The 288358-nt window shown below is 40.2% G+C and overlaps 3 protein-coding genes, 1 long non-coding RNA gene and 1 other non-coding gene across 7 annotated transcripts; 2 read left to right on the plus strand and 3 right to left on the minus strand.

Moving 5' to 3' along the window:
* The first annotated feature begins 24474 nt into the window (after positions 1–24474).
* Positions 24475–25890, plus strand: LOC129629248 (uncharacterized). Its single transcript, XR_008703103.1, has 3 exons — positions 24475–24620; positions 24956–25057; positions 25380–25890. It is a non-coding gene; the product is annotated as an uncharacterized LOC129629248 (long non-coding RNA).
* Positions 25891–65483: 39593 nt separating this feature from the next.
* On the minus strand, positions 65484–110899 carry CCDC34 (coiled-coil domain containing 34). The gene is made up of 6 exons (XM_055549168.1): positions 110436–110899; positions 104909–105044; positions 84676–84783; positions 68597–68755; positions 67894–68035; positions 65484–66462 (listed from the first exon to the last, which is right to left on the minus strand). Exons 1-6 carry the CDS (start codon positions 110882–110884, stop codon positions 66248–66250), a joined length of 1209 nt encoding a protein of 402 aa, XP_055405143.1. The 5' UTR covers positions 110885–110899; the 3' UTR covers positions 65484–66247.
* A 3511-nt stretch (positions 110900–114410) lies between these two features.
* LGR4 (leucine rich repeat containing G protein-coupled receptor 4) lies at positions 114411–221273 on the minus strand. 3 transcript variants are annotated; one of them, XM_055549169.1, is made up of 18 exons: positions 220619–221273; positions 163519–163590; positions 142980–143051; positions 141349–141420; positions 133592–133807; positions 132670–132741; positions 130797–130865; positions 129698–129769; positions 129445–129516; positions 129055–129123; positions 126058–126129; positions 124895–124960; positions 123619–123690; positions 121871–121942; positions 121493–121618; positions 120589–120704; positions 120236–120319; positions 114411–117873 (listed from the first exon to the last, which is right to left on the minus strand). In XM_055549169.1, the coding sequence occupies exons 1-18, from the start codon at positions 220801–220803 to the stop codon at positions 116597–116599; spliced, it is 2856 nt and encodes a 951-aa protein (XP_055405144.1). In that variant the 5' UTR covers positions 220804–221273; the 3' UTR covers positions 114411–116596. The 3 variants fall into 3 exon arrangements, with proteins under 3 accessions (XP_055405144.1, XP_055405146.1, XP_055405145.1); XM_055549171.1 differs by lacking the exon at positions 220619–221273 and adding an exon at positions 166518–167249; XM_055549170.1 differs by lacking the exon at positions 142980–143051.
* Positions 221274–238285: 17012 nt separating this feature from the next.
* Positions 238286–248339, minus strand: LIN7C (lin-7 homolog C, crumbs cell polarity complex component). Its single transcript, XM_055549172.1, has 5 exons — positions 248194–248339; positions 244957–245075; positions 244631–244702; positions 242407–242616; positions 238286–241643 (listed from the first exon to the last, which is right to left on the minus strand). Exons 1-5 carry the CDS (start codon positions 248228–248230, stop codon positions 241488–241490), a joined length of 594 nt encoding a protein of 197 aa, XP_055405147.1. The 5' UTR covers positions 248231–248339; the 3' UTR covers positions 238286–241487.
* A 32992-nt stretch (positions 248340–281331) lies between these two features.
* TRNAG-CCC (transfer RNA glycine (anticodon CCC)) lies at positions 281332–281404 on the plus strand. The gene has a single exon. It is a non-coding gene; the product is annotated as a tRNA-Gly (tRNA).
* Positions 281405–288358: the final 6954 nt, after the last annotated feature.

Genomic DNA, 288358 nt, shown 5'->3' on the forward strand with positions numbered 1-288358 from the left:
ATTCTCCAGGCAAGAACACTGGAGTGGGTTGCCATTTCCCTCTCCAGTGCATGAAAGTGAAAAGTGAAAGTGAAGTCGCTCAGTCGTGTCTGACTCCTAGCGATCCCATGGACTGCAGCCCACCAGGCTCCTCCATCCATGGGATTTTCCAGGCAAGAGTACTGGAGTGGGGTGTCATTGCCTTCTCCAATGAAAGACATTAGGTTGAACCAAATTCCTCCAAAGAGTTCATTGCTGGCCTGACCCCAGGAGGGTCAGAATGAAACAGGAGCATGTGGAAGGCATCAAGCGTACAACTCAAACATGAGCAGCACTAATGGGAGCACTCCATTGCCAGGCATCTTCCCCATCATTCTACAAATTAGCCAGAGCCTCTGGAATCCCAGCTCTGCAGCTGCTGCCCATATGTGTGCTGAGCACTGGGATTCGAGCAGAGAAGGGAGGCTGGCTCATAAAGACAATTTATCCAAACCAAGCTACAACTCTGAGTATTTAAGGAAACGATCACCATTCCTGTCCTGACTGTGTAACCTGGAAGATCTTTTCAAAACGCAGGCTTCATTCTTATTACCAAGCTTAAACCCTGTTTAACATTGTTTTTAGGATAAAGACCAAAATCACTAGCATGATCTACAAGTAAGAGGAGCACTTGTCCTGGTTTGCTCAGAATAGTTGTGATTTATTTTCCAGTACCGATGTGAGAGTTGGACCATAAAGAAGGCTGAGCACCAAAGAACTTTTGCTTTCAAACCATGGTGCTGGAGAAGACTTGAGCCCCTTGGACAGCAAGGAGATCAAACTGTTCAATCCTAAAGGAAATCAACCTTGAATATACTTTGGAAGGACTGGTGTTGAAGCTGAAGCTCCAATACTTTGGCCACCTGCTGTGAAGAACTGACTTATTGGAAAAAACCCTCGTGCTGGGAAAGATTGACAGCAGGAGGAGAAAGGGGTGACAGACAGAGGATGAGATGGTTGGGTGGCATCACCGACTCGATGGACATGAGTTTGAGCAAACTCTGGGGGTTGGTGATGGACAGGGAAGCTTGGCAAGCTGCAGTCCCTGGGGTCGCAAAGAGTCAGACCCAACTGAGTGACTGAACAACAACAGCACCTATTAGGGTCATTATCAATAGCCCTTCATTTTACATTCAGAAGTGTTTCTGGACAAGAAAGCATGGGGTCCCCATGTCTATAGGGTTCCATGTGGTCTTCCATTGCCACTGTCCCCATTCTCATTCCCTGCCACGCTCCGAGCAGCAGCCACACTGGACTTCTTTATCCTTCCAACTCTCTGTCATCTCTCTGGTTATAGGGGCTTTACCGTGGCCTTACCTATGCTGTCCTCTCGCGGAAAAGCTCCTGCACTACCCTCACCTTCACCTAATCAGTGCCCCTCCTCCTCCAGATCCTTGCTGACCCGCAGTGCTCTCTTTTAGACTGTCTCTTAGCTCCATATATGTTCCTCTCCTCCATGACACTTATCACAGCGGGTCTTGTTTTATTTACATTTATTTGGGTGTTTCTTGGATTAACATTCAACTATCTCTTCTATTGGAATCAGGTCATTGACCATGTTGTCTTTTTTTTTTTTTTTGTCATTGAAAGTCAAATACCAAACAGATTTTGACTGACTGAATCAATGAATAAATAATAAATGAGCTAATGAACAAATTTACTGATTATTTACTACTCTTGCCAAAATAAAATAAATAACAAAAAATTGTTAATGCACTAGGGAAGTGGAAAGGGATAACATGATTAAGATTACTGTAGTATATTAATTGGTCTATGAGTGTGTGTGTGTGTTCCAAATAAGCATTGGCTTCCACACTGGTCACCTCTTAAAAGTTGGAGCCTTATCCCAAAGACACAGTTTATAATTCAGTGAATTTCTAAAACTCCCCTTTGGAACTTGCCTGAAAAGTCTTGGTATATTCCATTAAATCCTGTCAATAATGGCAAGACTCCAATCTGGGGAGAGAAGTTTTGATTTCTGGAAAAGCCAACTGACATTTTGTACCAAGTCTGATGAATGAGCACAGAGACCAAGCCAGACAGGGGCGTTCAGGTCAAAAATGAGGTAAAACTTAAAGGGAACCAAATCTCTCCTCTGTCTCCAACACTGTCTCTAAAGGTAATTCCAGCACACTCTGAATCCTGGCAGCAAATGTGGGGATGGAGACAAGACTCCAGTGGGAGTATTTCAAAAGATAAGCTTGGTTTGGTTATTTGAGAACATTTGTGGAAAATCAACCTCTGCAAACAAACTCCTCAGAATGACAACCCCATCTTCCAATGAGAGGGTGCTTTGAGTTTGTAAAGGACTTCCCTCAAATCAATCAAGAGATGGTCCTTTTCCACAAGTGCCTGCTCTAAGAGATTTTGCTGTTTTCATTTCGAAGAGCAAGACACATGGGGTTGAGGAGGAGGGGGAATGGAATCTGAGCTCTCCTGGAGGCATGAGTCATGAAGGCTTTAGTGAAATCTAACACCTCCTAGGACTAAGCATGACTGGAAAAATAAACACCAACTCCCCGAGACAGCATCACAATGTGTTCCAGCCAAGTGCAGACGTTCCTCAGAGCCCACCTGTTTGTGCTTCCTCATCCCTGATCTGCCGAGGCCTGCCCCAGCATTAACAAATGAAACTCGGTTCTGACATTCCACTAGCTCCACCAGAATGTTCACCGAGTGGCTCCTTGATGGGACCAGAAGAAACAACGTGTTTTCTGAGCCCCACCTTAAATATGCAGGCACCAAGTGCAAGGACAACAAAGGGCGAACAGGAGCTTCAGAGCCTAGAGCATTGGATCATGTGATCTACTTTATGGCCCTTCAAATGCATCAGGAAAAATTGAGAAGGAATATGCTGGGAGTCCTGGGAAGCTTGTGTCTTGAGGGCTCTCTGTCTTCCACTCATTACCATTTGAAAGTTGTGGATATTACCTTTTTCTGTTTAATCTAAGTCTTCAGGGACACTTGTTGTAGAGCCTTGATTATGCCTGGGGTAAGAGTTGGAGGATGGGAGTTATTAACTCTCCTCACTCCTAAGAATTATAGGGGGGGTGGAGGCAGGGCTTGGAGACTCAACTCAATGGCTAGAGGCAGCGACCAAAGGAGATGGGGTTGGGGGGACTGGGTCCAGCCCAGTGGCCCTGCAGGGAGCCCATGTGAGCATCTGGACCCATCTGATTTGTCACTTGGCCTGGGTCACAGCCCAGAGACTATGGAGCCTGCACATAGGAAGAGACCCCACCTTTGGGTTCAGGGCTCAGAACTGATCCTTATCTTAGCTGGAGGACACTTTTTCCCCCAGAGGCAGCTACAGTTTTGCAGAAGCTAGTGGGTGACAATAATCATACAAGGAGACTACATTTTCAACCACTATCTCATTTATTGTAAGTATGAATCAGGAGACACAAAGACATCTGAGATTAACATAAATTCATTCTTCATTGTAATAGCAGCAGAAGTTCAAGGCAGTCAAAAACATGGTCTGGTCCTAGGTGGAGGCAGTCTAATTAGAAAGATAACCAACCCTAGAGAAGTCAGAAATTAGACCAAGATGATTAAGTAAAATCTTAGAACTAGCATTAATCTGGGAATTACTCAAAACACTCTAGCTAACCAAAACATCCTCAGATATTTAGTAGCAGGGCCATTGACTGAGAGGAAATCTTTTTTCTGGCCTTGGGCCTTGGCAGCCAAAAGAATCAAGGGTATCTCTCTCTCCCATTTGTTAGATTCATTTTTACCCAGTTCCTTAGAGATGTCTGCTTTCTGGAACCTATTACAACTGGTGTGACCACAGTTTATTGGAGACACATTTGAATATAAAAGTGGCCACTATTAATTTTTTCTGGGAAGTGGGTGTCAACTTGGGACTGTCCCAGGAAATCCAGGCGTTGCCACCCTTCTTATAACAGATGAACCCTCAGTGGATGACCTCCAAATCATTCCATGTTTCCCAGGGAAGGAAAGCAAGTAGCATGATGCCCCTTCTGAGCCAACTGAAACTAACTACCATGTCCTAAGGCTGGTGTCTGACAACATACAACAGGTCCTGAAACCACAAACCACATCACCCCCGATGCCTTGACAAACAAGCAAAGACTTGATATTTATCAGGACAGCCAGACATGTGCCTCCCTGACTAAACGTCCTTTGTCCAGAGCCCCAGGGAAAGCCAACCCCCCCAGCAAGTAGACATCCAAATCTTCACTTCTCCACATCTTCCCCACCCCTAAATCCATCTAATTTCCAAGGGAGTGGAGCGCCTTCTGTGACTGTGCTGATGGGAAGCATCTGTGGATAACTGTGTTTAAGGATTCAATGACAGATTTTCAAAGGTTTGTTTGATTTAGGAAGGACGTCAGTGCTATGGCAGGGCTTCTCATGCTTCAGTGTTCATAAGACTCATATAATATTTTGTGAAAATGCAGATTCTATTTCAAGAAGTCTGGGACAGGGCCTGAGATACTGTCTTCTAGTCAGCTCCCAGGTGATGCTGTGGCTGCTGGCCAATGGGCCGCAGTGCGTAGAAAGGGTCTGCAGTATTTAATGTAAAGACTTTACAATATCTTAGGTGTCCTTACTGGTGATGTGAGGGGAAGCATGTCAATGAAATCTGTACCCACAAGGCAACATGGTGGAAGGAAAGGGGGAAACGGAGAAGAATAGAGGAAAAATAGAAAGGGAGGAAAAGTAGGAAGAAGGGGAAGAGGGGAACAAGAGTGAAAGAAGAGAATGAAAGAAAAGAGAATAAAAATACATAAAATTGAATGAGGCAGATGACACCACCCTTATGGCAGAAAGTGAAGAGGAACTACAAAGCCTCTTGATGAAGGTGAAAGAGGAGAGTGAAAAAGTTGGCTTAAAACTCAACATTCAGAAAATGAAGATCATGGCATCTGGTCCCATCACTTCATGGGAAATAGATGGGGAAACAGTGGAAACAGTGGCAGACTTTATTTTTTGGGCTTCAAAATCACTGCAGATGGTGACTGCAGCCATGAAATTAAAAGACGCTTACTCCTTGGAAGGAAAGTTATGACCAACCTAGATAGCATATTGAAAAGAAGAGACATTACTTTGCCAACAAAGGTCCATCTAGTCAAGGCTATGGTTTTTCCAGTGGTCATGTATGGATGTGAGAGTTGGATTGTGAAGAAAGCTGAGCACTGAAGAATTGATGCTTTTGAACTGTGGTGTTGGAGAAGACTCTTGAGAGTCCCTTGGACTGCAAGGAGATCCAACCAATCCATTCTGAAGGAGATCAGCCCTGGGATTTCTTTGGAAGGAATGATGCTAAAGCTGAAACTCCAGTACTTTGGCCACTTCATGTGCAGAGTTGACTCATTGGAAAAGACTGATGCTGGGAGGGATTGGGGGCAGGAGGAGAAGGGGACGACAGAGGATGAGATGGCTGGATGGCATCACTGACTCGATGGACTTGAGTCTGAGTGAACTCCAGGAATTGGTGATGGACAGGGAGGCCTGGCGTGCTGCGATTCATGGGGTCACAAAGAGTCGGACACGACTGAGAGACTGAACTGAACTGAACTGAGAGAAGAAGAAATAACTGAGTGTTAGGTGGGTTCCTTTGGCATACGTGGAAAGAAGTGTCTCCATCCTCATAGTCTATAGTGCCAGCAGACCACTGCTATAAAAATCTCAGATTCTTTTATTTTCATGATTGTTGGCCAGTTACTTTCAGATCTGTAGCATTGTGTCCTCTAGTCCAGTGACTTCCAGACTTTCTGATCATGGCTCCCCTGAGAAATACATTATATGCAGTGACTTACCAAACACACACACACTCACTCTACAAATGCCTTATAGAATATTTACCATTAATATTAGCAAAAGGATATTTCCTATTCAATTCAATCCCATACGCTAACCTATTCATCTTTCATTTGATCAAATTACAGTTTGATAGAGGAAGACACTTACCTAAGGTCATAGGGGCTGATTGTGAGCAAGGCAGAGACTGGAACCCGATGTGCTAACCTCGCTTTCCACCCATTTCACAGTCACTGGGGCTTGACTGGGTGCACCCGACAACTCAAACTCCAGATACAGACTTAAACACAAGTTAGCAAGCTTACACTCCGGCTATGTGTTACGATAAGATTTTTTTTTAATGATAATTTCTTTCTCCTTTTATGTTTTATTATCCCTAGCCCTTACCACTTAAATAATATAAATCTCCATGATCCTTGTCTTTGAAAAGGGATAAGATAGTGCAGAAAAGTAGAAATCATCTTTAACTGTCTTCTTGGTTTTAGTTTCTAAAAACTTAAGCCAATATGGGAAGATTTAGAGTTTAGCCAGAAAGAATAACTGTATTTGAAGAGAGATCACCCAACCCCCAGTCACAAGTCATGAAAATATTTGATATTCCCAGGGTATCTTTTTTAATCTTTAGTGATGAGCAGCAATGAAGAAAGTCTTCTTTCTTGAATATATGAGTTGTTGAACCAAGAATTTTTTCTTCCTACTTCTGTGATGGCATATGGATAGTTTTTTCCAGAAAGAAACACAATGAACAACAGTTAGTTACTCCTGAAGAGGCTCTGACTTTCATTAAAAATATTTTTATATTGTTTTCATTTGTAAATATGTGCAAATCTTAGCTTTGTGATTTTTAATATCTTCTATGGTTAATGTAAGCAGTAGAAATTATGTATTAAAATTAGAATTTAAAATAGAAGGGTGATATGTATGGAATATATATAGTCTCAAGAATGCATGAAAATTTTTTTGAAGAATGCACAAGAAACAGCTAACACCTGTTGGGCCAAGAGGTTGATGGTAGGAAAGAGATGTAATAGTACTATTAATGTACTATTTGAATGTGTTTTACCACATTATACATGTTGTATATATATGTTATTTTTCCAAATTAAAAAAAAAAATTTGTTTGCTCCAACATTACCTTCTTCCCACCATACTAAGTCTGCACAACACAGAGGGGCACTTCGGTCCTTCATCGCTTCTCCAGTTGGATGGTAATGATGTTGAAAACAAGTGTCCCCTAAACCCCCTGGAGAGTTCCCACAGCACTAAACACAAGGATAAGCATATAGCAGGCATTCAGTAGCTACTTGTTGGGGGACTTTTTGTCATAACATTTATGTATGTATTTCCAAAACTATTTGCTTAATGATTTGTCTCTCTCACTGGACAAATTAGAGAATTAATGACTGCATTGCCAGCAGGGTTTGATCCCTGGGTCAGAAGGGAATGGCAACTCACTCCAGTATTCTTGCCTGGAGATCCCATGGACAGAGGAGTCTGGCAGGCTATAGTCCATGGAGTCGTAAAGAGTGACTAACTTTCTGTGTCACTTGGAGTGACTGAGTGACTAACTTTCTTTTTCCTTTTGCTTACCATTGGATCCCTGGCACTTATCTTTGGACCTGATACACGGTAGGTTCTCAATAAATACATTTTTAAATATGGATTTATTTGGCTGCTCTGGGTCTTAGTTGAAACACATAATATCTTCAATCATCATTGTGACATGCAAGATCTTTAGTTGTGGCACGTGGGCTCTTCCTTCCCTGATTAGGGATCAAGCCTGGTCCCCCTACAGGGAGCATGGAGTCTTAGCTACTGGACCACCGGGGGAAGTAAGTCCCTCGACAAATATTTTCTGAATAATAATAAATGAATGAATAAGTAGACCATTGCACAACCAGAAATTCATGCCATTTCTCTGAGCATCTCCAGGTTCATTTTACTTTTTCCATTTGGACTGTGTAGACAAATAATTACCCAGTGAATTTTGTTTCTTGGAAGCACTGAAAGCATAACCTCATCTGCCCCTTGAGTCACAGACCAGGAACTCTGTCACAAGGATGAATGTCTAGGATTTCCCTGAAGACTTAGCCCTGGTGAAAACAGTAAGCTGTTTTACCAAAACAAATAATTCCCAACAGCAACATTTATTTTATTTATTTTTATTTGAAGTTTTACAGAAGGTAGCCAGAGTTGCTATTAGAAGTTCATGTTGGATTTTTTGTCCAAGATCTTGAGTTAAATAAATCTCCAAAAAGGTTGTCAGATTGGTATGTTTTAGGATAGTGGGCGGGGGGCGGAAATTGCCCCTTGCAATTTTGTAAAAAAACAAAGAGCAAACAAGGCTAAAGGAAACTACAATAAACAGAGAATCTGGGCAGGGGGGCAGTCAGTCCCTAACACTACTTAACAAATCACTCCAAAACTTAGTGCCTCAAGACAGTTATAATGCTTTTTTATTATTTATTAATTCTAAAACTAATATTTATTATTAAAATAATGATGAAAATAATTTATTTCTTCCTCCCCTCCCATCCTGGTAAAGTATCTGTCTGCAATGCAAGAGTCCCAGGTTCGACCCCTGGGTTGGGAAGATCCCCTGGAGAAGGAAATGGCAACCCACTCCAGTATTCTTTCCTGGAGAATTCCATGGACAGAGAGCCTGGTGGTCTATAGTCCATGGGGTCACAAAGAGTCAGACACAACTGAGTGACTAACACTTTCCATCCCCAATTTGTTCCTCCTCCCAGGTTTGCTAGCTCAGTGAATAGGACCATGGGTCACACACTCTCCCAAGACCAAAATCTGGGGTGATCTTAATTTCCTCATTTTGCCTCATCTTCCACAGCCAATGGAGCTGAGTACGGATATGATTGTTGCCATTTGCTTTAGTCAGATGGGGCTGCTATCTAACAAAATATTGTAGATGGGGTGTTTAAACAGACATTTATTTCTCAGAATTCTGGAGGCTAGGAAGTCCGAGGTCAAGGTGTCAGCAAATTTGATTCCTGATGGGAACCTCCTTCCTGGCTTGCAGATAGTTACCTTCTTGCTGTGTCTTCACATGGCAGAGAGAAGGAAGGAGTCTGGTCTCTCTTCTCTTCTTTTTTCTATTGAAGCATGATTGATTTTCAATGTTGTGTTAATTTCTGCTGTACAGCAAAGTGATTCAGTCACACACACACACACACATACACACACATATATACATTCTTTTTTTATATACTCTTTTCCATATAGTTAATCACAGGATATTGAATATAGTTCTCTGTGCTATACACTAGGACTTTTTGTTTCTCTTCTTCCTCTTATGAGAACACCAGTCCCCTCATGGGGACCCCACCTTTCATGAATTCATCTAAACCTATTTATAGCCCAAAGGCCCCATCTCCTAATACCATCACATTGGGGCATAGGGCTTCAACATAGGAATCTGGGCAGAGGGGACATTCCATCCCTAACACTACTTAACAAATCATTCCAAAACTTAGTGCCTCAAGACAGTTGTAATTAACTCTCTTGGTTCGTATTAACAGGGATCAGTTGAGTAGTGCACGTCAGGGGTCTCTCATGCAATTGTGGTCCTGTGTCAGCTGGTTGTATAAGATGTCTGGACATTCATGTGCTGACAGCAAGTGACAACTACCAGCTGGGAGCTCAGCTGGGGCTGTCAACCAAAGTGACTGTGCGTAGCTTTTCCACGTGTCTGGAACTTCTTGCTGCATGGCGGCTGGATTCCAAGACAGATCAACCCAAGAGCAAGCATTCCAAAAGACCCAGGTGACAGGTGTGACCTCTGTGTTACCTGTACACTGGCAGTTAGACACAAAATTTTGATGAGATTCATCTCCTATCTTTTAGTAAGAATACTTCTTAGGTGGTTCTATACTACCAGTGGAAGGAATATAATTCCTGATTTCTTGTCTTTTTATAATAACAGCCATTGATAAATTGTGGTGCTGGAGAAGACTCTTTGAGAGTCCCTTGGACAGCAAGGAGGTCAAACCAGTAAATCCTAAAGGAAATCAACACTGAATATTCGTTGGAAGAACTGATGCTAAAGCTGAAGCTCCAGTACTTTGGCCACCTGACACAAAGAGCCAATTCATTAGAAAAGACTGATGCTGGGAAAGATTGAGGGCAGGAGGAGAAGAGGGTGACAGAGGATGAGATGGTTGTATGGCATCACCAACTCAATAAACATGAGTTTGAGCAAATTCTGGGAGGTAGTGAAGGACAGGGAAGCCTGAGGTGCGGCAGTTCATGGGGTCGCAAAAAGTCAGACCCAACTTCACAACTGAACAACAACAATTGATGATCAAAAGTCTAGATAAAGTAATTCATTAGTTCAAATTTGCACTTTTCAGAGATCGTTCTGGCCATAGTATGTTATCTTAAAAAAGGAATAAATGTCACAGTTATGGGCAACTGCTTGAAAATGTCAATCAAAATCAAGTCACAATGATATAAAGATTTATTGGTACTTCATCCCGGTTTGGGGAGAAGGCAATGGCACCCCACTCCAGTACTCTTGCCTGGAAAATCCCATGGACGGAGGAGCCTGGTGGGCTGCAGTCCATGGGGTCGCTAAGAGTCAAACACGACTGAGCTACTTCACTTTCATTTTCACTTTCATGCATTGGAGAAGCAAATGGCAACCCACTCCAGTGTTCTTCCCTGGAGAATCCCGGGGACGGGGGAGCCTGGTGGGCTGCCGTCTATGGGGTCGCACAGAGTCAGACACGACTGAAGCAACTTAGCAGCAGCAGCAGCATCCTGGTTTGGTCATTTTAATAGTCTAAAAATGAGCTCAAAGGGAAGGAAAAAAAAAAGGAAAACACTGTTTTGGCATATTCTTTCACTGATGCTGTTCAATTATTTCAAAAAATCCTCATTTAAAAAAATTTTTAATTAAAACCTCAGCCCTTAAAGATTAACAAAAATTTCATTCACCCCCGCAATCAGGATGGATAACTGTAGTCTGAAAAATTGGGTTCCCTCAAAGGATTACTTTGTCTTTCCTTTCTGCTCTTTTTTTCTCCTTTATTTTTTTCTCTACTTCCTCCCTGTATCCCCTTTCCCAAATTGCTTTCTCAACTTTATTTTTCAGGCAAGGAAATATCTTGAGCTTAAAAAAAAAAAAAAAGGCAGCTAATCACACATGTAACAAAATTATAAACACTGTGATAAAAGCTGCTTTTATCTAGAAGTTTCCTGAACTCAGGAGTATGTACCCCACTGTAGTAGCCATGGCCAGACCTCTTCCTGGAAGGTCAGATTGCATTTCAGCAATAAATCAAACCCTATCTGCATCACTTGAGAGGAGGCAGAGCAGTGGAGAGAGTAGAACATGAGCTTTGGAGCCTAATCAACCTTGACCGGATGGATTCCCAGCTCCACCACAAAGCATGTCGTCACTGTTACAGTTCCAAGAGGAGAGAGGTACTTCTCAGGCCTTAATAGCCTTCCAACCACCTGTGGATTCTGTTAGAATGCAGAATCCGAGGCAGTAGTCTTGGTATGGGGGCCTGAGATTCTGCTTTTCTGACGCGCTCCCGAGTAATACCTATGCTGCTAGACCATGCATCACAGGAGCCACTCTTACTGCCATGAAATAAAGTTGATCCTTTGTAAGCATTTCCTCAGTGGAACAGAATTCTCCTCGCTGGATCATGAGCGAGCACATCAAGTGACACCGTCACTGCCTCCACGACCCCTACTAGTTGAAACCGTTTCTCACATAACTTTGTAATAAGCGGTATCACTTACTCCTTGACCACAGGGTATTTATGGTAACTTACTCCAAGTAATGCTGTATGTGAAAAAAGAGACCCGGCGCTGCCCTATGCAAAGAGAAGACAGCGAGAGGGTCTGGAAGCCCACCAAGAAGCAATACTCTTGTCTCCATCCAAGAGAAACCAAGGTTTTACCACAGGGCTGAAGTCTGGGTGGCCCTTTGGGTTTCCAGTCTGCATCAGAGGCACACACACAAAAACTGACATTATGATAATTAGTCTCCACAACATGCTTTCAAGGGAGGCATTATTAGGCCCATGTTATAGGTGGAGAAACTACAGACACGAAGAAGCTATTTTTCCCACCCAAGGCCACCCAGTGTCAGGGATGAAAATGAGGTCAAAAACGGAAAACTAGGAGCAAGCCATACTCAGCATAAGCCAGGAGACATTTTCTACAAGGAATGTTAAGTAAGCTTTTTAACCAGCGCCTAGATATATTTCTTGTAGAAAATATTGCAAGGCTTACGCTGAGGAGTTTAAGATCCCACACTCGCAATGCAGGGGGCATGGGTTCGATATCTGGTCAGGGAACTCAGACTGCGCATGCCACACGGCACGGCCAAAAGAAAAAGTGAAAGGTAGAAAAGCACAGACGAGCTCTAGATAAAATATTTTGTTATTTGTTATAATTTGATGTGATTTTGAATGTATTCGTTACCACAAATGTTTTCCACAATCCCCGTTTCTCGAATGTCTTTTACTATTACACCTGTGTGACTTTGGACAGGTTATTTAGTCTCTCTGTACCCCCACTTCCTCACCTGTGAAAAATTAGGATAGTAATTTCCTCCCTTGCGAAAACTGGGGATCTCACCAAGAATGAGATGAGGTCATATGTGTAAGGAACTTTAGCAGAGTCTGGCGTGGGGTAGGTATCGCGTGGCAGTTACTCCTGCACAGATACGGCCACACCTCTCCTCACAATAAGGCAAGTTTGTCCGTGGTAGGAGCCGTGGGGTTCACTGCTCTCTGCTCCCCACAAGGCTGGAGTGGCAGTAAACTTGGAGTAGGCTTTAAAAAGTAATTTTGTCTGAATCCCAAAGGACAAGGGATTCTCCATATGACTTATTTCCCTTCCTGAGTTTCATGCTGTTCAGTCATACCCCTTTAACTAAATATTTACCATTATATATATATATACGTGAAATGCCCAGTTTCCAAGAATGTTTTTGTTATCATGATTTCTTCATATTTTATAATCTTCAAAGTGATTTCACAAACATCATTTCACTGAAATCTGGTATCAATTCTGTGAAGAAGCAAACTCTAAATGTGTTCATTTTATGGATGGGAAACTGAGATATTCTGAAATAATTGTCTCCAGGTCATATTGATTAATAGTAATAATAGTTACTAACATTTTTGAAAACCCAGTATTAGGTTAAACACAAGAAAATGCTGATATTCTACCACTTTAAAGCTGCAAAATAGTAATTTCATATTGTCTAACATAAATGCTAAGTGTATCTGTCATTTAAACCTCATATCAACCCTATAAAGTAAGAACAACCCCCCATTTTATCAACAAGGGGAATGAAGATTTACAGGCAAAGACATTTGCCCAAGGTCAAACAGTGGAGCCAGGGTTCAGAGCCCAAACTATTAGCAGCTCCGCTGTATGGCCTAGGAAATAGGACTTTCACTGCTACCCTAATCTCTGACTACTAATGTAACATTTTTACTATTAAAAACATAACATGTTCATACTCACTCTCTGTAACAGCTACATAAGGGAGAAAAGATCATCCCCATATTGAAAATGAGAAAGCTAAGACTTGGAACTGTTTCATGGCTTGGCCAAAGTCAAACAGCCCTTAAATTTTGGAGTTAAGACTCAAACCAAGGCTGTGCAACTTCAACATTTGGGCTCTTGCTACCACATCAGTGGTTCCCAAGTCGCCTGGGGACCTTTAAAAACCGCCAAAATCCCAGTGAGTCTGCAAACAAATTAAATGACAACCTCTTCCCAAGGTGGCTCAAGTGGTAAGCCTCCAGCCAATGCAGAAGTCATAGGAAAGACGGGTTAGATCCCTGGGTCGGGAAGATCCCCTGGAGGAGGAAATGGCACCCCACTCCAGCATTCTCACCTGGGAAATCCCATGGACAGAGGAGCCTGGTGGGCTACGGCCCATGGGGTCAGTCCAGCACAACTGAGCATACACACACACTTGAGCTAGAACACATGAATGCATAGTTTTTGAAACTTTCCAAGTGACCTCAGTGGGCAAACGAGCTTGGGAGCCACTGTACTACCCAGGCTCCAACCATCCCCACCCCACCTACTACATCTTCTACTCTATGGTAGCTACAGGCCCTGAAGACTCTGCTATCAGTTTAACCCCATAGACGTGATCTTAATTGTGTTTTGTACAGCAGGAGTGTCTGTTTCGCAGACACATTCTGCAGAGAGCTCCCAGCAGCAACAAAAACAAGCCAAAGCAATGGGCCAATCTCATTATCTTCCCACTAACAACAATCAGCTATCACTGAGGCTAAAATGGACAATGGTTCATCGAGGGTGACCCTCCACTCTCCTGAGTATTTAGCTCCAGCCTCCAGGTACCCTGAAGGGAGACAGCTGAGCATCACCGGAGTCTGGCTGGGGAGTGAGGCGGTGGCTCTGGCCAGCCCTGAGGAGTGCGGCAGCCTCCACCTTCATCATCACTCACATTTGCCATGTTCAGGGTCAGGACCATGCTACTGGATGTGAACAGGGAGGCATGTATTGCCTCCCACTGGGTCCAGTTACCACCAGTTCAGAATACTTCATCTGTCCGAACTTCACTTATTTTCAAAAATATGCTTCTTTGATTTCTGCAAGCCAAACCCATGGAAAAATAACGGAAACCGAATGCCAGGGAAATGGCGCCAAGGCAAACACATGTGAGCCCTGAAATAACAGGAGATACTGTGGTCACGTCTGACCTTCTGAACTGTGCTATGGGTTGAAGCAAAAACAGCTCTTGCTGCTGCTTATGGGGTGCATGGTAATGCTAGTTTATTTGTAATGCAGAAGAACTTGGGTTTAGCGAGATTGCCTTTTGAAACTTGGACTCAGCCAAGGGGCCAGAAATAATATCCTTTTGAGGAATGACTGTTTTTGTTTTTTTTTTTTAAAAAAGACCACCCTTCACCTCTGGAATCAACACAAGCCCAGAATCTCCTGATTTTTATCTGTCAAATGATTAATATCTAAGACTCCCAGAGCTTCTACAAATGTTTCTCTTCTGATTATGGCAATATTTTGGTGCAGTCTAACATAGAAGCAGGAATGCAAGTTCACTTGTTGATTTCAGCAGCCTGCAAGAGATAAATGTGGAAGGGCCCAGAGGGGAACATAAAATGATGACTCGGGGTCAAAAGTGAATACACAGAAGGCTCCTGGATCCCACATTAACCAGTTCAGGCCCCAGTAGTAAAGCAGTCTCAGACCCACTAAAGGGCTGCCAACAGTTACATTCTCAGTAGTTGTATTCTGGGCACACAAAGCAAGTTACCCAGAGGAATTTGCTCCATGTTAACATTACCAAGAAAAGACCACAAGCTACAGAGTTCATGCAAATGAAGACTGGTTCCCATGGAAGAGATTAAAACAATTGCCAAGCTTGCCTAAGAATGAAATACACATTTTCAGGTAGTTTTTGGGTAATATTCTCTTCCTTTAGTTACATCATTTGCTACATATCCAGATGTGTCTTAAAGAGAAAAAAATACATGGTAAAGCTAGCTTTATTGTAATTATCATGGGGAAAACACCCTATAAAAGAAATAATACAAATATTTTGTAGTGCTGTATGTTCAAATGTAATTACTTTTCATGTTAATATATTTAATCCTCACAAATAGGGATTGCTATTAACAGCCAGAAATTCTACTGACATTTTTATTTTAATGGAATCATATTTATCAGCCTTTTCATCTGTTCTTTCTCTTGCTAGGAAATAAAAAAATCAAAGCATTGTTCAAGAATTTTAAAAATCCCCAAAATAAAAAACACTTTTCCTGTATTTTCTTCTATGAAGTTCCAGTGTTCAATTTTCATATTTAGGCTTATAAGTTATCATGAATTTACTTTGGAACATGTGGAGTAGGAAACAAATATATTTTTCCCAAAAGGATAACCAATTTTCCTAGTAACACTTATTCCTAGTACCACCATCATTTCCACACCAATAATGTCACATTCTTTATATGTCAGGTTCACCTATCAGTGTGGGTTGGCTTCTGGGCTTTGTTCCGTTTATTCCTATCATGACACTACACAATCTTAATTGCTACAGCTTTACAGCAAGTTTATATCCGACAGAAGAATTCCAACACCCTCCTCACCAATCTTGTCTATTTTTTTTTATACCAAAACTTATATCAATTTTAGGATGACTTGATTAAGTTCCAGGAAAAACTCTATTGAGGTTTTTGCTATAATTTGCAAGTTAATTTGGGGGAATTGATATCTTCTTGATACTGAGTTATCACATCAATGAACAAGGTATGTTTCTCCACTTCTGTTGCCTTTTTACCTTGATTAACAGAAAGAGTCTTTGTCTTATCCCTGATTTTAAAGCAAAAGATTTTAACATGTCATCCTTAAAAAATGTTTGCTGTAGACTTTTAGTACATGGCTTTATTAATTGAGCAAGTTTCCTTCTATTTTCCTAAGTTTTTAATCATGGATAGGTATTGAATTTTATCAAACCCTGTTGATACTTTTCTCCTTTCATCTTTTTAATATCAACTCATCTTTGCATTCCTATGATAAATCCACTTTTATTTTAATAGGTTTATTAATATTCTACTATTCTGCTTATAAGCACATTTATTGGACTGGCCAAAAATTTCATTTGGGTTTTCCATAAGTTATGGGAAAACCCAAATGAACTTTTTGACCAACAAAATATTTGTAAATGTAGCTGGTTTATAATCTTCTTTTCTTATACTCTGTTTGAGTTGGAAAATGTTCCCTTTCCTTCTATTCTTTGATAAAATTGTTATCAGTCTGCAATTATCTGTTCCTTGAATGATTAGTCCAACTCATCTGGTCTTATGGAGGGTTAGCGGGTTAACTTTCAATGACTAGTTCCATTTCTTTACTCGTGAAGTTTGTACTCCTGTTTCCATTTTTCCTTGAGATAGTTTTTATGTCATTTTCTATTTGAAATTTGATGTCATATTTTTCTATTTGAAATTTCTGTCTTTTCAAATTTATGGGTATGATATCCTCTTTTATCTTTATGATATCTGTAGTTATAACTCCTTTTTCATTTCTAATATTGTTGGTGAATTTTTTTTTAAGTTTCGCTAAATTAGTTTTTATTTCAAAGCATCAGTTGGACTGAACACTGTGCTCTACCCAGATTCAGTAGGGTCCTTTAACCCCTCTTCTAGATTCAGGGTGGTTTTGCTTCCAATGTGCTGTGTTTAGTTGCTCAGTCATGTTTGACTCTTTGTGACCCCATAGACTATAGCCCACCAGGTGCTTCTGTCCAAGGAATCCTCTAGGCAAGAATACTGGAGTGGGTTGCTATTGCCATTTCCTTCTCCAGAAGATCTTCCTGACCCAGGGATAGAACCTGAGTCTCCTACATTGCAGGCGTATTCTTTACCATCTGAGCCACCAGACCAGCAGCTAAAACTCTTCCTCAGAGGACTGTCCTCAGGCTGCTGGAGCCACTTTGCCCACCTATGCAGAGCAACCAAAGTGTCTGGGATCCCAAATCCACTCCAGTTAACCCTTAGTCAATAACTGACAGCTGTGGGAATATGGAAGCACAACCCCACCCTCACCCCCAACCAAGAAAAGTGGCTCTGGAGCATAACTCATACTTCTGAAGCCCACCGTGGGATAAGGCTGAAGCTGTTTTCTGTGGAACCTGGACTGAGACTGCACCCTTGTTTAGCTTCTTTTCCCCTGATTTTCACTGCTCCCTCACATTCTTCTCTGGGTGCATTTCCATAGTAAATCAAGAACACGCTCATATTCAACTCAGAGCTTGCTTTGGAGGAACACAATAGGATAGAGTTTAAGTTCTCTGTATTGTGTTTTATTTTCTGTGACTTTCATCAATGCATTTCCTCTTTATTACTTTTTTCCATTATTCTTGGCAGAAGGTATTTTCTTGAATGGATGCTTAGCTCCTGCATTGTTAGTCTCTTTTTCTAATATGATCCTTTCAGGTTATACATTTTACTCTAAGTACAGCTTTAGCTACATCCCACAAGCTTTCATATGGTTACATTTTCAGTTTTTTAGGTGTAAATGTTCCTCATTGTCAGGATTATTTCCTCTTTGTGAAATCATTAGTGCTGGTTACTGACATGTCCAGCTCTCCTCTTTGGTCAGGTCCCCATCCCAAAGTCAGCCATGGCAATGGAGGTCCTTTGGCCAACATAAGATGAGTGGAAGTAATGGGTGTCATTTTGGGGCAGAAAATTTTAACAGCCACATACTCTCCCCTCCACTACAGCAACTGATTCCATGCCAGGTGGCAGAAGCTCAATCAGCTTGGGTCTCAGAGTGAGGAAAACGGGGAACAGAGCTCCTAGCTGACTTACACGAGAAATGTACCATAAATGGGAGGTAAACCTCCATTGCTTTAAGATCTTGAGATATTTTAGGTCTGTGCATTATTGTGGCATAATTTACACTAATCTGACTCTACCACAGTCAACAGAAGTGTTTTTCCTTCTCTCTTTCTGATTTTCAAATGTATAGAGTAGTTCCAAGTATCCTTTATTTTTCAAGTTTATACCTTATTGGAGAATGGTCAGAGAATATATCCTATATGATACTAAGTCTTTGGTATTTGATGAGATTTCCTTTGTGGGCTAGAAAACCATCGGTTCTGGGGTTGTATATGTGTGGTGCTAGTGGTAAAGATCCTGCCTGCCAATGCAGGAGACATAAGAAACACGGGTTCGATCGCTGGGTCAGAATCAGAATCTGCCTTGTAACACGGTCCAGATGATTTGTATGGACCTTGAAATTTGAGAAGCCCTCGACTAGGGAACAGCAGCTTCCCAGGTGGCGCTAGTGGCAAAGAACCCGCCTGCCAGTGTAGGTAAACGTTAAGAGTTGAGGGTTCGATCCCTGGGTCGGGAAGATCCCCTGGAGGAGGTCACAGCAACCCAACCCAGTATTCTTGCCTGGAGAATCCCATGGACGGAGGAGCCTGACAGGCTACAGTCCATAGAGTGGCACAGAGTTGGACACGACTGAAGCAACTTAGCAGTTGTTCAAACCTTCAATATCTTTACTAGTTTCTGACTTTAAATCTATCAATTACTGAGAGATGTTTTTATAAACCTAAAACCTACGGATTTTCAAGTTTTCCTTTATAAATCAATTGATTTCTGCATTAAATTATGTGCAAACAAGAGGTGGATTATTTATGTTTGAATATAAAGTTAACTTCTTTAATAACGCATTTTGTCTTAAAATCTATTTTTCAAAGTAGTTGCTTCTGAAATTACCACTGCCTGGGGTATCACTGGCTTGAGGTCACGTCATATAATGATGTCTCAGCTGGGCAGGTGTGGCAGGCACATCCAGGACCACTCATACTGATAAATTCAAGTTCTAAACCCATGTGTGATAGGCTTCTCTTCCTTGTCATTTTTCTATACTGAGGGTTGATTTTTCTCTAGTTCCCTTGAGTGACAGTAAAACTCTTTGGCAGTTTCAGCTGTAGGAAAGGGAATTAGTTCCAGTTCTTCAGCTCATGCAGGCTCACCATGGGCTCCTCTCCCATCCCTACATCCCTACATGTAGCCACAGCATCAGCCCATAATCTTTCTCCTTTGGTTTTCACAGCCCCGCCCTCTTCTCCCCCTTAGGACTTTATTTACTGTAACTAGTACTTTTAAGAGTTTTCCATTGGGAGGATGTTAGGTTATTTACTAGTGCCAGCAGAACTAGAAGTTGCCTTAATTATATTTTATAACTGTGTGTCCGTAACACTTTTGCCTTTCTAAGATCAGTAGGCTGAAAGCAGGATTTCTGATAGGATAGGGAAAAGAGAACTGTATTCCTCTCATTTGGAGGATCTTTTTAGTCTATCACCTCCAAAAAAGAGGACAATAATTACTATCACACCCTAATTTTTTTTCTCTTTATGTTTTCCCTGTCCCTCTGTTTTTCCCTGGAGGCAAAAACTAGAAATAGGAGCTTCAGAGAGCTCAGAAGGTTAATCAGTGAAAGAATACTTCTGATGATAGCAACAGAATTCTTTCATTGAATTGACATTTATTAACATTTAAATAGGGCTTTCATGGTGGCTCAGTGGTGATGAACATGCCTGCCTATGCAAGAGATGCACGTCTGATCCCTAGGTCAGGAAGATCCCCTGGAGATAGGAATGGCTACCCACTCCAGTATTCTTGCCTAGAGAATTCCATGGACAGAGGAGCCTGGCTGGCTACAGATTTAAATAAGCCAGGGCCTGAACAAATGCTTTACACACGTTCTTTCACTGAACCTAGAAACCTTACGAGCGACTGGACCTGAAGATGCTAAGCAATCTGCCCGGGTCCACACACTGATGTGGTAAAGATCTCAGTTTTAGTCATCTGAAGCCAGAGCCTGCCACGGCCCGCACTCTTCCTCCAGCGTTCCAATTTGAATGTTGACATTGCTATTCTTTACTTAATACCCCTTTATCTTCTTACCCCAACACAACATCTGCTTAACTTTTTCATTCCTTCCCTTGTTAGAACGGCAAAGGAATATGATGCAAATACAGGTTTCTGGAGGATAACTCTTGACTGCACTGCAAGACCCAATTCAGGTGACACCTCCTCCAGGAGGTTTCCGTGGTTGCCTGCAGGGTAGTTCAGTAACCTTTCTGGGGTTCCTGTAAGCATGCAAACTACAGTTATTTTATTTTTATGAGCCTTTCCTATTGGTCTATGATCCTCCTGACTGTTGAGACAGTCACCTGCTCTTTTTTGTATCTCAAGCACATAGCACAGGTCCTGGCACATAGGAGACACTTGGTAAACATTTGATGAGTGAATGAATGAATGAATGAAAATTATCTTTCAGGGAAATGTATATATATTTATATTTTAGCTAAATATATTTCCAAAGATGTAGATGTTTATTATTCTTTAAACAAATTGATTCTCCTCATGTCCTGAAAACATTCAACAATCTCAATAGAGATGCATATTTTTCTGATTTATATGTTAAGTCTGTTTCAAAATTGCTAAGGTGTCCCAAGAGAAGTGTGGATGTACCTAGAGTCTATGACCTTACTCAGCGCAGTGTTTTCCCGGGCCTGGGGTGGTCTGCTGCCTCCTGGCTTCAGTTCTTACTACGTGTCTTCCATCCAGTTCTGAGGAACGTTCTGTTTTGCCCTGTGCCCAAGGAGTGCTCTCCCCTGACGTGACAGCATGACAACCAGATGGTGCTTCCTCTGTGGGTGGCCCCTCCAGGAAACCCTGGGAGTTTTTGCAAACTGATGCATTTATCCGGAAAGCAGCGTTTTGGCATCTTTGTATTCTCTCTGTTCCAAAAGGCAACTTTCATGCGAATGCCCTTCTTTAAAAAAACGGAACAAACCCAGGCACAGGTATAAATCCACCTGCCTGTGGCTGACCCTGCAGGCAACTTTGCTTCCCACTCATTAAAGGTTTCCCGCTTATTAAAGGTGATGAACCGTCTGGCTTTCTCAGAAATCGCATCAAGATGTCTCAGTCACCTGACTTCTATTAAACCATGCCACGCTTCGTGCGCCAAAGCCTGGCTGGAACCGTTCCTTTTCTGGAAAAAAAGAAAAGAAAAACCACATATACTCAGGAACTCAGTTCTTCTTAATTGGCCCCAGATGGGATGTGTTAGTATCCCTCCTCTCATTCCATCATAAATCCTTGTAATTAAATAACAAATACTTATTACTCTTGCGCACGCAGAAGCCAGAAGCAGCTTTTCTCAGCATAGGAAAGCAAAGGGTGAGAGCTGAGAAGATAGGGATGAGCAAAGTGGTAGTTTTTTCACACTCAGGTGAAGCAGAAATGTTACAGTTAAGGTGAGCACAGCAGGCTTGTCTGAGGACGCTCCCTGATCTTAAGTTTTTGCTCTGTTGGTTGAGCAGAGAAAAGAAAGCTGCACGGTTAACAGCATAGACCTTGGTCAGACAGACCTTGCTTTGAACCCTATCTATGCCACCGTGTAGTTGCTGTGTGAGGTGAGGCAAACCACCTAACCTCTCTGAACTCCAGTCTGCTCATCAAGAGAATGATGAAAAGAATTCTTCCTACATCACAGGGTTGTTACAAACATTTAAATGAGAAATCCGTTAGGCCATAGGCACAGTCTTCTCCAGCACCACAATTCCAAAGTATCAATTCTTTGAACTGGAGAAGATTCTTGAGAGTCCCTTGGACAGCAAGGAGATCAAACCAGTCCATCCTAAAAGAAATCAACCCTGAATATTCATTGGAAGGAACTGACGCTGAAGCAGAAGCTCCAGTACTTTGGCCACCTGATGCAAAGAGCACACTCATTGGAAAAGACCCTGATGCTGGGAAAGATTGAAGGCAAGAGGAGAAGAGGAGAGACAGAGGATGATATGGTTGGATGGTATCACTGACTCAATGAACATGAGTTTGAGCAAACTGAGGGAGATAGTGAAGGACAGGGAAGCCTGGCGTGCCGCAGTCATGGGGTTGCAGAGAGTCAGGCACGACTTGGTGACTGAACAACAACAACAGCTGGCACAGTACTTGTGCCAACAATAGGCACAGTAGTTGAAACCTAGTAACTATAATTAATCATCCCATGCAATAAGAGCTATTGTTATTATTTTTTAAGGAAAACAGAACCAGTTCCATATAAAGAGGACATGGACGATTTTGTGAATCTGCACGAATTCACACGAAGTGAATTTGCAGTTCAGAGCCCACAGACCAAAATAGTTTCTCATCCATGGTCTTATCCTGATGCCTATCCCTCCCACTAAAGAACCACCACCTAAGGGCCTTTTTAAGACATATGTGTGACTAGATTAAGAAATTATGAGGACTTTCCTGTGGTCCAGTGGTTAAGAATCTGCCTTCCAATGCAATCTCTGGTCAGAGAACTAAGATCCTACAAGCCACAGGGCAACTAAGCCTGTGTACCGCAACTACTGAGCCCATGTGCCACAACTAAGACCCAAGACAGCCAAATAAATATTAAAAAAAAAAATGTGAAGCTGAGGCAGGCAGATAAAGCAAGAGCTATTTTACACATTATAAAGGAGTTCTTAAGGGGACCAAAACTCATTAATTAATGGCCAGGGTCGCATTGGATAGAGCTGGCTGCTGAGAGAGAGGACAGGTAAATTTCGATGAGGGAAAAGGGCCAGAAAGAGGTAATGAATGGCTCAAGGCATAGAAAATACTGTAAAGGGGAAACTTTGGAGATTAAGTCACCTGTGGACCATACAATTAAAAGGGTAGAATGGTGCTGAAAGGGGACTTGGAAGAGAAGACTGGAGTCCAACTTTGTCAATATAAAAACTTTGCTTTAGGTGAGAACTCAAGAAAAGATAAATATTTTGGAAACTGGAGCCATTTCTAAGATTCCTATTGAATGATCTGATTGTGTAAAAATTCATGAGTAATCATGAATCCTCATCCTGTATTTCATTTCAGGCTTAAGTCAGGCTGCATTTAAGAAAGAAATGCAGGAAATCTTAAGCCCCTGTAGTGAAATGAACTAAAGCCCTGATAAGCAGTGCCCCAGTATACCGCAGCCCATCCAATCTCTGGACCTCGCCCCAAGTTTATTCCTCAAGTCAGGAGCTGGAGGCTACTCTTCTGCAGGAAGAACTACCACAGGAAAAGAGAACTACCAAGCCCCCGGCCTGAACAATTCAGCTGCCCAACAATATGTATTGTGTTCATATTCTGTTCAAGACAAAGGAATTATTCCCAGTGAGTAAAACTGGGTTAGTAGGTAAAAGCCATTGGGAGGTGACTTGATCCAATATCAGCAGAGGCATCTTAATAGTAAGAAATGTTCAAAGTCAGGCTACAAAGTATTATGATTCCCATCAACAAATGTGTCTCAAGCAGAGGCTGGCTTGTAGAAATTCAGATTTTAAAGTGGAAATTGGAATCAATGAATTTAAAGTTTCCTTCCAATTTCCCAGCTCTATAAAATAGAAGGTGTGGCCTCCAGTTACAACAAACTTACAGTTTAACCAAAAAGGAGAAATTGTGGAACTGTTAGCAGATCCAGACTGAAGGTCTAAAAACTCAGGACAGTAATTCCTAAAAGGAGCTCTCCAGGGAATATTCAAGACAAACCTGAAATTCCTTCCCACCTGGTAAAGGACCCGCCTGCCAGTGCAGGTAGACATAAGAGACGTGGGTTCAATCCCTGGGTGGGGAAGATCCCCTGGAGGAGGGCACAGCAACCCACCCCAGTATTCTTGGCTGGAGAATCCCATGGACAGAGAAGCCTGGCAGACTACAGTCCATGGGGCTGTACAGAGTCAGACACGACTGAAGTGACTTAGCACGTTCTCATGCAACTAGGAAACAGTGATTCTGTTGCCCACTTTCTGACCTTCACTATCTGAAAGCTTTAAGAAGAAACAGTGGCCTCTGGAAATAAAAAAGGGAGAAAATTACTCCTATTGTAATCATTAATGGAATAATTGATCAAGCCACTTATATTGTTATAGCAAATTTCCTACACTGCTAACATGGTACAGTTGTGCTTGAAGCGGGCTGGCAGAAACTGGTTTGTTCTGACCCAAATCAGCTGATTAGTCTCAGCTTGTTATTAGACTTCAGTGGAAAGGATAGAAAAACCTCCAACATGGGCTTCAACAAGGAAAGACAGCTGTTTCTCATTCATTCTGCAATGAATGAGCCTATAACAGGGCTTCATCCTTTATAACCTGCAGTCTCCTGCCTCCCTGTCAGCAGAGAGGGATGCCTTCTGGCGAGGGTTACCCCTGCGATGTCAAGAGTCACAGTGAGAGCTTGGATGTGCCAGTGGAAGGGAGCTTTTTAAGCCTTCAGGTAATAGAAGTATAGAAAACAAAAGTAAAGTGTTTCCTAGAACCCTTCCTCAATTCCAAAAGGCCACGGGTTGCAGCCTTTAGGTCTAACAGAAAATCTAACAGAAGTTTTTCAGGAGGAATGATGAATACTCCTTATGTAAGTCACAGACATGCCCCAGTTTTTAAAATGTAAAGTTGGGGAAGTCAGAATTTGTAGGAGTACATCTCAGAATCCAGAGGATGTAGTAGACCAGTCCTTGACAATTTGATTGGCCAGGTTTGCTCATGGATATTAGTAATTCAATCTTTAGAAGGCTCCCTGCAAGTGTATATGGTGTTCATCATTTTCTGCAGGCATCTGTTTTGCTATGAGACTGAAATACAACCCAAAGAACTGCCAAGAAAGAGAAATATCAAGACTCTACTTTCTCTGAAGAAATCTCGATTAAAAACTAGGTAAGTCTCAGAGTTTCACTCTCCTGCAAAACTTTGCTTTTTGTGAACTAGGGCCTGAGTCTGGTCACGTTGATGAAGAAAGACCGGCTGACCATGGGTGTGTATGTGTGGGAATGGTCAGAAGCAGAGAGAGAAACTGAGGTCCTAAAAGGGAACAAAAATTGTCCCGCAAACACAGTGAGTCAATGAAATTCTGATTCCCTTAAGATGTAAGGTCAGTGTCTTTCCCTCTATCGTACCTCCTCCTTCAAGCCATCCTAGGTTTTCTGGTGGCCAACACTCAAATTCCTTAAATGAGTAAGAGTCCTCTCTCTCTCTCTAGCCCCAGCCTGGAGAAAAGCACAATTAAGAACTGCAAGGAGTACCATCAGGAAATCCAGAGTCAGAGTTCTCAGTGCTGCCAAAGTTAGACAATGCACTTCCCCATCCTGCCTGTGCAAAATCCTCAACCAGCCACCGCCACATGGCACAGAATGTACAATGAGTCACTTTGCTGCTCAGGGAAAAGCACTTTCTTCCTACGGCCCTCTTGAAAGTTTTCTACCTTTTTAAAAAAAAAAACAACTTTCCAATTGATTGTGGAAAACCTCTGTGTTTATGTAAAAACTAAATTTACAAAAGAAGAAGTCAGAAGGAAGAATCTTTAATGTTGAGTAGGGACTTCCTGGCAGTCTGCTGGTTAAGACTTCGCCGACCAATGCAGGGGTGTGGGTTCAGTCCCTGGTCGGGGAGCTAAGACCCCACATGCCTCTTGGCCAAAAAAGCAAAACATAAAATAAAAGCAATATTGTAACAAATCCAATAAAACTTAAAAAGTCTACATCAAAAAAAAATCTTAAAAGTAGAAAGAAAAATATGTCACCATAAGCCCTGGTCACATTTGCTTTTATAGGCATTTTATCTGCATTTTTAAAAAGAAAAGGAAAAATCTAAGTGGCTATTTATAAAGGGCAAAAGCTCTTGGAAGAATTCCTCATAGAGGTCTCAGGCTTTCCTGGAGACACATCACTGGTTTTTCTTTCCCCTGAATCCTAAAGCTCCCTCTAGTGACCAAGAACTCAACACCGTCTACAGGTGGGGAGAATAAACGTTTCTCTAAAGCCTCTTGCTTGCTCTTGATTTCACCTGGAAGTTTCTATGGCGGTTTATACATGCATCTCATCATTTGCCAAGAAAACTATAGGAAGGAGGAACTATACATGTTCTTTCCCCCCGTTTAATAGATAAGTAAACTGAGGCTCAAGACTTGTACAAGGTCACTTGGCTGATAATAAGAGGACTTGGGCTCCAATTCCAGTTTCCTGGGTTCTGCTGCTCTCCTCGTGTTCTGGGACAATTGTGTAAACTTATACATGAATATTCTCCTAGAAAGCACTCACGGAAACACTTTCAGGGATTTATAGCAGTGATTCTAGACTGCCTGGGTCCTTTGAGAACCTGATGTGAGCTATGGGCCCATACCTACACATTTTTCCATACAACATCAAGAAATCTCTGGCCCACCCTGAAGGGTATCCACTGATCTTCTAGGACCCCAAGGACCCCACGTTAAGAAGCCATCGACATCACCTGGGTATAATCTTGAGCTATCGAGAACTCAAGGAGTATGAACTTTGACGTTCTTGACTCTTTCCCTTCATTTTTTTCCATGCTCATCCAGTTATCACTTCAGCACTGTTCAGAGTATTTAAGAGGATTGAAAAAAATTTGCTAACATTTAAGGAAAAGCCTGCGGATGCTGCCATCAATGCATTCTAACATTCCCACAGGCATGCCTGGGATTAGTGGCAAACTGAGATGTTTCTAGGAAAGTAGCAATTTGAAAGCATTTTTTTTTTAATATAAGAGCATACCACAGTCTTACCAGCTGGCTCTGTGGAGAGTCTAAACAAGCAACATGGTAAATACATGAAGAGCTTTTGTCAGTGAACAAAAACCAGTACTGCCTCCAAATTATTAACTCTTTTCATCCTGGCATTTCTAATGACTTTGGAGAAGGCTGAATGAACAGTGATGGTTTTCGTGTTCACTTAAGTCTTTCCACTTAAGCTCCAGGATGGTGGAGACCATGTCTCTATTGATCATATTCCCAACATCCAACATGGCCCCCAACCTCATACACACTCAGCAGATAGTTATTGAATGAATACATGAATGGTCCTCATTGAGTCAGTCCCTCTGGGAAACTGCTCATTTCCCTCCCTAATGAATCAGTGGCCTCTGGTGTCCTGAGACATTCCCTAAAACACTCCACACAGGCAACCTCAGGTTCCAGATACTTGGCTGCTCTTAGGAAAATTCTGTTCTCTATTCTGGGACCTACACCCACAGGCTAGACTGGGCTACAGACAAACCTAAGCAATAATAACAGCTTCCCACCTTAACCCTTCTAGAAAAGGTGTCACAGTTTTTAATCAGCACTTCTATATGTAATATCCATAAAATATTAGGTTTGATGTGCTAATTGCTTTTTATTAATATGTATTAAAACAAAACTATTAAAATGAAAAAACCTTTGCATTAAAACAAACTCATAACTATTACAGTCTTAAAAATGACTCTACCTTTGTACTCAAGAAAATTGCCTTCAAGTGTCATCAGTTGCATAGCTGCTCCACTTGGTGCAAGACCATCCTAGCCTTCACTGCCCTCCCCAGCCCTTCTACACAAACCTCCCCTTTCATTCCCAGAAGGCTCCCCCACCTCCTACTTTCTTAAAAAGGGTCCATCAGACTTGAATTCCATCAAGCATCTCCTCGGACCTGCCCACTCCACACACACCCCTGAGATCACACTGTGTCTGCTCTCATCCTTGCTTCTTCCTGCTTTGCTCCCAGAGGAGTTGCCGCCCTTCTTTCTGCCCACTTGTGTGCCGAAGCCCATCCCAATGCATTACCTCAAGGATCTTACCCACAGATTAACTTCACTTTTGTTAAAATCTAAATTATTCTAATTTGTGAAGTGCAGCATGTGTTCAGAAGCACCTAAGAATATCTCTTCAGGTTAAACAGTAAAATACAAGCATGTGTGTGCTTTATCACTAGGGTTAACAGAGTACCTAGTACCTTCAAACATGTGCTGTGTCTCCATTGTCTCTCTCTACCATTTAAGAGTCTGCTCTGGCTTTTCGTTTTATGGGTTTAATGCCTACATGTGTATGTATGTATGTAGACTTAAGCAACGTATTACTTAAGTTTTGCTTAGGTTTAAATTTTATGTAAATAGAACCATATTAATTTATATTCTATGACTCACTTCTTGTATTCAATATTCTGTTGAGGTTTACCCATTTTGGTGTGCATAGTGATAGCTATTTATTTTTGCTTCTTGTTTATTTCATGACTAATCTTCAAGGTTCCTTCATTTTTATTTCTGTAGAATATTCCATTACATGCCTAATCTACAGTTTATTGCGTCACTGTTGTTGGATATCTGAGCTGTTTCCAGATATTGTTTTTATTGTGTTATTATAAGCAATACTATTTAGACATTCTTGTGATTGCGTCCTATCACATATTAAGTATCTTTTTAGTGGCTTTCAAAAAATTTTAACATGACTCCTAAAAAAGACATTTTATAACATACCCTGAAATAATTAATGGAATAAAAATCCCTACTATGAGCAATCCAAGAAATCCACAAAACGATCCATAACCTATCAGCAACGCATTCTGATTATTTCTATTCTGTTCTGTTTAATTCTGTCATATTCTCCTGGTTTCTTTTTGTTTGTTTGTTTGTTTTAAAAGAACTGGTTCACCCACCAATGTGATCTGAGCTTGATCAATAAAAATTAAAACTGCATTATGACATATACCTAGGAGTAACTGCTGGGTTGCAAAGCATGTACAGGTTTCAACTTTCCTATGTAATGATAAATCATGTTCCAATGGCACTTTCTCAGTTTATAGACCAGTAGGACATGTAAATTACATTGTTCCCTGCCCTTCCTAATTTGGTGACAAGCATGTTTTTAAAAAATGTTTTCTAACTTCATGGTAGCTCACTGTGGTTTTACTTTGCATTTCCGAGAACTAATGAGACACAGCATATTTTCTTATACCAGTTGACAATTTGTGTTTCTTCTTCCATGAAATGCCAGTTTATATATTTTGGTGACTTTTCTATTAGGATTTTTTGTTGTCATTCAGCCGCTCAGTCATGTCTGACTCTTTGCAACCCCATGGACTGCAGCACACCAGGCTTCACTGTCCTTCAGGGCTCCCGGAGCTTGCTCAAACTCATGTCCATTGAGTTGGTGATGCCATCCAACCATCTTGTCCTCTGGCATCCCCTTTTCCTCATGCCTTCAATCTTTCCTGGCATCAGGGTCTTTTCTAATGAGTCAACTCTTCTCATCAGGTGGCCAAAATATTGTAGCTTCAGCATCAGTCCTTCCAATGAATATCCAGGGTTAATTTCCTTTCAGTCCAAGGGACTCACAAGAGTCTTCTACAACACCACAGTTCAAAAGCATCAATTCTTCTCCATTCAGCCTTCTTTATGGTTCAACTCCCACATCCATACATGACTACTGGAAAAACTATAGCTTTGACTAGATGGATCTTTGTTGGCAAAGTAATGTCTACTTTTTAATATGCTGTCTAGGTTGTTCATAGTTTTTCTTCCAAGGAGCAAGTGTCTTTTAATTTCATGGGTGCAGTCACCATCTGCAGTCATTTTGGAGCCCAAGAAAATAGTCTGTTATTGTTTCCATTGTTTCCTCATCTATTTGTCATGAAGAGATGGGACTGGAAGCCATGATCTTGGTTTTTTGAATGTTGAGTTTTAAGCCAGCTTTTTCACTCTCCTCTTTCACCTTCATCAAGAGGCTCTTTAGTTCCTCTTTGCTCTCTGCCATAAGGGTGGTATCATCTGCATATCTGAGATTATTGATAGTTCTCCAACAATCTTGATTCCAGTGTGTGCTTCATCCAGCCCAGTATTTCCCATTGATGTCAAATAAGCAGGGTGACAATATACAGCCTTGATGTACTCCTTTCCCAATTTGGAACCAGTCTGTTCCATGTCCAGTTCCAAGTGTTGCTTCTTGACCTACATACAGAAGTCTCAGGAGATAGGTAGAGTGGTCTGGTATTTCCATCTCTTTAAGAATTTTCCACAGTTTGTTGTGATCCACACAGTCAAAGGCTTTAGTGTAGTCAATGAAACAGAAGTAGATGTTTTAGAGTGTATCTATTAAGATACCTATACCTTATATAGTCCCTATATTTTTGAGGTGCTGATCATTTGTTGGAGATGAGTTCCCAATATCATCTCCCATTCCATGGCTTGTCTTTTGACTTTCTTTAATGTGTGCTTTTTGTTGAACCAAAGTTATGTGATACACTTGAATCTATCAGTCTTTTCCTCTATGATCTGCGTTTTTGTTTAATGTCTTAAGATTTCCTTCTATATCAAGAAATTGTATTAAATTACATAGTCTTCTAAACATTCTATGCTTGTGCTTTCACAATTAAGTCTTTTATCACTAAAAGCTGATTTTCAGCATGGTACAAGGCAGTGAACCCATTTTAATTTCTTAATCTTCATGAATTGTACCATCAACATGCATTGAATTGTTGATCTTTTATTCAGCAGTCTGCAATGATTCCATCAAGAATCAAACTTGCATGCATGATTGGTTTGTTTCTAGAGTCTATTCTGATCCATGGATCTGTTTGTACAGTATCTTGATCATTAAAGCTTTAGTCCTAAATCCGGTAAGGCAAGCTCTGCCACATCTTTTTCTTTATAAGTTTCTAATCTATTTTGGAACTTGTTTCTCTTCCACATCATTTTCGACTTGTTGTTTCAACTTTCTCATAAAACCCATTTGGATTTTGATTGGAATTATATTGAATCTATCAATAAATCTGGAGTAACCTGGCAACTTTACAGCTCTGAGTTTTTCTATTCAAGATTATGGTATATCTCTCCCTTCACATAGGTTGTCTTTAATGATATTCGATAGTGTTTTACCATTTCCTTCATGAAAGGGTTTATATTCCTTAGAAGTTTATACTTTATGTTGACATTATAAAAAGGCAACTAACTGATCACTGCTGAGTAATTAGAAATGCATGTGGCTTTCCTATATTGACACCATATTCAGCCACTTTGCCTTACTCTCATTAAGTAAAATGATTTCTGTAGAAACTTTTAGAATTATTTAAAATCAATAATGATCCTTTTTCTTTCTAGTCTTTGTAATCTTTATTTCTTTTTCCTATTTTACCCTACTGGCCTGGATATGCAGTGGATTCAGGTGCTAGTCAACCTCGGTTTTCTTCCTAATCTTAAGGAAATAACTTTTAACATTCCATCATAAAATGCTTTTGCTTTAATGTTTTTGTAGTTGCCCTTATCAAATTAAGTTTCTTTCTGTAGTAAGAGTTATTATTTCAGCTGTCAAGTCTGATGATCCTTATTTGTGGCTCATCCTTTCCGTGTGTGTGTGTGTGTGTTTTATCTTAAGATACTACTGAAGCATAGTTGAGATCAAATAAACTGCACATATTTAAGACGTACAATTTGATCAATTTTGACATATGTATAAGTTGACCCTGAACAGCACAGGGGTTCAGGTGCTGACCTTCCACTCAGTTGAAAAACACCAATAACTTATAGTTGACTCTCCATGTCCATGGTTCCCCATCTGTGGATTTAACCAATCATGCATCGGTGTAGTACTATAGAATTTACTGTTGAACAAACAAATGGACCCGTGCAGGCTCAAGTTCAAGGGTCCACTGTATACATCTGTGAAGCATCATCACAATCAAAATGGTGACACACCCATTACCTCCACCCCCAGATTTTCTTCTCAATCTTTGTGAATCCTCCCTCAAAACTTCCCTGCCAGGCTTCCCTGGTGGCACAGTGGATAAGAATCCACCTGCCAGTGCAGGGGACATGGGTTGGACCCCTGGTCCAGGAAGATCTCACATGCCATGGAGCAACAAAGCCTGTACGCCACAACTACTGAACCTGTGCTCTAGAGCCCATGCGCTGCAGCTACTGAAGCCTGCAGGCCGAGAGCCTGTGCTCTGCAACAAGAGAAGCCCGTGCCCTGCAATTACAGAGTAGCCCTTGGGCGGCAATGAAGACCCGATGCAACCACAAATTTAAAAAATAAATTATAAAAAAAAATCTTCCCTGCCAATTCACACCCCTATCTCCAAACAACCACTTATTTTTGTCAGTAATGGTTAGCTTGCATTTCCTAGAAGTTTGCATAAATGAAATTGTACAGTGTGTATTCTTTTGGGTCTGGCTCCTTTCACTCGGTATATTGTGACGCATCCACAGTGTACATCTATAATGTATTCTCCTTTTATTACTGAGTAGTGTTCCATTGTATGATACACCACACTTATTTATTATACAATGATGAACATTGATTTATTTCCAGGTTTTGACTATTAAATCTTCCTTAGTCATCTTCTGGGGTGCAATTATAATAAGTTACTTGGAAACTATTTGATTCTGTTGGTCTTGCTTTTGAGTTTTGCTTTGTGAGAATACAAAAGCATTCATTCTTGGACTAATTGTGTCCAAGTTTTGGACTAATTGTGCCCATTTTTGTGTCCAGTTTTACAGAGGCAAAACTCTTCTGAGTACCTTCCCAGATGGCTAGGATTACAAGGCTAGGATTACTCTGGTGGAATCAGGAACTATTATCAGCACTAGGCGAGCCTTGGGGACTGTGTCCCCTAATCATTGTAGGTGGCTCTTTCCCCAGCATCAGTTAGTTTGCTCACAGGCATGCACTAATCAGTACTTATCTGAAAACTTTAGGAGGACTCTCTGCAGACCTCCAGAGTCCTCCTTCTGCACAGCTCTCCCCTCTTCTGGGCTTCCCTGATGGCTCAGTGGGTAAAGAATCTGCCTGCAACACAGGAGATGCAGGTTTGATCCCTGGGTCATGAAGATCCCCTGAAGGAAATGGCAACCCACTCCTGTATTCTTGCCTGGAAAATCCCAGAGAAGCCTGGTGGGCTATGGTCCGAAGAGTTGCAAAGAGTTGGACGTGACTGAGCGACTAAGCACTCCCCCTTCTAGTATGCTGCCATGTGATGTCCATCCCCTTGACCTCCCCAGACCTCCAGTTCTACCTCCTCACCCCAAGCCAACCACTGCCCTCAACCTGGGTTCACGTCCATGCACCTGGGCCGGGCATTCTTTTCCGGCAGTAATTGAAGCAAACACAGGGCTCAGCTAGCTTGTTTCCCATCTACTGGAGATCACTGTCTTTCACTGACTAATTCCAAAGTCTGGAAAACTGTTGTTTCTTTTTTTTTCCTATTTTTTTCAGTTATTCAGATAGGAGACTATCTCAGGCCCCCGTTACTCCATCTTGACCAGAAGCAAAAGTCTTGAATTGGTGCCCTTATGTATTTTCTGACTTGTAACTGTGAGCTGCAAAATTTCCCTAGAACTTTGGGAGTTGATTTAGGGCTGATTTCCTTCAGAAAGGAGTTACATTGCTTTTGTGAGCGACTTGGAAAACACTACAAGTTAAGGACTATTTTAAAATTAACTTCTTCGAGTTGTGCAAACAGGTAGGTACTCATAAATTCTCAGGGTGGTATTATCCACTTTCATTGAATGCAACTGTTGAGAGAAGAAAGAAAATACCTCTTTGTACATATGTGGCAAGATTCATCTTTTGTTCACTCACACAGAGTTTTAGCCTTTGGTGTCCCACATCTACACATGTTTCTTCTGGGAATGCTGCATGGGCAGGACCTAGGTGTCCTGTCCTATGCCCCACACCCCACGCAGCCATCAAAACAGAAACCCTGGTATCACCAAGGTTCAGAAAACCTCAAGACAAAAGCCAGAATTGGGGCGAGTTTATCAGCCAGAGTTCCTCCTTTCATGTTGTTTCAGGTCCCTGTAGGTTCCCCCCAGTTTCATGTCAGTTCAGCAGTTTCTTTTGAAAATTTTCAGTCTTGAATTTTAGCTATTTCAGTTTTAGAATGTCTATTCTGACATGCTGATGGACTCAGGACTCTCACCTGTGTCTTCAACCTCTTTTTTTCTTTTCCTACAAGCTCCTTCGCATCAGCCAATAACACGTCCAAGTACTGATCACTCTTCTAAAGCACTGGGTCAACAAAGGAGCCTCTCTTATAACAATAGCCTTCTCTCACACCCACCAAATTTTTGAAAAGTGTGTCTACAGTCAGTTTTTTCCCAATCCTTCAATTCATGCTCTAACCCACTGTATCTGCCCCCACATCTCCAGTAAAATTGATCTTTCGCAAATCAACTAAATGATGACCTCCACCTACCAAATCCAGTAGACATTTTGATTTATGATCTTACTTAACCAATGTGTAATAGCTGGCACTTCTGATCATTCTCTGATCGTTCTCTCTTCTTTGGCTTCCTTTAAGTCATTTCTCCTAATTCTGCTTCTGCCTCCCAATCATTCCTTCTCATTGGATCCTCTTCCTCTGTTTATTTAATACCCTGCAAAGGTTTTTTTTTTTTTTCCTGGTTTTTCTCCTTGTGGCATCATCTTTTGCCAAGCCTCATGAACCATATGCCATACACCAGGTGTCAACCCCAGAACCACACTTCCTCTCTTCCTCCCTTGTAAGTAAAAGCCCCATTTTTATCTGGTACCGTACTGCTCAGAATGATTTATTTCTCAGTCTTCCTAGCATTTAAACAGAGCCATGTGACTAAGTGATGACCCATGACGTACAAGTGTTGTCTGGCATTTCCAGGAAAACTTCTTGAAGGAAACCAACGTAGGGGCTCATCTCTGTGCTTTGGTCTTTTCCCCATCTTCAGTCTTGAAACATGGGCATAATGATTACTGGAGGCCAACATCCATCTTGGAACAAGAGGTGACTTTGTGGTTGGAAGCTATGTAGCAAGAGAATAGAGTGGAAAGGTAGGGGCGTAGGTCCCTACTGACCCTGTGGAGCCATACCAGCATAAACCATCCACCTCTGGACTCCTTCTAGAGGACAGAAGTAGCCCTCTGTGTTTAATCCTCTGTCATCCAGGAGCACAAGGGGATTGTTACTTGTACTACAGAAGTGCTAAGTGATACTTCTGCCAGCTCTGAAATCTCAGTCACCCTAAATTCTTTTCTTGACTTTCACATCAGACACATTCTGCTGATTCTGACCCCTAAATATCTCTCAAATCTTCCCTTACTTTTCCTTTTATACTACCCAAGTCTGACTTCTAAAGACTCAATGTTTACACGGTGACTATTTTTTAAAATTAATTCTTATTGCAATATAGTTGCTTTACAATTGTGTTTCTACTGTACAGTAAAATGAATCAGCCATACATATACACATATCCCCTCCCTTTTGGACTTGCTTCCCATTCAGGTCACTACAGAGCATTAAGTAGAGTTCCCTGTACTGGATAGTATGTTCTCATTAGTTACCTATTTTATACATAGTGTCAATAGTGTCTACACAGTGACAATTGAAATAAATTTGCTAAAACATAAGCCTGTTGTCTCGGAACCATTTAAAACCTACACAAGTTGATTATCTATGAAATAAAGTCTAACCCCCTTAGCATTGCTTCCTTAGCCCTTCACAGTCAGACACCTACCTTCTTTTACTTCCCTTCCCCTTCAGACTTGACTGCCAATAATATATTCTATGATAGATTCTTGTTTGTTAAATATACCAAGTGGCTCCATGCCTTTATGCCCTTGTCCACATTGTACATGTGGGATGTCTTTCCTCTTTTCCTCACCTGCCTACCTTTTTTTCTTTTAATTTCCAATTTGTATATAAGCTCATTCAGCTGCTATTCTTTGATGCTTGCATCCTTCTTCCCCATTTCTTCCTCCCTGCCATCTCTACATCTTGCACGTATTTCTGTCACTACATTATTATGCCATAATTTTTTGCTTATGTTTTTACCTTCTATACAAGGAGTCCTGAGGATAGGAAAAATACCCTACTGATCTCTGTAAGCCCAGCAAACAGAACAGTGAAATTCCAAGCTTATAATATTGGTCTAAAACTACACGCTGAAGAAATGAAGCTGTTTTATGAAAATTCGTAGGAATTGATAATTAAAGCATGATAATTATGAATTCTCAAGAAAAGATGTTTTCTCTAAAAACTCAAGAGCTGGGTCATGGTGTTTTTAATGTCGTTGATACAGACAAAAATCACCACTAAGTTGAGTATGGGGCTTCCCTGGTGGCTCACTGGTAAAGAATCCGCCACCACTGCAGGAGACGTGGGTTCAGTCCCTGGATCAGGAAGATCCCCTGGAAAAAGAAATGGAAACCCACATCAGTATTCTTGCCTGGAAAATCCCATGGACAGAGGAATGTGGTGGGCTACCGTCTATGGGGTTGCAAAACAGTTGGACACAACTTAGCAAATAACAGCAGTAAGATAAGTAAGGTAAAAGCATCTACCTAGAGGAGGTGTTGAATGAATTCTGTGAGCTATGATCATAAAAGATTAGCAAGGTGCTCGGAACACAATAAATGTTCATTGGCTTTAGCTATCATGATTGTGATTATTTTTGATGTGCAATTCTGTCATATGGCACCAAAAAAATTGCCAATGTTCAAGAAATCGTCATTGGTTAGGAAGAAATTTAAGACACTTAATGTGACTGTTGGGAAATTAGTTTCAAAAATGTAAAAAATAGGGACTTTCCTTCCTAAAGAGAGTATATGGTATGACATAGCTTCTTGAAGTGGAGTTATTGCTTGGAAATAAGAAGTAACCATCTATTTGCATGAGACCATTTTGTTGTTGAAATCGAAGCCCTAAAACTAGTTCTGTGACCCACCTTTATTTTTCAACCTGCATGAGAAGCCAAAACGCTGAATCAACTTTAAGAACTCAAACCATATTTCCAAGAAGTTGAGCTTGGGTGTTTGAGTTTTATATAAATGTATGTATAAACAAAGCAATGTTTTAGCAGGATATGGGAGTAGTGTGCGTGGGAATTTAAACAACAGACACATTGTCTAGGTTTTTTCTGGTATGAGAGATTAAAGGAATGATCATAGCTTCACACATACTGCCTGTTTGTGCAGTAATTATGCTTTACAATTGGTTCTGGTTTCTCCATTAATGCCAAAGATTCTTTTTTAGAATGTGATAAACCTTTCTGGCTCCAGTGTACCAGTTCCAAACATTCCTTGGACTTTTTATGCTTAATGATGGAGTTTTAAAAGCTATACTTTGTATAGCTTTGTATGTGTGTGTGTTGGCTGAGGAGACAGAAAAGGAAAAGAGAAAATGGGTTGCAGAGGACTGACTCTACTTTAAAAAGCAACTCACATGGCAGTCATTCATGATCAAAAATGGTAGATTAAAAAAAAAAAAACATACAGAGGAAAAACAGTCCCCAAACATAATTTTAAGATACTTATTAAATTCATTTAGACGACAACAAAATCTAGTTACACACAAACATGTGGATGCCTGTGTAGGTCTGATTGTTATTCCCCCTACTTTGCCTAGGTTTATCCGTTTGACTGTCTCCTATGAGGAAAAAGTAGCAGCAATTGTTTCAACATATCATTTGCAACAGGATTGAAATCGAATTTGCTCAAAATTAATTTACTCTTTTTTTTATTTCATTCTGATGCATAGGTTTGCTGCTGCTGCTGCTGCTAAGTCACTTCAGTCGTGTCCGACCCTGTGCGACCCCATAGATGGCAGCCCGCCAGGCTCCACCATCCCTGGGATTCTCCAGGCAAGGACACCGGAGTGGGTTGCCATTTCCTTCTCCAATGCATGAAAGTGAAAGGTGAAAGTGAAGTTGCTCAGTCGTGTCCAACTCTTAGTGACCCCATGGACTGCAGCCTACCAGGCTCCTCCGTCCATGGGATTTTCCAGGCAAGAGAACTGGAGTGGGGTGCCATTGCCTTCTCTGGATGCATAGGTTTAGATTACCCTTAATAGGCCCCATGAATCTTGTAGTTTTTTTACTCTTGTCCTTCTCCAATATAAAGGCATCATGATAAATGGGAAACATTACTGATATTCTGATTCACAGCCAACATTTCCCTTTCTCTAGGTACCAATAACATAGTATTTCAGTGCCTATCATATGTTAAGTGTTATAGTAGGTATTTTGAAACCCAGTTCAACTATTAACTAGCAAGGTAGTTTCTCTACACTAATGCTTTCTTGAGCATAAAACTGGAGATAATAAAAGTGCTTACATAAGGAGTTGTATAAATTAACATAAACTGCTTAGAATAAAGCCTGGTACATGGTAAACACTCAGTAAATGTTCATCATTATTATTTACTACTATTTAAATTCATCCTTAAAACCACCTTTAGAAGTAGAAATTATAATCCCATTTTATAGATAAATACATTGAGGCTCAGAAGCTAAGAAATGTGCTCACTCAGCTGATAAGCCTCAAAGCTGGCATTTGAAATCATTTCTGCATTCCTTTGAAGCCCATGTTCCACATTATGCTACCTTGCTCCCTCAATCTAACATTTTATTCTCGCCTTTGGCATACAGTCATAACCCTTCTGTGCCTTAGTTTCCTCATCTGAGGAACGGCAGATATAATAGTGCCTACTTCCCAAGGTTTAGACAAAGCCCTCAGCGAATATTACTACTCTGACATTTGTCCCGGTGATGACTTTCCTTTATAAAACTTAGGCTAACTTGAGACTTTCTATGCAAAGTTAAGGAAAAACACATAATTGGTTACACAGTAAAGTGATGGCCAATTTTAACCTCATCTTTCACTCAGTGACATGATCATTATACTCCAAGTCCTTTTAATCTGCTTAACATTTTATTCCTAAATTTCTCTTTGAACCTCTCTTGGAAGAACCCTAACATCTTTATGTAAGAATAACAGACTCGAACCACCTGAAACAACAAGAGTGGAGACTTTTTTAAAGGGGATCTGTTTGTTCTGGAATACCATGAAAGAAGGCAGCTAATTCAGCAGATTACTAGCTTCAAAGCAGTTCATTTTGACCAGCTTGGAAGCCCAAACACCTCATGGTCAGCATACAAATGTGAATTTAACGACTAGTTTGACAAGTGCATTATAAAAGCTGTATAAAAGAGAAAAGAAGACAGTGAGGGGCCAGGGAATGAGTGAAAGCTTCGTTTTGACGGGAGTCTAGTTTACAGTTGCTAACTTGTTATTTCAACAGCCAGAGTTCATGCGTTCTGCTGTCTAGTCTGGATTAAGCTGTTACTGCTGGTTGGATTCTTTTTTTCTCCCCCTGAAACATGACTTCGTCTTTTTTTCTCAAATGGGTAAAAGTATTTCAAATGACATTCTAAAACCCAGAGGACCAAACAGGGCATTCTTCAGAAATAGGCTTGTCAGAACTAAAACTTGTAAACACCAAAATGAAACTGCTATAAGAAATTAAATATCAAATTTTTCATCAAAGAATTACTTAACATATGTGGCATTATCAGCTCTTGATTATATATGTTAGTGGAGGGGACCAGTGGCCCAGATAATCAAGAAATCATTTATTTGATTTTGGAATGTGGTGCCTTTTTTTTTTTTTTTTTTTTTCCGATCATGGGTATATCTGGAGTTCTCAGGATTAGAAATGGAAACAAGTGAGGAGGTCACCCTGTTTAACTCAAGGAACCAGGAAAAGCCACCCAGATTCTCAACCTTGAACTTGTCTCCAGCTTTGCTTTCAGTTCTACCAGAAGTTAAGATTTCTTTGCCAGACTACCAACTTTCCCTTTTTCAGCCTGCAATGTTTCTGGCTTATATATTTTGTTAAGTGAAGGAGAAAATACTGTTTAGGAGTGGAAAAACTTCCCTTTCTAGTGCTAATAGGAAGACCATATGATGTATGAAATAAGAAAAAACAGGTACTGAATGATCTTAAATGGGTTACTGCATTCTGTACCCTCACTTTTCTTCCTGCACAAGCTGATTCTAATGAAGGTGAAATGCGATCCAGGGACAAAGCCCTTAGCCTAGTCTTTAGTACGTATTTAGTTCTGTATAAATGACAGCTCCATTTTATTGACTTGAGATTGAAGGAAGCTTTACTTCTGCTAAATCATATGGTGAATTATCAATCCATAAGAGAAGAATTAAATATAATCCTACAGGAAAAATGTAAACATTTTTGCAGAATAAATGAAAGGCACCATTGCTCCACTACCCAAGTGAAACATTTACAAGTGATGTGTTTTAAAACTGCAAGATGTCAAAAGGTCACAAGGGAGGAAAACATTGTAATGCAGATGAAAAACACCAGAAAACTCCTGGTTTTTTCAAAAAAAAAGCTCTCTCTGCTGCTTGTAGTTATTTCCTTTTATTATCCTAAATGTAACAAACTTGTTTCATTTTAATTACTTGCTACAGCAAGCAATGTACTGTGTCACTTCTGTTTGGTGATCATTTCATTATACTGCTGAATTACTTATTAATGGTTTATTAATTCCCTGACATACACATCTGCATTATCTGAATGCAATACCTCTCCTTAAGTCATCCCAGAACTTGTTCACAATAGCAATAAATGATGCAGAGTTTTAAAAAAATATAAATTGGAAGGTGTCATGCAGTAATACTTCAATTGCATTTTCTGCTTTTGGAAGAGAAAGTAGCGTTTAATAATCTAATTTTGTCCTAGGCAGTAACTTGTGTTGATCATAGACAGTGGTATTTTTTGATGATTTTATTGTTTCACCTCAGTAATTCTCAGGTTAGTCAGGATTTGTTATGCTTCTAGGATATTAATTCCATGCCATTAAAACTATACAACATCTGTAATATTCATTTGTAGATTCATGCCAAAAGATTAACTTTCCAAGCATCAAATTGAAATGATCATTCATTAACAATGTGGTTTCATTGCGTACTATCCCTGTATCCAACTTAAGTTCAACTTCAAAATCAACCTGAATTATTCCAAATGAAGGTATTAGCTTCTTACCAAGCATTCCCAGAGGTTCTCAAAATTTACAGTACAGAACACTGGAGTGGGTTGCCATTTCCTTCTCCAGGGGATCTTCCCAACCCAGGGACCAAACCCAGGTCTCCTGCATTGTAGGCAGATGCTTTTGCCATCTGGGCCACCAGGGAAGTCACCACATAACACTCCAGGAGAGCTTTTTTAAAATGTAGATTCCTGAGTTCAACCATCAGACTATATTGGCATATACATTCAGGGGTGGGGATTAAGGGTCTCTGTTTTTAACCAACACCATAGACAATTCTCATTAAGATGGTTTGCAACACATTTTTAGAATCACCAACTTATACATCTATTACTTGTGAAAAGGAACTTAGTTGTCATACCTATAATACAAAACTTTTTCAACTTGCTGTTTATTAATCCTAAGGGTAAGTACTACACTGAAATGAATTTAAACACTTTTAAACTTGTTCAACTTAATACTGAGAAGTTAGCCACGCTTAAAGAGACTTTACTTTGTGAGTCACTACTTCAAATATTTATTACATATGCTCTGCACTGAAGCATATAAAAAATAAACAAAACTAGATTCTGTTCAGCAGGGCTTTATAATCTAGTTAGGGAGGTGAGATACAACCATAAATTACTTAGAGCGCATGATTAAACGGCAAATAAGGGGAATTCAGAGGGGCACTGGGAGGGATTGAAGTGGGGGAAAAAAGGCCTTCCCATGAGTAGCAGGGAGGAGAGAGGGTGGTAACACAGACCTTGAGGTTAAAGAAAGTCAGAGGAGTGACTATACATTGGAGTGATTATACTCTTGCACTGCTAGAAACACATGACATCTCTGCAATGCATATTTTGCTTCAGAGTTTAGAGATGCCAACCATAATTAAACCCAGATGCATACATCCAGTCGCTGCTTACTGTAAAAGGGGAAAAGCTCTAGGCCCAATTTTAAATTTTCTCAAACTGCCCAATTTTTTAATGTCAAAGAAGAAAATGAAAACCCTCATCCTTAATCAATATTTATCAGAGAATGAACAACATTGAGGAAGAAAAGGCCAAGAAGTTCAGTGTAGAGGCAAGTTTTTAAGAACAATTAAAAGTTTTCATTAATTCAAGTTTTGTACAAAGAATGTGTAAGAATGGAGGGGAGATGAATATATCCAGCCCCAGGATATAGACCAGAAAAGGTAAATGCAGAAGTCAGTGGGGGCAATGTGAAAAAGCAAATCAGTGAAGCAGGCCAGGGTGGGAAGCAACAGGCAGTGTGAAGACCTTTGGCTGAAATAACCCTAGTGTCCATAGAAAATATCAAAAAAATATATTCATTCGAACAAAACCATAGACACAAATGTTCTTGGCAGCATTACTCATAATATTGTAGTCAAAAGGTTAGAAACAAGCAAGTGTCCATAACAACATATGAATGGATAAACAAAACCTGGTAGGTCCACACAATGTAGCATTATTCAGCCAGAAAAAGGAAAGAAACACTGCTGTATGCTATAACACTGAGGAACCTTGAAAAAGTATACTATGCAAAAAAAGCCAGGCATAAAAGGCCATATATGATATCATTCCATTTATATGAAATGTCCACAACAGGTACATCCAAGAGGACAGAAAGCAGATTTGCAGATGCTGGGGGAAGCAAGTGATGGGGAGTGACTGCTTAACTGGAAAAGTTATACTATGGGGGGGATAAAAAGTTATTTTGGAAATAGAGGTGGTGGTTGCACCATTATGAATTTGGCAGACTATGAATATACTAAAAGCAACTGAATTGTTCACTTTGAAATGATTACTTTTGTCATGTGAGTTTCATCTCTATTTTGAAAGACTTGTATACAACCACAGGCTTCCCTGGTGGCTCAGATGGTAAAAAAATCCGCCTGCAATGCAGGAGACCTGGGTTCGATCCCTGGGTTGGAAAGATCTCCTGGAGGAGGGCATGGCAACCCATTCCAGTATTCTTGCCTGGAGAATCCCCATGGACAGAGGAGCCAGGTGGGCTACAGTCCACAGGGTCGCAAGGAGATGGACATGACTGAGTGACTAAGCACAGCACAGTATACAACCACAAAAACAACCCAGGAACAGTGGCATATTTCATAATAGGCATCTAACTCTTCGGTTCAGTTCAGTTCAGTCGCCCAGTCGTGTCCGACTCTTTGTGACCCCATGAATCGCAGCATGCCAGGCCTCCCTGTCCATCACCATCTCCCGGAGTTCACTCAGACTCATGTCCATCAAGTCGGTGATGCCATCCAGCCATCTCATCCTCTGTCCTCCCCTTCTCCTCCTGCCCCCAATCCCTTCCAGCATCAGAGTCTTTTCCAATGAGTCAACTCTTCACATGAGGTGGCCAAAGTACTGGAGTTTCAGCTTTAGCATCAGTCCTTCCAAAGAAATCCCAGGGCTGATCTCCTTCAGAATGGACTGGTTGGATCTCCTTGCAGTCCAAGGGACTCTCGAGAGTCTTCTCCAACACCGCAGTTCAAAAGCATCAATTCTTTGGTGCTCAGCTTTCTTCACAGTCCAACTCTCACATCCATACATGACCACTGGAAAAACCAATCTAACTCTTAGTCCTTGCCAAATGCTGCCACGTCACAAAGTCTTCTTGGTGCTGTCAGATCTTACTATTTGAAAAAGAATAGAAACTCAGACTTTCATATAAAAACTCACTATTTTAAATATTGGCAACAAATTCAAAAAATTTGTTATGCATTTTTTTCTCTGTGGATGATATTCTGTTGGAAATATTCCAAAAAACAAGTTCTTCTCTGCTCAGCAAAAGCATTATGTTGAATGAATGCAAACATCCATGTGCACTTAAAAACTGACTTCTTAACCTTGATCATTATTCAATTTGATCTTAGTTCTGTTTGACATACAAATAGAGTAAAGCCCTTATTTTAAATAAATTACAGGTATATATGTATGTGTGCTCAGTGGTGTCTGACTCTTTGCAACCCCATGGACTGTGTAGCCCACCAAGTTCCTCTGGCCCAGGTATTTATAACTATGTTTAAATGTTCTCCTACCAAATGACAAGCTATTATGTTAAAATTTAAGAATAACAAAGAATACAATATTTATAAGAATAAAGCAAAAATTTCAAAAGCTCTGAATTTATAAGAATGAATTTCAGAGGCCACATATATTTTAACTTTTTATGTTAAAACAATTTCAGGTAAGCCTTTCTATATACGCTTCACCCATCTTTTCCTTAGATAGAACCACAGTATATTTATCCAACTATTTTAAACATTTATATAACCATGGTACATTTACCAAAACTAAAATAGTAACCTTGGTATAATACCATGAACTCAGGAAATCAGCTATAGATTTTATTCAGGTTTAGTTCCAAGATCTAATCCAGTTCAGCTCAGTCGCTCAGTTGTGTCCGACTCTTTGTGACTCCACGTACTGCATGCTGCGCGCCAGGCCCCCCTGTCCATCATGCCCTGGGGTTTACTCAAAGCCACGTCCATTGAGTAGGTGACGCCATCCAACCATCTCATGCTCTGTCACCCCTTCTCCTCCTGCCCTCAATCTTTCCCAGCATCAGGGTCTTTTCAAATGAGTCAGCTCTTTGCATCAGGTGGCCAAAATATTGGAGTTTCAGCTTCAACATCAGTCCTTCCAATGAACACCCAGGACTGATCTCCTTTAGGATGGACTGGTTGGATCTCCTTGCAGTCCAAGGGACTCTCAAGAGTCTTCTCCAACACCACAGTTCAAAAGCATCAATTCTTTGGCACTCAGCTTTCTTTATAGTCCAACTCTCATATCCATACATGACTACTGGAAAAACCATAGCCTTGACTAGATGGACCTTTGCTGGCAGAGTAATGTCTGCTTTTTAATATGCTGTCTAGGTTGGTCATAACTTTCCTTCCAAGGAGCAAGCATCTTTTAATTTCATGACTGCAGTCACCATCTGCAGTGATTTTGGAGCCCAAAAAATAAAGTCTGCCACTGTTTCCACTGTTTCCCCATCTATTTCCCATGAAGTGATGGGACCAGATGCCATGATCTTAGTTTTCTGAATGTTGAGCTTTAACCCAACTTTTTCACTTTCCTCTTCCACTTTCATTAAGAGGCTCTTTAGTTCTTCAATTTCTGCTGTAAGGGTGATGTCATCTGCATATTTGAGGTTACTGATATTTCTCCCAGCAATCTTGATTCCAGCTTGTTTCTTCCAGCCCAGCGTTTCTCATGATGTACTCTGCATATAAGTTAAATAAGCCGGGTGACAATATACAGCCTTGACCTACTCCTTTTCCTATTCGGAACCAGTCTGTTGTTCCATGTCCAGTTCTAACTGCTGCTTCCTGACCTGCATACAGATTTCTCAAGAGGCAGGTCAGGTGGTCTGGTATTCCCATCTCTTTCAGAATTTCCACAGTTTATTGTGATCCACACAGTCAAAGGTTTTGGCATAGTCAATAAAGCAGAAATAGATGTTTTTCTGGAACTTTCTTGCTTTTTCAATGATCTAGTGTTTGTTGGCAATTTGATCTCTGGTTCCTCTGCCTTTTCTAAAACCAGCTTGAACATCTGGAAGGTCATGGTTCACATACTGCTGAGGCCTGGCTTGGAGAATTTTGAGCATTACTTTACTAGCATGTGAGATGAGTGCAATTGTGTGACAGTTTGAGCATTCTTTGGCATTGCGTTTCCTTGGGATTGGGATGAAAACTGACCTTTTCTGGTCCCATGGACACTGCTGAGTTTCCCAAATATGCTGGCATATTGAGTGCAGCACTTTCACAGCATCATATTTTAGGATTTGAAATAGCTCAACTGGAATTCCATCACCTCCACTAGCTTTGTTTGTAGTGATGCTTTCTAAGGCCCACTTGACTTCACATTCCAGGATGTCTGGCTCTTGGTGAGTAATCACACCATTGTGATTATCTGGGTCATGAAGATCTTTTTTGTATAGTTCTTCTGTGTATTCTTGCCACCTCTTCTTAATATCTTCTGCTTCTATTAGGTTCATATCATTTCTGTCCTTTATTGAGCCCATCTTTGCATGAAATGTTCCCTTGGTATCTCTAATTTTCTTGAAGAGATCTCTAGTCTTTCCCATTCTATTGTTTTCCTCTATTTCTTTGCATTGATCACTGAGGAAGTCTTTCTTACTCAAATTCAAATGGGTTTATCTTTCCCTTTCTCCTTTGCTTTTTGCTTCTCTTCTTTTCACAGCCATTTGTAAGTCCTCCTCAGACAGCCATTTTGGTTTTTTGCATTTCTTTTTCTTGGGGATGGTCTTGATCCCTGTCTCCTGTACAATGTCACGAACTTCCACCCATAGTTCATCAGGCACTCTGTCTATCAAATCTAGTTCTTTAAATCTATTTGTCACTTCCAGTGTATAATCATAAGGGATTTGATTTAGGTCATACCTGAATGGTCTAGTGGTTTTCCCTACTTTTTTCTATTTCAGTCTGAATTTGGCAATAAGGAGTTCATGATCTGAGCCACAGTCAGCTCCCAGTCTTGTTTTTGCTGACTGTATAGAGCTTCTCCATCTTTGGCAGCAAAGAATATAATCAATCTGATTTTTGTATTGACCATCTGGTGATGTCCATGTGTAGAGTCCTCTCTTGTGTTGTTGGATGAGGATGTTTGCTAAGACCAGTGTGTTCTCTTAGCAAAACTCTATTAGCCTTTGCCCTGCTTAATTCTGTATTCCAAGACCAAATTTGCCTGTTACTCCAGGTGTTTCTTCACTTCCTACTTTTGCATTCCAGTCCCCTATAATGAAAGGACATCTCTTTTGGGTGTTAGTTCTAGAAGGTCTTGTAGGTCTTCATAGAACCATTCCAAGCCAGCTTCTTCAGCATTACTTGTCAGGGCATACATAGCCTTGGAGTACCAATGATATTGAATGGTTTGCCTTGGAAATGAACAGAGATCATTCTGTCATTTTTGAGATTGCATCCAAGTACTGCATTCCAGACTCTTGTTGACTATGAGGGCTACTCCACTTCTTCTAAGGGATTTTTGCCCACAGTAGTATATATAATGGTCATCTGAGTTAAATTCACCCATTTCAGTTCACTGATTCCTAAAATGTTGACGTTCACCATTGCCATTTCCTGTTTGACCACTTCCAATTTGCCTTGATTCATGGATCTAACATTCCAGGTTCCTATGCAATATTCCCCTTTACAGCATCAGATCTTGCTTCCATCACCAGTCTCATCCACAACTGGATGTTGTTTTTGCTTTGGTTCCATTTCTTCATTCTTTTTGCAGTTATTTCTCCATTGATATCCAGTAGCATATTGGGCACCTACCGCCCTGGGGAGTTCATCTTTCAGTGTCCTACTTTTTGCCTTTTCATACTGTTCATGGGGTTCTCAAGGCAAAAATACTGAAGCGGTTTGCCATTCCCTTCTCCAGTGGACCACATTTTGTCAGAACTCTCCACCATGACCCAAGCATCTTGGGTGGCCCTACACGGCATGGCTCATAGTTTCATTGAGTTAGACAAGGCTGTGGTCCATGTGATGAGTTTGGATAGTTTTCTGTGATTGTGGTTTTTAGTCCGTCTGCCCTCTGATGGAGAAGGATAAGAGGCTTATGGAAGCTTCCTGATGGGAGAGACTGACTGAGGGGGATACTGGGTCTTGTTCTGATGTTCTGATGGGGTCATGCTCAGTACAATACCATGAACTCAGGAACTCAGCTTTAGATTTTATTCAGATTTTTGTTCCAAGACTTAATCCAGGATACTGCAATTGTGTTTAGGCTCCTCTGTCTTTCCTTGTGTTTTATAACTTCGACTGTTTTGAGAAATGGTCAGGTTTTTGTACCATGTCCCTCTATGAAGGTCTGTCCAACATTTTCTCATGAGCAGACTGTAGTTACTGATGTGAGGGGAAAATGCCATAGAGATGAAGTGCCCTTCCAGTTGTCTAGTTGTATCATTATCGAGGAGTCTATGATGTCAATTTATGTTATTACTGGTGATATTAACCTTGATCACTTGATTAAGGTGCGGTCAGATGTCTTTATATTCTCTTCCTCAAAAGTGAGATGCCAAGTCCTGCCCACACTCAGTGGGAAAGGAATTAAACTCTACCTTCTGGAGGGAAGAGTATTAAAATATTTATAACTACTACAGTAATGAATGACGCTTTGTGGGGAGATAGAAGGCAATGGCACCCCACTCCAGTACTCTTGCCTGAAAAATCCCATGGATGGAAGAGGCTGGTAGGCTACAGTTCAAAGTCGGACACAACTGAGGAACTGCACTTTCACTTTTCACTTTCATGCATTGGAGAAGGAAATGGCAACCCACTCCAGTGTTCTTGCCTGGAGAACCCCAGGGACGGTGGAGCCTGGTGGGCTGCCATCTATGGGGCATGTACTCTGGGGCACAGACTCTGGACACGACTGAAGCGACTTAGCAGCAGCAGCAGTGTAAAACTATGCAAATATCCTGTTTCTCCTAAAAGTTCATCTGCTGACATTAGCACTTGGCAGTGGGTCTTGCCTGTAGCAATTGCTACTGTGTTGTTCTAATGGGGATTTTCTGTTTCTCTCATTCCTTCTACATTTATTAACTGGCATTCTTTTTCTGTGCTTGTGTGATCAGTTGTGTCCAACACTTTGCACCCCTTTGGACTGTAGCCCACCAGGTTCCTCTGTCCATGGGATTTTTCAGGTGAGAACACTAGAGTGGGTTGCCATTTTTCCTTCCCTCAGGGAATCTTTCTGATCCAGGGGTTGAATCCATGCCTCCTGCGTCTCCTGCATTGCATGCAGATTCTTTACTTGCTGAGCCACTTTTTAAAACTGAAGTATATTTGATAAATAAGTTATAGGTGTGCAGTATAGTGATTCATAATTTTTAAAGGTTATATTCCATTCCTAGTTATTATAATTACAAACAAGCGATTATAGTAAAACCCAGATGCAACTAATAATATATTTCCCTTGTTGTCCCATGTTGTATCCTTGTAGCTTATTTTATGGGCTTCCCTGGTGGCTCAGGGAAAAGCGAACAGCTACCCACTCCAGTATTCTGGTCTGGAAAATTCCATGGACTGTATAGTCCATGGGGTCACAAAGAGTTGGACATGACTGAGCAACTTTCACTTTCACTGGTTGCTCAGATGGTAAAAAATCCTCCTGCAATACAAATAATGCTGTTGTGAATACTGGGATGCATATATCTTTTTAATTAGTATTTTTGCTTGCTTCAGATATATACCCAAGAATGGAATTTGGGGTATTATGGAAGTCCTATTTTAAGTTTTTTTGAGAGACCTCTGTACTGCTTTCCACAGTTGCTAGATCAATTTACATTCCCACCAACAGTGTATGAGGGTTCTCCTTTCTCAACATTGTCACCAACATTTGTTATTTGTGTTCTTTTGAGGATAGCTATTCGGACAGGTGTGAGGTGACATACCATTGCAATTTTAATTTGTATTTCCCTGATGATGACTAGTGTTGAACATCTTTTCATATTCCTGTTGGCTATCTGTATGTCCTCTTTGGAAAAATATTTATTCATTTCTTTTGCCCATGTTTTGATCAGTTTTGTTTTTTTTTTCCAGTTGTATGGACTATTTACATATTTTGGATATTAACCCCTTATTTGTCATATTATTTGCAAATATTTTCTTCATTGGTTGTGTTTTCATTTGGTGATTGTTGCTGTGCAAAAGTTTGTAAGTTTAATTAGGTCCCATTTGTTTATTTTTGCTTTTATTTCCTTTGTTTCAGGATATGGATCCAAAAAATATTGCTACAACTTATGTGAAAGAGTGTCCTGCCTATGTTTTTTCCTAGGAGTTTTATATTTCTAGTCTTACACTTAGGTCTTTAATCCATTTTGAGTTTATTTTTGTATATAGTGTTAGAGAATGTTCTAATTTAATTCTTTTACATGTAACTGTCCAGTTTTTCCAGCACCTCTTATTGAAGAGACTGTGTTTTCTCCATTGTATATTGTTACCTCCTTTGTCATAGATTAATTTAACTATAAGTGTGTGGGTTTATTTCCAGGCTCTCTATTCTGTTCTGTTGATCTATTAATATGTGTCTGTTTTTGTGCCAGTACCATACTGTTTTGATTACTATAGCTTTGTAGTACAGTTTGAAATCAGGGAACTTGATTCCTACATCTCTGCTCTTCTTTCTCAAGATTGACTCAGCTATTTAGGGTTTTATGTGTTACCATACAAATTTTAAAATTATTTGTTCTGGTTCTGTGAAAAATGCCATTAGTATTTTGATAAGGATTACATTGAATCTGTAGATTTCCTTGGGTAGTATGGTTATTTTAACAATATCAATTCTTGTAATCTAAGAACATGGTATAGCTTTCCATGTGTTTGTGTCATCTTCAATTTCCTTCATCAGTATCTTACAGTTTTCTGAAGATAGGGCTTTTACCCGCTTAGGTAGGCTTGTTCCTATGTATTTTATTTATTTTGATGTGATGGTAAATGGGACCGTCTCCTTAATTTCTCTGAGAGATTTTTGTTAATGTGTAGAAATGCAACACTGGAGAAGGCAATGGCAACCCACTCTGGTACTCTTGCCTGGAGAATCCTATGGATGGAGGAGCCTGGTAGTCTGGAGTCCATGGGGTCACAAAGAGTCAGACACAACTGAGCGACTTCACTTTCACTTTTCACTTTCATGCATTGGAGAAGGAAATGGCAACCCACTCCAGTGTTCTTGCCTGGAGAATCCCAGGGACGGGAAAGCCCGGTGGGCTGCCATCTATGGGGTCGTACAGGGTCAGACACGACTGAAGCGACTTAGTAGTAGTAGTAGTAGTAGTAGAAATGCAACACATTTCTATATATTAATTTTATATCCTATGAACTTTACTGAATTAATTGAGTCCTAACAGTTTTCTGTTGACCTCTTAGGAATTTCTAAGTATAGTATCTGCCATCTACAAAAAAGGGCAGTTTTACTCTCTTTCCAATTTGGATTCCTTTAATTTCTTTCACTTATCTGATTGCTGTGACTACAACTTCCAAAAATATGTTGAGGCATCTTTGTCTTGTTGCTGATCTTAGAGGGAACATTTTCAGCTTTTCAATATTGAGTATGATGTTAGTTGTGGGTTCCTTATATATGGTTTTAGTTATGTTGAGGTGTATTCCCTCTATGCCCACTTTCTGGAATTTTTATCATAAACAGATGTTGATTTTTTTTGCATCTATTGAAATGATCACATGGGTTGTATTCTTCAACTTGTTAATGTGGTGGATCATATTAATTTATTTGCAGACACTGAAAAATCCTTGGATCCCTGAGATAAATCCTACTCAGTCACAGTGTATGAGCTCTTAATGTATTGTTTGATTTGGTTTGCTAATATTTTGTTAAGGATCTCAGCATATGCATTCATCAATTATATTGGCCTATAATTTTCTTTTTTGTATCAGTGGGATACAGATATCATAGAATGAGTTCAGAAGTGTTTCTTCCTCTGTAGTTTTTTGGAATGGTGTGAGGAGGATAGGTTTTAACTCTTTTCTAAATGTTTGGTAGAATTCACCTGTGAATCTGGTCCTGGACTTTTCTTGGGAGTTTTTAAAGTACTGATTCAATTTTATTACTGGTAATTGGTTTATTCATATTTTCTGTTTCTTTCTGGTACAGTCTTGGGATATTGTACCTTTTGAAGAACTTGTCCATCTCTTCTAGGTTGTCCAATTTATTGGCTTATAGTTGTTCATAATATTGTCTTATCCTTTGTATTTCTGTGGTATTTATTGTAACTTCTTTTTCACTTCTGATTTCATGGATTTGGGCCCTCCCCCTTTTCTTGATTCTGGCTAAATATTTATCAATTTTCTTTATCTTTTCAAAGAGTTGGCTTTTAGTTTCGTTGATCTTTTCTGTGTATTTTTAGCCTCTGTTTATTTCTGCTCTTATCGTCATGATTTCTTTCCATCTACTAACTTTGGATTTTGTTTGGTCATCTTTCCTCAGTTTCTTTAGGTGTAAGATAAGGTTGTTTGAGATTTTGTTTCCTGAGCTAATCTTCCCTCTTAGAACTGCTTTCGTTGCATCCCATATGTTTTGGATCATCGTGTTTTTGTTTTGTCTCTAGGTATTTTTTTAATTTCCTCTTTGATTTCTTCAGTGATCCATTAGTTGTTTAGTAGCATATTGTTTAGCCTTCATGTGTTGGTGTTTTTTTGCAGTTATTTTCTTGTAGTTTATTTCTTGTCTCATAGCATTGTGGGTTAGAAATGATGCTTTATATGATTTCAGTTTTTGTAAATTTATGGAGGTCTGTTTTGTGGCCTAGCTTGTGTTCTCTCCTGGAGAATGTTTCATATGTACTTGATAAGAATATGTATTCTGCTGCTCTGGGATAGAATGTTCTATCATATATCAATTAAGCTTACCTGATCTAGTGCATCATTTAAGGCCAGAGCCTCATTGATTTTCTGTCCGGATAATCATCTGTCCATTGGTATAAGTGGAGTGTTAAAGTGCCCTACTATTATTGTGTTACTGTTGATTTCCCCTTTATGTCCATTAATATTTATTTGTAACTGGAATTCTTTCATAGGAAGATTTCTACCCCCTGCACATTTATTTACTTAGTAATCTGTTATGTACATGGATCCTTGGATACTTACTTTATTCTCTAGATTATAATTCAATGTTATTTTCATTTACTTTGTCATTCACATTGTTCCAGTTTTGGCCTTCAGCAGCTCTTTAAGGCTGGCCCCTGTGTCCTTTTGACATGCTCTCATCTCTTCCTCACCCTTTTACTTTCTAATACTATATGTTGTTCCAGGCTTCTCTAGTATGTTTCTTGCCCTAGCCCGAGAATCAAATAGCCATTTCTCCAAGGAATTCTGGCTTTTTAAATTTGTTGAATGGCATTTAGAAACCAAGATGGTGCGTTCACTGCTACTGGGTAGCAGTGCTTCTCAGCCCTCTCAAGGAACAGGGTTGGGAATGACATCTATTGTACTAACCAATGCAAACACACCTATCTACATTTATATCTATACCTATTTATTTGTATAGTAAACTCTAATTCTCACCTTCATCCCACTTATTTATCATTCCCTTGTCTACTTCTTTCTCTTTAAAAAAAAAAAAAAAAAAAACCCTGGCACCTGGCTCTCATTATCTACAATTGCTGGCCCAACCCTGGCAAATATGTAAAGTGTCAGAATTGCCAAACTCTACCCCAAGAGAAGAAAATTTTACTACTGTTTTTGTACAGTTCTTTTTGTCTTCATCCTTACAGGATCTATGCAAAACATTGTTTTCCAGTTATTTAGGCCAACTCCTTCCTTTCCTTCCACTTCAGAGAGATTCTGTCCTGTATTTGTAACATAGTTAGATTCATTTGTCACAGTCTGCATTCCATCCTGGATTCCCCTGGTATTCTGAGTTTTTGTGTTTTTATTGCATGCAGTAAAAATTTTTCTTGTGGTATATAATTCTATGAGTTTTGAAAAATGTATATAGTGATATTATCTAATACCATAGTACTATACAGACCAGGCCCATCATCCTAAAAATTCTGTTGTGCTGTGGGGACAGCAGTTTTAATTATTTATCTAGACTCACACCTCTTTAAAAATCAAATATGCAAGTGATTAAAATCATTTTTAGACTAATATTTTTTCACACTATCTTTAGCTTTTTCTACCCAAAGTTGATGTTATACTTTAAGAAATCTCCATTATTTATCAAACTCTAAAATTCTCTCTTGAAGAGATATTAAACCTCAATTGCTAATGACACATATGGATTAACCAAAGTACATTCTACAACCCAAGTCCATTTCCCAATGGTGCCTAATCCATTCCCCACAGAGTCATTGCAAAAACCTTTCCATGGTGAGCCAAAGAAAATCAGAAAAATAGGTACAAAAATAACTTTATAAATTACAAATACAGTATTTTTTAAAATTCTCCAGTACTTTTTGAAGTTTCCATATTGCTGCTCTTCTTTTGGGCTGAGATTGACAAAAGTTGACTTTAACACAGCTCCCTTTTCTCATAAAATTTTAATAACCATGTTTCTATTTCTGAAAGCTGAAATGTTTTCACTACTTTCCTAAATTCTTTAATTTGAAAAAGGAATAAGTGAGGGTGAATCATTTAAAAGAGGTAGAAGTCAGAAGCCAGACAGGTAGAAATGAGGTTAAGTCATGCTTGCTGGTTAAAACTCTATAAGAGGACTTTTCAGAGGCCAAGGCACATAGAAGTACAGAGTGTAGCTGGTACAGAAGTACAGAGAAGTAGCTGGCCTGAATTAGTGACTTGGTTAGTCAACAGACAGGAATCCAGAAAATATTCAATTGTTTAGAATGGGCAAATTAAAAGCACCAAGGAATACTTCTACTCAACCTTTTGCTCCTAAGATGGGTAAAGTAGAATATTTCTACTAGAAATCTTAGACCAGCTAAGATATGAGTAGAGGGAGGAATAACTCCTAGTCCTCAAGTATATCACCTGTCCTCACTGCCTGAGCAAGCTGTGGTAACTGACAGTGGAACTATGCATGCTTATCTGGGAATTCATGTATACACTTAAGTGGGGATGCATGTAGGGGGTGGTAGAGTGGATTAAAGGAGGTTGTATATAAAATTGTGTGTGCCTGTGTGCATTTTTCTAAGGACTCAACAGATCTGATGGATTCATCAGATTGTCAAAAGTTTCTGAGTCATGTAAAAAATGTTAAGAAATACATGGGTTTAAGTTCTGGCTGGAGGGATTGGGATCTCCATACATGTCTCCAATCTGAGTCTTCCTGGGATGCTGCTTCCCAGGAGCAGGTGTGCCACCTAAACTCACAGGAACATCCCAGGACCACTATAGTCTGAGCCTTCCTGGAGAACTGGCCCCACAGTCACTCCCTGCTTCTTAAAACACTCGACTCTGATTTTTATAACACTCCTTCTGCAAACCTTCTGTCTCCTGAACTGGCATCTCTTAACTATTTCATGTTTCCTGAAGGCTGAAGTTGTCTGTTAAGTCACTTCAGTAGCGTCAGATTGTTTGCAACCCTATGAACTGTATCCCTCTAGCTCCTCTGTCCATGGGATTCTCCAGATAAGAATACTGAAGTGGGTTGCCGTTTCCTTCTCCAGGGGATCTTCCCAACTAAGGGATCAAACCCACATCTCTCATGTCTCCTATATTTGCAGATGGGTTCTTTACCACTAGCACTGGCCACCTGGGAAGCCCAGTGTTGTCTAGTAATGGTTTATCTATCCTTTTTCTTTCTACACTTTTTCCCTTGGAGCATTTATCCATCCTTCTCTTATCCATCTTTCTCCAGCATGTGCTGTAATTTTGTATTTCCATGCTGGGGTATTTCCATCTGGATACACTGCACCTTCCTCAAGTTCACTAAATGTAAAACAACAATAAAATTCTGTGATTGAATAAAATTACCTTTCAGTCAGTTCAGTTCACTCAGTTGTGTTCAACTCTTTGCGACCCCATGGACTGCGGCACACCAGACCTCCCTGTCCATCACCAACTCCCGGAGTTTACCCAAACTCATGTCCATTGAGTCGGTGATGCCATCTAACCATCTCATCCTCTGTCATCCCCTTCTCTTCCTGCCTTCAATCTTTCCCAGCATCAGGGTCTTTTCCAATGAGTCAGCTTTTCGTATCAGGTGGCCAAAGTATTGGAGTTTCAGCTTCAGCATCAGTCCTTCCAATGAACACAGACTGGTTGGACCTCCTTGCAGTCCAGGGTTCTCTCAAGAGTCTTCTCCAACACCACAGTTCAAAAGCTCAGCTTTCTTTATAGTCCAACTCTCACCTCCCTACATGACTACTGGAAAAACCATAGCCTTGACTAGACGGACCTTTCTGGCAAAGTACTGTCTCTGCTTTTTAATATTCTGTAAAAGTCTCCCAATATTGATATTTTATGATTCTAGTTTCTGTTAATTATAATGCCCTATTCTGAATGACTTGGGTTCAATCTGAGTAAATGTCATCCAAGTATTTTAAGAATTTTAAATCTAGAAAACATACAGAATGGTGAATTGAGACCCCTTAAAACATCTAATGACAGCAAAACATTGCAAGATTGAGATAAGTACACAGGGTCCTGGATGATGAAGGAAGGGTCCCAACTCAGCCAAACTGGGGGTCAAGGGAAGCTTTGCTGCTATAATCCCAGAGTTGAGATTTAATGGCCGCTTTCAAAACCCGAAGTTAGTTTAAGGGACACCATTGCAGAGGAAAGTAAAAGGTGAGGCATTCTTTAAAAAAAAGTGGGGGTGACGAAATAAGCAAAGGCATAAAAGATGGGAATAACATGGTTTATACTGGGAACTTTCAGAAGTTGGGCGTATAAGGAGTAAAAGTACGAAGGTGAAAGATGAGATTAGGGAGACAGGGAGAGATGAAAAGGTAGTCCTGTAGTCTGTATTAAGAGTTCAACCTCTTGGATGGAAAACACACATCAGGGTGGCAGAAGGGGTTGTTCTTGTTGCTCAGTCACTAAGTCATGTCCAACTCTTTGCAACCCCATGAACTGCAGCACATCAGGCTTCCCTGTCCCTCACTGTCTCCTGGAGTTTGCCCAAGTTCATTTCTATTGAGTTGGTGATGCTATCCAACCATATCTTCCTCTGTTGTCCTCTTCTCCTCCTGTCCTCAATATTTCCCAGCATCGGGGAAACATTTTCCAATGGGTTGGCTCTCTGCATCAGGTGGCCCAAGTATTAGAGCTTCAGCTTTAGCATCAGTCCTTCTAAAGGGTATTCAGGGTTAATTTCCTTTAGGATTGACTGGTTTGATTTCCTTGCTGTCCAAGGGACTCTCAAGAGACTTCTCCAGTACCACAATTTGAAACCATTTGGAGGTTTTTGATTCAAGTAGTGTTGAAGCAGCTTGAAGGATTTTGACCATTACCTTACTAGCATGGGAAATGAGCACAATTGTGTGGTAGTCTGAACATTCTTGAGCACTGCCCTTCTTTAGGATGGGAATGAAAACTGACTTTTTTCAGTCTTGTGGCCACTGTTGGGTTTCCCAAATTTGCTGACATATTGAGTGCAACACTTTAACAGCATCATCTTTTAGGATTTTAAATAGCTCAGCTGGCATTCCATCACCTCCACTAGTTTTATTGACAGCAATGCTTCCTAAGGCCCACTTGACTTCAGAAGTCAAGTGGGAAGGGTACAGGGAGAAAAAGCAGTGGTGTGGTGAACATATTCCTCACATTGCCCACATGGAATGCTTTTCCAATACTCTGACACTCTTCTTCCAGAGGGAACATGTCCAAATAGGTTGCAAATCACCACGTACACTGCTTACTGAAGGACATGTCTCATGCGATGAACACTACAGATGCAGTGGTGATGGTGGGAGTCGGGGGCAGTTAAAGGCAATGCTGGAGGTATGAGGGGCCATGGGAGAGCTAGAAGCAGACCTATGACATGGTCAGATTTGCATTTCTGAGAGGTCAACAGTCACTGAGGATAAGATAAACAGGAGGGGATAAGATTACAAGCACTGTGACCAGATAGGAAACTGGTGGGTGCAGTCATCCACTTGAGAAATGACTGGAAGAAGGGATGAGAGACATCAGATTGGAAACATATTAAAGACAGTGGTTTCCAAGCTTTTCTTCATATTGGAATCTTTGGGGGAGCTTCAGAAAAAGCTTATGATTTCATTGGTCTGGGATGTGGCCTGGACTTTGGAATTTTTAAAAGCTCCCTGGATGATTCTAATGTACAGACACAAGACGGGAATCATTGATTCATGGAGTAAAATCAGCAGAAATCAGTGACCGATTAGACAGAGTTGAGAATGTGGGAGAGGCATGTGAAGGATGGCTGAAACCTGGGATTCTAGCACTGGACACCTGCCAGAGCTGGGAGAATAGGACCAAGGCCTGATCCCTACCCGAGCCTCAGTTCGCAATTGAAAGTGCTTTTAGAATACTGTCAAGCATGTCACAATACAGCAATGTACATTCCTTTTCAATTGTGTTGTGACTAACACTTCGGGAAAACATTAACTGCCAAGGCCACTCTTTCCACATGCTGGTCCCTCCTGACCGAGCATGGCAGGGGTTCTAAGGCAGATCAGTAACCACAGCTGTGGACTTCTCTGCAGGGCAGTTTGGAGTGGGAGATTCATTGTCCTCACTAAACTTTTCTTAGAACTGCAGTGCAACCAAAGATCCTTCCTTCCCTCTCTCCTCCACAGCGGTCAGACCTACATCATGGTGTGATAGCTGTCCTGGCCAACTCTGAATCCTTCCCTGTTTTCTCTCATAGGCTATTACTCAAATAATCCCTTGCCTAATTATGTCTTGGTGTCTATTTCTCAGAATCCAAACTAACATAAGATTATAACTTTATTAAATTTTAATTTTTCTCTTTGAGTCTTATGAAATACGGGAAACAACTCTCCCTCACTTCAGTCAAGGACAACCTAAACAAGTTTCCAAGGAGCACATTGGCGGCACTTCAAATTTAATTAGGCAAACCAACCTAGCCAGAAAAAGCCAAGACATACCAAGACTTTCCCTCATCAGAGTCACATGGAAGAGTTCTGCAAAGTCTTAACAAAGAAACCAATTACATTAAAGTCTCCACATCTTGAAATGACTGACATCCCATAAAACATACACGTATCTGAAAGTACTTTTGTAACTTTCAAAGACCAAATGTTTCATAAAGCATTTGCAAAGAATGGCACCACAATGCATAAAACATCACAGGGAGAATTCCATGAAGAATTCTCAATTATGCAACTTGTTGGAAAATTTGTAGCCTCATATACTGCCAGGAATTATAATGTTGCTTCTACCCATAAGTAAGTACATATAAGTAAATGATATATGAAGCATCTTCCATGTGTCAAACATTGTACAAGGTACTTTACATGGTATACTAATCTTAGCAACCAACTTATGGAGAAAGGATTATTAAGTTTTTTTTTTTTTTTTTTTAGAAGAAAAAACTGAAGCTTAGAGGTAGAGATACATCTAGTTCCCATGGCCTAGGTAGCAGAGCATATATTCAAACTCAGGTGAATCTCGATTGCTCCCTGCAGTCAGGCTGCCTTCTGGCAGAAGTTGGACATAGCCCATAGGAAGGCTCCCTGAAAGCAGTTGTTTCTAGGTCACAATCTAAGAGGGAAGAGACGTTGCCCTCATCATCCTTACCAGAGAATAAGCAGTGACCTAGGTCCACGCTCTAAAAATACAAAAATGAACCACACAGAATAATAGAAGCCTGAAGCAGAAAAGAGCCTTCAGGATCATCTAATGTTAGACAGTAAAAGAATCTGAGAATTTCCTCTAGATTATGAGACAGACATCTTTTAGATTTACCTCTGTGAGCACTTTGCATCTCAGCCTGCACCCAGAGGGGAAAGCCCTTGGCTGATGGAGTGGGAAGTATAAACCAGCAGGCGCTGGATGGCTGTTTTGGTAAATTTATTCAAACTAAGGAAACATTCTGCTCCCATGCTACCCTGCATGGTGGCCACCAAAGAGAAACAAAGATGGCTCCAATCTCCTTCTGGCCCTTGGGTGGTTCTCAGGACTCTGGAGATGGTGGCAGGGGACAAGCTCCTCCTTTCTTCCAGGTTCCTGTGCTACTTCTATCAGCTTAGAGCATAGGAGTGAGAAGAGGAAGGGAGGTGGCTCTGTGGTTTCAGGGAAAGAAAAGGGCAGTGTTCCTTGCTGACTTTTTTCTCCTGCCCATGAGCTTTCTCCCTACTGACAGATAATTGAGTATTTTCCCTTCTCCAGTGCTCCTACCTCCCCTTCCAATTTTAAGAGGAAATTCAAGATACCACCGCCCTTTCTGAAAAATTTTCTTTCTCAGGCAGGCTGCCATTATCAACAGTAGTAGGTAAATATTCACTATAAAGCTACTTTGTATGGTTTTTTTTTTTTTCTCAAGCCAACATATGAATTTAATTTAGAATATTAATGGGCATGGTAAACACTTGAATATATGTTGTGTTTTCTTTTTTGAATAAAAAAAAATTTAGTTTAAGACATAAAGTATAATTTATGAGCATAAACTACTCAAAGCTTTGTTATGCACCTGGGCCATGGGTAGCAGAAGAAAGTCTGAAAGTTCAGTCTTTGAATTGCTAATGAGATCACCAGCGATTTATTTTTTAAATAAATAGCCCCATCTGTATTCAGATGCTGAGGCCACAGAGGGTGTATTTTTATCATCAACTTTAAGGTTTACTTACCCATGAAAGTATAAAGATTTTCTTTAGAAATGACTAAGATTTTAGAAATTTCCCTTGTAACCTTGTAGCTGTGTGTTCATGTGTATGAGCCATCTGAAAGTCCCTTTGATGTTCAAAAGCTCTCATATCACCTGTCCTTGGTCTTGGAAAGAAAGGTTACACATGGAATCACATTGTTCTAAGCCCATTTCTTACTCTCCAGTGCCAACATAATTAAATGCTGAGCCTTGTGTATTCGAGCTATTTATTTGAGACTGCAGTCAAAACTGAATCTCCGCTTAATCACTTCCTCCTCCTGGTAGTTTTTCCTGACCCCAGTAAAGGTTAGCTTCCTCCGGAGGTAGCCTCATAGCTTGTGCTTTAGGATAAGGACTGGTTTACTGGTCATCTCCACTAGACTGTAAGCTCTGACAGATTCAAGTTTAGGCCTTGAATTAGGTGCTGACCACTGCATCCCAGAATCTAGCAGTGCTAGAAACGCAATGAACACTAGTGGCATGAGCAAACTGAAGGCTCCCCACATTCCATCCGAGCCCTTAGGCAGCATTTTAAGAATAATTTTATATTTATTTATCACTGTGCTGGGTCTTCGTTGCCATGTGGGCTTTTCTTTAGTTGTGGCAAGTAGGGATTACTCTTTGCAGTCTGTGGTTTCTCATTGCAGTGGTGTCTCTTGTCGTGGATCAGGGGCTCCATGGCATTTGGGCTTCAGTAGTTGTGGCACATGGGTTCAATAGTTGTGGTTCCTGGGCTTTAGAGCACAGGCTCAATAGTTATGGTGCTTAGCTGTTCCAGGGCATGTGGGATCCTCCTGGATCAGGGTTTGAACCTGTGTCTCCTGCATTGGCAGGTGGATTCTTTGCCACTGAGCCACCAGGGGAGCCCCACCACATTTGGTATTATAGAACCATGAACTCTGCCTTAAAACTTTCCTGTCTCACAGTGAGAACACCTCCTTGTACCCTCTTCCCACCTTCCCCATTGATTTCCCAGTGGCTTCTCTTCCTCTTTATATCCAAATCCCTATACTTTCAAAATTGAAGTATAGTTGATGCATAATGTTATAGGTGTACAATATGGTGATTCACAATTTTTAAAGTTTATATTCCATTTATAGTTATTATGAAATGTATAGTATATCCTGCATACTGTACAATATATCCATGTAGCTTATTTTATACCTAATAGTTTATTCCTCTTTCTCTTCTCCTCACTTCCCTCTCTTGACTGGTAGCCACTAATTTGCTCTCTGAATCTCTGAGTCTCCTTCTTTTTTGTTATAGTTCCTAGTTTGCTGTATATTTTAGCTTCTACACATAAGTGATATCATACAATGTTTCCCTTTCTCTGTCTAATTTTATAGCATAGTGCCCCCCAATTTCATTCACATTGCTACAGGTGACAAAATTTTATTCATTTTTTATGGTTAATAAAAAACACACATTTTTATGTGTGTGTGTATACTGTATTTTTATCCAATCATTGCTTGATGGACACTTAGGTTGCTTCCATATCTTGGCAACTGAAAATTATTCTGCTATGAACACTGGGGTGCATGTTTATTTTTTAATTATTAAATTTTTTTTTCAAAAATATATACAAAGGAGTGGAATTGCTGGGTATATTTAGAAATTAATTGTATTTGGAGGGCCCTCCAGTTTTCTATAGTGGCTACATCAATTTACATTCCCCAAAACAGTGTCCTAGGGTTCCCTTTTGTCCATATCCCCACCAGTATTTGTCAATTTTGTTCTTTTTGATAAAAGCCATTCTGATGTGACGTGATATTTTACTGTGGTTTTGATCTACACTTTGCTGCAATGTTGACCCTATTCATGTGCATGAATATTTTTGAATATTATGGAACAACGGATTGGTTCAAAATTGGGAAAGGAATATGTCAAGACTGTATATTGTCACCCTGCTTATTTAACTTACATGCAGAGTACATCATGTAAAATGCCAGGATGGATGAAGCACAAGCTGAAACCAAAACTGCTGGGAGAAATATCAATAACCTCAGATATGCAGATGATACCACCCTTACAACAGAAAGCAAATAGGAACTAAAGAGCTTCTTGATGAAGGTAAAAGAGGAGAGTGAAAAAGCTGGCTTAAAACTCAACATTCAAAAAACAAAGATCATGGCATCTGGTCCCATCACTTCACGGCAAATGGATAGGAAAACATGGAAACAGTGACAGATTTTATTTTCTTGAGCTCCAAAATCACTGCAGTGACTGAAGCCATGAAATTAAAAGACGCTTACTCCTTGGACGAAAAGCTTTTACCAACCTAGATAGCATATTAAAAAGCAGAGACATTACTTTGCCAACAAAGGTCCATATTGTCAAAGCTATGGTTTTTTCCTAATCTTGTATGGATGAGTTGGATCATAAAGAAGGAGGAGTGTTGAAGAATAGATTCTTTTGAACTGTGGTGTTGGAGAAGAGGTTATTGATATTTCTCCCAGCAATCTTGACTCCAGCTTGTGAGTCATCCAACCCAGCATTCCTCAAGATGCACTCTGCATAGAAGTTAAATGAACAGGGTGACAATATACAGCCTTGATGTACTCCTTTCCCAACTTGGAACCAGCCTGTTGTTCCACGTCCAGTTCTGACTGTTGCTTCTTGATCTACATATAGATTTCTCAGGAGGCAGGTAGAGTGGTCTGGTATTTGGACTCTTGTTGATTATGAGGGCTACTCCATTTCTTCTAAGGGATTCTTGCCCACAGTAGTAGATATAATGGTCATCTGCATGTGAGCTTGTTGATATTTCTCCTGGAAATCTTGATTCCAGCTTGTGAGTTATCCAGCCCAGCATTTCCCATAATGTACTCTGCATACAAGTTAAACAAGCAGGGTGACAGTATACAGCCTTGATGTACTCCTTTCCCAATTTTGAACCAGTCCATTGTTCCATGTCCAAACTGTTGCTTCTTGACCTGCATACAGGTTTCTCAGGAGGAAGGTAAAGTGATCTGGTATTCCTATCTCTTTAAGAATCTTCCACAGTTTGTTGTGATCCACTCAGTTAAAGGCTGTAGCATAGTCAATGAAGCAGTAGTAGATGTTTTCCTAGGATTCTCTTACTTTTAGTATGATCCAATGGATGTTGGCAATTTGATCTCTGGTTCCTCTACCTTTTCTAATTTTAGTTTGTACATGTGGAAGTTCCTGGTTCACATACATCTGGAGCCTCGCTTGAAGGCCTTTAAGCATGCTAGCATACCTTGCTAGCATGTGAAATGAGTGCAATTATGCAGCAGTTTGAACTTTCTTTGGCACTGCCTTTCTTTGGGATTTATCCCACTACTCTGTTTTATTTTTTTTATAGCACCCAGAGACAAATAATTTGTTTACATATTTTAATATCTGTTTCCTATCACTGTCATATAGTAACTTTTGGGCAGCAGGGATCCTCTCCTATTCACAGATTAACCTTTGACATCTAGAATACTAACTTGCACAGTATTCAGTAAACACTTACCAATGCAATTTGAAGACAGTCTTCACTTTTTGCCCTTAGCACAGTTGTTAATGAAGTTCACCTTAAGTGCTAACAAGTCAACTTATTTTTGATATATCAAGAGTCAAGATTGGTATGTTAACCAAAGTCAGGTACTATGTAAATCAATTATCACTAAAGAAAGAATACTGGCACATCTTATCAGAATTGTCACCATACAAAAAAGAAATAAACTTGCATTTTTTGGTACTTCCACTTATTTTACATTCCCACAGTAAGCTTCTATAAATTAGATAAGGTATTGAACATTGAAAAAATAAGGTACCTTTAAGATAAGCAAACATAAAGCCAGGTCTGTAATGCCTGTATTCATGAATTTGCTGACTCTATAGGTTATCTAGATATTTTAGAGCAGTTCCAATCAAAGTAGTAGTAGAAGTCTAAGAGACAGTTTAAAAACCTCAATAGAACTTTCAAATATTGTTAATATAGTTTATAATGCCTATTATACCAAGTATCTTGACTTTAAGAAGAACTGATTCCGTTTAAAAACACTAATCTAGTAATCGGTGTATTGACTGAAGAAGTCTTTGATGAACAAAAATGGACTTTCAGTAATAAATGTTTGGCAGTCAAACATCTTTTAAAAATGAACCATTCGGGTTGTAAAACAGGTTATCACAAGTCCACAGGATCAAGTCCAAATTCTGCAGTATACAGAGCCTTTTTACTCTGACCCCTGCTTCTTCCCCAGCTACTTCTCATCACATATTCATGAATGTGGTCAGCCTCATAACCATCTAGAAAACCTGCTTATCTTTCACCAACTCAAATGTCACCTCTCTGTAGTTTTTCTTAATCCCTTCTCAAGCTGAACTATCTTCTTTCTATGTTTCCAGTTGAATTCTGAGCGTGATTTTAAGTAAACTGTACTACAGCATTTACTCTGTTTTCCTGGCTAGGTTACAAATGTTTGTGGGATAAAATATATCATTCCAATTGCTAAATAAATATGCAAACATCTGCCTCACATGTTCAACTAATATTGGTCAAACTACTACTGACTGAATGAAAAGTGTTAGTAGGATTAGGGTTACATCTAAAAATAGCCTAAATGACTTAATCTGCTGTGTGAAAATAAAGATTTTTTTTAGATAGAACAACCATACCTAAAGCCCCCAGGAATACTGGCCTATGTATGCTATTTTTCACATGCAAGGTTATTGCTACCCTGGCAAATTCTACATTCTCAGTACATAGGTGAATTTGGTTGAGTAGAATGATCACCTGGAAGTTGCACTATATCTAAGAGGTTATGAGAAGGATGGTCAGGTCTCTAAATTTCAGCAACATTTTGATGCAATAAACTCGACTGATTCCTCCTAAGCTGTTCTCCACTTAGAAGTGAAAAAAAATAAAACAAAACCAAATGAAGATGGCTGAACTGAATGAGCATTCAGCCTGAGTGCTCAATCCTTATGGGGCTCACAGACCTCCATGAGCAAGAAATTTTTTTTAAAGTGCATTTTTCTAGATTTCTGATGATATGAATACCCTTCAAAAATCCCATTGCTGCTTCCTGGCATTGACCAATACCACTGCAGGTTAATCACCAAAAACTTGGTAGATGACTAACCTCACAGAAACACGGAATGTATTCTAAATAGGAATCACTTTTAAATGAACTTACTGAACTTTTATATTGCCACCACAAATTTTCATTTCTTGATGGCCCCCTAAAAAAAGATACAGACTTTTAAAATTTAATAAAAAGGGCTGAGTGCTATTTTAGTAATCTTTTGATCTACTTTCCTTAACAAGTATTTATTAATAAAGATTTATTTCAACTTTAGTAAAACATGACTTAACATTTTACATTAAAAACTAAAACAGACATTTCTAATTTCAAAATTAACAACCTAATTATAATGTGTAAGTATATGTACAGAGTATAGCAAAATATATTAGTGTCCAAAGATTACTACAATCAATTAAGATTGAGAGCCCAAAACAATGTTTATGTCCTTTCAAAACCCAACCTTTATTTCTCCATTACCAAACATGATTCCAGTTAGTGATTTACAAATATTTATACAGGGAAAAACATACTAAAAGTCATCAACAAAGGCTGTTTTTGATTACTCCGGGATTCTAACTCATGTTAGATTCTTCTAAGAATTATTTTGAGCATACAGTTTAGAAATGCTTGTTTCAATGACTTATTCTTACTATGTTCATAAACACAAACACATAACATGTGTGTATGAAAGAATACACAAAAAATTGTTTTATTGGTATTTAGAGGGTAGTTTTAATATAAGCTAAATATAAACACAATTGTTAGATATTCTGTCACTTATCTTGCAAAACAATATTCCAAGATCAACCTTGAAGCATTTATAAAAATGAAAATGAATAAAATATCTTCCTCAATTAACTCTAAGGACTCCATATACAAATGCAAAAACGTGAACTTAACAATAATACATCAAACGTTGAGCTACTAATAGTAGAGCAACAAAACAACAATTTTATATAGCTCCAGGTAAAAGCATGTCATTTCCCACATCTACTATCTTTGTATTTTGCATAGAGTTCCAAGGCAAAGATTGCTTCTAGCTTTATGCATTACCAGAGAGGATGCCCTGTGTGGCTGGCTTATCACAGGCCTTTTAGTCTTCTTTCCTGATAGATCCTTCACTTCTTTCGAAGGAGGCACAGGAATTGGTTTCCATGGAATTGGGTTATAAAAGGCTGGTTCTGGATAAGAATTCCCACTGTAAAAACCTAAAATTATTTAAAAATCAGAATAAAACAAGAAAAACTTTTTGAGATCAAAGAAACTATTTTAAGACTCATAGAAAAACATTAAAATGTAAAAAGGGCAAAAATATCACTGACAAACCTGACTCATTTAAAACTTGAACTCAAATATTTTCAAACAATACTTTTCAAATACAGTAATGTTATAGTAAAAGTTAAAATATAAATGATAATTCTGAATATTCAAAGAACATTAATGTTCAAAACTAAAAACTCATACAAAATTTCTTCTAAAAAGTTAATTTTAGAAACCTTAAATTGAACAAAATCTTCATTTTCTTATTTCAGTCTGGGAAACTTCTGATTATGTACTAGTTTCCCCTAGTCGGACACTAAAGCTTGCAGGAAAAAACGCATGTTGAATATGTAGCTAAAGTGAATCAAACTGTGGTTCAGAACCACTGAAATTCTAAATCATTGTCACTCAAATTAAGCAGATTTCATACACTCTAGTTTTGTTATTAAGAGCAGTAGGGCATTTGCAGACTACAATGTTTATTATAACACTTATTTAAGCACAAATTTGGTAAAATAATCCATTTTTTGGCAATTAAGTTCTAGTCAATACATATATTCCATCTAAGTTTTAACTCTACTATCCAATCGTTTTGTTGAAACCACTACTTATTTGAAACAAGAGAGCAAAATAAAGGAGCAGACTCTGCTCGGTAGCTGTAGTGGATGACCTCTGTGACATGCAGGAGAGGCCTAAGTCCTGACAGAAGGAATGTGTCATTCGGACACTGGCAACCCACTTTGACTGCATACATATGTCAACACACACTTCAGCACGATGGTCAAAACAAAGTCTGGAATATGTTCTATTGTGTGAACAAAACAGAATGGGAGTATTTTTAATAATAAATCACTTCAAACAAGTGAAGGCAGCTGTCAGCAAGGTATGAGCTTCCAACATGGAAGTACAAAGGAAAACACACATTGCCACTTATAATCAGACCAAGCCAAAAAAGCCAACCAGGTCTGTATCTGGTTGGTGTGCCATCTAGTATTCCACCCTGCAAAAATAATGAGCCAAAGACACTGGGAACTCTGCCTCAGAGAGGTTAGAAAAGGGAAAGAAAATGACCCCTTAAATATATCCTGATTAAGGCTTTAAGATCCAAGGAATGTAAAAATTTTACTTATTTCTTAACGTTAGAAATCATTACTTTGCAGTTTTGCCACTGTTGCCTTTAAAATGTATCTGATTTTAGAGAATGACAACAAATTTGTAGTATCTCCACAGGAACACAGTATGTTATAATCTTCCAGAAAATAGTAATTTGAAAGAAAAATAATTTTTACACACTTCTATTTCTGTCAAAAGGAAACGTAATGTATAATATTCGCTCCTGCAAGCCATACTTATGTAAGCCACATAACATAAAAACCAACCTGTGAGCTTTCCATTGGCATAACCATAGCTCTTCGCAGCTGGACGAGGTTTATTTTTTGCATTTTCCAACCATTCCTTAAACTTTTTTTCTGCTATTTCCTTTTTTTCCTGTAATTCAGCCTGCCGTTGTTTTTCTTTTTCCTTAAAATGACAAGACCAAAGAATCTCCAGGGATATTCTGTAACTAAAAGTTCTATTCAGAGTCTACTGACTTGCTCCCCAGTAGCTCCCCATCCCAACGGCTTACTGATCAGAAACACTGAATCATATTTCTATAATTAGAGAGCAAAATTTAACATGATCAGGGATGTGATATGAAAGTGGCTGCCTCTAAACAATGATATTGAATCCAAGAAGAAAAAAGCCATTTGTTCTTTTAAAATAGAACAGTAATTTACAATAATGTAATAAAACTTTCCATAAAAGTACACTGAATAATATTTAAAAGCATAAACAACAGCAAAAAGCTTGCACCTGACTGCAGGAGTATCAATAGGCTTATTAATATTTTTCAGTCTAAGAAAATCACAAATGCATATTCATTTATGAAGCTTAATCATAATATAACAAGTAGGGATAGCTACATGTATTTGTATTACGCTAAGATAATGCCAATTTTCCATTAGAAATTCTTTATACAATATAGTTGGCACATATAAACACCAAGTCATGTATTTTAACTGATCACCTTAGCGAAAATACCTTTTCTTTCTTCTTCTTTTCACATTCTTCAGCATTTTTTTTCTTTAACCATTCTTGATATTTTTCCTTTGCTTTTTCTTGTAAATGTTCTTTCTCCAGTTCCTTTGCTGCTTTTTCTTTCATTTCCTTATTAATTTTTTGTTCCCTTTCTTTTCTTTTCTTAAATAAAAATGAAGGAATTTTCATTGGAATCTGTAATCATTCTTATACAAGGGAAGTGTTACAGACAGTAATTTTCTAAAAACAGGTGGTAACATAGTGGTTGACACAATGTGGCTTATGAAAATATATAACACGCATGAACTTACCTGATCAATTTTAGTGTACCAGCTTGAGTATGTATTTCATGATGGCCTAACAAAGATCTTGTTCAACAAAGTATATTCAGAGCCTGGAACAGTGTTAATTAAGTAAATAGTAGGTGTTCTATAAAGATTTGCTGAATAAATGAGGGAACAGAAATGACAACCTGTTAGACTGTCTTGAATCTTAGTGTTTTTTTTCTATATATATATATTTTATTGAAGTGTAGTTGACTTACATGTTTCAAGTGCACAGCAAGGCAATTCAGCTATACATAGACACATTTATTATTTTTGAAATTATTTTCCACTGTAGGTTATTACAAGATATTGACTATAGTTCCCTGTGCTATACAGTAAACCTTTGTTGCTTGTTGCATATCTATTTTTTTAAATTAGAAATCTAGCATTCTAGTCATACGAAGTCAAACAAGTAGAATCAAAATGTCATAAATTTTTCAGTTCAGCAAAAATTTGTAAGTTTTCTAAAATATATATAGTATACATATTATTTATATATATATATGTATACAAAAGCTTTCCTACTATGCTTGAGAAAGAACATCAAAAAAAAAGAGAAGAGATGGAGAGATTGGAAAACATAAACTAAATGAAATGGGAGCACTGAATATGAAATAGAAAAAGTGAACAAACTAGATAAAAGTAAAAGATCACCACATAGTCCAGTTGCTTTTAAGCATGACTGCTTATCAGAAACATATCTGGAGCTCTGGAGGAAAAAAAAGCAATACCTGGGCATTTGTATTTTTCAAAAAATGGATAATTCTGATTTTAAAAAGTGATTGCAGGTTTTTCTATTAAATCCTAGTTTTGGTGACATAGAGTTCTATTATTTTTCTGTTGACCAATCATGATACAATGGTATTAAGTGAATAAAAGATACATAATCACAACAGTAAAAGATATTTATCATTTTTCACAATCAATAGCCAGACAAAAAAATTAAAGGTAATTACAACTGCAAGCCATAACAGGAACATGATTAACTTAACAATATAAAATAATTGCATACATCTGGGGAGTCAAGCAGAACAATGTGGTAAGTGGAAATGCATACATGCACATGTTTTCATCCACCCAGCCAGTCTATGTCTTTTGGTTGGTGCATTCAATCCATTTACATTTAAGGTAATTATCAATATGTATGATCCTGTTACAACTTTCTTAATCGTTTTGGGTTTATTTGCTGTAGGTCTTTTCCTTCTCTTGTGTTTCCTGCCTAGAGAAGTTCCTTTAGCATCTGTTGTAAAGCTGGTTTGGTGGGGATAAATTCTCTTAATTTTTGCTTGTCTGGAAAGCTTTTGAATTCTCCATCAAAACTGAATGAGAGTCTTCATAGGTAGAGTATTCTTGGTTGTAGGTTCTTCCCTTTCATCACTTTAAATATATCATGCTATTCCTTTCTGGCTTGTAGCATTTCTGTTGAGAAATCAGCGGATAGCCTGATGAGAGTTCCCGTGTATATTATTTGTCATTTTTCCCTTGTTGCTTTTAACATTTTATCTTTGTCTTTTATTTTTGTCAGTTTGATTACTATGTGTCTTGGTGTGTTCCTCCTTGGGTTTATCCTGCCTGGGCCTCTCTGTGCTTCTTGGACTTGGTTGACTATTTCCTTTCCCACATTACAGAATTTTTCAGCTATTATCTCTTCAAATATATTCTCAGGAACTTTTCCTCTCTTCTACTTCTGGGACCCTTAAAATGTGATTGTTGGTGTGTTTAAGGTTGTCCCAGAGGTCTCTTAGGTTGTCTTCATTTCTTTTCATTCTTTTTTTTTATATTCTGTTGTGGCAGTGATTCCCATTATTCTGTCCTCCAGGTGATTCATCCATTCTTCTGCCTCAGTTACTCTGCTGTTGATTCCTTCTAGTGTGTATTATTTACCTCTATTTGTTTTTTAGTTGTTATAGTTCTTTGGTAAACATTTCTTGCATCTTCTTCATTGTTTTCCCGAGATCCTGGATAATTTTCACTATCATTATTCTGAATTCTTTTTCTGGAAGGTTGCCTATCTCCACTTCATTTAGTTGCTTTTCTGGGGTTTTATCCTGTCCTTTCACCTGGGACATAACTTTCTGCTTTTTCATAGTGATTAACTTTCTGTAATATGGTTTTTGTTTTAGCTACCGTGGGACTGTGCTTCCTCTTGCTTCTTCTGTCTGCCCTCTGATGGATGAGGCTAAGAGACGTGTGTAAGCTTCCTGGATAGGAGGGACTGGCAGTGGGAAAAACTGGGTCTTGCTCTGCTGAGCAGGACCTCGCTCAGTAAAGCTTTAATCCAAATATCTGCTGATGGGTCGGGTTGCACTCCCTCCCTGTTAGTTGTTTGGCCTGAGGCGACTCAGCCCTGGGGTCTACCAGCTCTATGGTAGGGTTAATGGGGAAGTCCAAGAGGGTTTACACCAAGGGGGACGTTCCTGGCCTGCTGCTGCCAGTGCCCCTGGTCCCTGGGGTGAGACCCTGCTGACCCAGGCCTCTACAAGAGGCCCTCCAACACTAAGCAGGTATTTTTGGTTTAGTCTCCTGTGGGGTCACTGCTCCTTTCCTCTGGCTCTTGGTGCATGCAAGGTTTTGTTCATGCCTTCCAAGGCTGGAGTCTGTTTCTCCCAGTCCTGTGGAAATCCCATAATTAAATTCCGCTGACCTTCAAGACCAGATTCCCTAGGGATTCCCAGTCCCTTTGTCAGATCCTCAGGCTGGGAAGCCTGACATGGGATGCAGAACCTTCACAACAGTGGGAGAACTTCTTTGGTATTATTCTTCTCCAGTTTGTGTATCACCCACCTGGCAGGTATGGGATTTGATTTTATTTTGATTGTGCCCTTCCTATTACCCGCTGTGGCTTCTTCTTTGTCTTTTGATGTGGGATATCTGTTTTTGGTGGTTCCAGCATCCTCCTGTCGATGGTTGTTCAACAGCTAGTTGTAATTCTGGGGCTCTTGCAGGAGGAGATGAGTGCACATTCTTCTATTCTGCCATCTTGAACCAGAAGCCTGAATCTTAGTGTTTCTTAATGGATGTTTACCCTCACTCTAAAACAGGAGCCACATAGGTATATATTTCCCAGACAATTTGCCAATATGAATACTTGGATAAATCTTCAGCATAAAAGAGTTACAGAGGACCAATTTTAGCCCATTAAATACTGTTATAAGGACACATACAGACAAATCTCTGGCTATGCAATTCTTATAAGTCTTACATAGATCAAGGGTTGGCAAATTATGTCCTGCAGGCCAAATGTGGTCCATTACCACCTGTATTTATAAATAAAGTTTTATTGAAATGTGGCCACACATATTTATTTACATATTTATTGTCTATGGCTGCTACTGCACCACAACAGCAGAGTTAAATAGTTACAACAGAGACTGTATGGTCCACAAAAACTAAACTTTATTTGACCCTTTGCAGAAAAAAACCTGACATAGATTATAACTGAATATTTTTTCCTTTTCTCACCCAAAGGATAATCTGCCAACACAGTGAAATTCTAAATAACCAATAACATGGCTAGCTCTCTTTATCAAAGGTTTAGAAAATAATCTGCAAGGCATAAAGTGTATGTAATATAAATGTCATATATATCACCCTTCATGGAGCAAAGAAATATGAACCAAGAAATTCTTCTCTTGAAAGCATCTTGTAGAATACTTCAATACAAGCAATTCAAATAAGATCCAAGTAACAAACATCAAGTTATATTCAACATATGTGCAGTGCTGTGCAAGAAAAAGTGAAAGTGAAAGTCACTCAGTCATGTCTGACTCTGTGACTCCATGAACTACACAGTCCAGGGAATTCTCCAGGCCAGAATACTGAAATGGGTAGCTTTACCCTTCTCCAGGGGATCTTCCCAACCCAGGAATTGAACCCAGGTCTCCTGCATTGCAGGCAGATTCTTTACCAGCTGAGCCACCAGGGAAGCCCAAGTATACTGGAGTGGGTAGCCTATACCTTCTCCAGTGGATCTTCCTGACCCAGGAATCAAATCAGGGTCTCCTGCATTGCAGGCAGATTATTTACCAACTCAGCTATCAGGGAAGCCCCTGTGCAAGAAAGGCAGGGGTTAAAAATCAAAGCCCAGGAATCCCCTGGCAGTGGTTAGGACTTGGAGCTTTCACTGCTGAAGGTGCAGGTTTAATCCCTGGTTGGGGCACTAAAGATCCCCCAAACCTCGTGGCAAGGCCAAAAAAAGAAAAGAAAATCAAAGCCCATCATTCCCCAAGTTGCTATATTTCCTTATTGTTGGGCGGCCAATACCTGTAAAAGGAAATCCTTTCTTGCTGAGAACTCAATATCCATTAAAATAACACTGGAATTTAACTACTTCCTACAGTCAGAAAATCCACAAGATTAAAAAGGATCTTGCAGCTCTATCTGACTCATAAGACTCCTCCACAAGCTCATCAACAAGGAGTCATCCATCAGAAAAAAAAAAGAGTCAACCAGTCTCTACACTATTTTCAATTTTTGACAGCTAACATTTATTCAGTGCTAACTCTGCCTGTTACTGTTCTATACATTGTATACATATACACTATGTCAGTTAATTCTTAAAAGCACAATATAAGAAAGATACTATTAAGATCTCATTTTATAAATGAGGAAACTAAGGCACAAAGAAGTTAAGTAATATGCCCAAGGTCACACAAATGGTAAATGAAAGATCACTACAGATCTCTCATATAAATATGAGATAACACTGAAAACAATTAATTTTTTTGGCCAATAAATCCAATTTAAATGAGACATTAAAATTCCTGAAAAATACACCACTTTTCAAAACTGATTCAAAAAGAAATAGAGTAACTGAAGTAATTGTTATAAGTAATTCTACTTACTAAAAATAATTCAGAATTTAAAACTTTCATATAAAGAGAACTCCAGCTTCCAATAGTGTCACTGTAGATTTTATTACACATTTAAGGAAGAAACAGTAGCAATTACCACACAAACTATTTTAAAAAACAGAAAAAAAGAACACAACCAAGCTCATTTTAGGAGTGCAGTATTTCTCTAATATCAAAACCAAATATGAAATAAGAAAATATTAGGAATACAGCAAAATAACTCCTTTCACCAAAACATGAAATAACTTAGGGATATATTTAACAAAAGACATTTAAATATACCTGTACATTGAACTTAAAAAAAAAGCTCATTGAGATAAATATGACCTAAATAGAAAAGAAAAATCACACTTATAAGTTTATATTATTAAGATAGTAATTTTCTCCAGAATGATCTATGTGTTCAATGCAGTCCCAATAAGTATCAGTTACTATTCAAGCAAGCATGATTAGAGAAATTGATAAGCTAATTCTAAATTGTATATGGAAAGGGTGCAGAGCAAAGAAAACAATTCTGAAATAAAGAAAAAAGATGGAAGACTTACAGTATTTGATTAGAAGAACTTTAAATTAAAAATTACTATATACTAGCATAGATCAAAGGAACAGAATAGAGTCTAGAAATAGACCCAAACATATTTGCTCAATTAATTTTAAATTAAAGTGCCAAGATAACTGAATAGGGAAAAAGATTATCTTTCAACAGTGTTAGAATAACTGGATATCCATACTCCAAAAAAAATCAACCTTGACCCTTAATGCATGCTATCATTAAAATTAACTCAAAATACAAACACAGGCAAATGCTGAAGTTATAAAATCTCTAGAAGAAAACGATGGAGAATATTTTTTACAATCTTGGCATAGGCAAACATTTCTTCAACAGAAAGCAAAACCCACAAACTATAAAGGAAAAAACAGAAATACAGAACCTACCCCAAATTTAAAATTTTTGCTCTTAAAAAAAATACCATTAAAAATTAAATGGAGGAAATATTTACAATACATGTTACAGGACTTAAAGGAATATAAAAAGAACTCTTACAACTTACTATTAAGACACACAAAATGGGCAAAAGTTTAAACACCAAACAAAAAGAAACTCCACAAGAGACAAAGAAATAGTCAACAGTGTCTGGATTGAAATCTGCCCTGCCAAAATGCATATATTAAAGCTCTAATCCTCAGTATACTGGTTTTTGTTTTGTTTTAATTGGAGTGTAGGTGATTGACAATGTTGTTCAGTTTCAGGTGTACGGCTAAATGATTCAGCTAGACATGTACCTACATTGTTTTTAAGATTCTTTTCTCATATAGGTTATCACAGAATTTGAGTATAGTTCTCTGTGTGATACAGCAGGCCCTTGTTATGTGTAGTAGCATGTGTATGTTAATTCTAAGAGGCTGATTTACTATCCTACTCCCCCAAGGTTTTACCTTTGGTAACCATAACTTTGTTCTCAAAACCTTAAGTCTGTTTCTGTTTAGTAATAAGTTCATTTGTATCTTTAAAAAAAATTTTTGATTCAACATATTAAAATATGTAAATCTCTAGCTCCAAGCATGTTGTTTCAAACAGCATTATTTTATCCTTTTTTTGTGACTGAGTAATATTCCATTGTAAACATACCACATCTTCTTTATCCATTCATCTGTCAATCGACATTTAGGTTGCTCCCACATCTTGGCTATTGTAAATAGTGCTGCAATGAACACTGGGGTACATGTATCATTTCAAATTATGATTTTATTCAGACATGTGCCCAGGAGTGGGATTGTTGTATCATATAGTAGTTCTATTACTAGTTGTTTTTTTAAGGAACCTCCCATACTGTTCTCCATAGTGGTTGTACCAATGTACAGTCCTACCCACAGTGTAGGAGGATTCTCTTTTCTCCACACCCTCTTCAGTATTTATTATTTGTAGACCTTTTGATGATGGCCACTGTGACTGGTGTGAGGTGATATCTCATTTGTAGTTTGGATTTGCATTTTTCTGATAATTAGTGATGTTAAGCATCTTTCCCTGTGCTTTTTCACAATCTGTGTATCCTTTGGGGAGAAATGTTGCTGGCACAGGTGATTCTCAGGTCTGTGCCCCACCTACCTGGGGCCATCTATGTATCTTCTTTCAGTCTGTATGTGTCCCTAGATCTGAAGCAGATCTCTTATAGATAGCATTTATAAGGGTCTTACTTTTGTATCAATTCAGCCTGTCTTTTGGTTGGAGCATTTAATCCATTTACATGTAAGGTAATTATCAATATGTATTAATATGTTCTTATTGCCATTTTGTTAATTGTTTTAGATTAGTTTTTGTAGGTCTTTTTTCTTTCCTTCCTCTTTTGTTCTCTTGTGATCTGATGACTAACTTTAGTGTTGTTTAGATTCCTTTTTCTTTTTTGTATATCTCTTGTAAATTTTCAGTTTTTTATTCCCATGAGATTTTGATACAGCAGTCTATACACATACAAGATTGTTTTATGTTGTTGGTCTTTTAATTTCAAAATGCGTTTCCAATATCCTCCATTTGTACTGTCCTCACAATTGCTGGTTATGATATCATATTTGTGTGTGGATGATTTCCTATCTTTACTGCAGTTTGCCTTTACTGGTGAGCTTTCCCATTCATAATTTTGTTTCTAGTTGTTGCCTTTTATTTTTCACCTAGAGAAGTTCCTTTAGCATTTGTTGTAAAGCTGGTTTGGTGGTGCTGACTTCTCTTAAATTTTGCTTGTCTGTAAAACTTCTGATCTCTCCATCAAATCTGAATGACAGCCTTGCTGGGTAGAGTATTCTTGGTTGTAGGTTTTTCCCTTTCATCAATGTAAATATACCATGGCATTCCCTTCTGGCCTGTAGAGTTTCTGCTGAAAAATCAGCTGACAACCTTATGAGGATTCCCTTGTTGCTTTTCCCTTGTTTCTTCTAGTATTTTCACTTTGGCTTTAATTTATGTCAGTTTGATTAACAGGTGTCTTGGCATGTTCCTCCTTGGTATAAGCTGCCTGGGACTCTCTGTGCTTCCTGGATTTGAGTGGCTGTTTCCTTCCCATGTTAGGGAAGTTTTCAGCTATTATCTTTTCAAATATTTTCTCAAGCCCTTTCTCTCTTCTCCTTCTGGGACCCTTATGATGCAAATATTCATGCTTTTAATGTTGGCCCAGTGGTCTCTGAGACTGTCCTTCCTTTCATTCTTTTTTCCTTTGCTCTGTTCCACAGGAGTGATTTCCAACACTCCATCTTCCAGCTCACTAAATTCATTTTTCCACCTCAATTATTGTGCTACTGATTTCTTCTCTTGTATTTTTCATTCTAGTTATTCTATTTTTCATCTCTGTTCTTTAATCTTCTTGCTCTTTGTTAAATATCTTTTTGTATCTTCTTAATCTGTGCCTCCATTCTTTTTCCAAATTCTGGGATCATCTTTACTATCATTACACTAAATTCTTTTTCAGGTAGGTTGCCTAAATCCATCTAGATATCTTACGGGTTTTTATCTTGGTCCTTCATCTGGAACATATTTCTCTGCTGTCTCCTTTTTGTTTAACTTTCTGTGTTTGTAGTCTCCTTTCTGCTGGCTGCAGGATTTTAGCTCCTCTTACTTCTGGTGCCTGCCCACTGGTGAGAAGAGTTGGGTGTGTCTCTGGTGAGCAAAGCCATGTCAAACAGTGTGTTTAGAGGGAGCTGTGAGCTCAGTACAGCTTTAGACAACCTGTCTGCTGATGGGTAGCAATGTGTTCCTATCCTGCTGGCTGTCTGGCCTGAGGCATTCCAGCACTGGAGCCTGTAGGTTGTTGGACAGGGCCAAGTCTTGATGTCAAAATGGTGACCTCTGTGAGAGCTCATGCCAATCAATACTCTCTCGGGCCACTGCCTCCAGTGTCCTTGCCTCCAGCTCAGTGATCCACGGCCAACCCTCACCTCCCCAGGAGACTCTCCAAGACTCACAGGTAGGTCTAGCCCAACCTCTTCTGCTTTGTGTTGGATCCCAGTGTATGTGAGCCCTCTAAGAGTGGAGCTCTTGCACTCAAGCCTGCTGGTCTTCAAAGTCAAGTGCTCTGGGGAGGTTCCACCTCCTGATGCCAGATCCTCAGCCTCAGGAGCCTAAGATGGGGCTTAGAACTTTCACTCTTGCAAGACAACCTCTGCAATATAATTATTTTGCAGTTTGTGGGTCTCCCACTCGTGATGTCACTAAAGCATCTCTCTTATTGTCTCTTTTGGCTTCTTCTATGTCTTTGAATGTAAAATATCTTTTTTGGTAGTTTCCAGTCTTCTTTGTCAATGGTTGTTCAGCAGTTTGTTGTGCTTTTGGTGTTTTCATGAGAGTTCAGTTAAGTTCAGTCGCTCAGTTGTGTCCGACTCTTTGCGACCCCATGAATAGCAGCACGCCAGGCCTCCCTGTCCATCACCAACTCCCGGAGTTCACTCAAACTCATGTCCATCGAGTCAGTGATGCCATCCAGCCATCTCATCCTCTGTCCTCCCCTTCTCCTCCTGCCCCCAATCCCTCCCAGCACCAGAGTCTTTTCCAATGAGTCAACTCTTCGCATGAGGTGGCCAAAGTACTGGAGTTTCAGCTTTATCATCAGTCCTTCCAAAGAAATCCCAGGGCTGATCTCCTTCAGAATGGACTGGATGGATCTCCTTGCAGTCCAAGGGACTCTCAAGAGTCTTCTCCAACACCACAGTCCAAAAGCATCAATTCTTCAGCGCTCAGCTTTCTTCGCAGTCCAACTCTCACATCCATACATGACCACTGGGAAAACCATAGCCTTGACTAGACGGACCTTTGTTGGCAAAGTAATGTCTCTGCTTTTCAATATGCTATCTAGGTTGGTCATCACTTTTCTTCCAAGGAGTAAGCGTCTTTTAATTTCATGGCTGCAGTCACCATCTGCAGTGATTTTGGAGCCCAGAAAAATAAAGTCTGACACTGTTTCCACTGTTGCCCCATCTATTTCCCATGAAGTGATGGGACCAGAGGCCATGATCTTCATTTTCTGAATGTTGAGTTTTCACTCTCCTCTTTCACCTTCATCAAGAGGCTTCAGCCCCTAGCCATCTCCTGTATCAACAGAGGAGCATATTAGGCTGCGGAACACAGGGCAGTGATGCTGACCTTCTGTGCAGGTTACTCTCCATTTTGCCTTCTACAAACCAGTTGCTGTGCTCTCCTCCTAGGCTTTGAATGTCCCTCTCCATCCAGTCTGATCCCCCGCCAGTGAAGGCTCTCCCCAGCGTATGGGACTCTTTCCTCATTCATAGTTCCCTCCCTGGGGCGCAAGCCTGTCCTGATTCCTTTCCTTTTCTTTTTCCTTTGTCCTACCTGGTCATGTGGAGGTTTTCTTGTCCTTTTGGATGTCTGAGGTCTTCTGCTGGCATTCACTAGATGTTCTGTGTAAATCATTCCACTTACTGATATGTTAATGTTTTTGTGAGAGTAGGTGAGCTCCCCTACTACTCCTCCACAATCTTGACCCCCCTGGCCTGATGTTGTATTTTGAGATAGGACTTTTAAGTCACTCAATCTGTGCTATTTTGTTATTACAGCCCCAGTAGACTAGTAGAATAAACTTATGAAAAGATGCTAAATATCATTAGATCTCAGGAAAATGGAAATTAAAACAATGACATACTGCTGTTACTTAGCCAGTCATGTCTGACTCTCTGTGATCCTATGGAGCCCGCCAGGCTCCTCTGCCCATGGAATTTTCCAGGTAAGAACACTGAAGCAGAGTGCCATTTCTTACTCCAGGGGATCTTCCCGACCCAGGGACTGAACCTGCATTTCCTGCACTTGCAGACAGATTCTTTACTAGTGCCCCCTGGGAAGCCCAATGACATACTACACGTAACAGAATGATTTAAAATGAGAAAGACTGAGAATCTGGCAAGGATATGGTATACTTGGAACTGTCAGATATTAGAGGCAGGAATATAAAATGGCAGAAGCACTTTATACGAAATTGCCAATTTTTTTTTTTAAACCTAAAAACCTACCATACAACCCAGCAATTCAGTTCCTAGGCATATACCCAGGAGAAATGAAAGCAAGTATCAACAAAAAGACTTGTACGTAAGTGGTCACAGAATTTAACTCATATCTCCAAACTGGAAACAACCTAATTATCCATCAACTAGTGAATGGATCCATAATTTGTGATACTGAGCAATAAAAAGGAACAATCTTAATATAAGAAATATTAGCAATTTTTAAAAACAAAAGTAGCCTGGGACTACCCTGGTGGTACAGTGGATAAGAATCTCCCTGCCAATGCAGGGGACACAGGTTTGATCCCTAATCCGGGAGGATTCCACTTGCAGAGAAGTAACTAAGCCCATGTGCCACAACTACTGAGCCTGAGCTCTAGGGCCCATGAGCCACAACCACTGAGCCCGCTCGCCCTAAAGCCCATGCTCTGCAAAAAGAGAAGCCGTCGCAATGAGAAGCCCACGCACTGCAGCAGACAGTAGCCCCTGCTTGCCACAACTAGAGAAAGCTCGTGCACAGCAACAAAGACAGAACACAACCAAAAATAAAAATATATTTTTTAAAAAGTAGCCTGATGCTAAGGAATATACATTTAGTGATTCTATCTGAAATTCTAGAAAAGGCAAATCTTATCTATAGGAACAGAAAGCAGACCGATGGCTTCCTTGGAGCTGGGGTTAGGTCGGGGGTAGGAAGCAGGGGTTAAATGCAAAGGAGCTCAAGGGAGCTTTTTGGAGTGAAGAAAGAGTTCTCTCTTTTGACTACGGTGCAGGTTTTACAGGTACATATCTTGTCACACCTCATCAAACTTAAAATAGGTGTATTTTATTGTATGTAAATTATAGCTCAATGAAGTTGATTTTAAAACATCAGACAGGCTCTCTGCAGCATTTAAACTACAGAAGAGGGAATGGAATGTCTTTAGTTAGCAAAAGGATACCAGAACAGGCACTCAGAGAGAAGTACCGAGAGGGAATAGCCAGCCACTAAGTGGCTTCAGATTTTCTGGCACTCCAGTTCTATACCACACAGAGCACAACAATAAATCTTTCTTTTTTTTTTTTAAAGATGGTGCCTTGAGAGAACCTTTGTTTCTTCCAACTAAAGGAAACTAACAAACCTGAATTTCTATTTTGATTCCTTCAATAGTACCTGGCACATAATAAAAGTGTTGAAGGCATGAATGAGAACTGATGACAGTTATCAATCATATGCTTGTTGGCGTGAATTAATTTTTTACATTAAAAAGCAGTTCTTTGGTTTAAAAAAAAACTTTAAAAATAAATTTACTTTTAATTTTCAATGAAGGCAAATACCCTTTTACAAAATATGTGGTAACACACAGTAAAAAACAATCTAAAAAATAAATTAGTATGGCAACACAAATATCAGAGTACCAGATGAGATAAGCCCTTTATTTGAAAAAAGCTTTACAATAAAAGAAACCAGTCACAATAAAAGAAACCAGCTTTGCTAATGGATACATAAATTCTTTTTGTCTGATTTTTTGATAGAACACAGTGAAAATGACTTAGAGAAAATAACGCCACAGATATAGCTAAAATGTGAATGAGGCTGGAGGCAGCAGAGGACCACACACCATGAAATGTAAACAGAGGGGAAAAAGCTAGATGCCAGACAGGAAGAGAAGAGCCAGAAGAGCAGTCTTTACAAATAGAGGTAAATGTGACCAAGACTGAAATAAGAAATCTGAGAGTTCTTAAAGGAAAAAAAACACGAGTATCCTAATTATTCCTTAGCATGCATAAGAATTCTACAGAATAAGTAAATTTAATTTTTATTTCTCAAGGTTCATTTTTAAACTCTTTTCAACCTTATGGAATCTTGCTTTTGCTAATTAGTGATTTATGTCAGGGCAAGCCACTTCCGTCCAAAAGAAAGAAATTTTTTTCTCAAATAATTGGATTAGATCTACCACCACTAATTAAAACAGGGAATGTATCATCTCTACATTCTTAGACAAACAACAACTATGTTTGACTGGCATGGTAAAATGAGCTTAATGGAGTCAGAAGATAAGAGGAGCTTTTAGAGGAGAGAATATACTTATACAATACACACAAAACTGTTTTATAATTATACACTTCAAGAAAGTATCACTCAAGGCTTAGTAGTGGTCATACAGGCTTATTTTGATTTGGGCATTTATTCACAAAGAACTCTCTTATTGTATTATGGGATGTAGCAAACTTTAAAAAATAATTTACTTAAGTAAAGAACAAATATATTTATGGTTATAACACACACATGTCTAGCCAATTCCTTCTTACAATATTTGGATGAAGAAAGCTATGTAATCTTCAACTTACTGGGGAAGTATTTACTAGGTACTTCTTACTAATACCACTAGGCATTACATTCAACAATGGCTAGGAACCAAAAATAATGTAAAACTTTTGGTTTACAATTTCAACATCTAACTGCATTCATGAACCTGGACATTAATAATAAAAGCAGTACCACTCCAAATATGCAAAAACTCACAACAGGAAACAAAGTGACAAGATAAATATTTTTTAAATTTCTAACTTGTGATCCAATACAAGAATGTATTCAAATTCAAAGGCAGATGATACATTTATTCATTCAATAATTTATCACCTCCAAAATGCTATGTATATGTTTGCGTGGTCCTCTCTCCATTTGACCCACCCTGCCCTTCCCCACTGTGTGCACAAGTCTGCTCTCTCTGTATTAGACAGCCAGTGGGAATTTGCTGTGTGACACCAGGAGCTCAACCCAGTGCTCCGTGACAACCCAGGGGGTGGGGTGGGGGAGGAAACAGGAGGGAGGTTCACGACGGAGGTGACATATGTATACCTGTGGCTGATTCATGTTGATGTATGGCAAAAAAAGCATTATGTCAGAGCTTATAATAGATAAAAAGTAATACAAAAATAACTCCTTAGTTACAAAACAGAGACTCACAGACAGAGAATGAACTTATGGTCCCCCGGAGGGGAAGAATGGGGGGAAGGGACGTTAGGAAGTTTGGGGTGCACATGTACACACTGCTACATTTTAAATGGATAACCAACAAGGACCTACTGTATAGGGAACAGGGAACTCTGCTCATGTTATGTGGCAGACTGGACGTGAGGGGAATTTGGGGGAGAATGGATACATAAATATGTATGGTTGAGTCCCTTCACTGTTCACCAGAAACTACCACAACATTGTTAATCGGCTATACCCCAAAACAAAACAGAAAGTTAAAAAGAGGGGGAACCACCTAAAAAATAACTCCTATCCTGAAGAGTCTTAAAATTATATGAGAAGTGAAGACATATGCATAATACAAGGCAGCCACAAAATATATACATAACACATGGCAGTATATGATAAAGTGATGTCAATTAAACAAGGATTCAGAGAAGAAAAGAATTTCCAGCATGTGATCAGAGAATACTTCATGTAGGAAATACTTTGAGTTGGATAACAAAAGGAGGTGAGTGAAAATCGCTCAGTCATTTCCAACTGTTTGTGACCTCATGGACCATGCTTCTCTGTCCATGGAATTCTCCAGGCAAGAATACTAGAGTGGGTTGCCACTTCCTTCTACAGGGGAACTTCCCGACCCAGGGATTGAACACGGGTCTCCTGCACTGCAGGCAGATTCTTTACCATCTGAGCCACCAAAGGTAGGGGGGGGGAATGTGATGAGATCCCACATTGAGGAGATAATTATTTAAAAAAAAAAAAAAGTGAGAAATAGAACAGAAATGTTCTCAAAAGTTCTTGTGAACACATATTCCTAGGGGCTTGGAGCACAATCCAAAGCCCAATATTTCTTTGAATTCTACTGTGTATTTTAAAAATACTATAAAATTTATGTTCTATACTATTAAATATCTGTGCTTGCTTTAGCATAAAAATAACATTTTTATTCTCAATATTTTCCAGCAAAACTAATACACCAAGAAGATGGGCCATGCTTATCCTGAATGTGCTCCCCAAAGATGCCAGTCAGAGGCTGATAGTGTGGAAGAAAGAATAGCACAGGCGAAGGAGACATGGTTCAGAGAGCAGAAGGTATTTAACCAGCCAGGCCAGAACAGTTCAAATGTTATTCAGAGGAGAGGAGGGAATGACAAAAGATGTATTTTTGAACTGAGGAATGACATTTGGCTTTTTGGCAAGATTTCTCTGGCAAGGATACAGAGGATGAAGTCAAATCTTGGGTGGCTTTTAAGCATCAAGATACTGATTTATCTGCTGGATAACTGAACAAAGAGGCACAAATCCCTGCCCTTATGGGGCTTACATTCCAGTATGGGAAATAAACAATGAAGTGAAGTGAAAGTCTCTTAGTCATATCCAAATGTGAGACACCATGGACTGTAGCCCACAGGATCCTCTGTCCATGGAATATTCAGGCAAGAATACTGGAGTGGGTAGCCGTTCCCTTTTCCAGGGGATATTCCTGACCCAGGGATCCAACATAAGAGAATTCCAATCACGTTTTGGTGACTGAGAAGTTACACTAAGATCAGAAATCAAGGAGTCAGGACGATGGTTCTGTCAGAGGAGAATGGATAAAAATGGGTTGTTTTAGATTTGCAGGCCCAGAGGTGCCTACCTACTGAAGAGATGAAAATCCAAGGCTCTAGGAGGTCAGGTCTAGAGATAGTAGACTTCATGACTACCTGCAACCACATCCAGATGGACGCCACATGAGGGAAAAGGGAGAGAGCAGACAGCAAAGGACAAAAGATCTGACAGACGTCCCTGGTGGGGAGAGGTTGGGGTGGGGCAGAGAGGGGGCAGAAACTAGGTCAGAAAAGGAAGAATCTAAGAGAAAACGAGAAACACGTAGGTAATCACTAGGAGTAACAGGATGAAGACTACAGATGAGAGTATGTGTGTGCCCTTTTTTCTCCTTACCTGTTCATTCTTCTTCTGAACCCATTCCTTGTGCTTCTCTTCAGCAATTATCTTTCTCTTTTCACGGTCTTCCACTTCTTTCTTTTTTTCTAGCTGTTGATTTAATTCCTATAGATTTTATTCAAACAAAAGGCAACATTTAATAGAAGTATTCAACCTTGCATATTAAAAATAAAAGTCTGAGGTTAACCGAATTAAACAAGAATATAGTTTCCTTTATAGAAATACGCCATTAGTGACAATAACTTACTTAAGTAACTAGTTTATGATGAAAGGAAAGCACTGGTAAAAAGTATAAGTCATTTTTTAGAAATGCAAATAATTGCTTGGCAGCAAAACACTAGTTTCTTAGACTAAACTTCAGCTAAATTACCCTCATTGAAATCAACTTTCCCACACATAAATTTTGGCATCACTGTATGCTACTGGCAGAAGCTCAAGAGAATTGCAACTTTTTTACAGTTATAAAAAGCTTCTAGATTCTTGATGAAGATAAAGGATAGGAATTAAATAATCCCTAAATTAAACTTTTAATTCAGAGTTATGCCAAAGAAGAAATGTAAAGAAGCCATTCAATTTTTTAAAGGGAGTAAAAAAAAAAAAAAAAGGATCCAGATTTTCGTTCACTGATTTTATAGCTGTTGGAGTGTAAAACAAAACCACATTCATATCCTAGATTATTTAACTGCCTTGCTGTCACTCGAATCTACACGTTTGGGCATTTCCTTGGGAGAAAGAATGTGGGAAGTATGGCCAAATAAAACTACAAGCTGAATGCCACCACTCTGTCACTCACCAGTTAGATTACTGCATTAGTGGAGAATGCTGTTCAAACTAGACTCCTAGGACTCTACCACCATAATTACCGGTTATTTTTCTTCTCTCTCCTTAGATACCAGCAATCAGATACTTTTACATGTCTTCCACTGGACCTCGCTCCCCATTCCCATGCCTCCCTTTCCCAAGGACCTACCTACCTCAGCAATGGGTGGCAGTGGGAAGGACAATTTTTCAATTGTCAGATAATTCCAGTGTGTTAAATGAAATGAAGATAAAACTTGACACCAAGAACATATCTTACGCCTTTTAGAACAACTGGTCTCAGGATACCTGTCTTCCATGATCTCTCATCCCCAAATCCTTCAGCATAGGTAACAACTGTTCTCACTCATTCAGTCTTCCAACTTTTCAACACTGTACTCCCCTACCCCCCAAGTAAAATATCCATCTTGCTTTTTAAAGGATTCTCCATTACCTCTGAAGCTGCTATCCCTTGATTATTCACTTATTTTTTTAATGGAGCACCTACTATAAAGATAGCAGGGATGAAATTCCAGAAGTCTCTGACCTAATCTGATTCTGTATACACAAAAGAATTAAGTGCTGTGTTGTGAGGTACTGTGTAGAATAAGAGCTCAGAAAAGGAAAAGGAAGATGAGAGGAGAGAGTAAGGTCCAAAGTAGTAAAAGAAAAAAAAAAAAAAGCACCATGAGAGGAACAATGAGGAAACAGCTTGACTACAAGGGGGAGGAGTGAAGACTAGAAAATCAGAGTGTGGTATTAATACTAACTAGACAGGAAAAGGTCTTTTGAGACAGGCAGAGTAAAGTAAACACTGTGGAGTAGGAATACTTGGCAAAGGGAATGATTCAGAACTCTCAATGGTAAAGGCTGAAAACTGCATTTGAAGGGATCAGAACTATTCTGAGGGAGACAGACGAGGAGGTTGCCACAGTATATGAGTTGGAAGGAGATATATATGAGTCTGGACTTGGGTCAGGAAATAAGGGAGGGATCTACTTCTATGTATATGTATACACATATATAGAAGTATATCCCATCCCATATATGTATACATATACATGGAAGTATATCCCTCCCTTATTTCCTGACCCAAGTCCAGACTCATATATGTATATACATATACATAGAAGTATATATACATATGTATATACATATACATATATGTATATGTATGACAGGCCAGATATAGATTTGACAACCACATTTTCCAAAAAAGTCTTAAATTTTATCGTCAAGAAAAGTAATGATTTAAATATACAACTAAAAATAGGATTGATTACTTTTATGAACCTTTTCAGATTCTTCATATAATTAAGCTTAAAAGTAAGGAAACAAAAATCAGACTTTGTATTCTGATTTTACGGTTCAAAAATTCTAATGTTGATATAAGAGTTAAAGATGAAGGAAGGGTCAAAAGTCTCTAGAAAATGCTGCCGTTGACCCAATCAGTCTCTAATCTCAGGGTGTCTGTACAAAATTTGCCACCTCAGAATACACATCACATTCTGAGAAACAACCCTCCTTCCAAGGCTGGCCCCTCTCAGAACTTCCCACCCTAAATGCCTCCATCTGTTTACCACCAAAGCAAGTTTCTACCAGACACTGCTGGAGCCTTCTCTCATAAGGCCCTGCGTCGTCTTCTGGTACACCACTGAATTTCAACAGAATTATACATCTTCCCACAGAGTAAACACTTGATTACTGGAAACCCAAATCCAAAGAGGATCCTAAACATGGATTTTTTATTTCAATAACTTTTGCCGACTAAGGTAACAATCAGAAAAACTGAGTTTCTGAGTCTCACCAACTCTATATCCTGCTCTTTTCCTTCATTAAGCACGGATGAATAAAAAGGGCAAAAGCAAGATGGTGGGGAAAAAAACAAACCTGGATTACTCACAAATTAGATAACTTTTATAGTTTAGAATAGACTGTACTAAAATGTTAAAGCAAATGTCAAAAACAAAAATTATCCAAAGGCCATAAAGAATTTAGGTCAGTCTGCTAAAGAATTGTTTTTAAATAATAAAAATTTAAGTAAAACTTATATGCCTTACAAAAACAACATACTAGTTTTTCACAATACTAATGTTAAATATTTACTATTTTTATTACTTCAACAGTTACAAATATAAAAAAACTGTAAACATAATTTTGATGTGTTAACTCAATCTTACAGGGACATGTGAAACAAATCAAAATGTTGCTAAAATCAAATTATGAAAGGTGATGAACTTTTTAATGATTTAACTACCTTTAAATTTTAAGATTTCAAGGAAGAATATATGAAAGCCAGTGTACACTTAAAATTAAATACTGAGTCTGACCCATTTATTTCTAAAATGCACCTTGGTATTGTGGAAAAAACACTTATTAAGTTGGAAGTCAAAAGAACCAGGATCCAGTCCCAGCTTTGTCACTAACTGAAACATTGGCAAAGCTACTCTCTGGCCTTCATCTTTTATTAGGGATCTGAGATGAATTGTTCCTTGTGGTTAAAAATCTGAGATTTTAATGATATGATTTATAAATAAATCAGAGAATACAGTAAATAAGAACAGAAAAGTAAGGAAAGCATGACTTAGAAAATTAAAACAAAAGAAAAGGCATGAAAAAAAATGTGAATACCACAATATCTCAAAGTAAGTTTATACCAAAGTGAGTAATTTATCTGTATGTTATGATGTCTCTGGGATGACTGATACAGTTAAGACTCATGCTAACATATTTTAACTGCTTCAGAATTAAGTAATGATGTAGCCATAAGAAACGTCCAGCTACTAAATATATGAAAAGGCTTTAATCTTTTAACCAATTATACTCTGCTACATGCTTATTCACTGAGGTAGGAACTTTTTTTACTCATTATTCTAAACTGTTCTCATATCTTCAGCAGTTATTATCATCTCCTTTAACACATAACAAACAACTAACTTTTACAAAGTGATTTCTATATATTAGGCCATATCCCGCTGTTCACTTAGTTCCCAAAACACTATGAAGTAAATGTCACTCTCCCCTTTCACTGATAATCCAGCAGAGAAAGGCTAAAGAGCCAAGATCTTAGTTTTGAATCCAGGATGTACGACTCAAGAATTTATGCTTTTAACCACTCTAATATTGTCTAACATCTGTCTAACATCTCTTATAGATGAAGAGACTGAGGCTCAGAGAAGTTAACTTTTCCAAGATCACAGATTTAGAACAGCAAGACTAGAATTTCAGCCTAGTTCCATGTTACTCCAAAGCTCAGAGTTTCTTATAATTTCTGTAATTTAATTACATTAATTTATGGTGTGCTGACTTAAAATGGCTTGAAGTGACCCTCCTTTTCTTAGGATAACAAGTGACTTCTAGTGAGGCTGGAGATAAAGCTAAATAACATAAACTGAGCTCCACAATACCACTGATTCACTAGATCAGTGTTTTGCAAAACTGAGATTCTACAATCAATGCATGGGTTATGACTAGCTTTAAAAAAAATTAGAGTATTTCCAAGTTCTCCACAAAATTAAGCTATTTCAGATATATACATAAGTGTGTATATATGTATGCATTTGTGTGCAATGAAGAAAAGCAGATTTCTCAGTGTGAACAAATATTTTGAAAGGTACAAAATTAAATAATTCCACTAGTCATGTATGGATGTGAGAGTTGAACCATAAAGAAGGCTGAGTGCCGAAGAACTGATGCTTTTGAACTGTGGTGCTGGAGAAGACTTTTGAGAGTCCCTTAGACAACAAGGAGATCAAATCAGTCAATTCCAAAGGAAATCAAGTCCTAAATATTCACTGGAAGGACTGATGCTGAAGCTGAAACTCCAATACTTTGGCCACCTGATGCGAAGAGCCAATTCATTGGAAAAGACCCTTATGCTGGGAAAAACTGAGGGCAAGAGAGAAGGGGGCAACAGAGGATGAGACGGTTGGATGGTATCACTGACTCAATGGACATGAGTTTGAGCAAACTCAGGGAGAGTGAGGACAGAAGAAGCCTGGCGTGCTGCAGTTCATGGGTCACAAAGAGTAGGACTTAGCAACTGAACAACAACAAACTCAACAATGGAATTAGTAACGTTAAAACTTAAGATTGAAGTAAGAAATTAAGCGTCTGGGGCCTTAACAACAGATGAATTCTGAAAATAAATGAAAAAGCATTAAGAAGGCTATGACTGAAGAGAGTGGCCAAGATGGTGGAGTAGAAAGGCCCTGGGCTCACCTTTTCTCATGAGTACGCTCAAAACCACAACTCTCTACAGAACAACTGTAGATGAAAAAGGCTGGAACCTAAAGACACAAAGAAGGAACCATAATAAGACAGGTAGGAGGTACAGACTCATATTACCCCCACGGATGGGCAACCCACAAAGTAGAGAATAAGTATACTGCAGAGGCTCTCGCACAGGAATGAGAGTTCTGAGCCCCATGTAAGCCTTACAGTCCAGCACTGGGAAGACAAGTGCCGAGAGCATTTGGCTTTCAAGGTCAGTGGGCTTACTTGCAGGAGCCCCACAGAACTGGGGGAAAAGAGATTTCATTTTTAAAGGGCACATACAAAATATCATGTACAATGGAAACAGGGCAAAAGCAGTAATCTGAAATTAGCTTGGGCCAGACCTACCTACTGGTCTCGGCGAGTCCTCTAGGCAGGCATGAGGTGACTGTGACTCACCCTAGGGACACGGACACTGGTGTCAGGCATAGCTGGGGCATTCAGCTGCATGAGCTGATGGCGGCTGCATCTTGGCTCACTATCACCAAGACCTGGACCCACCCAACAGTTTGTAGGATGCCTTAGGCCAAACAAGTAACTGAACAGAGACACAGCCTCACCCACCAACAAGCTGCTTAAAGACTTCCTGAGCTCACAGTCACCACCAGACAAGGCCCTAAACACAGATTTCCTCACCAGGGTGCCAAGAGCTGGGTCTGGGCCCTTTGCACTGGGAAGCTAACATGAGCCTCTCGACCACCCCACACACCAGGAGGGCAGACACCAGAAGCAAAAAACTATAATACCACAGCTTGCACACTGAGTCCAGCAACAGCAGGTGAGACCCTACCCTGGGACCAGCTGGGCACTGGCCCTGCCCACTAGCAGGCCAACAACCTTTGGGACACCCCAGCCCCATATCCAACTGTGTCAGGAACCAGCCTCCAACACCAATCATCTAAAATGAGCTCTGGGATCCTTGGGCCCTGAAACCAGGCTCTAGGACGCAGCTCTACCTGCAGTGGTCCTGTACTAACCCTAGGATCTGGCTTCACCTGCCAATAGGTGGGCAAGAGCCCCAGAGTCTTGAGGATACTAACTCTAGCCAAGAGTGAGCCAGCACTACCCCAGACGCCCTAGGGCTCTGCAGCAGCTGCCTCATGCCCAGCTGACACTAACGAGTAGCCAGCAGCATTCACACAAGGCAGTGCCTGGCAACCAACTAGACTAGCAGCCAACCAAGCCTACCAGACCACTCACAGCCAGCCTGCCACAACAGAAGGGCCTATGCAGGTTTATGGCTTAGGTAACAAAAGGAGAGGGCACTGCTGGAACAGGAAAGACATCCCCTACAGAAAGTAGTGACTCCAAAGTCCAGAAAGGAAACAAAGCTGCCACATACACAAAAATACAAATACCAATATAGACAATATAGACTCCTGAGACACCACAGGAGTATGTTCCAGATGAAGGAAAAAGATAAAACCCCAAAAGAAGAACTAAGTGAAGAGGAGACCAGCAATCTACCTGAGAAAAAGTTCACAGTAGGATCATAAAGATGAGGGAAAGAATTGGAAAGAAAATGGATGCACAGAGAGAAAGAGAAGTCAGAATTTTTTAACAGAGAAAATATAAAGAACAGCTGAACAGAGGTGAATACAATAATTGAAATAAAAAATACACTAGAAGAAATCAACAGTACACTAAATGATATGGAAAAATGAATTGGTGAGCTGGAAGACTGAGTAGTGAAAATTGCTGCCACTAAACGGACATCTGGGACAACATCAAGCATACAAATACTCATATTATAGGGATCAACGGAGGATAAGATAGAGAGGGCCAGAGAAAATATTTGAAGACGTAATAGCTGAAAACTTCCCTAACCTCAGAAAGAAAAATGTCACGCAAGCCCAGAAACTCCAGAGTTCTCCCATACAGGATAAACCTAGAGGAACACACCAAAACACATTGTAACCAAAATGTCAAATATTAAAGATAGAATATTAAAAGTAGCAAATAACATACAAAGGAACTCCTATAAGGCCATCAGCTGAGTTTTCAGCAGAAACTCTGCAGGCCAGAAGTGAGTGTCATGATATATTTAAAGTAATGAAAGGCGAAAACCTACAACCAAGAATGCTATACCCAGCAAAGCTCTCATTCAGATTAGATGGCAAAATCAAAAGCTCTCCAGTCAAGCAAAAGTTAAGAGAATTCAGCACTACCAAACCAGTATTACAACAAATGTTAAAGAAACGTCTCCAGGCAAAAAAGAAAAGGTCACTACTAGAATCAAGAAAATTAAAAAACGAAAAGCCTCATTGGAAAAGACAAACATACAGTAAAGATAAGAATCCATTCACAAAGTTCGTAGTGAGGTTACAAGACGGGAGTAATAAAGTCATCTGTATCCACAATAAGCAGTTAAGGGAAACAAAAAACAATTAGATGTAAAATATTATGTCAACAGCAGTAATCATGAGGGAAGAGTACAAATGCAGAGTTTTTTAAAATGCATTTGCAATTAAGAATTCAGTAACTTAAAAAAGACTGCTATATAAAAACTTCATGGTAACTGCAAACCAAAAATGCATAATAGATATATATGCAAGAAATAAGATGGAATTCAAACAAAACACTAAAACAGTCATCAAATCACAAGGGGGAAAAAGACCCACAAAAACAAAAACAATTAACAAAATGGCAATAAAAACATATATATCAATAGTTACCTTAAATGTAAGTGGATAAAATGCTTCAACCAAAAGACACACAGTGGCTCAATGGATACAAAAACAAGAAGCATACATATGATAAGACATATGACTACATAAGACTCATTTCAGAATCAGAGATGCACACAGTGAAAGTGAGGGAATGAAAAAACGTATTCCACGCAAATGGAAATCAAAAGAGAGCCAGAGCAGCACTACTCACATCAGACAAAACAGGCTTTAAAATTAAAGAGACAAAGAAGGATACTACATTATAATCAAGGGATCAATCCCAGAAGTAAGATATAACAATGGAAAATACATATGCACCCAAAATAGGTGCACCTTAACATAAGGCAACTGTTAACAGCTATAAAAGGAGAAATCACCAGTAACACAATAACAGTGGGGACTTTGAAACTCCACCTATATCACTGGACAGATCATCCAGACAGAAAATCAGTAAGGAAACACAGACCATTAAAGATACATTAGACCAGACAGCCTTAATTGATATTTATAAAACATCCCTATGAGAGCATCAGACTATACACTCTTCTCAAGGGCACATGGAATATTCTCCAGGGTAGATCACATGCTAGTCCAAAAAGCAAACCTCAGTTAATTTAAGAAAACTGAAATCATATCAAGCATTTTTTCTAGCCACAACACTAAGAGATTACAAATCAACTATAAGAAAGAAACTGTAAAAAAACACAAATATGTGAAGCATAACAACATGTTACTAAACAACTAATGAATCACTGAATAAATAAAAGAGGAAATTGGGAAAAAAAAAAACCTACAGACAAACAAAAACAAAAACATGATGATCCAAAACCTTTGAAGCTTTCTACCCTAACAAAAGCAGTTGTAAGAGGAAAGTTCATAGCAATACAACTGTACCTCAGGAAACAAGAAAAATCTCAAACAACCTAACCTTACACCTAAAGCAACTGGAGAAAGAACAAGAAACAAAACACAAAGGAAAGAAATCAAATAGATCAGAATAGAAATAAATGAAATAAACATGAAATTGATTAAAAAAAGATCAATGAAATGAAAAGTTGGTTCTTTGAAAAGATAAAATTGATTTAGCCAGACTCATCAAGAAAATCCCATGGACGGAGGAGCCTGGTGGGCTGCAGTCCATGGGGTCACTAGGAGTCGGACACGACTGAGCAACTTCCCTTTCACTTTTCACTTTCATGCATTGGAGGAGGAAATGGTAACCCACTCCAGTGTTCTTGCCTGGAGAATCCCAGGGACGGGGGAGCCTGGTGGGCTGCCGTCTATGGGGTCACACAAAGTCGGACATGATTGAAGTGACTTAGCAGCAGCAGCATCAAGAAAAATGAGAGGGATTTCCCTGGTGGCCCAGCAGCAAAGACTCCGCACTCCCAAAACAGGCAGACTTGCTGGGGGAACTAGATCCCACACGCCGAGTTTATATGCCACAACTAAAGATCCTGTATGCTGAAATAAAGACTTGGCATGCTGAACTGAACTGATGCTGAAATAAATAAATATTTTTTAAGAAGAAAAAAAGAAAAAAAAGAGGGCTGAAGTCAATAAAATTAGAAAAGAAAAAGAAGTCACAACTGACAATACAGAAATACAAAGGATCACAAGAGACTACTATAAGCAACTATATGTCAATAAAATGGACAACCTAGAGAAATGGACAAATTCTTAGGTACAATCTTGCAAGACTAACCAGAAGAAATAAAACACATGAACAGATCAATCACAAGTACTGAAATTGAAACCATGATTTAAAAACTCCCAACAAACAAAAGTCTGGACAAGATGAATTCACAGGTGAATTCTTTAGTATTAAACATTTGTGGTTGTTTAGTCACTAAGTCATGTCCACCTCTTTTGTGACCCCATGGACTGTAGTCCACCAGGCTCCTCTATCCATGGGATTTTTCAGGCAAGAAAATACTGCAGTAGGTTGCCATTTCCTTCTCCAGAGGATCTTCCCAACACAGGGGTCAAATCCAAGTCTCCTGCATTGGCAGGTGGATTCTTTACCACTGAGCAAACACGTAAAAAGAGAGTTAAACTAATCCTTCTCAAACTATTCCAAAAAAACTGAAGAGGAAGGAACACTTCCAAACTCATTCTATGAGGCCACCGAATATCAAAACTAGACAAAGATACCACCAAAAAATATATTACAAGCCAATATCATTGATGAACATAGATGCAAAATCCTCATCAAAATATAAGCAAACCAAATCCAGCAATACATTAAAAGGATCATGCACCATGATCAAATGAGATTATCCCAGAGATGCAAGAATTTTTCAATAACTGCAAATAGTGTGAAACACTACATTAACAAATTAAAAACTAACAACCATATTATCTTAATAGATGCAGAAAAATCATTTGATAAAATTCAACATTCATTTATGATTAAAAAAAAACTCTCTAAAAATGTGTTTAGAGGGAACCTAGCTCAACATACGAAAGGTCATGTATGATAAACCCACAACTAACAACATACTCAACAGTGAAAAGCTGAAAGCATTTCCTCTAAGATTAGGAACAAGATAAGAATGACCACTCTTGTCACTTTTATTCAACAGAGTTTTGGAAGTCCTAGCCATAGTAATCAGAGAAGAAAAAGAAATGAATCCAAACTAGAAAAGAAGTAGTAAAGCTGTCACTGCAGATGACACAAGACTACACATAGAAAACTCTAAAGATGCTACCAGAAAACTACTAGAGCTCAGCAAGGAAGCCAGCAAAGTTGCAGGACACAAAATTAATACACAGAAATCACTTGAATTTCTATGCACTAACAATGAATTATCAGAAAGAAAAATTCAGGAAGCAGTCCCATTTACCATACCATCAAAAAGAAATAACATACCTAGGAGTAAATTCTCCTAAAGAGGCAAAAGACCTTTGCTCTGAAAACTGTAAGAACTTGATGAAAGAAACTGAAGATGACCCAGAGAGGGGAAGATATAGCAAAAGTATGTTGTTGGATTGGAAGAATCAATATTGACCAAATGTTATACTATCCAAAGCAATCCACAGATTAAATTTAATCCCTATCAAATTATCAGTGACACTGTTCACAGAATCACATCACATAATTTTAAAATTTGCATGGAAATACAAAAGACCCCAAAGAGTCAATGAAATCTTGATAAAGAAAAATGCAGCTAGAGCACTCAGGTTCCTTAACTTCAGACTATACTACAAAGTCACAATAATAAAAACAGTATGTATACCTGTGGCGGATTCATTTTGATATTTGGCAAAACTAATACAATTATGTAAAGTTTAAAAATAAAATAAAATAAAAAAAAAAAAGGAAATGTACAGGAAAAAAATATATATATTACGTGAACAAAAACAGAACTACAGATCAATGGAACAGGACAGGAATCCAATAAACAAACCCACACACCTATGGTCAATTAATCTATGACAAAGAAAGTCTTTAATATATAATAGAGAAAAAGTATTCAGTAAGTGGTGGCAGGAAAACTTGACAGCTACATGTAAAAGAATGAAATTACAACAGTCTCTAACACCATATACAAAAATAAACTCAAAATGGATTAAAGACCTAAATATAAGACTGGATACTATAAAATTCTTAGAGGAAAAGAAAGGCGGTACACTCACTGACATAAACTGCAGCAAGATTTTTTTCAATCCACCTCCTAGAATAATGAAAATAAAAACAAAAAGAAACAAAAAGCACCTAATTAAACTTAAAAGCTTTTGCACAGCAAAGGAAATCATGAACAACAAAAAACCACACAGAATGAGAGGAAAATATTTGCCAGCAAATTGACCAACAAGAGATTAATTACCAAAATATATAAACAGCTCATCTAGTTCAATAACAAAAACTAAATAAACCAATCAAAAAATGAGTGGAAGATCTCAATAGACATATCTCCAAAAAAGACATGCTATGCTATGCTAAGTGACTTCAGTCGTGTCCGACTCTGTGTGACCCCATAGACGGCAGCTCACCAGGCTCCCCTGTCCCTGGGATTCTCCAGGCAAGAACACTGGAGCGGGTTGCCATTTCCTTCTCCAAAAAAGACATACAGAAGGCCAAAAAAGCACACGAAAAGATATTCAACATCACTAATTATTAGAGAAATGCAAAATCAAAGCTACAATGAGGTATCACCTAATACCAATTGAAATGGCCATAATCAACAGGCTGACGCATCATCAATAAATGCTGGAGAGGGTGTGGAGAAAAGGAAACCCTCCTACCCTGTTGGTGGAAATGTAAATTGGTACAACTACTATCACAAACAGTATGGAGGTTTCTTAAGAAATAAAAATATAATCATGTGACCTACCAATCCCATTGTTAGGCATATAATCAGAGAAAACCATAATTTACAAAGATACTTGCACCCCAATGTTCACTGTAGCACTATTTACACTAGCCAAGACATGGAAGCAACCTAGATGTCCACTGACAAATGCTGCTGCTGCTGCTGCTGCTGCTAAGTCGCTTCAGTCGTGTCCGACTCTGTGCGACCCCGTGGACTGCAGCCCACCAGGCTCCTCCATCCATGGGATTTTTCAGGCAAGAGTACTGGAGTGGTGGTGCCATTGCCTTTTCTGCCACTGACAAATGAATGGATAAAACAAGAGGTAGTACATATACACAATGGGATATTACTCAGCTACATAAAATAATGAAATAATGCCATTTGAAGCAACATGGATGAACCTAGAGATTATAATTCCAAGTGAAGCAAGTTAGACTGAGAAAAACAAATACATGATATCACTTATATGTGGAATCTAATAAAAAAGATGATACAAATGAACTTATTTACAAAACAGAAACAGATTCACAGTCTGTTGGAAACAAACGTATGGTTACCAAAGGGGAAAGAATAGGGGGAGGCATAAATTAGGAGACTGGGGTTAGCAGTCTCCTAATTTATATACACACTAGAATATTCAAAATAGCTACCAACAAGCACCTACTGTATAGCACAGGGAAATTTACCCAAAACTGTGTAATAATTTTTACGGGAAAGAATCAGAAAGAGAATGGATATATAGTATAACTAAACCACTTTGCTGTACACTTGAAACTAACACAACATTGTAAATCAACTATACCCCATAAAAAATAAAGATTAAATTAAAAATTAAGGATCATACACCATAAGCAAGTAATACTTTTCCCAGCTATCCAAGGACTTTTTAATATCCACAAATCAATTTGATACACCCCACTAACAAATTAAATGATAAAACCTTTATAATCATCTCAGTAGGTGAAGAAAAAGCTTCCGATTAAATAAAACATCCTTTTACCAAAAAAAAAAAAAAAAATCTCTAGAAACTGGGCATGGAGGGAACATACCTTCAACATAATAAAGGTCATGTATGACAAACCCTTTCATCAAGAGCCTCTTGATGAAAGTGAAAGGGGAGAGTGAAAAAGTTGGCTTAAAACTCAATATTCAAAAAATGAAGATGGTGGCATCTGGGCCCATCACTTCATGGCAAATAGTTGGGGAAACAATGGAAACAGTGACAGACTTTATTTTTGGGGGCTTCAAAATCACTGCAGATGGTGACGGCAGCCATGAAATTAAAAGACGCTTGCTCCCTAGAAGAAAAGCTATGACCAACCTAGATAGCATATTAAAAAGCAGAGACATTACTTTGCCAACAAAGGTCCATCTAGTCAAAGCTATGGTTTTTCCAGTAGTCATGTATGGATGTGAGAGTTGGACTATAAAGAAAGCTGAATGCCAAAGAATTGATGCTTTTGAATTGTGGTATTGGCGAAGACTCTTGAGAGTCCTTGGACTGCAAGGAGATCAAACCAGTCCATCCTAAAGAAAATCAGTCCTGAATAGTCATTGGAAGGGCTGATGCTAAAGCTGAAACTCCAATACTTTGGCCACCTGAAGCAAAGAACTGACTCACTGGAAAAGACCCTGATGCTGGGAAAGAATGAAGGTGGGAGGAGAAGGAGACGCCAGAGGATGAGATGGTTGGATGGCATCACCAACTCAATGGACATGAGTTTGAGCAAGCTCTGGGAGTTGGTGATGGACAGGGAAGCTTGGCATGCTGCAGTATGTGGGGTCACACAGAGTTGGACACAAGTGAGCAACGGAACTGAACTGAATGACAAACCCACAGTTAACATCATACAAAATGGTGAAGATCAGGAAGAAAACAAGGATGTCCATTCTCGCCATTTTCATTCAACACAGTTTGGAAGTCCTCGACACAGTAATCAGATAAGAAAATGCAAGAGAAAAAAGGGGAGGGGGATTTGAATTTGAAAGGAAGACATAAACTGTCACGGCAAATGATAAGATACTATACATAGAAAACCCTAAAGATGCTATTATACCAGAAAACTACTAGAGCTCCATGAATTCAGTAAAGCTGTGGACACAAAGTTATTATACAAAAGTCTGTTGCATTTCTATACACAAACAAGGAATTAACAGAAAGTGGAATTAAGGAAACAATCTCACTTTCCATCTCATCAGAAAGAATAAAATACCTAGGAATAAGGCTACCTAAGGAGGCAAAAGACCTGTATTCTGGAAAGTATAAGACATTGATGAAAGATACTAAAAGGACACAAACATATTGAAAGATATACTCTATTCTTTGATTGCAAGAATCAATATTGTTAAAATCACCATATCACCTTAGGGAATCTAGACATTCAATGCAATCCCTATCAAATTACCAGTGGCATTTTTTAAAGAACAATAACAAAATTAAATTTATATGAAAACACAAAAGGCCCTGAATAGCCAACACGACCTTGAGAAAAAAGAACAGAACTCGAGGAATACGCTCCCTGACTGCTGACTATACTACAAAGCCACAGCAATCACAAACAGTATCGCACTGGGACAAAAACAGACTGAGAGCAAGAGAACAGAACAGAGCTGAGGAACAAACCAAAACACCTAGTCAATTAATTCAGGACAAAAGAGGGAAGACTACGCAATGAAGAAGACATTTCTTCAATAAGCGGTGCTGGGAAAACTGGATACTATCTGTAGATACAAATAAAATGAGACCATTCTCTGACACTATATACAAAAATTAACTCAAAATGGATTAAAGACCTAAATGTAAAGCAAGATACTATAAAAACTCTTAGAGGAAAACGTAGGTAGATATAAATTGCAGCAATATTTTTTTAGATCCATCTTTTACAGTAATGGAAATACTAAGCAAAATGTAGTAATAAGCAAAAGCAATTGTTTAAACTTAAAACCTTTTGTACATCAAAGGAAATCATACACAAAATGAAAAGACAACCCACAGAATGAGAGAAAATATTTGCACCTGATACAACCAATAAGGGATTCATTTCAAAAATACATAAAAAGCTCACACAGTTTAATATAAACAAAAAGAAACAACCAAATCAAAAAATGGGCAGAAAATCTAAACAGACATTCTCCAAAGATATACAGATGGCCAGGAGATACATGAAAAGATGCTTAACATCATTAATTATAGAAAAATGAAAATTGAAACTACAATAAGGTATAACCTCACATTGATCAGAATGGCCATCATCAAAAAGTCTACAAATAATAAATGCTAGAGAAGATGTGGAGAAAAAGGAACCCTTCTCCACTGTTGGGGAAAATAGAATTGGTGTCCCCACTATGGAGAACAGTATGGAGATTCCTTAATTAAAAATCGAGTTGCCAGCAATTCTGCTCCTGTATATATATCCAGAAAAGATGAAAACTCAAATATGAAAAGATAATGCATCCCAATGTTCACAGCAGCACTATTTACAATAGCCAAGACATGGAAGCACCCTAAATTGTTCATCAACAGATGAGTGGAAAAAGAAGATGTGGTGTGTGTGTGTGTGTGTGTGTGTGTATATATATACACACCAAGGGGATATTACTCAGCCATAAAAATAAATGAAACAATGCCATTTGTAGCAACATGAACAGACCTAGAGATTATCACACTAAGTGAAGACAGACAGACTGAGAAAGACAAATATCATATGATACCACTTATATGCAGAATCTTGAAAAATGATACAAATGAATGTATCGGTCTGGTTAAAAGATTTACTCAGGTTTTCCATAAAATGTTATGGAAAAATCCAAATGAAATTTTTTGGCCAGCACAATATTTACAAAACAGAAATACACAGAAAACAAATCTATAGTTACCAAAGGGAAAAGCAGGGGGAGGGAAAGATGTGAAGATTAATATTAATAGATACATACTACTATATATAAAATACATAAACAGCAAGGATTTACTATATAACAGAGGCAATTATAGGCAATATCTTATAATAACCTAAGGGCAAAATGGTTGTCTGAGGAAGCCTTACAAATAGCTGAGTAAAGAAGAGAAGCTAAAGGCAAAAGAGAAAGGGAAAGATACACACATTTGAATGCAGAGTTCCAAAGAATAGCAAGGAGAGATAAATAAGAAAGCCTTCCTCAGCAATCAATGCAAAGAAATAGAGGAAAACAACAGAATGGGAAAGACTAGAGATCTCTTCAAGAAAATTAGAGACACCAAGGGAACATTTCATGCAAAGATGGGCACAATAAAGGACAGAAATGGTATGGACCTAACAGAAGCAGAAGATATTAAGAAGAGGTGGCAAGAATACTCAGAACTATACATAAAAGATCTTCATGACCCAGATAACCACAATGGTATCACTCACCTAGAGCCAGACATCCTGGAATGTGAAGTCAAGTGGGCCTTAGGAAAGCATCACTATGAACAAAGCTAGTATAGGTGATGGAATTCCATTTGAGCTATTTCAATTCCTAACAGATGATGCTGTGAAAGTGCTGCACTCAATATGCCAGCAAATTTGGAAAACTCAGCAGTGGCCAACTGACTGGAAAAGGTCAGTTTCCATTCCAATCCCAAAGAAAGCCAATGCCAAAGAATGCTCAAACTACCGCACAACTGCAGTCATCTCACACGCTAGTAAAGTAATGCTCAAAATTCTCCAAGACAGGCTTCAACTGTGAACTTCCAGATGTTCAAACTGGATTTTAAGGCAGAGTAACCAGAGATCAAATTGCCAACATCTGTTACATCATCAAAAAAGCAAGAGAGTTGCAGAAAAACATCTATTTCTGCTTTACTGCCTATACCAAAGTCTTGGACTGTGTGGAATACAACAAACTGTGGAAAATTCTTACAGAGATGGGAATACCAGACCACCTGATCTGCCTCTTGAGAAATCTGTATGCAGGTCAAAAAGCAACAGGTAGTACATGGAACAACAGACTGGTTCCAAATCGAGAAAGGAGTACATCAAGGCTGTATATTGTCACCCTGTTTATTTAACTTATACGCAGAGTACATCATGAGAAATGCTGGGCTGGATGAAGCACAAACTGGAATCAAGATTGCTGGGAGAAATATCAATAACCTCAGATATGCAGATGACACCATCCTTATGGCAGAAAGTGAAGAACTAAAGAGCCTCTTGAGAAAGTGAAAGAGGAGAGTGAAAAAGTTGGCTTAAAGCTCAACATTCAGAAAATTAAGATCATGGCATCCGGTCCCATCACTTCATGGCAAATAGACGGGGAAGCAATGGAAACAGTGACAGACTTTATTTTCTTGGGCTCCAAAATCATGGCAGATGGTGACTGCATCCATGAAATTAAAAGATGCTTGCTCCTTGGAAGAAAAGCTATGACCGACCTAGATAGCATATTAAAAAGCAGAGACATTACTTTGCCAACAATGGTCCATCTAGTCAAAGCTATTGTTTTTCCAGTAGTCATGTATGGATGTGAGAGTTGGACTGTAAAGAAAGCTGAGAGCTGAAGAATTGATGCTTTTGAACTGTGGTGTTGGAGAAGACTCTTGAGAGTCCCTTGGACTGCAAGGAGATCAAACCAGTCCATCCTAAAGGAAATCAATCCTGAAGATTCATTGGAAGGGCTGATGTTGAAGCTGAAACTCCAATACTTTGGCTATCTGATGCAAGGAAGTAACTCATTGGAAAAGACCCTGATGCTGGGAAAGAATGAAGGTGCGGGGAGAAGGGGATGACAGAGGATGAGATGGTTGGATGGCATCACCGATTCAATGGACATGAGTTTGAGTAAGCTCCGGGAGTTGGTGATGGACAGGGAAGCCTGGCGTGCAGTCCATGGGGTCACACAGAGTCGGACACGACTGAGCAACTGAACTGAAGTGAAAACAGAAAAGAATCTAAAAATGTGTGTGTGCGTGTAGAGAGAGGCTTCCCAGGTGGCTCAGTGGTGAAGAATCCACCTGCTAGTGGAGGAGATGCAGGAGACATGGGTTTGATCCTTGGGTCAGGAAGATATCCTGGAGGAGGAAATGGCAACTCACTCCAGTATTCTTGCTTGAAAAATCCCGTGGACAGAGGAGCCTGGCATGTTACAGCTCATGGGGTCACAGAGTCAAATAACACTGAGCAACGGAGCACACACGCAGGCATATATACATAAACTGAATCAGCTTGTTATATATCTGAAACTAACACAACATTGTAAATAAACTATATTTCAATTTAAAAGATGGAAAAAAAGACTGTGACTAGCAATGATATCAATAACAATACCAATAAAATCACTAGCTATCCTTACACTTTGTCTCATTTAATCCTCTAAAACATTGTGACCGGGTAGTATTATTTTATCTGTACTGTAGAGATGAGGAAATTGAAGTGTAAAAGTTTAAATAAGCCTATCTGACATCAAACCATAAGGTTTTTCTCAAGTCCTAGCCCTTGTAAGTAGAAACAAGTACTACAGTGTACTTTTCCAGGAATAAATTTAAATTTAGAAAACAAAGTATACTTCAATAGGGAAAAAGCTGAATGTATTGGTTTCTACAATTATCTGAATCATGTCAAGAACCTGGCTAGAAAGCCATCACAGAAAGAACAACTAGTTTCAAAACTGAAATGGAAAATGTACTCCGAAAAGATCATGGAGGGCAAAGCTTTAATTCAAGGATTTTTACAGCAATAGGGATACTGATAGATTAGTAGTTGTTTTTATTGCTGTGTTTTTATTTTGCGACCCCATGGGCTGTAGCCCACCAGGTTCTTTTGTCCATGGGATTTCCCAGGCAATAATACTGGAGTAGGTATTTTCATTTCCTTCTCTAGGGGATCTTCCCAACCTAGGAATCGAACCCATATCTCCTGCATTGGCAGGTGGATGAGCCAGCAGGGAGCCCCTAAGAGATGAAAATAAACTTAAACACACAACAATATTGAACTGGTTAATTATGTTCTATTATATATATGATACATTTAAAATATATTTTAATAATCAGCCATTTTAAAAGGATATGAAAATATTTAATGATATAGAAACATTAATAATGTAATAAGCAGAAAAAAACAGGTTACAAAAGAGTGATCATATTTATTAAAAACAAGATATATCCCTCACCACACACATCTACCTGGTTTCTGTGTTTGGACAGAGAGAATTCAGATAACCTAGATACTGGAAAATCCTATGGATGGAGGAGCCTGGTGGGCTACAGTCCATGGGGTCGCTAAGAGTCGGAAACAACTGAGCAACTTCACTTTCACTTTTCACTTTCATGCATTGGTGAAGGAAATGGCAACCCACTCCAGTGTTCTTGCCTGGAGAATCCCAGGGATGGGTCAGCCTGGTGGGCTGCTGTCCATGGGGTCGCAGAGTTGGACACGACTGAAGCGACTTAGCAGCAGCAGCAGCAGATACTGGAGGATTTCAAACTACCCAAATCTATTTGGCTGCTAGGTTCTAAACAGCAAACAGTAAGAGTTGAAAGAATGACGGATTCATGTGAAAATGTATTTTTTTGAGTTTGGAGAGGGAGAGTTCAGAGAGAATTAAAAATACAAAAATGCCCAGAAGCGAGGCAGGGAGGTAAAGAGAAACTAAGAAAACCCAAAAGCCCCTCAGATTCCCTTCTCCCAGCATAAACTCACTCTGGGGCACAAGCTCTGAATCATACAGGGTAGACTTCCTGCCTCTACTTCAGTTTTTATTTCTCTCCTCTCTTAAAAATTTTACCAAATATATGAGGTTGACTGTACCTTAGTTAAACATACATATGGTGACACTCTGTATGAATATACATTTGCACATATGTTTTTAAAAAATTTACAGAGAAGAAAATCTGGAAGGCTACATGCCATACTACTAAAAATAGTTTTTAGGGAACGAGGTTGGAGATTTTAATTTCCCTAATTATGCTTAGCTGTATTTTCCAAATGTTCTTATAATCTGGAACACGTATCATTTCTCTAGTAAGCTATAAATACGGATATAGCAAACTGATATGCTAAATGATATGCTGAATATCTACTGATCAGTATCTACTGATACTGATATGCTAAAACTTTGTTGTGAGGGATAATAACATCCTGATAATAACATTCTGATTTTGACAGCAGCTCAACTTTGTGAATTTGTGGATTAAATAGAAAAAAGACTGTCTAGTTTTACCTCTAGAGCCTTCTGTTGCAGACGGTCACGTTCTACTTTTTCTTTGCCAACAAACCACACTTCCCACGGTGTCAGGCTGCTTTCTGGTAAGCGCACCTGCTTCTGTTCTTCTTGGTTATCTTCGGATCCAACCGTGCTGTTACAAAAGAGAGGATACTACAGACCTTGCACTCAAAACTCTCTGACTTAGCAGTCAAAATGATTTAGCTGCACAATAAAAGTAGAATTCCATGATACACTGACAATACTGTGATTTTTTTATATGTAAATATACACTTAAGAAACTAAAAACCAGAGTCCATTGTTTAAATTAGTTTATCCTTTAGACAGCCTCTGAATTCTCTAATTTAAAATCACACCCTGTCCATTTGCCTCAATTACAATAAATTTTTTCATTCTTAAACATCTTATGCTTGGACAACTAATTATAACACATGATCCTAACCAAATCCTGGTGCAGACTTTTCCCTTTTCCTCCTTTAAGTAGTTCACAAAGGAAGGAATACGTATCTACACAGTGAGGATGGTAATGCCAATGTGGTAACAATTACGGTTTTGGTGTGAAGGGTGGACAGAGTTCTTTATACCCTCGATTTTTCTGTAAGTTTGAATTTGTTTTGAAATAAAAAGGTACATAAAGTATATGGCTTTGTGTTCTTTAATGGTTTGGTGGACTCTATTTTGCCAGTTCTCAAAGTGGCTACGATTTTCCCAGAGTTGTCAGTCTGTCTCTTCTGGGTACATGGAAAAGTAACCATTCACTCGAGCTCAACAGAAAAGGGAAAGGGAAGTACTTGTGAGTGCATATATACATACAGAACACAGGACTTGGCCAGGTACAAGACCCCCATAGGAAAAGGTGAATCATTAGTGCCCATGGAAAGAAAGGCTGTTCAGGACATGAGGCAGCGAGAGAAAGACTAGGTTATTATAGATTCAGCCCCTTTTTGTCTCTTTAACATTCCTGCTTCAGGCAACCAACTGCCTCCCCCATGGCCATGCTCAGCTTTTTCTGCCTCGTAACTTCCATTTACTTGGTGGTGGTGGTGGTGGTTTTTTCCCCTATTTTTGCACTCATTCATGCAATTATGGAATTTGTGTTCTAGTGGGAAAGGAACACTGTTGGTATGTTGTTTACTTCCTATATATTTTTCCTTCTTAGTCGTGCAGAACACTGCCTCATCCTCCCATAGCTTCATTGGTCATGAAGGTGCGGAAGAGGCCCACTCCAGGCATTTCAGGCTAGATCTTACTCCTGAGCTCCAAACTTTTATTTTCTACCATAAGACAGATGGCTTCACTTAAATATCAAATTCAATCAATCCAAAACAAATCTAGTCACCTACCAATCACTCACTACCCTCCTCCCCTAATCCTACCTCAGAGAAGAGTACAAACACTCACCCAGTTAGCCAAGCCAGAAACACAGATCCTTGACTCCTGCTCCCCAACCACATTTGGTGCCACTTCCTCCCACGCCTATACAATTCAGTTCAGTCGCTCAGTTGTGTCCGACTCTTTGCGACCCCATGGACTGCAGTACGCCAGGCTTCCCTGTCCATCACCAACACCTGGAGCTTGCTCAAACTCATGTCCATCGAGTCAGTGATGCCATCCAACCATCTCATCCTCTGGTATCCTCTTCTCCTCCTGCCTTCAATCTTCCCAAGCATCAGGATCTTTGCCAATGAGTCAGTTCTTCCCATCGGGTGGACAAAGTATTGGAGTTTCAGCTTCAGCATCAGTCCTTCCAATGAATATTCAGGACTGATTTCCTTTAGGATGGACTGGTTGGATCTCCTTGCAGTCCAAGGGACTCCTTTAAGAGTCTTTTACAACACCACAGTTCAAAAGCATCAAATCTTCAGCGCTCAGCTTTCTTTATAGTCCAACTCTCACATCCATACATGACTACTGGAAAAACCATAGCTTTGACTAGACGGACCTTTGTTGGTAATGTCTCTGCTTCTTAATATACTGTTTAGGTTAGTCATAGCTTTTCTTCCAAGGAGCAAACGTCTTTTGATTTCATGGCTGCAATCACCATCTGCAGTGATTTTGGAGCCCAAGAAAATAAAGTCTGTCACTGTTTCCATTGTTTTCCCATCTATTTGCCATGAAGTGATGGGACCAGATGCCATGATCTTAGTTTTCTGAATGTTGAGTTTTAAGCCTGCTTTTTCACTCTCCTCTTTCACTTTTTTTTTTTTTTTTTTTTTTTCCTCTTTCACTTTTAAGAGGCTCTTTAGTTCTTCTTCGCTTTCTGCCATAAGGGTGGTGTCATCTGAGTATCTAAGGTTCTTGATATTTCTCCGGGCAATCTTGATTCCAGCTTGTGCTTCTTCCAGCCCAGCGTTTCTCATGATGTACTCTGCATATAAGTTAAATAAGCAGGGTGACAATATACAGCCTTGATGAACTCCTTTCCCTATTTGGAACCAGTCTGTTGTTCCATGTCCAGTTCTAACTGTTGCTTCTTGACCTGCATACAGATTTCTCAGGAGGCCCAAACTATCAGGGCCCCAACCAAAGGTAAGAGGTAGAGAGGTGGAATAAGGAAAAGTTCTAAACACTTTTCTTTCCTGAAAAGAGGTACTGGATTTTCTGAAGCATTTGAGAACAATCACTGCATCTATCTGTTCTCTAGGAAGTGGGAAATAAGCACACCTTCAGCAGACGTTTATTGAACACGTCACAGGCATCTGACACTTGCCACCCACAGGCCTGACAACTCCTGCATTTTTTCCAGACCACGTCCTACCAATTGCTTTGAATCAGTGGGGATGAACTGTGATAAGGTAGGCAGCTAGAGCCCGGGGTGTTACCAGCTCATTTGGGCTTTGGCTAGGTTTGACATAAATACAACTAGCTCCTCCTATGGTGAGCTCCATTTGGTCAGGGCTTTGGCTCTTGGAAGCTAAAGCAAGGTCTTAGGAGCAGAGCTGCGGATGGCCTCTGGATAGCCATCATTCCCGGGGCTGCTCAACTGGCTACATAGCGCAGTCCTGCTGATTAAGCTCAGGATTTTCCAAAACCTTAAAATTTATTTTAAAAATCACTGGGACCAGGACTCCCTGGTGATCCAGGGGCTAAAACTGTACTCCCAATGTAGGGGACCCAGGTTCAATCCCTGATCAGGGAACTAGATCCCACATGCTGCAACTAAAATCAAAGATCCTTTGGGCCACAACAAGGACCCAGGACAGCCAAATAAATAATAAATATCCTCCTAAAAAATCACTGGGACCAACTCAGTCCTGAAGAATCCGTACAAAGGTCCACATGAAAATGGACTCCTTTGAAACTGTTTCTTGTTGCTACAAACTGTGTGGACAAGTGGCTTGTTTGCTTACTGTTACTGATCTCCATTCCTACCAATGTACTTACTATTACTTCTCCTTCTTAAGAGACTCACTGTTATAACTGTGTATGTGAGTCACTTCATATGGCTTCATAGTCAATTTACTCACCCCAAGTATGCATGCCTTATAGCTACAGGGGCTAAATGGTTGCCTACACATAAAGCATGGGTTCTCTGGTCTGTATTTCTTAGATCTCCTGTATAGAAAGTGAAGAGGAACTAAAAAGCCTCTTGATGAAAGTGGAAGAGGAGAGTGAAAAAGCTGGCTTAAAGCTCAACATTCACAAAACTAAGATCATGGCATCTGGTCCCATCACTTCATGGGAAATAGATGGGGAAACAGTGGAAACAGTGTCAGACTTTATTTTGGGGGGGAGGGGGTCCAAAATCACTGAAATGGTGATTGCAGCCATGAAATTAAAAGACACTTACTCCTTGGAAGGAAAGTTATGACCAACCTAGATAGCATATTCCAAAGCAGAGACATTACTTTGCCAACAAAGGTGTGTCTAGTCAAAGCCATGGTTTTTCCAGTGGTCATGTATGGATGTGAGAGTTGGACTGTAAAGAAAGCTGAGCGCCGAAGGACTGATGCTTTTGAACTGTGGTGTTGGAGAAGACTCTTGAGAGTCCCTTGGACTGCAATCCAACCAGTCTATCCTAAAGGAGATCAGTCCTGGGTGTTCATTGGTAGGACTGATGCTGAAGCTGAAACTCCAATATTTTGGCCACCTGATGCGAAGAGCTGACTCATTGGAAAAGACCCTGATGCTGAGAGGGATTGGGGGCAGGAGAAGGGGACGACAGAGAATGAGATGGCTGGATGGCATCACCGATTCGATGGACATGAGTTTGGGTAAACTCCGGGAGTTGGTGATGGACAGGGAGGCCTGGCATGGTGCGATTCATGGGGTCGCAAAGAGTCAGACACGACTGAGCTACTGAACTGAACTGATACTGCCTTGTAAAGCCTGACAATCAGAACCTTGTAAATGCTTTCTGAAGTTGACATAATGAGTCTAACTCTGAATGCACCTGCATCACCAAGCCTCTCTAAGAAAAAGATATTCCTGCAGGGATAGGCCCTTTGCTCGTATTTCTATATACCCAACAATAGGCATGTAGCATAGGCAAGAGAAAACATGGTCAGTATACCCTGGTACTAGGCCCAGCTCCTTTAATGACTAGGTGGAAGCCTTCGAAGTAGACTTTTTATCTGTCTTCTGAGTCACAGTTTTGTTATCTGTAAAATGAATGGCTTGACCTAGGCTTTAATTCCAAGAGAGTAGAGACCATGCCTGTCTTGTTTATAGGCCCTTACCTGGTGGCTCACACACTAAAGAATCTACTGGCAATGAGGAAGACCTGGGTTCGATCCCTGGGTTGGGAAGATCTCCTGGACGAGGGCATGGCAACCCACTCCAGGATTCTTGCCTGAAGAATCCCCATGGGTAGTGGAGCCTGGTGGGCTACAGTCCATGGGGTCGCAAAGAGTGGGAGACGACTGTGCGACTAAGCACATATGGCACAAACTAAATGTTTGCTGAAAGAACAATTGTAGAAATAAATTAAGATGACTTTAATAATCCCTTTGATTCTAGCATTCAATGGCTTCTACTTTTAGTAACTGCTAAGAGCAGACCTGACATTATCTCTGGATGCTGAAGTCATTGCTAACCCCAAAGCTTCAGCTTTTAAGCTATGACATAAAAAGTATACTGCTTACTACAACCTACTTCACCGACAACCAGATTTTTTTCATAATCGCTACAGGTGTTACTAACATGCAGTAAACCACATTTGGGTGTTAAAGATTTGAACAAGAGTTCTAGTGTCCCCACTCTGACTTTTGAGTGTTCATAAAATGCCTGAAACTGTACCAATTTTGTGTGTTTAGTGCTCGCTTCTTGTGTGTTTAGGTGCATTTCTCTGGGGAGGAAGATTGTAGCAACCATCACATACTCAGGAAAAGGGGTTAAGAACGATGGAAAAATCTGTAGTCGTGAGTAAGAACCGCCCCAAGACTCTGGGCCAAAAGGAGCAGCACCTGCGGCTGCAAGTGCCCGCTTTACCTTTTGAGAGGGAAGACAGGAAGGTATCTGGTCGCCAGACGAAAGTACTTAGTGGGGTCTAAGGAATCTTGAGGGGGCTGTATCTCGGATTTACCTGGTGCACCCCTGTAACTCCACTCCTCTCAGGCTCTCCACCTTGGCCTCTGAGTCATAAGCATCTTCGTCCACATCTTCCTCCTGCTCCCCGTCACCATCGTCGTTGTCAAATGGGAAGCTCTGGTGGCCGAGGGGAGACAACAGCGACAGGGTGGAATTGCTGCAGCTCAGCGGTGTCGACAGCGAGCATACCTCCACCGCCTCCAGGCCCGGCCCCCGGGGGCGTGCCATGAGAACAGGGAAGCCCGAGGAGGGCCGAGACCCGGACCTGCAGTCGGCCATGAAACGGGGTTCGAAAAGGGGAGAAGCAGTCCCCCACCGCCGTGCGGCCCACATCTGGCCCGCCAAGTTCAAACCGGCGGAACGGCGGCGGGGACGTGCTTTCCCAGCAGGCCTCGCGCGCGCCGGCGCGGCCAATCCGGGCGGGCGCGGACTTCGCGTTGCCATGGCGACGCGTGGAGGCCTCCTGGGCTTTGTCCGGGCCTGCAGAGCGTGGCTTCCTGCTCCCGTCAGTCTTCTGGGTGTCCTCCCTCCTTCCCAGCCTGTATCTGCGCTGGTGCTTGTGGATTAACCTCGCAGACTAGGTCCCTGCTCCCGGCTCACAGCCAGGAGGGCCCGTCCGTTGTTTGCTGTGGTTCGTTTGGTACAGAAAATGTGCTGTTACTGAATAAGGCAGATTCTTTAAAGCGGAAAGAGGCAGAAGCCAAAACTACCCCCATATCATTACAAGATCAGAGTTACAAGGATCAGTCACGATTTCTCTCAGCACATGGCCACATACGGCTGTATTTTAGGAAAAGGTGGGGGGCGGGGGCGAACTTTATCCAAGTTTACAAGTGTATCTAAAGATACACTTCTGGTACAATTTTTCATTATTTTTGGTAGTACCTCGTTTGCCTAGCGTCACCTCGGCTTCCTGGCATCTTACAGGAACTTGCTTATTCAGGTGAATATATATAAACATATATATGTATAAGCCTTTACTTATACAGGGCCTCTCTGAAACATCTAGTGTACTGGGGTCTGTACTAATCACTGGAGATATAAAAAATAAAAGCCCTGCAGTCCTCACTTTTTCCTAGGGAAGAGTCATACCATTAAAATATCACGTGATATGTATACTATGAGAAATGAAAAAAAATTGTGCGACTTAGAAAGGAGCACTCTCCTCTCAGGGATTGAGGGTGGGGATGAAGGTAGTAAGGGAGAGGTAATAGACACTAAAGTTAGTTGCTTTATTCATGCTAATAAACGGGCTTTGTCCAGCGCATAATGCAAATTGCTAGTAGAAATATCACACGATGAAAACAGACAGTGGCTAAAACAGCACACAAGATTTGTCATTGACCAAGGACTGATACAAAATCTTCAATGACATTTAGATCCCCAAAGAATTATATACAGTAGAAATAATAGTAACCAAGGGCAATTTATAGTTAATAAAATACGACATGGTTAAAACCCTTTAAACGGAGTGTAAACTTTGTTAAAATTTTCGGTAAAAATGAAAATGGAATAAAACTGGAGCAATTTAAATGAGTGATGAAATTGATGGAGGAATAAAAATGGCTTGAGTTTTCATTCTCTTACCTAATTATTCAATAGTGTCATGTCTGGTTAAAACCTTTTAGGTGAGGATGTTTAGAATTAATAAATTATTTGATTGATGCAAAACAGTATCACCCTAGGTCACTTTAGGGCTTCATAAGGGGGTAAACTTGAGAAGCTGTTCCCAACAAACATCACCCCATACTACTGAAGCATAGTAGGAAAACAAGTTTCAGCATGAAAGCACTTGGATTTGAATCCATGGTTTTTCTCTTATTTGCTAGGTTTCCCTCAGTAAGTTTCCCTGGAGAAGGAAATGGCCACCCACTCCCATATTCTTGCCTGGGAAATCCCAGGACAGAGGAGCCTGGTGGGCTACAGTCTATGGGGTCACAGAGAGTCAGCCACGACTGAGCGACTAACATACAACATCACCTAAATAAGCTGTTTGGCCTTTCCAAGTCCTTACTCATTCCTCTGTAAAATGGGGAAATTCTGTAATCTGTTTCCCAGTTATATCATCTTATTAATTCTCAAAAACTTCTAGCGCAGGATCAGACAAGAGAAAATGGTAAATGGTAACGTGTCATATAAGCTCCAAAACTTTCCCACTGTAACCTCTTACTATGGGAATCTAAAATGTTTTAAGCAAATTATGCCCTTTCCTGGATGCCTCAGAATCATCCAATACATGACCAAGTATTGCATTATGTTGTAACAACTCTGGAACTATGAGGCAAAGTCACTAGTGTTGGTGCTTGAACATAATCAAATCCTGTGGTCTCGTTTCTTACAGCGCCTTTTCATTACTGGGACTGAGAAACCATAATCAAGTTCGGTAGAATTATATAAAATGTATAAATAAGGTCAAAAGAAGGCCACTCCCTTAAGTTTCAGGATGTTGACTTAGTTACTTCTCTCCTTACTACTCCTTTATTTATGTATTTATTTTCACTTTCATGGTATATTGGGGATAATTTCTGCTTTTTTGATTGGCATTGTAATCTTGTGTAAGTGAAAAGAGAGACCTTTGCTTGAAAATCGGTTATAAAAGTAACATTACTACCAGTGAGTCCTAAGGCAATATATTATACCTCTTAAAAAAATGTAGTCCTGGACATACTGAAACATTTTCAGATGAAACAAAATGTCTAGGATTTGCTTCAGTGTAACCCAAGGGGCAGAGGGATTCCAGAAGATGAGTGAATGGGATAAAGAAGAAATGACATTTACCATGTGCTCTTGACAACTGCCAAAGTTGAATGATGGGTATGGGCAGTGAGGGCCAAGAGCGTAGGAAGAGGGGTAATTACAGTATTCTACTTTTAGTTATGGAAATTCCAAACATATACTGAAGTTTAAAACAAAAACAAAACAAACAAAAACAAAAAAATTAAGGGGAACTGGGTGCTGGTTTCGGCTCTAATTTGCTGTATGGGTCAGATATTCACTTAAATTTCCTTAGGCCCTCTATTTTCCCATCTGTAAAATGAGGGCTTGATGATTATGAATACTGAGTGAGTTCTAAGCACAACTGTCCCTCCTTATCCATGACGGTCCCAAACTCCCAGTGGATGCCTGAAACTGCAGATAGTACCAAACCCTACAAATACTATGTTTTTTCCTACACAGTTTCTGTTTTTTTTTTTTAACTTTTTATTTTATATTGAGGTATATCCAGTTAGCAGTGCTGTGATAGTTTCAGGTGAGCAGCGAAGGGACTCAGCCATACATACACGTATCCATTCTTCCTCAAACTCCCCTCCTATCCAGGCTGCCACATAACATGGAGCAGAGTTCCCTGTGCTATAGAGTAGGTCCCTATCCATTTTAAATATAGCAGTTTTATTTATCAATTAGGCCCAGTAAGAGAATATCCAAATTACCAGCATCACTCTTCTCATGCTTTGGGGCCATTACTTGAACACAAGTGCTGAGAGTCGGAGATGGCTAAGTGACCAACGGATAGCAAACACTGGACAAGGGATGATTCGTTTCAGAATAGAAGAGTGCAAGATTTCATCACACTACTCAGAAGGGCACAATTTAACACTTATGAGTTTATTTCTAGAATTTTCCATTTTAATTTTCCATTTTTGGACCATGGTTGACTATGGACAACTAAAACTAAGGAAAGTGAAACCTCAGATAAGACAAGAAAGGGAGGACTATTGCATTTTGGCAATTGACTGTATCTGGAATAGATCTAATTGAGGGTATCCTCTTAAATTTTGTTTTTCATGAGTGTGTTTTTCATGAGTATTGTTCAGCCTTAAGATACAATAAAACCTTACTTCTAAATTTCAGCAAAGTGTTCTCCCAACATTTCTTCTAGAACTCTTAAAAATATTTTACTTCAATTTGCTTAGTTTAACACTAAAACAAATTCATTAATATACCTAGGTATAAATTAAGGCAAAATAGATTGCTTTCCAGAAAGTTTAATGATTCAACACATTGCATACAATATTTCCTATCATATGTATAACACAGTTTACCACATATTTTAAGTACCTGCTATTCTATTGTTTAAATGAATGCAATGAAAGTATTCAGTAACATGACTTTTGAAGAAAAACTTTTAGCTAGATTTTTTTTTACCAAGTTATGATTTAATATTTATCAGATGTGTAAATATACAAACATGATGGCAATTTTAAAAACTTGTGAATAGTTGGCCTTACAAAATTACAACACACTGTAAATAAATGCCTCCCACGTTTTATACAAACTACATGATTTTGATATACAAAGATTCTGTTTTTATTACACTGACAATGTACAACCAAGAGTATTTACAATGCAAAAAGTATATAAACCACAATTTAACATTCTGCTACTGGCAGCCACTATAGTTTAGGAGGTAGCTTTAATTAAACAAAATGAACAGAAGCCACGTTTCCCAACTTGTGTTCTAAAAATAATTTACATAAGATAAAAATTCATTATATGCACATTATATACAGTTTAATTATTAAACTGCAATCTAGCTTAATGTTTTTTAGTATCTCATGAACAACTAATATGGCAGTGGATTTGCTATTAATTTAGCATACTGTTCAAAAAAGTGTATTGAACATTTATCACTTTAAGACTCCACATAATGACATGTCAAAAGTTCATAGATGACTATCAAGTACAATTTTTAATTTTTAAAGACATAGGCCTAAGCTTTATGCCTTTTTTTTCCTTAGTGACATATTTGTCTTGTCTCACAAGAACAGTTTCAGAGCTGTTGCACAGGCTCTTGTAAATCAAAGGAAGGGAAGATATATGGTAGCGTCCATGTAAGAGCATAGGTTCAGGAGAATCCAGCTCACCAAGAAATAAATGTAAGTGCTTTGTGTCATAATTACTCCCGATTTCTCCCACCTTAGTTGAAACCATTTGCCACAATTTCCTTTCTGTACAATTCAAGCTACAGGTAGATCACATACCAACAGAATTGGAAAATACTGATAGAGCCAATGTTATTAGGAACAGTTTATCCATGAGAACATTATACTGCTGCTCCTACTGCTGCTAAGTCGCTTCAGTCATGTCCGACTCTGTGCAACCCAATGGACGGCAGCCCACCAGGCTTCCCCGTCCCTGGGATTTTCCAGGCAAGAACACTGGAGTGGGTTGCCATTTCAATGCGTGAAAGTGAAGTCGCTCAGTCATGTCCTACTCTTTGCGACCCCATGGACTGCAGCCTACCAGGCTCCTATGTCCATGGGATTTTCCAGGCAAGAGTACTGGAGTGGGGTGCCATTGCCTTCTCCAGGGAGAACATTATACGGAGCCATCAACTCCCTCAGATACTTTTAAAATCCCCTGTTAGTAGTTTAGCCAAATCTACTAAAATCACACAGCAATGAGCCCTTTACTTTTTCCTAATAGTATGATCACAAAGCACTGAAGAAAAAATTACTGATTGAAACAAAGCAATGCATAATGACTGAAGACAAATGTGTTCCGTTATTCTTTTAAAATCTAACAGTTGTTAATATTGTTTTAAAAACATCTTCAGGTTTTAATCTCTTACACAAAATTGATGATTCTATTATGTCAGAGATGGATTAGAAAAATGCAAGAATTTAGTGCCTACATCCACTCTCATGGTCCTGTCTGGGAAACGATTCCCCCCTACCTTTTTTTTTTTGGCCCTGCAGTAAGTTGTCCTGAGATTAATGATGAAACATTAGGTAAAATTAGCAAGCCTTTTTCTTCAATTATATAAAATCACCATTTAAAATATTCTTAAAAAATATTAACAGCTGTTCTCTATCTTGTGCTTAATTCAGAAACAGGTATAAATTTGCTCCTTATGGATCAGAAAAACCCAACGTTATATTGCTACGATATACATAAAATCTTTTTCAAGTTAACTATTTGTTTCAAATAGACTACACATTGCTTGGACACTGCATTTTGTCATCAATCAATAGTTCAGGCACTTGTCCTTTGCAAAGGTCTGGTTGAAGACATAACTGCCACCTTTCTCCTTCTTCTAAGTGACACCGGGCAGTGATCACTGAAGTGCTTCCCAGATGAGAGATCAGACTAGGGTTCATTCTTATAAACACTGTGATTTTGGTTGATGGGAGAAACAGTTACCAACACATGGATTCAGTCTTTAACTCTTGGGAGATTGTAAGCATAGCGCACCAAAGGAAATCCTCGACTCTGATAGAAGCAGGCTCTTCCGCAAGCCTGAACCTGGTCAGAACTGTCTGAGACAAAGGAATCTTCTTCATCGGCATAATCAGAGTGGGCAGACTGCGTGCCACAGTCGGACCAATAGCCGTCTGGCCTTTGGCAAGAACCCACCGTCAAGGCAGGACAGCTGTGTGATTTTATTAAGTGTTTGCAGGACACTGGCTTTGTCAACAGGAAGGCTTCGCAGCAGTCACACACAGTCAGGTTGCCCTGCAGATGTGAGTACATGCCGCAGTCATAGTAGAAATCCTGCTCCACACAACCAGCTTGGCTGCTGATGGAAACTGAGGCCGATGCGCTTTTCTTGGTAACGTGGTGCTTCAGTAACTTCCAGTCTTCTTTAAACTTTGGGTTGAAGAAGACATAGAGGACTGGATTCAGGCAAGCAGGCAATGGGAAAAATATCAGAGTAACAGACTTCATTATTTCGGGGCTGATTGAGACGGCGGTGATCAATGGCGCGAAAGAGAAAAACGCCACGGGACAGAAAAAGATGCAGTTGGTGAAGATGAGCCAAGCGACATGCTTAATCATGCTAGAGTGTGAGTTCTCGGAAAGGTCTTCTTTTTCCAAGTTGCAGTAGAGTTTAGTGTAGATAATGGCCATTAATAAAAATGCTAATGAGTTTAACAGCACTAAAGTTACGGTAAACCCTAACGAAGGGGTTTCCCCGGTGGGAAATGGCAAGCACAGAGGGGATGCGGAATACTCCCCTCTATGGAAAAGGGGGAAAGAGCCTGCCACTGCGGCCCCCAGAAAAGCCAAAAGGGCAGCAATCCGGAACTGTCTGAGGTGATTGCTTTTCCCGTTTTTAATTATATCCTTTGCAGATAAGCTTCTTTCGACGGCTGCTAACATTAGTAAAAATATGGCGCTTTCGGAGGAGAAAACGGCAAGAAACCCAGCTATTTTGCAGCCGCTGCCTATCTCCCACCAAATGCCAAATTCAGCAAATCGGCCCCAGGACACGGCATCCAGAAAAGTTAAGATTCCGGTATAAGCTCCCATGAATAAGTTAGACACAGAAATCAGGCCTATAAACAACTTGGAGGAAGGCACTGATGTACAAGATGCAAATGTTGTTAAAATGACAAGCAGGTTGAAAAACAATGCAACCAAGAAAATGAACCACACAGTAAGACGGATCATCCAACTTCCCAGCAAGTATTCGCAGGGCTTAAAAGCACCTAAAATGAAAGAGAGAAAAGACAGTTTATAAAAGACTATCTTCCATAAGATATGGCTTGAGAAACTAGTAATAGAATAATTAATCTACTACCAAAGTGAATTGACCCAAACTGAAAAGATTATCACTTCTTAGGCATCTAATCATTGGACTAGGCTATTTAAAAATTTATTTTAATATGTTATCTTAATATATATTTATTTTATTAACTACTTGGCAAAGTCATACAGTGATATTTAAAGGAAATTTTTCACTTTTTCTCATACTGAAGTTAATATACATAGTACAGTGACTAGTATGTGAAAGTTACTTCATATGGGGCTTAGAATCAGATAAACTAGGGTTTGAGTTGAGGGTTTATAACTTACTGCTTTTAAGAGGGCAGCTTAAACCTCTATAAATTTCATTTTTCCACTTGTGGATAATAACACCTATTTCATAGCATTGTGTAGCTTAAGTAAATTACACACACAAAATACTTAAACAGGCTACTGGGTACATGGTTGGACTTCAAAAAATGTTAGGTCCTTATCTTCTTCCTTCCCAGTTCCTAATATACTTTATTCTAATTATATATGATATATATATGTAACATATTTTATACACACTTCTTACAGCCTTCAAAAGCAATCTGATGAAGCAGGCTAAGATAAATATAATTATCCCCATTTTTCATGCAGAGATTTCGAAATGTTTGGTAGAGCTGACAGAGGTCATTGAATAAAATAGTACAGTGAGAGCTAAATTACACTGATGTTAAAAAATCATGTAAAACTATATCCAATAACACCCTGCATCACTTAAACTAGAACTGTAAGAACTAATTTAGTAGCTGAGTTGCATGTTCTAACAACTGACTTTGGCATGCTAGTTATGTCCCAAATGACAACTGTTTTATTTAAAGGTTAGTAAAGAAAAAGAAAATGTTGTCGGCAGAGTACAAGAAAATGTGTTTGATACATCCTGTAAAGCATCTTTATCACTGAGATAGTCACAGACCTAACATGCCTGAGCTGCACTATTTATATCGATTTGACTGAAGAAACTTATAAAAAAATTTTTTTTTCTAGTTAATTTTTTTATTCCCCACCTCAGGGAAGTGTGAAGAGGAAGCTTTTGCCTTTATCTCTGAATCCGAACTCATCCTTCTACAAGAAACAAGGAGCAGCTCACATGACCCGGGAGAATAGGACACCCTTTGGAAAGTGTTTGACTAGTGGGTGGAATTACTTTCCCTCAAAGGCCTGGGAAGTCGGCTCCACTCCTCTGTCTTGGAAACCTGCTGCCTCCTCCGGTTTTAAAAGAAGGTTCCTGCTCTCTTCACTTCCTGCTACTGTGTCACCTCATGGCTGTCTCTGTGTTACCACATCGGAGTGGAGCTGGGGAAATAGGTTTGCCGTTCACTCCTATTGCCATCTGGGGAGATGAGCTCAGACCAACTTTCCTCCTGGCTGACCCCCAAAGTTTAAAATCAGAAAGAAAGAAATGGAATCTCTGCATATTCATGTCTAGACTCCCCTTTAATAAAGACTTTCCCTTCCTTAAGTCCAATGCAAAAACCCCAGCAAACAAGTGAGTGAACTACAGCCCTTGACTTCTAACAATCAATACCTTTTACAGATTTTATAAATGATTCTGGTCAACTCCATTCACTCATCTGATTGCTATAAACTTATTCTCTACACCAGGAACTGTGCTTAGTGTTAAAAGAACACATACACAGCCTCTGAAGAAGCTCATCAATTCAGTAGTAATCATTAACAAATCCATAATACTTATGATTCTGAGTTATAAAATTAATGTTCCAAACATCCAGTGTGATTAAATAGGAATCTACTTCATAGCACACAACTTAGCCATTTAAATTTTTTTTAACAGTAAAATTATAAATCCATCTTCTCTGATAAATTAGACAGAATATCACAGTCACGACCTAATACTAAATTGTGGTGTCAGTTTAGTAACTCTCCCAAATCTACTAAAGTTCAGTGACGTCAAATAGAAAAGTAGACAAGGTTGCATTTAAAAAATAAAAGGATAACACTAAAAGTCCTTATAGACCAGTAACTTCTGGAACTATCCCAGGGTTAAAGTTGCATGAAGAAAATACCTCTCCATCCTTAATGTGTGTAACCCCCATCTGGGGAGCTTGTTAACACGAAGATTCTGAGTCATGGGTCTGGCCCGAGATTCTGCAAGAGATGCCTAAGCGCCTGGTATACAGACCACAGGTGAATCAGGTCTTATGAAATCATCTAGTCCTACTTCTGTTACAGAAATCACATTTATCCCCGGAAGTTTTAGATACATTTGCCTAATGTTTGTTTAAAGCAAGAAACTGCAGCCAAATGTACTGTGCTTACCTGTCGAGGGTGTGCAGTGGATAATGATTTGACTGTGCTCCTCATTTTCAGTACTGCTGGTGACACCTGCCACATCACTGAGACCTGAACATACAATACGGACTGTTCAATTCAAGCTTCAGGCAGATTACAAGACCACAACACTTTCCCGGCAGTGTTTTCTCTTGTACATGATATAAGTTCAGTGTGCACCACGCTTAATAACATATTAAAGATGTCAGGAACACAGTACACAAAAGCCACAGATATTTCTCCACAGATTTCATACTGATCCTTCACAAACTGATTACAATAACACAGACTTTGATTAATGCTGTAAAGAGTGTTCTGTTTTTAAAAGTTCATGCACTTGCCTTTATCCTTTAACCCACTGTGGTCTTGCAGGCTGTTATCTTCTGTGTTTGAATGTGCATAAGAGTCACAACCCCAAAATGCACAGCACTGATAAGCATATGGTACAGATAAAGACCTGGAAAAAAATGGCAAAATCTATGCTGAAATACCAACTTCACAGACATGCTTTTGTTTTGTGAAAGGTAAATACTTTAAACTGGTCCTTATCCTCCCTGGACTTAGTTTCCTCATTTGTTGAAAACAAAAGGCTCTAGTATCAGGGGACACCATGAGTTTCTCCAATTAGATAAAGTATGCTTTGAAAAACTGAATTTGAATCAAGCCATCTTTAAAGCTTAATAGCAATACTGCAATTTAAAGAAAAATCTTATCAGACTCCTTTTATAAATGAACTAACCACACCCAATGTATCATATGAAACTGGTAGTTTCATTTAAAATTACATTCCAGTTCGTTTGTGACTTTACCCCATTAAATGAATTCACATTCTCATATAAGTATAATGAAAATATTTATTCTCTTCTCCCACGATAATATTCCCAAGCCCTCTCTCTACTATGTCTAATGAGGTCCCTGCTCTAACTCTGTCTCTATGAAGTATTTCACATTGTATCAGTTTTCTATAGGCTCACAAGTGGTTTCTGCTATCTTGTTGCAGATGATAAATCCCCTTATACATAAAACCATTCTGATGAAGGGCTATATTATCTCTTTGACAGCATCACAGGCTGCAGTTCATGTTCTCAACAACAATGGAATAGTGCTCTATTTTTTTTCCAAATTTGTGAGGATTGAGGTTGAAAATCTGGGAACCACAGCAAAAAAAAAAAAAAAAAGAAAAAAACCCAGGATACTCTATAATCTGAAGGCCTACCAAAACTTCCACAAAAAAGAAAAACACACCTGAGATTAACAAAGTCTTTTGCTGCCAAGGCTTCTTTCAGCTTGAAGTTGCCCACAAGTTTCAGTTGATTTAGCCCATTTAGGCCTTCCGTTGGAAATGAAGTTAACTCATTGAAACTTACATCTCTAAAAGGTGAATAAGACTTCAAATTAACTCCTAAAACACAAGTCTGTACATGTATTAACATCATAAATACTAGAGCTTTAATAAGAAGTTTAGGTGAGGAAAAACCATTTCAGAAGCTGTCACAACATCATAGCAGATTAGCATTTATACAAAGGAGCATCCAACAGAAAGACAATTTGGGTAGGCAATGCTAAAACACAAGTTTCTATAGACTATTCACTACTTTCATGATATCGTTGCAAGAAACTTACAAGTTCGTTATTGACCCAAGCTTGGCAAAAGCTCTGTCATCAATTTCATGGATCAGGTTTCTACTAAGATCTCTGCAATTATAAAAATAAATTGTTAACTCCTTTCAAATAAACTCGAAATGCAATTACTTTGACTACACTTTAGGATCTGCTGCAGTCATAATAACCCTGATAAAATAACAAAGATCTTTAATCCTGTTCAACAACATTTTTAATATTTATGTTGAAGGCCTCCCCTTCACAACAATCTATTTCTTGGAATGTGTTCCAGGGAGGAGTAATTTCAGTTGGCATCTGTTTCAAAACAGTTGTGAATTTTCTCCTCCTTATCATTCTGGTACCAGTTCAAAAATACAAATGATATGATATAGCTTCTGGTACTATTAACTAGGTGAGGAAAAGCACAGCTCCTGACAAAGCTGAAAATAAAAACAGGCTTAGTGTTGTTTGCATTCTCAAAGGTTAGCGGCGATAAGGCCCTTTGGGAAGACAAAGAATCAATACGCAAACAAGAGCATTCCAGAAGGGCTTCAGATATCATTTTTCCCCCAAGCAGGAAAAAAAAATCCATATCAACACCACAGCCACATACTACATTCAGGAACACACCCTGTGGAATTCTGATATTACAGAATTAATAGAACAGAGAAATAATCTGCAGTCACACTTACAGGGAGCCTTAATGGAAATTTAAAGATAGGATAAATTCATTCCACGACACATCTCCTGGATAACAGGAAAATTCGACAGACTTGGTTCCAAATCATGACAAAGCAGGGTAGCTTTGCATTGTTGCCACTTATCGGTGCTCTGGAAGTGACTGCATCTGGGAGTCAGTCCCTTTCCCTACTACTGCCTGGACCCACAGGAAGCCTATCTGCCGCAAGGCAAGATCCAGAAACCCAACAACCAATAAAGTATTTTTCTAATAGAACACGTGTGATTTCTTAATGGGGATCTACCAGAAAACATGATATATTAGTATCTGTAATTTCAATTCACTGTCAATGTTTCCAGTTTTTTTCTATATTAAGAAAAAGTTTCCTAATTAAGTGTATTGTGTCTTCTGCATTGCATGAAGGCAGTGACACGGTTTGTCTTAGTCATCTCTATATTCCCAAGAGCTGAATAGAGTATGAGGCACAAATATGTCCTCCAATACAAATCACTTTTTAAATGAGTGTGTCTGCTGCATATTAGCTGTGTTTGTCATGATAGACACCAGTACAGGGGTCAGCAAACCTCTTCTGTAGAGCACCAGATAGTAAATATTTTTCACCTCTGGGGGTCACATGGTCTCTATGGCAACTATTTGACTATGCCATAGCATGGTGAAAACAGCTTTAGACAATACTCAACCAAAGGGCATGGCTGTGTTCTAATAAAACTTAGTGGACAGAAACAGTAAGCAGGTTGACTGTAACCACAGGCTATAGTGTGCCCACCCATCACCTAAAGAGCTGGCAAACTCCATTACTATGACCTGAAAATACACAAGGCGAATTCCTCAAGCTACACACATTATATTCTTTTGATTCACAAATTTCATAAATTAGCTAAGGTTAAAAAAAAAAAAAAAACAAACACTGAAAAGAAATTAAAGTACCACATGGTAAAGTTTGAAAAATAGTATTTATGCATAATAAATCATATTTAAGTATATTTACTAACATGGGAATTGTAATGATATATTAATTTACAGCTTGACAACAATTTTATTTGCCTCTGATAATCATAGAGGAACTTACAGAATCTTTAGGGATGTCAGGCCTTGAAAAGTATCTTCCTTTATTTGGTGGATCTGATTTCGCTGCAAAGAACTAAAAAAAGAATAAGATGAAAGGTTAAAAAAAAAAAAGAGAGAGAGATAAACAAGAGAAAATATTTTCTATTTTGAAAAATAACATTTCTTAATTAACTTTTTCAAAGTTTAAATATTCATTCACAAGTAACACTAGTTGATCTTATTGAAAGTAAAGAGAACCGTTGTTGCCTCATCTGAAGGATGAAAGGACTAGATTAATTGGTATTACGCCCAAAATGAAGCTAACAGTTAAGGTACACTACCTAAATTCCTCACCAACCCCACTCAGGAGTGAGAGCAGGAAAACAACACAGTGAGGAAGGACCCAAGACACTATTAGGCTTTCAAAAGATACGGAATAACACTAGTTGCATATGACAAGTGAAAGAAGACAATCTAGAAAATCTACGTACTGTGATTCCAACTAAATGACATTTTGGAAAAGCCAAAATGATGGAGACAAGGAAAAAAAACAGTAGTTTCCAAATCTTAGGGTGGTGAAATGACTCTGTATAATACTATAATAATTAACACATGTCATTATACATTTGTCCAAATCCACAGAATGTTCAATACCAATTAACCCTAATTAAACTATGTATTCAGGGTGATAAGGATGTGCCAGTGTAGGTTCATAAATTATAACAGAATCCTATTCTGGTGGGGAATGTTGACTCGGGGTAGGCTATGTACATATGAAGGCGGGGAATACAGGAAATCTCTGAACTTTTTGTTCAATACTGTTGTGAATTTAAAGCTGCTCAAAAAAAATAAAGTCTATTAGAAAAAGGAAAAAAAAAAAAAAGGACCCAAGACAATATAACCATGTCAAGTACTGCAGAAAGAAGGTTAGAGGAAGGAGGAGATATTATAAAACATGGGAGTATTAGTTCCTCCCTTTCTTGACCCCCTCAGTCAACTCCCACCAGAGCTGTATTATATAGCTACATGGTGGACATCCACACCTGGACCAGTTTTTGGTTGGTTGGTTTTTCCTACTGCCCTCGTCCCATACAGTCTCACAGACTGCCTGACGGATAGGTGCCCAGTAAGTGCTAGTCACATGAACACACCTCGTGCCACTGAACATTTATTCACAGGAATACCTGATTACATGAATTTCTAAGACCTTAATATGAAAGTCATTTATTTACAATAGGAAAGGCTCAATGAGTTAACAGTAGACCACAGCAAAAAAAGTAAGTCAAAGACCAACTTACATTTCTTCCAGAGCATGGCAACCATTAAAGCTTGGAAGGTCTTTTATACTGTTGTAAGACAAGTCCCTTAAAACAATGCAAATGGAAAATAATCAATTAATTTTATGTTATCAGAATACTATATTAAGACAGCTGTACTCAGAAGTATCAAAAACAATGCTAAGATCTGTTATAAAGAGATATGGCTGAACAAGAAAAGAAACTTTGTTTTCCTTATACTTGCAAGCTTTCCAGAGTACCTTAGAGCTAGAACAAGCTTAAAATGGGCAAACTTTGAGTCCATAATATTGAGTATAGACAATATAAAATATTTTAAAACATTAAGAATATAAAACAAATATGAAAAATATAGTCCAGGAAATACACAAAAATTAATTATGTTCACTTGGTAGAGATATGGATTTTTTAGTTTATAATTTTATAATATTGTTATACCACAAATAATGCCCATGTTATTTAATTAAAAAGCTGGAAGAGGAGTGGTGTGTGCACTCATATTTTAAAAAATACTTATATTAAATTAAAAATGGGGACTGGTTAGCTCTGTTAATCCCACTGCAGTTTTCCCTCAATGATATCATTGTGCTTGATACTCCATGACACCACTTAATTACTTGCTTGCTTGATCAGTCACTTATTTTGTTAGTATCTCTCACCACTGAACACTTATCAACAACTTAGTAACTTAACTGTTTTTGTGACCTTTTTTCATGTTTTATTTACTTTTAATTTTCAGGGCAGCTTCGAGATTTTGGAAAGCTCCAATGCTTAGTTGGTTTCTGATCCAAGAAAGATTTGGGCTCTTACTTAGGTCATGGTGAAAGAGCAGCATACACAGAGGTAACTACCCTGGGGCAACTAGAATAAGGATGAAGGGTCAGGATAAAAGAAAAGAAATCAAGAAAGAGCCCGGTATGGTTTCACTTTATTCAAAGTAGAGTCACAAGATGGGAGTCACATACACATAACTGTAAAACAAAATTCAAATAAACTTTACCTACCCAGGGGGATACCAGAACACCTGCTCATTTCCATGAAGGGAACGAATAAGAAATAATTACACCATAGTGTCACCAAATGAAAACAGTTTATTAAAAATAAAACTCAACCTATGTGAAATACATAAAAGAAAAGCAGGAGACGGGGAGAGGAACCCAACTTACAAAGTCCTAAGCCTCTTCTGTTCCTGGCACAAATTACTGGATATGCTGCTTATCTTCGTACCTGTCAAGGTCCTGTGGGAAAACATTGTTTGTCTAAGAAATGATTCAAGTTGAGATGGTAAACAAAATGCTGTTCTCACAGAGAAAAGTACACATTCACATATTTGCATAGGGACTAGAGTCCATGTATCCCACTGCCTCAGTTCAGTTCAGTTCAGTCGCTCAGTCATGTCCGACTCTTTGCGACCCCATGAATCGCAGCACGCCAGGCCTCCCTGTCCATCACCAACTCCCGGAGTTCACCCAGATTCACGGCCATCGAGTCATTGATGCCATCCAGCCATCTCATCCTCTGACTACTCCCTAAAGTGGGGAGAGGAACGAACCCTCTAATGCAGAAGTTTTGTGATAAGATGTTCATAGTGTCCAGAGGATACGCTTGAGTTCTCATGTGGACCAACAGAAAAAAAACGAATCCATAGTTACAGCTGACCATGGTCACTTGCAAGACTGTCATCCCCTTACACCCAAAATATTTGAAACCAAGTTATTATCCTGCCCCCCAAATCTTGATTCTGTCTACTATTTCAATCAACCTGATTCAATATTCTGAAAATTTCCTTTAATCCCTGTATGAGCAGGCCCTTCAAAATGGCTGCTCTCTGTACAATCCCAGTCCAACCAGTACCTGCTTCACCTACAAGCTACTCACATAACTGGCCTTCCTACATACTTGCCCCAGGCCTGGGACAGTGAAGGGCGTTGTCCCTCTGCTGGTTTCCCTGGTAACTGATGAGCCAACCTGATGTCTATTCCTATCAATATAACAGGTAATCTCCCCTTCCCCTCCACCACCCTGGGGAGCAAAAACTGCACCATGTCCTGTCAGCTGGGTGCTGGTGGGGTGTTGCTCCAGGATCCTGCTTCAGACATGTAAGCTCCCCCATTCATTAAACCACTGATGTCTCTATTGCTGATTCTGGGCTCTTTCTTCAGTCTTGAAGCTGGGCAAGTGCAGGCCCTAAAGACCTGTGGGGTGCAGCCCAGTAATCCATCTTCCCTTTCTATGTCCCCATCTGCACTCAACCATCAATTTCTGTTCTTTCTTCTGTAGATCTCAGCATCTGACCCTCTTCATTTTTACTGCTACTATGCAGATCAAGGGTGAAATGATGCACACAGGGATGGAGGAATCTCAGGGCACACGGAGGAATTTCAGGGATGGATTGAAGACACAGAACTCTCATAGTCAAATATGCTCACTAGCGAAGTGGAGTATTCCCATGGCCTCCTCACCATTCTAGCTCTAGTATTCTCTCCTTACCCTCTTCATACCACCTCATCCAATGTTTTTAACATCTCCAAACTGCCATGAGAGTTGAATTTAAACTCCTTAGCTCAATGCTTCCTGACTTCTTTTCTTACATCTTGGCACACATGAAAATTGTAACCTATGCAGCACACTTGTGGTCCTTATGACAGAGACCCTAGCCACTTCAGACCCCCACGTGGCTTCTGGAGGGCTGAGGTCATCAAGGTCTTACATGCACCTGCAACCTATTCACAGGCCACCCATTGAGAAGCTCTGCCATAACCAAATGTTCAAGGTTTGTCATTTTAAAATTACAAGCCCAACAATTTTCCAAATTTCTCCATATCATTCCCCATACTATTATAAACAAGTCTAGCTATATTTGATCATCTGTATGTCATACTTAGGCTTCCTAGATGGCTCAATAGTAGAGAATCTGCCTGCCAATGCAGGAGATAAAGGAGATGCGGGTTCAGTCCCTGGGTGGGGAAGATCCCCTGGAAAAGGAAATGGCAACCCACTCCAGTGTTCTTGCCCAAGAAATCCCATGGACAGAGGAGCCTGGTGGACTCTAGTCCATGGAGTTACAAAAGAGTTGGACACAACTTAGCAACTGGGCAGGCTATTAGTTCAGTTCAGTTGCTCAGTCATGTCCAACTCTTTATGACCCCATGGACTGCAGCACGCCAGACTTTCCTGTCCATCACTAACTTCCAGAGCTTGCTCAAACTCATGTCCATCGAGTCAGTGATGCCATCCAACCATCTCATCCTCTGTCATCCCTTCCTCCTCCCACCTTCATTCTTTCCCAGCATCAGGGTCTTTCCCAATGAGTCAGTTCTTCGCATCAGGTGGCCAAAGTACTGGAGTTTCAGCTTTAGCATCAGTCCTTCCAATGAATATTCAGGACTTCCTTTAAGATTGGTTTGATCTCCTTGCAGTCCAGGGGACTCTCAAGAGTCTTTTCCAACAGCACAGTTCAAAAGCATCAATTCTTCAGCACTCAGTTTTCTTTATAGTCCAACTCTCACATCCATACATGACTACTGGAAAAACCATAGCTTTGACTAGATGGATCTTTGTTGGCAAAGTAATGTCTCTGCTTTTTAATATGCTGTCTAGGTTGGTCATAGCTTTTCTTCCAAGGAGCAAGCATCTTTTAATTTCATGGATGCAGTCACCATCTGCAGTTATTTTGGAGCCCCCAAAAATAAAGTCTCTCATTGTTTCCATTGTTTCCCCATATATTTACCAAGTGATGGCATGCATGCCAAGTAATTTTCAGTATTCCCCATTTCACTAACTCTTGCTTTTCTAAATAAAAGACCCAGCTTGGTGAAACCTAATTTTGAAACACTTCACCTCTTCCATAAAGCCTTTTCTGATAGCTTACATGGACTACTCCAATTCTGAACTCCTAAAGCACTGTTTCTAATCTGGTGCTTACTTACTGCCTTATACTTTCAGAGACTTTTTTCAGATTCTACCTCCACATACTAGGCTATACTCTACCTGAGCTGACTGATTATAAACCCAATACCATCCATCTCTATGCATGATATTCACAAAGCAAGGATTAGGAATCAACATTAACTCATTATCATCACCAAAAAGCACTGGCAACCTACTAGCAGGCCAGTGTGGTGTTATCTTTACACACCGTCGCTTCAAAGAGCCACACTTACAAACTCTCCAGACGGACAGTTCCAGTCAGATTGGGGAACCGCTGCACCATGCTTGCACCACGAATGACTCTTTAAGAAATTGTGAGAGAAAAAGTAATTTAAAATAATGAATTTTCATAGATAATATTTTAAACTTATTTTTGAACCAGCTTAAAATTATAATACCACTATACCTAAAAAGATTAGTTCCTGAAAATGTGATCATTTTGACCAGGTGTTCATGAATAAATAAGAACCACTGTAAATTTTCGAAATTTGTCTTTTGGACTTCCACCGAAGGAAAAGAAAATAAAAGATACTGTTTTCTGGACTTACACTAATAAATTCTAGTTTTCCATTAAAGCAATGGTGTAAATATTCAGGTTGTTTTAAAATTTCTATAATACTTACAAGGAATGCAGTTCAGACAAATTGTGAAATGCTGAGTTCCCCACAAAAGATAGAGGATTATCATACAAATGTCTGTAAAAATAGCCAAAAAAACAGAGTTTCCATGTGTTCACAAGCACTCCAACACTAAATCTATGTTCACAAAGTTAATATATCTAACAGCCTGAATTTTCATTCTTCATCCAGATGTTTGGCCTCGTACAGACACTGCCTTACATGATTACATACTAAAAGAAAATTTCAAACTACTTACATAGTTTTTAAGAGTGGATTACCATCAAATGCTCCATCAGGGATAACAGAAATAGAATTACTATGAAATAACCTACAAAGATAGAAGAAAAATATATATATTTTTTTTCTTACACAAATTTCATTTATGCTTAGTGCTTTGATAGCTTTTAATACATTTTGATATTTGGCAAAACTAATACAATTATGTAAAATTCAAAAATAAAATAAAATTTAAAAAAAAAAAAGAAAGAAAAATATTTTGAAATGCTTATCCTCTCGTGAAATAAGTTAAAACCCAAATATCTACTACTATTCAGTAGTATATAAAATATAAGTGATAACAACTACATAAAAATTTCAACAATGTGATGAAACCAAATTTTTAATTCCAGATTATCTTTTTCAGGACCATACCTAATTCTCTCTAAACCCACTGCTTAACCTATTAGTTGGCAGGTCCTTTATATACTTTTAGCTTGCTTCATCCTTAAAGAACTTTAGACTGCAAGAATCATAAGTACTCTAACCTCAAAATCCCTCTCATCATTGCCTCCATTGAGTTCTTAAGCAATGCATCGCGGAATATTAGCCATCAACTCATGACATAAAATATCAATTACACCATGTGCATTCTTATCTCTGACCTTGACAAATCCAACATCTAAAATGCCCCCTCATCTCTCATTTATCTCAACATTTCCATTCTTTCAAGTCCAGTCAAATTCCTTCTCTTTGGTGATGTCTTTTCCAATGACCCCAAGCCTCAATGTGGTCTTTTTCTGGAGTGATTTATTGATCCTATTCATTCAGCACTTATTTCCACCTAGAGACTACTCTTTGTCTGTCTTACATACTCAGCCTCCCCAATGGGACTAAGACCACAGCTCCTACAAAGCAGAGACTATATGTTATGGCTTGTTTCACTAGAATCCAGACTTACACAGTAATCTATGTTCAAAACTGTCCAGGTTAGCTGACATAATCCAGTCTGTATTGTCGTGTGTGTGTGTATTATGGAACATGCAATGGAACAACGATGTTCTAAAATCTCACTCGTGTAACATTAAATTGTGAGTTCTAGGGATGTTAAGGCATAGAGAGAGGAAAGCAATACTCACAGCTCTTTTAGGCTGGGGAGAGCTTTAATAGCCTGAGGAAATTCCCCCAAATTATTATAGTTCAAGTCCCTAGAAAAAATTGGGAAAATATGTAAGAACACTGAAGAGGGGTCACAATTTATAAGGCAATTTGGTATAAATATATACATATTTTTTAAATCACATCCTCTGGATGGTAATCTTTCTTTGCCAACAACTGTCAATTCCATTTAATTAAATTTACACTTTTTCTTAAAATATTGAATACAAAAAAGAATCTTAATTCTTCATTTTTAAACTTTTTTTACAACTTTATTTCACTTAATTTACCATAAAAATATTAGGATTTTAGTGTCTTTTTTATTTTTTAAACTTATTTTTAATTGAAGGATAATGATGCTTTAAGTCAACAACTTTAAAAGTTCAAAGAATTCTCAGAATCACATATTACTGGTGCATTAAATAAACAAATCACCTGAATGGCAGTTTTCCATAAAATAGAATGTATTGACTCTCCATTTATACATGACAATAGCCTGAAACTGAGGTTTCTATTTGAGGTTTAGAGTGAAATTCTGGTATGAGGGTAGCTGACCTCAGCCCTACTATCAGCAGGATAAGAAGGACTAAGATGGGTTCATACAACTACAGTCCTCAAGTTAGTTAAAAATTGTTGAAAAAGTTGCATTAATTAGGAGAGAGAAAAGCCATAGTGATCTGTACTTTTAAAAAAATCTTAATTCTGAGTGTATTTAAACTTTCATTTCATTTAACCTAGAGAGAATGTTCACATATGATCAGCGACTGATTTCAGATTAAGAGTAAACAAACACTCAGCTCCTTGGAGACCTATTTTATTCTCCTTTACTACACAGAAAAGAGTGGTAAGTTAAAAAATCAACTGGAAAGAAAACATTTAATTTTAATATAATTTGGAATAATATACACAGTTTAGGATCAAAAGGCTGGCCCAGTTTTCTTTTCCACTGGCATTTACATACTTAGGAAAGAAGAACTGGGTTGGTCAGTTCTTTAAGAGCTTCCACTTTCAAATATCCACTGATGTTTATATCCTTTAGTGGTTTAAACAGGAAAGTGAATTAATAAAGTACTAAAAGATTTTAAGTCTTCTCATTGACTGGACAGTTAACCAAAAAGTCAATTAAACAAAATACTGATATTACAAACCCTAAACATTTCAATCAGGTGTCACTTACCCATCTAACTGGGACATTCTCTGAATCATTCATTATACCACAATGGGAAATACTAAAAATCTCCTAACAAAGGCCACTGATAAAATCAAAACAGCAAATATAAAAGCCCTAGTCTTGTTTACACACAGCTGCATCATATCATGGTACAGTGGACAGTTGAAACAGCCAGAATTCGCTCTAACAACAGAAGCAACAACAGAAGTATCCTAAGCCAAATGGAAACCTTCATTGCATTTAGCAGATAAAGGCTGAGACAGTATTCAAGCCCACTGTTAATTAGCAAAACAGCTGAGATCACGGAGAAAACAAAGAAACAAACCAGCTTTTCCAGAATCAATTTTATAAGGTTCCAAGTTCCGAAACTGTCTATCATACGTTGTAATAGAACCAAAATTTCTGAAAAGGTATATAGCTTGGCAGACTCAGCTGTTTTTACTATGTCTTTTTGGAAGAAATATCAAGCTCATTCTTGTGCAACTTTTTAACCAGAAACCTAGATTAGCTTTCATGACTGTGTTAGCTGAAGGCAAGACTTTAGTTGCACATTAAAACAAATTAATTATTATAGCAAATTAATAATGAGCTGAACTCAAGACCAGTACTTTTTACTGCAGTGAAATGCCCAGTTGCACCATCAACATCCCAAATGTGATTATCCAAAACAGAAATAAACTTACAAGGTCTCCAGGTTATCAAGTCCATCAAAACAGTGTTGACCCAGGCTTTTAATTTTATTGTTATGAAGATGCCTATGGAAAAAAGCATCACAATGACTTTCGTGTGACCTAGTAGCAATTATTATCATGTTTAGATGTCTAAATTGGTAGTGCTTAAAGGAATGGTGCAGCTAAACACTGCAACACTCGACTAATAGAAAACAAATGGCACTGAGTAGGTATCTCTTGATAAACATGGTGCAAACTCAGATTCACTGAACACAGGAGGCCAATGGAAAAGAAACATCGCTCTAGTGGAGAAGGGTTACACACATGGAAGATTCTTGAGAAGTTACCCATATCCAAACTAAAGTTTTGATGCACTTTTAATTATATGAAGCGAAACTTGGATGAATTCTCCCATGAGGGCGTGGGGGAAATGTCAGCTTCATAAGGGAGAATTGGTAACAGATTTTACAAAAAATGCCACTTAAATGTTCAAGCTTTTGAAGATTAAAAGCAACAGAGAATCACATACTCCTTGAATAGACAAGTTGGTAAAGAAACATGAAATATCACTGAAACTTGTTTTCTATGCGCGTCTCCAAAAGAATTCTGCTTCTTTTATCACTGAATGCACAGCTGGGACACAAAAAGCCATACAAGGGTTTGCTGCATGACCCACTTTCTTCTCCTGACTACAAATGGCCATTTAACTTCCAGAGATTCAACTGTTATCATCAGCCATTCATTTTTAAATTATCCTGATCTGTATTTTTAAAAGTCAGCACATGTAATTTTGTAAAAATAGGCAGCTCCTCCAAACACCAGCTCTCCAAGAACACAATTCAGTGAGGTTCCTTCAAAACAATTTTCCATAAGAACTCTGCTTCTGCCCCCAAATTAACACAAATATATGGTGTTAAAAGGGATGGATACTTACAGAACCACCAGGCTGGACAGGTTGGTAAAGGCAAAGTCAGGGATGCTGGAGATCTTGTTGAGTGCCAAGGTCAGCGCCTGCAGGGTGGGCAGATTGCTGAGCGGATGCACTGGCACCTCCGTCAAGCTGTTGTCATCCAGCCACAAATGCCGCAACTGAGTGAGTCCCTCAAAGCTGTCCTCGGGCACCGAGGTGATATGGTTGGCATCTAAACGCCTGACAGAAACAACAATCGCCTTCAGCAACGATTCTAGTGGAATGAGTCAAGCCAAGTCACACAAGTACTCAGCGTTCCAAAAAAAATGTTACAAAAATGACCATAGCCACAACGTCCTTGATTTCTTTCGTTTTACTTAAAGTTCTTCCCAAATCTAATATTTCTAAGACCAGCATGTGAAAGTCAATTGTTTCCCTTCCTTCATAACAAACAGATGTGTAAAAATCTGAATTTTTGGCTAAGCATAATTGTATGGAAGAATGACATGTTTATATATACATATAATATACATTATATACATATATATATATATATATATGAGGTGTTGTCTTCCGGGCTGCAGTCCTCATTTCACCCCAAATAAAACTTAAATTGCAATTCTCAAAAAAAGAAAAAGAAAAGAACCATAAATCTCAAGCTTGACTTTTATGTTACAGAATGCACTTATCAAAAATACAGAAAAACAACAAGAAGAAACTAAGCTGAGCAAATAAACTACTTTACTTACAAATATAATATCTGATATTAAATTTAATTGCTATTTTGACTTGGTACCAAATGGGAAAAAGTAAGAACATAATTTAAAAAAATTTTTTTATACATCAACAAACCATTTCATTAGATTCTCAACAATCCTTATTACCACCAGGCAAGTTAAAAATATGTGTCACATACCACCAAAGCAACCCTCTCCTCTTCTCTTAGGTATAAGTACATTTGAAAAATTAGTTTGTCAAAATTAACAGATATTAAGAAAAGGGCCAACTATCCATAGACAAAATTAAACACTTCCTCTGATCAACATGTTTGTGGCTTTTGAGTTACTTCGATTTTTCCCCAAATTTTGGAACTAAGGACACTTTACTAATAGGATTATTCATTTTTAGAAGTTAAATCCCCATCTGAAAATCTGAGAAAACTAGTCCTAAGTGTTAGTGTTGACACAATCAGGCATAATTGTTGGAATAACTGCTTTTAAACACAAAGATAAGCTAGTAATTAATATGTTGAGGAACTGCATGCCCTGGGCAAATCTCAATTTTCTTCACAAATCCCTTGTTGATATATCTTCACTACTTAAATCCATGTCTTAGAGGCTTAGACCTCTTGGTGAAAATTAGTGAACACACACACACACACACACACATATACACATACACGTAATGGGTGCAAGGTGAAAATGGCAGCCTGTTTTTGAAGAAATCAGCTTTGGCAGATTTCAAGTTCAGGAAGTTCTGACTTTAGAGTGGTTTTCATGCTTCCAGTTTCTCTACGCTGCTCTAGCTTCAGATCCTGCCATAATTGTCCCTTCCCCTCCATGTAAGTGCTGAGCCCCTGCTCCCAACTAAGTGCCCCAGATCCAAATGCAGTCTCCTTCCCAAAGGCAGACTGGTCGAGGTCAAAGACCCTTGGACCTGGTGAGGATCTGATGGAAGCTTCCTTTTTGGTAGTCAGGATAACTGGAAGAGCACTAAAAAGGGGAGAGCTCCAGAAACTAAGCAGCTGCCTTAAGAATCCACTTAGAAACAAAGAGTTTTAGGCTTGTTTATTCCTTGGAGTTTCTAGAACCTACCCTTGAGAAAAGACAGGCATCCTTTATGTAACAGACTGGTAATGTGCTGGCTACAGGGTTGTTTAGCAGATCCACTTTATTGAGTAGACAGCAGTGTGTTCAAAACACACACATTCACACACACACACACACACACACACACACACACACACAGATGCACACACTTCACAGACTCAAGGTACTTCTATTTAGGGAGAGAGATATATATTTTGAGTGGAAGGGATTTAAGGACATTTATTTCACATTCAGACATCTGTACATTTTCTATAAATAAGGTGGAACTGAAATACAACCATACAATTAACCATATAATGTCACTAAAGCATGCAATTAAATTCTCCTTGTAGCTAATTTGTCTGCAATTCACTCAACACATGTAAACTGAGTATCTTGTTAGGCACAAAAAAGTAAAAATGGTGCACACCATATGCATGAGGAAGAGGGACCCACACTATAACTAACACACTGAAAAATAAGTGCAAAGTGCTTACAAAGTGTTATGAAGTAAATAAACAGGGTACTGAGATAAGGATTAGCAGGGGCTGCAGGGGAGGGTAGCTTCTGAAAACGTATTGAATAGGAAAAGCATCTCTAAGAAGGTACCATAAGCAGATCCAGAGCAAGGGGCCAAGGAAGGTGGGCAAGGAGTGTTCGCGGCAATGCAAACAGTGAGGGCAGAGGCTCAGTAGCAGAAACCAGCTGGTGTGGTCCCAGCAACTCCCAGAAGGTTCTAGTGACTAGAACACAGCAGGAAGAGAGTGGAGGAACCAGGGAGACCCAGATGGGATGCAAATGGGGACCAGAGGACGCAGACCCCTGGAGGCCAGGTGAGGAGTTTGGATTATATTTTAAGCACAAATTGAGATCCCTCCCCAGTTTCTCAGCATTATAATAGTTTAAAAGTGTAAACTGCTTATGTTGTAATAATAAGATAATATTCATTAACATTCACAAAAATAATGAGCAATGCTTCCCAAACATACAACACTCCATTGGCATTAAGTCCTCTCTGTGTTAAGAAAAATAGCTACTAGGGATGCAATGTACAACACGATAAACATAATTAACCCTGTTGTATGTTATATATGAAAGCTGTCAAGATGGTAAATCCTAAGAGTTCTCATCACAAAGAAAAAACGTTTTTTCTATTTCAAGTATCTATATGAGATGATGGATTTTCACTAAACTTACTGCGGTATTATTGGGTTGGCCAAAAAGTTGACTCAGAGTTTTCCATAAGATGTATGTTAAGTCAAATCATTATGCTGTACACCTTAAAATTATACAGTGCTGTATGCCAATTATATCTCAATAAAACTGGAAGGAAAATAGATGTGGCAAAACACTATAAGAAAAGTTGTCCAGGCCTTTTAAACAAAAGTCCAGTGTTATACACACCACTTGGGCTCCTGCTGAATTCTGTGCCACACCCCACCAAAGAAAAGGGTGGTCTTCACTGAGCAAGATAACTAGGTGAGTTCTGAGCTAAGAACAGTAAGGAAACTACCTTCTATGCAAAATAACTATAAACAATAAATGCACAGACACAATTTCCTCTGTTAAAAATTTCCCCAGATTATAAAGTCAGCCATAAGAAATCTAAAGGAAGAACTTTGGGAAAATGGAAACCTTAAATAAAAACTTAATGAGAAAAAGGATTTGGAGTGACTCAAATGGTTAATCCTTATGCCTCAATTCACATGGGTGTTGGTGGCACACCCATAAATATAATGAGTTTGCACTTACATCAAGATCAATGTTTTTCAGAGAAATGGTCTTAGAAAAGTGTGCATTTGTACCAACGAGCTACACTATTAAAATTCATCATAATTAATAGACCAAAAAAAGAAACAAAACTAATTCTTTCAACAGTGGCAGTACATAGCATTAGATATCTCACAAAGTGAAGAGATTATGTGGCTTAAGTTATTTTACCATTTCAGCTCCACTTGGCAAGAGATAACTATTACTTTATTTAAGTGCACTTCAATTGTTAAACAGTTAACAATGTATTGACTGAATTCCCTTACTATTTTTGTCTTTAAAATGTGCTTCTATTCCCTATTCTCAAAAGCCTGTTTTATATTTAACTGAGACTCACACAGTTTTTTTCTCTTGCCTTAAATGAAATGACAGTAACAATTCTATGTGTATTTTCTGATGAATGTCTATGCTACCATCAACACTTGTTCAGTATAATCAAAAGCTCCCCCCTTTTCTCTCTACTCCTCATTTACCAATAATATAAACATTAAAGTATTATATTCTGTTACCAGTTTAAAATATTTAAGAAATTTTGTTATGGTAGAAAACCTAGGAAATTTAGTCATTGAAATCCTCTAATAGTCAATATAAGTGAGAATGACTGTAAAGAAAAAATTGTTTTAAATTCTAGTGGAACAAATTCTGACTTGTCATTTTAATATCCGACTCAGGCAATGCTTTAGCCATTTTCATGGCTTCATGGAGGGCTGTTAGGCGAGCTTTTCATTAATATCTACAATTCACTTTCAGCTTTTACGGCCATCATCACCCACTTGAATCAAGCCACTTCTGGTCAATTTCAAGTCCTAATGAACTTTGCTCCTTCTAAGCACTATTTCAAAACCATAAGGAAATCTTTCATGTAATTCAGGTCTGAAGATCAGATTTTCAAACTGACTCAAGTGCTGATAAGACTGTTTTACACCAGGACAGAATTTCAATTGTATCTAACTTGACCACTACACCCACTATGCTAACAAACCCATGAACGTTTCCTTCTTAAATAAAACAGCCCTGACATATAGCTCCTTGTATTTCTGATATACCTTAAAAAAAAAAAAAAAAAGGCCCCAATGCCTTTATTAAAAAAAATAGTTTAACTCCTCTCCTTAACCCAACCTCCCATTCCAATTTTGGACATAATTTAAACTATGCAATGCATTTAGTGGTGATGAGCACAGTATCCTTGGTTTAAAACATTACTTTAGAGGAAAAACCTACAATTTCTGTGAAAAAATACTTTAAATCATCTAAATTACCAAAAATGCCATGTGTATTTTAATGCACTTAAGGATGACAAATCAGAAAAAAAAATCTATTTGTGTATTTTCTTGGTAATTTTTCTAACGTTCAAAGATTTTAGCCCTTTCTTTTTCAGCCTTCCAGCTAGACAAAAGGATTGAATATTTTGATCATTAAGTCTTGGGAAATAAGAACAATTCTGTATGAAGGTTCTGAAGGAAAACAAATTCTGAAGAAGCAAAAGAAAATGAGAACTATTTAAAATGTCTAATGAATTCAGATCCAAGGGAGGTGAGATGGCTCTCTCTGTGTACTTCTGTCTGAGGTTAGAAATGGTGTGGAGGCAGTGAAACCACATTCTTTAAAGGAACTCACTCCAATCTGTTCACCAAAAGAATCTATTCAGAATCCTATGCAATTAGTTATGACAAATTCTTATATTCCATAACTTGGCATTTGGGTGAAATGATCTACTTAACAAATTTCTACCTTAAATAAATTTATATTGAAACCAGAACTTAAATGGTCAGTACCCCAGATACCTTTTTATAATATTAGATATATTTTAAAGCTTGGCCTTTATAGCATATGCTATGCTTTATTAGTATATATTTTCATTTCCACATTCACTGCCCATTAACTATAAAAATATCTAAAGTCAAAGGTAATCTATAATTTACAATTTCCAGTGATATGCTTTTGGTTCAGTTAAAAATTATTTTATATTAGCCAGTGGAGGGGATGAGCCAGTCAATCATTTTCACCTAAGTCTTCCCTAGCTCACTTGCATTTCTACTAATGCTTACACTCACAGTTATCTCAAAGGGCAATTTAAAAACCTATGGGATTAGTATACAGATATGTGATGTGGTGACAACCTAATTATATAGCCTAGAACACCTAAGTATGGTCTCTACTTCAGTTTTTCATTTAGTGATTCTCAGAACTTCTGTATACACAAGGATGATTGGAGTAAATTTTTTAAAATACAGCTTCTTGGACCCTACCTTTAGAGAGACAATATTGTGACTCTTGGGATACGGCCTAAGAATCTGTATTCTAGCTATATCCCCCTAGTGATTTTGCTGTGGGTGGTCCAAGTGCCACGCTTCAAGAAACTAGGCCTTAGTTCCACGGTATTTAGTATTAGGACACGAACTGAAGCAATGCAAATTTGTGTTCATTACTGTAGTAGGATAAGAAACAATGACATTGCTTGTTATAAAGAATACTTTTTCATTACTTTCAGATGATTCCTTCACCTAGGTAGGCAAGTCTGGTAATCTAGCAATCGAAAGAACAGATGAAATAGTCATCACCATTATTACTATTAATAGATTCTACAAATGTTTATTGAGTAACTTACTACAGGTCATATATTGCTGAAGTGCTTTTCACGCATGAACGTACATGGTAGGTAATAAGCAAACGACTCACAGAGAATTTTAAATAACCTGCCCAACATCACACAGCGAACAAGTGGCAAGAGTGCGGATTCAAAACCAGACAGGCCTGTTCCAGAATTCTAATTAATCTGAACTTATCTGAACTCCTTTTGAGAGCAATATAAATATTCTGACAGATAAATACATGAAGGGCTTCTCTTAATCTTGGGAAAAGATAACAATAACCACATGCTTCAGTTCAGTGCTTCTATCTCTTCTAAAAATCTAGTCCCTGAAGACAGAGAAACTAGATCTTTTAAGTCAGGGATGGGGAGACTGGACGCTAGTCCACAACATGCATTCTAGTTATGAATAAATATTTGTTTATTTAACATAAAGATGGTTGTTTCTTTAGACTCTTCGGTGGGTTTGCACGTTCCAGTGATAATATTGCTGCTCACCTGATCCCCCCACTCTAGGGAGAAGTGGGGTATGCATACCCAAACCACAGAGGCAATGACTCCCGTTCTCCAGGTTCATATACACACACACACATATATATGTGAAAGAATGCAAACAAGAATAAAGTTAAGTGCTACATGAAAAAGCTTTTAAAAACAGTGGCTAAACATGGTTAAAACCAAGAGCTGAAATCTTTTTTTAATTGAAGTATGACTGATTTACAATGTTGTGCTACTTTCTGGTATACAAAAAGGTGATTCAGTTATATATATGTATATTTCATATTCATATACATTTCATATATTTTTCCATTGGGCTTCCCAGGTGGCGCTAGTGATAAAGAACCTATCAGCCAATGCAGGAAATGTAAGAGATGCGGGTTAGTTCAGTTCTGTGCTTCTCAATCTTTTCTAAAATCTAGTCCCTGGGTCAGGAAGATCCCCTGGAGGAGGAAATGGCAACCCACTCCAGTATTTTCTTGCCTGGAGAATTCCATGGATAGAGGAGCCTGGTGGACTATGGTCCATAGGGTTGCAAAGAGTTAGATACTACTGAAGCAACTCAGCATGCATGGTTTATTATAGCATATTGAATATAATTCCCTATGCCATACAGCAGGACCTTGTTGTTGAAGAGCTGAAATCTTGAATATTCCACATCAAGCCAACTTTGCCTTGGAAAAAAAAAAAAGAAAAAAAACCAAGAAGACAGCACAGGCAATTAAACTGCCGTCCCTTACACGTGTTCAATGTCCACAGATAAAGACCTACAATCACTGTGCTCTGATGATCATTACCACCCGAAACAGAAACCTCTCTGTGGCTGTTTCTTGAGTGTCATGGCACAAGACTCTAGGACTTCAGTACATACACAACTCTGACTCCAAAGAGAGTGTAATCACCTGCCACATGCAACCTTGTAGCTTTCTCCCAGCCTTGGAGATGACAGGATATTTCAAAGGACATTTCCGTAACAGCAGCCAGTCATTCCCATTTTTATCCCAAATGAGAGGGTACATCTCTTCTTTCTCTAGGATTCCAGTTCTGTACATATTTAGCAGCCTGAGTGGTCTCCTAATGATGCAAGGATGCAGAAAACCAAAAAGTTTACTTACAAAGACTGCAAAGAGCTCAGTCCTCGAATGGCTTCACTGGGTACTGTTTTCAACTGGTTGTTCTGGAGGGTTCTGGAAGGAAAACTTGGGTTAGTGAATAAGAAGCAATTGCGACCATTTTTTCTTAGAAGAATTTAAAACCATTTCTTTAAAATAAAATCTTTCCAATAGCAAGAAAGGGAGAGGAGTCAAGGTGGAATGCATCCAAGATAAGAAAATTGCCAAAGAGTAAGAGGCATTTGTCGTTAAAGCCAGAAATATAGTAGGCTGATTTCCCAAGCCACCTCCTAACACAGACCTGCTGGATCATCTGGGATTGTTTTGTCACTCTTTCTCAGAAATTAAGACACCCTAATTAATATTCATCACTGAGGTACCATGAGTGTTAACTGGGACATATAACAGGTTAACTGGGAGGTAAGGACTTTCCTGGCAGCTCAGTGGTAAAGAATCCACCTGCAATGCAGGAGAAGTGGGTTTGGGTCAGGGCGATCCCCTGGAGAAGGAAACGGCAACCCACTCTAGTATTCTTGCTTGGGAAATCATGGACAGAGGAGCCTGGTGGGCTACAGTTCACAGGGTTGCAAAAGAGTTGGACAGGACTGAGTGACTAAACAACAACAACGGAGCAAGCAAATCCACTAGAATCCCTAATGCCTGGAATAAAGCATTATTCTAGAAAAAAGCATCTGGAATAAAAGCAGAGTTCAGAAACATGGACATTAGATAACGACAATCCTGCCCAGAGGACAGCAGATTCTGAACTCTTATGAACAGTGGCCATGTCCTCAGTGAATACAGGGCTGAGGTAGAAATAAAACTTTGATTATCTAATTATCGCCAACCTGGAGAATGGAGGTATAGACCAGTAGTGAAAATGAAGTCTTTACTATTTTTGCCTAATGCCCTTCCTGGTCACATTAATAAAATGACTACCTGATTAGAATCACCACCACAGAATGAAATGGAAAAAGGCCCATCTAACTCACTGAACCAGAGAGGCTGAGTGACTTACAGATGCTTACCCAGAGAGGTAGTGGCAAAGTGGGGCTGGTGGTCGGTTCACCTGCTCTCCAACCTGCCAACCTCCAAGCTCCTGCTCCCTGCCAGGAATTTATTTCCTGACCCCTCGCAGGCTGTGTAAATCATCAGATCAGATCAGATCAGTTGCTTAGTTGTGTCACCTCAATTCCCTTTAGCTCTAAAATGATTTTTACCATTTGGAGCTCTTGTAAGCTTTTTTGCCTTTAGGGTCAGCAAATTCAAAATTCTTATAGCTATTAATATAGTAAGAGTAGAAACAATGCGGGTGGGTGGAGAGAAGTTGAAACAAAGCTTGCCAGTGACGTTTAAATATGATTTTGATTCAGTGCTTTAGCTACACATAAAGCCTAACATTCAACTGTAATGCACTGGAGTTCAGAATACCTATTATTTAGACGTTAACTTTTGTTATCTAGACCCAAGTTTGCCTAAATCACCCTCTAGCCTCCCACACTACCCATTGGCCTGTCCTTAAATCTTTTAATCCTGAACCTAAAGAAACTGTGCTTAACCTAGCTCCAAGCATGTTGACTACGCAGAAAGAAAATACACAGCCAGCTGTGAAACTCTAAAATTGCATTACTTACAGAACTTTGAGTTCTTTCAACCCCGACAAGGCCTTTGGGTGGATAAAAGAAAGGTCGTTGCCAGCCAATCGTCTAGGAAAAAAAAAAAGTAGCAAGAGAAAAATAGTAACTCAGATTCTTAAAATTCAGAACTCACAATAACCCAATCGTTACTGAAGCTCTACATTAAACATCTTTCAAACCTAACTGACATTAAACATGGACTTAAACCTTTGCTAAAGCGATCCCAAGGTTCTTCCAATGAGATAAATGCCTCTAGAATTTTTAACTCCAATACAATAATTTAAACAGGCACATTTTTATTCTGGTGAGGTCAAGCAAGCCAAAACACATTAGACCAAATTAAGTTTGCTATTCATGGTCACTCTCTGCAGCTTGCAGTGTTTTCCAAGTGCCTCACAAATACAGAGCCCTGGTATACAGCAGACAGGAGCTTTATACCGATCAGAGCAAGGAGGAATGAATGCCTTCGGGAGGCATCCTGTTACTTCTCCATAACCAAGGGCAGCATATTCCATGCAAAAGAGAAGCAAAAGGTGAAAGTCACTCTAAGCGGAACTTCCCAAACAAAAGCATGTTTAAAAAAGCAAATAAATTTTTTCCTAAGGAAATTTCAAAGTGACAAATTTAACTGCAAGTTAAGAGTGAAGTAAGAAAAGGCTAAGAATTCCTTGGGTAAGAAAGGCACACACAATTCAGAATGAGCCCTGCAGTTCAGACTGAGCCCCACTTTTTCTACCATGTTCCCAGACACTCAGACATGGGAGGAAAAGTTGGATAGAAAACTTGAGGGAAAAGTGAAAAGCAGGACAGCAACTCATATGAGTAACTTATAAACAGGTGAACTGCAGGTAGATTTAAGTACAGTTGACCCTTGAAACACAGCAGGTTTGAACTGCATGGGTCCCCATCTATGCATTTCTTTTCCAATAGTACATACTACTGTACCACAGAGCCCATGGTTGGTAGAATCCTTGGATGTTGAGGAACCTTGGCTAAAGGGTGGGGGTGACTATAAATTATCAGTGGATTTACTCATGCTGTTCAAGGGTCAGCTGTATTGACTTAAAAATGATAGTTATGTGCCCAGATGATTAAACATAGGACTTTTCCAATTTCCTCGTTCCCTCCAGGGGACTCTCCCAAGCAATGAGATTTTATATGTATGATTTTTTTTTTTTTAATGCTCTCTCCCCTTCACATCTTGGGATCACAGTCATCAAGTCATATTATTTTCTCCTTGACAGGGTCTATTTCTATTGTCTTTTCTCTTCTTTCTGTAAACACAGTGCACCACCCCCCAGCCTTGGTCAGCAATTCATTCACAAATGAGTGCCTACTCAGCCCCAGGGAGATGACATCCTCTTCTTAGACTTCAGGTTCCCCTCATTTCAATCTGCTCTTAAACACCCTGATTCTAGGACAGAAAGATATCTCCTTTACCCTTCGTAAACTTGAAGTCACAGAGATGGGAAACTGTCTTTTAGATGCAATACTCTCTCTTAGAAGTTTTCATCCCAGTTAAAATACAAATAGCCCTGGAAAGGATAACACTTGATCATTTCTTAGTATTAACACAGTAATTGGCATGGAAGATGTGTGTGTGTTGGGGGGAGTGGGAAAGTGAAATAGGACTCAGAAACCCAGAGAGTGAGTGTGTAGAATTATTTCTTCAATTGCAAGGACAACCATGCCAGGTTCCCAGGCAGCGCTACAGTTTTAACACAAGGTTCATGCTCCTAAACTAAATTCTCCCTAGGAAGCTGTCTCATCCTGCACAGTTTCTCACAAGGCACCCTAGCACCAGGCTCTAAACTGCATGCCCGTCAAGGGCATTCCTCAATCCAGGCTCACAATAGTTTACTGCAGATCATCAGCCTCATGGCCTTTCACCTCTCAGGTTTCACCATGTGGAAAAGAAAAGAAGGGACTGGAGAAGATGGTGTTAAGATTTTTAGCATTTAAAACTATTCCTGGAGACTTCCCTGGTGGTCCAGTGGTTGAGAATCTGCCTTCCAATGCAGGGGACACAGGTTCGATCCCTGGTTGGGAAACTAAGATCCCACATGCCCCAGCTAAGACCCGATGCAGCCAAATAAATGTGTAAAAAATAAAATTATCCCTCCCCAGCAAATGGTCTGAGTTCTGAACTAGCCAGCTTCACCACTGTATCTTTAAATGCTTCACCTCGTGACCTAACCTTCACTTCTTAAATTCCTGACTCCAGTGTGAGTGGTGCTGAGTTGTGCAGTTGTGTCCGTGGACAGTTGTGGGGTCTTTGCGACCCCATGGACTGTAGCCCTTCAGGCTCTTCTATCCACGGAATTCTCCAGGCAAAAATACTGGAGTGGTAGCCATTCCCTTCTTCAGGATATCTTGCTGACCCAGAGATCAAATCCTGCGTCTTGAGTCTCTTGCACTGGCAGGTGGGTTCTGTACGAGCACCACCCGTGTCAGTCAGTTCAGTTCAGTCACTCAGTCGTGTCCGACTCTTTGCGACCCCATGAATTGCAGCACGCCAGGCCTTCCTGTCCATCACCAACTCCCGGAGTTCACTCAAACTCACGTCCATTGAGTTGGTGATGCCATTCAGCCATCTCATCCTCTGTCGTCCCCTTCTCCTCCTGCCCCCAATCCCTCTCAGCATCACGGTCTTTTCCAATGAGTCAACTCTTCGCATGAGGTGGCCAAAGTACTGGAGTTTCAGCTTTAGCATCAGTCCTTCCAATGAACACCCAGGGCTGATCTCCTTTAGAATGGACTGGTTGGATCTCCTTGCAGTCCAAGGGACTCTTAGGAGTCTTCTCCAACACCACAGTTCAAAAGTATCAATTCTTCAACACTCAGCTTTCTTCACAGTCCAACTGTCACATCTATACATGACCACTGGAAAAACCATAGCCTTGACTAGACAGACCTTTGTTGGCAAAGTAATGTCTCTACTTTTCAATATGCTATCTAGGTTGGTCTTAACTTTCCTTCCAAGGAGTAAGCATCTTGTAATTTCATGGCTACAATCACCATCTGCAGTGATTTTGGAGCCCAGAAAAATAAAGTCTGACACTGTTTCCACTGTTTCCCCATCTATTTCCCATGAAGTGATGGAACCAGATGCCATGATCTTCGTTTTCCGAATGTTGAGCTTTAAGCCAACTTTTTCACTCTCCTCTTTCACTTTCATCAAGAGGCTTTTTAGTTCCTCTTCACTTTCTGCCGTAAGGGTGGTGTCATTTGCATATCTGAGGTTATTGATATTTCTCCCGGCAATCTTGATTCCAGCTTGTGCTTCTTCCTGTCTTCAAGAAAATTAGAGATACCAAGGGAACATTTCATGCAAAAATGGTCTTGATACAGGATAGAAATGGTATGGACCTAATGGAAGCAGAAGATATTAAGAAGAGGTGGCAAGAATACACAGAAAAACTGTACAAAAAAGAGCTTCACGACCCAGATAATCATGATGGTGTGATCACTCACCTAGAGCCAGACATTCTGGAATGTGAAGTCAAGTGGACCTTAGAAAGCATCACTACGAACAAAGCTAGTGGAGGTGATGGAATTCTAGTTGAGCTATTTCAAATCCTGAAAGATGATGCTGTGATAGTCCTGCACTGAATACGCCAGCAAATTTGGAAAACTCAGCAGTGGCCACAGGACTGGAAAAGGTCAGTTTTCATTCCAGTCCCAAAGAAAGGCAATGCCAAAGAATGCTCAAACTACCACACAATTGCACTCATCTTAGTAAAGTAATGCTCAAAATTCTCTAAGCCAGGCTTCAGCAGTACGTGAACTGTGAACTTCCAGATGTTCAAACTGGTTTTAGAAAAGGCAGAGGAACCAGAGATCAAATTGCCAACATCCTCTGAATCATGAAAAAGGAATAGAGTTCCAGAAAAACATCTACTTCTACTTTACTGACTATGCCAAAGCCTTTGACTGTGGATCACAATAAACTGTGGAAAATTCTTCAAGAGATGGGAATACCAGACCACCTGACCTGCCTCTTGAGAAACCTGTATGCAAGTCAGGAAGCAACTGTTAGAAATGGACATGGAACAACAGACTGGTTCCAAATAGGAAAAGGAGGACTCAAGGCTCTATATTGTCACCACCTGTGTAACTTCCCTCAAAAACTTCAGTTCTTACCATAAACATGCTTTGTGTGGTCATTAAACAGGCTGTCTTCTACTCATTGTTTCTAGCACGTTAGTCTTATAGGCCAAATAAAAAAGCTTCTAAGAACAGGTCTTGAATTTCACAATTCTGTCGCCACCCACAAGTGTGTCAACCCAATAGTCAGAAACTGCATTCTCAGCATTTCCTCCCTGAAAACAGATAGCATCCCAGAGCCTACCTTAGTGCAGGCTTAGGACAAGCCCTCTCAGGGGACTTTCTATACCCCAGACTCACGAATTACATTCAACTGATAATCCTCAGAGCTCGAAGGCAGTGTTCAAAAGGTCACACTTTATAAGATCAAATTGGATCATAAGGAATAGAAGGGAGAACAGATTCCATTGTCCCCAGGGTGGCAAGTGACTATTATCTGAAAGATCAGCTTTAAAAAGCTGAGTCCACCAAAAAACAAACACTGTAAACAGACCAAGGCTGTCACAGAATTTTATCTCTAATACTGGTTTTGAATGTTCCCCTATCTATGGGCTTTCCTTGAGGAGTTCAGTCTATTGTATTGAAAAGAGGGGTTTTACAAAGCGTGATTACCTTTACTTGTCAACAGAAAAGAGTGCTGAACCACAATAGCCAAAATATTTGCTTCCCTTTCCCAAGGATCTGCCTCTTTATAAACCCTGGGAAAACTAAAGGAGCCTAACCTCCAAAAGCAGGCTACTCACACCACTCTGATTACTTGGTTCCTTACAAGAGTAAACAGATCAAGTGGAGCCTTCGGGAATGCATCTACCCATGTTTACCAAGCAGCTGGGTTAATGAATAATAAACACAGCAGCTTAATAAAGCCTCTGCAGCTTCAGCAACTGTTCCCTCCCAAGTCTCTTTACACGTTGCTTATTTTATGAGCCATAGTATTTATTCCCCCTAGTATCTCTTATAGTAGACACTATGGATGCTTCATGTCCAAAAACTCACCCCCAGGAGAGACCAAAGTGGATAAAGAATGGGGTGAGGGACAAAGTCCCAAACCCTGGAAGGAAAAGCCTACTGCGTCAGGTGCCCACAGTAATTGCAGGCACTGAGGTAGGTGGTTTACATTCTTGTCTTTCAATCTTCTCCGGACAGGGGCCCTACTTCTCTGGGTCCCTGAGAGGTTAGGTGACTTGGCAGAAGTCACACAGCGGGTAAGCAGAGGGGCCAGCATTCCAGTTCTCACGGAGCTGGCTCCAAGGCTTATCTGTGTCCTTCGGCAATTCGATGCCTCTGGTGTGTCACCAAAGGTTGGGAAATAATTCCCAGAAGGTGAAACACAGTGGACCTGGGTGAGTTAATAGCCTTGGTTGAGGATCAACAGCTCTCAGCAGAGCAGAGCTCACAGCAGGGACTGAGGCATCAGGAGCTCAGAACTGCAATTATGGAGGAATTTCCAACAGACCAACGGGGCATCCTCCCCACAGTCAGAGATGAGCAGCAGCAAAGTGGGGTAAGATGGGATCCCTGGGTGGCTAAGAGTGGCAGGCAGCAAGGCCTAAACTCACTCTGACTCTTTAGGATACAAAGCACTCTCCACTGTGCTTTTCCTCAGGCAGTAAAGAATCCGCCTGCAATGCAGGAGATACAGAAGACGTGGATTCGACCCCTGGGTCAGGAAGATTCCTTGGAGGAGGAAATGGCAACTTATTTCAGTAATCTTGCCTGGAAAACCTCATGGACAGAGGAGCCCAGCAGGCTACAGTCCAAAGGGTTGCAAAGAGACACAACCGAGCGACTAAGCACACCACAAGCGGAGGACCAAGAGATGGTTGATCTTGAGGAAATATTTGCCACCCACGGCCCTCTGCTAGCAAAGGCCAGTTCCTTCCCTTTCGTGGTCTGCATTGGTCTGTGCCACACCCAACAGTTTTCTCTGTAACTCACTTCATGAGGACCTACTGGCTGGCTCCATAAAATTTTTAATTAGATAAATGATGATACTTGTATCTTTTACTATTATTGTGATGATTATGAAGCACTAATGGCACCCCACTCCAGTACTCTTGCCTGGAGAATCCCACGGGCGGAGGAGCCTGGTGGGCTGTAGTCCATGGGGTCGCTAAGAGTCGGACACGACTGAGCGACTTCACTTTCACTGTTCACTTTCATGCATTGGAGAAGGAAATGGCAACCCACTCCAGTGTTCTTGCCTGGAGAATCCCAGGGACGGGGGAGCCTGGTGGGCTGCCGTCTATGGAGTCGCGCAGAGTCGGACACGACTAAAGTGACTTAGTAGTAGTAGTAGTAAAGGGAAAAAAAAAAAACACCTCATTACAGCGAGAACAGAAGAGTGAAATGAAAAGTGGTACCATTTTCTGCTGCTAATAGTGGGCGGTCCCAGACATTACCAACCCTCCTCCCCTCGTCTGCACCCCCTTCCCCCCACCACAGCTCATCAGTCTCCACAACCCATAGAGAACCCCGTGGAAGGTCTCAATCCATCCATTCTTACTTTCCCTGCTTTGCCACCCGAGTCTAGACTCTCATTTTCTTCCTCCTGGATTACTGCCATGAACCTCCATGAGATTCTTGCCTCAAACCACTTCATTGTAATACTGGGAGATCTAAATCTTAAAAAGCACAACTGAGCATTTCCCCAAATGCTTCCCCCCACTACAACTGAATCAGCTAGACCTTCAGTATGATCCTCTCCTTTCTCACCTTATTCCTGAATGTTCCTTGTATCCTACGTTTTAGCAACACCCTGCTTTCCCACCTCAGATCCTCTGATCATGGCAATGCCTTCATATGAAATACCCCCTCTCCAGTCTCTGCCAGCTGAAAACCTTATTCATCATCACTGCAAGCTGGATGTTACCATCAGTGTGGAACTACTACGATATTCCCTTTCCTGGATTCCACAGATTATTTTAGACAAAGCTCTCACTGGGTGCATTTTACTTTGCCTCTGGTTATTATTAAGTTGGTGTATCTCCTTCAACTGTATTTAGGTGCCTTATGGACAGGACTAGGTCATATTCATTTTGGATCCTCTTGTGTGAGACCTTCGATGAAACAGACACTTGGTGTTTGCTCTAATGCCTCAACTAAGCCCCAATATAAGACCAGATTCAAGAAAAAGGTAACACTGCTACTTTAGGTATGGGAGAAAGCTGACCCATGATCTTGACTTTTCTGCACGTTCTCTCCTTTTGTTTCATTGCTACTCCCCGACTCCCCTCCAGTCTCCTAACAGGACAGAACTACTTGGCTTGATCTGAAAGTGCTACAGTCACAGTGTTCTTTCTTAACATGTTCTGGTGGTATATTTTCTTAAGCAAAAGGGGTGGACCTTGAATATGAGAACACCAGTCTCCTGATCAACAGTGTTATCTCCACACAGGCTGGGGTTGTGCACACGATCACACAGAATTAAAACGAGTCTAGCAGGACTTCCAACGGGGACACGGTCTACCTCAAGGCAACTCCTATTTATTCTGCTTGTTACAACAGTCCCAGAAGCAGAGACTGAGAGGAGAGAGACAGAGAGAGAGTGGAGGAGAGGGAAACAGCAATCCATTAGCCTTCCGCACTCCCATCGGACTTGGAACTGTTCCAGGAAACAGGATACAAGTGGCTCAGCGAATAATGTCTTTCTGAGTCTGTTTTGGGTGCATTTATTATTCATAAGGACCAAGGATTCACGTTAGGGGCTCCTTCTAGGGGAGGCTAGAGTTTGCAATTATATTCTTGATTCTTAATGCACATGCTACATGATATTTTCTATCTGCCAACCCTCCCAGAAGTAGGAAAGCTGGACTGGCCCTGGTTAAATGGACACTGATCCACGGTCATCCATGACAGAGGGTTCATACCTTCATGAGATGTGCTGAATTAGACTGGGATTTCTTCACTTGGGAAGTGGTTTAAAAGAAACACGAGAGGCGGGTGTGAACTAGAGGGTACGCCAATTGGTGTTATGTCTCTGAGAAGTGCCTGGATTTAGGTTTCTTCTTGTCTGGGACAGAAATGTCATTGTGGCCATTTGGCTGGAATTCCAGCCGGGAAACAGTAGGGTAAGGACTGCACTATCCACACTCACTAGACACATGGACTGAGCTGGGGGAGGGCGGAGAAGGGGTCAGAAGCTTCCAGCAGCTGTTGTGAGGAGCCATGGGGAGGAGTGAGAAGAGGGAGGCAGACCAACTGCAGCAGGAAGGCCCAGGCCTGAGCACACTCTGCACGCAGACAATAGCCAGCCTGGCCCGTGGCAATTTCTCTGTCACCTGGTGGACAGGTCCCGGCCGGAGGTTACAGAGCCACAGTCTCCCAGCCACTCGTGTGCCTCCTGCTCCTCTGCAGAGGTGGCCACCAGATGGTCTGACCTTGTGGCAAGTCCTGAGAGAAAACAACTGTGAGCACCACCCTTCCCTTCAGGGGGGCCCCACTGATCTAATCCCCTGCGGCCACGGCTCCTTGCCTCCCTCAACATTTCTTTCCACAGCTACGTGTCCCTACCCGATAGAGCCGCATTCAAAGCCACACACGTGACCTCTCGCAGATGGGACCCAAACACCTCCAGGCTGCCCCTCCTGCGATGCCATTAAATTCTCTCAAGTGGGTGGATCTGCATGGCGTCACGCTTCGTGCCAAGTACAACAGACGCAACCACCAGCCCATGACTCTGCCCTCGGAGATGGTGTTTCCAGTTCAACACTGAACTGGGCAAGGAAGGCCACGGGACAGCATCCAACAGGAGGTGAGCAACCGTCTCCTATTAAATATAATTGGACATCAGCAAGACCCAAAATGTATGCAACAATTTTGAAAGAAAAAAAAAAAACTTATAATGCATACCTCTAATAAGTTCTTAATCATCTATTTATTTTTATCTTAAGGCCCTACTATGGGCTCAGAACTCTGCTGGCTCCTGTGAAAAATTAAGAACTCAAGAGGTGGGTGGGGTTGGGGGGGCGGGGCGCGCGGGTGGTAGAGACTTGCTTTTGTTAAAAAAAAAAAAAGACAAAACATTGGCAATCTAGTGATTACGACTCCAGTGGTGGGAGCTCGGGCTCAATCCCTGGTTGGGGAACTAAGATCTCATGCTGAGCAGGGTGGCCAAATATTAAAAAAAAAAAAAAGAAACAGACTGTTCCCTGTTAGGGATATTTGGTATCAGTACATCTTAACAAAAACTAACATTTGTGTAACAGTTTACATTGTCATTACCCTACTATGTCGCAGTGGGCCTGCTCTTATTTTTTTTTAACAGATGAGAAAAGTGAGCCTCTGTTTCCTCTGTGCTTTGTCTAAATTCCTACAGCATTGCTAAAGAATGTAAATCTTAGACATTGTATAAGGTAATCAAAATAAAATAATGGAAATTCTAGAAACAGAACCATGTTGCTTTGTGTTATTTTCTACAAGTGACTTTCAAAGGACCAAAGTGGCTCTTTTCCTAGCGAATACAGAAGGCCAGCAATTGACTAGCATCCTTGATAGGTCTCCTTGGACATGCTTCCTACCAAGGCTAAACAAACTATCTGATACAGTAGAGCAGAGAGTCCTGAACCCACTAATAATGTTTTACCCTATTTCTTCTCATACCAGGGAAGTTTAATTTTATACTTTCATACAACTTTCATGGAAGTATATATAAAAATTAAATGTTTTATAAACATGCCTGTACTAAGAACTCTCATTATGGAAATTCCCAAGGTTTTTACTGTAGTCTTCCTTCACAGAGAAGGGGAAAACTTTTTCATATACATATATATATATGTAAAATATTACGTATTTGTGTTTAAATGCACAAAAAGAAAAGCAGCAATGCTTAATCAAAAATAAGCTTGTCCTTGCCAAAACTCAGGCTATAGCCCCTTTAGAACTCCACCATATACTAAAAGAGCTTTATTCAATTCAAAGAAACTTAAGTTATCCCGGCACCCACGACCCTTTTGTATATGCCACTTCCTTGTATAGTCAGTAACCCATAGAAGGCTTTATTTTATAGGCAAATCAATTAAAACCCTGGCAGCAGTTACAATTTCCTGAGCAAAGTTTATCCTGACAACCCAGTCATTTATCTTCTGGCACTAAACACACAAAATATCCACCCATATGAGGAAACATGATACAGAGTAAGAAAAAAATTTACTGCTAACATAACCAATAAATACTGACCTTCTACTATAAGCCAAGTACCACAGGTAGGGCAAAGTAAGTACTGAATTTTGCCAAGACATTTCTCATTTCTTTTAAATAAGGATAATTCATTAAACATAAACCTTCAATGGAATGCAGTTTTTATATAGGCTGATAAGGTTTATTACTTCAATAAACTCAAAATAAGAAGAGATCCTTTGCCTTAACCCCTCCCTCAACTTCAGATTCTAAAATGTGGTCACTGTCACCAAAGGTCATGTGCAGCAGAACAGTGACAGTAGGCGCTGCACTTGGAGGAGAGTCTGTGGAATCGAACAGACAGGTGTGGACTGACTCACCTGGACACGAAATAACAAGGCATTCAATCTAGTGCTAAGTGGGGAGCAGCAGAGAAGGGGCAAGAGGAATCTGGATAAGGAAGACCAGGGAAGGCTTTTTAATAGCAGAAGGGGCTCAAAACAGACTAGATAAAATGAGTAAGATGTGACTAGGAGAGAGAGGAACCATGGCACACACTGTTGGTTGCCTACCAAATACCAGCCCTGCCTTCCTGGCAGAGCTTAGGTTTGTTCAAATGTGACTCATCTCCATGAGTAAATTCTTATTGGTCTTAACCAATCATGCTGAGAAAAGAAAGTACATACATATACTAAGAGAAGAGTTGAGAAGTGTAAACAACAAAATGTTAACCATAGGTATTTCCTACGGTAAGATACAGGTCATTGTTTTTCCTCCCTTCTCCTTATCTTCCTATGCATCCAGATTTTTAAAAATTGAGTACCCATTAATTTTAGGATTATTTCCTTACAAAGCCAAGTACATCGATGATACAAGTACTTTTAGCATGTCTAACATAATCTTTGATGTATACATAAAAGCCAACGGGGCAAATGATGAGCAAATTAGCAAATTCTGAATTAAAATTCTACTACAGAATAAATCATGGCTTGACTAAGAGTGGACAATACATGAAAGAAATGACTTTGCGTATTTCCTTACTGGAAAATTCAATCACGCTCGTAGAATATTAAAGACATTTTCACTTACTTGTAGACAGGATTACTTTTAGTCAAAGAACAAATAATTAGCTTTGATTAAAATAGGTAACGGAGAAGGCGATGGCACTCCACTCCAGTACTCTTGCCTGGAAAATCCTGTGGACGGAGGAGCCTGGTAGGCTGCAGTCCATGGGGTCAGTCAGAGTCGGACAGGACTGAGCTACTTCACTTTCACTTTTCACCTTCATGCATTGGAGAAGGAAAAGGCAACCCACTCCAGTATTCTTGCCTGGAGAATCCCAGGGACAGGGGAGCCTGGTGGGCTGCCGTCTGTGGGGTCGCACAGAGTCGGACACGACTGAAGCGACTTAGCAGCAGCAGCAAAATAGGTAAATGCGCCAGCAAATTGTGGTTTCATTAGCCTCTCTACACTTTCTGAATTCCATGTCAAACACTGTAACAATGAACTGTTGATTCTCCGGCTGGATTTCCCCTAGCTGCTTATGAAATACTAATTTAAACCCCAATTCTGAGTATATCACATGTTCTATCGCCTCTACTTCTAAGCTGCTAAGCACTGAAGGACAAAGGTTCAGACCCTGTTGGTTCCACTATCAGTTCTTTGGGAGGCTTCTTCCTCACTCCAGGTGGTCCTAGTGGGGATAAGCGGAGGGCCCAGGATGGACCACACCAACCCAAAGAGGAGAGTGACTGGTTCAAGGACAGGCAGATGGGACAGGTCTGGCCAACTAAAGTCCTCTGGGGATTTTGCTGCTGAAAGCAAAAAGGAAGATTTTACATGCTCATCTCGGATCTCAAGATGCAAAGACTTACGTGAGGCTGTTGAAGGTTATTTTACCCATTATATGGAGACAGGCTAAATACCACAGGAAAGAACAAAATCAAAAACACTAACATAGAGACAACTGAAGCTGAGAAATGGAAAGCATGAGAAAACTCTCACAACTGTGAAACCCCAAGATTCAGGACCATCTGAAGCCAACTCCATCTCTAGACTTCCTAGATCTACCTGAAACAATAAATCCTCTACGATACCTCAGTTGGGGTTCTGTCTCTTACACCCTGTGGACTCCTGTCAGGTAATAGACATATTTCAAACATCATCTTCTCTCTCCAAACCAGAAACTACCTACTAGCAGTCCCCAAATGCCTGCTTTAAGATGAACTTCTTTACCCCAAAGGCACTCTCACAACTCTCAGTAGAGAGGACTCTTAAAAAAAAAAAAAAATTAAATGCAAGGCCTTTTGTTATGATCTGGCTGTAGGCACCTTTCTCCAGCATGTCAATGTTGAGCCTTCATTTCTTGTGAAAAACCTCCCCTCCCACAGCTCCCAGAGCACGGTTCTGCCCTAGTTATCCTGCTCCCCTGGCACTTGGTCTTCTTCCCACACCCTGATTCAAATGTTTCCCAATGAGTTGTCTTTGGCCCTCTTCCCTTTCCTTCTGCCCTCTCTCCTTTGGCAAGCTCTTTCTACCTAATGTTTCCAGTAATCCCCTCAAAATAAAAGACTCTAAAATCTATACCCATGAAACTCCATTCTAGACTCCCCACCCATCCATCTCAAGTCTTGACTCCACATCTGTATTTCCAGATGTCCCTATGCCTCTCTCACCTAAAATCAAGCTGTATATTCAGAATTGCACGTACTATCTTCTCTTCTGGACCAATTTCTCTTACTGCATGGTCTTTAGTTTTGTCAAAATACTACCATATTCCTGGTAATCTACAAGTGAAGTGCTGGACTGGACTTCCCTGGTGGTCCAGTGGTTAAGACACCTTGCTCCCCAATGCAGGGGGTCGGGTTCAATCCCTAGTCAGGGAACTAGATTCCACAAGCCTCAACTAAGAGTTCGACTGCTGCAACTAAAGATCCCGCCTACTGCAACTACAAAAATAAATAAAATAAAAGTGAAGTGTTATTGACAACAACCCCTGCCATCCCAGTTGAGACGTCCTCTTGAGTCTATTTGCATAACACCTTAGGCCAAGTTTCCTCTTCCCTCTTACTATCTTTCATCTACCTGAGTTCAGAGCCTCATAGCTCTCACCTGGACTACCGCCATTATCATCTTCATCTGTTTCCCTGCACGCACTCAGTCCCAAGCATCCTCCTCCGTGTTATGAGATTACATTGATATGATGGAAGGTCACGTCTGACCAAGTCATTTCCTAGCTCAAAATTCCATAGCCACACAACACCTGACCCTCCTCCACGAGTCTGCCAAGAAATGTCCTCAGCCTGGCCTTCGACTCCTTTGAAGGTTTCCTTCCCAGAATTTCCTTTCAGAAATCCTTTCAAAAATCAAACCAACAGAAATCCTTTCGAAAATCAAACCAAACCCTGCACTCCTTCTTCCTGTCCCAGTCTATTTCCATATCTTTGCTCATCCTCCTTTTTCCACATCTCCTCATGAATAACTCTGCCATCCCTTGAGGCTCTCTCTACAAATGCCAACTCTTTGATGAGGCCTTCCTTAATCTTTTTTGCTAGAAGTTATTTCCCTTCCTTTCTCCTTTGAACTCCCGTAACTCTACTACACCATTCATCTCTCTTGAAGGCAAGAACCTCAGTTGACTTCAACAATGCACACAGCGCTTTACCTAATACCAGTCTGATGAATCAATGAACTGTCTAATGAAGTCTTTCCTTGTCCTTTTCACATCTACACTGTCAGATGTGGGATTGAAATCAGACCCATTACTAACAGGCTATGTGACCTTTGGAAATCAACCTCAAGAAAAATTCAGCTTCCTCGTCACCAAAATGGGAATACATATAGCCCACAGAGTTTTATGAATTCAAACAAAACAATCTTTGCTCTAGGACGACCTGTCTGGTACACAGAAGGTCCAGTAAGTACAGGATCCCTCCCATTTCTCTTCTCACCCTTATAACCGAATCTGAGAGGTCCCCACATCACACACAGGAAATGGTATGAGTTGGAGAGCACCCATACGCCTCTGTGAGATGACTACAGTTTCCAACAGCAAATGTAGGGATCTTCACTACCAACTCATCCTACCAAGGCACTATAAAGTGGAAAAAGAGAATTCCAAGAAAATATTTTGAACTGTCAAATATCACGGTCAAATTTATCAGAAATCACGGGGAAATTATTACAGTTGAAAAAGCTTATCTGAGAAGCCCTCATCAAGGGAGTAAATGTTAAGTGAGTCAAATGTTAGTTTGGAAGCAAAGGAAATTCCTTGTAAATACTGGAAGAGAACCGAGTCTGCTACTTTCTAGAGCTCTAGACAACCCAGTAAGACTATTTGAAACTACTTCTGCATCTCAAATACCAAAGGTGATGGGACATAGTGGACATGGCATTGAACTAGGTAGGTCTAATTCTGGCTCAGATGCATACTAACTGTAGTACTTGGAACTTGTCACTTATCTACTGTTGAGCCTTGATAGTCTCACCTATAAAATGGTATGGCCAGACCAGAAAACTTCATTCTAGGAAGATCTCTTTGTTAATAAGTTTTCTGTTCAGTGACCTTACTAAGGGATCACCCCACTCCAGTACTCTTGCCTGGAAAATCCCATGGATGGAGGAGCCTGGTAGGCTGTAGTCCATGGGATCGCTAAGAGTCGGACACGACTGGGCGACTTCACTTTCACTTTTCACTTTCATGCTTGGAGAAGGAAACGGCAACCCACTCCAGCGTTCTTGCCTGGAGAATCCCAGGGACGGGGGAGCCTGGTGGGCTGCCGTCTATGGGGTCACACAGAGTCAGACACGACTGAAGTGAGTTAGCTTAGCTTAAGGGATATGTTAGGCAGCCAACCATCTTTGACAGTTAGCTTGGGACATACTTGGCATTGTAGATGAGAGTAAACAGGTGTCCTCTTAAGCTTGCTTCCAATCCTATGCCTCTTGAGACAGTATCACAGCTTAGAAATTAAGATGAAATACTTGAATCAGATCGACATGAATTCGGATCCTGGCTCTGCTATTGACTATATGACCTAGTGAGTTTTTCACCTCTCTAAAGCCTCCTTGTCCACATCTATAAATTAGCATGATGATATATAAGAATCTTGTGAGCAGTAAACCAGATTATATGCTCTGAGTTTTTTAGTACATAATAAACTCTCAATAAATTTTGGCTGCCATTATTATTGCTACTGAACCCTAAAATAACTTCCTTTTGCCAGGCTTGACCAATTTTAATTATGCATAGTAACTCAAATAGTGGAGAAGGCAATGGCACCCCACTCCAGTACTCTTGCCTGGAAGGTCCCATGGACGGAAGAGCCTGGTAGGCTGCAGTCCATAGGGTCGCTAAGAGTCAGACACGACTGGGCAACTTCACTTTCACTTTTCACTTTCATGCATTGGACAAAGAAATGGCAACCCACTCTAGTGTTCTTGCCTGGAGAATCCCAGGGACGGGGGAGCCTGGTGGGCTGCCGTCTATGTGGTCGCACAGAGTCGGACACAACTGAAGTGATTTAGCAGCAGCAGTAACTCAAATAGAGACCATAAAACTTAGTTTTAGAAAATCGAAATGGATTAGCAAGACATAGCAACCAGGTGCAACTTGTGGTTCTAAATGTATCCTGAACCACAATTCTACTTTTTTTTTTGCTAAAGAATATTACTGGATTAGCTATCAAATCTGAATAAGAATTACAGACCAAATAATACATAGGAATCTAGATTTCTGTTTGATAACTGCAGTGCAATTATTTAAACAAATATCCTTGTGTTTTTGGAATAAACAATGCACTATTTAAAAGTAAAGGAGAATTCAACGATTGCAACTTACTTTCAAATGGTTCTGAAAAAAAAGTACACACATTTTATATTGTCTGCATGTACATGTGTGTGTGTGTGTGTGTGTGTGTGTGTTCAACTATTGGCTAAAGTATTTATAACTTTTAATTTTAACCCACTCTTTATTCTCCTGTTCAAATTACTTAGTAGTTCTCTTCTGTAAAGTAATATCTCTACTAGGAATTAATTGTCCTACAGACACACCTGCCCAAAAAAACAAGTACTCAGAGAACTAATTTTCACTTTAGCATTGTAAAGAGTTCCAAAGTCCATTTTGAAACAGATAGAACTAGCCTAGTCTTATAGTATGTATTAAACAATAACTGTACAAGTGCCAAAGCTGGCAACAGTTTCCACTGCTGTTGCAACATCTAAGCTCATAGTAACATTCACGGATTTCTCAGTGGGAGCCTATGGAAAGCAGTTGGATACTCCTTCTCCTGTTTCTAATTAAATCAATTTCACAACTCCACATTTCAGCCATTCCCTAAATGGCTACCAATGCCCTGACAGGTCTCAAGGACAGCCAAAATACTATGGCAGCAACGTGTAGTATGGGGGCTTCCCTGGTGGCTCAGGAGTAAAGAATCCATCTGCTAATGCAGGAGACCCAAGAGACCCAGGTTCTATCCCTGGGTTGGGAAGATCCCCTGGAGTAGGAAATGGCAGCCGGCTTCAGTATTCTTGTCTGAAAAATTACATGGACAGAGGAGCCTGGTGGGCTACAGTCCATGGGGTCACAAAGAGTCAGATATGATGGAGTGACTGAGCACACAGCATCACATCAGACACCAACTTTGTGGATGCTAAATTAATATTTTCCAAAAATTCTGCCTTTCCTTTCACATCACTAACAAAAATCTATAAGGGCCCATTCCAAGTCCCATCTCCAAACTAAACAACCTCTCCCCTAAATACTTCAAGAAAGACAGCAATGTTTAATAGGATTAGTGAAATTTACATTACTCATGTCAATGTAGCACTTCATGGTCACAAAGCACTTTTACATAAATAATTCCCTCTTCCCTTTACAATAGTACTGTGAAGAGTCCCATTTTAAAGAGTAGGAAACTGAGATGTGAAAATCAATAGACTATCTCAAGACTACACATTTTATGTAATGAATTTAGGGTTAGATCCTATGTTTTTGGATTCCCAGAGAAAGAGAGGGGGAAAAAAAAAATCAGTGAATGGCATCTAGTCATTCAGGGAAAAAAAATCCTAGTCTCCTCCCTATCACTTACCCTCATACCCAATTCAGCTCCTTCACGATAAAGTCTAAACTCCTTAGCTTTAAAAATCCCTTGGTGATCTGGCCTCATCTCTTCACATTTCTCTACCTTTCAATATTTCACATTTCTCTATTTCAGTTGCAATAACTATCATCTTGTGTCCTAACACTTCTGAAATGTCTACCTCCGTGCCTTTGCACATGCTATAAGGTTCTTCCTGGAGCACCCTGACTACCCATCCTCACCTAGCTAATTCTCATGTGTCCTTCAAGACTCAGCTGAAGCTATTCTGGAAAGCCTTTCCCAAATCCTCCAGTCTCAATAAACAGGTTACTTCAGGCTTCCGCTGACCCTGTGCACACTTGGACAATCTTCACCATGCCACACCAAGTGTTAGCTCCACTCTTCCTCTGGACCCTTGTTGTCCAAATGAACTTTCTGCAGTGATGGAAACTGTCTACATCTGCACTGTCCATCACAAGAGTCACTAGCCACAGGTGGTTACTGAGCACTTGAAAGATGGCTAGCGCCACTAAAAACTGAGCATTTATTTTAGTTTTAATTATGGTAAGTCTAGATTTAAATAACCATCTGTGGCTAGTGGCTATGGTACTGGACAGACTGTCAACTCCAAGGACAAAGACCACACTTAACTTGTCTTGGTATCCCTGACACCCATCATAGGACCCAGCACAGAGCCGGATTTAATGTTTGTCAAAAGAACAAGTGAATGCGTAAACATCTATAAACACTTCTTAAGTTGGGAAATGATTCCACCCAATACTCCCAGCATTCTGAATTATCATATAAAATTCAGCCAAACCAGTCACATCATGTAAAGCGCACCTCATTAACTATTGTGGAAAAAAAAAAAAGCCCTCAGTAAATCACTCATTTCTGTTCCGGGCACTTCAGCTTCACAATCACTCTTAAATGACTTCCAGATGACTTTTGGACAAAGGGTGATGCTGTTTCTGAAATATTACAATACTCCTGGCAGCATCATTTTGGAATGTCAAACTCTGCTACGGTGTTTTGTAAAGAAAAAACACGGGCTTTTTACCCTGATTCTATTAACATGGAAAAGAAATTCCCTCAAATGCCTGTAAGTATACCCAGCATGTGAAAGACTATTCTGAAGGACTCTTTAAAATTAACCATCAGCGCTCCTGACCAAATTCATTTCTGAAATCCTATACAGTATTTGCAGGAGCCATACGGACTTCATAGGATGGGCTTTCTTGCTGCCATAAGCAGAATGTGAAGCGAATAAAACCTCGCTACAAAAGACTAGCAATCAAATCCAATTTGGTTCCAATTAAAACTCTCAGTTGACAGAATTTGTGAGCTTGATATATGCTTGGTCATTTGAGAGTTTTACGAAATCCAAGATGCAAACTTCACAAAGCAGAGATTAACCAGGGTGGACTCCATATCCAGGCGCTCACCGCCAATCCCTCCAAGGGGGCTGGCTGCCAGTCAAAGGCACTGACAACGTGGTGTGCACACGTGGTTCACCAGAGCAAGGAGGCGTCTCCACTTCTCGCCCAGTGCGTCTCGTATCTCTGGGGGCGATCCAACAGCTGAACCCATGCTCATGAATGGCCTTTCACTGCATGATTCCTTCTGTAAAGGGAGACTAATCCTAAAGGCTGAAACTATATGTGAAATGAAAAGAAATAGCTGAGGCATCTTTGAGCTTGATTGGGAGGGTGGGAATTGGGGAGCTTCAAACACACAGCTCACTGCTTTTTCATTCAATGTAAATGTCTAATTAAAAACGAAGAGCTATTTCTTACAAAGGAATTAATTTCATTCAAGGGGGAAAAAAAAACAAACAAACAGGCAAAAATAAAGTAAAACATACATTGAAACCTTGTAACCCATGACAATTGGTATACAAGCTGCTGCTCCCCACACCCCACCCCCACCTTAAGCACTTTTAAAATGATGAAATAAATGCCAGCCAGCATTTACATTATACTCACCCTGCTTCATGCACTGTCCTAAGTATTTAACATCTATTTTAATTCATTCTGTCTTATCTGCACCTTATAGACAAAGAAACTGAATCGAGGGAGGTTAAATAACTTGACCCAGTTCACAAGCTTGGAAGTGGCAAAGAACCTCTGTCCAATTTCTGCTATGGGAACATTACGTTCAATTAAGTAGTGTGGGAAGAAAAACTTCTTAACTTCACTAAATCCTTAACTGCTGTTTCAACAGTGTCAGAAACTGGGAGCACAACCTGCCTGTCTTATTTTCGATTCTGATTCCCCATGTGCAGGGAGCGGCCGACCTAAGATAAGAGAGACAGTCACTGACTTGGATCTAAAACTCAACAGCTGGCTGTAGGGCACAATCCGTAATATGAATTTAGATTCCTTCAGGGCTATAGCTCTTTGATGTTCTTACCATCAAACTGTCACCTTCTTGCCTCTACATATTACATAATCCATTAGCTTAGCTGTTTTTAAAGCCCTCCATTTAACTCAAGTCAACTATGACTTTATTTTTCGTCTGAATTCTTAAAAGCTATTGATCGTTGCCAATTCCTATAAAATCTAAAAGTGCTTATTTTGATGATGAACTTTAAATAGTGTGGAGAGAAAAACAAAATGGAGGTTACAGGTGGAAAGAACTTTTCTCCCATGTAAGCTGTTAAATTGGAAATGCGAGATGACACCGCCAAGTTCAGAAACAGGCTTAACGTTAAAGGTGTTCTCAGAGACCCGAAGGATGTTCCATGTCTTCGCCCCTCTCCCAAAGACCACCTGCCCATGTCCAAGGAAAGTTTTCTGCTGGCTCACATTGAGGTCATCTGCTGCATCATGACCCTGAAATGCTGTGGATTATTCTTTACGGTTCTATTGCCCACACAGCAACTCCTGTGGCAATCATGGTAATTACATAGCAGGCTTGTTATCTTGGGATAGCACTGTAATTAACCTGTGTCACTGCCTCATTCGTGGTCATAACAATTGCAGCAAAAAAGTCCCATGGAAGTAGCATTTTTCATCCTGACTTTCAAAAATAACTTCAGCGATCACATTTCTTAAAAACTCAAGTCTGTTTCCCCCAAAACACATGGTTTCCACTATTCTGAGGCCACTGAACCCAGTTCTCTGAGTGTCCCCTGAGAAACAGCAGACAATCTCTGTTGTGAGAACTTCCAAAGAGAAAAGGAGAAATACTCAAATAAACAAAAAAACAGTTCTCAAAAGAATACTTACAACTCCTCTAGAAAAGGGAAGTTCTTAAATGCATCTTCTGGTAACTGAGTAATGTTATTCATGCTGATATCCCTGGAAAACATAAAGTTAAGAAGATTGTTAATTATGTTATATTATACTTAAAGCACTTAATTCAACAGAAAAATAATTAGGTGATAAAATTTTGTAAAGAAGCAAGAAAAATGAGCATAGAAGACAGACATAGGAATGGTCATAATTTAGCTTCAGAATGCAATGTTAAGAAAACAAAAAAGTTTAATGTTTTATTAAAAACTATACCCCAACATTTATGCTATATCCAGATCCTGGGTTTTTGCCCTTTAAGTATTCTTAGGGAAAAAAATGTCTCCAACTACCCACAGTGAGTGAGCTGGTGTGGCCTTTCAGGGCTCTGGTATTCAAAGTACTGTGTACCTGACAAAAATAAGCAAACGAATACCCAGAACTTGATAAAAGAAATCTACAGCTACGGTGGCTTCTTAAGCCACTGTCAGGGATAATAAAACAGGTCCTAACTGTACCCCAGTCATATTTTCTGTAAAACCTATAAAAGTCCTCCAGGTAATAGTTGTAAGTAGATTTCATTTTTAGCCTATGAATAGATGCAGGCTGCAAACAAGTGCGTACATGACAGGTATGTGGTCCACTTCCACTTAAAGAGACAGCAGCAAGGAGGGTACCACTCGACAACAGAACTCAACAATTAACTAGTTCAAGCAGCTGAAAAAAACACTTTATTAACCATTTTCTTCTTCTCTGACAGCTGTCTTTTGGCCTGGCTTTCTCCTTCCACACTGCTTAATCTGGACAGTGTGATACGCAGGTGAAGGCAGCCTCACTAGGGACAGTCCCTGCAGGTTCTGGGTTGCCCACCTCACCCAGGTCCCCCTGCCTCTTTTGTTGTTGTTGCTGCTGCTTTGTCGCTAAGTCATGTCTGACTCTTTTGCAACCCCGTGGACTGTAGCTTGCCAGGCTCCTCTGTCCATGGGATTCTCCAGGCAAAAATACTGGAGTGGGTTGCCATTTCCTCCTGCAGGGGATCTTCCTGACCCAGGGGTCAATATTGCATCTCCTGCATTGGCAGGTGGATTCTTCACCACTAAGCCACCAAGGAAGCCTGCCCCCGCCTGTTTATCTGCTGTTAAATTCTGTGGTTCAGCCCACAGGTCTCTCCTTTCTATAAAGCATGATAAAAATTCACACATGTGACTTTCCCATGACTGGATCAGACAAATGGGTCTAAGAAAGTGGAAGAGAAATCAAGCACACAGAAACCAGCTGACAATAATACCACTTTCTTTTCCTTACTCTGATCAGGTAAAATTTTCCTTTAAAGGACACTGAGTATCAACATAAGTCAGTCCCTTCTCCCCACCTTCCCTCTCATCAACAGTTAAAAGTGGAATTTGCTTTCCTTCTTCCTAGCCTTTCTCAAGGCATGTTTGGGAAACGTCTTGGCTTGGGAATAATAATAACAATGCAATAGCAAAAACAGCAGTAGCAGCTGACATGTTGCAAATACCGATCAGGGGATAAGACTGCACGTTGATCTCATTCTATGAAGGGGGAAACTGAGGCTTCCTGAGGCAAAATAACCTCCCTGAGGCCACCAGCAAGTGGTATAACAGGACATGTGAGCTCCAGAGCCCAAGATCTTAACTCCAAACTTTGAGTCTTTTAAAACATCATTTGGATCCTGCTACTTAGCTCCAGTGGTAGTCAGGACATAAAGCAAATCCTGAGTCCAATCAAGGTTAAAAAGAGAGGGGGACACTGCCCCCAAGACCTTGGCAAGATAATCAGAGGATCTCAGGAAGAGCGCTTCTGCTTGAAAATAATAATAATAAAACTATAAATAGCTTTAGCTATTGAAGAAACAAAATTCTGAAAATTCTCTGGAGATGAATCCTCTGACCAAAGGGATTCACATGCATTCCAAAGTTGTCTATCATTAAAAGCAACTCAAATTCTACTAAAGATAATTTATAAGAAAATAAAATTAATACACTTTTCTAGGAATTATTATTTTTAAATACAGGCCCTGATACTAATTTAGTTAACTATTATTATCCCTGGGGAAGGGGAGGGGGGAACCTTTTATTTCTCATAAACACTGGAACAACATACTAGAGAAACAGCACCCCAATAGGGGTCAGAAGGAATATTGTTTAATCCTGGGCCTTGGTTTGCTTATCTGTAAAATGGTGGGGGTGGGGAGCTGCACTGATGTACTGAGGCTCTTCCTGGCCTGACATATACTTCCATGATTCACTTTTTTTGGTAGTTTTCATGGAGGTGCTCACCCTCCCTGATGAAAATACATGAGGTTCACGGACCCTGGTGGCTCAGAGGGTAAAGCATCTGCCTGCAATGCAGGAGACCTGAGTTCAATCCCTGGGTCGGGAAGATCACCTGGAGAGGAAATGGCAACCCACTCCAGTACTCTTGCCTGGAAATCCCATGGATGGAGGAGCCTGGTAGGCTACAGCCCACAGGGTGGCAAAGAGTCAGACAGGACTTCACTTTCACTTTCACCTGATGGAAAAGGCAGCTTTCTGAAAACTGACCATAAAGCAACATTTAAAGACTCCTGGTTTGTCATTATAAAACAACTGAACCACTTCCACTGGAAACACATTTCAGTTCAGTCACTCAGTCGTGTCCGGCTCTGCGACCCCACGGGCCGCAGCACACCAGGCCGCCCTGTCCATCAGCAACTCTCGGAGTTTACTCAAACTCATGTCCATTGAGTGGGTGATGCCATCCAACCATCTCATCCTCTGTCACATTTACCTTTAACCAAAACACATTTACCTTTAACCAATAAAATAATTGGTAAGAACACAACAAAACTTTTAATCACATGGAAAAGCAAACTAATAAGTAAGCAGTGATTCTGCAAAATATCACACAATTTTGGTGTTCTTTAGTCATTCCAATTAACAGGGAAAAGGAGGACAACCATAATTTCTTTCTTTATGAAAGGAGGTACTCCATACCGTTTCCTCCAAGTGTGCACGTGCGTGTGCTCAGTCCTGTCTGGCTCTTCGTGACACATGGATTGCAGGCCACCAGGCTCCTCTGTCCGTGGGACTTCCTAGGCAAAAATACTGCAGCAGGTTGCCATTTCCTCCTCCAGAGGATCTTCCCAAACAAGGGATCAAACCCATATCTCCTGCATTGGCAAGTGGATTCTCTTACCACTAAGCCCCCTGGGAAGCCCTTCCTCTAAGTTTGGGACACCTGAATTCAGGTGAGCATCACAGCAACAGAAAAACTGACTAACTGCCTCAGCAGAAAAAGACACATAATTATAAAAGAATTTACACCACACTCTTCCCTGAATTCCAATTTTGTAAAATGCATACACCTATATAACTCTCTCATTTTTCCCCCCTCAGAGTAACAAGACATAACAGGTAGTTTTGCTGTGAGCTATAAATGCAATTAGTGGGACTCCATATTTACAAACTAATATGTGTTAAACACACTTGGTGAGGGTTTTTTTTTTCTCCCAAAGCTTCAGAGTCAGAAGCAACACTTGTTTCCAAACTGATCTGAATTTCACATACTATCTTTTTAGGTGTTTTCCTTCATATTTTCTGGGCCTCACTTACAAAGCATTTGCAAGTAAGGAGGAGAAAAAGAAAAGAAAGGGAGGGGGGACCTGCAAGATATAATCTCCAGAGAAGCTCTGGAAACATGTGGTTACAGAGTATAAGGTGGGTGGGTACTCATTTAAAATAATGAGGGCTAATGGTGATAAACAACCTACAGACAGCCCCAAGAGTAGATTCTAGACCTGACATCACCAACACCGGCAAGAGAGCTCCAGGCTTCGGATGCTGGGGGTGATGACTTAACTGTAACAATTTACAAATGGAAGCCCTAAGCCAATAATTACAAATATATTGGGCTCATGGGCCTATAAATTACTGAAGTACATAAGTAAAAGAAAATGGTACAGAAAATTTTTAGCTAGAAGATAACACCCCTAGGTCAGTGCTTTGACATTCATGATGAGCAACACAATCTTGCCAGGAACATCTGTAGTTATACCCGGAGATTTGCGATCCTGGGTTCCTATGAAGAAAATAAGTATAAGGTAGAAAACAAAATAATCTTATGAAGTCAGAGACCACCAACTCAAAAGCCTCCAAAGAGTGATTTCAAGAGAACGGATGGCCTTACTTGGAGCCAACCTGGCATAAACGGAAGGAAGGACACAGGCCTTGAAGATTAAGGCTTTCATATGGATTCACCAGCATTAGCTGTGTATCTTGGGCAAACTGGTCATCTTTTCTGAGCCCTGGCTTCTTCATTTAGATAAAGGAGGCAGTAGTAACTAAATCCTATAGCATTCTGTAAAGACCAGAAAATGTCAAGCCACGTTGCTGTTGTTCAGTCAATAAGTCCAGCCCCATGGACTGTAGCCCACGAGGCTCCTCTGTCTATGGGATTTCCCAGGCAAGAAAACTGCACTGGGTAGCCATATCCTACTCCAGGGTTTCTTCATGACCCAGGGATCGAACCTGCATCTCCTGCATTGGCAGGAGGATTCTTTACCACTGAGCCACCAGGGGAGCCCCATGTCAAGTCACGTATAAAGAGCTAAATAAGTAACAGGTGTTATGTCCTCTGCTCCTAGAAGCTGTGTGAATCCACTGGACCGAGAGCCACCAGGCCAAGCACCTCACTGCCTTTGGTGGCCTGCTTTCCCAGAAAAGAAACAGCTTTTACACAAGGGAAATACTAAATGGTGCAGAAGGTCTAGAACCTGGAGCTGTTCCTAACTGCAAAACTGGATTCTAAACCCCAGAATTCCAGGAGTCAAAGCTGTTGAGATAGAAGAGCTCTTTGAGATCAAAGAACTTTGCTTTAAAAAAAAGTAAAATGTTGAGGCCTGGTTGACGACAGAGAAGGAAGGGAGACAAGGGAGAGAAGGAGGTAGGAAATTACATCCTCATAGAAAAATTGTTAGAAATACAGGAAAGATAAGAGCCATTTTCAAATGGCTTTGCGCCAGGAGGACTTTGCACCATAAGTAATGAAGCAGGCGATAGAACCCAGAACTTTTACTTAATGGGGGGAAATGCATGAATATATCTATACATACTGGTTCCATAACAGATTTCTTTATAATTTAGGCCTCTCAAGGTATACCAACTGGAACAGGGCACACGCATATCACACCCAGTGTAACAATCCCCAATTTTTACAACAGAGATCAAAAATGCAAAAGTACATCACCCCACTAGGAAAATAAAGGTGAAACCTCCAATACCAGCAGTCACCGACTTCAAAATTGACGCTGAAAGAATGCAATTGTTTAATTGAAACTGCTAAATCTCCCCAGTGGTTAAACTATCCTTTTTCCACTCATAAAATTCACTAATGCTAAAGCATCTACTGAGTAGAGAGGAACATCAAGTTTCAACAAGGCACCTTTTAAAATCCCTGTAAAATGCTCCCGAAGCGAGCCCAACCTGTTTGCTGATGGCCCAGAGAGTACCACGGCAGACTTCGCCACCGCATGCTTGCCGGTCTGGGCCTTTTGCCATGGGGTTATTTAATTTTAAATATACTGTGATTGACCCAATGTTATCTAACTTTGAATAAACCCTCCTATTTGTGTTAGATAGAACTGCACTTTTGCTGCCACGGTGTTAGTAATAACGCAAATATTACCCGGCCATATGAGAAGTTGATAAATTATGTTTAATAAATTACAAACAGCTTCTACAAAACACATCATTCTCTAAACCGTTCTCCAGAAAATGGTGGTGATGTCCTGAAACTCAGCAGACACATGCTGACGATGATAAAGAACCAATACTATTCCAATGACTTTTCGAGGGTCTTGTCATCCACCAGAAATTTTCAGGCCCACAGATGTCTACTGTTTGAACAAAAACGAAAAACAAACTCAATTGAAAAACGTCCCTGGTGGGACACACTTGAAGGGAAGGTCTCTCTCACAGAGAAGTGATGTCGACGCGCACACACCACCAAGGTTCTAGACAAGGTGTATGAAGAGCTTAATTCCCCGTTTTCCCCTCGCAATATTTGTTTATCTATTCGGCTGTGCCAGGTCTTAGTCGCAGCATGTGGGATTTGGTTCCCTGACCAGGGGTTGAACCCAGGTCCCACGCATTGGGAGCTCAGACATAGCCACTGGACCATCAGGGCAGCCCCAAGTTTAATTTCTTTTCTGACCCAAAGGATTCTGAACCTTTGGGCAAGTGATCTCTTTCACTCACCACTTTTATAACAAAGCAACCTATATCCGCTGTTTTTAAAGCACTGACATACAGAGAAAACCATCAACAATATCAATACCCAGGAATAACCACTGTCCTATTTTATGGGAGATATTACAGGTTCTTTTTCTATGGATGGTATATATTTTGACCAATATGAAATGCTATCATTCTAAACATGTGGATCTCTTGACACTTAGGATTCTTTACTTGCAAAGTGGAAAAAAAAAATTCTCTGAAAATATCTTTTAAGGAAAGTGTATTTAATATATATCTCGATGCTATTTTTTGGCAAGCCATACATCATGAGAGGGATCACCTTTGCACCTGGAAATCACTGTGCCAAAAAGAAAAGAGATAAGTCTCTTTCCCAGAGACAAAGAGATACACTGTCACCTAGTTAACAAATGTGTACAAAGCACACATGTAAGTGCAAGGCCCTGCACTAGGATGGAGAAGTTTTTATACCAAAAGATAGGTTCACACTTCTCTTACTTTCTTTCAATTAAAATCCATCAGTCTGCTCTCTTCTTACCTGGCTATTACTGCTGAAGACATTGTTGCAACGTGCAATTAAATTTAACCTTTCTAAAATGCATTCTTGCATTTTGGAAACAATAAGAACAGCTACATATGTGTAAAGATACTGCTCTCTAATTACACTGCAGAAATGGGGCCAAAATAGAATGGTAGCCATTTTAGTCAGAGTTTGCGCTCTGAGATATTTTTTAACCTTACGTCTTTTCTCACTGCTAGATGGCATGGTGGACACCCTTCTGATGCCGTGTAAAATGCTTCCACTCTAATTTTAGGCAGCAGGATAAATTGGCTCCATACTATCTGGCATCTTCCCTGGTGTTTCAAGCATAAGGGCTCAGTGCTTCCCAGCAGAAAGAATCCAAAATGGGATTTCTTGAGCCTTGCAAGAGCCTTGCAAGATGTAGAGAAGAATGCTGAATTTGTCTTACAATCATCTACTTTCATGGATGAAAACCCCTTTTACATTTTTAAAGACTTTCAAAGCTCTATTGCCACTGTTAAGAATATAATAAAAGACAAAGCAAACTGGAAGACAACATTTGCAAAACACATCTGGGATAAAGGAATGTATTTATAACCTGGAAAGAACTCGCAAAAGTCAATAAAAAATCTGATTTTTCAATGGGCAAAAGGTTTGAATAGGCACTTCACCTATTACACAATGACAAAAGATTACACAAATGGCAAAAAGCACATAAAAAGATGTTCAACATTAGTCATTCAGTTCAGTTCAGTCGCTCAGTCACGTCCGACTCTTTGCGACTCCATGAATCGCAGCACGCCCGGCCTCCCTGTCCATCACCAACTCCCGGAGTTCACCCAGACTCACGTCCATCGGCTCAGTGATGCCATCCAGCCATCTCATCCTCTGTCGTCCCCTTCTCCTCCTGCCCCCAATCCCTCCCAGCATCAGAGTCTTTTCCAATGAGTCAACTCTTCTCATGAGGTGGCCAAAGTACTGGAGTTTCAGCTTTAGCATCATTCCTTCCAAAGAACACCCAGGACTGATTTCCTTCAGAATGGACTGGTTGGATCTCCTTGCAGTCCAAGGGACTCTCAAGAGTCTTCTCCAACACCACAGTTCAAAAGCATCAATTCTTTGGTGCTTAGCCTTCTTCACAGTCCAACTCTCACATCCATACATGACCACTGGAAAAACCACAGCCTTGACTAGAAGGACCTTTGTTGGCAAAGTAATGTCTCTGCTTTTGAATATGCTATCTAGGTTGGTCATAACTTTCCTTCCAAAGTGGAAGTATCTTTTAATTTCATGGCAGCAGTCACCATCTGCAGTGATTTTGGAGCCCAGAAAAATAAAGTCTGACACTATTTCTCCATCTATTTACCATGAAGTGATGGGACCAGATGCCATGATCTTCGTTTTCTGAATGTTGAGCTTTAAGCCAACTTTTTCACTCTCCACTTTCACTTTCATCAAGAGGCTTTTTAGTTCCTCTTCACTTTCTGCCATAAGGGTGGTGTCATCTGCATATCTAAGGTTATTGATATTTCTCCCAGCAATCTTGATTCCAGCTTGTGCTTCTTCCAGCCCAGTGTTTCTCATGATGTACTCTGCATATAAGTTAAATAAGCAGGGTGACGATATACAGCCTTGACGTCCTCCTTTTCCTATTTGGAATCAGTCTGTTGTTCCATGTCCAGTTCTAACTGTTGCTTCCTGACCTGCATACAGGTTTCTGAAAAGGAAGGTCAGGTGGTCTGGTATGCCCATCTCTTGAAGAATTTCCCACAGTTGACTGTGATCCACACAGTCAAAGGCTTTGGCATAGTCAATAAAGCAGAAATAGATGTTTTTCTGGAACTCTCTTGCTTTTTCCATGATCCAGCGGATGTTGGCAATTTGATCTCTGGTTCCTCTGCCTTTTCTAAAACCAGCTTGAACATCTGAAAGTTCACACTTCACGTTTTGCTGAAGCCTGGCTTGGAGAATTTTGAGCATTACTTTACTAGCGTGTGAGATGAGTGCAATTGTGTGGCAGTGTGAGCATTCTTTGGCATTACCTTTCTTTGGGACTGGAATGAAAACTGACCTTTTCCAGTCCTGTGGCCACTGCTGAGTTTTCCAAATTTGCTGGCATATTGAGTGCAGCACTTTCACAGCATCATTAGTGAAATGCAAATTAAATCACAGTGAGATAGCACTCAGCTATTAGAATGGCTAAAATGCAAAATGATGGACAGGGAAGCCTGGCATGCTGCAATCCATGGGGTGGCAAAGAGTTGGACATGACTGAGCGACTGAACTGAAGTGAAAATGCAAAAAAATAAATCGCCAGTAATAAGTGCTGGCAAGGATATAGACAAACTGGGATTCTCACACACTGTTAGTGGCACAACCATTCTGGAAACAGTATGGCAGTTTCTTATAAAATTAAACATACACTTATGACCATGAACTAGGTATAAATGGATGGGACAGGAGAAAGGCTGACTACAAAGGGAAATGAAAGAACTTTTTTGGCCCAGTGGAAATGGTGTATATCTTGATTTGCATGGTGCGGTTACATGGTTGTATACATTTATCAAAACTCTCAGAACTGCATACTAAAAAGTAAAAGTACATATTTTACTGTATGTAAATTAAACCTCAAGGCCTGTGTTGGCCTTCACAAATAAGTATGTGTACATGATATTATCTTTTCACATTTCTCCCACAGGAAAAATAATTCATCCTGAGGCTAGAAGTCCTCTTTTCCAACCCTGCCCCAAAACCCAACAACATGATGCACAGCACTGGTTTGGCTTGAGAGTCAGGAAACCTACAGAATTTTTGTTTTTGATTTGCCTTTTTGGTGTTGTTTTGGTTGTTTTTACATCCTCTGCTATCTACCTGGAGGGCACTGGACCAAGCCTCTTCATTCTTTCTTTATTGAGCACCTGTTAGGATTGTGACGGACTGTGTGCTGGGTCCCGGATAGATAAAAGACAGGTAAGATTACCCTAAGGGTGCTCTGCAATAACAAAGCAATAAATAAATACCATGATCTGCATGGTACAGCAAGGGAAGACGGTCAGCCTAAGTGGAGCCAGAGAGAGGCTTCCAGAGGCAGGGCTGTGGTACTGAGGTAGAAAGGGCAGATATTCCTTTATAGAGAGCTGCTATTTCAATCTGTGGTCTCACACATTAGGTCAGCACTGTTTTTCAGCAGAGATGCAATTGGCTTTTGAGCAAGATGATTCTTCATTATTCAAGACGGTCTTGCTCACTATATAGTGCTTGGCACCCCTGGTCCTCCAATGCACTAATTAGTGCAACTAACAACATTCCCCAAATGCTTCCAAACTTCCCGTAGGAAGCTGGCAGCACAGAGAGGGATCTGAAATCCATTCAGTAGGTGACAAATGGCATTAAAAAAATAAATAAATAAAAGGAATAGTTGGGCTTTCCTGGTGGCTCAGACAGTAAAGAATCTGCCTGCAATGCAAGAGACCTGGGTTCTATCCCTGGGTCAGGAAGATTCCCTGGAGAATGGCAACCCACTCCAGTATTCTTGCCTGGAGAATTCCATGGACAGAGGAGCCTGGTGGGGGTCCATGGGGTCTCAAAGAGTCAAGACACGACTGAGCAACCAAGACTTTCAATTTCTCAAGGAACAGTTAATCTCAAAGTTAAACATGTCACACAGACAAAGAATAAATACTATTTCATGACAGTTATTTAGATTTCATATATATTTTGGGCCATGGTGTAAAACATAGTTGTCACTGGATTCATAGGAAAAAAAAATTGAAAGCCTCTGAATCGATAACTTGTTTGTTTGGGTAGAGGGTGCCTTCTACACAGTTCAGTTCAGTTCAGTCATTCAGTCGTGTCTGACTCTTTGCGACCCCATGGACTGCAGCACGCCAGGCCTCCCTGTCCATCACCAACTGCCAGAGTTTACTCAAACTCATGCCCATTGAGTCGGTGATGTCATCCAACCATCTCATCCTCTGCCATCCCCTTCTCCTCCCGCCTTCAATCTTTCCCAGCATCAGGGTCTTTTCCAAGGAGTCAGCTCTTTGCATCAGGTAGCCAAAGTATTGGAGTTTCAGTGTCAACAGCAGCCCTTTCAATGAATATTCAGGACTGATTTCCTAGATATCTGGTTGGATCTCCTTGCACTCCAAGGGACTCTCAAGAGTCTTCTCCAACACCACAGTTCAAAAGCATCGATTCTTCGGCACTCAGCCTGCTTCACAGTCCAACTCTCACATCCATACATGACCACAGGAAAAACCACAGCCTTGACTAGGTGGACCTTTGTTGGCAAAATAATGTCTCTGCTTTTGAATATGCTATCTAGGTTGGTCATAACTTTCCTTCCAAAGTGGAAGTATCTTTTAATTTCATGGCAGCAGTCACCATCTGCAGTGATTTTGGAGCCCAGAAAAATAAAGTCTGACACTGTTTCTCCATCTATTTACCATGAAGTGATGGGACCAGATGCCATGATCTTCGTTTTCTGAATGTTGAGCTTTAAGCCAACTTTTTCACTCTCCACTTTCACTTTCATCAAGAGGCTTTTTAGTCTTCTTCACTTTCTGCCATAAGAGTGGTGTCATCTGCATATCTGAGGTTATTGATATTTCTCCCAGCAATCTTGATTCCAGCTTGTGCTTCTTCCAGCCCAGTGTTTCTCATGATGTACTCTGCATATAAGTTAAATAAGCAGGGTGACGATATACAGCCTTGACGTCCTCCTTTTCCTATTTGGAATCAGTCTGTTGTTCCATGTCCAGTTCTAACTGTTGCTTCCTGACCTGCATACAGGTTTCTCAAGAGGCAGGTCAGGTGGTCTGGTATGCCCATCTCTTGAAGAATTTTCCACAGTTGATTGTGATCCACACAAAGGCTTTGGCATAGTCGATAAAGCAGAAGTAGATGTTTTTCTGGAACTCTTCCTTTTTCATGATTCAGAAGTTGTCGGCAATTTGATCTCTGGTTCCTCTGCCTTTTCTAAAACCAGCTTAAACATCTGGAAGTTCACGGTTCACGTACTGCTGAAGCCTGGCTTGGAGAATTTTGAGCATTACTTTACTAGCGTGTGAGATGAGTGCAATTGTGCAGCAGTTTGAGCCTTCTTTGGCATTGCCTTTCTTTAGGATTGGAATGAAAACTGACCTTTTCCAGTCCTGCAGCCACTGCTGTTTTCCAAATTTGCTGGCATATTGAGTGCAGCACTTTCACAGCATCATTTTTTAGGATTTGAAATAGTTCAGCTGGAATCCCATCACCTCCACTAGCTTTGTTCATAGACAGTGGGAATATGTTAAATGAGATGAAACTAGAGGGGTCAACAAGATAAAACTATACAGGAACTGAAGTACTAAAGCAGAATGGATATAACTGGCAAAAGAAGCTACCAAGACAAGCAGAAAATACATCCCCAAAGGCCTCTGTGAATGATTTCAAGAAATCACAACTTTATTCCAAAAGAATGGGAAGCTACCAGAGGAAGACTAAGCACGTCACATTTGCTGTAGAAAGATCGTTCTAGCAGCCATCTACTGCCATGGGGTGGAAGGAAGGGAAGTTAGGAAGAAGAAACTCCAGCTCCTCTGGAACTCAGCTTCCTCTACTGTAAAATATCCTGTACTTGCTAACTTCGAAGGTTCTTTTAAAATCTATCATTATGACTTCTACTTCGACATTCCTGCTCCTGCACATTCCACGCATAATTAGTAGAAAATAAGAAACCCTGTGATTCACATTTTTCCTATATGTGCAGGCTACATTTGCTTATGTTAGCAAGTGTGTATAGCAAGTGTGTGTATCAGGACAGACTTAAACATACCCCCTTCAGAATTACAAGGGTTCAGCAATTAAGAAAGACGCATGACTTCATTTCCAAAGGTAATATTTTATGCCGTAATTGTTTATGGTCTCGGTGAAGCAATACAGTCTAGGAGACACTGAAGGGTGTGTTCTTCAAGGAGATGCTAACCCAACAAGGTAGAAGACAGAGAGAGCAAAACAGTAGTGCGTAAATTTCATACTGCAACAAAAGTCATGTGTCACTTACATTACACATCCTCAAAAGAGTAGCTTTAAAAAATAAAGCCAGTTAGGCTAATTCAATATCTTTTCTAATATGGAAAGAAATTCTGATTGTTTTTGAGGCTTTTTTGCTTTTTTGTCATTTTAAACACAGCCTGTTTTCTAGTGTGTCCTAAAGAGGAAAATATAAAATGTTCTAAATCTAGAGCAGTGTTTAGTAAATGGCAAAGAACAATTGAATACCAAAGACAAAAAGAACATTATTTTCTTTTGTATAGTTTGAATGAGGACCCCTAGCATCTGGCATCACATGGAATAGACAAGGGTTAAACTGTAATATTCCTTGTTTTCTTGCTACTTAACGGGCATTCTCAGACATTCTCTGGGTGTCAACAGCTGTTCTGGTAACCCTAACGATGACAAAACAGTGCTCATTACCAGCCAAGACACACAAACAAAATGCTATTTCAATAGTCCATTTAACATCAACAAGAAGCATTGTAAGGATTGTCGTCTGGGCTGATTGGAAACACTCAATTACTTCATCCTAGCAGACAAAATGCACTATTCATAAAGAAATCAATCCCACGGCATTTATTATGGTAAATATTCTAATTAACTAAACGGTTGCTGTTTTATTATGGCTACACTTATTAACACCACTGATAGGAAAACATTACTTCATGGTCCTTGCCTTTAAACGTGCACACCCACCCAAGAAAACTGTTTAGACGTGTATTTTTTACAACTTCAGCTCACAACCAATTAATGGATGGTGAAATCACTTTAATGGGTCAGAGCCAACTTTTTTTTTCAACTAAGATATGAAGGAATAGAGAATAAAACAGAAAAACATCAGAGTGCATCAAATGTAATAAAGGTAAGTACTGTTTCAGGAAATTTTGTTTCAGCGGATGTGGGCTTCAGTCTTCCTGATTCATACACAGAGTTTAGTTTCAAGTTCACGTATACTGTCCCTGTGATATAGTGAGAACCATCAGTTCAAGAACTTGGCTATTCAAGCCAAATCTTTTTATTCCTCCTGCCAAATGGATTCAAAACTACAGCTGCTCCCCAGCACCACCAGGTAGAATGGATATAAGGAACCTTTAAAGCAGTCCTTTAAGTACGCCCCAGCACCGTCATACTTCAGTGACAGCAGTTTCTAAAACAGACAGCAGCAGTTAGAGAGAAGGGTCACATGGGCCACCCTGAACTTTCTTCATTAAAGAAAAGGCGGGGGGGGGGGGGGGGTGGGGGGCCGCGAGGAGAGGCTGTTAGTATAGATAAGTGGCAAAGATTTTTTAAAAATAATAACTCTAATACCAAAATCAGAAAAAAACAAAATATATATATATACCTTTAGCCCCACCTCCTGATATCTGGGGAGGTGAGAGGGGCTGCTGATTTGAGTTCAACTATGTGTGGCCAATGGTTTAATCAATCACACCTATGTAATGCAGCCACCAAAAAAACCCTAAATGAGGAGGTTTGGAAAGCTTCTGAGCTTTTAAGATATCCACGTGCTGGGAGGGTCATGCCCCCCAACTTCACGGGGACAGAAGCTTCTGTGCTCCAGACCTTTCGGAGGAACTTCATCCTCTGTACCTCTTCATCTGGCTTTTCATTTTAAATCCTTTATAATAAACCAGGGATAATAAAAATAAATAAATTAATTTTAAAAATTACAAAGGAGAGACAGACATACAGGCACACATTTAAAACACTATATTACACTATTACTTTTCAACTGTTTCAACATAACTGTCAATAAATCAGCTGAGTTTGCTAAATTTCTATTTGGTCACCCTGGGCTCTGGGGCTTCCCTGGTGGCTCAGCAGTAAAGAATCTGCCTGCCGGTGCAGAAGGCAGGTTCAATCCGTGGGTTCAATCCCTGGGTCAGGAAGATTGCCTGGAGAAGGGAATGGCTACACATTCCAGTATTCTTGCCTGGAGAATTCCATGGACAGAGGAGCCAGGTGGGCTACAGTCTACGGGGTAACAAAGAGTCAGACATGACTTAACGACTAAACAACATCAGCAAACCACACCCTGGGCTCTCTCCAGATTTCTAGAAGTAGACAACAGCATGATAATTTTTCACTTACTGTGTATAGTGAAAGTGAAAAGTGAAGTCGCTCAATCGTGTCCGACTCTTTGAGACCCCATGGACTGTAGCCTACCAGGCTCCTCTGTCCATGGGATTTTCCAGGCAATAGTCCTAGAGTGGATTGCCATTTCCTTCTCCAGGGGATCTTCCCAACTCAGGGATCAAACCCAGGTCTCCCGCATTATAGACAGACGCTTCACCATCTGAGCCACCAGGGAAGTCTATATGTGTATAAGATGTTTATAAATAATCTGACAAAACCATGCTTTACTAATGTAGTGACTTAAAGGTTTAAAACAACAGTAACAAAAACTATACTCCAGTAAATCCCTTCCAAGGCCCCAAATCCAAGAGACGCTTCCCAACAATCACTGTCTGCACATCCAATAATCAGCCTGGGCAATAGGAGGCACTGACCTCATTATGTTGAGGCAAGAGGAAAATTTCAAACTATGAGGCAGCTTACACCCCAAGGCCAGCTGCCAACGGTCAAGGCCTGAACCCAGGGGCAGACGCTGGGGTTTCACCATCCCTACAACGCTGGTTCTGTGGGGCAATCGCTGGGGCAATTCCCTTCAAGCCAGGAGGCACGCAATACCCCCCCAAACACACACTACACACCCTCTCTCTTCTCCTCTCTGATGGTCATTTTTTTAAAGGGCTTGTAAAATGTATTTTATCCTTAGAGGAATGACTCAAAATTGTAACTGGGATGACACAATCATTTCTGTTGACTGCTAGACAACAGACATTGATGATGACGGTTTACAAAAAGTCATTCAGGATATCCCCTTGGGAATGACTTACAACTCATTAAAGTCAATACAGAAGAAGCCAGGCAATCAAACCTGAGATGATCCTGCATCTTTGAGAGCAAATACTCTCAACTCTGAGGCTTTGTAATACTTGTGGACAGCTCCGTTTTTTTACAAGTCTTCACATTCTAAAAAGTCTGGGACACAAAACACTTCAGTGTCCTTTTGAATTTCGCAATCATTATGGGTAATATGGTCCTTTGTTTTTTTATCCTGGACAGAAAACAATGGGCTACCCTGAAATCTATTTATTAAAAAAAAAAAAGAGAGAGACATATACACTAGGAACCCCAAAGCACAATACTCTGTAATGACCTATATGGGAAAAGAATCTAAAGAGTGGATATATGTATATGTATAACTGATTCACTTTGTTGTATACCTGAAATGAACACAACATTCTAAATCAACCATACTCAAATAAAAATTAAAAAACAAAACAACAAAGGCAAGATGGATAGTTTAAAAAAAAAGTTATTACTTTAGAATGTCTACCTAATAAAATCTCTCAATTCTACAGTTGACTTGATGTTTTATTGAAGCAGTTTTGTTGAAAATTGAAAAGAAATAATGTCTTAGAAAATAAATTCCTATAAGGAAGAGGATATTTAATGCCCTTGACCTCCAGGGAAATCAGGCACACACTTGTGATTCATTTGTTCATCAGTGCAGGCGTGCACACACATGCACACACACAAACACATACTCTCTCCACATAAGGAGCTTAACCATAATTGAGGAATGTTTAAGATTACGAGGTCAATTCAGATACCAATAAGGAGGTTGACAACACATTCCAGTCTGCCTTGGACAATCCCAGTTTATATCTATCGTTTCAGCATAATTATTAATAGGGCTCCTTTTCACTTTCAAAGGTAAGGTCATCTGGGTGATGAATTATCATCCATTAACAGCCATAGGTATGAGTGAACAGTGTCGAATGAGTTGCGATGGGAAGAAGTGGAAACCTTGGTTTGGATTGCCTTGGGGAGGGCTTAAATAAAAGGCTAATTCCTCATTTGTAAAATATTATGAGAAAAATAATAACATGGAAAACATCTCATTGAACATCTGTAGCATTTGTAAATTATCACTTTGATCAATTTTCTGCTCTTCCACTTAGACCTTATGCTCCACGAGGGCAGGCCCTGCGTTTTGCTCACAACGGTATCCCAAATCTTCAGCTCAGGGTGGTCACAGTTTAATGAATGACACGGCAGACACTATGTTAATTGCTTTATCAGTCGTGTAACAAGTCCTTTCTGAGCATTTCCCAAAAAAGAGAAATGCTTAAGAAGGCTTAATTTCCCACCTATCTGACGACAGTCAAAGACCTGGCTGCAGGAGAAAAGAAAGGAGGGGGCACGTAAAATATCTTCATCCTGACAGCTGACATTTGATCTGCTCCCGGGACAAACACCAAGAGCACATTGCTTATGGACAGCAAAGAGCACTAATGACAGACTTCCTCCCACAGGCTACTGCTATAACCAAGTAACAACCTCACATGCAAACACATTTGGGGGAACGAGAGCAAGGCGTTCATTTCAATACAAGTTCCTGGGTTTAAAAATAGCTTGGGAGGAATGATTAAAATTGGATTTCAGTAACTAATTTTTCTTCCTCAAAAATTCAAAATACAGGCTTTGTCCTATAAATAGCATCTCACAGAACCACTAAACTAGAAAGCAGAGTGGTTAAAAGTTTCTCCCAGAAGCCTGACCAAGAGCCCTGTGTTTGAACACAGCTCTGCTGGCTCACCGGCTGTATAACCCTCAGCAAAATCCCTTAATTTCTCTGTGCCTTGGTTTCTTCAAGCGTCAATGGGGATAACACTTCTGACTTTAGAATGTCGCTGTGAAGATTAAAGGATGGAACCTCTAGCCAGGGCCCAGTACAGTTTCCTAGCCCACAGCAAACAATGAAAGTCAGCCATTATTATTTTTACTATTATCATCATTCCTCATCACCATCTGGTCTAACCATCTAATTTTAATAATGAGGCAACTGAGGCCCAGAGGGGTTAAATTTAATTAATCAAAGAAACCAAGATCAGAATTAAAAAGATAAATCCCAGATCAGGGTTCCTTTTACTACTGTAAACTGGAAAATATTGCTGTAATATTTTAACAGTATGCTCTGGGACTGGGGAAAATAACTTCCCCAGAAACATATTCAATGGTGCTTAGACCCTAAAGTTAATAGGTAAGAGCTGGTTGAACCCCTCAACTGTAGCTCAACTAATGAGCAAGGCAGACAACCAAAACACAGAAAGAGACAAACCAATGCATGAAAAGTCTCTTCTTATATAGTAAGGATGCTAGTCCTTGAAGAAGTCTTAAGTTTAAAATGAGGCTGGGAATTCCCTGGTGATCCCAGTCATCAGGGGTTCATGCTTCCACTGCCGGGAGCATGGGTTCAATCCCTGGTCAGGGACCTAAGATCCTACATGCCTTGCTGCATGGAAGCAGCCAAGCAAAGAAGTATGTAAATAAATAAATAAAATGAAGCCAAACAGTAAAATGAAATTCTGGACACCTTTATGGAAGGGTTGATATGTTCAGTTTTATGTAAAGAACTCACAGTTTGTTATTCAGTGTAGCTTTATTGGCTTGCTGGTTAAAACATTCCCTTTTAGCTTGGGGAGACAGGAAGGAGCTGGATGCAAATCAGGTAAGAAGGTAGGGAGGGCAGGACTTCCTGGATGCTAAAGAAACAGCCTGCGTGAAGGACAGAGCTGTTGAGGAAACAGCAAGTATGCTGGCCGGGCTGGGATGCAGAGTTCACAGGTCGGGGCAAACCCAGAAGGCTAACACAGGCTCACATTACAGAGCGCACTGAATGTCCATAGAATAAAGAATTTGAGCACAGAGACAAGGAGCTATGGAAAACTGTTTAAGGAACATAAAGAAGGCTGCTTTGCAAAGAAAGTCTAGTGGATGGGCGCGGTGTTTACTATCTCTACACCTTTACAAGGACCTTGATTGGAATCGCACGCTGACACGCTGTTGCTGGCCCGTGCTTAGTGGGGTCAGAAGCAGCATCGCCATGAAACGGATTGCTATGGATATCATAAGAATTCGATGAGGTTATGATTCATGAAGCCACACAGTATTCTCTTCATCAGAGCCCTTGGGAAAAAGTTCTCTCTGACCTCCATTCCAAGAACAGCTGTGTTTCTCCTGCACAGCACATCCTTTCTATCGTATAGACAATGTGCAACCACAGAAATGGATTCTCTCTTCCTCTTCCCATCATCTCTTAAGATTCTCTGAGCCAAAACTGTAACCTTCCCTTTCGCAAATGTATATACAGTAGATGAGTAGCTTCAGGAATTCCTGTCTTCAGTTGGTATTTTCCATTCCTAACTGAGGTGTGGGGACACGTCTTCTAGCCACTTACTTTATATTTTATCTTAAGCATTTTTGTAAAAGTTATTTTGGATTCTTTTTGGAATAAGGAGGCTAACACTAGTATTTTGTGAGCACTCTCTCTGTGTCTGGCACTCAGAAGTCAACAAATGTACAAGCCCATTTGGGTGGTTTTATAAAAGGGCAATCATAGAAGCAAGAAGGTTGAAGGGGAGAGACACAACAGCACAATGGCCAGTGAGGAAAAGCAAGAAAAGAGCAGAACCAACAGAATGCAGTGACTAGAGGCTGGGGGAAAGGAAAAGCTGAACCTTGAAGAGGACACTGACATTTTTCTCTGTTCACTCATGGATCTGGGAGAAGGGTCCTGCCATCCGTTGAGGACCTAACAGGAGGGTCGGAGAAGGCAATGGCACCCCACTCCAGTACTCTTGCCTGGCAAATCCCAGGGACGGGGGAGCCTGGAGGGCTGCCGTCTATGGGGTCGCACAGAGTCGGACACGACTGAAGCGACTTAGCAGCAGCAGCAGGAGGGTAGTGTGTTGGCTCTATCAGGTCGTGTGGTGTTCTGTATTGGATGGTAACAGATGCCAGCCTAGAACTGAGGCACCAAAGACAAGGGAGAATGGAAACTGCCGAGTGGGTGGCACTGCCCAGAGAGCATGAACAGAAACAAAAAATGGCTGAGAAACAAGGGTTTAGAAATAACTCAGTGGAGACATGGATACATATGGCTGAGTCCCTTCGCTGTTCACCTGAAACTATCATGAATGTTAGTCAGGAATATCCCAGAATAAAATAAATAGTTAAAAAAAAAACCTCAACTAGAGGAACAGAAGAAGGAAGGGAATGATCAAGAAGAGAAGGAAAGAATCTGAAGGAAAAGCTTCTAAGAGATCAAGTAAATACACTGTCCGATGCTGCTACATAATCAGGAAATAGATTAGCCACAGGATTTGGTAATTAGATCATTTGTCAATAGACTTATCATAGCATAAATCTCATAAATACTAACCATGACTAGAAGTTGGTTTTTTGTGTTTTTTTTTTCCCCCTAACTTTGGCTCCAGGAATAGAACAAAGAAAGGGAAAGAATTTCCTGAGGTAACTGGGCAAGATTTAAAAGAGAAAAGGAAAAGAAGCACAAGGTTTAGAGAGGATGTGTGTAAACATGTGAGAAAGAGACCGCCTGAGGTGGAACTGACTGGGCTAGGATGACGGGAGCTGAGGACTATTGGAGGAGGAATACTATGACTATTCCTCCTGCTGGGATGAAGGGGCAGGAGAGGGAGAGGTGTGGGATCCCCCAGCAGAGAGCAGGTGGGGCTCCCAGCTGACCGTTCTTTGGGGCACAGCAGTGTAGACAGAGCCCCAGACTCCATGACGTCCTGGCATCTATTCCCTCATTCTCTAAGTCCAGAAGTGTTGACTCCAGGCTCACTCTCAAACTGAGTGTACTCCTTTCCTACAGCACCTCACAACTACACTTCTCTTCCCTCATGTGTTTTCCCAGCGCCTTCTCAGCTACAGTAATTAATTCAAATACACCATCACTTAAGTGCCAATCAAAGCTCCATCGAGATCTAAGAAGAACAATAGTCTGCTTATATGCACAGTCTATTAATTTAAATTACCAGTTGAGTCACTACATGCCAACAATTAAGCAATGACACACACATACAGATTATACTCCACATGAATATAGCTGTACCAGAGATCTCAGAGAATGAGCTGTCCTGATAGCTGTCCAGATAGCTGACGGTTTGCCCGTGGGGAGGACAGGGCATTTGGGGGAGGGGATGCCAGCATTCAAATAACTTTTGATGATGACTTTTTAAAATATATCTTGTCCTTCTCTGCTTTCTCAAACAGCACATGTAAGATATAATTTAACTGTTTCATGGGACTCTGCAATGAGCATCCATTGCTGTGATAAACCACCAGACACAAAAACAAGACACATTCCTCTAGCTCCTAGCTGTTTCTTCCCCATCCTCATCGAAGCCACCCGCATCCCTCACAGACCACTGCGGCAGCCTCCAATCTGGTCTCCCTGCCTCCATGCTTCTCTTTTTCCAATTCAACCTGCAACTTAGCAGCCTAAGCAAGGAAACAGTTTATGCCACTTGTCTCCTTACAGAGGCCTACATGACTTGTCCCCTGGATCCTCCCCAAGCTCATCCCAAAAGATTCAACCCCTCTGCCCCCAGCTCACCCAAGCTCCTTTCTGTTTACCAGTCCAAGGCGCTTTCCCAGCTCCCCTCAGGGCAGGCTTAATCTCATCTTCTGGGTTCATCTCAAAGGTCAACCTTTAGCCAGGTGACAGTGGCTCCCAGTTCACTCTGTCACCACCCAGTTCATTTTCTCTTTAGCTCTTACCATTTAAATAATCTCATTTTTTATCTTTCATTTATTCTATTTTGGCCACAACACGTGGCATGTGGAATCTTAATTCCCCAACCAAGGATGGAATCTGCACCCCCTGTTTTGGAAGGCAGTTTTAACCACTGGACCACCTGGAGAAATCCTTTCAATTATTTTTTATAACTTATCACATAGCACTTACTATATGCTGGCCCCAGCACTCAACCCGGAGTCCTCCAAGTGTGGTCCAGTATCACTTAGGAATCTGATAGACAGGCATTCTTGGGTTCCACTCCAGACCTACTAATCAGACACTCCAGAGATGTTACCAAGCTCTCTGGAGACTGTGATGCACATTGAAATGTAAGAACCACTGCAGCACAGTACACTACGGGGCCTGCTTAGGTAGTCACGGTCTTCCTCACCAGAAACGAACATTTATGAGGGCAAAGATCTAGTCTGTCTTGGTCACCACCAATCTTTTAATTCCTAGTCCAGGACCTAACACATTGTGGGGACTTCAAGGTAGGAAGTCTATTGTTATTCAACCCCCCAAAGACACTGGCTGAGCTCTGATACCTCTTCCTTCTACTTCCTTCTGTATTTTCCCCCATGTTTCTTAGCACTCAGGATATAACAATTATCTCTTTGTAGATCTGACTAAACCAGGCAAGGTGACCAATCCTCAGAGCATTCTGGTCACATTGTAGGAGCATACCAGTTTCAGGCAGTCAAACATAATGGGTAAAAAGCTATTAACAGCTTTGCAACAAGGCTGCTGCTGCTGCTAAGTTGCTTCAGTCGTGTCCGACTCTGTGCGACCAGGCTCCCCCGTCCCTGGGATTCTCCAGGCAAGAACACTGGAGTGGGTTGCCATTTCCTTCTCCAATGCATGAAAGTGAAAAGTGAAAGTGAAGTCGCACAGTCGTGTCCGACTCTTAGCTGCTAGGGTTCAAATCCAGGCTCCACCATGTATTAGCTGTATGAACTTCAACAAACTTCATCAACTTCTGTGCTTCAGCCTCCTCATCTAAAAAACAATGAATAAGGCGCCTACCTCAGAAGGCTGCTGGGAGAAGCACATAAGGTAATACATGTAAAGTGCTGAGCTCGTGCCTGTTGTACAAAAAGCACTCCATACTCACATCCACATCACACTCTGCCAGTTACCAGGCCTTGGACTTTAGCAAGCTCTTGGCCATGGTAGTTTAGGGGTCTATATAGTAGAGCACTGCCACTCTCTCAAAGACAAAAGATAAAAAGACATTCCACGTACCAGGAGCACCGATCCTACTTAAGATGGGCTATCTCTACTGTTCCCTAAATATCTCTCCCACAGAGACTTTTCCATCTCCACACTCTCTCCCCAGCCCCCATTTCTGACTGTGTGTTCGAGTTGCTCAGAAACAAAACAAGTACAGCAGTACCTTGGTATCCAAGGGGTTGGTTCCTGGACCCATGGTGGACACCAAAATCCACAGAAGCTCACATCCCTGAGTCTGACCCCTCTGCATCTGCAGATTCAACCAACTTCGACCATAAACATGGTACAAGATTAGTGTTTGGTCGAATCCGTGGATATGGGATTCATGGATTGGGAGGGCCAACAGTATTTGCCTAAAAAATTAAAAATTTTTCTGGTAGAAAATTTGAATTTTATAACAATTGAATGCAGCTGCACAGAGGCGGTAAAGCAACAAGATTTGGAGAGAAGAAAAGTAGTTGATCTACTCTAGATAAAAGTGTCCCCTGGAGAAAGTTGGAAGGCAAAATTCAAGAAGGAAGATCCTGCAAAAGCAGCCCATGTTTGCTCTTCAGATCATATAAACAGAGGAAGACAAAGAAAACCAGAAAACATGAAAGATTAACTGGCAGGCATCAAAGGAGTTTTACAGACACACACAGCTTACTTACAGAGCAGCAAGTATCTTAGTCACTGAGAATATCCAAAAGCATCATTCAGTGGACCACTGACAAGCCAGCATCCTTGCTCAAGAACTTGCAGGAGCTCCCTGTTCCCCATGGTGCCAAGTTTAAACTCTCCTCTGCCCACTGGAAGTTGAGACTGTCTATCAGCTAACACCACCTTCACCTTCTTTTTCTTCCCACGTTTCACCTACACACACCTGTTCTGATTATGTCCTCCCTGCTCAGACCCCTGAGCCCCATCCTGCCCCCGCCACTGGGGTCTAAACCTTCCCACTTCTGTCCACAGGAGACAGTGCTTCTCAAAACATGGGGCCAGCGTGTAACCTGTCAGCGAGACACAGTGAGACCACAGATTATTCAAGTTCACCTTGGAGCAACTTGACAAAGTAATTTCATGCCTTCAATCAAACAATAACAACTTTAGGTTTGTATTTTTCTATTCTACTTTTTTTTTTCTTTCTTCTGCTCCATGCAGCTTGTGCGCGCAGCTTGTGGAATTTCAGGTCCCCAACCAGGGACTGAACGCACATCCTTGGCAATGAAAGTGCAGTCCTAACCACTGGACTGCCAAGGGATTCGCAATTTTTCTAAAAGTTAATCATTATTATATTTTACAAAAGTATTGAGCCACACTGGATTGGTGGAAATTTAAAGAACAAAACTGGCCTCCCACCACAGATATTTTAAGAAATGCTGCAGTAATGTGCATCACGGGACACACTTCTACTCTCTTCTCCTACAACCTACTCTAATTTTCAGCAAGGTCGCCTATAAAATACCCTTCCTGAACAATCCCACTCAATGTAGACCTCCTTCCCAAAGTTTGTACCCATCATTGTCTCAGCTGCTGGAAATTCTGTAAGAAACTAAACAGAAAGACAAAACTGATCACTTGTAAATTCCTTGTGCTAAGAAGCCCTGTTTTATTTGTTTAACACTTCTCTGCATCACTGCGGAGCACAGAGGCAGCACAGTGTCACAGTTCAACAACTGGACCAAAACCAGATTAAAAATGGAACCCAATTCCCAAGGGCCATCACCAAACACTGGCCACATGGCCCAAGACAAGTCCCTCAACTCTTCTGCCTTTCCAATTTCTCTTCTGGGATGTGAGGCTGACATGGTATGCAAAGCCTTCCCAACTCTAAAATTAAATGATGTCCATTTGTTCTTAGAAAGGCTCCCGGGTTCCTCACAGGCAAATGGGAAGGCATCTGCCTCCACAAGGCTGGGGAGGCACAAAAACATTTTGAAAACTATAGAGGCCGAGTGAACTTGAGGATTACTACTATTAACTCTGCATATACTAAGATGCCCAGGTGGAATGCATGAGCTAAATACAGAGACTTCATGCAGCCTGCCTCCAAAACTGAAGGCTGGGATGGTGAGGGGCCTCAAAACTCTGACTAGGGGAGCCACAGAAAATACAGGCTATCTGGGTCTGGAGAAGATGATCATGAAGTGAGGAACTGAAGAGCTCTCATGGAGATCAGAGAAGATATAGATGGGCGAAGTAGGTACAATGAACAGATGCAATCGATGGGAAAGGAAGGAGGAAAGAAAATTTCCAGTTGTCTTATATAGGCTTAGTGTTGTGTCCCCTTGTAATATTCATAACAACTCTGGCCTTATGTACCCAAGGTAAAATAAAATTTGGAGTAGAAGCCTTCAGTCTTTCCATTATACCACATCTGTGAGGCAGAGAATATCACAACATACAACATAAAAGGACACTGCTAATGCTTTAGAGCTGCTCAGTAAGAGAAGCCATGGCATTGTTGCTGGAGATCTTGGGCAGTGGCTAGAAGACCATCTGTCAAAAACACAAGAAAGGATGCCTACCATGAATTCAACTCTCAGAATTTTGGTACCTGAAATCAGCAGAACTTCCAACCCTACCCCTTAAAACCCACGCAACTATCTACAAAACATCTATTATAAGGATATGGGGGGCATTTAATAACAAAATAAGCCAAAAGGATGTAATCATAGAATAAAAGATGGTCCTTTAAGACAGAGATTCCAAGCCTTCAAGATCTAATGCCTGATGACCTGAGGTGTTGATGTAACAATAACAGAAATAAAGTGCACAATAAATTTAATAGTTTTGAATCATCCTCAAACCAGCCCCCTCACCCCATCTATAGAAAAAATGCCTTTCACAAAACCAGTCCCTGGTCCTCAGTTGGGGACCACTGCTTTAAGATGACTAAAAGACTTACTTAAAAATCAGAGCACTACCCCTAGCTTTCATATTTCACCATGCAATTTGTCACAGAGGCCATGAGGACCAACACCATTACCTCCGATGAACTTTCTGACTACTTACAACTTTTAAGTAGTTTTTAAGCGATCAATTTTTCAAGGGTCAAATTCTAATAACAGTATCACCATTTTTAGATAATATGCTTTGACCAAATACCACTTCTACTAATCAACACTACTTCCAATGATAAAAAGAGCTGGCATTTAGTGCCAGGAGCTGTAACAAATGATTTGGACACCTTATTCTCACAACGATCCTAAGAAGCAGGTACTGTGACTATACTCACTTTCCAGAATTGGCAATGCAACTGTCCAGGTATCAAGCCAGGATGTGAACACCCAGACAGCTTGTCTCCAAAACCCTGTCTCCATAATCACTACACCGTCTAAGGCTTAAAACACACACACACCCTGAAACTAACACAATATTGTAAATCAACTATACTTCAATAAAAATAAAAAATAAAATACACATGCACAACTATTAGGCCCTAACAAATTATTTTAAGAAATGTTCTAAAACCATTTACTTATCTAGGAAATTTATCCTATAAGAATGGGAATGTCCTTCAGTTTGGTAGAAGGTGAAGACACTTTACAATTAAAATATTTACTGCATTGTTTTTTCCACTATAGTTTTTCATCATATATATGGGGAAAACAAACAAAAAAAGAGAAAAATCTCAGGAAAATAAATCATGAGAGCAGTAAAGATGTTTTGTAAGAGCCCTGCAATTTTCATAATTACAGTTTACAACCCTGTCATGAAAAGCGCTAGAGAAGCATTTGCCCTTGTCTCAGGTGTTAACTTAATATTGTTTGCTCATAATGTTATCATGCAAATCACATTCCTGTAAGTAACTCCAGGCCTACATAGCATGTGTTTGCAAATCCTGTATCTGTATGATGGACTTCCTGCTTGGCTGTGCACGGCAAGCAGAAGGGGGTGGGTGGGGCGGGGTGTTGAAAGGAGGCTGATGGGGTGAAAGTTGGGTGACATTAAAAAACTTGGCACACATATGTCTGTTTGGTTTGATTACTAACTAGTTTTAATTTCAAATGATCCCCCCATGCTTTATTTTGGTTCTTCTGCTATTTCTACCCAATATTTAGAGAGCAACACAAGCCATTAAAAAGTTGGGATGGATCTAAAATATGGGGGATGGCAAAAATGAAACGCTTGGCCCAGAGCGCAAACTGCCACTTTTGTGGCTGCACCAGGCGACCAACGTAAACATGTCAGTCTGTCCAAATATACACACGCTCCTCTTTATTTTAAAACTGATTTTGCATCTTAGTTTCTTCCTTAAAAATAGCCAAGACACCATAAGGTCTTGGCCAATTTTTTAAAATAAATTGCTATTTTGAAAAGAAATCATAATTAGCCATGTGTGGTGGATAGATCCTTGACACACTGCTATTTTCCAGTGTTGAAAAAAGTTTCAAAGTGGTGCCTCAGAGCACCCATTCAAACCAATGTATCTCCATGCTGCTGCTGCTGCTAAGTCGCTTCAGTCGTGTCCAACTCTGTGTGACCCCAGAGACAGCAGCCCACCAGGCTCCCCCGTCCCTGGGATTCTCCAGGCAAGAACACTGGAGTGGGTTGCCATTTCCTTCTCCAATGCATGAAAGTGAAAAGTGAAAGTGAAGTCGCACAGTCGTGTCTGACTCTTAGTGACCCCATGGACTGCAGCCCACCAGGCTCCTCTGTCTATGGGATTCTCCAGGCATTGCCCTGAGTTAATTCCTGGAGAAATGGAGTTTTACATACTTGCACACTAGACAACAGTAGTTGGTCCAAGGTGCTGAGCAAGAGGCTGAATTCCACTTATTTTGTAACTTTGTTCCCACAAAGACCCTTAGACTTGTCCTGATTTCTAACTATTTCTATGGTCAAACATACCTACACAAACAGTTTGGAAGGGTGTGTGTGTGTGCCTACTAAGTCGCTTCAGTTGTGCCCAACTCTTTGTGACCCCATGGACTGCAGCCCTCCAGACTCCTCTGTTCATGGGATTCTCCAGGCAAGAATACTGGAGTGGGTTGCCATGGCCTCCTCTAGGGGATCTTCCCGACCCAGGGATCGAAACCATGTCTCTTACATCTCCTATATTGGCAGGTGGACCATTCTTCAGTGCCACCTGGGAAGCCCAGTTTGGAAGGGTAAGAAGGCAATCTCTCACGTATCTACAGTACCTGAAAGCAGTAGTTCTCCCAGTGTGCTCTCAGGATCAGCATCACCCAGGGATGAATTCAGTTCAGTTCAGTTCAGTCACTCAGTCATTACTGACTCTTTGCGACCCCATGAATCGCAGCACGCCAGGCCTCCCTGTCCATCACCAACTCCCGGAGTTCACTCAAACTCACGTCCGTGGAGTCAGTGATGCCATCCAGCCGTCTCATCCTCTGTCGTCCCCTTCTCCTCCTGCCCCCAATCCCTCCCAGCATCAGAGTCTTTTCCAATGAGTCAACTCTTCACATGAGGTGGCCAAAGTACTGGAGTTTCAGCTTTAGCATCATTCCTTCCAAAGAAATCCCAGGTTGTGTCCCAAGGAAATCCCAGGGCTGATCTCCTTCAGAATGGACTGGTTGGATCTCCTTGCAGTCCAAAGGACTCTCAAGAGTCTTCTAGGGATGAATTAGAAATGCAAATTATTGGGCTACACCCAATGTCTGCTGAATCGGAAAGTTTGGGAGTGCAGCCCAGCTATCTGAGTTTTACTGACCCTTCTGGTGATTCAAATGCACATTTAAGTAGCACCACTAAGAACCAATGCCTGGATCTTAACTTTTATATCATTTAAATTTCACAACAACCTTGTGAGGCAGACAAAGCTGGGATGGTATCCCTTTTTAAAAATGGTGAAACTGAGGCCCAGAGCAGTCACCTGACTTACCTCAAGAGATACAGCTCAGGAGATGGTTAGAATAAATTAGGTGTTTTTTTTTTTTTTAATCAAGTCATGTGAATTACATTACAGGTAATGTATTTAGTATCATACCTGTGAGGGGCTGGAAAAAAAGTTGGGGATCACATAGCCAAGTAGCAGATGAGGCAAAAAGAACTCAGAGCAGTTCTGATATCTGAGTAAGACCACACAGTATCACAATGGAGAGCTCCTTCTCCATCAAGTCATTCCATCCGAGCAGTGAGCCTCTAATAATTAACCAGCTCCTCAAATGATGAGTCGCTTTCTATCACCCTGAGGTTCATGTGGTAAGTATTTAGTTTGAGACCTATTAGGTATTTCACTGGAGAAGGCAATGGCACCCCACTCCAGTACTATTGCCTGGAAAATCCCATGGACAGAGAAGCCTGGTAGGCTGCAGTCCATGGGGTCACTGAGGGTCAGACACAACCGAGCGACTTCACTTTCACTTTTCACTTTCATGCATTGGAGAAGGAAATGGCAAACCACTCCAGTGTTCATGCCTGGAGAATCCCAGGGATGGGAACCTGGTGGGCTGCCTTCTATGGGGTCACACAGAGTCGGACACGACTGATGCGACGCAGCAGGAGCAGCAGCAGCAGCAGGTATTTCACATACACAGACATAAAAAAAAAAAAAAAAAGCATTGACAACTAAATAAACTGTTCTCTTTAAACAAAAAGTCACCTTTGATAAGACAACTGGATAAGAAGGTTAAGGAGAGAGAGAGAGAGAGACTGAAGGAATGTGTGGTGGACCTTAATCTAACCAGAAATGAACAAATGATGAAGAAAAAAGTAAAAGGATCCAGGAACTTGAGAACTTTATGAGGTTGGAAAATCTGAGTAGTCACAGTCTTGGAGACACTCAGCTAAATATTATAATAACAACAGGTATGGTCAAGAGGTATTTAGCAGCTTGGGGTGTTAGCAAAGTCCAGGCTGTGGCCATGGGAGGGAATGGCTACAGTGGAGCTGATCAGGGCTCACCATTTTGATGGGGAGAAATGAAATGAGAGGCAAGGGTGTTGGAAGGCCTACGTGGGATTAATGATGACTCGTGAAGAGTATAGGGGTAGCAGAAATGAGAAGACCCTGAGCTTACCACCTAATTCTTTAGAGGGAGCCAAGAGAGAAGTCAGCTGATGCCAGTCCTAAGGGAGGGTTCAGAACTGAAGATCATGTACCACACAACAAACAGAGATTGTAAATGAAGAGGGAAGCCTGATGACCTCCAGTCCAGGCAAGAACGTCAATGTTACTCTCTTAATGGTGTGGGAAGATGAGCAGCATCTAACCAAAAGGCTGCAGGCAAGCACCGTCCTCAGGAGAGAACCAGTGAAGAGGCTGAGGATATAGGAAAGTGTATCAATCTGAGAAGGAGAGCTAGAAAGAACATGAGGCAAAGGTTCAGAATGGAATAGAGGAATGGGGAACCAAGTCATGGAAGAAGAGACACACGACCCAGCCCCACCACCACCTCTTCAGAGAAGTCTCTAATCACAGCAAAATTACTCTCCCATGGGGATGAAAATCTATGCCAACACCCCAGCAGACCTCAAACCAAACTTCAATATTAAAAAGCTTGTCCAAATGAAACTTAATCTCATGTGGCTGCACAGCTAGATTATCTACATTGCCATAAAATTGTATTTTATTCTGTGGTACAATGTGGGGGGCCTCATCCTTCCATTTTAATATAGTGATTTCTACATAGTTCTTCAGAACCACCTATGAGATAATCATCTTCCAAGCAAACCTGCAAAGTGGAAAGTGAGTTAAGTGTTATTACCACTATGTTGCCAATAAAGAAGCACAGAAGTTAAGTGACTTTCCCAGGGTTACTGAGCAAGACAGAGCCAGGCCTGAAAGGACTTCTAAATGAATTACGACAATGGTTCTCAAAGAATGAGTCAATATTCCAGGATGTTCCCAGATGGTTTACAAAGCTGGGAGGAGTCACACTGATTCTGTCCTAGACCAAGGATTAAGAGAGCGTTGCAGAAGGAAGCCATTTATTCTCATCAAATTATCCTTGAAAACTCAACCCTCTGCTACTAGAAAATCTGCTAAGAAAAAAACAAATTGGGTAAAAAGCAACGTTACTGAACTCCAGCCCCTTGGCTTCAGATTTAGGTATGAGGTGACTCCTCATAACTAAAAAGGGAAAGAGAATTAACACAGACCAAACATTTATTACTGAACCAAACTTGGGTCTGCTGGTCTGCCATGCAGCAAAGCCAATCTACTGACACCAGCTTGTGGTGAAGGAAAGTAGAGAGTTTATTGCAGGGCGCCATGCAAGGAGAACGACAGATAGTGCTCAAAAGATGTAAACTCCCCACTGGCTTTCAGGAGGGTTTTTAAAGCAATATTTGGAGTGAAGGCTACAACTTGTGAGCTTTCTTCTGACAGGTTGGTGGTGAAAAGGTAACAGGGTGGTGATGTTTTTGGAATCTTCACCATCAACCTTCTGGTTCCAACCAGTCTGCTGTCTAAGTGATTGTGGTCAGCACAGAGTCAACATGCTCCGCCTGAGTGACAGTCTAGTTTCTACAGAACAACTCAAAGATAGAGGTCAGATTGTTGTGTATATCCCTTGAGGAAGAACTAGGACTCTATTTTACTGCTGAACAATTGTTCAAGCTATCATTACTTTTCTAATTTAATCTCTTTTCCTTTGCTTTTGCACTCCTTCACTTCCCTGATAGTGATTGCTTGAGTCTGTTCTTTGGAATTCAGGCAAGGCCTAGGAGACTAAAGCCTTTTTCTTACAAACAAGAAACAGGGGACAAGGAGGGGCTTTTGTATCCAGGAAGGCCAGGCAGAGTCCTGCTTAGTTTCAGTCCCCACTTTTTTTTTCAGTTCAGTTCAGTCGCTCAGTAGTATCTGACTCTTTGCAACCCCAAGGACTGCAGCACACCAGGCTTCCCTGTCCATCACCAACTCCTAGAGCTTACTCAAACTCATGTCCATCGAGTCAGTGATGCCATCCAGCCATCTCATCCTCTGTCGTCCCCTCCTCCTCCTGCCTTCACTTTCCCAACATCAGGGTCTTTTCCAATGAGTCAGTTCTTCCAATCAGGTGGCCAAAGTACTGGACTTTCAGCTTCAGCATCAGTCTTTCCAATGAATATTCAGAACTGATTTCCTTTAGGATGGACTGGTTGGATCTCCCTGCAGTCCAAGGGACTCTCAAGAGTCTTCTCCAACACCACAGTTCAAAAGTATCAATTCTTAGGCGCTCAGCTTTTTCACAGTCCAACTCTCACATCCGTACATGACCACAAGAAAAACCATAGCCTGGACTAGACGGACCTTTGTTGGCAAAGTTATGTCTCTGCTTTTTAATATGCTGTCTAGGTTGGGCATAGCTTTTCTTCCAAGGAGTAAGAGTCTTTTAATTTCATGGCTGCAGTCACCATCTGCAGTGACTTTGGAGCCCCTTTTCTTTGATACTCCTCAATTCAAGGGCAGCACAAGACAGGACATAAAGTTTTGGAGAGAGAATTTAATCATAAACTCGGCAGGGGGACTGGGTTTTTTTTAGGGGAACTCAGTTTCACATTTCCTATGGACCAGGCACTGTGCTAGACATTAACAGGCTCAACTCATTTCATTCTCACAACTACTCTGAGAGACAGATATTGTTAACTCCAACTAGAGGAATAAACAGGTTCACTAAGTTTAAGAAACTTGCCTAGAAAAAAAAAAAAAAAAAGAAACTTGCCTAGGGAGACTGGACATGGTGACTTGTCCAGTGCACCAGGAAAAGATAAAAATGAAGACCTAGAGTCTTAATGAAGGAAATCAGAGCTGACCCTGGTGCCCCAAGCCACATCTCCTGCCCCATTATCTAAGAGTGTATCAGAGGAAAGTGGATCCTGAGTGCTGACATCTGTGGCCCGCCCCTAGCTCTACCCCATTATTACAGGTTCATTTAATACCAAGGCTCATGGGAGATTCCTCCCAAGTTACATTCCTATTACAGAAAGTAAGAGAGCCTGGAAGTTTAAACCAATGAGTAGGTGGTCTCTTCATCTGCCCCACTTCAGTAGCTCATGTATCAAAACAGCTTGAGACCCAGGCAACACCACTCCATCTTCCACTAATTACTCTACAACTTTAACAAATAAGGGAGAGGGAGGAGGTATTAAAATTAAAATAGGGAAGAGTTGAAGCAGCTTACATATGTACATGTTAACAAAGAGCTTATATAACTTTAATGTTGGAATCTCATACCTAAAAAAAAGCTGGGCAACACACTCCAGTATTCTTGCCTGGAAAATCGCATGGACAGATGAGCCTGGTGGGCTACAGTCCATGAGGTCACAAAAAGTCAGACATGACTGAGCAACTGCACACACATGTACATGTATTACACACACACACAAATACACACAGATATTATTTTTAAAAAGAGAACTGAGGAACAACCAGAACATGAAAATCACCCTTTCATGATAAATTCCAGGGCATATTCATAACAGGAGTCAGACAGATTTTGTTTTCCACCACATAGTTCTATAAAAATAAACTGTCATCACAACATCCTTGTGGTAGTAAAAGGCCATATTTGCCTGCAGTTAAATCCAACAGCAGCTGCTCTATGGAAAAAGACGGCCCAATAATTGGCTTCTTTCACCTCTGTTAATCACGAACAAAAGTGTCATTCAGTTTCAAAATGGACAAAATGCTCCAATGGATGGTCAGCTAGCTGAGCCAATGGGGTGGAATAACAATAACCCTGTAGCATTTTCCTTTTTCCTTTTGTTTGGTCTTTCAAAGCCCTTAATTAAGACCTGCACAAAGCGCCCCTGCAGGCCTTTTTCAATGAGGCATTACACGCCTGTTTTCTTGTATTTAAAGAAAAAAAATAGCAGGGATTTTCTGAGACACATTAAACAGAATACACAATTTCCATTTATTTGCAACTGAAATACTGTTAAAATTTTAGAGCTTAAATATTATCATCAGTAACAAAGCAAGTTCTTTGCATTGCAGGCTTGGGGAACGGAGGCTGAAGGAGGGGCTGTTTAGAGGGGATGGGGGGGCGGATGTGTGGAAAGCAGGGGCTGAAGCAGGAGAAGTGCTGTGCAACAATTTCTCCAGAAATAAAACAGTTAGCAGATCTCATTTAGAAAGATCTAGACTAGGCTCCTAAACCTTTCATTAGCTTCACATATACACACTGAAAGAAACAGCAAAACTCAAGAGGTATTCTTAAAGCGAACAGCCAGACAACAGAGACAAAAACTTGGAATTGAAACTGCTTCTTACAAACTCCTTAAACATCACAGAGAAAAAGATAAAACCTTTTTACAGTTAAGCAATCTTGGTAAGAACTTTGTGCAGTTCTATAATTGATCTCTGCCTTTCTCTCGCTCTCATTTCCACCCCCCACCCCCATCCTGGCTTTAACAAAGCTTCACATATCATAGTGGATAAGCATCAGAATGTCTAGCTTTTTAAAAATCTCCATAGCCTAATTAACTTTTCATTATTCAATTTTCTTCTTGCACAACTTAAAAAAGGCCGTTGTGTTCATTTTTAAATGCTCTGAAATATAATCTTTCCGGGTTGGAGGCTGTTCTCAAAGTACCTAGTCCTGCCCATAATTTGTTCCCCTTCCCTCCCCCTCTCACAAATATCCTGAGTGACAGCTTAATGTGACAGCTTTCTTGCCACAATTCACTGAAGGGGAGTGGCAGGTAGGGTTCTCAGAGAACAAATACCTAACAAAGCCATCATTCTGGGGAGTTACTTCCAAACTGTCAATCCAATCCATCAAGTCGAATGTGCTCCACTATTCTCTTGTAAATGTGCTTATTTCAAACAGGGCAGAACTCGGGCAGCTGCCCCACAGAAGACTAAATGACCCAACTCAAATGTCACCTCTCCAGCAAAGCCTTCCAGCTCCCCAAGGCAGAGCAAGTTCCCTTCCTTTTCGCTCCCACACCCGTTTGTTCACCTCCCCCCCATGGCACTCCCACGCTGTATTTTATTTGTGTTTATGTCTGTCTTCACCACCAAACCGTATCACCCATGGTTGATCCTCAAGCCAGCGTGGCTGAGTGGAGGAAGGCGCATGCTCTGCTGTAAGACTACTGGGTTCAAATCCTGGTTAGAGACGAGAAAACATATGACCTTGAACATGTGACTTAAGCATTTTGTGCTTCAGTGTTCTGAGCTTAAAACAGGCATAAAGAATACCATTCCATACAGCTGTTGTGATGATCATCAAGTGAACTTGCAGATGTGAAGTTTGCTAAATGCCTGGCACACACAGGAGCTTGGTCAATGTTAAAACAGGAAACATCATCCTTATTTTCCCCCCTCCCCCTAGAAGACTGTAGCATGATTGGAAGCATACGCACACACTCAATGTTCATAAAATCAACTTTTGCTAAGCATATTAATTTACTAACAAAATGTCAAATTTCCAAAGGGAATCTTTCCCAGTCTTTCAACATATTCAACATTGAAGAGTATGCTAAACACAAGGCACAAACACAGGCAAGGGAAGAGCTCAAGAGATGATGAGTGAGACTTGATTCCTACCTTCATGGGGCTTATAAGCAATTCTGAGCATGAGGCATCTGGAGACACATCTCTTTGCTACTAATGGCCAAGGTTATGCTTTCACAATATATTTGCCTGACCCGAATTTTCTCAACAGTGGAGCATGTATTACATCATCCAGTATTTAAGAGACTTATGTATAACAACGTGTCTCATTTTGCGAAGGGAGGAGGAAGGAAGAAGGATGTTGTATTTCACATATTTCAATGAAGCCTGTAATTCTTACTAATCTTCATGCTAACACAGCACGTGCACTGGTTCCGGGTCCATAGCCTGTCCCAAGACAAGAGACACTGCTCTCTGGAGCCCTGGAAGAGTCAAAACTACTTAGGCATGAAATTTAAAAATTCGGGTCAGGAACAAATGCGTAGCAAAATTCTTGTTTCCGTCAGGCTCTTTTCAAAGACTTCACTGTTAAATACAGAATCACTTGTTTAAATGTTGCAATTCTAGGAAGACCTACTTTAGTGAAATCATTCCTCATTAAAAACCACTGTTAAATGAAAATAAAACAGTGTTTTAGTTGTCATTTAGCTGAAAAGAAGTTTATGGAAACAAAATGATTTTGCTACACATTTGCCCATGACCCAGTTTCTTTTGTCGTAAAACACTAACTCCATGAGAGTCTGAATAAATGCATGAAAGTTACCAATAAATACCTGCATGTGACAATGTCAGGCAGATTTCCTGTACCCCATTGTCTTTAGAGGAGAGTAATAACTGAAAAACAGAAATTAACTCCTTAAACCAAACACTGGAGCAAGCCCCAAGCACACAGGGTCACTAGTCCTTCCTTGGTCACAACATCTCTCTTCACGCTCTCATGGATACTGCAAACTCAAAACAACGCACAGTAATTAATTTTGGTGCTTCTCTTATTTTTCCATGGAAGTATGCAAATTATGGGGGAAAACTCAACCTAGTTGACAATATCTGACCACAGGTTAACGAATCTCTACTAATAAATCAAACTGTGTCAAGTCTTAGTTTCATCATCCAAGAGAAAGTCGTGTCCAGCATCTTAACACTGTCCAGATATTTACTGGCTGTCTGTACAATAATCAATGCCTGCTTAAATAATCCTTAATAATTCCTGAGAGTTTAAAACGATATTGTTGAATTTATTATAGTATCAGGATAATTAAAGTTTAGCAGAAATCCATCTGAATTATCGTGTGAAATTTTGAAAACATCATTTATGAGCAAAATTTTGTTACTTGAGATGCTACCTAAGAGAAATCAAATGGCAAATGTCTAAACTATTTTAAACTCTCAAAAAACTCTAGAAACTATACTGTGGGAGGGCTTCAATTTTCTGCTATGCTTCCTGATCGATTTTTTAACAATTGGAATGGCTTTATTAGCTATTCAGTAAGTATTCCTTCTGAAGAATTGATGCTTTTGAATTGTGGTGCTGGAGAAGACTCCTGAAAGTCCCTTGAATACCAAGGAGATCAAACCAGTCAATCCTAAAGGAAATCAACCCCAAATATTCATTGGAAGGACTGATGCTGAAGCTGAAGCTCCAATATTTTGGCCATCTGATGTGAAGAGCTGATTCATTGGAAAAGACCCTGAGGCGGGAAAGCTTGAGGGCAAGAGAAGGGGACAACAGAGAACGAGATGGATGGCATCACCAATTCAATGGACATGACTTTCAGCAAACTCCAGGACATAGTGAAGGACAGGGAAGACTTGCAGTCCACCAGGGTGCAAAGAGTCAGACATGACTTAATGACTGAAAAACAAGTATGCCTTCTACTTACTCTTCATGTTAGCAAAAAGAGTTGGTTCTCCTAACAACTGATCATTTAAGGCAAAAATGTCCTGTAAGCATGGAAACCGAAATTGTTTATTGATACATAAACCTCCCTTAAGAACATCTTTAACTAGTGAGACACATGTGATATTCTCTAACAGTGTAGCCCTACCCAAAACAGACTGGCATACAAGCAAATTTATTGTAAAATATCCAAAGGCCCACGATACCATTGTTATTTGAGAACTTCTCTGAGAAAAACTGAGCAGTTAACATTGTTTACATAAACGGGAAGGGATAGAATTTTGAAGCTGGGTGACAAGGACCTGGAGAGGACAGGTCTAAAACTACACTGCCCACTGTGTGATGCTCAGTCGCTCAGTCGTGTCCAGTTCTTTGCATCCCCATGGATTATAGTCCGCCAGGCTCCTCTGTTCATGGAATTCTCCAAACAAGAACACTGAGGAGGGGATCTTCCCAACCCAGGGATCAAATTCGCATCTCCTGTGGCTCCTGCATTGCAGGCGGATTCTTCACCACTGCACCACCTGGGAAGCGCCATGCTGCCCGCTCCCCCCACACCAAAGTGACATTAAACCATTTAAGCCTCGTTAAGTGTCTATAGAGACAGGGGCATATTACTGTACATGAAACAAAGTCCTAGGTAGAATTAATACTATTTCCTCTGGCAGAATATTTTCAATTCCTTGCAACCAATAGACACTTTCAATTCCACAAACTTCCACGTGGGAAATGAAACAGAACTTCATATCTATTGTTGCTATGAAATTAAAAATAATAACAATACTCCCGTGGAAAATTTTTCATGCATCTCCATTCCATGCTTTAGGGTCCTAGATATAGCTAAACCTACATTAAAAACTAAACAAAGACATCTCTTTGCCAACCCTGCACAAGCCTCTCGGTTTCATCCTGAAGGTCTGAGCCTCACCTTGACAGTGACCTGTTACATAATGATCTCTATACTGTGACTACAACACCACATGACCGCCTCACAAAACACTTCTTAAAAGTACTCAAGTTTGCTTTTAAGAGTCTAATCTTATATTCAAAGCTGGCATAACCACTCACTTAAAATAAGAGAATGTCAACTTGGAAAAGAGAGGCTGCAAGAGAATTATTTAGTGCCATGTAGTCATCAACTTCTCTGCCTGCAACTTCAGACAAATGCATCGCACCACTGCTCTAATGAAGAGCATCCACCAGGCACATCACACAAGAACTGAGGCCTAAGTCACTATGTCAAAGGTATAAATTATGGTCCAAAGACAGCTCCAGGCACTGTTGAGCTTGGAATTGCTTGCTGAGCAACCATGTCGTTTCAAACAAACTCAGTGCTTAAGAGGCTAAAGGGCAGTGGAGGCAGTTATTGAAAGGAAATTTCTCCACTAGGCCAGAAGGGAATAATTAAGCCTTTGCTAGCTAAATCACATCACTGGGGTTAACAATGAAGTAATCAAGTGTAAATGGTGACAAAGCCCATCTATAGGACTCATGAAAGGAAATTAAGGTTGTGGGTAATCTAAACTATTATTGCTTAAATACCACAAAAATTAGTCCCGAAAACTTCATTCATCTATCCTCTCTTTATACAAATGTGTGTGCTTTTTGTGGGAGGCAAGAAATTGGTTAATCCAGCAATTAAGGCAAATATACTGAATCATCTAAAGTAAAACACCACTCAGCCACTAATTCACAGGCAGAAATCCAACATGATTCCCCACAATGCTTAGACTGGACCAAGTGCTCAGTAATGAAGGACCTTCATAATAGGAGGTGCATATGGGATTTATTCAAATAGATGGCTAAAACCATCTAAGTGATAAATCTAATGCATACTTTATATATTATACTTCCTATGCTGCAGGGCATAGAAGAGCATTCACACACACACACACACAAACACATGCACAGAGCAAGGTGGAACGTGGGGAGAGAAATTTAGGGAGAAACATGGAGGAGAGGCACATCATATCTAAAAACTGCTCGACAGCAATTAAAACTGGCTAAGCTCTAAAGGGAGCATAATACTGTGGACCTGATAGTTAAAAGGTCTAGATTCAGACTTCAGCTCTGCAACCTCAGGTTATTATGTCACCTCAGAGACAGTTTTCTTACCTTATATCAGGAGGGAGGAGACCAAGATTTCTTCTAAGGTTTCTCAAGATTCTAAACTAATCTGGTGCAGTTGTTGTCATAATTGTTAAAATTGTTGGAAATAATCTTAAGACTCACCAGAAGTTGTGAAAATAGTAGAGAGGTTCCTATGCATCCTTCACCCAGATTTCCCAATGGCAACATCTTACATGACCAGAATACATTAGCTAAACCAGGAAATCTACTTGAGTACAACACTATAGTGGGCTTCCCTGGTAGCTCAGCTGGTAAAGAATCCACCTGCAATGCAGGTTGGGAAGATACCTTGGAGTAAGGGATAGGCTACTCACTCCAGTATTCTTGGGCTTCCCTTGGCTCAGACGGAAAAGAATCCACCTGTAATGCAGGAGACCTCGGTTCCATCCCTCGGTTGGGAAGATCCCCTAGAGGAGAGCATGGCAACCCAGTATTCTTGCCTGAAGAATATCTTGATTTCTAGCACAGAAAGTCCTACATCTCAGAACTCAAAAAGTCCCATTTGGGCATCCCTGATGGTTCAGATGGCAAAGAAACCGCCTGCAATTCGGGAGACCTGGGTTCAATCCCTGGGTTGGGAAGATCCCCTGGAGAAGGAAATGGCTACCTACTCCATGTTCTGGCCTGGAGAATTCCACGGACATCAGAGGAGTCTGGCAGGCTACAGTCTACTGGGTCGCAAAGAGTTGGACACGACTGAGCGGCTTTCACTTTCACAACACTATTATTGTAAACGACAGACCCTACTCAGATTCCACAACTTTTTAAATGCGCTCATTTTTTAAACCACAAGTATGAATTCATATAATGACCACTGCAGTCACTATAAGGAACTGCTCCCTCACCACATAAAAACAAAAACACGGGCATATTACTCTACTTGAAACAAAGCCCTGTATAGAACGAATACTTTCAATTCTTCCCGGTAAAATATTTTCAATTCCTTGCAGAAAATAGACACTTTCAATCCCACAAACTTGGAAAATGAATATTAAAACCTCCCATAATGTTGTGGGTGTTCCATAAAAAATATTCTCAAGGAAAACCCTGCTCTCACCTCTAATCCTCACTTTAGGGCACTAGCCACAACTACGTGCTCAGTCATGTCTGACTCTTTGTGACCCCATGGACTGTAGCCCGCCAGGCTCCTCTGTCCGTGGGATTTTCCAGGCAAGAATACTTGAGGGGTTGCCATTTCCTCCTCCAGGGGATCTTCCTAACCCAAGGATCAAGCCTGTGTCTCCTGCATTGCAGGCAGATTCTTTTCCGCTTGAGCCATTGGGGAAGCCCAGATGCAGCTACACCTATGCTAAAAACTAAATGAAATAAAATAAAGACTTCTCTTTGCCATCACTGCCCCGTCACTGTGCCTCTTTAGTCTCACTGTTCTCCCACCTCTAACCCTAGCCACCACTGACCAATTCTCCATCACTCTAAAATTTTGTCATTTCTAGGCTGTTTTAAATGGGATCATGCAGCAGATGTAACCTTGAGACTGGTTTTTCTGCCCAGCGTAATACCCATGGGAACTATCCATGCTTATGCATGTATCAACAGTTGGCTACCTTACTGCTGTGTGGCAGTCCACTGTATTGCTATACCAGTTTATTATGGCATGTGCAAATGCACACAATGCACTAATCTTTTTATGTTTTAACTAAATTATAATTATGGGGTGGGGAGGAACTTTTAAAATCTAGTTTTGCCATTGCTTAAGATGGGTTCATATTCCAACAGATACTGACTGACTCTCTTAATCAGTATTTACCATAATCACTCTGGGATTCAAGGCTTCCCTGGCAACTCTTAAATAGTGAGTCCCCTTTATCCTGTTTTATTTTTCTTGATAGTACTTAATATTAGCTGATCTTATATGTTTGTTGTGTTTATTTTTTTACTGTCTACCACCACCCCTACCCCAGCCCAAGCCAGCTAAGTTACATGAAGAGAGGCACACTGTCAGATATTGTCAGATATGTCAGATATGTCTGACAATATCTGTGTCTCCATCTCTAAGAACAATTCTTAATACTTATGAAATACACGCTGAACAAATTAATTTTTAAAGCAATGACTTATTAACCCAATAAGTAATTATTACTTTCGAGCTTATTTCATGAACCATTATACCAATACTAACAGCTCTCAGAAAATAGTTTGAACTGATAAAATTATTCACACAAAACTGTTTTACTCACCTCACCTACAATTTCAATCAAGTACTGGACCCTGAGAGACTGGACAATAAACAAGGGAGAAGCACAGAAAATCTCACCATCCGACAAGCATAAGCCACAGGTAACACAAGTCAAAGTCTCATTAAATATTAAAGATTTACATAATCAAAGAAAAGACCATCTACTCTGATAACATGCTTCCTTCTCCTTTGTTTTGTCAACATACACTGGAAGGCTACCAATGGTTCTGGGCAAGTCATACAACTAAATGCAACTGGATTTCTTCCAGGTTAAATGGAGACCATGAACCAGACCAACAGTCTTCTACCAGTTCTTAAAAGAAGTGAACTTTCAAGAAAGGAGGGAAGGACAGAAAAATAGCAGCAAAAATTTGGTTATGATTCATGTAGTTGAAATGCTGAAAAAATACTAAATAAATACAAGATCTTTAAACATGTAAATATATGTATGTGTATGTAAATATACATATATGTGTGTGAAAGTGAAAGTGTTAGTGGCTCAGTCCTGTCTGACTCTTTGCCACCCCATGGACTGTAGCCTGCCAGGCTTCCTGTCCATGAGATTTCCCAGGCAAGAATACTGGAGTGAGTTCCCATTTCCTTCTCCAGAGGATCTTTCCAACCTAGCGATCAAACCTGCATCTCCTGCACTGTAGGTGGATTCTTTACTATCTGAGCCATATAAATACATATAAATACAGCCTCTGTGCTGAGTGGCTCATAACACACACAAGATTTTTAGGACCATCGCACCAGAGACCTTTAAGATTTAGAAGGGTCTGAATCTACATTCTAAGGAGCTGAGAACACTTCAAGCCAAGAACAAACAGATTTACTCTCTCCAGAACTAACTCCTCATCTATAAAACAAGTAGTTCATGATACCCACCATACAAAGATAAATGCCTACCTCTAAGAAGAGGACTAAAAGACACTGTCCCATATAACCCACTCAACCAAATAATCCTGGTCTGAAAAAGCAAGAGTCAAATCTCATCCACAAAACCTTATTTATTACCTGTGCACCCTCACCTCCCCCCTGCCCCCGGAGGTTTCTCCATCTATCAAATGGAAAATAAAAGCATGTGCTTTAGAGGGCTGATAGGAGTATTAAATGGATAATACATGCAAAGGCGCTTCACCCAATGCCTGGTATTCAATGACATTTGTTATTTTTAGCATCTATGTTCATAACAAGATGATGATAATGGTTTATTTGTATGGCAAGACAGACCATGAAGCAGCTCTTCATGACAAAGAATGCAACTTCATCGAAATAAAATTGCAAAATGCTTCCAGAAGAAGACCACCTGCAGTGCTACCAGGTAAATGACCCTCCGAGCTGGAGGCTGGTACATTCAAAATCAAAACTGTGGTCACAGATTCGGTCGTGAACAGCCCTGCTGTTAAAGGAAAGAGCACACAGATTCAAACAGGAACCCATTCAGTCTGTAAAATATTAACAGCTTAATAAACATCAGCTCACAATCCAAAAACACGGTGTTCAAGTCAACTGAAGAGTACCAGCTAAATTAATACCAAGTTGACTACATGAAATGCCTTGAGGGGGGAAAAAAAGGCTCATGGGTGATTCACTTTTATGCTGACTTCCCTATAAAAACATCTTCAACAGGAGAGGCAGGAAATTCCAGTGAGTGAAAGGGGGCAGCTATATGGAAACCATCATACTGCACACTTTGCTTTCTAATTTACTTCAGGGCTTTGGTTTAAAGAAGCACATTCAGAAATTTGTTTCTCCCTAAGAAACCAAAAAGTGAGTATGCTGACGGATTCGATCCTCATATACCATTCGAGGGAATTCCACAAAAAAATGACCAAGCCAAAAGACACACAACTAATATTTATTTTCCTGACATGGAAAAACACTATTAACATAGAAAACGATGTGAAAGCTTTTAAACAAAGATGTACAGAAAGCAAGGAGACCAAGTGAGGGAGACTTTTTTTTTTCAATTCTGCTATGAATAAAACATAATTTTACCTGGTAAACTGATTTTTTTTTTTTTTGGCCAAGCTGCATGGCATGTAGGATCTTAGTTTCCTGACCAGGGATCAAACCCATGCCCACTGCAGTGAAGTGTGGAATCTTAACCACTGGACTGCCAGGGAAGTCCTGAATTGATTTCTGAACATAAGTTACTCCTAAATCAATTGATTTCTGAACATAAGTTACTCCTAAATCTCCCACTGCATGTACACATGTACATGTGTATGCTTTTTGAGGATGCTTAATTTTCAATTCTGTTTTTCTCCCCCTGTAATAATCTGTAGCTTCTCACCATTTCTTTTAAACTTTAACCTTTCCCTTTTCTGAAACTGTGAACTCTCCAAGTTAACTACAGGATGGACAAGTAAATACCAAACACCAACTACCACCCACTAACTGGGATGTCAGCACAAGTTACCTAACCCTTTCCAACTTCGTTTGCTCAGCCATAAAATGGGAACCATGCCACGTGTAACATGCCAAAGACACAAGAAGGCCTAGCAATTCCTTACCAAATTTCCATTTTTTTGAATCAGACTTTCCAAACACAAATGCACTAATAACGCAAAGTTTTTTCACTGTCAGCAAAATGCTCCACTTTGGTCTCATTTCCACACGAATCCTTGGGGTATCACAGTTAACTGCTGGGTATCAAAAAGAAGGCTGAGAATTCTACTTTGGTAAAAGCACAGACATTTAAACATAACCAATCTTTAGCAACTTCTGCAAATGCCACATACATACCATGTTAACAATATATTGAGGCTATAAGTAATTCCCTGGAGAAGGAAATGGCAACCCACTCCAGTATTCTTGCCTGGAGAATCCCATAGACAGAGGAGCCTGGTGGGCTGCAGTCCACGGGGTTGTAGTAATTAGGGATACCAATTACATAAGTAATTAGGAATACCAAACCTCTAAGACATTAAAATCTAGACCAACATTTTCTTATTAACATATACTTACCATATGCCCCAGGAGCTCACTTCTAAGTATTTATACAAGTGAAATGAAAACCTCTACATGTTCATACAAAACTCTTATATAAATATTCATAATGGCTTTATTCTCGCTACTGCCAAGAACTGGACAAACAGCAGATGTCCCTCAACTGTGGAATTGATAAAAGAATGGTGGTACATCCATATCATGGAATACCAGGGAAGCCGTGGTGGCTCAGATGATAAAGAATCTGCCTGCAATGCAGGAGACACACATTCAATCCCTGGGTCAGGAAGATCCCCTTGAGAAGAAAATGGCAACTCACTCCAGTATTCTTGCTTGAAGAATTCCATGGACAGAGGAGCCTGGCAGGCTATAGTCCATGGAGTTGCAAACAGTCAGACATGACTGAGTGACTAACACACTACTCTACTAAATATAATGAATACTCCTTGACAACAAAAAGGAATATTACACCTAGAAACCCAACAAGACAGTAACAACATGGTAGAATCTCAAATGCATTACGATAAGTCAAAGAAGCCAGGCACAAGACTATAATCTGTCACTTTCCATGTACCACTTATATTCTGCGGCTGCTACTGCTGCTAAGTTGCTTCGGTCATGTCTGACTCTGTGAGACCCCATAGACGGCAGCCCACCAGGCTCCCCCGTCCCTGGGATTCTCCAGGCAAGAACACTGGAGTGGGTTGCCATTTCCTTCTCCAATGCATCAAAGTGAAAAGGGAAAGTGAAGTCGCTCAGTCATGTCTGACTCAACGATCCCATGAACTGCAGCCTACCAGGCTCCTCCGTCCATGGGATTTTCCAGGCAAGAGTACTGGAGTGGGTTGCCATTGCCTTCTCCAACTTACATTCTGGTAAGTGCAAAATAATATGTGACCCAAGGCAAAAGAGAGATCATCAGTTGCCAGGGACCAGAAGTGGGGAGACAGGTTGACTACCAAGGGCACAGGGTGGATGATGGGCATGTTCTAGGTCTGAACAGTGTTGGTGGTTATATTCCTGTACACTAGAAAGGGTGAGCTTTTAAGACTGAGAGGTTTAGGGGAGTTTTCTCCATGAATTCATAGTTATGAAGATCAGTTAAACAGTCAAAGAAGGAAGACGGAACACTGGAGATTATACTAGTTATTTTAGAATAAATATACAGAGTCTCTAACAGAAAGTGAGGGGAACCTCAAATAGACTCATTCATGAATAACTGGAAAACCAGAAGTTTTTAAAATATAAACTCCCACGAACTTTTTAAAATGTAACTTTCAAAATTTAAAGGAAATGTATCATAATCAAGCACTACAAAAGGAATTCATATAAGAAACCGTGAGAGGCAGCAATGTCTATTAGCATGTTGATTTACAGCAAATGTTCAGTAATGAGAGCAAGAACCATCAGAAATATCTTCTACATAGCTGAGTCCCTTTGCTGTCCACATGAAACTATCACAACATTGTTAATTGGCTATACTTTAATATAAAATTTAAAAAATGTTTTAAAAGGAAATACCTTCTAGATGAGATGTATACATTTAAATATTTGCCTCTATCAGGAATAAAACAGGGATAAAACTCACTTCCTTTTCAAGCTGTCATCCACTCTTGACAAAACCAGCCAGCACATCTAAGAAACAATAGAACTAGAAATTTAAGCTCAGGTAACTTAAGGGCTGGAAAGGACCCTGACGAAATCTATGTCGTTATTTCCTCCGCCAAAGTCATGAATCTTCTCATCTTTGGTGTCATAGGGTGTTGCTTTTTTCCACTCTCCCTTCTGCAATGCCACATCAGCCAGGGTAGTGCCAAGGGCAAATTCTTTTAATGCAGAAGAAGACCTGAAAAAGACAGCAGTTGATTTACCCCTCTTTTCCACATTCTTGGCCCTCTCCTGCTACACCTGCTGACAAGCCTCCACACTGTGGATTTAGATGCCACAAAGCAAAGCCGTTAATGCTCGTTGAACTGAAACCAAGTTCCCAGTAGAAGCTGGTGCTATGCAACAGAAACCTTAAAGGTCAACGTGGTGGGCCTTGGCTAGCAGGAGATTGATCAATGGACCTCCTTCTGCAGATTGACAAAAAGATAAACATCAAGGCAAACAGTCCTCAAGGCATATTCTATCATTCTATCCATCAAACGGATGCCACATATCAAACCTGGGAGAACAGCCTTGAAACATTCCGAATACACACACAAATTCCCTTTGGTGAAATAATTGATCTAGTAGAAAACCCCACTATGGAAGCTGGTCATATAAACTTAATTCAAACTAATATTAGACACTGATTTATCCAAACACGAGATTGGCTTTCCACAGAATGTAATGGGGATTTGGAAAACACAGTCTGATTGCTAAAGCAGAGCCTGTGGTTAGCACACAAACTTGCCAACTTACCATGAAGGATGAAGCCTTCTGCTGCATGCCCTCACAGCCCCAGACTGTTTGCAAAGGGCAGGGATGAAATATTCCATATGTTTTCTTTGTCAGTGACATGGCTATTGAAAGCAAGGCCATGGTAGTCTCCCTGCTGAGGGACTGGGTCAAGCTATTCATGTGTAACCAGGCAGATGTCAAGATGGTAATGGGAAAAACATCTCAAACATTTTTTTTTTTTTTTTTTTAGAGAAAGAGACTGGGGTAGAAAATGCACAACTGTATTTGACACCCTCAGCCAATCTAAATAGGTTGTTAGCACTTTTGCATGTGTTAGCTGCTGCTCTGGCTTTACAATTCATTTTCAAATCAGAGCTAAACTGAAACCCAGAAAAGTTTTTAAGGTTTCTGAGAAGGATTTAAGTGTGCTTACCAAGAATGTCATATAACTTTTGAGCAATGTGTGAAAGATTTTAAAGAAGGGATTTTAGTTCTAAAATTACTCCAAGGATAATAAGCTTTTCTTTATCCATAAAACACAAGCATTGGTCTCAAACATTAAAAAAAAAAAAAACACAGGTATCCAATAACAAGTAAAATATCAAAGTACTTAAAAGAGAAAGTAATCTTATAATCTGCATATTGTTACAAAGTGATATGAAGAGACAAGAACCCAGCTAAACTGTCAAACCTGAACAAATCTTATCCGTCCCCAATATGGAAAGTGATGAGAAACTGCTGGGCACTCACTGGCATGAGGTTTCTTAAATTTACTGCATGAAAATCGTCAGTGTTCGAAAGTCTGGAAGTAGAAAATGAGTGTCTCGAGATTACATCTTCTCCCCTGGTGTCAAATGGTTAAGAATCCACCTACCAGTGCAGGGGACACGGGCTGGATCCCTGGTCTGGGAAGATTCCACACGCTGTGGAGCAACTAAGCCCACAGCGCAGCACAGCTGCTGACTCCGTGCTCTGCAACACAAGAAGCGGCTGCAACGAGAAACCCACGCACAGCAACGAAGAGCAGCCCCCACTAGAGAAAACCCTCATACGGCAACGAAGACTGCACAGCCAGAAAATAATTAATTAAATTTAAAAAATAAATTAAGATCACACTGACACTGTCTCAGGTTACCCGCCCATTTGCTATGAGGAGAAACAAGGTGTCCCCCTATTAGGAAAGCATCCTTTGACTTGACCAGCCATCTCAGGGAAGCAATGGCCAGCCAGAGACTAAGGCAAGAGAGCATGATTTTCCCTGAGCTCTCTCCTCTAGAGAAACTGTAACCTCCAACCATTAGGCTTTCTTGTTGCAAAGGGAGCAGCACCACCTACAAGAAGGGATCTTGATAAAAACATACACGCTGTCCTTTCTCCACCAGGATCTTTACAGTTTTCTGAATGAAAAGTCTGCTAGCCAAGGAGACATTTTCCCATTAGTATGAGGCTCACTGTGAAGTTTCCAACAGGCTATGAACCTGATATACATTCAAAGAACCAGAGAAACAGAGTTTAGAATTCTAAATCTAAATGACTTAAAGGGATAGCACACATAGACAATTGCTTAGTCACTCCCCAAAGAAATGACAACATAATGTAATGGGTCCTTCAGTTCAGTTCAGTTGCTCAGTTGTGTCCGACTCTTTGCAACCCCATGGACTGCAGCACGCCAGGCCTCCCTGTCCATCACCAACTCCCGGAGTTTACTCAAACTCACGTCTGAGTCAGTGATGCCATCCAACCATCTCATCCTCTGTCATCCCCTTCTCCTCCTGCCTTCAATCTTTCCCAGCATCAGGGTCTTTTCAAATGAGTTAGTTCTTCACATTGGAGAAGGCAATGGCACCCCACTCCAGTACTCTTGCCTGGAAAATCCCATGGACGGAGGAGCCTGGTGGGCTGCAGTCTATGGGGTCACTAAGAATCAGACATGACTGAGCGACTTCACTTTCACTTTTCCTTTCATGCATTGGAGAAGGAAATGGCAACCCACTCCAGTGTTCTTGCCTGGAGAATCCCAGGGACGGGGGACCCTGGTGGGCTGCCGTCTATGGGGTCGCACAGAGTCGGACACGACTGAAGCGACTTAGCAGCACCAGCAGCAGTTCTTCACATCAGGTGGCCAAAGTATTGGAGTTTCAGCTTCAGCATCACTACTTCCAATGAATATTCAGGACTTATTTCCTTTAGGATCTCCCTGCAGTCCAAGGGACTCTCTTGCGGTCACTCAAACAGGTCATGCTGAAATTTCTTACGTATGACCCTTGAAGTCAAGTGAACTCCTTTTGCAGATGGAAAAGCCGATGGCCCAAGGGATTAAGTGATATCCCCAGTACTTCCCTGGTGGATATCAGGGAAGCTTCCAGAAGTAAAGAATCTGCCTGCCAATGCAGAGGACATTGATCCCTAGTCCAGGAAGATCCCACATGCTGCAGAGCAGCTAAGCCTGTGCTCTACAACTACTGAGTATGTATGCCTAGAGCCTGTGCTCTGCAACAAGAGAAGCCAAAAGTTACCCCCACTTGCTGCAAATGAAGACAGCCCACACAGCAACTAAGATTCAGTGTGGCCAAAAATAAACAAATAAATATTTTTTAATTCTTTAAAAAAAAAAAGTGATCTCCCCAAGTGTGCAGATTGAGGATCTCAGAGGTCTTGATTCCTGGAAACCACACTCTCAAAAATAAAACCATTTCTGAAGTCTTGTTCATAAAAACAGGTGCATAAAAAGAATACTGAAGAGTCGACAGTGACATAAAAAGCTGGATTATGAGACCATGGATCCAAAATGACCTTGAGGAGAGCAGAAGGCCAACCTGCAAAGTTTTTCTTTGTTACAAAGATAAGAAAACATTAAGATTTTAAAACACACACCACTAATCAAACGAGACGAACTAGCAGTAGCACCGAATAGATGAGAAGTGGGATTATAATAAACTGCTAAGTACCAGTTAGTAAATCCACATGTAATGTTTTTATAATAAGTGAAAGCGCTAGTCACTCAGTCATGACCCACTCTTGGAGACTCCATGGGCTGTAGTTCACCAGGCCCCTCCGTCCATAGGATTCTCCAGGCAAGAATACTGGTGTGTGTTGCCATTTCCTTCTTTGAGGGATCTTCTCAACCCAGGGTTTGAACCTTGGTCTCCTGCCATGCAGGCAGATTCTTTACCATCTGAGCCACCAGGGAAATCAAGCTTTAAAACATGATATTAAATGTTAAAATGCACTGAATATTCCTTTCTTAACTCTGATCAAACTGTAGAATTCTGTACATGCTTGATGTGAGATAAGGAGAGCCTGAAAAGGAGGTCTCCTCTCTCCTGAGAAAAATCTAGTCTGCCAAGCCCTTCTCATAGTATCCATATCATTTATATACTTTCTCTGAGGGCCTTTTAGCATGAAGCTTACCTGGTAGGTAAATAGGTAAAGCCAGAAGTTAATCAACATCATAGCCCAATCCCCACTGTTTCAGAGAGAAGACTGCCAACTTGGAACCACACCTCCTACCTTGCACTTCCAAACAAGAAGTGTGAATCAGAGTGAAACTTCTAAAGGCCAACTGTCTATCTCGGTAGGAAAACAGCTCCAGTCAAGCTCTTCAGGGCAGTCAGATGTCACCACTTGTACTGGGTGACTGTGGCTTATACTGAGAGCTCCATGTGGGTGCTCAGACCCTGGAGGGAATGGCCAAGCAATCCTGGGCCCATTCCTCAGTCATGCTTCCCACAGCACCAAGGGAAAGGTGCCATCTCCTTGCCAAAGTTATGTTGCCCTACCTGGGAAGGAAAATTTCCCCACAGAAGACTTTAAAAATACACAGGAACGGGGAGAATCCAACTTATGATTTTTCTGGACCCCAGGCTCTGAAATCTGATTCAAAGAATAAAAATATTCTGCTGTCAATGTGCTTTTCCATTCTTTTAATGGTCAATTTTATATTTAAAACTTTGTTTAAAAAAAGCTACATTCTCCTAGGGTAAAAATAAAGGCAGGGGGAGCTAAAACTCAAGGAGATAACTTAACTTTTTACTTGATTCAGAATACTTAAATACAAATGAAACATAAAGGATAAAGTATCATTAACTATCCCATAATAGATTAAGTATGCTTTCCCACTACATGTTTTCTCACTAGCACAGACAGCAGACCAGACTGGGATCTAAACGTATACCGTCTTGGTCCAGCTGCCTCCGAAAATATCTATGGTTTACATTTCCTTACAAGGATATTCTTATATTCTTAATGGGCCAACATAGCTGCCAAGAGGGGTGGTTCAATGTTTTTCTCACAAGATCTTTCAGGACAGTAAAGCTAAGAGAACTATCAAAATATATATTTTTAATGTTCATTTTCGAAACCTATACTCTTAGATGGGCACACCTGAACCCCAATCATTTGCATTTAAAATAAGAGATCCCAAAAGACAAATCTTACTGCAGGGGTGGAAGGACTAGGCTAGCATGCTCTTTTAACTAGTAAAATATGTAACGGTATCAAAACATACTTTAGAGACTAAAAACAACCACCCATTCAGAGTTTTAACTGCCTGTGCAGGACGCACAATACTTCTATACATTTGCTAAAAACAGTCCCAGTCATATACAAAGTTTAATAACAAATATTTGTCTATGGGTGGGTGATTTCAGAGTACCCTACAAGATAACCACATCTTGCCATTTAAAGGGGGTATTTGAGTAGTAACTTGCTCAAGTCTTTAGAAAGTTGAGATGTTACTAAATGTAGATGAACTAGAAAATCATTTCTAAACTCAGTTTTGAATTCATTCAATTTCAGACAATAGAGCGGATACCTGGCCTGCTGTCTGCCCATCAAGTGTTGAAACACAAAAGAAATATCTGGGAAGGCAAACAAATTAGTTATTGTGTAAAAGTACTGATTTGTTAAATGCCTTAACTGTTTTTTCTTCACTGACAGACTTTACAGCTAAGTATTTTATTATCCTCAATGAATCTTTCGAAAAACTACACTTCACTGAACAAAACTGGGGGCAAAAAGGGAAAAAATTAGCCATACCCTTGTCTATATAGGAAAACAAGCTTTTGGCATCGCCGAAAACTTGAAGGCTGCAGGAGGCAATTAAAGAGCAAGCTAGATAATACATTTCTAAAGTCAAAACCTTGATCTCTAGTTTAAAAAAAAAAATGAAAAGAAAAGCTGTCTTATCAAGTTACATTAGTTACATTTTTCAGAGTTAAAGGCACATTGGGGAGGGTTTAACTTTTAACCCAGGTATACTGATAAATACTGAGCTTTTATGGAAATATATCTTTTTTTAAAAGAGAAAAAGTGAAAAACAGTCTTGGAAAAATTTCAAAGAGTCACTAAAAGAGTCTTACAACTTGCTAGACGATCTACACAGATTCAGAGAGACTGAAAGCAGTGAGAGCCATTAGTCACCAATGTCCATTATTTCTTGCTAAGAAAAATGGGAATAAAAGGATAAATAAGCACAACCAAGGAGACCAAAGACCGAAATGCAAACTCGCAGGCTGTCAGTGCTTTCTACTATAAAGATGACTAAAATAAGAATTTGAGAGATAACCTGACAGAGGCCAAGAAAATGCCCAAACTTGCCTGGATCCACCTACTAGTACAGAACTTTGATCTTCCCTAAGAGATTAAGTTGTCAAATGTTACCTTATGACTCTAATGGTAAGAGCCAAGTGCCTGGACATTAAATGCTTGTGATACCATAACTGTCATTAGCATTGAGTTGGACTGAGACTCATAAAATATTAGTGGTTACCACAAGCCTTCAGGAGCCCCAGAAGGAGAGTCACTGGTTTAAACCCTGGGTACAACTCAGACCACACCCAGCACATTGTTGCCTCGTGAGGCAGAGCGTTTCCCAGTCAATGGACACATTCCAGTAGAGTTGGACAATTGGAGAAGTGTTCTGGGGTGGGGGAGAGATTTCAGGATTGAGACGCCTACACTACTCTTAACACAAGAGAGAGATCAGACAAATGTATTGGGAAAAAATCAAATCAAATAGAAAGAAAACTCTTGGCAGTAAGAGTTGTTTACTTCCTTATTCTCAGGTGAAGAAACCAAGGCCCTGAAGGGTTAAGTATGTCACCACTCAATGTCACCTGTGTGATTTATTGACAGATCTGGAAACCAGCTTTCCGTATTCCCAGCAGAATGCTCTTTCCTCTTGAATTGAAAGAAAATCCAGCAGTTCACTAGTTTGTGGAATGAAGGACCTGTACTTAAAGATGTTCATATATTGCCCTTGTTTAGAACAGAGTTCCCTGGTATATAACACAAATACTTCTCTAGAAAGACAGACCACAGAAAATAAGCTAACAATGAAATTTACAGAGAGTAATTCAGACACCAAGATATCAAGACTTGACCATCAAAAAAGGCATAAACATTTAGCCACTGATTACTGACCTGCCTGGGAATACAACTAACATTAGAGGAAACATAAGAAAATATTTTCAAATAATACTGTCAAAAGAAAGGTGCTTGGTATCATGAAAAAAGTACACCTTAGGGAAGACTTTGAGATGATGCTTCCCAAAGAAGAAAAAACAACAGATTATTTTTTAAAACCCTTCAAACCCCTCAGATAACCATCAATTTTATATAGAAAGCTTGCTAACCTGCCTCTGTACAGGGTACGCACAATGTGAAGGCTGGAGAGATTATGACTAATTACATGGAAGTGAGGACGTTGAGTAACTTTCTGTACAGTATCCAAATTACTGAAACAGAGTGATTTTATTTTCCAAGTGTGAAGCCATACCGACAGGAAACAAGCGGGGCTATTCTACCCCAGCAAAGCGCCTTAGCTAGTCAGGCATTCTGCAACAAGTCTCCATGGCAAATTTCCTAACACACACTTCTAAACACAAAGAACTCTTCCTCAGAGTGAGTGGCAATAAATAGGCTTGTGCAACTTCAACTAGAAGGATATTCAGATCCTTCTGGGATCTTTTCACGAAAGCAGCAGAACGCTATAGTCACCTTGCCATCCTAAAATTGTGAAAGGATTATAAAATCATAGAATATCTGGAAGCTACAAGCAGCCTAAATAGGACCTAGTGAATCCAATGACTTCATTTTTCCAATGAAAAACTGTCACCCACCTCCCGAAAAAAAAGGTAGAATGACTTGCCCAAGGCCACCCAATTACTGAGAAGCATGGTAAGAACTACTACGGCCAAGGGCTCAAACCCACTACCCTCTCCACAAAGCCACAGAAACAGCCTTTATAATCCTAAAACTATGCACCAGATATAACCAAGGATGTGGAAATTTGTGTCCCTACAGGTCTCAAATTTTATGGCCACACAAACCAGAAAACATACTTTCACAATCCCTTCCCCACCTCCACGGTGACTTCATCTCTTTATCTCCCCATCAAGAATCTTGGAACACAGGTGATTAAGACGGACCTTATTAGATCTAATAGAGGAATAACTGAATCTTTTTGATTAAAAATACACGTTGGAATTTTAATACTAGTCAGAGCACTTCCTTTCAAACATCTCAGGGTGAAGTGTGACAAGCCATTGCACTGTGACACAGGATGGGGAACTGCTACTGAGAAATATAAATAATCACTACAGGTGCAGCCGATGCTGTGAACACAAGAATCTCATCAACAATACTGAGGATTAGATCTGATTTTGCCCCTAGACTTGGATAAAGCAGCTTTCGGCAGGAAATAGACACTGTTAGACTGAACAAGTTTAAACGAGCCTGAAGGAGAAGCAGGTAGCCTCCTCACTCTGGGGCCTTCTCAGATCTGGACAAAAGGCTAAATGCTGAGAATGCGGAGTTTGGCAATCCCGTGTGGGAATGAGGGCTGAATTCCAATCCCCAATTCTGCCCCTTGGTGTGCCCTGAAGTCCTTATTTATTCACTGCAACATTTTTAAAGTGCTTCCTGAGTACCGGGCTCTGTGCAACTCCACGTTGAATAAAATAAAATCCCTGCTCTGTCGACCAAGAGTCTCCAATATGGGATGTGTACACCCCTGAGTGAGGTGAAGGTGAGATGCCACTGAGGAATGACAAAAAAATACAAGAACTGATTTAAAATTATAGTCTCATCGTTTTGACTGCTATTTTTGTGATTACCATTTTACGGATAACTAAATAGGCCTTGGTGCCCACGCTCCAGAATTTAGAAAATCAGTCAATCAAAGTTTGGGAACCCTGATCTAGTCCCTTGGTGTGTAGCTTAGGCTCACCAAAGCTGTGAAGGGACAGCAAATCAGAAGTACTTGCAAACAGATCACAGGTGATTCCAAGATGTCTTGTAAGATCAATTGTTGAATGGGCAGATCATAGCACCCACCCCTCCCCAGTGTGGCTTTTGAGGTCACTGATTTTCCAAAATGCAAATATACGGCCCTTGTGACGCCCTTTACATGCACTGGTCATATAACATATACTTTTAAGGGTGAAATGGAGAGTATTCAGGTGAAATAAGGAGTTGTCAGGTGTATAATACTCTACAGGTCATGAAGTGAAGAAGAAAATGTAACACAAGTGCCCACTACCACAGCTCAGAAAGTGCTACGATGATGCTAGTTTAGGCAATCTGATCTGGACTGGTGCCGATTATCCTCATGTTTCCCAAGCCATCCACAGTCACTTGCGTAAGGCTCAAAGTCAAAACCAGGACATTGGTGAATTCTAAAGAAAGATGTCTGATGCTCTATAGCAAGGAGTGCACTCTCAAAAAAATGTTGTATTTCTTTATGCTTTTTAGGTAATAAGGTAAAACAGCCCTTTTCCTTACAGAGCAGGCAAGACTAGTCATTAAAACTCAAGGAATCTGCTCACAAGGTCTTTTCAACTGGTCAAAATAGTAAAATTATGCTTTTCTCTCTGGGGCTTGAAAGAAGTGTCAGGGAAAGGCACCTCTTCTGCAATGAATTCCCTAAAAGTTTAAAGAGGTCTTGGGGGGAAAAACAGTCCCATCCCCTCTACCTAGTCTTCTTTCCTTCTGGTTCCCCACTCCCACCCCAACTTTTCCACATAATGTATCTTTTGTAGGCAAAATGCTCCTCACTGCAAAGTTAACATTTTTCACTGAAAAGTTAAATTTCACCTTATTGAAGGAAAATGACTTCAATTATGTAACTTTAAGCTGAAAGGAGGGGATAAAAAAAGAGAAGGAGTGGTGGTGGCCAAAGAATGACACCGGTTCCAAGGCAATTGGCCACAATACTCCAAAAAAAAAAAAACACCCATTGGCAGACGGCAAGCAGAACAGTTCCCACCACCCACCTGGAGACAGCAATACTCTGGCCTGAATAGAGAGGATTCTCCATGGGGGTCTGCTCTTTCCAACTGTCTAGGTCTAAGAGATCCCCCTCAGGAGGTATAAGGTAAAAGGAAATTCCCTTTACCCAAGGCCTTTCAGAACCCCTTTCCCTCTCCGTTCTTTCACTGCCCTTGATTTAATTTGGCCACACAGCACAAGGAGGAACAGGAACCTACCCCAAGCCCGGCACTCAATTATCCTATTCTTTCTCTACGGGGGCCATTTGCCAATGCCACCTCCAGCACCTATTTCAGATTCTTCTTTTCTGAAGCGAATGTCTAAAAGCAGAGACTGTCCCCATTTGTGGAGAGGGTCTGTGGAAGTCAGAACCATTTGAGCGACTTCCCCAACCTCGGGGAGCTCAAAAGGAAAGTTCTCCTGGTTAAGCAACAACAGAAAACGGCTACCTTTCGAGACGGGCAGAGCTTATGCTCTAGTACTTTCATTTTCCTCCAATATCCTGTACTTCAGGTCAGCATTCCTTCTTTAAAAGGCCTTGTTGGGTAAGAAGACTAATACATCCAGAGAAACCTGCAATTTCCCCTCCTTCTCCCTTGTTTTGGCCTGGCTTCCCCGCGCGCTCCAGAATCCCAGGCGCTGGCTGATGAGTCCGGAGTGCAAGCGGACCCAGGTGCCAGGTTGCTCTCCCCGGACAGGGCCAAACAGGAAGGTCACTGGCCCTGACTACCGTACAGGTGTTTCTTCTCCCCACATGCTGGAACTCGGGAGGCTCCAGGTGCTTCCCCATGAAAACCGCCTCGGTCTCAGACTCGGGCCAAGTTCGAGGCGCCCTCACCCCTAACGCCTGCAAAGCTCTTGCCAGCTGAGCAGGGGGCCCGGGTGAGAAGAGAAAGTCACGTGAAAAGGTTGCCAAGGGCAAGCGTTTCCAGATTCCTCTTTCCTCCTCGGCCCCAGATGCACTTGAGAGTTAGGGGGTGTGGGGGAGCTGGTGATCGTGCCCTTAAAGCCTGGGAAAAAAACCTACACGGGTCTCGGACCCAGATTGGCAAAGCTTGGGAAGCCCGTGGCGCTGGAGTAAGTGCCAAAGAGGTGCCGGCGCCCCCACCCCCCGCCTTCGGCACATTGCGGGGGGGTGGGGGTGGGATGGGATCGGCCACTGGCTCCGCCCCCCGGCGCCCTCACCCCCGGCGCCCCCGCAGCCCGCACTCACAGCAATTGGGTGAAAGCGCTGAGCCCCTCGGGCACGGCCGTCAGCCCCTTCCCGGAGCAGTCCACCCGACGGTCTCCGTCGCAGCTACAGGGCGCCGCGCAAAGAGGCGGCGCCGCGCCGCTGGGCTCGGCTGAGCCGCGCAGCCCCAGGGCGAGGAAGCAGAGCAACCCCAGCGGGCCCGGCATTGCTGCGGCCGCCACCCGCGCCGGCCTCTCCCGCGGCGCGGCTCGCTCGGCGCGCCTCCGCCGCCCTCCGACGCCCCCCGCCGCCCTGGGCGGCAGGCCTGCGGGTTGGGCCGGGGGCTCTCCTCTCTCGGCAGTCACGCGGGCTCGGCTCCTTCAACAGTCCGCGGCAGCAGCGCAGGAACGCGGCGCTCCGGAGTTTCGCCCTTCCCGCTGCTCCATGGAAGCGCAGAGGCAGCCCCAGGTCCTCCCGCGGCTCAGGCCAGCCGGCCCGGCCGGGCGCAGCTGCGGGGGCCGCGCTCTGCCATCGCACCCGCCTCCTGGTCCCCGGCCTCTCGCCGCAGCCGCTCTTCAAGGTTGCGGAGCGCAGACTTCAGCCATGCCGGCCCCTCGCCCCAGCCCCCGCCCGGCTCTCGCACAAACACCCGGGCTCTTTCTCGCTCTTCTCGCAGCCGCGGCTAGATCTCCTCCCGTCCTTTTTCCCTTCTAGGGTTGCACGCTCGGGTTCCCAAGCCCCCAGCCGCTGGGTTATGCAAATCACTTAGGTACATGCAAAACTAACCCCTCTCCCGGAGCGCCATTGGCCGGGGGAGGTCTCTAGCTCATTACTATGCGAGGAGAGGAGCCACCATTGGCCGAGAGTGGACCAGAAGGGCGTGTGTATCGGGCGTGAGTGACAAGGTGGTGGTGGTGGTGGTAGTTCTAGGCAGAAATCCCTGACTTGGCTCGATTTACGTGGCAGGTTGTGCATCGAAGGTAGAAGGATCTGAAGACGTAGAATCTGGTTTCCCCCCATACACACACTCGTTTTCTTCCCTCTGCAGAAACTGGATCTCCTAAATTGGACGACTTGAAAAGTAGAACTTGCCTCCAGCATTCAGTTAAGTTTCAAATGACTCTGTGCTGCTCCAAATGGTGAGGACTCTGGGAGCTGTACTAATGGGGAAAAGATTTTAAAGAGGATGGAACAGGCTTCTCTTAATCTGGCATAAATATTTAAGTTTCACCTATATACTAAAATTAAAACAGTGTACCCCCCACGAACCTCTCCCTTCACCTAATGTCTTTATACCTATCTCGATATGCACTGAGTAGCTACTAAGTCTTAGCATTTAGCTATCCACTAAATGGAGTTTTGGTGACCCCCAACGCAGACCATTTTCTCACCTACTTCAAAATCCTGGAACACAGGAATCTTGTTAGGGTCAACAGAAGTGATTTCTGAACACTGGACAATTTTTCCAGAGGACAAAACATTTGAGTGCTAGTAAGCCAGCAGCAACTTTGGTGTTAAGTGATTATCAGTATTCCTTCCTCTTCTGGACTTTTATGGCATAATAGACCCCACGTTATTATTATTGTTGTTTGTACCAACTAGTGCTTTGTAGGCACCTCCTTTCTTGCTGTCCACTATGATCTTGAGTTATTTTTCTCGATTTTGAAGACATTTCCCACACATATTTTAAGGTAGGCAGAGTTAAAATTTTCACTCTCATCAAGTTGATTACTCATGTCATATAAGTAAAATTAAAGAAACTGGAAATAAGTTGACACAGACCCGAGAAATTTAAATGAAAATTTCCATCATCCTTACATTCAGGATTTTAAAACAATGCCAGTTGGGCATATGAGTAACAATAAATTCTTGTTTGACATGCTTGACAGTCAAATAAATACAGATATGCCTTGAATTTAAGTTTTAGGAACGACCTGTTTCCTATAGTTGTAGGTTTGAAAGAGAATTTAAAGGTAGCTGGACAACCCTCTGGTTTTATGGATAAGAAATCGGAAAAAAAAAAAAGAAATCGGAAGCTTGCAGATACTGTGCTCTGTCCAATATCATCACAGAACAGCTCCTGGGCTCCTGGTTCCTTGTATGGTACCCTTGGAGCCTTCTCTAAACTGGATTCCATTGTCTAAATCACTTCCATTATTTGCTGGCAACTCTCAGGAGCAAGTGAAAACTGTTAATTTTGTTTCTTTGATTCCTTTAACACTTCTCTTTCATTACAACAGAATTTTCTTGCCAAGATATCATTATCTTCTTTTTTTATAATAATAATATGTTATACTGATTGATCTTATTTTGGCCAAATAACTCGTTTCCTTTCTTTAAACTTTAGTAAGCGTAAGAATCACATGCAGAACTTGACTAAAACTGCAAAACATCTTAATAGGCTTTAAAGCCTCGAAATCAACGTTTTGATGCATGTCAAGTCGGGAACTTTATCCTTTGCTTTCAAGGAATAAGATATTAGGGCTGGGAACTCAAGTGAAAGGAGAGATTTGGATTTTGGAAAAGGGAGAGATATAGATTTTATTGAAGAACACATTTCTATTATGTAGGAGATGAAGAAGGTAAGAAAGGAGGATTCAAATTTGCAGCTTGTCTAAGAAGAGAAAATATCAGGAACAAAGGACATGGGTAGAAGAAAAAAAGAGGTAAGATATGTTACAGTCTTAGTGTTTCATATAGTTGCTACGTTATGTATGCTTTGCTTCAAACTGGCCAATTAGTCTTCGCTTCATGGATAAGATGCCTGAAGAGAGAAAAAAAACACACCCTGATTTTTAAGATACTATCCCAGATAACTAGAGAAAAATGATCAGCTTTTCCATAACCCTTAAGGACCTGGAACGATATCTAGATGAACCAAAATTTGATGACAGACAAGAGATAAATTTAATAGAGACTCTGCCTGCAGATTGGTTCTTCTTTCTAGCTTTTCATGCCATGGATGAGTAAATAGGTAGCATCCACAGGCTAGATAAGAGGAAGTGGAGCAACGAAGGAGGCATCCCTTCCTGGTGATGCTCATCTTGGGGCTTTGGGGCAGAGGGTACAAGGTGTGTTGACTCGTGGACAAGCTGGACTTTGGTCCCACTCACCCTCTCACCCATTCTTACAAATACAGACCTATGCAAGTGTATGCTTCTGCTCTATTAAGGCTGCTCTATTAAGGAAACAAAAACAGATTGTGAGGGTTCTCCGGGAGTGCTATAACGACTGAATTAAAAGTCCTCAAATGTACAGAATTTCACTTTTTATAAAATACTTCCAAATGACAAAAGAAAAAAAATCTAAGTTCACAGCAGTCAGCTTAAGAAATACAGTGTTACAAATGTAGTTGAAGTTCCCTTTGTACTCCTCCCCAATCATATTCCTTTCCTTCTTTCTTTCCCTGGAAGTAAGCCCTTGCCTAAACTTCATCATTAATGCCCATGCATATTTTCATGCTTTTTGTATGTGTGCATCCCTAAAAGGAATATCATTCTGTATTCTTCAGCAACTTGTTTTCTTCAACCTGTGAGCTTTATCCATGTTCATGAACTATGTGCTATTGTTAATTCATTTTCATTACTACATAGTATTCCATTTAAAAATAACTCAGTATTTGTCCATTCTATTTAAACTTTTTTTTTTCTAAAAATACTACCATGAATATTCTTGTTCAAGTCTCCTTTTTCATATATGCAAGAGATTCTCTAAAATGTATTTTCCTTTATATACATGTGTGTGTCTAGGAGTGGAATTTCTGGGTCATAGCTTAGGTACAGGAGAAGGCGATGGCACCCCACTCCAGTACTCTTGCCTGGAAAATCCCATGGACAGAGGAGCCTGGTAGGCTGCAGTCCATGGGGTCGCGAAGAGTCAGACACGACTGAGTGACTTCACTTTCACTTTTCACTTTCATGCATTGGAGAGGGAAATGGCAACCCACTCCAGTGTTCTTGCCTGGAGAATCCCAGGGACGGGGAAGCCTGGTGGGCTGCCGTCTATGGGGTCACACAGAGTCGGACACGACTGAAGTGACTTGGCAGCAGCAGCTTAGGTACACTGACACACTCACCATTATTGGATGTCAAATGGCTTTCCAATGTGACTGTACTTACTTGTCCTTCCTTCAGCAGAGAAGAAGAAACCTCATTACTCTACTTCCTACCAATACTAATGTTTTAAGACTTAAACATTTGTGAATCTGATGCACACCGAACAAAATCAAAGTGTAGTTTAAATTGAATTTCCCTGATTACAACTGCATCTTCTCATGTATTTATTGGGCATTTGGTGTGCTCTTCCATATACTGCCTATTTGCTTCCTTTGCCTGTTTGTTTTCTGTTGAGTTGCTTATGTTTGTTTTTCTAGTTTAGGGCCAGACAGTAAATATTTGGAGCCTTGTGGACCACATGGTCTCTGTCATAACTATTCAACTCTGCCATTGTAGCACAAAAACAATCATAAATGATATGTAAGCAAATAGACGTGACTGTGTTCCAATGAAACCTTTTTTTTTTTTTTTTTTTGGCAAAAACACATGTTGGACTAGTTCTGGCCCGTGGGCCATACAGTTTCCCAACCCTGTTTTATAGGTGCTAATCCTTTATTGAAATCTAATTATTTTTTAAAACCATTTGTAGGATTATGTAAAATTCAGAAAGACACGCCTCAAATGTAACCGTCTTTCCTTGCCTGTTGACATTAAGCACTTTTAAACTTCTGGTCTCCGTGGTGAGCTCATGGTGAAGATTATATTGCAGAATGAGCCCTTAAGAGTCCATTGCAAGCTTAAACATGCCTCTCTTTCTAGAATGAATGGTGTACAAGTTGTCCTGGATGCTTAGGGTTTATGGTACCTCCCATCCAAAAGACACCCCAAATATTGACCTGATGCAGTCACATGATGGGTGAATAATAGCTGTTGACTTTATGAAAGCATCCGTGCCAGACCCGCCACCTGATGTTTGAAGCTGTTTCGTTGCTGTTGTTCAGTCGCTAAGTCGTGTCCGATTCTTTGCAACCCCATGGACTGAGCCCGCCAGGCTCCTCTGTCCATGGGGTTCTCCAGGCAAGAATACTGGAGTGGGTTGCCATTTCCTTCTCCAGGGGATCTTCCTCATCCAGGGGTCCAACCCACAATTCCTGCAGTGCAGGCAGATTATCGCTGAGCCACCAGGGAAGCCCTAGAAGCTGTTTATGTTATTAAAATTATGTATGTATCTACACATACATACATATTTATGGGTTTTTATATGTACATATACAAACACAAGCTGGAATCAAGATTGCCGGGAGAAATATCAATAACCTCAGATAATGCAGATGACACCATCCTTATGGCAGAAAGTGAAGAAGAACTAAAAAGCCTCTTGATGAAAGTGAAAGTGGAGAGTGAAAAAGTTGGCTTAAAGCTCAACATTCAGAAAACGAAGATCATGGCATCTGGTCCCATCACTTCATGGGAAATAGATGGGGAAACAGTGGAAACAGTGTCAGACTTTATTTTTCTGGGCTCCAAAATCACTGCAGATGGTGACTGCAGCCATGAAATTAAAAGACGCTTACTCCTTGGAAGGAAAGTTATGACCAACCTAGATAGCATATTCAAAAGCAGAGACATTACTTTGCCAACAAAGGTTCGTCTAGTCAAGGCTATGGTTTTTCCTGTGGTCATGTATGGATGTGAGAGTTGGACTGTGAAGAAGGCTGAGCACCGAAGAATTGATGCTTTTGAACTGTGGTGTTGGAGAAGACTCTTGAGAGTCCCTTGGACTGCAAAGAGATCCAACCAGTCCATTCTGAAGGAGATCAGCCCTGGGATTTCTCTGGAAGGAATGATACTAAAGCTGAAACTCCAGTACTTTGGCCACCTCATGTGCAGAGTTGACTCATTGGAAAAGACTCTGATGCTGGGAGGGACTGGGGGCAAGAGGAGAAGGGGACGACAGAGGATGAGATGGCTGGATGGCATCACTGACTCGATGGACGTGAGTCTCAGTGAACTCCAGGAGATGGTGATGGACAGGGAGGCCTGGTGTGCTGCGATTCATGGGGTCGCAAAGAGTCGGACACGACTGAGCGACTGATCTGATCTGATCTGATACATACATAAACACTTCAAAACATAATAGATTCCAGGAAATAAGGAAAGAATATCAAGTCTAATCCCTACCCCTCAGACAACTGATATGTCCCTACTCTAACAACTGAGTCCTCAAGGTAAATGCTTGTTTCTATGCTCTGCTGCCTCCACATCTGGATCCAAGGCTCTGGGCTGGTGGAACTCCCACACTGGGCCCCAGAGGCTTGCAGTCTTAGTGTCTCACTTACTTGTCCTTTTCTTTGGAGTCTCAATGTCTCTAGAGTGGTCCTGTTTTGCACAGGAAATAGCATCTATTTTTTAGGGATAAGTTTAAACTACAATGATTATCTTGAATCACACACAAAAAATAAAAATATCAAATTGTTGAAAAATTAAAACTATCTTTTTAAGCTATACAAGTGGTCAAACTTGGGCTTCTGGACCTCTTTCCTCTGCCACCTGTGTAGAACTGATGGACCTTGGCACGTGGTGACTGGCAGTAAGGCTTCTGGTGTGACTGAAGACCATTCTTGAAACCAGCCCTTTTCAAAACATCACCTCAAAATTTCTTAAGTTTCTTGACCTGGTCAAATATCCTGCAGTCAGATGTCCTATTCAGTACTTCTAAAGACCCGTATTGACCCTAAACTTCAAAATATTAGGACAAGTATCAGAAACATTTTCCTATACACAATATACCTAATATATATTCTTAACCCTTTCTAATTCTGATTTTCTTTTCCTGATATTTCCATTTCAAATCTAACCCAAGAAGAGAATGCGAGTCAGCAACAATTTCTGAATTACACAACTGCTCATAGATCCTCAGGTCCATGTGATAATAATCTACTAATCTACAATCTACTAATCTACATAATCTACTAATGATAAAAAGAATGAGGCAAAAAAAAAATTAAATGAGCATTAAAGCAGCCAGGCCTTATCACAGAAAAGTAAAGGGAGAAAAATCAGAGTAGGAAACTGTGAAGATTATCACCTAGTCATGCTGAGCATTTGCTCCGGCCAAAGTTTTAACATAAAGTTCAGACATAGAATGTGGTTCCTTTTCACTCCCTCAAAATTCCAAATAGAACTTTAAACGTTTTGGAAAGACCGTAACATGAGACAATTATTTCAAAGAACTACATGCAAAGTCTCTGAAGCCCATAAAGGACATGGACAGAAAACCAGCACTCGGGGTGGGGTGTGGGGTTGAAGACAGTTCTACTGCTGAAGTGTATCCTCAAAAGCTCTTCCTTGTCCACAAGAACATACATGCAAAGAAAGCTAGGAAAGAAGGCAGTAAGAGACTGTAGACTCAAGGAGAAGTTGTGGGAAGAGGTGGAAAGAATACTTCACATTCTGTAGATTGTCTTTCTTTTCCTGTTCTGGCTCCTAATGCTGTCTCAAAAAAGACTAATTGGGTAAACACATCTTAGGTAATTTCCTTTCTTTTTGTCTAACAACAGCTAACATCACTCTCTTCGAATTAAAAGGAATAGCAATCAGAATGAAAATTTTAACAATCCCAAGGTTTCTGAAAATGTCTTTAATATAATTTCAAAAATAAAATTTCTGAGGCAACTGCTCTAAAAATTTGGACAAACTGCCAACCATCTATAATTCTCAGGATTACCTGAGGAAAGAGGCAAAGCAAGGGAGGATCTGGAGACTGGATCGAGGGGGCTGGATGTTAGGGTGATGACAAAAATGCTTTCTTGGGGTCTGGTTGACAAAATCTGGTACTATTTATTACACTCTTATTATTATTGTTTTTGCCTCAGGTTAGTGTTAAAATATATGAATTCAGTTCATAGAACATATATGAGCAAAGTTAAAAATTTTCTATATGAAAGAGAAAATGGAGGACCTTGAGGTGTTAGGGAAACACATTATATTCACTTTTCCAGTTTGTTCCTTTTAGTCCAAAATAACACAAACTTGTCAAGCTTTTCGACTTTTGTGGGGAGTTTTTTTTTTTTTCCCCCCAAGGAATAGTTACCATACATCTAACACCTCAGACTCTACTCTCTTGGGGACTGAGCAGTTTCTATCAATTCACAGGTAAGTCAGTGGAGAAGACTTTAGACATACAAATTCCACCTCCATTGATTCTAAAATAGTAGGTCTGGGATGGGGCCTGAGAGTCTCAATATTTTAAAAGTTCCGCTTCTGATGTAATTTGCCACCCAAATTTATGAGTCTCTGCTATAGGATTCTTTTGGTCCTTTGAGAAGCAGACACCCATATAGGATTGCTTATGCAAAAGATTCATGAGGGGAAATGTTAGTGAAGAAACATGGGGAGGGAAGTATGGGAGACTCTTAGAGCCCTGAGATCTTATGATGCAAGTGTGACCCCAGGTCAGAGAAGAAAGGAAGGAAAAGTGGTTGGATGAGTCTCTGATGGCACTGCAGTTTCACCAAAGCTTGGTACGTCCAATGGGGAGGCCCTAAGACAAACTCACCCATCAGAGGAGTCCCGTGCCTCCTGCCTTAGTATTTCTGCTGCACTGAGTCACTGACTGGGACCAGCCTCTGGGAACTATGGTGAAGAATTTCCCAGCAGGACTGTTAGTTAGTCAACCTATAGTCAGAGATTGGAAAGGTGCATTTTCTTGGCAGCCTCAAAATAGAAGGTATGATTTGGAGTCCCACTGTCAAGCAGCTTACAATTCAATTTAACTTGTAGAATTAATAAATTTAGGCTTAAAAAGGACCTTAAGATCTGTTTAAGCACCTAAGGCTTAAAAATGTTCAACAGCATCTCTGCTTCTGGATATGTCTATAGTCAGCATTAGGGCTTCCCTGTTGGCTCAAACAGTAAAGGATCCACCTACAATTCAGAAGACCCTGGGTCCAGAAGATTCCCCTAGACAGAGACATGTCAACCCACTCCACTATTCTTGCCTAGAGAACTCCATGGACAGAGGAGCCTGGCAGGCTACAGTCCATGGGGTCACAAAAAGTTGGACACAACTGAGCGAATTATACCTCACACATGGTCAGCATATTCACATCCTCATTAGAGGCTGACTCCATCTTTGGATGGTTCTGGCTGTTAGAAAGTTCTGTCTTATGTTGTGCCAAACTTTCTTCTTGATACTTGTGAAATCCTCAGAAACAGAAGGATCTCTGGAGATCACCGGTTAAATCTCATTTACCAGAGAGAAATCAGACCCACGGAGGATAACTGAATTACTAAAGGCAGCATACCTAGTCACTGGCAGAACTGGAGCTAATATCTAGGTCAATTGCTCATTCCACTCTATATTTGACTTGACAATGTATTTTTAATTTGCAAGCAAAGGAGAACATTAAAAAAAGTTTAGTGTCATACAAAGCAGGTTAATCGCAATACCTCAGTTTTTTATTTATTTAAAGGAACTTACCAGGTCCCTCTGAAATGAATTTAAAAAAAAAATCTTTTGGCCACACCTCATGGGATGTGAGATCTTAGTTCCCCAACCCAGGATTGAACCCACACCCTCTGCATTTGAAGTGTGAAATCTTAACCACTGAACCACCAGGGAAGTCCCTGAAACAATGTTTCTTTTGATTAAACATTGTGTTTGAATTTGAGTGAAGATAATCAAAATATGTAAAGCTGAAAATAATTTCCAGCCAACTAAAGTTGTTCATATTTAGAAGGATCAAAACAATGCTGAACCAATTGTACTCCTCTCCCACCCCAGGAAACCTATATACTGAATAGTATCTATGTAACTTATTTAGGTTTGTTTTTCTTTTAGAATGTGTTTAGAAAGTTTTTTTCCCCACATTTACAAAGCTTTGAATTTCATAAAATACATAGAAATACTAATCTTGGGCTTTAAAGAAAAGGTTGAGTACATTTTAAAACTTACACCTGATCCCTGGTGACTCAAATGGTAAAGAATTCACCAGCAATGTGGGAGACCTGAGTTTGATCCCTGGGTTGGGAAGATCCCCTGGAGTAAGAAATGGCAACTTGTCCCAGTTCTCTTGCCTGGAAAATTCCATGGACAGAGGACCCGGCCGGGCTACAGTCCATGGGGTAGGTCGGATACGACTGAGCGCTTCACTTCACTAATCTTTAGTTAGCAAGAACTATTAATACTAGAAAATTCTTACATAGTATCAACAGCACGTTGGTGCCACCTTGTGGTAGAACATTAAAAGGTAGGAGGAAAAGGTTATGTAGAGTTTAATAATCTGTGAGGTTCTAGTTACAGGAGGAGGTGGGGAAAAAGGGGGGACGTGTGTGTTACTGACTCCTTTAATCAGTTTTTTTTTAATTTAATTTTATTTTTAAACTTTACATAATTGTATTAGTTTTGCCAAATATCAAAATGAATCCGCCGCAGGTATACATGTGTTCCCCATCCTGAACCCTCCTCCCTCCTCCTTCCCCATACCATCCCTCTGGGTCGTCCCAGTGCAACAGCCCCAAGCATCCAGTATCGTGCATCGAATCTGGACTGGCAACTCGTTTCATACATGATATTTTACATGTTTCAATGCCATTCTCCCAAATCTTCCCACCCTCTCCCTCTCCCACAGAGTCCATAAGACTGTTCTATACATCAGTGTCTCTTTTCATATTATAAAATGTCACATTGGATTTTAAAAATTCCAATTTTGCCAAAGTTTTCAATTTTTAAGAATTGTTTAACGTGGTTTGAAACTTTGTGTTTTAATTCTGTTTCCAACATTACTTATGTGTTTAGATGTTTATATTGAGGTTTTACCTCTATCTCAGTGGTTACTTCTAACTGCTTCTCTTGGAAGCACTCACACCATGGGAGATTGGTAAGTCTGGGAAGAAGGAAGAAGTGTTTCTATCTCATATCTGCCCTTCTGAGGATGGTATCTAGGGCCCTGAAGAATGGGCATGATGAGAAATCAGTCATGGTCCAGATGAGGAGGGTCGATGTGGCAAATTTGAGGAGTACATTTTCTTAAGCCTAAGGTATGTATGCCTGCCCCATCTTTAACAGAAAGTAGGCTCCTGGAGGCAAGGGCTTTGTCTTTTTTCTCTACCGTATCCCTACCCTCTAAGAACATGACTGGCACAGAGAAGATATTCAATAAATATGTGGAGTAAGAACAAATAAATAATAAAGGCGGTATCTTGGCCCACATCGACCAATTCATTGATTTCCTGCTGCATTCAGAACTACAGAGGGGAAGAGAAACACTCTTTACTGGGCCGTATCAAAACACTAGTTTCCCAGATATTCACATGGGTAACTTCTTCAGTTCACACCATTCAGGTCTGTTCAAACATCATCTCTTCAGAGAGGCGTTTCAGTCCTCTTTCTGTACAATAGCACCACCATGTTCTTTCATGTCATTCTCTCAGCAAGGATGGACTGATTGTCTGCCACATGCCAGGCACTGGTCTGAGCATATGGCAGGAAACAAAACAGAGGCCTGCCTTGCTCTCGAGAAGTTTATGATTTTGTGGAAGTAGTGGGCTGACAAAATAGACAAATACGTTATCAGATTTCAGGCAAAGCGAACATCAAGTGTAAAGGCCTGTCATGTTGGAGAAAGGGGAAGAGTCGAAGTGGAGAGGGGAAAGAGTGGAGGGCTGCAGAGGGAGGCATATAGTATGGGCTGGGGGTGTTATGGTGAGGTGCTTAGATTTATATTCTAACTATGGTGGGGAGTCAGTGGGTATGTTAAGGGTGATTTATAGAAAAGGACCATCAGCACATTTAAGCACAGGTGCTTAAAAATTAATACTAGTACTCAGTCATTGCAAGCATTATGTGAAATACTGTATGGAGGTTGGTGCTGTATAGAGGTTCCAAGGAAAATAAAAAAAAAAACTAGCTGCTTAGATATGGTGGGTCAATGTCTCTGAGCCCACCTTGGACAGCCCAGAGAGAAAGGATGGTAGCATCAGTGGTTTTGAACCTCGAGTGATTTTCATGCTGCTGAGTCTTTTCTCCTTGGCTTTCATCCTTCTTGCCCTCCTGGACTTCTTAACACTCATTACCACCTACAAGTATGTTGCTTTCTTGTTCCTGTGTTTATGTGTGTGTGTGTGTATGTGTATGACACAGGATTCTAGCTCAAAAAAGAAAACATCTAAACCAGAGAAGGCAATGGCACCCCACTCCAGTACTCTCGCCTGGAAAATCCCATGGACGGAGGAGCCTGGAAGGCTGCAGTCCATGGGGTCGCTGAGGGTCAGACACGACTGAGCAACTTCACTTTTACTTTTACTTTCATGCACTGGAGAAGGAAATGGCAACCCACTCCAGAGTTCTTGCCTGGAGAATCCTAGGGACGGGGGAGCCTGGTGGGCTGCCGTCTATGGGGTCATACAGAGTTGGACTGAAGTGCCTTAGCAGCAGCAAACGAAAAACACCAAGAAACCTAAGAAATAGAGAAAAATATATATCTATGTATATATAACTGAATCACTTTGCTGTACACCTGAAACCAACACAACATTGTACATTAACTTTTTTTTAAGTCATTCAGTTGTATCCGATTCTTTGAGACCTCATGGACTATTGTGACCTCATAGACTATATATAGTCCATGGAATTCTTCAGGCCAGAATACTGGAGTGGGTAGCCTCTCCCTTCTCCAGTAGATCTTCCCAACCCAGGGATCGAACCCAGGTCTCCTGCATTGCAGGTGGATTCTTTACCAGCTGAGCCACAAGGGAAGCCCACATTACTATACTTCAATTAAAAAAAGAAAGCTATTGGGAATTCTCTGGCAGTCCCAGTGGTCAGGACTCTGCACTTTCACTGCCATGGCCCCAGATTCAATCCCTGGTTGGTTAGGAAACTAAGATCCTGCTAGCTGCATGGCTCAGTTAAAAAAAAAAAAAAATTATATATAGAGTGGGTAAACAAGATCCTACCATATAGCACAGGAACTATATTCAATATGTGATAAAACATGATGGAAAAGAATATGAAGAATTTTTACATATATGTATGACTGAATCTGGAGAAGGCAATGGCACCCCACTCCAGTACTCTTGCCTGGAAAATCCCATGGACGGAGGACCCTGGTGGGCTGCAGTCCATGGGGTCGCTAAGAGTCGGACACAACTGAAGCGACTTAGCAGCAGCAGCAGCATAACTGAATCACTTGGTGTACAGCAGAAATTAACATTGTAAATCAACTCCACTTCAATCATTTTTTCTAAAAATGAATGTGAGGGGACTTCCCTGGTGGTCTTGTGGTTAAGACTCTGTGTTTCTACTGCCGGGGGCAGGAGTTCAATCCCTGGTTGGGGAACCAAGATACTGCATCCGTGTGCTGTGCCAAAATAGAATACGGGAGAGGGAACAACCAGTAACTGCACCTGTGGCAATGGGGGAAGTATGGGCTTTGAAAACAAATTTGAGATTGAATCTTGGCTGTGTTGATCACTAACTGTATGATTTTGGAAAAACTATTTGATTTAGCTGATTCTGTGAGTTACGTGCACCTATCTTGATGCGTGTATTATCATTTTTATATGTAGCTCAGTTGGTAAAGAATCTGCCTGCAGTGCAGGAGACCTGGGTTTGATCCCTTGGTTGGGAAGATCCCTGGAGAAGGAAATGGCAACCCACTCCAGTATCATTGCCTGGAACATTTCATGGACAGAGGAGCCTGCTGAGCTGCAGTCCATAGGGTCTCAAAGAGTTGGGCACGACTGAGAGACTAACACTTAGGGTAAGTTCTTTATCTACTTGCAAAATTATGAAAAGTAAGCCAATTCAGCAGGGTATACGAGTCACCATACTGTGCTAGGCGATGGGGGAATAAATGTGAAGACAGTAGTCATCCTTCTTGCTGTCACTGGAACTTAAACTGTAATGCGAAAGCACAATTAAGCACATAATATAAACAAAGAAGGACTTCTCAGGTGGGCTGAATGGTTAAAAAACCTGCCTGCCAATGCAGGAGATGCGGGTTCAATCCCTGGATCAGGAAGATCCCCTGGAGGAGGAAATGGCAACCCACTCCAGTATTCTTGCCTAGAGAACTCCATGGACAAAGGAGCCTGGCAGGCTATAGTTTGTGGGGTTGCAAAGAGTTGGTCACGACTTAGCAACTGAACAACAATAATAAACAAGGAAACAAAGTATTGTCCTATTAGCAGAGGATGAGGAACCTACCTTTAGATGGAACAGATGGTGACTCCAACTTATACCTAAATGAGGAGCAGCCAGCCAGCGGAAGAACCAGAGTGTGAGCCTTCCAATGAGGGAACTGGTATGGAGTAAAGCAACTGGAACGCTGGGATGTGATTTGAGGAAGGAGGGAATGGATTATGCAGGACCTTTTAAATCATGGCAAGGGATCTGGATTTTATCCTAAGCACAACAGAAAGTTTTAAGGAAAAAACATAATCTATTATGACTGAAATAATGCTTTGCATCAGGTGTGCATAAGCAGCCAGCACAAACCTTTACCGGGTGAAACACCCCTGCTGCTGCTGCTAAGTCACTTCAGTGGCGTCTGACTCTGTATGACCCCATAGACAGCAGCCCACCAGGCTCCCCCGTCCCTAAAATTCTCCAGGCAAGAACACTGGAGTGTGTTGCCATTTCCTTCTCCAATGCATGCAAGTGAAAGGGAAGTCGCTCAGTCATGTCTGACTCTTCGTGACCACATGGACTGTAGCCTACCAGGCTCCTCTGTCCATGGGATTTTCCAGGCAAGAGTACTGGAGTGGGGAAACACCCCTGGCCAGAGACAAAAGCTCATGACATTCCCATCAGAACAAGGGCCATGCAGAAATGCCTCTTCTCAGTGCTGAGTATTTTGCCACTGCAAACTCCTGGAAAGTCCTTGAACTGAGAAAGATACAGCCAATGCAATAACTGGCAGTCTAAAATGGGGAAAAACCCAAGTTCTGAGGGGCTTATGAGCCCAGGAAGCCACTGGAGGCAGAGGTCAATTACAGATGCATACGTGTTTTAAGAAAGCATTTCAACCACAGCAGAGAACCCCTTCCCTCGCTCCCAGAGGCCAGGAGTCTTACCCTTTCTTCACCAAAACCATTTCCACTGAGACTCTCTGACTGTACACACGAGCCACATTTTGCTTCAGCACCCATTTTCAATTGCAATGCCACCAGAACCTGGGTTCTTATGTATCTGCTTTCTAGGGCTGCCATAATCAAGTACCACATACATTCTGGGTGGCTTAAAGAAATTTACTGTTTCAGTTTTGGAGGCTGGAGTCCGAGATCAAGGTATCCACAGACTTGGTTCCTTCTAAGGCTCAGGGAGAGAATCTGCTCATGCCTCTCCTCGTTTCTATGGTTAGTTGTTGTATTAATAGAGCTATCACCGCAATCTCTGCCTTCATCTTCCCGAGTTCTCCGTGTGTGTCCAAATTCTCCTTTGGACACCAGCCATTCTGGAATTGGGCCCACCCCAATCATCACACTTTAATCATTTCTAAAGACCCTATCTCCAAATAAAATCACATTCTGAGGGGTTAAGGTGCTAACGTGTATTTTGAGGGTAGGGAAGACAATTCAATCCATAATATAACACAAAGTCAAAAGTTAGCATCTAAACTCTGGGTTCAATGTACATCAAGTAAGAGATACCAGAAATAAAAATTTTCCCAGGGCTATTTCATGCTTTCAGATTGCACTTCCTTGCCAAATAAAAACAAAGGTTTGAGTTTTTGAGTTTTCATACTGATGAAATGCAGTAACCGTCACATAAAGGGACCTCATGTGTCACCAAAGGCCAAAATCTTATAATCCGATTGTTTAGAACAATTCTGGAGAGACTTAGAACCCTTCCAAGCTTTCTCTCCTAAACTTTTAAAAGGGCCAAATCAGATCTTGACTGTGTCCAAAACACACTTTTCTATAGTTGATGAGAATCAGGAGAGCTTACACACAACTTGTTGATGTGAAGTGCTTGTGCTTTTTAAAATATATTTAAATCAAAATAAAGCTGACAAATGGAATCTGTATGAATTTATTTTTTCTCTGTATATAAAGTAAGATTTCATCAGGTTTTTTGCCAACAAAGAAATAAATGTAAAGAAAACCTGGGCCACCACTTCATCATATTAAAAGCAGAATAATGAATGATAATGAACAAAAGCAGAATTTAAAGATTTATAGAAAACGGTATTCTGGTCTACTGAAATTCTGAAGAAATTGAGGGCTAACAATGTGTTTCACTGTACCCTTGGTTGCCTGTGTATTTTTCTGCCTTTAAAAAGTTCACTATGGTGAATTATGCCTTGTGTTGTCTGAGGCCCGTTCCAGCAATCCATTATCTTCAGGTCATATCCTCCCTACAAATTGCTTTTCTGATTGAACAAATCTCTTACTGGGACTTATTTTCTTACAAGTTTCATTCTGAATGTGACCTCAACTCTACATCCCCCAAACTCCGCTTTATTTTAGAATTCCATGAGTTTCTTTGATCAGAATGAAATCTGAAAATGCCTATAAATCTTGTTTACTTTCAAGCATAATTTAAAGGTTAGTTATCTGTCTTCTAGGCATCAAAAATAAGAACTTGCTGGACTCCCCTGGTTGTCCAGTGATTAAGAATCCACATGCTAATGCAGGGCACACAGGTTTGATCCCTGGTCTGGGGCCCTGATCCCTGGTCCTGGTCCTTCAATCCCTGGTCCTACATGCCAAGGAGGAACTAAGCCCGTGCACCACAACTTCTGAGCCAGTGGTCTAGAGCCCACGTTCCACAAGAGAAGCCACTGAAATGAGAAGCCTGCACACTGCAACCAGGAGCAGTCCCTGCTCTTGGAAACTACATAAAGCCCGCACGCAAGCAATGAACACCTAGAGCAACCGAAAATAAAAAATAAGAACTTGCTAATTTTAATTATTTGGCCACAATGTCTCCCTTTAGCTAGTAAAACCCTAAAGCTATCATACACAAAAGTAACAGCAAACATAAAGAGCACTTACTATGCAGGCCGTTTTCTAAGGGCTTTACAGATCATGATATGACACTTATAGGCATCCTCACTACACACAACAGATGAAGGAACTAAGCCACAGAGAGGTAACCTGCAGAAGGTTACAGTCGTGGTAAATCTACAATTCAAATCAGGGTTGTCAGGCTCTAGATTCTGTGCTCTCAATCACATGCCAGACAGCCCTCTTAAAATAATAAAACAGAATCTTTATTCTCTCCAGTTATATTTTAGGAAAGGCAAAGCAAAATGTAGGAATTTGAAGTTTCATTCCAGTAACCACCTGAGTATGCTTTTACCTCATTTAAGTTATTGTATATATATGTTTCAGAAACACAATGATTGTGTAGTTACATCAATATTTTTTTAAATCCAAAGAACCAAAATATAACTAATACAAATTTAGAAAGCCTTAGAATCAGAATTGATAAATGAAGTCACCCACTGAAAAAGTGTTAAATCTATTTTGGCTACTATATTCCTTTACTTCAAACTTAAAGTAGAAGCATATTGTTTATTGATGCTTTTAACAACTATACCCATATACAAATTAGTCCAGAAGTTCTTGAAAATTAATGAACAAGCACTTTTCCACTATTTCATCATTATAGAACTACAACAACCTTTGAAGAAACACTATTAGTGACATTTTGGACAATAAAAAGTATAAAACCAGACTGTTAGCAAAGGAACAACAAAAAATGTTAGAAAATTCATAAATGTACATTTATTCAGGAAACACAATTACTAGAGTCCTGGATATTTCAATGCTCATTCCACATAATAAAATATTCACAACACATAGTTTTGTAAGACTACACCAAGTCATGCTGACATTCTTTTCAGATAAGCCATAGCCATTTCTTCTATTAAATGCTATAATATCCACTTATAGTGTAAACAAAGTACTTGAGCCAAACTATTTAAGTACTTGAGCAAAGTAATTTTCAAAAATTTAGAAGAGGAAGACAACGATTTAAAAAAAAAAAAAAATCTGAATGATCAAACCCCAAAGAAATGAGGCCGCTATAACCTAGTGTTATACTAATGGATAAAATGGCCATATTAAGACAGTTTGTAATTATCAATGAAAATATTATTAAATATCATCTGCAATTTTTACACATGCTTTCTCAAATAACAGACATTTTTGAAAGTTTTAAAGGCAAAGAGGGCAGAAAGGTGACAGACATTAAAAACTTACATTTATACTACTGGTAGATTTTATTTAAAAAAAGAAAGAAAAGTTAAGCTGTAGTTACTTCCCCAATAAGGAATGCCAAGTACCTTTATTCCTAAAGAGATTACTAAGAAATATAACTGACCCTTACATTTGTAGCCATTTAGTAGCAGCTGTAAACTGAATTATTCTGACATTTCCAAACAGAGTCCAGTGTAATTAGAGCATGTCGTAAAGGGGGAAACAGTGGTCCTCAACCCTAGGTGTCCTTTAGAACCAGCTGGAAAGCTTCGACAAAATAAGCATCTGACCCCACCTCAGAGACTGCAATTTAGTTGGATGGGGTAAGACTCAAGTGTCATTATTTTTTTTGAAGGCCTGCAGGGTGTTCTAATATGCAGCTAAGGTTGAGAATCACTGAGTCAACTTATTTTGAAATACCAAAAAAATAAATGGAAACTGGGGAGGGAAGATATAATTTACAAATCAAATACCTATTATTTACTATGTCTTAGTTATGTTCATAAACCATACATTTATAAGATGAAAACTCCCCTCATTTCCTCACTATACTAAATCACTATCATACATCTTCGCCACTGAATGACTGCATTTTCCTATGGTCATGATTTAAAATTCTGGGATATACTATGAAAACTGCATTAAAGAAAATAAACTACTGCTACTCATGCTCAACAGGAGCAGGCAAAACTACTGTATTTGGCTCTTTTAAGCTATCCATATTTTAAAAATTATAAATAAGTGCCAACCCACACAAAGAACAGATTGTGGATTACTGTAGAAGAAACAAAAAATAGCTTACTCAACTTACTAAGTTTCAACACCAAAAAAGATTTAACTTGGCTGAAAGTGCTGCAACAGCTGAGACACTGAACCAGGAAGCTGTCATTTATAAGGAAATGCTGACGCACCCTTAAAGCCACTGCAGCTGCAGCAATACCAAAGCAAGATTTCCTCAGCGTTTCTTTAGCCTGCAATGCAAGGATACAAGCGCGACAGTAATATTACTGTTTTATATGCACCAATACCTCTCTCTAACATATAAAGCTCTACAACAAATACCTCTAGTAATTTTACATTTAAATTAAGTCCATAATTCTTCTACCCTACTTTGGTCTCAACATTTTAAAAACATCAATTAATTTTGGAAATATACAATTCAACAACATGATCCTATCAATAACAAGCACATTTTGTAGTGGACTAAAAACACATTCAACCATGCAATCCAGTGTTCAATACCTAAAAGATAAATAACAATGCTGATTGACTTTTATTCTGAAATCACTGAAAACTGGAATAATCTTTTTAAGACTCACAGTGCTCACAAACATGCAGAAAAAGATACACATTTCTATTCTTCCTGAAGGAATGTCACAAAATGCCCACTCTTTACACAGGGGTGATAATTATTGTAAAGTCCTTATATATTTCAATCCATTATTTTCTTTCTAGCACCTGTCACTTAAAATTTGTAAAAGCCAGCCAAATGTTAAGTTATGTCTGAACATGAACCTTAACTCTTAATTTCTGCCTTTAAAAAGACCTCAGTCACAGTCATCCACTAATAGCTGCCTTTCAGTAAAACAGTGACATCCAGTGGACAAATGAAAGTATCTCAGAATTCTCATAACAACTTTAATGTGAATGAGTTCTTATTCATTTTGACAAAGTGTATGCAGATTCTTATGAAATGCATCACATCATAATTTCTATATATCTTAAAACATATCTTTTTCTTACTTAGTATCAATTCTTTAAATTGAGCTATAACTCTTGAGGCTGGCGAGGTTATAAGTATTATTTTTTCCCCTTTGCTATATCCCATCACAAACTAACTGGCTCATCTCTAGGAATGGAAGGATGAAAAATAAGATATATTTAAATAACAATGAATAGCATTAAAAAATTTGCAAAAGAAACCTAAACCTTTTTTGCATTTGTAATTTATGATATAGTTGAATATAAACAGAAAGATGTAATCAGTAATGCAAACAATCAAATTACATTCTCTTGCCTCACTGCTCAAATATTATGAAAGAATACATATTTTAGCGATGATTGTATCAGTGTTTAAAAACTTTTATAAATCAGTACAAACGAATATTCATTATATATTATGTTTAAATAAAAGTAAAAAACTTCCACTGTGCTGAGTTATAATTTACCATTAATTATTTTGTGTGTGTGTTTCAAATACAAAATGCAGCAGTGATATTAACAATGGATTCATAGTGTAATGAACTGCCGAGACTGTTATGTATAATTTCTTGGAAGAGCATAAAGAAATGTTACAGGTTAAAAAAAAAAAGAATGGAGAACTGTTCTTTTTAAATAAGCAAATAAAGAAAACCTTTTTTCCTAAAAAAAGATTTAAGAATGTAAAAGTACATTTTAATATTAAAAAAGCATTTTTAAAAATCTATAACAACTTTATGACAAAATCTGCATTTGTTGAAAAAGGCCTGTAAAAACAGGAGGACAGAACTGCCCTCACTACCTTTTTACTTTTTGTTGTCAGAAAAAAGTGTATGCATCTCTGGAACCATAAATGATGTTAAAATAGGTATTTATAAAATGGCAAGGAGGATTTCACGGGAAGTTTGTTGTTGTTTTTACAATCATTGGCATTGTGGCCATCAGTAGGTCACAAGTAAAACTTCTCTAGCTAAAAGCAAAATGGAATATAAAGGTTTTAACGGCCATTAGGTCTGTTGCCTGCGTTTTGCTGATCGCATTTTTTCAAAGCGTGACTCCATCTCTTCCAAGACCTTGGGTGTGTACCGCACTACTAATTTAACCTTTCCCTGCGCCGCTTTCAGCAGCTCTACAGCTTTTTCATGATGCTCTCCTTCAACACTCTACGAAAAAACAAACCAGAGACACAATTAATATCTAGGTTTTGTACGTAACTCAAAATGAAAAATGTTTAAAACACATACAAGTAAAAAACATGTTAATGTTATAGCATTTCAAACTACAGACCTATGAAATAATCTTGCTTTCACTTTAATTAGTGTAAAATTGTCTGCTAAATCATATTCTGTCTGCAGTCCAGGAACTGGTTTTTAAGTTACAAATACCTAGCATATCAATCTACATGCCCTATTATTTCACTAGGTCAGAAGTAAATCAAGCAATTGCTATTTGATAAAGTTAAACCAAGGAGAGGCTTTCAATTCAATGTACTGCCTTAACTACTGAAGAGCTTAATAACTTCATAAAAATCACACTAAGCACTGCTAATTTACATTGGAAAGAAGCAAAACACACACAAAGTGCTTCAAAAAGTATCACTCCACTAAAGAGCAGTGCCTAAGAGTCTTCCAAGGGATTTCTAAGCTACAAAGCTGCTTGGTCTTTCCCTGCATCTTCTGACTTTCCTGGTGGCTCACACGGTAAAGAATCCGTCTGCAGTGCAGGAGACCCGGGTTCGATCCCTGAGTTGGGAAGATCCCCTGGAGAAGGGCATGGCCACCCACTCCAGTATTCTTGCCTGGAGAATCCCCATGGACAGAGGAGCGTGACAGGCTGCAGTCCATGGGGTCATAGAGTCAGGCACGACTGTTTCTATAACTCAAATACACCCCCAAGTGGTCAAGTAGAAATAAAATGCATCCCTACCACTCCATTAACAGAAAGGAGCTGATCTCCTCGCTTGAGGCCCCCATGTCTATCAGCAATTCCACCTGGAATTATTCGAGAGATATAGATTGGAGAGTTTTGTTCTTTGCCTCCCATAATATTGAATCCAAGGCCTTCTTCTGTTTTTGGTAGCTCAACAACTCGAGGATGAGAATGCCCTTCGCTGGCAGCAAATGCAGCAACGGTAGCCTGAAAGAAAATTTCACATATTTAAAAAAATAGGACCTTTGTTTACTTCACTCTTTTGTCCCTTTTTAAAAACCACTTCTTCTTTCTTTTTTTAAATTATGAGGGTATGGTAACACATTTACAGCAGATATGAAAAATACAGAACCAAGTTACATACAGTCCCACTACATATTTTTTAAGTAGATTTTTAGTTGGAGTTTCAATATCAAACTCTCAAAAATTAATACAATGATAGAAAAGTAGGAGATAGTAGACCTGAAAAGCACTACGAACAGATTCAACATAATTAAGATTTATACAATTTTCACACAATTGCAGAATATAAATTCTATTTAAGTTCCCATAGACTATAAACCAGTAAACAACTGAAACATATTCAGGGACGTAAAACAAAATAGCAAAATTTCATGGTTTATTTAAAGGTACTGAAATCATAAGAGTGTTTTCTTATCACTGTGGAATCACAGTGATAATGATAATTAGATGTCAGTATCAAATTAAAAACCACTTTTGAAGTATTTTTGATGTCTGAATGTCCATAAATTCACTGACAGTGAAGGTAAGCTAAGTAGATGGTGTTTTTAAGAGGACGACTGGAAAGCTTACTCTGGGATTATGCAGAAAGTGCTGAGGTCGTTCAGGTCACTCCTGGTCCTTCCCGTGCCCAGAACTTCTGTGCAGTGCTTGGCAAGCAGGCCTTGCCAGGAAGATGAACGCTGTGCACACTAACAAGGAGAACCCCCTCTCCTCACATGCCACCGACTTTGGGGCTGGTCAGCCTGGTCTGTTCAGGGGATTTGGGGTGGCACCACCCACATGTGTAACCTAAACGTGGGCAGGTGTCCTTTTATGCAGGCATTCTGGCTGCTGTACTATTTGCACTGTATCTTAACACATAGAGATCCACATCTTTCAAATTTAGACTAATGCAGAGGAATTCTAACACAAAGTTGAGAATTAGGGTTTCATTTTGCTTTTAAATGTAATTAAGTAGTCTGGTACTATTTTTTTGTGTATTAGATCAGGGTGTATGAGAAACATGGGAAGGAAGAAAGAAAATCAAGATTTGCTGAATACTCTAAGCTCTTAAAGAGGCTTCACTTTATAGATAATGGAACTAAGGTTCAGAAGTTCAGGAGGCTATGAAAGTCAGGAATTAAACCCAAGTTTTAATTGTTTTTTCCCACTCTGTCAAACAATACCCACATGACTCAACAGAGAATCCAACATTGCCTTTTGTGAACCGGTTAACTATCAATGAATAGTTACCTGCTAATGACTAGTTTCAGTCTAAGCCACTTACTACTGACAGTAACTTATTCTAACCCAAATATGATGAGATGGCTAGATAGCATCATCGCTTCAAAGGACATGAATCTGAGTAAACTCCAAGAGATAGAGGAGGACAGAGAAGCCTGGTATGCTGTAATCCATGGGGTTGTAAAGAGTCAGACACAACTTAGTGACTGAACCATCACCACCACATATGATGAACAGAGATCAATGCTTGAATTATTTAAGGAAAACACTGGTACAGAAAAATACATAAAACCTGCCACCTGTAGCTCTGAGGAGGTAACCTCCTATTTGCAGAGTTAAGGTTAAGGAGAAAGTGAATGGCAACATAGGGGAGTATCTCAGATCTACCATTTACTATTTGTGTGATTTGAAGCAAGTAATCTAATTTGATGCTTCCTCACCAATAAAATGAGACTAATAATCCATACCTCAGAATTTTGATGAATATTTACATAATGATATATATATTACTTACAGTAACCACATATTATATATGTTATTTGTGTGAAAATATATTTTAATGTATCATCAGACTGTATAAAATGTTTTGTAAAGCCAATTAAAAAGTCCTACTTTTCAGTAATCAAGTTTAGTGTAACTTGAAAGGTACTATTTGTTAGTTTTAAAAATAAGTATTTTGAAACTAATAGCTTTACATTTTAAACCTCTAATTTGTGATGCATCCTCTCACTTTCAGTAAATGAAAAAAATGTACCTTTGCAGTTGCATTAGCTCTCACTTCAGGACTGCTACTGATGTCCACAGTCTCGTAGACATGTTCATATACCTGCAAAACCCAGTTATCACTGTGATTTTAAATCTCAAAATATAACACGCTTGAGTTCTTTTTAAAGTTAATGAATGTGTCAAAATTTCAGAAAAAGTTATGCATCTTTGTACCATGTCTTTTTGTTAGAAATTCCAAAAATAAGAGGGGTGGGTTCTAAAGTTAACTTTAAGAAACTACAAACCCAAATTTGAGAATGTTATCTTACCCTAAATAACACAAGTTTATAGTCACCTTTAATCCCATTTACTTACCTCTCTTACAGCATTGCAGAATTCACTCTGAAGGACTCTTTGTAGAGCCTGAAGTTTCTGTGGTGGTACCTCGCCACTTCTTTGCAGTTTTTCCAACAATTCAATTGCTCTACAAATATCTAGAGTTAAACAAACACACACCAATAGATAATTTTCTCTAAATGCCTCTGTAACAGTGCAGCATTTAGGATTTATTCCTCAATGGTTAACAGGAAATATATAGAACACAGAGGGAAAAAAAGCCTAAGACTACGAACTTGTGTGTGTGGGGGTTCATGTATGGAGGGTGGGAATGTAAAGCCTGAGAAGAACGTTAAATTTTACAGCAGATTAGGAAGAAAAACTGATGCTGAACATGCATAAAATCTGAAAAACCGTATCTTTAAGAGACACAGGAAAACAAATATAAAGTCCTAAACATCACAGGAAAGAACTGGAGCTCAAATGTGACAGACACATGAAGATTGTAGTACTTGAGAAAAGCTAACACCATTATCAGAAGCTACCTAGTCAATAAAAATTTACCTACCATCAATAGTAACCAAAGCGCTGAGCAGTTAAAAACGCCATGTGCTAATGAAGTCACTATTTCCCAAAAGAAAACTTAATGTATATGTACATACAAAAACTCTTCAGTAACATGTGCAGTTAGTTACTGGCAGGAACGCAATTTAAAACAACGATACAAATGAGTAAAATTAACTGGTCTGCTTTCAACTTAGGATCATCACACAGTGTTTTAATTAAGACAAGCTCAGTCAAATACATGTTTACAAAATACAAAGCAATTAGTTTGTGAATCTGGTATCAGTAACAGCTGGGTGATCTTGGGCAAGTAACTTAAACTCCTTGTGTCTGTTTTCCACTATAAAATGGAAATAACAGTATCTCCTTTATAAGAATTACATGACCAATCAAAAAAAAAAACATGGTAAGAGCCTGGCATGTGGCAAGCATAAATGTTATGTTACATTAGCACAAATTAATAAGAAACATTAAGATGTTCTGCACTTTTATAGAAATATATTAAGCCTGTTAGGCAGTTCTCATTGGGAAGTATCAGGAAAAGTGTTTTACAAATTAAGAAACTTTTACAAGATTCAGTCATGTTTCATACTATTTCTCCCCTGATTTTTTTTTTTTAACGGTTTTTGTACCACAGGGGGCTAGAGTACTTATTCTAAAGTTCCTTCCCTCCTTTTGTCTTAAGTGGAAGAAATTCCAAATTTCCTATTATACTAAAGGATTGAACTTTTCTCTTTATAGAACCAGTATGGCTGTCTTTGTTTGCAACTGGAAAATTGGGAATAAATGTAGTGAACAAAGAAGTAGATTTTTCAATTTCAGGTAATAGAAGCTTAAACTGATGTTAATCCAATGCAGGGGGAAAAAACTTTCCCCATTCTCATCTCCCACCACCAGAATAGCTGGTGAATGGGGAGTGCTGGTTCATCAAATATTCTGACCTACAAAATTATAATATACAAGCTAGATGAAAATTTCCAACTAACAAAAAATTGAAAAAGTAAAATATCCTTTACCGAACCTAAACTGTACCCAGTATGTTCTCAAATGTGTTCCACTAAATCTTGTTTCAATGTCTTTGAAGGCATTCAGGATCTTGATCATATGAACTAATTTTACAGGATTGCTGGGAGAGTTTCTTAATAGAATCTGTTAAACAGAATGCTAAGTAAGAATCAGAGTGGATGTAATCTTTCTTATCCTGCTAAATGACATCCACTAATAGCTTATCCTCAGGTTCTGAGCACTCTTACTGTGGAACTGAAATGAACTCTGAAACAGGAAAAAACAAAAAGCCATGACTACCAAAACTAAATGCCAGAGGTGAAGCTTCACACTTTGTACTGCACTTAACAATACAAAAGACTGCCAACATGTTAAATTCTACAACTAGTTTTCAAAGAAAAACACCTACTCCAGTTAACACCAGACAAATCTGTTTCCATCTACAAAGCACAGTGTCATTGTGCTTGGAAGAACATGTCACAGGCTTAGGTCTAACTTAGCAAATCTTCCCAGAGTAAGCTGCTGCTCTGTCAAAATGATACTTTAATTAATGGTCTGGTGGGCTGGAGGAAAACATTACTTGTAAAGAGACTTACAAATAGTGAATACCACAAGGAATAAATAATGTTAAATGTGCATGGGTCTGTGTAAAGGTATGAGGAAAGACTCCAAAATTCAATTCTAAAAATGTATCCCTTTTTAGAGCAGAAGCTACTTAAATATTCAGACTGTAAATGCAAATGTTAATATTTAAAGATACTGTCAATCTCCATCTTACACTTTGTTTACTACTAGTACTCGAAATATCTAGTTTTACTTTTTGACTCTTACTGATGATTTCTAATACAGGTGTGTCAAAAGTATACTTGAAATTATATGAAATAAAGAATTTGGGGAATAGTGGAATGCTAAAAAACTGCATCAGTACGCTTTTAGGCTCATAGTCTTTTACTTCACTGGCTTTTCGGTTTTTAATTACTTAGCGAACAGGTTTTATTTTCCTTGACAGCTCTAAAAAGGAAGCAATCAACCAGTAAGCAATCATAGGATTTGTGATGAAGAATGCTGCTGCACTTTAGCGTAATTTACAATCACTATACCTTCTAGTTATGCAACCTTCTTTCCAGAACCACAGCAGAAGGATTGTTTATAAAGCACCTTCTCCGTACCCGGGAGGGGCACCACAGGCAGGAAATATCCCCAGTACGTATACAAGCGAGGTTGTGGTGGAAGTAATGATGGCATTTGTGCATAAATGAGAGGGGTTTGGTGGGAACGCGCTGCGTGTCCCGGCTGGGTGAGTGAAGGCGGGATCACTGTGTATGAACCCGTCAATACGGGCAGGGCGTGTAGCCTGTCCGAACTGGGCGTGGGATATTTGCTCAGCTTGACACGTCTCTGAACGCAAAGTAGGCCGTGCCCACGCAGGGAGCGCGTGTACAGCGTGTATCTGCGAATGCAGACAGGTGGTGGTGAACTATACTGTGCTCCGGGATAGTCCGTGTGAACACAGAAGGGGTCTCAGGATCAGTCAAGAGCGTCAAGCCCCCTCCCTGGGCCCGGCGCATCGACATCGGTGGCCACAGGCGCCAGCGCGAGGGAAAGCCTGGTTCGGGGTCTCGGAGCTTGGCCCACTCGCCCCCTTGGACGACAAGACACTCCCCTACCTCCTCCGCCCACGTCGGTCCCAGGCTCGGCCCCACTCACCCCTCTCCAGGCGCACGGGCTCCCCCAGGGCCGCCATCTTCTCCCTCTACCTGCAGACCCACAGGAAGTGACGACAGAGGGGCTGCGGTGGAGGGGCGGGGCCTAGCGGAGCCGGGAGTTGGTATCGCGAGAGCGCGAGAGGCGGCTCTGGGCCTCGTCGAGTCTTCCCGAGGTAGAGTGTGTGAGTAGTGGGCTTCCGAGGCCAGTCTTGTGCTGCACTTCAGCAGTCTTAAGATTTTGAAATCCCTCAGCCAGGTATAGTTGAAAAGAGCCCCTTTCCCGACTCTTGCCCCATTCCTGGGATTCGAGCCATATTCTTTTCCCTTGGAACCCTTGGTTTCACAAGGTAGAGTCTGGCCTCTAGTTCCAGTTTGACTGTTCAGGGCGCTGTGAACTTGGAGTGCTCACTTACCGTTTTTTTGGCCTCAGTTTATCCCTGTGTCCTACATAGAAGCTCTGTGTCTGAGTTCTTAACATTCTTAAGCAATGAAATTGGGTGGTGGTTAGTTGCTCAGTCCTGTTCAACTATTTGCAATTCCATGGACGCTAGACCACCAGGCTCCTCTGTCTATGGGATTTTCCAGTCAAGAATACTGGAGTGGGTTGCCATTTCTTCAGGGGAATCTCCTCGACCCAGGCATGGAACCTGCAGCTTCCTGCATTGGCCGTTGGATTCTTTACCACTGAGCCACCAGGGAAGCCCCTAAAATGACGAATTAGGAATTAAGTAATATTCTTAATACATTATAGATTCTTACGGCCACTTTTCAAATTTTCTTGAACCAAGAAAGCTTTAGTCCTTAAGTGAAATATTAATTTGCTCAATATTTAGAGTCCACTAACATTTATTCGAGTGCTAGTCTATGCTGATAATCAGTTGCGTGCTTTCACAAACAGCTTTTCAACAGTTCATGACAGGATTGTTTTAACAACTTCCTAGCTGCCCCCATCCACTGTTTCCATTCAACATAATATTTTCTTCTAGTCCATCATGAATTTCGCCATCACACTTTTTGTTTTCCCCTTGAAATTTTTCAGTGGCTTCTACCTTTGTTTCCTGTTTCTAAAGTTGTGTGTGTGCTCATTCGTGTCCAACTCTTTTCCGGCCCATGGACTGTAGCCTGCCAGGCTTCTCTGTCCACGGAATTTTCCAGCCAAGAATACTGGGACAAGTTGCCATTTCCTACTCCAGGGGATCCTTGGGACCCAGTAATCAAACCCATGTCTCTTGTGTCTCTTGCGTTGGCATGCAGATTCTTTACTACTGCACTGCTTGGGAAGCCCAAAGCTTTGTGTACTGTGAACCTAATTCATCTGTCTAACCTAATTTCTCTTTATCCCTCAAATGGAGTAGACACTCCAGTAGAGGAGGAATATTCAAAACCATGTTTCTTCTTGTTTCCACGTCTTCATTTCTGTTTTCTTAAATGAATCACCCTTCCCCATCTCCTCTGGCTCTCTAGGCTATATACATCTTCAGACTGAACCCATCCTCCAGGGCTATGAAGACATGTCACTTCTGCTAAGCTTCCCTTTCTCCATCCTCTTCTCCTTACTGGTCCCTAATGGTCCTTATAGCCTGCAAAAGCATTCACGTATTTATTTCTTATTTATTGTTGTTATTTGTTGTCACAAATGTTCAACAAATGTTTATTAAATGCTTAATGTCTATCAGACACCTTGCTAGGCACTAAGAATGCTATATGGAGAAAGACAAATGCAGACAATCAAAGATTTTCTTCTCTTCCATTCTCCAGCTCCTCTCCTTTGATAACTCTATTTACATGTATATTCCCGTGCCTGACATTGTTTACAGCTCATTAATACTCTGTTCATTTTAGCTTTTCAGGGTTTCTGTTTCCTTTTTTTCAACATAAAATATTCTCTTAATCCCATCTAGCTCGTTTTTCATCTATTTGTCTTTTTTATCTTCAGCAGTTTGATTTAGGGGTGTGTGTGTGTGTGTATTTTCCATGTACTCACTTAACATGCTCAATATTTCCTCTAGCTTCTTGAACATATAGAATAAAATTATAATGACAGTTTTAATGTCTTTGTCTATAAGTCTGTCATCTGTGCTACTTCTATTGATTTTTCTCTTAATTATGGCTTATGCATGCATACTAAGTTGCTTCAGATGTGTCCAGCTCTTCGTGGTCCTGTGGACCATAGCCTTCTGTCCATGAGATTCTCCAGACAAGAATACTGGAGTGGGTTGCCATGCCCTCCTCCAGGGATCTTCCTGACCCAGGGATTGAACCCTCATCTGTTGCATCTCCTGCATTGGCAGGCAGATTCTTTTTCCACTAGCCAAACCTAGGAAGCCCATAATTTCTTGCCTCCTGCATGATTGGTAACTCACTAAATAAGTAAAGCTAAACATTGTGGATTTTACATTTGGGGGAGCTAGATATTTTTATATTTGTGTAAATATTTTTTGAGATTTGTTTTGAAATGTAGATGGGACACTTAAAAATAATTTTGTTTTTTGAGGCTTAATTTTAAGCTTTGTTAAATGGAACCAGTTCAGTCTTTTGTGAAGGGCTAATTGTGTTCCACCTCTGAGGAAATAAATTCCCTTCTAAGCTCTTTACCTCATGCCACATGAATTGTGAGGTTCTACTCTGATTGGCAGGGGTTTTCCAGGTGGCACTAGTGGTAAAGAATCTGCCTGCCAATGAAGGAGATGCAAGAGACGCAGGTTCAGTCCCTCTGTATGGAAGATCCTCTGCAGAAGGAAATGGCAACCTGCTCCAGTATTCTTGCCTGGAAAATCCCATGGACAGAGGAGCCTGGCAGGTTACAGTCCATGGGATCACAAAGAGCTGGGCATGACTGAGCATGCCCGCACACACACACATACAAACATAAAGATACACACACACTGATTAGCAGGAATAGGAACTAGTCTTATGAACTGGAATTGTGGATTGTTTGCTTTGTTCCTTTCGAATGATTGCCTACCCTTGGTAATTTCTTAATACCTATAATCATTATAAAATTTCTGAATTCCAGGGATAAGTAGAAGATCCTCAAAATTTTCAGAGAGAATGAAAAGAATAAAAAGTCACATTCTAAAGAATTGGGACTCAGAACAGTACAGATTGCTAATTATTTGAAGCATAGGTAAGGAAGAAAAAGTATTAGGAGCTACTTCTGAGTGGAGAAACTATGATTCAAATTAATTAACACATTTATATTCAACACACAAAGTAAATGAAAGGATCAGTTAATATGTGAGGCGAGTTCTCCTAAAATATCCTTCCCTAATTCATATACCTTTGAGATTTAGAGTTAGGAGAGGTCTAGAGAGTTCCAACTGCTTCACTTTACTGAAGAGAAGACTGATCACTGTTCAGCAACTTGAAGGAGGCAGAGCTGCTTTTGTTCTTATGGTTCTGCTAGATTATTAAATCAGCCAGCTTCCTAATCAAGAATTACTCTTCCTGTGGAAGCACTCTTCATCACCTGTTGCTTGCTCACATTACTTCCTGTCTCATAGATGAAGAGGAACACTCAGAATAGGAAGTCTGAGTCTAGACAAATCCCAGTGAAAGCTAAATTATGCAAATATCATGTTTGTATAAGAAATGAAAGTCCTAAGTAGGTTGTAGGTATAAGAACTTTCTTAAGACACTGCAAGAAGAATGTACTAAGACAGCATCAATCAAGAGAAAACTGGAGTGGGTGGGAACACTGGGGATGGGAGGCCATCTGGGGAACCTAGGAGAGTAGAAAGTAGTATGAGGAGGTCAGACACTCCCAGTGGAAGGTTTTACTATTTCATTGCTGTTGAATTGTACACAAATAGGCACTACTATACAGAATACATATTTAAAAGAGTTACATCTTATTACAGAGTAAAACATTACTCTTACATAAAAGGACCTATTCAGGCTTCTATAGGTACAATTAAAGTCTCAGTTTTCTTTCTTTTTCCAACTGAGTTTCTATAATACACACTTAAGAAAAGTAAAATTTTAGACAAATGGCTTTCTTTATTTGAAGTGAATGTGAAGTGTCATATGTGAAATAACTTGCATTTTAAATAAACAATATATGAAAACACTTGGTCTAATCAATTAAACACCACAATATGGGGAAATCTCTTCAAGAATACCTTTAGAAGGGAATTTTTCTTGGTCACAGATCTTAGAACACAAAAACCCCATCTCAGAGTACCAGAAATCTAAGGTAAACTCTACTTATTATTAGAATGAGTTGCAGATTATATTAAAGTGTAAGGGTTTACTTTTTTTAATGTCAGTTGTTTCATCATCACTCTACAGTACATGTAAAGGCACAGATTGATGCATTTTTCTGGCATCTTCCTGACGCACCCTTGCCCTAAATAAATCTGTTTGCCAGGATCTTGTCGCTTAAATTAGCCATCTCACTCTTGGTCCTGCCAACACAGGCAATTGTGCCAATGTTCTCAGCATTTACTGGCGCGTGAGCCATTGCCTTTTCTTTGGTGTTCTATGTGCACCTAAGGCCATCATCCTTCCTTCTCAAGACAGCAGTCTGGCTTATGTGTCACCGAGACAGACTTCAGAATTGTTTGCACTCACTCTGGCTCTCTCCAGGGTATGCATTCTGCACGATGTATTTTCAGGCACACAATATATTGTTCAGAATTTGTCGTGCACATACTTGCAGATTGGCAGAGCCACCTGCCAAAGATAAGAACCTTTTAAGTTGTTGTCAAACGTCATAAAATGTGTTCCATGATTAATTTTGTGGGCACAGATCGGTTTTTGCATAGAGTCCAAAATTTGGGATATGTCACAGTGACTAAATGGCACCGGCATGCTGAGTGAATTTGGAATTTGTTTTCTCAAGTGTGGGAGCAAGCACACAGATGGGCTTAGATCCAGTGGTGCTGCTTGGAATTCTCATTATAGCAATGATGTCACTTGTCACGTGGACTGGGTGATAATGCTGCCAAATTATGGACAAAAAAAGGCAAATAACAAAGTACAGAGGCCAGGGGAGAGGATTTATGGTAGCACAGGAAGCTCTCACTATTAGCTGACCTCTGCTCAAATGACATAAACATTGTATCAGGGCTGCCAAGAATAAACTCTAGAAGTACAAGCTGGGAAGGAAAATTCCAACTAAAAGGGCTTTGTAAGAAGGTCCTATATAACCTAAATCTTCACTTCACAGATAAGATCAGTGAAAACAAACATGCCCTTAACTTTTTTGATCAGTCTCTGAAAACAAATCTTTGAGCTGCAAGCAAACTCAAACCAAAACCAAGACATTTTGCTTTATAAGAAAAGCTTTGTGGACACAAAGAGTCAGCAACCCTGCTGGGAGATGGAAAAACAAAAATTTATGTTGGCAAAAATATACCAAGTTAGCACATCAGAATTATCTGCATGGGTTTTAAAAAAGTACATCTGTTGTGTAGCTAAAGCAATACTTAGAGGGAAATTTATAGCTATCGAAGCTTATGTTAAAAATGAAGAAAGACCTGAAATCAAAAACCTAACCTCTTCTCTTAAGAGGTTCAAAAATGAAGAGCAAACTAAATCCAAAATAAGTAGAAGGAAAGAAAAATAAATATTAGAGAATTAAAAATATACATATATACACACATGTGTGTTCATGTATGTGTGTGTGTGTGTATTTGTGTGTGTGTGTGTGTGTGTGTATATATATATACATGAGAAAAATAAATGAAATGAAAATTTGGCTCCTTGCAAAGATCAAGAATGTTGACAGACCTTTAAGTAAACTGATCAGGAGAAAATGAGAGAAGATTTAAATTTCCAAAATCAAGAATAAAAGAGGGAACATTACCATTACCCTTATAAAAGAGTAAAGAGAATACTATGAATAACTATTCATATACATATTTACTTACTATATATTATATATAAATAATATCTTTATTCATGCCATCTAATTTAGCTAATTTATAATATGTATAACAGTGTGGATGAATATGTGTATGTGTATATATATATATTTTTCAATGCCAGAGGCCTATCACATAAATTTTGATTCAGAAAGTCTCAAGTACAAAAGGAACATTTGTATTTGGTGGTTTTTGTAATGTGTTCTCTTTCCTGAGAACAACTGAACTAATGCATAGTAGTTATTCAAAAGTACTGTTGAATTACAATTGAATATGTATTAGTTATTATAGGTGCAGCTGCATATAAACACAGAACTTCAAAATAGCTGTACATTTAAAGTAAGTAAAAGAAATCCAGAAATATGTAATTTGGGGCAAGTATTTTACTTTGAATGACAAAGGGCCCAGTTAAAAATCTCAACTTTGTCCCCTCGGGAAAAAGAGGAAAAAGAATGCTGGGATAAGCCTCTAGAACAAAAGTCCCCAACCATTACGGCACCAGGACAAGTTTTGTGGAAGATGATTTTCCAGACTGAGGGGTGGGGAGTGGTTTTGAGATGATTCAAGGGCATTACATTTATTGTGCAGTCTATATTATTATTACATCAGCTGCACCTCTAATTATCAGGCATTAGATCCAGAGGTTGGGGACCCCTGGGCTGGAAAACTTGCAAAACCGTTCCACAACTTTTAAAACTTAACTTTAAACTTAGTTCCTGGAGTATTCTAGGTTGATAGATTATTTTTTTCCCATTAGAAAATTTATAATTAATTCAATTAATTAATTCAAAAGAATTTACTCAGCAAGTGCTATGAGAGAAAAGGCCAGATGTGCTCCTACCCTCAAGGAACTCTCAAGCAATTTGGACAATGAAATCTACACAAACGAAACAATCCAGAAATGCTTTCTACCGGCATTTACTGTAGCACTATGTTTTACGATCTGGCCCACTACTTTATATTTACACTTAAGCTTTGAAAAAATCATTTAGTCAGCAAACTGACTTAAACTAAAATTTTCATTGAAATGAAACATATTACTATGTTAGTGAAAATTGAGTCTGAAAATTAACATTTATTCAATCACAAACCATTCCAAAATGTGAAGACATAAAAACAAACAAACAAACAAAAAACCCCCCAAACTCTCCAGAATCCATTGTTTGTAAAACTTCTTATAACTTGTTAGGTATGGACAGAACTTTGCAAAACAGCATGAGAATAATTAGCTTCTCAATCTTTCAACTGATGTGTCTATCAAATGGCTAGTTAGGGACTACAGCCTTTATCACATCAAGTCTGCAAATATGTCCCGATTACCACTTAACAGCTTCTTGATGAAGGTGAAAGAGGAGGGTGGGAAAGCTGGCTTAAAACTCAACATTGAAAAAAAAATTAAGATCATGGCATCCAGTCCCATCACTTCATGGCAAATAGAAGGGGAAAAAGTAGAAACAGTGACAGATTCTATTTTCTTGGGCTCCAAAATCACTGAAGATGGTGACTGCAGTCAAGAGTAAAAGATACTTGCTCCTTGGAAGAAAAGCTATGACAAACCTAGGTAGCACATTGAAAAGCATAGATATTACTTTGCCAACAAAGGTCTGTATAGTCAAAGTTATGGTTTTTCCAGTAGTCATGTACGCATGTGACAGTTGGACCATAAAGAAGGCTGAGAGTCAAAGAATTAATGCTTTCAAATTGGAGTGCTGGGGAAGACTCCGAGTGTCCTTTGGATAGCAAGGAGATCAAACCAGTCAATCCTAAAGAAAATCAGCCCTGAATATTCATTGGAAGGACTGATGCTAAAGCTGAAGCTCTAATGCTTTGGCCACCTGGGGCAAAGAGCTGACTCATTGGAAAAGACCCTGATGCTGGGAAAGATTGAGGGCAGAAGGAGAAGAGGGCAACAGAGGATGAGATGTTTGGATGGATCACGGACTCAATGGATATGAGTTTGAGCAAACTCTGGGAGATAGTGAAGGACAGAAAAGTCTGGCGTGCCGCAGTCCATGCGGTTGCAAAGAGTTGGACACAACTTAGTGACTGAACAACAACAATGCACTATAGTAAAGCATTATACTGAGTCCTAGAGATACCAGGAAGATGCATCCTGCTTTCACAGAGGTCCCAAAACCCAATGAAAGGGGATATCGGCATAGACATCAGATCAACCCCAGAATCAAAAGACACATGGTGCTAAATGTTTTTATTATTTTTTTATAATGCCTCTTCTCAGTTCATTTTTTTCCTTCTTAACTTAATTCGGCTGTGCCAGGTTTTAGTTGTGGCACTCAGGATCTTTAGTTGTGATATATGCGCCCCAGTTCCCTGACCAGGGATTAAACCAAGGCCCTTGCATTAGGAGTGCAGAGTCTTAGCCTCCAGACCACCAGGTTGTTGCTGTTGTTCAGTCGCTCAGTCGTGTCCAGCTCTTTGTGACCCTATGGACTGCAGCATGCCAGGCTTCCCTGTCCTTCACCAACTCCCGAAGCTTGCTCAAACTCATGTCCATTGAGTCAGTGATGCCATCCAAACATCTCGTCCTGTCATCCCCTTCTCCTCCTGCCTTCAATCTCTCCCAGCATCAGTGTCTTTTCCAATGAGTTGGCCCTTTGTATCAGGTGATCAAAGTATTGGAGCTTCAGCTTCAGCATCAGCCCCTCCAATGAATATTCAGGATTGATTTTCTTTAGGATTGACTGGTTTGATCTCCTTGCAGTCCAGGGGACTTTCAAGAGTCTTCTCCTACTCAAAGGCATCAATTCCTGGAGAAGGGAATGGCAAACACTTCCGCATTCTTGCCTTGAAAAGCCCATGAACAGTATGAAAAGACCACCAGGGAAGTTCCCTAAATATTATCATTTCTGTTCTTATTGCTTTAGTTGCACAGGTTTTAATAGAGTAATGTTGTATAGTAAAGAGTGGGATAACGTGATTTCTCATCAAGGGTAACCAGAAAAAAAAATTCAAAGAGCAGGGGTTCTCAAACAGAGGCTATTTTGGAGCCCAGAGAACATTTGACAGCGTCTGGAGATATTTTTAATTGTCACGACTGCAGATGGTGGGATGGGGGTGAAGATTGCTACTGGCATCTAGCGGGTAGAGGCCGGAGATGCTGCTTTAGCATCTCACAATGTGCAGGACAGCCCCCTCAATGAAGAATTATCCAGCACAAAATGTGAATGGTGTGAGACTGAGAAACTGAGCTTTAGCAAGAAGGAAGCATTTGTTGAGCAATGATCAGAATGTTGACAAGTGGGTAAATGGGGAATGGGAATGAAAGAGGGCTATGTGAGCAGAGCCAGGCAGGGGAAAAAACATACTCCCTGTTTAGGAAATGAGGAGGGCTTCAGTGGGGGTATGGATACGCACCTGGGGTTAGGTGGGTGTGGAAGAAAATAAGGGCTAACATTTAGGCTGAGGTGGGGACTTCCCTGATGGTCCAATGGATAAGACTCCACACTTCCACTGCAAGGGGTACAGGTCTGATCCCTGCCTGGGGAACTAAGATCTTGCAAGCCACATGGCTGCTCCTCACTCAGATTTAGGCTGAGGTGGACTGTGGGGGCTCCTGAATGCTTGGGTTTATTCTTTGAGCTAGAGTGAGCCATCAGAAGATCTTAAAAACTGAACAACTACAATTAAAACTATATTTTAGAAATATAAACAGAGGAAGAAACCTAGATTCTCATAGCAGATAGTAAGAAAATTCCTTTAATTCCTTTAATTCCTTTGCTTGAGCATTGTCTGTTAAGCTCCGGTTTTTAGAAAGTGCCAACTCTGCAAGAATGGAGAAATTCCACATAATTGGACCAGGTGAGGTGGTATGAGGTGATATAGGATGGGCGGTGAGATGAGAAGGGACAAGAGGGTAGGGGAGAAAGACACTGCTGAATTTTTTACTCTGAAATCCTTCCCTGCAGTCTCTGAAGCTACCGTAATATTTACAAAAATCACAACATGCTTGTTACCTTTGAATTTCCTGTGGAAGATGACTTTTGGTGGGTTGAAAGAGCATGATGGTAAGAATGGGATCCCAGTGGCTAGAAACGGGGCAAAGGATTTGGATGCTTTTGGAATAAGCAATTTCATTGCCCACTCCTTCCTTTTACGTTCTATAGTCTTGCTTCTCACATCTTCTCATGCTCCCCTAACAGTCCAATGTTTACCTGCCCTTCTTTCTCCATGACTTGCTTTTCTTCTCTGATCACCCTTTGAAGCCCACTTCTAAAGGTCTATTCCCTGTACTTCACTTTTACATTACCAATATTGTGTTGTGTTTACTAACACATTTGTTTTCTCCAATCAGATAGTGAACGCTTAGGTTCACTAGAAGGATAGAGATGGTATTTCATTCTTCTTTGACTTTCAAGCAGGTCGCAAAGTATCTGGCATGTTACCCAAGCTTAGTGATCATTCATTGTATGAAATGTGGGTAAGGCTGGTGAGTGGTTTCTACGGTTTCAGACGGTAGCTCTGGACCTAGCTTGCTTTTACATGGCTGTTGTTAAAATGATACTTTCCCTTCTTATTAATTTTCTGTTTTGAACTTCATCTCCAAGCTTAAATATTTCCTTCCAATGGATGATATCAGGAGGAAAAAATACCCATAGTATGGTGTTAAGCCTGAGTGAATGGACTAAAATCAGGTTTCAATATGCTTTTTAGAAAGCTTCCGTGTTATTAATTTAACATCGACCGCTTATTAAGATCCCATTATTAAGGAAACGATTGTAAAAATCATTAAGAGCATTTCTACAAATCTAAGCCAGAGTCATCTTGCTGGTTCTCAATGAGCTTGGGCTGAATATCTCCTATTCAGAGTAGTGGGTAAAATTTTGTTTTTCTAATCATCAGTAAACATTTATCTGTGGGCTGATTTTTATGTATTTTTGTTGTTGATGTGAAGAAGGTTCTATATAGGAACAGCTGCTGTACATATGGGACAGTGCCCAGGTATGGTTTTTGAAGACCCTTTCCCAAAACATCTTTCCCCACACTGGTGGCATGCAGGGTCTCTGGTCTCAACACATAGTAAGTATTTCCATTGAGTTAAAGCATGAAGCCTCTAGTCTTATTCCCTCCTTTTGGATTAGAGTATAACTCTTGTGGTATCAACAACCTATATTTGGAATGTGAATTTGGAGTGGAATTCTGGACCTAGAGGTAGGGGAGATGTCTCTTGGGTTGTCATTGCTTCTATCAGATCAAGTTTTCTTCTCTCTTAAATAACTTTGGTGTGAAGTTTGTGACATCATTACTAGGTACCCCTCAGTATTGCTGTCATCTGCTGACTTGAGGACACTCCCCACATTCCTTACAGATTTAAGCTCTGAGCTCACTCTCACTTATTCCAATAATAAGCCTATCATAAGTCTTAGATCCAAGTAAATGATCATTCTGATACTCTGGCCTTTGACTCCCATGACCTCTTCTCCTCTAATGACCTCCTTCTCTCTCAACCTCAATCACTCATTCCAACCCGTGACCCCCAGAATGGACCACTCATCCCCTCCCCTAGACCTTGCTATCTCCCATATTTTACTCCCAAATATCCCACTTTAGGATCCCTACCTCATATCCTTTCAGTTTTCTGTCCCTCCCACTCTGACTTGAAAATACTTTGACCAGACAATTCATTGTCCTACTCACTGTCCACACCCCACATATCCTAACTTACCTCCTCATCCATCCTAGAATTTATAGTTTATCCTAATAATCACTTATATTACACAGCAGCTCTTGGGCACTTCTCTTACTTCTTTGTCCTTCTTTGGCAAAACTCCAATCCTGGTTATCTACAACTCTCTTCCCACTCTGCACTTGTTTCCTGGCAGCTGAACTTGGCTAGAAGAAAACACCCAGTGTTGCTGCATGGTCTTACTTTAAAGTTATGAATCAGTAAACTCAAGTGGGCCCAGCAATTCTAACTCACTTCCCCAGTCTATTCACTTTTACTTCACAAACAAGATTTCAAACCTTCTTTCCCTTCAAACTCTCAACACTTGCTCTTTCTTCATCATTCTCATCTAAAGACCTTGATTCTTTTTTCACTGACAAAATGGAAGCAATCAGAAGTGACTTTCCATGTGCTGCTTCCACCACTTCTACCAACCTACTAGCGTCTATGCACATGTTCCATCTGCCATTTGGTTACTCTGAGCATGCCCCTCCCCTTATCCACCAGTCTCAGAACCCCGTATCTACTCAAGGAGATTACTTTGGTAATTTTTCTCCAGAAATTTTGGAAATGCTCTCTATTCTTCTTTATCAGTGCATTTCCATCAGCATATAAACATGTTATGCTTTTCCTATTAATATGCTCTCCCTTGAGTCAATGTTTCCCTCCAGCCACCTGCCCATTTCTCCTATTCCCATTCCTATGGACAGAAGAGCCTGGTAGGCTACAGTCCATGCGGTTGCAAAGAGTTGGCTATAACTAAGCATACAGGCAGGCGCACACACACACACCCCTACAGCATTCTACCAAAACAGCCCAGGTCAATATCTTCAGCAATTTTCATGTTGTCAAAGCTAATTGTCAATGCTCAGCCCTCATCTCACTTGAAACAATTGACCATTCCCTTTTTTGGAATGTTTTCTTCATTTGATTTCTGGGCTATCACCTCTGGAGTCTTCTCTGACCTCATTGGACGCCTTTCAGTCGTATTTAATGGTTCCCCTTTTTAAAAAGATGATTTATTTATTTATGACTGCAGGGGCGTTTGTCGCTGCATCCAGGCTTTCCCTAGTTGCTGAGAGTGGGGCCCACTCCGAGTTGCAGTGCATGGACTTTTCCCTGTGGTGGCTTCTCCTGTTGTGCAGCACAGGCTCTAGACTCAGGAGCCTCGGTAGTTGCAGCACTCAGGCTCTGTAGTTGTGGCATTCAAGCTGTAGATCACTGGCTCAGTAATTGTGGTGCTTGGGCTTAGTTGTCCCTCAGCATGCGGGATCTTCCTGGAGCAGGGATTGAACCCATATCCCCTGTGTTGCCAGGCAAATTAAAAACAACAACAACAACTTAATTTATTGATTTATTTTCGGCTGCACTGGGTTTTGTCGCTTTGCTAGCCTTTCTCTAGTTGTGGCAAGCAGGGGCTACTCTCTGTTACAGCGTGCAGCAGGCAAACTCGTAGGCACTGCACCATCAGGGAGGTCCTAATGGTTCCTTTTTATCTCCCTGGGCTCTTAATTTTGCAGGTTCCCTAGAATTCTACCCTTAAACTTCTTTTGTTCTTTGTCTACTCTTACTGTCTAGATGATCTTCTCCAGGCTTATAACTACGTCCTAAGCTATATTAGCATCGTCTGATAGAGATAGAAATGTGAGCTACCAATGAGTTTTAGATATAATTTTGAATTTTCTAGCTGCCTCTTTTAAAAAAGTGAAAAGAAACAGGTTAGATTATTTTAATAACATATTATTTAGCTAAATTGTAGCCAGTATTTTAACGTATCAATATGTAATCAATCTTAAATTATTAATTAGATGTTTCCCATTCCTATTTTCAAACTAACACTTTGAGATCCAGTGTGCATTCTACACTTAGAGCACATCTCAATTTGGATGAGCCACATTTTTTTTAAAGACTTGTTTTTTTAATCGAAGTATGATTAATTTACAAGTTTCAAGTATACTGCAAGGTGATTCACATATATTCCTTTTCAGATTCTTTCCCATTAAAGGTTACTACAAGATATTGAATATAGTTCCCCTTGTTATACAGTAGGTCCTTGTTGTTTACCTGTCTTGTATATAGTATTGTGTTTATGTTGATCCTAAACGACAAGCCAGATTTTAAGGGCTCAGTAACCACGATGGCTACTGTATTAGACAGCATGGTTGTTCATAGATGCTGAATACTGGCTTTTATTGAATGAGATGAAGAGTCATTGGAAAGTTTCAAGGAGGGAAATAACTTGATTTTTTTCTAGAAGATCATTCTGGCTGCTGAGTTAAAAATGGACTAGATGGGAGCCAGGAGGAAGCAGATAGATCAGGCAAGAGGCTAAATGTGTGAAAAAGAGGAGGACACTGGGGAAATTATACTTTAGGAAATGTAGCAAGTGGTTATATTTTGAAGGTAGAACAAAAAGGATTTTCAGATGGATGTTACAGAAAGTAAGGATGCCAGAGTGACTCCTGGACGTTGTTTGTTGTTTTAAATCGCGGTGTAGTTGATTTACAATGTTGTGTTAGTTTCAGGTGTACAGCAAAGTGAATCAGTTATACATATATCCACTCTTGTTTTAGATTATTTTCCCACATAGGTCATTACAGAGTGCTGAGTTCTTTGTGCTGTATAGTAGGTCCTTTATTATTTATGTGTCCAATGCTTTGCAAACTCATGGACTGTAGCCCACTAGGCTCCTCTATCCATCGAATTCTCCAGGCAAGAACATTGGCATGGGTAGACATTTCCTTCTCCAGGGACTTTATATATAGTAGTTTGTATATATCAGTCCCAATCTCCCAATCTATCTGTCCCTCCTGGGTTTTTGACCTGAGCTACTGGAAGAATTGCAAAAACAGAGCTGTCTTTAAGCAAGGGGAAGGGAAACTGAAGATGAGCATGTTTGGAGAAGGCAGATGGGTAGCTCAATTCTGGATTTGTCAAGTGTGAGGTCTTTATTAGACAGAAAAGAGAAGAAGATAGTTTCAAACAGTGATATATGTCATGAAAAAAAGAGAACAGCTGTAGAATGACTGGGGAGGTGCTCCTTAGGTGGGTTTATCAGTGGGAGCATCTCTGAGTCAGGAACAGTTGAGCTGAGTCTGGAATGATGAAGCAAAAATCTGAATGAAAAGCATTTCCATCAGAGGGTACTGCAAAAACAAAAATCCTGAGGCAGGAACGTCTGAGGAAGAGAAAAACAGCCAATGCATCTGAAGTGAGTACAATGGAAAGATGAGGGGCGGGGAGCAGCCATCCAGCGCCTTGTCAGATGGAGGAGCAGCCATCTAGCGCCTTGTCAGGTGGAGGAGCTGGGGTTCTGTTTTACGTGCACTGGGAAGCTTCTGGGAGGTTTCAAGCTAGACGTGGCATGATCTGATTTATGTTTCACCAAGAAAACTCTGGCTCCTAAGTGGTGAATGGATTTATATTATATTACATTAATTATTATCATTATTCTTATTATAGGGGATGAAAGTAAAAGCAAGGAGAACAATCAGAAGCTTTTCCAGTAACTGGCTAAGACTTTATGGCTCTTCCCATGGCACAGCTCTACTAAGTCTTTTCCTGAGTACAAGGAATTTCTGGTGGTCGAAAACGAATATCCCTCCTCTCTCTATCCTCCCCATGCCCAGCACTGTGTCCTGCTCGCATTTGTTGTTGTTGTTCAGCTGGTAATCAGTTCAGTTCAGTTGCTCAGTCGTGTCCAACTCTTTGTGAGCCCATGGCCTGCAGCACTCCAGGCTTCCCTGTCCATCACCAACTCTCAGAGCTTGCTCAAACTCATGTCCATTAAGTTGGTGATGCCATCCAACTATCTCATCCTCTGTCATCCCCTTCTCTTCCTGCCTTCAATCTTTCCCAGCTTCTGCTGCTAAGTCGCTTCAGTCGTGTCCAACTCTGTGCGACCCCATAGACGGCAGCCCATCAGGCTCCTCTGTCCCAGCATTGGGGTCTTTTCCTTTGAGTCAGTTCTTTGCATCAGGTAGCCAAAGTATTGGAGTTTCAGCTTCAGCACCAGTCCTTCCAATGAATATTCTGGACTGATCTCCTTTAGGATTGACTGGTTTGATCTCCTTGCAGCCCAAGGGACTCTCAAGAATCTTCTCCAACACCACAGTTTGAAAGCATCAATTCTTCGGAAGTCAGGCTTCTTTATGGTCCAACTCTCACATCTATACGTGACTACTGGAAAAACCATAGCTTTGACTAGCAAACCTTTGTCGGCAAAGTGATGTCAAGACTCAGTGTGTGTTGTTGAGTGCATTATAAGGCTCTACTCATCAAGGCTCAAAAGCAATTTTTGCACATATTTGTCTTTCTTATATGTTTACATTTTGTCTGTCTCTTAATTGAAACTCAGTAACTGTTGTCAGGGTGGTGCAAGGCCTCTCTTCAGATAACTGATTTACTGAAAGGGACTTTGAAGACCCAGAGGTAGTAGGGAGAGTGTTGGCCTTGCACAGGTGAAGGGTAGGGGGAGGTCAGGGAAGGTGGGACGTGTGGAAAGGACAGAAGCGGGTAGAGACCTCAACCTTGAGCATGTCAGAGACAGATCTGGCCTGATCTTTAATTTGGCCCAGGGCTGGTGGGTGGTGATGTGATCCCTCTGTGTGGGAATGACTGAAACAGTTTGACTATCGCGGGACCATAATCCATCATCCAAATCCTTCATTAAGAAGGTCTTGCTGTTCAGCCTTGTTCAAAACCAAGCCTAGAGGAATTTGCCATCCAGCATCAAAATTCTCTCTGTTGATACTGATGCTGCAAGTCCCAGCAAACTCAGGACGGCAGGCTGAATCCAAGCTTTCTGGCACTCTTCCTTTCCTGGCTGGGACAGAGGTCCTCAGGCCTAATAGCAGCCTGGCAGAGGGCTGAAAGTTGGGCTGACTCTCGGCTTTGCTGCATGTGCTGGGTTTGAGTTTGATTCTGTCCCATAGATGTTTGCAGACCAGAAGGATGACATTTTGGTACTGAGATAGAAACCCAGGTGTCTTGCTGGTTTTCAGTCTCAAAAGGCTTGTTCTTTTCCTTTAAGTCTCTGCAGCCCTTTGGAATTCATCTCTCATCACAGAGAAGTTTCAGTGCCTTTAGATTAGGGATCTACACCCACAAATGATGATCCACTGGACTCTGATCCTTGGCCTTGGAGAAGAGCCAACAGAGCTGGTTACAAATTCATTGTTAATTACTGTGTGTAATCACAGTAGATCCAAATATGGAGACACCCTACTTTGTTATTGTTTGGGATCTGAGATATGTATAAAATGCTTTTTAAAAGCATGCCATTTTTGCTTTCTAATTAGGATACAGGGGTTTGGAGTAGCCCCATTATGCTGTTATGTAATCATGCCTTTTCTGAGGAGGGAGGAAAGGAAAAGATTTTCCTTTTTCTCTCAACAATTACTCTCATTTCTGCATTAAGAGGGTGGAAACTCGGTTCCTCCCTCATCCCCTTCAGGCAAAGAGTCTATGGCTCAGATTCACAAAGGTTGTTGATTTTGACTTTAGGTTGCCTTGCTCTGTTTTTCCCCTTCTCTGCTGCTCCCTAATACAATAGGTAAGTTCTTTTAGCCAACACTCCCTAACGGTGGGGTAAGAAAGGCAGTCCATTTAAGTTTGTTTGTTTTTTTTTAAGCTTTGGGTGATCAGCTTTTATATTCGCCAAAATCAGCCAGGCTGGTGGCATATTTTCCTTTGTTGTTACATTTGAGCTGAACTTAGAGTTTAAATGGTGCCAGAACGGATCATATCGCTTGCATTCTTGTGCTTGCATTCTTGTAAGGAACTGCAAAACATTCCAGGTTTGAGAGCCAAACATCCCCTGGAAGATGGCTTGCATGGGGATGTCACTGCTGCCATATTAGCCACTCCCTACTTTGCTAAACACTTGCATTTCTTATATACTGTCCCACCCCACAGAGCAGAGGTCCTCAATATTTTTGGCACCAGGAACGGGTTTCTTGGAAGGCAATTTTTCCATGGGCTGGCGAGTGGAAGGGGGATGGTTTTGGGGGTGATTCTCTTAAGAAGTGTGCAACTAGATCCCTTGCACATGCAGTTCTCAGTAGGGTTTGCATTCCTATGAGAATCTATTGCCATGGCTTATCTGACAGGAGGTGGAGCTCAGGCAGTAAAGTGAGTGATTAAAGTGGCTGTAAATACAGATGGATCTTCACTTGCTTGCCACTCACCCCCTGTTGTACGCCTGTTCCTAACAGGCCACAGAGCAGTACTGGTCTATGGCCCGGGGGTTGGGGACCCCTGTCACAGAGAACTGATGAGATTCTAATATCATTCTTGCCCATCATCTCCCTCTTTTGAGAGGGAGTCAACATTTCCCCTTTCCTATCACACCCTCCCATTCATACTTTCTTGCTTTACAACCTGAGCCTCAGTTTCCTCATATGAATAACAGGGACAATAAGAAATAACTGGCATGCTACATGCCACAGAGTTGTTGAGGATCAAATGAGATAATGGCTATGAAAGTGCTTTATTTCTACAAATGTAAACCACTGGCACTATCATTTGCTTACTGTCCTTTGTTAGCCAGTGTTAGAGAGGAAGAAATTTTCCTCTACCCTTCTGGGGTTCTTCTGGCTATTCTAAGAATTAAACTGACATGAGACAGGTTAATGGGAGAAAATCAGATAAAAGTTTAACAACATCAAACCAGTCAATCCTAAAGGAAATTGACTCTGAATATTCAAGGGAAGGACTGTTGCTGAAGCTCCAATACTTCCACCACCTAAAGTGAAGAGCTGACTCACTGGAAAAGACCCTGATGTTGGGAAAGATTCAAGGCAAAAGGCAAAGGGGTGGCAGAGGTTGAGATGACTGGATAGGATCAGTGACTCAATGGACAGGAATTTGAGCAAACTCTGGGAGACAGTGGAGGACTGAGAAGCCTAATGTGCTACCGCCCATGGAGTTGCAAAGAATCAGACACGACTTAGCAACTGAACAACAGCAACAAATACGTGGGAGAGACCCAAGAGAATTGTGTAACTTGCAAAATGGCCGAAACTCTCACCTTAAATAACATATTCAGCTGAAGACAAAGGACCGTGTTGGGGTCAGTGGTTTAGGACTTCAAAGGGGAAGAAGACAACTGACATGGAGATAGAAAAGCAAATACTTGGTAAACACATGTTTGTTGGGCATGCAGAGAAGATGGGACACAGATAGGGATTTTAACAAGCAGACTTTGCTCGGTTCCTTTCTGTCTATATGTTTAGTTTATGCTATAGTGCAGGGGTCCCAACCTCTGGGCCACAGATGGGTACCAGTCCTTGGCCTGTTAGGAACTGGAATGAGGGGCACACAGCAGGAGGTGAGCAGAAAGCAAGAGAATGAAGGTTCATCTGCTGCTCCCCATCGCTCCCATGACCACCTGAACCACATGCCGCATCCCACCGCCCCACCCCCGGCTCTGTAGAAAAGCTGTTGTTCATGAAACCAGTCCCTGGTGCCAAAATGGTTGGGCACCACAGCTATATAGCATTATAAGGTGACAGCTCCCTTCCTGAAAAAGGTCCTCTATCCACATTCTTTCGGCAATTAGGGGAAAGGTCAAAGTTTCTTCTTGAGCCTTTTGGGTTTTCATGCGAAATAATCCACATGCCAAAGAGACACTTTGAGGAGGCAAACTTTGCTCACCTCCACTAGCTACATGATGTAGCCTACCTTGTGTTTCAAAGGTGGAAGCTCTATTGGTCCTGCTAAGTTGAGGACCATTTCAAAGCCCTGAGAAAAGGACCTGATATGAAAGCGTATAAGAAAAACTTCTTGTTGCATGGTTGATTCATTTACTATGCATGTTATTTATATTCTTTTCACCCAGGCATGGGTTGAATGTGGCTGCCCGGGCTGTGAAATAAAAGGCAGCATCATAAGTCCTTTGGGGATCAAGCTTTTCCGTCCAAATGGCCGCCACTCAAAATTGGATTTCCCCTTGATTCTCAATAAATGGAGAACAACAGAATGTGATTTGTTCTAATTATATAGCAACAGGAATTCTAAGCATTGCTTTACAAATAGCTGCTTTTGTGTCATATTAACGAGTTTTGAGGGGAAGCATTCTGAGCCTTTGTGGCATATTCTTTGTTTTCTCTATTTGATCCCCTTGCAGAAGATGGATAAACTGAGGGCATGAAAATGAATGTAAACTCTCCAAAGCCGTAGAATTATTGGCTGAGCTATGACAGCTTCTCACCTCCTTCTTCATTTACACATTTTAAATGTTTTCTACAAGCTTGATAAAATATAATTGTCTATGTTTAGAATTTTCACACTGACTTTTACTTTATTTTTGGTTAGTGTTCACTGTAGGTTTCTGAGGACTGAAAGTTACCTGCTAAAACCTGCATTCTCTGTCCCGAAAAGAATGTTTAACCACTTCTACCAAGTCAGATCTGCCGGGTGAAGCACGTTCTGACACAGGAAAAAGCACAAGGAAGTCGTGTTCATCAGTGTCTACTCTATGTGGGGTCTCATGCTAGGCTCTTTAAACAGGTCATTTTATTTAATCCTCACATCAACTCCACAAATTATGTAAAATTGTTTTCATTTTATTGACAAGTGCACTGAGGCTACTAAGTTACATCTCTAGGACTTCTCTACCTATGAAATATTTAATTCCCTAGATGTTCTGGTCTATGGCATTTACATTTTTGAAATATTTATAATCTTTTCAAAATTATAGTCACATCTTTCCCCACTTGACAGACCCCACTGTCTTTGATTTTTAAAAAAAGTATACCCTCCATCTACAAAGTAGTAGTTCAGTTCAGTTGCTCAGTTATGTCCAACTCTTTGCGACCCCATGGACTGCAGCACGCCAGGCTTCCCTGTCCATCACCAACTCCCGGAGTCTACTCAAACACATGTCCATTCAACCATTTCCTCCTCTGTCATCCCCTTCTCCTCCTGCCTTCAATCTTTCCCAGCATCAGGGACTTTTCAAATGAGCCAGTTCTTTGCATCAGGTGGCCAAAGTATTGAAGTTTCAGGGTCAGCATCAGTCCTTCCAATGAATATTCAGGACTGATTTCCTTTAGGATGGACTGGTTGGATCTCCTTGCAGTCCAAGGGACTCTCAAGATTCTTCTCCAACACCACAGTTCAAAAGCATCAATTCTTCAGTGCTCAGCTTTCTTTATAGTCCAACTCTCACATCCATACATGACTACTGGAAAAACCATAGCTTTGACTAGACAGACCTTTGTTGGCAAAGTAATACCTCTGCTTTTTAATATGCTGTTTAGGTTGGTCGTAACTTTTCTTCCAAGGAACAAGTAATAGAGACTTAGTTATATTCTAAAAGTTAAATATAAATCTGCAAAAATGCTAATAATACAAATAATTTATTAATAATTTTTCATCAAATACAAAGATAGAATATTAGTGGTCCTGCATATATCATTTTGTGAAGACTTAGCCATTTTAATTATGATTTACATCAAATATTTCAGACTGCATTTTATGGTTCTAATAGAGTATGCAAATAGTACTTATCATTATTCCTTGAATTAAAAGATTCTCTGGGTACAAAGACTTCCGTGTGGCTGGGAAACTACCAGAATGCACACTGATGAAAGTACACTCAGGAAGTACAGAGACAGTCCTGTGGTCTGAAGCTTTCATTTCTGAAGTCCCATCAGTGTTTGTATCTGCCTCTTCACAGATGAGAAGGTTGTATTATCTTTGCTCAAGGTAAGCCCTTACTGTTATCTTTTTCAGTCAAATCTGAGCCACTTAACCACTTTGAGCACTGAACCATCACCCCCTAGTGGAAACTTGCAAATGACATTTGTACCTAGAAACTGAAGGGCAGAAAAGCAGATGGACTACCACCTTTTCAATTGTTTTCTGGGGAAGGGAAGAGAAAACTATAATTTGTTGCACAAATACTCCATACCTGGCTTTCCTAAATGACATTATCTGATTTATATCTCATAACAATCCTGCAAGGAAGATATAATTATCTCCATTTTTTTTCAACAAGAAGTGGTTAAGTATCTCACTCTAAAGTTATGTGGAGGCCCAGATTTAAACTGAGATCAGTAGTATTTTTCTGCTACAGGTATATCAGTAGTTCTTCATTGGGGGGGAACAATTACCAGGATTTTCTTCATAGAAGAGTTATCAAATACAGTAGAACAAGTAACTTTTAAAAATAATATGAAAAAGCAAGGACCTACTGTGTAGCATAGGAAACTACATTGAGTATCTTCTAATAACCTATGATAGAAAAGAATCTAAAAAGAATACATATATATCATATATATTCCTGTGTATCTCTCTCTTTATAATCCAGGTCGCCCGCATTACAGGCGGATTCTTTACCAGCTGAGCCACAAGGGAAGCCCAAGAATATTGGAGTGGGTAGTCTATCCTTTCTCCAGCGGATCTTCCCGACTCAGGAATTGAACTGTGGTCTCCTGCATTGCAGGCAGATTCTTTTACCAACTGAGCTATCAGGGAAGCTCACATATGTAAAATTTGGAGATGAGTGAAATAGTGTCTACTTATTTAATTTATAATTTTAGATGACATAGGTATTCATAATGACATATCATAGAAAAATATTTATTCAGAAATATGGCTTTTGTGAACTCAGATTTTACCACCCTTTCTCCATGGGGTCTCAGCACTGACTACCCAATGCAATCTCCCTGGAGGTTTAAAAACTTCATGATGCTTCCTGGAAACATTTAGTCAGAATCTCTGGGATTGGACACCAGGCATTAGTGATTTGCAAATCTTCCCTAGGGTTGAAAGGATTAAAACCTCTTATGTCGTCCTTCTGAAAATGTGAAGAGTAGTGACCTATTGGAAGGGTTGGGTCTGAACTGAGAAAGCATCTGTAAAATGTACTGTTTCTTTAAGTATCTCCTCTGCACCCCTAGTTGCTCCTAATATCACTATTATAGAGTTAGACACAGGAAGCCCTGGCATAGCCCCAGCGAAGAAGCTGAATGCTTCCGATTGGATGGGACATTACTGGTAATGGGCAGTCTCATTTCTGAATTGAATCTGAGTGCTGGGAAAGCATATTGGCTAACGTTTCAGTCCTTTGGTTGAATCTATATATTTGACAACAGATGCTGGCTCTTGGGGCTACACAATTCTCATCTCTTTCCATTTCCCCTCACCAGAACAAGCTTCCTCTATGTATTTTTTTAACTTTTTATTTTGTATCGGGGTATAGATGATTAACAATGTTGTGATAGTTTCAGGTGAACAGCAAAGGGACTCAGTATACATATACATGTATCCGTTCCACCTCAAATTCCCCCTCACCGCACCCCCCCATACAGGGTGCCACATAACATTGAGCAGAGTCCCACGTGCTATATAGCAGGTGCTCGTTGATTACCCATTTTTAAATATAGCAATGTGTACATGTCCATCCCAAACTCCCTAACTATGCCTTCCCTCTATCCTTACCTCTGGTCACCACAGGTTCATTCTCTAAGTCTGTGACCTCTATGTGTTATTTCCTCCAATGGGGAAGAGGAATGATGTCAGTGACCCTTCTCTTCAGCTATAGGCTGCCTCTCTGCGAGTTGTAAGAAGGCAAAAGAGAGTAGGTAGTAAAGACAAGAATCCTTCTTCTATGAAGGTAGCCTGTTCCGAAGGTGGTCAGTTTTAGAGATGAAAACCAAGAGTACCAGTGGGGAGCAGTAATAATACCTTACAAGGGTAGGATGTGTTATAACTTTTAAAACACTTGGGTATTCATCACTTTTCCTTTGAACATTTCAAAGAGATTGATGGAACAAATATCGATAGTCTCATTTTAGGGTGAAGAAACAACAGGGATGCTGTTGATGAATCAGTTCCCCAAGAGCACGAGGACAAGAACCGAGGTGGGACTAGTACCTGGATCTTCAGGTATTACTCACCTTGAGCAGCGTAAAAGTCATATGATAAACCAGGAGTCCTCAGATCTGCCTATTCACTAGAACAGGCTTGGAAGATCATAAAATAATACAATTACCTAAACACACCTGGGGGGCTCTAACTCAAAAGGACTGCAGCTCAGGGAATCTGTCATTTAAAATAATTTCCCTGTAGGTGTTCTCAATTCTGACTAAACTTTACAATCACCTGGAGGCTTTAAAAATAAATCCTCTTGTCCAGGTTGTACCCAAGACCAATCAAAACAGAATTTCTAGTGTTGGCACCCAGCATCAGGTTTTTTAAATATTCCCAGGTAATTTCAATGTGCCACCAAGCCTGGGAAACACTACTCCAGACCAGAATTTTACAAACTCTTTTTTTCCTGAATTGCATCACAGCAGGTAGGGAAAGACGAGTGTAGAATTGGGAGTGAAAAGACCAGCATTCAAGTTCTGTTTCTGCCTTTTGGGAAAGTCACTTCATCTCTGAGTCTCAGTTTTCTATTTTATCAAATGTGGAAAATGATAGTACTTTCCTTGCAGAGATATAAGGAGAAGTAGATGAGATAATGGAGACAAAGTTGCAAGGTACCACCAGTTATCAGCTATTCCTATCACTTTCCAAAGAGCTCCTTTAAAGAACATGTTTTTTTCACCAGCTGTTCCCTTTGTGTCTGAAGGTCCCATCCTCAACCTTACAGAGAGTTAGACCTCTAGGGAGCAGAGCTGCATCTGTTAGTTTCCACTCATAAAAGAAGGTTTGGAGATTGGAAGGATGTCCTCCAGGCTTCTTTTCGCTATTGCTGTCGGCATGTTCAGCACACTGGAGTTATGAATCTGCCAGTTTGCTAAATGTTTACTCAGAAGGGCAATTTTGTTTTCATAATACAGGAACACTTTAGCTATCACTATTCACCTTCCCCATTTCTCCATCTAGCTCAAGTTCCCCTGAATGTGCCCCCAAACACCTCTTGTTTAGTCCCATTCAGCAAATTAGGGCAGGTTCTAGTATGCGTTTATTATCCAGTAAATGCTGAGTTCACTGTAACCCAGGCCCACTGGAGAACAAACAAACCCATACCATAAACACCCACTCCTTGGCCTAACAATTTGTACTGGTTAGAACGGAATCTTCTAATATTAGGAATGGTAGCGTGAGGATCATTTCATAATGGCAAACACAGGCAAAAGCAATCATGAAATTATGGCTGACTCACTGTCAGAGGAACTCTTGAATCATCTTGGTCAACCCCCTGGATTCATCGGATGGGGAAACTTTTGCACCAAATGCATACTGTGCTATTTGTCTTCTCTCTGATTGTTATTGCTGGCTTTGTCTTGACCATATCAGATATATTTTTAAACCTCTTACAATTCCCTCCTCACTAAGTAAAATATTTGTGTGTGTGTGTGAATACCTTGCTCTTATTTCTTATATATTTCCTGGCTTCTTTTGCAAACTACACAATGTGTTGAGGACACAGATTACATCTTCTTTCTCTTAAATAAAGTAGTACCTGATACGTAATACCTTTTCCTCTGACTGACGTGGGAAGCCACTGGAGAACTGGATCTGATTGATGTTTAAAAGCATCCTTCTGGCTGTGTGATAAGAACAGTGGATGGGAGGGTAGGGGTGGAAATGAGAAAACCAGTTGGGAAGTTATGTCAATAGGACAGGTAGCCTCCATGAGTTCATGACAATAGAGGAGGAGGAGGTAGTAGAGAAGGAAGAAGTCTGGATAAATTTTGAAGGTAGAAGTAATGGGATTTGCTCTCAGATTGACTGGGTCATGAGGAAAATTAAAAATTACTCCAAGTTGTTTGATCTAAACAGCTGAAGGGATGGACAGATGGGGTTGCCAGTAATTGAGATGAAAACATCCAACAGAGAGGATTTGTGGTGAAGGGGAAGATGATGTGTCTGTCTCTATCTGCCTATCTATCTATCTAATAAGACCAATATTATATATGAGATTAAAATACAGAATAAATAATTTGCTGATAGTCTCATAGCTAATATGCAGTGATTTGACATTTAAAGTATTTTAGACTTCAAACCCCCTACCCAGCTAGGCCCTTCTCATATAGGTATTATCACTTTTAAGTCTCACAATCCTCTCACTTTATCCTCATTTTTCAGTTTAAAAAACTGAAGTTCAGAGAGTTCAAGTAACTGGCTTTAGCCATGTTAAGAGAGAAAGCAGAGATTCAAATTTGGTTTCCGATGTTCACATCTATATTCTTTCTATGAAACTATCCTCCCTATTATCTATAACTTATAGCAGGGGTCCTCAGCCTCCAGGATCTAATGCCTGATAGCCTGAGGTGGAGCTGTTGTAATAATAACAGAAGTAAAAGTGAACAACAAATGTAATGCCCTTGAATCATTCAAAAACCCTTCCTCCTCCCCCTGGTCTGTAGAAAAATTGTCTTTCACGAAACTGGTCCTTGGGACCAAAAAGGTTGGGAACAACTATCTTATAGGACAATGGCAGAAATTAAATGTGTGTACCCAGTACATACAATGTCTGACACACTGTATGTTTTAAATAAATGATGACTATTGCTGATTGATGTAGATTTAATTTGTATACATATTGTGTTTCCCCCAAAGGAACTGTTTAAAACATACGGCTTAGAGTAATTCTTTTGTAGCCTCAAACACACCAGAAATATTTATTAATAGTTACTGAATGAATCACAAAGTGTGCAACTGAAACAGTTACAAACAACATACCATGGACACTTTCACAATGAATATGGTTGTTTCCTAGTAGAAGAGACATAAAAGTAGGAGTGTGTGTGACTGAAGATAATACATGGGGTTACCAGAGTGCCTTTTAGTAAAAATGATAGAAAGCCTTGCAGAAGAGACCACCACTCTGCTGCAGAGAATGCTTTGTTCTTTGCTCCCAAACAACTCTTACCTATTATAACTCTAATTAATTTTGTACTGGACTATCTACAGTTTTCCCATTTGGAATCAATTTGTTCCCCTCTTTCAAATGAGGTGATGGGTTCATTAATTTACCAATATCTTGCCTGTGTTCAAATTAAATCTGATGCACCCTAAGACCAGGTCTGAGTATTCTCCTACCACACAAAATTTTCCACAAAATTTTTAAAAATAAATATCATTATATTCTTGTCTAAGAAGAAAAGTTCTCAAATCAATAACCTAGACTCTCATTAAAAAAAACAACTAGAAAAACAGGAATAAAATAAATACAAAGAAAGCAGAAAGAAGGAAGTAATAAAGGTAAGAGCAGATATCAATAAAATTGAAAACAGAAAATAGAGGAAAACAATAAAACAACAATGGCTGATTTGCTGAGATTAGTAACATTAACAAGCCTTTAACAAAACTAACAGAAAAAAAATAGATAAGACATAACTTATCAATATTTGGAGAAAGAGGGGGGATATCACTACAGATCCCATAGACATTAAAGAGGTAGAAGGCAATGGCACCCGACTCCAGTACTCTTGCCTGGAAAATCCCATGGACGGAGGAGCCTGGTAGCCTGCAGTCCATGGGGTTGCGAAGAGTCAGACATGACTGAGTGACTTCACTTTCACTTTTCACTTTCCTGCATTGGAGAAGGAAATGGCAACCCACTCCAGTGTTCTTGCCTGGAGAATCCCAGGGATGGCAGAGCCTGGTGGGCTGCCGTCTATGGGGTCGCACAGAGTCGGACATGACTGAAGTGACTTAGCAGTAGCAAGGGGATACTAAAAACAACTCTATTGACATAAATTTGAACACATAAATGGAATAGAATAATTCCTTGAAAACAACACACCACCAAAACTCACACAAGATGAAACAGATAACTCAAATAATTCTATACAAGTTAAAAAAATTGTAGTTAAAAGTTTCAAAAAAAGCAATCTTCAGGCACAGATGGTTGCACTGGCACATTCTACCAAATATTTAAAGAAGAATTAATGCCAATTCTATACGATCTCTTCCAGAAATTAGAGGAGAACACTCTCAGCTCAGTTTATAGGCCAGCACTACCAAGTTACCAAACTTAGACAAAGATAGTACTACAACAAAACAAACAAAAATCCACTGCAGGCCAAATATACCTCATGACCATAAATGCAATAGAAGGAAAGAAAGTGAAGTCGCTCAGTCGTGTCTGACTCTTTGCGACCCCATGGACTGTAGCCCATCAGGCTCCTCCGTCCATGGGATTCTCCAGGCAAGAATACTGGAGTGGGTTGCCATTTCCTTCTCCAGGGGATCTTCGCGACCCAGGGATTGAACTCAGGTGTCCCACATTTCAGGCAGACGTTTTAACCTCTGAGCCGCCAGGGAAACCCAATAAAGCTCCATAAAATACCATATTAAGAAACTGAATATAAAGAACAATCATATGATCATATCAAATACAGAATCAGTATTTGACAAAATTCAGCATCCATTCATAAGAAAGACTCTCGGCAGTCTAGGAATAGAAAGAAACTTTCTTAACCTAATAAAAGGCACCTAGAGAAACACCTAGCTAACATCATACTTAATGGTGAAGCACTGAATGCTTTTCCCCCTAAAAGTATGAACTATGGAAAGATATCCACTTTCAACACTCAACATTGTATTGGATATCTTAGCCAGTATAACATAAGAAATAAAGGCAAGCATATTTTCAGATGCTAAGATTCCCATGCAGAAAATTCCAAGGGGAATCCACAAACGAATTCCTAAACTAGTAAGTGAATTTAATTAGATTGCAGGAAACAAAGTCAACATTGTGTTTGACAACTAGAACACCAATGTAATGTAAAGACTTTCAGAGTAAGAGCCCAGGGACATAGCTTTAGGAATGAATGAAAAGTAAGGGAGCATCTTCAGAAAGACTTGGCTTACTTCAATTTGGATTTTTGAATACGGTTTTGGTGTGAAGATTACTCTCATCTCAAATCACCAAGCCAAGCTAAATTAGAATTTCAGTGAAGCTTTGCATTTCTGGCAAAACATGAAGCCAAGTAATAATTATGTGTGTTTAGGGTTTAGACACAATCCTTTTCTTTTTTTCTTTTTTGAATTAGCAGTCAATCCAGCATTGCTAATTGAGGACTGACAGTGTTGCAGACAATGAAAGACGTTTAAGATGTACAAGAAATTAGAACCCAGTTTGTTTAACCTATCCTCTTCACTTGAAAGATGAAGAAACTGAGACTCAGGAATGAAGCAACTTGGCCAAGACTGTGCTTAATCTGCTCTCCTCCTCTCCCACTATGTATTTTGCTAGTTCTTATATTTTTCCCTTTACATAGCGCTCTTCTCCACCACAAGTATAGTATACGCATGCAGTAGATACTCACAGCCTATTTTGGTCCTTTTCTAAGTGGATTTTGTGCAGCTGGGTGAACCAGAAATTTACGGGAAGAGGGGATTACTGTCTCTGGCAGTAAATGGGCAACAGATTCAGTGTGTACAGGGCATGAGTGGAGTATTGATGGATTCATGGGTGTGTGCTCAGTTGCTTCCAACTCTTTGCAACTCCATGGACTATAGCCCACCAGGCTTCTCTGTCCATGGAATTCTCCATGCAAGAATACTGGAATGGGTTGCCACTTCCTCCTCCAGGGGGTCTTTCTGATCCAGGGATCAAACCCGCAACTCTTTGCACTGGCAGGCAGATTCTTTACCACTGAGCCACCTGAGAAGCCCCTGATAGATTCATAGACTTGGTATCAACAGAAAGACGAGATCCAGATACACTCAGAGGTATTTGCAGGTTCTGTTGCAGATCACTACAATAAAGTGAATATCACAATAAAGTGAGTACATGATTTTTTGGTTTCCTGATGCATATAAAAGTTATGTTTACACTATATTATAGTGTATTAAGTATGCTAAGAAATTTACATACTTTAATTAAAAAACACTTTAATGATAAAAAATGCTAACCATCATCTGAAAATCCAAGGTTGACATGAACCTTCCATTTGTATTAAAAAAAACAAATGCAATATCTGTGAAGTGCAAAAAGCAAAGTGCAATAAGATGGGGTGAGCTTGTGCAAGGATATGGACAAGCATAAAAAAAATATTTAAAAAACATTTATTGATGGATTTATTCAGCCATGCCAGGTCTTAGTTGCAGCACATAGGATCTTTTTGGTGGCATGCCTGATCTTTCGCTGGCATGCAAGCTCTTCATTGCAATGTACAGGCTTCTCTCTAGTCGTGGCGTGTGGGCTCAGTAGCTGTAGCATGGGCTTAGTTGCCCTGTGGCATGTGGGATCTTAGTTCACCAACCAGGGATTGAAACTGTGTCCCCTGCATCAAGAGGCAGATTCTTAACCACTGGATCTCCAGGGAAGTCCCCAGACTGACTTTTGAAGGCAAAACAAGACCTTTGGCAGAAAAATATTGTGATTGATATGTACACATGAACAGATATTTGATTCTCCCCCTAACTGGACACTATCCTTCTATCCATCTTTGCTAAAACACTGAAAGTTTCTGTGGTTTACTCTCATAAGAGAGATTGTTCCTTTAATGTAATTCCAAATAGTATTTTGGGGGAACATTGTTGGAAGAATTTTGCTGAAAGATATCTTGGAGAGGGAGAATGGATAACCCTCAATGAGAGACTATACTGACAAGTGTAGTGAATACACGTTTTGGTGTTCAAGTTAAATGGTGGATCTCTTTGCTGAGTTCATTGTTGCCTACAAGATGCATAACCTTAAATAAATGTCCTGATCTCGCTAAGCCTCAGTTTCCTCCACTATAACATAGATAATGTGTAAATACTGAAAAGAATACATAGGCTGTCCTTCATATAGGACCAGGCTTATTAAATGACCAACTTAATGAATGTTAGGTTTTATTTTTATTATTAATCAGGAGTGCAGCTCTCTTCTGTAGGAAATGGCGGAAGATGATATAAGCCAACATTTTGGACACAAATAGTTCCTGTTTTTTGTAAATGGATCTTTATGTGACTTAAGCTGGCATGGCTAGCCTTCTCACTGGGAATTGGAGATGTATTTAGAGTTGAATACAAAAGCCTGAGCTCAAATGGGATAAATGATGAGAGGATACTAAAGATATAAATGGACAGACACTCTACAAGGGAGTTGGAGGTGGGGCAGAAGCATTATTTGTCACGTGACATCAATGTCCCCAGTAGACTGGACCAGTGGGAGGAGGGGAGATGGGGTGGCAGTTATTACTGTCAAAGGGGCCTGAAAGCAGAGAGCAGGGTGATGCTGATCTAATTTCTTTAGGATGATGAGGATTATAATGTTCTAAGAGATCACTCCAGCTTCTAAAGAGAAAGTAGCCAGATCTCATTTTCCTGTCCCTGAGAATTTATGGCTTTGGATGCCACCTTTCCAGTGCTTTTTTTTTTTTTTTTAAGATTTTTTTATGTGGACCATTCTTTTTAAAGGTCTTTATTGAATTTATTACAATATTGTTTCCATTTTATGTTTTTGTTTTTTGGCTAAGAGGCATGTGGGATCTCAGCTTCCCAACCAGGGATGGAACCCACACCCCCTGCATTGGAAGCATGGAGTTTTAACCACTGGACCACCAGGGAAGTCTCTTTCCAATTCTTTTTATTCATCCATTCCTCTGTGGTGGATTCATTTTGATATTTGGCAAAACTAATACAGTTATGTAAAGTCTAAAAATAAAATAAAATTTAAAAAAAAAATAAAAATAAAAATAAAAATAAAAAATTCATTGAAAATGAAGAGGACAAGATTAGAGGTGAATATGGTCACTTCATGTGTTTGCTCTAGATTTGTTCTTGGACTCCAAAGTAGGAAGGTGATGGGGTGCGGAGTGCAATTTATATTCTTTTCATCAATCACTGCTGTCACTTGGATGTTTAATGTATGTGTGCTTACATATGGATGTACCCAGACAAAAGATGCTCTATAAAATTCATTTATGAGGGCTCATAGTTGCATTGCTTAAAAAAAATGTCTGGCCTAGTCATGTTTTTTTTTTTTTAATTTTTTATGGGATTTGTAAAAAATTGTGTGTCAGCAGTTACTTCTCCCCTGAAAGTAAAATTCCTGGGTAGATCAAGAGCTCATTAAGAAGGCCCATTGGTCCTCAGCCCTAACTGGACTGTAAACTCAGTTCTACAAGTTAAAAAAAAAAATGTGCCTGGCCTGGGCTCCACTCCACAACATTTAAATTAGACTCTCCAGAAGTAATTTCCTTTAATTTACTCAAAGAATCTAAGATTCTAAAAAATAGAATTGGCACAACATTTATGTTTCTTACAACAAAATTCTTGGTATAAGGTATCTTCCCTGAATAACTTTTAGAGTATTAAAATTTTGCAAACTTTGACCTAGCATATCAATCTTGAAGAACAGGGCAGGAGGAAATGGTCCTGGATGCATGCAAAAATTTATCAACCATGAGTCACTGAAGCCATGTTTTTAATGTTAATTGTAAAAACATGTTAAAAACGTGAAGCCATGTTTTTAATGCTAATTGTAAAAATTGGAAACTACCTAAATGTGTAACAATAGGTTTTTTTTTAAAGTTATGATACAACCATTTAATGGGCTACTTTGCAGCCATTAAAATAAGGTTATGAGAAATCCTTAATACATACAACATGTATACAATTCCATTAAGAGAAAGAAAGATGTTACATGTACAGTGAGGAGTACTTTGTAAAAAAGGACATTATATAAATAGAAAAAAAGTGGAGGAATATATTCTAAAATAGTAACATTTATAAGATGATAGGATGGAAAATAAGATGATTTTTATAGGCTTCTAGGCCTAACATTTTCTACATCAAGCATAGATTGTTTTTTATAATGAGAAAAAACTTAATATTATTTTTATGATGAGAAAAATGTTGTTAAGTCAAACAGTCATTTATATGAAAACATTGCTCTGTGGAGTCACTGACTTCGTGTTTAAAGTAACCCACATTTCTCATTTTGTATATGCTACCTATGTGGATGGATTCCACAGGTAAAATTATCTTACAGTAACAGCTTAGGGAGATCCAACCAGTCCATTCTAAAGGAAATCAGTCCTGAATATTCATTGGAAGGACTGATGTTGAAGCTGAAACTCCAATACTTTGGCCACCTGATGTGAAGAACTGATTCCTTTGAAAAGACCCTGATGCTGGGAAAATTGAAGGTGGGAGGAGAAGGGGACGACAGAGGATGAGGTGGTTGGATGGCATCACTGACTCAATAGACATGGGTTTGAGTAAACTCCGGGAGTTGGTGATGGACAGGGAGGCCTGGTGTGCTGCAGTCCATGGGGTCGCAGAGTCGGACATGACTGAGTGACTGCACTGAACTGAACTACTTAGAATTTTCTCTGAAGGTAACCATCGGAGGGTCCATAACATCACCCTGGTTTAGGATGGAGAGTCTAGAACAATGACTTAATTTGGCAAAGACAGAGAAAGATGGGATTTTATGCTCCATGATTGGTTTCTGCAGTTGTTCTGAATTAATAGGCTGCTTTCTTCCTTAATGATTTATAATAAGGAACAGCTGCTCTGTTCACAAGGTTTCTTCCTCCTGTCAACTCCCCACTCTTGGAAGTCACATCTATCTTTGTAGTGAAGAAATGGGTAGAAAAGATAAGGAGGGCTGGCAAATTTATATATGTCTACTTTGTTTTATTTCTTTAATAGTATTCTGCTTTAAAACACAAAAGTGGGGATTTCCCTGGTGGTCCAGTGGTTAAGACTCTGCACTCCCAATGTAGGGGGTGCAGGTTTGATCCCTGGCCAGGGAACTAGAGCTCACATGCTACAATTAAGAGCCCACGGGTCACAACAGATATCCTGGACATGGCAACAAGGACCCAGTGCAGCCAAATAAATAATAAAATAAACTCTAAAACACGAAAGTAAAGTGCCCTGTGGGATGTGGTGGTAGAGCATTAACATCTTCCTATAAAATGTCTTTCAACATTAGATTGAGAAAGCACAGTAATGTTAATTGACTGGGCAATTGATGTAAACAATCATATTAATAAAAATGAGCACACTCCCTTCTCCCAAACCAACTGGCGTTCAGATCAGCTAAGAAGCCAAGGATGCGTTTAAGGCTGCATTGTCTGAGGACATATCCCTGTCCTGTGTGAGAAGAAGAAATAAGGAGTGCTTGACCTTAGTAACTTTGTAGGCTAAAATGAGAACATAGTCTCACTCCTTTGTATTGATATATGCTTCTTAGTTGTGTATGTTTTTAAAAAAATTTTTTTTAAATATTTTATTTAGCTGAGCCAGGCCTTCCTTGTGGCATGTGGGATCTAGTTCCCTCACTAAGGATCAAATCTCAGGCCCTCTGCATTGGAAGCAGAGAGTCTCCAGCCACTGGAGCACCAGGGAAGTCCTTGGTTATGTATGTTGAGATCAGCATATTCCCAAACTGATGGAACCAGAAAGCCCCCACGACCCCTCTCTCAAAGGAATGGTGTATCTCAAAGGGGTGGGCCTCTGCTGATACCTTGAGGAGTTGCTGATAACTTCCCCAATCTCACCTCCTCACAGTCACTACCACCCCATGAGTGGAGACTGGGTGAGCTTTGGAGAGGGCAGAATTTGACTGTTGAAGATGAATCTCGGAAATCATCTGCCTACTCGTGTAACTTCCCAGATGATGAAGCTCGCACCAGGTTAGCCAAGAACACCCAGAGTAGGAATGGTGGAATTCAGATTTTGCTAAGCCCGTGTTCTTCAAGTGATTTCTTTCCCCCATACAGAAAACAGGAAGAACTGTAGGGAAGAAGACAGTGTCTGTCCCCCCAAACTCAAGGGCTGATGTGAGATCTCATAGAATAGTCACTGTGGGGAAAAAGGAGGGGGGAAATGGCAGGGGAGAGGGATTGAGGGGAGCAGAACAGCACAGTTGCCAAGCTCAGGGGTGCGGTGACCAGGTCAGTCTGGGGTGATGGGAGCTCAGATGGGAGAGAGGACCAACTATGAGAATGTAAGGGAAGATTTTACCACATTTGGATATAGGCCAGCTTCCTCTGTCCTTTGCTAAATTAAATGAAATAAAAAGCCCTTGGCAGCATCCCTAACATTTGGTACAGCCTCGGTACACAGGAGCTTTTACTAACCACAGACTGGACATAATACAAGCTACAAGTGAGAGAGTCCCAACACTTGAATAAGCCTTAATGAATCTGCCATGGTCCCATTGTTAGGCTGATTCTATATTTTTGTGGGGCTAACACAGAGCTAAAGGCATATCAAAATAATGTATTATAATGATAACATGTTTTTAGAACATATTAATACTTGCCCTTAAAAATGTTGCTTTATCACTTTCTGTCAACATATGTACATATACACATACACATTCATATCTCTTATATATGCACAAGGCATGTTCACATTATCTAGAAGTAGATACACGTATACCAAGCTATCATCAAGTTTATATGTACTTAAGGCCACATGAATTTTATCTAGGTATATCTCTCTATAATGTACTATATGTCTGTATGTAAATCTATATATTATTCTATCACCAATCATAAATTTCTGGCTACCACAGGAAATGGTCTGTGTATTTATGACCAATACAAGTACAAAAGATTTTACATATTTAAATTGTATCAGTACATAGTCTATGAATAAAAATGACATTACTTAAAATATGGCCTTTGACATTTACATAATGCCTTCATGATTTTTGAATAAAAACTGATCTATACATTCATTTTGGGGAAATAAGTTTTATAAATGTGATAAATGAGTTTTTCCCCTCAGTCCTCAAAATGACAGTGTAAGGAAATGGGATTTCTTTTGCCTGAAGATGAAACTACCTGAGGGGTATAATATTTCCAGAATGGATATTATAGAAGTGGTGGGAAGCTGCTGTATTTCATTTCCAATGAAGCCACAAGAACATGATTGTAGCAGGAAGTTGTGGTTTGGGCTTTAAAATGCCTTTCCTGTGAGGTAGCATAGAAGGAATTTATGTATTCTCTCTCTCTTTTTTTTTTTTCTGTCTCAAAAAGGCAATCAGTTATCTGAGATTAATTAAGTCAGCCTATTCTGCAGCCCTGTTCTAAGAAGAAATGTCTCCATCCTTCTCTCAATAATCTCTGTTGAGGTGGTGGGTGGGTGGAGGAGGCAAGTTTTATGTCACCATGACTCTGGTACTATTTTCTTTTCCCCCAGGAACACCAGCTGATGGGATCAGAGGTGGGAATAGTAACCAACAGGAACCAATCAGAAAAGTCTGAGACATCATGTGGGCTGGCATTGAAATACGAGCTGAACCTATCCTATTTACTTTCTCAAGAAATTGCTAGAATGTTTGCAAATGAAGCAATTAAGGGATTAATCTCCAAAATATTAAAACAGCTCAACCAACTCAATATCCAAAAAACAAATGACCCAATCAAAAAATGGGCATAAGTTCTAAATAGACATTTCTCCAAAGAAGATACACTGATGGCCAAAAAGCACATGAAAAGATGCTCAACATTGCTAATTATTAGAGAAATGCAAATCTAAACTACAGTGAGTTATCACCTTATACCAGTCAGAAGGGTCATCCTCAAAAAGTCTATAAACAAAAAACTCAGGAGAGGGTGTGGAGAGAAGGGAACCCTCCTACACTGCCGCTGGGGAATGGAATTTGGTGCAGCCACTATGGAGAAAAAACAGCATATGGAGGTTCCTTAAAAAGCTAAAAATAGAGCTATCATATGACACAGCAATCCCACTCCTAGGCATATATCCAGAGAAACCATAATTTGAAAAGATGCATGTACCTCAATGTTCATTGCAGCACTCTTTACAATAGCCAGGACACGGAAGCACCGAAATGTCCATCGACACATGGATGAAGGAGATGTGGCATATATATATTATGGAATAATACCCATAAAAAGGAATGAAATAGTTCCATTTGCAGAGATGTGGATGGACTGAGAGACAGTCATACGGAGTGAAGTAAGTCAGAAAGAGAAAAACAAATATCAGATAGTATCGCTTATAGGTGGAATCCAGAAAATTGGTACAGTGTGAACTTATTGGCAAAGCAGAAATAAGTACACAGGTGTAGAGAACAAACCCACAGTTACCAAGGAGGGAAAGAGGAGGGGGGTGAATTGGGAGATCGGGATTGACATACATACACTGCTACGTATAAAATAGATAAATAATGAGAACCTACTGTTTAGCACAGGGAACTCTACTCATTGTTCTATGGCGACCTAAATGGGAAGGAAATCTAAAAAAGAGTGAATATATGTATATGTGTAACTGATTTACTTTGCTGCCCAGCAGAAACTAACACAACATTGTAAAGCAACTATACTCCAATAAAATTTTAAGAAGAAAACAATAAAACAACTACAAAAGGCAAAAAAGAAAACAATAGAAAACATGCATTTTAACAATGGCAGCAGAAGTTGAAAAGAAGCCATTAAAAAGATGAGAGTTGTGACCAGCCATTTACTTAAAAAAAAAAAAAAAAAAAAGCAGGCAATGAGTAAGCAGAGGAAATGATGGCTAAAGAAAGGAGATTGAAGAGAGAAAATTAGTAAGAGTGTTCACATGACTGAGAGAGCTTCCTAATTCATGATGCTTTTTCCAGACTATTGTCAAGCACCCTACCCCCTTTCTCCTTTATTTATTTTTTCTTTTTTTCCCCCCTTTCTCCTGAAGGAACTTGAGTCGCTGTATCAGTTGGATGATTTTGGCCACAAAGAATAGAAAAGCCAACTGAAGTTGATTTAAGCTAGGGACTATTTATTATCTCACATAATACAATGTCTGGAGACCAGGATGTTTTTAGGGATGGTTCTGTGATGTCATCATAGACAGAGTTTCATTCTATAAAGACAGAATATATAGTATAGCTATTTTCTATACTCAACATCTTGGATTTTGGCAAAGGCTAGTTCCATCACTGATGCCAGATTCCTTTAACAGCACCATTTATCAACCTTATTTTCTCAGAGATATATCCTCCAGATCAGATCAGATCAGATCAGTCGCTCAGTCATGTCCAACTCTTTGCAACCCCATGAATTGCAGCACGCCAGGCCTCCCTGTCCATCACCAACAGAACCTCCTAAATGGCACCAATATAGGCTAATTTCTCTCTAGGCTCCCCCACCCAATTCGTATCCTGAAGTCTGTCTCCACCATCATCCTGGAGTCTCCTGGGTCTATTTTTTGTGTTGAATACCCTGCTTCCCAGATTTCTTGTCTTCAATTCTCTTGGTTTATTCCCTTGGTAGAGTAAATCCTCTAGTACCTTTCAGAGACAGGGTACACGAGAAATACATTTTTTGAGACCTTGAATAGTTGCAAATATCTTGTTGTGTTCTAATATTTAATAGTTTGGCTGGGTATATAGTTAGTAATTTTCACTGAGAGGTTTGAAGACTCCACAACCTCCCAGCTTCTTATGTTACTGTAGGGAAATCCAATGTCATTTTGTTTCTTGTTCCTTAATATGTAATATGATTTCCTCCACCTCTATAAATAGACTCTCTTTATCCCCAGTGCTTTGAAATTTCATGTTGATGAGTCAATGTCTTAGTATAGACCTATTTTTATTATTTGGCACTTTGGAAAATCCCATGGATGGAGGAGCCTGGTAGGCTGCAGTCCATGGGGTCGCTAGGAGTCGGACACAACTGAACAACTTCACTTTCACTTTTCACTTTTGTGCATTGGAGAAGGAAATGGCAAGCCACTCCAGTGTTCTTGCCTGGAGAATCCCAGGGACGGGGGAGCCTGGTGGGCTGCCATCTCTGGGGTCACACAGAGTCGGACACGACTGAAGCGACTTAGCAGCAGCAGCAGCAGGACACTGAGCCTCCCTGGTAGCTCAACTGGTAAAGAATCTATCTGCAATGCAGGAGATACTGGTTCAATTCCTGGGTCAGGAAGATCCTCTGGAGAAGGGATAGGCTACCCCCTCCAGTATTCTTGGGCTTCCCTGGTGGCTCAGATGGTAAAAAATCTGCCTGCAATGTGGGAGACCTGGCTTTGATCCCTGGATTGGGAAGATCCCCTGCAGGAGAGCATGGCAACCCACTCTAGTATTCTTGCCTGGAGAATCCCCATGGGCAGAGGAGCCTGGCAGGTGATAGTCCACGGGGTCACAAAGAGTTGGACATGACTGAGTGACTAAGCACAGCACAGCACAGCACAGGACCCTGGAAACTTATAACCTCTGATAATGGGATTTTTAAAAAGTTATTCTTTCATTTTATATCCCACTAGGCTTTCTTTTTCTAGAATTCTATTATTTGGGCACTGTACATTTTTTGCTCTACTATTGCTCTTCCTCTGTCTACCTTTGTTTCACTTCTTGATCTATTTTTAGGAAGATTTCCTCAGTTTTAAAATCTAATCCTTTTATTGAAAACACTCATTTTTCAAGAGGTATATTTTATTCTTTGAATCTCTCCCTCATCTCTTTTGTAAAAAATAGCATTTTGTTCTTTGTACCTAGATGCAAAATACACTCTTACCTCTCTGAGGACATCAATTACAGTTCCTTGAAGTTTTTTTCTCCCTGTATCATAGCTGTCTCTTCCAAACTGTTTTTCCATATTTGCCTTGGACTCTGTTCTTCATGTTAGAGACTTCCTCTTATGATCCTTTACAGTCTAAGCTTAGTTAAGAGTGGGCTGCTAAAAAGCTAGTCAAAATTCTTTACACATAACTGGATCTTATTAACTGAGAGCTTCAATGCTGTGTGATCTGGCAGGGAAGATTTACTGGAGGAATCCTTGATAATATGATCTTTAGTGTTTTGTTGTTGTTGTTGTTGTTTTTTTTTCCTTTTGTTGGCAAGATTGATTACCCAGAGAAGAATCCTGCTTGGAGGTTATAATTCTGGGGCTACCAGCATTTTGGGAACGCTACTTGTGGAAGAGGTCTGAGGATCGCAATAATGAGTATGTAGAATTTCACTTAATTTCCTTGGTATGCCCCACTTCACCCCCATCTTCAACTTTCCTTGGTGTTCCCTAAATGAGAGGTTCTCTGTCCCCTCCTGGAAAGTAACCTGTTAGTATTGGAAGAGGTAATTAGATGTACAGAGAGGATTCTAGATGTCTTTTTTCCCCCTTTAACAGATTTTTCAAACTTCCTTTGTTTTCAGCCTGGTCTTTACCTCTGTGACCAGAATTTCTTCCTTTTTCTGATGTTTTTGAGAATTCTTGTGAAACTGATTTTTTTTTTTCTCTCAACTTTCTCCACTGATGGCTTAGGATTCTTGCGATTCTTAGATCTGCAGTGGGTTCCTACTTTTAAATGTTTAGCATTTAAAATTTTGTTGATCTTCTACCCTACTTTCCTTGTTCTTACAGATTTATCCTTTAAAGAAAATTTCTTTACTGACACTTTTGACTAAGCCACATGGCATGTGGGATCTTAGTTCTCCACAAAGGATTCAACTGGAACCCCCTGACTTTGAGGCACAGAGTCTTAATCACTGCACAGCCAGGGAAGCACCTCATTATTGTCTTTTTAGTGGGGCTTTGGAAGGAACCAGTGGTGAATACATGTATTCAATCCACAGACTTTATTGTGAATCCTATAAGACATCTTTTTTTAAGAATGAAGACATTTTCCCAGAAGTGTCCCCATTAGACTTATTCTTTCATTGGTCAAAATGGGGCTACCTGCTAAAACCTAAACCAGTCACTGACAAGGGGAATGATGTCACTTATACAAACTGTAGTTTGTTCTTTGGGGGT

This window comes from Bubalus kerabau, chromosome 15 (genome assembly GCF_029407905.1).
Source record: "Bubalus kerabau isolate K-KA32 ecotype Philippines breed swamp buffalo chromosome 15, PCC_UOA_SB_1v2, whole genome shotgun sequence".
NCBI lineage: Eukaryota > Metazoa > Chordata > Mammalia > Artiodactyla > Bovidae > Bubalus > Bubalus kerabau.

Excerpts from the sequence above, each read along its gene's own strand:
- LIN7C (XM_055549172.1), bottom strand. The coding sequence starts at position 248,230 with ATGGCGGCCCTGGGGGAGCCCGTGCGCCTGGAGAGGG. Across the intron at positions 242,617-244,630 it reads GAGCTAATGCAACTGCAAAG|GCTACCGTTGCTGCATTTGC; the intron begins GTACATTTTTTT and ends ATTTTCTTTCAG. Across the intron at positions 241,644-242,406 it reads TCCTTTCTGTTAATGGAGTG|AGTGTTGAAGGAGAGCATCA; the intron begins GTAGGGATGCAT and ends GTTTTTTCGTAG.
- CCDC34 (XM_055549168.1), bottom strand. The coding sequence starts at position 110,884 with ATGGCAACGCGAAGTCCGCGCCCGCCCGGATTGGCCGCGCCGGCGCGC. Across the intron at positions 68,036-68,596 it reads AAAAGAAGAAGAAAGAAAAG|GAAAAAGAAAAACAACGGCA; the intron begins GTATTTTCGCTA and ends TGTCATTTTAAG. Across the intron at positions 66,463-67,893 it reads TGCCAATGGAAAGCTCACAG|GTTTTTACAGTGGGAATTCT; the intron begins GTTGGTTTTTAT and ends AAATAATTTTAG.
- LGR4 (XM_055549169.1), bottom strand. The coding sequence starts at position 220,803 with ATGCCGGGCCCGCTGGGGTTGCTCTGCTTCCTCGCCCTGGGGCTGCGC. Across the intron at positions 124,961-126,057 it reads CAGAAGAGGCTTAGGACTTT|GGACTTGTCTTACAACAGTA; the intron begins GTAAGTTGGGTT and ends CATTGTTTTAAG. Across the intron at positions 120,320-120,588 it reads CAGTGGGTTAAAGGATAAAG|GTCTCAGTGATGTGGCAGGT; the intron begins GCAAGTGCATGA and ends TTGTATGTTCAG.